Source organism: Schistocerca piceifrons, chromosome 7 (assembly GCF_021461385.2).
Source record: "Schistocerca piceifrons isolate TAMUIC-IGC-003096 chromosome 7, iqSchPice1.1, whole genome shotgun sequence".
NCBI classification, from domain to species: Eukaryota; Metazoa; Arthropoda; class Insecta; order Orthoptera; family Acrididae; genus Schistocerca; species Schistocerca piceifrons.
In genome coordinates, this window is record NC_060144.1 from 319,827,904 (window position 1) to 320,116,261 (window position 288,358).

Here is a 288,358-nt window from a genome sequence, read left to right on the forward strand (position 1 = left end):
AAATGATAAAAAAATACTTTAGAGGAGTTGGAACTGAAATTACAAAAGGAATAATTAATGCTATTTCTTTAAGAAATCTCATTCTTCGAAGATACACGAAATTTGTTGTATAACCATTTTTAAGGCTAATTCACACTGGCCATCAACATCACATCACCACAGTCTAACATTAGACTCTAACATCACGCCATGGTACCATCATATCAGGATGTATTCACACTGCTCACCATGGCACAAAACGTCAATTTGCTTATCCAATACCGAACAATGAAAGTGCGGTTATGAGTAACTATCCATGATACAAAAAGTTGGATTATAAAATCGAATTTGAGGAACTAAGAATGATAAAGTTCATTAGTGTCCAAAACAAACTTCATAACGTATGTTCTTATGTGGAAATGTGCTGGAAGAGAAACAAAATTTCAAAGCATCGACATTTATTTGTTAGCGAAAACATATACATACACCATGTGATCAAAAATATCCGGACACCGCAAAAACATAGGTTTCTCATATTAGGTGCACTGTGCTGATACCTACTGCGGGGGTACTTCATATCATTGACCACAGTAGTCATTAGACATCGTGAGAGAGCAGAATGGGGCGCTCCGCAGAATTCAGACTTTGAACATGGTCAGGTGATTGGATATCACTTGTGTAATACGTCAGTACGCAACAGTTCCACACTCCTAAACATCCCTAGGTCCACTGTTTCCGGTGTGATAGTGAAATGGAAACGTGAAGGGACATGGATTGGATTGGATTGATTCATCAACTTTGTTGTATTTGTATACAGTGTGGGTCCCAATTCTATTCCATTGTTGTAAATCTAAATAAATTTTTACCTTCAGATATCTGATCTCGCTTGTGGAAGAACGTTCAGAGGAAAAATATCCAAGTCCTCATGGAACATTTGCAATTTACCACGAAAACAGAGAACCATAATGAAAAAAAAAAAGAATACAAAAATACAAAAGCACAAAATCCACTACTGTTATATGAGTGAGTGCGGTGAAAATAGGATAACTTCCGATGTCAGCAGACGACGACACCGTTGTAGCTTTTTTCTCGAGAAACCCTCACATGATGTGACGGCACGTTTGTGGCCTATATGAATGCCGCCAGTTGAAATGCGCTGTGTATGACGTCCCATGGCCCAGATTAGGAGAGCTATAAGTTATTAAATATTTTTCCACGATATTAAGCAATTATATTTGTCATATGTAAAAGAAACTCTGCTGAAAGTCAAGGAATAATGTGATTATAAAGAAAAACTATTATCTGAAAGATACGTATTATTATTTTTGTTCTTGTTTGTATCAGTGTGAAACAAAAAGCACCAGACTCTCTTACTTGGTCTTGTTCGGATAAGTCGCCATTGTGCACAATCTACATGTTTTATTATTTGAAGAGTGAGCTCCAATATATGTCTAAAATATTGTTGTTGTTAGTTTTAACTGTAACCTACACCACATATTCCATTTGTTTCTCCCATAATTTTTAAAAGAATTTCAGACGCCCTGCCAGAAACAAGCTGAACATCGTTGGACGGAGACAATTGGCCGCCATTAAGCAGCAATTTTAAATTATCGTAATTGTTAGCCCCTTCTTTCCACAGGTAACACTGGAGATGGGCGATATTATTTCTTTCATTCATGATCTATAGGAAACTGACATTTTCAGAGTACTTGCCGATTTATTCAGACGATTTATATTATTCGCAATAGGACACAGACTTTGGCTGCGCTAAGACATATTAAATCACATGTAGGTCCTTATGTATTGAAAATGGTGAAATACTTTTATGTGTGCATATAGTCTATAATGATTAACTGGTTGTGAGCATGGATTCATCTAAGTAACTTCAATAATTACAATAATTATACACGATCCCACGCCAGTTGTGGTGTATATATATATATACCACAACTGGCACTATATATATATATATATATATATATATATATATACACTCCTGGAAATTGAAATAAGAACACCGTGAATTCATTGTCCCAGGAAGGGGAAACTTTATTGACACATTCCTGGGGTCAGATACATCACATGATCACACTGACAGAACCACAGGCACATAGACACAGGCAACAGAGCATGCACAATGTCGGCACTAGTACAGTGTATATCCACCTTTCGCAGCAATGCAGGCTGCTATTCTCCCATGGAGACGATCGTAGAGATGCTGGATGTAGTCCTGTGGAACGGCTTGCCATGCCATTTCCACCTGGCGCCTCAGTTGGACCAGCGTTCGTGCTGGACGTGCAGACCGCGTCGGACGACGCTTCATCCAGTCCCAAACATGGTCAATGGGGGACAGATCCGGAGATCTTGCTGGCCAGGGTAGTTGACTTACACCTTCTAGAGCACGTTGGGTGGCACGGGATACATGCGGACGTGCATTGTCCTGTTGGAACAGCAAGTTCCCTTGCCGGTCTAGGAATGGTAGAACGATGGGTTCGATGACGGTTTGGATGTACCGTGCACTATTCAGTGTCCCCTCGACGATCACCAGTGGTGTACGGCCAGTGTAGGAGATCGCTCCCCACACCATGATGCCGGGTGTTGGCCCTGTGTGCCTCGGTCGTATGCAGTCCTGATTGTGGCGCTCACCTGCACGGCGCCAAACATGCATACGACCATCATTGGCACCAAGGCAGAAGCGACTCTCATCGCTGAAGACGACACGTCTCCATTCGTCCCTCCATTCACGCCTGTCGCGACACCACTGGAGGCGGGCTGAACGATGTTGGGGCGTGAGCGGAAGACGGCCTAACGGTGTGCGGGACCGTAGCCCAGCTTCATGGAGACGGTTGCGAATGGTCCTCGCCGATACCCCAGGAGCAACAGTGTCCCTAATTTGCTGGGAAGTGGCGGTGCGGTGCCCTACGGCACTGCGTAGGATCGTACGGTCTTGGCGTGCATCCGTGCGTCGCTGCGGTCCGGTCCCAGGTCGACGGGCACGTGCACCTTCCGCCGACCACTGGCGACAACATCGATGTACTGTGGAGACCTCATGCCCCACGTGTTGAGCAATTCGGCGGTACGTCCACCCGGCCTCCCGCATGCCCACTATACGCCCTCGCTCAAAGTCCGTCAACTGCACATACGGTTCATGACCACGCTGTCGCGGCATGCTACCAGTGTTAAAGACTGCGATGGAGCTCCGTATGCCATGGCAAACTGGCTGACACTGACGGCGGCGGTGCACAAATGCTGCGCAGCTAGCGCCATTAGACGGCCAACACCGCAGTTCCTGGTGTGTCCGCTGTGCCGTGCGTGTGATCATTGCTTGTACAGCCCTCTCGCAGTGTTCGGAGCAAGTATGGTGGGTCTGACACACCGGTGTCAATGTGTTCTTTTTTCCATTTCCAGGATTGTACCACAACTGGCGCCCTTTGCCAATGGGGCCAGAATAATAGAAAATATACACAATTTCAAATAGAATTTCTCAGTAATATTTGTATTTTTTAGGTTTTTATGTGTGTATATTTCTAAGTATAATTCATATATTTACTAGAATGCAAACTTCTTTTACATGAAAATTACGAGCATCTAAGGAATGTTATATGGATGTGAAGAAAATCAACCTAAGATATATGAAGGCGAGAGCTGCCAATCTGAAAATGAAGACAAAACAATACTGAATATAGTAATGAAGGTAAGGATTACCATGCATACTATCCTGTTGCTCCAATAAAGTTTGCCATGCAATGCTGAAGTGATGACTCATGGTAAGGCAGAAATTCATTTCAAGTTGCAATTTTAGAACAATTGCTGATATAAAGACAATGTAATGTTGTTGAGTTTAACTTTCACTTAGTCACTACAACCAAAGTTAGCATTGTGCAACTGTAAGAGTACACGCTTTGAACATGCATGATTATAAGTGTATATGTTTATGCGCTGTGTCTAAACGTGTATAGACTTGTTACAATAGCAAAATCAAGTTACGGGCAAAGTGGGCAGAATTATGGATGTGAAATCAAACACAGATTTCGTTCAGCATGATAATATGCAGGGCAGGAATAGATTTGTTGATTATAGTACAGCCATGCCTCAGCAGGTGAGATGCTAGGGGCACCTGGCAGTAGTTGTCAGGTGGAACACACGACACCAACAAATATGTTGGATGTAGAGGATGTCAAAAGATTACGAAGATACAAAAAATCCACTACAGTTACATGAGTGAGCGTGGCGAAAATAGGATAACTCCCAATGTTAGCAGATGATGACACCACTGAAGCTTTCTTTTCGAGAAACCTAGACGTGACGTGATGGCACGTTTGTGGCCTATATGAATGCCACCATTTGAAATGCGCTCTGGTATGGTTTAACTTGAAGTGATGTGACGGCCGGTGTGAATTGGCTTCTAGAGTTTTTCAGTGTATAGACCGATTCATGCTGGTCGTCACATCACATTACAGCATGTAGAACATTAAACAATACGTTTCAAATGGCGGCATTCAACCTGGTGGTCACATTATGTCATATCACACAAGGAACTGTCAAGGTTTCTCGGGAAAAAGTTTTAACAGGTGACTTCATCGTCCATTCTCGATCACGTGATCCCCAAGGTCATTTCCTGTCGATACAGAGCCGTGCTCTCATCTTCATACTTCACCCCATCGTGCTTTCTTTAGGTCATGGTTTTTGCATCTCTGTTATTCTTGGTCCAAGACTGTACTTTGTTATTTCTTGTTAGTCGTTATAGATTTAAAACAGCTGAGGATAACCATGCGAGTTGAGTTCACATAACTTGAATAGGTAACACTCATTTCATAGACTTTCTGCAAAAGCGACGTCACTTTGACGTCACGCAATACCGGTGACCACAGGAACTTTCGTTAGTGTTCGATAGTCTCTCACGAGACTTAATGCACGAATATCGGAGCTTTATAAAAACATGTCGTTCTTGGAACAATTTGACGTAATAATTGTTATAATTAAATGTCAAATAATGATTTATCGACAGTTAATGTTTTTATATAAGGATGCTCTCTCAGGATTGAGTTGTTATCGTCAAGAATTTACTAATTATGTATGAAACACGCTTGTATTATAGCTTGCAGTAAGTCGTTTCAAGGTAATGTTGCACTGGAAATTTATCTCTAACATGTCACTATTATCTGTAAATGTCAGTTAATAACACATCAATGATATAAGCCTTCAAGAGATACTGTGATATCTAAGAGAGGAAATTAAAATAACGTGACTAAGCGCTAGTGTAATAGTTAATGTTGTGGTTACTGGAGTCAAAAGATGTAGGTTCAAATATTGTCACATGCAGATACAATTTTCTCATGTTAGCATTGTTAAAAGATCCTGGGACTTTCTTAGGAACGTAATACAAGTATTTTAGCAATATTTAAATTTTCGTCTGATCAGAGAACAAAGGATGAAATGAGTATCTGGCGATTTCCAAGTGTGTGGTTAGGCAGCAACCTTAGTGGACAGTGTGTGGATGAGTGTGATAAGAAACGACATGGATCCATACATTAGAGATCACTAATTTATTTTCAAAGTATTTGTGTACAGTTGTGTACTGAATGTTCTATGTAACACAGGTTGAGTCCTGGCTAAACTGGAAGAGAGTATCTACTCAGGACCACTTGACAGCAGGAGATATTGTGTTGGGGAGTCTCACTGGTCGAGCCCCCACAAAGCCCCCATCCCCCACCTCTAGTGCAGAGCAAGGTCTGAGGATAGGAGAGAAGTGGAATGTTGCAGTCATCTTCATACAGGTTCATATTATCACCTGCGTCTTGGTTGGCTGCAAGACTGGCTGTGCGTAACAAGTTGCTCACTATAATATGTTAGTGGAATTACACAAGTCAAGGAGGGCTAAGAAACACGTCTGAGCAATGTTCAACTGGTTGAAAGGTACAATTGTGAAAATGTTTACTGTGTGAATGCAGTGCTTTTTAAATAGTTGCATAGCATGTCTGTCTGGCACTGTAATGACACTTCATACCTGAATTTAAGTCTTATGGAGAATGCTGAAAGTGCTGCTGCAGAGTATCAAACATGAGAGTCCAAACAAGCTGCTGCTTGTGCACTGATGGAGGGCACAACACTGTGGACACACTGGATGATCAGTACACTGCACAGTTCTGGCATTGTTACAGGTCTGATGACAATTTGATGCATTGCACACGAATATTCTATGTCGTAGCGTGGTTTCTAATACAAGGATGCAGGAAAATTGCTGTCAGTTTGCACAAAATGCTTAGCGATGGAGTACAATAATGGCTGCATTGTTGTTGAGTGGTAACTTGCTTGGTAGTTGAATGAGAAAATATGGTGCAGTAAGATAGGACACAGATCCATACAACGTATGTACACTGTTGTGGACTGAACATCCTAATGTAGCATCGGCCGGTCCAGACTAAACTGGCAGAGTGTATCTACTCAGCTCTGCTCAATAGCCAGAGATGTTGAGTTGAGGAGTCTCACTGATTGAGTTCCCACAACAGCTTAAATTGCTGCAACTGAAATGAGCAGCAATAAAATTCACATCCATCCTTCTCACAAATATTTCACTCATTATTTATAAATATGTAGCGATTTCCAAGTGTGCGGTAATGCAGGAACCTAACAGGACAGCTTTTCACAAGTATTTGATTCTTTATTTTCGAATATAGGCAGATTCACACTGGCTGCTATGGCACGTCATGTCCCATCAAAACATTCTGCAGTGCATTTCAAATAGTGACATGCACTGTGTCTGTCACATCACAGTGCCATCAATGTTTCTAGGGAAGAAAGTTCTGACAGCTGACAATATAATCGGTCATTGACCACATGACCCACAGGCAAATTTCCTCCTGATACACAGCCATGTACTCATTTCCAAATTTCATTTCGTTGTTGTTGATATATGTTGTTACTCTAAGTCTTTGTTGTTCATTAATTTTCTTATTTGCTATACATTATTTCGTTTTGTTACTTCTTTTGTTAAAGTTTATAATTTTATAATGAATGGCGAAAGATTAATTGAAGCAATGAGGCAGCATATGAATTGTACAACATGCCTATACTAAATTAGTTGTCCTCTATTACATTTATAAAGTGGATTTTACACATAACAGTGCCATATTTAATATGTTACAATAAAATGAATTGCAATATGGCTTCAAACTAAAGTGAAAAAAGTGGTGTACTTAGAATCAATTTGATTGATAAGTGTAATTTATATTTTGGCAAGCGTTTGTCATGTTTCATAAATAAATGGGCTGAAAGCTTCAGACACACAAAGAGTGGCAATGCTTTTCTTTATGAAGTACGTATCAAGTAATGTATGAGAGTTATTTGTTTAAATGTGTGTTTATAGCAGCCTTATTTATTGTTAAGTAGCTCTCTGATTTGTGTGTGGAACACTGTTAGAAGTAACAGTGGTCAACATTTATGTGGTTCGACTAGCTAATCCCAGTACAAATAAGGCATGTGAACTATTAAAAGCAAATACAAGATGTAAAGAAAACGTATAAATCTTGAGGGGGATGTTACTAAGGGAGATGTGACTATTGCACAAAAATGTGCAGTAGACTGCAACTAAATTTAAACGAACCAGTTTTTCACAGGATGTAATGGGAGATCGTAGCACTGTGTTCCTTTTAGTAATTATGGGTGCAATTTGACATCACAAATGAAAAAATTTGGTGTTTCGACTTTCTAAAATATTGATAAAAGTGCAGATTCCTCTTTCGTCAGCTCCTAGTACAGAGTGTGAAATACTCCTTCGGTACCACGTAATGACTTTTTTGGTCTCATACTGATTTTTTGTGTTGTTTCATACACCTGTCTTCCTTATTCTAATATACAAGATATCCCTGCAAGCTTCCAACAAATGAAATTTTCATATGAGAGTGGACTCCATCATCTACGTATATAAGCTACTGCATGATGTATGTGCACTTCATGTGTAAACTAATTGAAAATGATCTTGCAAAGATCGCAATTCCTGTGAAAAAAGTATTTGAGGACAGTCATGCAAGTTGAGGTCACGTGACTTAACATGCTATGATGTGATGGGCAGTGTGACTACACTCTGACATGACGGCATTGTGAAATGATGGTGCTGTGACGGCCAGTGTGAACTGGCCTTATGTGGCAATTTCCGAGTGTGTGGTTAGGTTGGAACCAAAGAGGACAGCTTAAATTTCTGTGAGTGGAACAAGGAGCAATAACATTCATATTCTTCCTTCTCACAAAGTTGATAGCAATTCCTGTATTCGTCGATACTGTGCATAACATCAAAATAACGGCATGTTTGCAAATCGTATTGCGAAATGAAGGTACCCAGCTTGAATCGATTCGACATTACTTGATGTGACGGAGAGTATAAGACACCCTGACGTCACAGCGCTGTGCCGTGACATGATGATGCCATGATGGGCATTGTGAACTGGCATTCGAGGACCAAGTTTATAATGGTTTCTTGATCTCGAAATACGAGAGTACCCTGGAAAGTAAACTCCATTTGACAATAAAAAAGGAATCGAACGCAGATAAAGAAAGCAATTTATTGCACAAAACTCTATAACACCTATACTACTTCTCAATAAAGCCCCTGTAATTTTCCAGGCATATCTCATAGCATGGTATAAGTTTATGTATTCCTTCGTCATAGAATGTTACCCCCTGTGTTGTCAACCATGTGGTAACATGTTATTTACCTCTTCGTCCTTATTGAAGCTTACCACCAAGGAACGACTTCAGATACTGAAAGAGATGAAAATCGCTAGGAGCTAGGTCGGTATGCTCTGAAGGAGTTCTTTGCGTTGTTCACCAAGAAGTTTAGGCACCCAATGAGCGCAAAGTTTACGAAAACGCAGTTGTTTCAGTAACAATCTCGGAAATTACTGTATGTGAAATTTGTGATAGTTGATGACCAATAAAATTGTAAACCCACAGATTTTCATCATCATTTCTTCGACTGCACTAACCAGTTCGTCAGAAACCACAGATGGATGTCCATTTCGTTCTTCGGCATGCACTTGATCACATCCTTCCTTAAATTGTCGAACCATCTTCTCACTGCTGAAGCACTCATTGCATTTTCTCCGTAAACCTCGCAGATTTGTCGGTAGGTTTCACTTGATTTAATGTTCTTAGCATTCATAAAGCTAATCACAGATCTCAGTTCACACTCAGTGGGATTTTCGATCAACGATGCCATAATAAAGAATCACTACGAACGATACACAACATAGAGCAAACTCGAAATGGCGTCAGTTTGTACTGCAGGAACCACAGATATACTACGCAAGAGCGGAATCGTGATCGTAGCAGTGCTGCGGAGAAAAATCGAAATGGAACTGACTTTCTGAAACACTCTTGTAAAATACATCAATAAATATCTACAAAAAAATTAGCAAAAAGCAATCAATACATCTTAAGACTTTCCACTTTCTCGTTTGACATTTCCTGATCGGCGGAATAGTTTTTTACTTATTTAAGAAAAGCCGTTTTTTTGTAACTTTGCGGAATTTTTGCCATGTTCACCATCTTGCACAGAGTTTCATAAAAAAAGTTATATAAAATTTAATTTCCCATATGCTCATATTTTTTGTTTTCAGGTAATAAATTTTTGCAGTGACTTCTCCATAATGCATGGACCATTAAGGAAGTCGGCATGGCTCACAAGAGCAGCTCTTATTCCGCCTTCTTTTGATCCACAGTACAATGGTGTGTTCATTATTAGCGAAAGGAGAACGACTCACAAATGTATGAAATCTATACTTCATAATCGACTGTCTGGTGTTACATTTTCTAAAGAGAAGTTGGTAACTGCTATAATATTGTCTCACTGCAATCATCCACATAACGCTACAAATTGCTAAATCATAGAGTTTGTGGAATCACTTCTAGCAAGTTATGAAAGTTCTGTAATGAATAAAAACTATATACTAGTGATGGGCTAAACTGCGATTTTCCGATATCAGTGATTTCAGTGAATGCTACTTTTCAGTATCTGTTATTCTTAACTGCGATTTGTCGCATTTAAGGAACATAGGTCCTGTATCCCTCCGCCAATGCTATTTCTGCGATTTCTGCTACTTCCGCGATTTCTGCGACTTCTGCGAATTCTGCTACTTCTGTGACTTCTGCGATTTTTGCTACTTCTGCGATTTCTGTGACTTCTGCGATTTCTGTGACTCCTGCGATTTCTGCGACTTACCACCATATGAAAAAGTTACATCTGTCAACACAGAAAATTGCATCGCAACAAACCTGTCATTGGCAAGTATGTTTTACGTTTTTTCTTCCGTTGGCTTTAATTTTGTATTAAAGAAACAACTGTGAAAATATTAATAGTGTAATTAATATGTAAGTAGCCGTACAGTACCATAATAGTTCGTGTTTAGAAAATGAATTCTAACATATTGTTATGTTCACAGGCACTTGAACTACATTTCAGTCACTCAGTAAAGTAACTCAAAATATCATTGTCAGCAGATCTGAAGAAATTTGCCACTGCGTCTTTAGACCGTTTTCGTCAGACGAGAGGTTAGTTTCTAAGCGTTTCGATGGACTTAATTACTTCAGTGAGATCGTTCTTGCAAATGTGACATTCATTATAGCAAATATTAGCAATCTACTCTGTCAATTATATTGTTAGTAATTAGTGACAGCAAAAATTGTTTAATAATCCTTGAGTTTTTGCAGACGCAGTTCTGACTCTGATTACTGGTTGCTGTACGTATCTATCCACATCAAGGCTGTTGAGAGAGATTCGTGAAGATTCAAGACAACTCTTGGAGGATTTGCTGTTTAAAAGTGAAATAATTGTGAAATAAGTGTGTGAATGATTAAACTGTGTTTCATTGAAGTTGTTGTGCGATTTTAAAGGCATAATAAATGTTAAATACAGTGAGTGAATAATAAAAATCTCATTTTCCACATGTTAAGCCGTCCAATACCCGTAATTTTCCGCCACTTACTTATTGGTAAACACTAGTTGGAGAGTGACATGCCCGCCCTCCTTTCTCCACAATCTTGGTGTGACACTGACCTGTAACATATCCCGAAGTCTACAATATGCATTTTGAGGCTTTTGATGTGAAAGTGGGAAGTACAGATCTTCCAGTTAAATCGGGAATAGTTTAAGTGCATTACTTGAAAGTAACACAGGAAAAGCTTACTTATGTAGGTGGTAGTAGTGTCGGCAAAAAGTTCTTGTGTGTGAAGTTGCCATGTAGAACACCAGGTGTAAAACTTTTCTCCTGAGTCTTGAAGTGTGTCGGAACAAAAGTGCGGTATTCATATGACTGTTTTCATTTCACTACACTTATACAGATGTCTGAGTTCTGCTGTGTTAACATTGCAAAGTCCTGTAGGCATGTGGAGTATTAACCAAAACTGTCATATTGGAAGCAGAATCAAACACATTTGTTACGTTACTTGATATTTTCAGGAGAAAAAGGCAATGTTGCTTCTTATTAATATAATACATTCAGAGTCACAGCAGTATTTGACCAACCATAACTGATGCTGAATGTGCATGTCGTCATATAATATGAAAGGCTTATCTCAATAGTGGTACAAGTCCATTACCTCCACTTTTCTGTCGATAATGCTTCTGAAATTAATGATCCAAGCAAACACAAATAAAGGTTCATCTCTAGCAAGAAGCCATATGCTTGAATATTTCTGGTATCTCAACTGCAGATTTTTCAGCGCTCATTTAACTTTACGACTCTGTATCTCAAAATGAACAAAAATGGACTTGTACCACTATTGAAATAAGCCCTTCATATGCACGCATAGCACATCGATCTCGTGAGGCACAAGGCTCTCTTTACGAAGTACGTCCGGCGGTCAACAGATGGCACTAGGAAAAGTATGTTAACTGCGCTTTTTAATTGCTACTTGCGACTCTTAGTTGCGATTTGTCACAGAAATCGCAGTTTGACTCGGTAGCGAATAGCGTAGTATGAACTTTGCTCAACAGATGGCAGTGCTAACTGCGCTTTTTAGTTGCTACTTGTGACTCTTAGTTGCGACTTGTCACGGAAATCGCAGTTGGACTCAATAGTGTATCGCAGAGATGGGCGTAGTACGAACTTTGACCCACAGATGGCACTGTTAACCGCGCTTTCTAGTTGCTACTTGCGACTCTTAGTTGCGACTTGTCACGGAAATCGCAGTTAGACTCGATACCGTATCGCAGAGATGGACGTAGTACGAACTTCGGCCAAGAGATGGCACTGTTAACTGCGCTTTTTAGTTGCTACTTGCGACACTTAGTTGCGACTTGTCACGGAAATCGCAGTTGGACTCCATAGCGTACCGCAGAGATGGACGTAGTACGAACTTTGGCCAACATATGCCACTGTTAACCGCGCTTTTTAGATGCTACTTGCGACTCTTAGTTGCGACTTGTCACTGAAATCGCAGAAAGCAGTGCTAAATTCGACCAATAGATGGCTCACGTCTTTGAATGTGAAATACTGCTTGCGACTGCTAACTGTGACTGAAATCGCAGTTAGATTCCGTAAAGTTGCTACTGTGATATCTGTGACTTCTCAGTCACAGTGATTTCTAACAGATACGCGATTTCCTGCCCACCACTACTATATACTCCACATTCCGGGGGTTGGGGGCCGACGACAAGTGCTCCCTCTTTTTGAGGGAAAGGATGTTTACATATTGACTCAAAAGGCTGCCAACTGTTAGCCACGTGTGTGCTGTACGTGCAGCTGTTGCATAAGTTACAACACAGGAGATACAAGATTTCGTGAAAGCACATTACACAGACGCTCATGTTGAAACACTCCTTACAGTATTTATTTCTCATTAACAGAAGTAGCACGACATCGCCATGCTACTTGATCGCTGAGGTTGCGAGCAGTTCAAAACAATAGGCGATATATATCAATCACAACTTCAGAAGGATGCTCGGTTTATCTTGGTTTGTGGTTATACTGTACTAACTGTAGATCCCTGAGACTGCTGGCAGCTGTAAACAAAAAAAACAGACCACATGAAGGTTACTGGTACAGGGTGTCCAGAAAAAGGACTCCCTGATTTCAAAATTAAATATCTCGAAAACAAAGATCGTTAGAGGAATGCAGTAAACGGTATGTTTATTGTGAAAGCTGTAAGAAGTTTATACAGCAGTTTGAAATAATAGTTACAAAAGCTGCTAACAGATGGCGCTGTACAGCTCATATCAGCATACGTAAGTGAAATAATCGTATGAAAACGATCTTTGCAAACAATCACATAACAATGTTTTCAAAATGTTCACCATTGGCACTACAGAGGTGGTGCAAACGAAGAATGAAATTCGCCATCACATTTCGTAGTGTCTCAACCGAAATGGATTCACATGCCACACAGATCGCTGATTCAAGCTCGTCCAGCGTGGCGGGATGCTTCGGGTAGACCATGTCTTTCACTGTGCCCCACAAAAGGAGTCAAATCCGGCGAATATGGAGGCCAATCCATGCCTGCACCAGTAAATTTGGGATATTCCAAAGCAATCAATGACTCGATTCCCGAAGTATTCCTGAAGAAAGCGAAACACTTGTTCGGTCCGATGTGGTCGGGCTCCATCTTGGATAAACCATTCAGTACCTGGTCGATCCTCTTAACGCTTGCTGTGTGGCGACAAATTGTTCCAAAATTGCAACGTAACGTGCACCAGTGACCGTTTCTCGAATGAAAAAAGGACCAATAATGCCTCTGCTGCATACTGCAGCCCACACAGTAACTTTAGGAGAATACAGGGGTTTCCTTCACACCAATATGGCTTTTTGGAACCCCAAAATCGCCAGTTCTGCTTATTCACGTATCCATTCAGGTGGAAGTGTGCTTCATGTGTAAACCAGATGCAGCCAACATCAAATCCTTCACTATCAATCATTGTGAGCATCTGATTAGCAAAGGCAACCCTTTGTTGCACAGCTCGTACGGGTATTGCCTGGTGCGTTTGAATTTTGAATGGAAACATGTGTAGGCTCTTTCTCAGTATTTTCAGCGTGCTGGAACGATTCAAACCGGTCTCAGATGCAATTCTACGGACGGATGACATTGGATTTCGCAAAGTGTGGCGATATTTTCATGCGTAACTGCGGTTTGCTTGCGGCCAACATGCCCCACTAGATCATCAGTTACACTGCCTGTTCGTTGAAATTTTGCGAAGAGCGTACGAATGGTTTTCGCATCGGGTCCTTTTGGAACATTAAATCGTGCTTGAAAACTTCACCTTGTTGCCGTAGGTCTCTCTTCTAACCTGTGGTACTCTAGAACCAGAAAAACGCGTTGTTCAATGGAGTACATGGTTTTAATCTCTTCCTTCGGTACTCTAACCTCCTTTCACGTTTCAATAGTGGAACTGATCGCTCTGGCCTTCGGATCACTATTTATACTGGGCATTAAGTATGGCGATTACAGCGCCATCTGTTAGCAGCTTTTGTAACTATTATTTCAAACTGCTGTATAAACTTCTTACAGCTTTCACAATAAACATACCGTTTACTGCATTCCTCTATCGATCTTTGTTTTCGAGATATTTAATTTTGAAATCAGGGAGTCCTTTTCTGGACACCCTGTATGTAGCCTAATGATCACAGCTTCGGATGGCAAATTATACGTAGGTTGCGATTTAATAAACCTGTACTGTTTTAAATCGCCAGGGCTGACTTGTTCCAGAGAGTGCAAATAAAATTGAGTGGGAGCTGCCAGAAGACCATTTGGTGCCTTCAGGCAGAAATTAAGCAGCGGTTGTGTGAGAGACTGATGACCTCAGATGTTAAGTCCCATAGTGCTCTGAGCCATTTTGATTGTGTGAGGGTATTAATGGGAAGTGTTGGGGAACGGTAGCTGACAACTGGGAGGAAGACACAGCAGGCGTACGGAATAAGAAAGTGGTGACAGTGACTTTGTTCTGACCATAGACAGCAGTTGTGCATAGCAATGCAGTGACATGGAGGATGGAGGAGTGGATTGAGAGGAAGAGACAGAACAAGGTGTGTGTGTGCATGCAGAGTGAGTGAAGTTAGGGCAATGCGGTAGGGATATTGATGTGTGTGGGTCAGGTGTTGAGGCCCGGAGGTTTATGGAATTGATGGATATGTTGTAAGAGCTATTCCCATTAACTTGCATGTAATTCTGAGAATCTGCTGCTGAGCGCAGGTATCCGAATGGCACGGATTCTGAAGCTGACACTGAAACTGAGCATATTGTTCTCAGCAGTGTGCTCTCCCACTGTGTGGTCAACTATGCCTGTGGTTCGATATTGGTGGTCAGGCTAAATTAAAGAGGTCTGAAAATGTTACAGCAAACCTGATATGTGGTATGACTGCTTTCATGGTTGAGCCTGCCTCATATTATATGACATTATTGGAAAAGGAATTGGATGTGTTGAGTAAGTGCGCAAGACACCTAACAACAGGTCTTCCACATGGATATGATCCAGGTGGCAAGGGGTTGGCGGCTAGTGTGTGAGAAGTGTGGGCTGTGATGTTATGTAAATTAGGTGGATGAAGAAAAGGCACTTTGGGAGCAGATTCAGTCTCATTTTCAGCTCTACACCCAAGTTCAGTTATGCTTGACTTGCCAAAGACTTACTTTCCTGCTCCACTGTTTTTTTTTTCCCATGCAAACCACCAACTAAAGCCAATTAAAACCAAACATTGACCCTTGTACCTCCCAGTTCATAACTGTCCAATTATGGTCTTCTACCCCATTATCAATAACCACATCTAGTTACCTTCTAAGAATTCCTTACCTCCAACTTGGCCTCACATTCCCTTCCTAGCATCCTTTCCAAGAACACGAGCATCTGGACAGAGGAAAGAACAGCCATCCACAGCTTTAAGACGTTACCCAATATAATCAACTCTTTGCAGAGAAAGACTCCATGGCATCCATTTATTGTCTGACTCTTCTGCCTACAAGCATCAAAGAAGTGTGTTATAACCTCCATGTTTACTCAAATTCTTATGCCCATACTATAATCTCTCCTCTGAATCCATCTCTTTCCTTACCCAACCACATGCTTCACAAAATCAATAAATCTAACAAATCTGGAAGTCTCATAGTTACTGTGGGCCCACAGAAAGAATTGTTCTTGTTGGCATACGCCTCCAACCCACTGTCAACAGCCTAGCTTTTCGTACCAAAGATGTGAACTACTTTCTTCAACGTCTCCCAACCATCCCCATCCTAATAATACCTGGATATCTATTCATCCCTACAGGGGAAGGGCTTGTAATTTGGGCAGGTGCAATAATGTTTTCAATGTGCTTATTTTGCATTACTTGTCTTACTTCCCATCAAATGAATCACAACACACAATCAATTTCAAATGGTTCAAATGGCTCTGAGCACTATGCGACTTAACTTCTGAGGTCATCAGTCGCCTAGAACTTAGAACTAATTAAACCTAACTAACCTAAGGACATCACACACATCCATGCCCGAGGCAGGATTCAAACCTGCAACCGTAGCGGTCACTCGGTTCCAGACTGTAGTGCCTAGAACTGCACGGCCACTCTGGCCGGCCATAATAAATTTGTTAAGCAGCTGTGTTGTAGAGACATCTTTACAAAATGTATTTGGCTCAGGGTACAATGTGATCATGTATCATGAGCCACAGTTGAAAATAAATCCACAAGTCATTTATTATGAATAGAATTGTTTAACATAAACTCAGGGCTATTATATGGAACATCCAGATAAACACAGAAAATAGTACTGCATCTGTTGTAAACAATTAGGCCTTAAAGTGCATGTTATTTAACAGTTAAAAAACAAAAGTTACTTTTACTGTTTGAAGCCTCTGCAGCACTTCTATATTGTTACTCTTTACTGGCATATTGTTAACGTCTATTGGAAGGTTTAATCCACTTCTGATTAATTTATGTTGGAGCCATGAAAATGAAGAGGGAAACTCAGTTCCCAAAGCGTTCCTAATGCTGGTTCTGGAAATGCTCTGACAACATATTCTTGTGAAACTTTACCATCATCTACTAAAGGCCACACAAATGTTCTACTTTCTCTTCCCTTTTGTAGAAATTTCACAGTTGGGTCTTCACATTTTACACAAACAATCCTTTCCATAAAATGTTTATTTTTCACCAAAACCCATTGTCTAGAATGTAGTGTTTCCTGTACATCTGTGTACATCAAATGAAATACCATCTGCTTCATTTTGTCTGACTATCTTTGCAATGAGAAGTCATTCAGACTCATGTCACTGTCACTATCCTCACACAAACTACTTGGACTGGGGTCATCTATAATTTTCTTCTTAGTTTTGCTTCCTTCTGCATTTGACTTAAATAGTATCCTTCTCCTAGCTGATGATCCCTTCTTTTTTTCTTCTCGTGCGGTACACAGTGTATCTATTGCCTGCTTTTCAGGTGGATCAGTCAACACTCTTGGTGCACCACACCTTCCTTTCCCTTATGTACACCCACTGTTTTCTGGAAGGGTTTTCAGTAATGGTAATAGTGACTGTTTAGGGGGTGACTGTAGTTTCGTTGGTGGCTGAGTATAGATACCACTTTGTCTTGCTGCCAATTCATCATTCCTAGATGCAGCCTCTTTATTCAATGTAGATTGCAGTCTACTCATCACATACAACGTGAGAAATTCATCATCTTTGAAAATGTTCCCATTTATGGGCCATATCCCAGCTGCTCGAAATGCAGATTGAATATTCACAGGTGTGAATGCTGATGGATAAACTCGACCTGCAACTTCAGCAACTTCGTAAATGGTTATAGGGTTACCAGGATGTGACCTCAGCCTTTCTGCAGATGCAGTGTTATAGAAAGTTTTGTATGGACCAAAGACAGTTTTCTCTAGAAGCTGCATCTTGTGGCTACTATGTGGTGGCAACATAAGAAAGATTTATCCTTTGCTAGTATGAAACTGTCCATGGTGATATGACTTTCCTGGTTGCCAAGTATTAACAGCACGTTCTCATTTACATTTGGCTGCACACGGAAAATATTTTCCCAGTATTTCCAAAAAATATTTCCATTGGACCAGTCCTTTTCAACCCCTCTGCCTTCTCTCTCCTCTCCTTTTCCCCCTCTCCGTCTTCACCTCCCCCTCCCCATTTCCCCCTTAGTTACCCTCCCCCCTCTGCTTACATCTCTTTTGTTGTACCCTCTGTATTCTTTTCATCTTGTTGTGTGGCCATGAAGTCATCTCTCCAAAGACATGCCTGTTTTCCACTACCCTCTCCTTGTATCCTTACCTATCCCCTCCCCACCTCCCATCAGCTCAGGCAACTGCTTTCAAAATCGAGAACCAATAAATAGTCTTTCCATGCCTGTGGGAGTGTGTGTTTGGGTGTCTATGTGGATGTGGATATGAATGTGTGTACTATTGCTTGGCAAATAATTAATGCTTAAAAGCTAGTGTGAATGCTGCTTTCTGTTATGTGTTATTGTAGTCCACTCATTGATTCACTATAGGTGAATGGTTGCCTCTCACTTATTTTACGTAATGCTCTATCCAGAAATTTGCATTATTGTTGCCTCAAGCACAGAATGATTAACCGCTTGTGATTTCTCAGCTTTGTTAGTTCAATGGCTGCCAATTCAAAATGTTTATCTACACTCATTATAATTAGATCTTCCTTAACTTTAAAACATATGCCATTTCTGATGCAAATACATGATCCCCCACAATGTAAGATAGTTTTCCAATAGCAACTCGCATGTTCATACATGGTGGCACATATTACATTTACCAACTGGACACGATAACAGAAAAATGGTGAATGGAAGTAGTAGTTTAACATATTTGGAAATAAAAAGTACACGACAGTTTGTAAATACATTGGCAGACATCAATACACCTTGAAAATAATTTTCTACACATGCCCCATTTGCTTGGATGCATTGCTGAAAGCATTCATACCACCACCTAAAGGAATGGCGCATGTGGGGATTGGGTTGGTCATCTCACACTGCCGAAGTGGGATATCACCTGGTTTGGAATCATTTGTTGGAGAACAGCCTTTCTTTGGAGTGCTGTGTGAGCTATTCCACCATCCTATTGAAACTAAGTGTTATTCAGCAACTCTCTTGCCTGCAGTTCTTGAATAAAGAATTTCTGCAACAATTTGTAGTAGTGGTCAGAATTCACTTTTGCTCCACACCTGGTGCCGCCCTCAAAGACACAGAAGCCAAGAACCTCAATGTGCCAACTGCACCATACAACAACTTTCGGACTCGCCTGGGGCTTTTTATGTAAGCATTGTGGATTTTCTTCAGACCAATACTGGAAATTATTAAAATAACCAGTCATGAAAGGATTTGATTCTTAAACCACCTGCTGTTAATATGAAAAAAATTCAAATAGTCCAGTAAGCAGCCAAGTGTGACAGATGTCATGTTTGCGCACGTTGCTGTGTTGAATGTCTGCGACTGTGTTGTTCCAGGTTCTCCCATGTTCAAACACTTCTTCTCCAGCCTAGTGACTGCTGATTCAAAACACTACCAGTACCCCTCCATTGCCTCACCCACCTGAGAGTACCGTTTTTCTCTGGACAGCCAAATGGTTATGTTTTCTGGTCCGTTGCAATGACCACTGAGCTTCCATAAAAGGACCAGTTCAGGTAGACACTTTCACAGCTGCAATATCTGTCTGTATATCTGTGCAGCATTCAAAGCGTATTTCATCAGGGCAGCCAACTGCAATTTATGAATACAATATGTACCACCCTGTTGACGATAGCCTTACAGGTCTACTTCAGTGTTTCTTCTTCAGTGCTCTGTAATGCATACCAGTGGGCTGTTCAAATGCTGTACTTTATTTTTAACAGCGTGTGTATTGTGATAAAGAATAGATAATTCTGGAAAAGTTTCTGTAATGTTTTTCCTTACGATTTTGTTCTCTCCCTGATGGAAATGTCGTGTGGCTAGGGCCTCCCGTCGGGTAGACCGTTCGCCTGGTGCAGGTCTTTCGATTTGACGCCACTTCGGCGACCTGCGCGTCGATGGGGATGAAATGATGATGATTAGGACAACACAACACCCAGTCCCTGAGCGGAGAAAATCTCCGACCCAGCCGGGAATCGAACCCGGGCCCTTAGGATTGACAGTCTGTCACGCTGACCACTCAGCTATCAGGGCGGACCTCTCCCTGATAACTCGTGTGTCGTGTGTATACATTATATACTGTGTGTGTGTGTGTGTGTGTGTGTGTGTGTGTGTGTGTGTGTGTGTGTGTGTGCACTCTGGTTTGGTACATTCTATCTTCCATATACACATTGAAGAAATCTATACAGAGGTTGAGATACTTTTAAGGGATGGGAGCATGCTGTCATATTTATCCTAAAAAAAAAAGGCCTAGTACTTCAACCTAAGACAACATTACTTCCACAAAATTCATATGTATGAAGATTTTGTCAGCAACTTTTACTAACAATTGGACAAGTGATTCAACGACATTTACCCAAACTGCGGTCAATGAAAATTCCTGGAACAACATGCATAGTCCAGTTTATTACCCTCCTTATAGCTACTGTCTTATTTGATTGAAGTGAAGTCCTGAATCTAAAGGGTCATGTCATTAATATGAATGAATAGGAATTGAAACACTTGGGAAAAATGATGTTCTGCAAACAAACTTTTCTTTTTCATCTGAGTCAATACAAGCATACAATAAAATTGTGCTGATACCAATGACAAGGCCAAGTAAAGTATATTAAAAGACAATGTAACAGTCACAATGAAGTCTGGAAGGAAGCAAGTACTGTGTCATAGGAGATGAAATTCTTGTAAACTGAGCTTCTGATACACAAACTACAGAGCAAACATCCTTATTTATGTTCTTTCCCTGCAATAATAAGTATGGAAATAACTGAGAAATCTTAATGAAAGTCAAAACGTGTGCTTACTGTTCTTTTGAAGATTAATGGACATGTTTTCAATAAACACAGCTCTGAAGAGATTTACTTTTTACTTTAATTACTGATATGAACCAAATTAAAATATACAATTTCATACTTAGATCACTGTACTTTCACTTGTTAAAAATTGTTTCCAGTCTTTGTAGGATATTACAATAAGAAATTGCTATTTGAGAGAGCATACCCACGTCACTTTATTTTAAAGCTAATGTACAGATGAACTGCAGTATCTTGTACAATGAAAATTAAGATAAGAAATGAAATATTTTATAGTAAATTGTCTGTTAGAGTTTGTGGCTATAATGTCCTTATTTTTTCAGACACTCTGAAAGGTCATCCTGGAAACTCTAAACTGTTGACCAACTCTCGCACACGGACTGCAAGTCCGTCATGGTCTGGAGCTGACTGGTCCATAAGAACTGCATTAAGTCTTGTTATATAGCCGTCAACAGTAGCAACTGTGGGCAGCTCATTAGTTCCTGCAGACAAATTACTAGTTGAATTACAAACACAGCTGGAATTGCATGAAATGGATTCCTGGCCAATGTTTACTCTAATGCAATAAATGGGATGTGATCAAAAAGTAATGGGAATTTTTGTTTTTCCTAAAGTACCTTTATTTATTTAACATCATCAACTTTGTCCCTTTCAAAGAAATTCCTCTCAGATACAAAAATGTCTTGCAAGTGCTTTTTCCAATCTTGGAAGCACTCTGGAACTCATTTTTTGTTATGGTGTTCAGATCCTTCAGCGATTCTGTTTTTAATCTCATCAATGGAAGCAAAACAACATCCTTTCATGGTTCTCTTCAGCCCTGGGAATAGAGCGAGTCACATGTTCCACGTCTGGTGAATACGATGGCTGAGGCAACGTCTTTGTTTTGTTTTTTGGCAAAAAAATCATGAACAAGCATTGAGGTGCATGTGGGAACATTATCGTGATGCAATTTTGGGAGCATTTTTGTGATGCAGTTTCCATGAGTGATTTTGCCACTATTCGGGTCGTTTCCTTGGGACTGCTTCAGGCAAATGGCACGTAACTTCCAGGTGGTATTCTTAATGACTGTACAACCAGGCAAGACCTCACGATGCACTATTCCTCTATAAACAAACAAAACAATGAGAGGAACCTTCAAGTGTGATTGAACTTGTTGAATTTTTTTGTCTTGGCTCTGCAAGCAGTTTCCATTGGGATGATTGGGCGTTAGTTTTGATGTCATACCTGCATCATCTGTTATAATCTTATTTAGCAGTTCTGGATTGTTGTCGACTTCATTCAGCAATTCCTGACCAATGTCTACATGACAACAATTTTGGAACAGACTTTGCTGCTCCATGTTTCATGCCCAAAACATTTGAAAAAACTGCTTGGCATGAGCCAAAGGATAGGCTGACATCATCAGCAACCTCTCTGATGGTGATATGGCAATTTTCCAGATCCATTTTCTTGACTCCTTCCACACTGTTGCCAGTAATTGCTGTGCTAGAGCATCATTGTGTTCAATGTCTTCCTGACCTTCCTTGAAACATTTATATCACCGGTAAACTCTTGTCTTACTCATAGTGGATTTGCCAAAAGTCAAAGGTAACATTTCAAATGTGGTGCTGCACTTTTTTCCCTTTTTCAAGGAAAATTTAGTGAAAATTCTTTGATCAATCTTCTTCATTATTAAATATTTGCTAAGCATTCGGGGAAAAAAATTAAAAATTGGATTTATACAGCCCTTAAAATTAAAAAATTCTGGTTACTTTTTGATCACACCTCATATCTCAAAATCACTAGTTAATGAAAATTCATAAAAAAAAACTAGAAATAAAAACTTTCGCTTCACACGCAAAGTGAAACATGGAGATTTTAACGTAATGGACTGAGAAGTAATAATTGAAGTATGTGATACACAAGTTTAGGGTATCAACTGATCCAATTTTAATTATGTACATAAATAATCAATCTTGCACCTCTATTTTTTCACTAATGTTTATTACCGTTTATTACAATAACTATAAGCATAAGTGATGCCATTATTACTCAATTATTAAAAGGTACATTCATTTGGTATGTAAACTTTGTCACATTTAATTATTTTTGTAATTACAAATAAAAGTAGGAACCCTATGTGAATCTGTACAATATACAGTTATATCACCAATGTTAGTAATGGAACTGAAAAACTACTAAAGGTTTAATTAAAACCCGATTAATTCTGATTGCCAGGAAATGCAAATGTTATAAAAGTGAAACTAAAATTATGCATATTTCTTATTTTTTAGCAGAAAATCTGTATTTACGTTTTACAAAGGATGCCATGGTGTGTGTCAATATCAATATAATTATTTTTTGTATTTGTAATTAAAATTGTATTATCATCAATAATTACAATGCCTTTAATTGTTAGAATGTTCCCTATACACCGGCAGCTGTATCCACCAATGCAGTTTTGGGCAGTTCACATTGGGTAGTCAGGAATGTTGTAAGTTCACTTTTGGAGTAGCACAAAATCATGTTTGTTGGCTGTCTTGATTTTTGTGGAGCAACATCAAAGATGATTTCAAAAGTGAATAAGATCATAAATTTTGCATACATGTTGTTATGACCACTCAAATACAGATCCCACAACTCATATTGTTGCAAGCACACTGATAATCACTATCGCCAACAGCTGGATTTATTAGATAAGTTAAATTTTTAAAAATTTCTTCATTCTTCTACCAAAATTATCTCATTTTTGTCACATTTCATACTTTCGTAGGAGCAAAATGCAATGCAAAAGTCAATTTTTATTTGAATTTATGAAGGGGAGTGTTACAAGCTGGAGCATCAATTACCAAGTAAGCAATTTCTGATCAGGCTTCAGACCATTCAAAGCTCTACAGCTTGCCAATAAACTCTTTGTGTTGTATGTTTGACTTCCCGGGGTTTCCTTTTGCCAAAATTAATAATGAGATATGTAAATGATGGTCCACAGGTGTGGAACTACCATTCTAAAACAAAAATAGGTATCTACACTGAAATTCAAAGTTAAATAGCATGAGATGTGATGCGACGTTATCAGCTTCTTGACACAAATCGTAATTTTCAAATGGAAAGATGGTCATATGACACTTCACATAAATACGAATTACATGAGAAAAACAACTGAGCCTTTATGCACTCTTGACTTATGACATGATTTTTCCTTCATAAAGCTGATGGCATCAACACAAGCCAAACAGATTGAGATCATGCAGATATGAGCAGAGTGAAGCACATGTGTAATCGCAAACCATTTCAGTCAGCACCTCCAGGAAAACTACTCATACCCACAGTGCTCTGTCACAGAAAAAGCTGGATGATCTGAAATGGTTACCAATTAAGCAACATCAACTGTTGATCAGGCATCTTTCAGTACACATCATGAAGCACAGTAGTCGCTGCATCTTGCAGGATACTGATGATAGCCGTATGCAGTGCATTTACTCGTTACATTATTTGCATCCCATCCAGGACTTTTCATATGCAAACCACTGCAATGTGTAATGGCAGCGTCTGCTGTAGTGTTGGATTCCGCCATGAGGCTGCTACTGGTCCATTGTCTCCTGGACAGGACTGATTGCCAGGAGATCCAACCAAAGCATTGATGGTCCAAAGATTGAACTGAGGCTCCCCTATAGCCTGATTCATAAATGTTGGAGGGTCATGCAGTTGGGGCATGGACAGAGATTGCAGTGTTGCCTGTTCGAAGTTACAGTTTGTGACATTACAGCCTTTATCACTGCGATTTTTAACATGTAAAAGTTTTTTTTTTTTGTATTCGCGTCAGTATGTGCGAACTTTTAACATATACCAATGAATGTTGTAACCAGATATCTTTGCCGCGCTCCTGAAAAGCGCAGAATATCACGATAGCTATAAACTGTTATACGCTGCTATCGATCAGTAAAAAAACGATGCACCTATGTTTCAAAATAACAATTGCCAATTTCTTACTTCTGCAGGGAGCCGCGCCGCTCTCTAGCTGTTCTGTGAATGTGTTGCGAGTCGGACGCAAAAGTGTTGTGCTCCATACTGATATAATCATTTTATTGTAAATTTAAGAGTTTAAGTGATTAAAAATATATGTAGCCACAAACAAGCGAGAATGTATATCGTGAAAATTCGCTCCACCGCCACAATGGGTGGCCATGTTAATGTAAGTTTCCGTATCATAATATAATACTTGAAGCCTTGAAGTTTATTTAATTTCAAAGAAAATCTCTCAACCTTATTTTCATTAATTATATTTGTGATAATCTTTCCTGTTTAAAAGATTTATGCAGCTTATGATCCAGCGTGTGTTCTGTCGGAACAGGAGGCTGTCGTGACGACATCATTATAGTATTTATTCCAAGTTCTTTTAGTTCCGTTTATATGTTCATACAAATCCAATTAGTTGGTCCCTTAGGTTTCTTTCATGTAACTTCTGTCTGTTTTCTCCGCGCGATCTTCCTCCAAAAAAAAAAAAATTTATGTTCATTTTTTAGTAATTTTCGATATCGCGAATGAGAAAAGACAGCCGCCTCCTGCTCCGAACGGAACACCACGACTTTTCTAACGTCGGAGAGTACCGCACGAATTTTCCACTAAAAGGTAATAGAATTTCTTAAAGCTGGATCAATTACACATGTTGCTGCTGTTCTCCGACAAATCCGGTGTGATTAATAGTAATTTATTCTGTCACGACAAAAAGAACCAATTTCATTTTTACCAAAGCAACAAAGCTTTCAATTAAATTACTAAAAATCATACCAGAAGTTGCAGTACACACATAGAAGGGCTTTGTGCTTGAAGATAGCTTGTATCCTACAAATAATGACACGTAGAATTTGTCACTTACCACCATCATCAGACATGACAACTTGGAACAAATGGAATAAAAATTCACTAAATAACTCATTACAACATCGTTTAATGCTCACACTGGTTACAACATTCATAGCAGAATGCTCAGAACAATACCAAATTGGCAGTCAGAGAATGCGTGACATAGGAGCATACACTTGATTGCCGTTGTGCAAGTCTCCAACTGAAGCCATAGAGCCACTGAATGTCAGCCAACATTAGTTGCTGCCAGCCAGATGCAGATCTAGGGTATGTAACCATACACCTCTACCGCCTCACACCAGGGTGACCATCAGCCAGCCACCCCTACTGGTAAACCCAGCTGTATAACCTGAACCACAGCTGAGCCAACACTGCTGGCTGCCGAAGGATGCCAAAGTTGCAAGGTCCACTCGCCACCATGCTGAGCTAAATGTAACAACAGCTGGCTGCATCACCAATATGCTTCAAGAGCACACCGCCTCCTAACATGGGCACAAACGACCAGTACACTTGGTTGGAAAGCAAATAACAGCTTCACCAAATGGTGAGCTGTTTCTGACTCACCCTGAACCACTGACCTCCACCAAAGGATGCTCACACCTGTTATAAGTGGTGTCAGAGACAAGATAGGTTAGGTGATACAGTCACCATCGATGCAGTTGAGAGTAAGTAGCACTACGTATATTCTTTAACTGCTTGTGGGTATCTTGCATCTTGCTTCCTTGGTTTGTGTCCATGTCCCTTCTATTGATGTGTCTTGATTATGTCAAGAATAGATGTGTTCGTGGTTTCTGGGAAGGTCCCAAGGAACAAATCGATGACTCAATTATGTGCTCACAGTGTAGCCCACCAGGTGATGCGGTTCTTATGTTCTGGTTCACATTATGTAGTACATTAGAAATGCTGACAAACAAGTCATTATACCAGGCAATGTGAGGACAGTTTGTGGCTCAGAAGTGGTAGGCCATGGGAATCAGGGAGACTTAGAAATATGTAAATAGTAGATGAATGAGGGTATAATTTATTGTAAACAATGCTGTCACATGAGTTATGAAATTTAAGAGTCCTCCAGTGATCTACACTAGCAGGTATGTACTTTAATGTCCACAGAGTACCTGTGTTGTGTGTGGAGCTTTTCTCTTCCTTTCTGTTTCTGTGTTGTACTCCTTCTGCTTGTATCTCTGACCCTATTCTCTAGTGACGTAGTTTTAAGCTGTGGTACAAAGCTGACAGAATACCAAATAGGCTACTGTTGCAACAGTGTATTTTGGTTCAGGTTTTCTTTTTTTTCCTCCCCTCATGCTTTACTGACTTAAAATAGTGTGGCAAGGCACTGAGATATCATGGATGTGAGATTCGTCTCTGGCCATGATGTCACTGTTATACCACTCCTGGTATCTCGAAGTCGTGACAGCGAGATAGCAGATAATTTACCTAAGATAACTGTCGGAATCAGTATAAGACATAACTGGAGTCACAATGAGAGAACATATCAGATTTCTGAGAAATTGACAAGGGTAAAATATTATAGAGTAATGGGACTTGAATTAAGAGGGTACAAGTTGCAGCTGGTAGAGTACATGTGGTTAAATAAATATGTCTGTAGTATCACAGAGCATAAAAAGTATGATTCACTGATAAGTCAGAAGCATCACAGAGCTTACTGAGTATGATACACTGAATGGCTCTTGGGGACGAGAGGATAACTTTTAAAATCTAAGATTCAAGTGATAGTTCTCCACATGTAATGATCAGAAATGCAACTGCAGTGACTTTACCAAAGATTCTTTCTTTGTAAATAATTTTTGTTAAGTTCATTTAGTCAAACTTCTGTGCTTGTTTCATGATGTAGTGAAAAGATGTAATAAGCTATTAGGATAATGTGTAACATGGGAAATTGTGTAACTATGTTGATGAAGATGACTGATATGTTGTTGAAGCTAGGTATAGATTTATGTATAATTCATGGAAAAGAGCATAATTCTATAATGTTGGACATATCAAGCAGGAGTATGTGGCAGGATGCCTCCTGGGATCTCCAATCCCACCTCTATGAGGTGGTTTGACCTTACTACCAAACGGACAGATCAACATCATATAGACTGTACATCTGTTATGGACCCCTCAGCGAAACAGCCTGAAGAGTTGTCACATAAAGCAGTGAATGATTACGTAAGTAATATGGTGTGGACAAAAGCCAAAGTGTAATAACATGTATCAACTATCCCGGTATTCGCAGGACTAGTGCTGGTTTTCTGAGCAAGCCACTGACTGGAACTATAAAAACTGTGGGAAGTTTCTAAATGTGTCTGAGTATCTGTTTCAGTTAGCCTCACATTGAATCAGGAATTCAGTGGACCAAATTTTTGCAAGAGGAGGAACTATCTTGGCTTTTAAAGACAAATTGGGGGGATGGAATGCTGAACAATTACTAAGTATGGCTTGGTTAAAATTAACAACAAATGCTATGGCATACATAATGTGCCAAGAGAAATTGCGAAATGCTCAGTGTTTTCAGAACCTGCGGGAAGGATTAGTAGAATGGTATAAGAGGAAAAATATTGCTATGTACTACAGTGAGCAGCTTAATAGTATCTACAGTGAGCAGCTTAATAGTATAGCAGAAAGGCAGGGAGAGTCTGTAGAAAGCTTTGTTGATCAGATAAGAAAATTAAAAATTAACACTTATGAGTTGAAGGGTGCCAACAATGTCATTCTGCAGGAAGCATAACAGAGAGTGCTGCATATGTTCTTGCTGGGTTTGCCAACCAAAATTTTCCGCTACGCACAAGTAGAATTCCCAGGATCTTTAAATGAAGTTGTAGCAACTGCAATAGAATTAGTGAAAATAAATGCAGTGACCAAAACAAGGAACAACAAGATGGTCTTTAAGCCATAAATCATGCTATGAATGTGGTCGACCTGTTCACATTCGGTAAAACTGTCTAAAATCTTAGTTGGGAGATGCAAGAGAGCTGAACAGTCACAATGGGAATATTTGTGCAGGTTTTCACAAGCACAGGGAAGTTTGTTGCAGGCTAGAGCTTGCACCCCATGCTTAAACATGAAAAGGAATGATGGGGCCACTGTGCAGTGTTCCCAGTTTGTGAGCACAGGATACCTGTGTGCTGAATCAGTGGCAGACTTTTGTTTGACCAGCTATGTAGGAGGTAGCATGTGTAGATTTTTACTGGATATGGGGCCACAGGTATTTGTAGAATGTCAGGGTGTACGTGGTATGAAGAATTTGAACCCACCTCCTTGTAGACTAGGCAGCATATGTGAGAGTAGTATTCATTTACTCGCTTCAGCATAAATCAAGTTTCGAGTGGGAGGGAAAGACTTTCAGCTTAGATGGAAGTAGTACCTCGGATTGGCAATAGCTAAGATGTCATATTTGCACTGTATTTTCTGATAATTCCAAAGTCAACCTGGAACAGTGCGCATAGAGCTGGATGGGACATGGTTCTGTTTACGCTTCACTGCTGGAAAAACCGAAATGCTGCATGGCATGCCACAGATGTAGCAGGAACTATATAGACTGTATGTATGGTCCATTGGACTCTACTTTTAGGACAAAATACTGAAAGGTATAGGAAAGCTGGCGTGGGTAAAAATAGGAGTAGATTTGCCAGCTGAAACCTTGGCAGAAATTGTGGAACTGAAAAAGGCATGGTGCTTTGTACACTATAGTTTGTCATAAGTGCAAGAAGTTGGCAGATGCCTGGTAATGCCCATCAACATAGATAACTTTGGGTCAGTGAAAGTGGAGTTAACAGGAGGTGCACTGACAGCCAACCTGGAAATGTTGGAGGAAGAAGAATTAGAGATTTTAATATAAGGTATTCTAAGCTGCAACAGTCTGCCGATTCAGCAACACTGGGGAGAAATGTTTCACATTTGCAAGAAACTGATACAAAGGTAATGGTAAAGTTGGGAGTGGAATACGAGAAATTTTTCAACCCTCCCAGACCATTCCAGCTATGCCAAAAACAGAGCACTGGGAATGTACTGCCAGTGTACAGAAAACCGTACTGTGTTTCACGTAACTTCCAACTGGTGATGGAGAAATTTATAAGCCAACAATTCCATGACGGATTAATTGAAGAGGGTACCACCTGTTGGAGTGCTGGTATTTACTGTAGCAAAGAAGAACTCTAACAGCAGTAGGGCCTACACTTTCTGTTGGGACTATCAACATTTGAATCAGCTTACAGACGAGATGCATACCCAAAGCCAAAAATCACATACATTTGGATAACCTGGGGCAATGCTTTTATTTTACAACAATGGACTTGCGAAGTGGATACCTTCATTGGCAGTAGCATCGGAGGACAAGCCTAAGACTGCATCTAGTCATTACCAGTACCACAAAATGACGTTTGGATTGAAGAATGCACCGTTGACATTACAATGCCTATTGGACAGGGTATTACAAGGCCTAAACCCAAAACAGTGTAAGGTGTATCTAGATGATATTACAGTATTTTCTAAAGACATTCAAGAACACATGGTATATTTATGGGACATCTTTAGTCAATTCTGAGTGGCACAGCTGACACTTTGGAAAACTGTCATTTCATATTGAAGAAAGTTCACTATTTGGACCATATTATTGGTCAGGATGGCATGCAAGCAGACCCTTGGCTCATACAAACCATGCGTGAATATTCTGCTCCTACAATGCAAAAACATCTTCAGTCCTTTTTAGGTTTGGCTAATTATTACAGAAAGTTTGCACCAAAGTTTGCAGAAGTAGTGAGGCATCTCAGACATCTGTTAAAGAAAGGAATCAAGTTTTAGTGGTCTCTGGCTTACGAGCAAGACTCTGTGGGTGTAAAGGAACTGTTGAACTCTGGTCCTTGGTCCTTGCCTCATTTTCCCAGATTATCAAAAACAATTCATACTATCTTGTGGTACCAGCACCAAGCCTTAGGATGTGTGTTAAGCCAGACAATAGAAGGGCAGAGCGCACATTAGTCCATGCTTCTAGACAACTGAATAAGGCAAAAAAGAATCATTCAACTACAAAGAAAGAGACACTCAGCCTGATTTGTTGCATCACACATTTCCATTGCAACCTACATGATAGACATTTCAAAGTCATAACAGATCCTGCAGCATTGAAATGACTCATGGTTCTTCAAGACCCAGTGAGTTGCTTCACCTGATGGGCTTTGTGGCGCAGTGAGTTTGATTTTGCCGTAGTACACCACCCCAGGTAAACACACAGCAATGCATGGTAAAGTCACAAGGTACATACAATGGAACATGTTGGTTTTTCTGCAGTGGACTGGCGGAGGGCTCAGGCTGTTGACCAAGTTTGTCAGCAGTTTGTGATGCAACCCCAGTTCTCTGCTGATGATGGAGTACCATACAAACAAAGTAGGTTTGTACCAGAAAGTTTATGCGACAAAGTGTTCAGACAGGTCCACAACTCTTAGCTTAGCAGGGCATGGAGGTCGTCAAACTGCTGAGCAAAGTATTGTGGAAAATTATTGATGGAAAACAAGCAAGCGGGACATGGAGCAATATGCAAAAAACAGCACACACAGTGTGAAGAGGGCTATGCTCAGTCATCAGCAAATTACATTATAGGGATTGCCAGACGCCAAAAGGCCTTTCCAGATGATTGGTTTGGATATTCTGACTTTTATGGATTCAGAAGTTGCTGACAAGTGCACTACACTTACAAGAGAGGAAAGAAAAGGTGCACAGAACCACAAGGAAAATGTTAAATTATTATGTGAATATAACACTCTACTACCATATGTGGTAGCAGCCTATTGCTCAAAAGTGCATCAAAGTACAGGAACATCACCATATGAGGTTTTTTATAGTCAGAAGATGCCCTCCCCTATCAAACAGTCCAAATTGCCATCTAGGGAAGATGTATCAGCTATACGTAACCTTTCTAGAGATTGAGGGGCATATGGTGCCAGGTTAAAAAAGTAAATACAAAAGCCCTAGAGCAGTAGGGCGGTCTGCTAAAAACAGGGGTTTTATCAGGTAACTGAAATGACCTCTTGCGTCAACATATAGATACATCTCCCAATTTTTACCATTGTGGTGCACATGGGACATACCTGCTCTTCTAAGGGTGTCCTGGAAGCCCTGACTTAGTTACTGTTTGCTTCCTCCACAGGGGGAGAGAATTGGGGGGAGAAGACAGTTAAGACACGGTGGACTAAACGAACTACTCATACAGTTACTCCAACGGCATGCCCAAGGTTGTGGGCTGGCCCGTTACAGTATGTGCAGTGATGATACTAGAAAATTTGCGTGTTTAATTTGATCTGGTAGGAAACATTGGTGATACCGTATTTACTCGAATCTAAGCCGCACTTTTTTTCCAGTTTTTGTAATCCAAAAAACCACCTGCGGCTTAGAATCGAGTGCAACGCAAGCGGAAGTTCTGAAAAATGGTGGGTGCTGCCACAACTTACTTCTGCCGTTGAATATATGTAGCGCTACACAGGAATGCTTTGTAGGCACAAAGATAAATACTAGCACCACATCCTCTGCGTCAGTAAAAAAAAAAAGGGGCGGAAGACGAGCTTTTTTTCTCTGCCCCGAGTTTCGACCCCTGCATTTTCATACATTATCCAACGAAGTAAATACAAATTCCGTATTGTTCATCTTCGAATGTAGCAGCATTTCAATGTACTACGAAAATCTGACTGGCAAGACTTGTTTGGGATGTTTGTCAATATGGCCAACTCTACGTTCTGCATTTCTTCCTATCTGTGAGAAGAGATGGTTGTTAATAGGAACTTTTATAAATTGTGAATCACATGCAGTATTCTCGTCACCATAAGAATAATACGAATATAAACCTTTTGCCATGTATTGTTTCATGTTTGCTGCTATCTCATTTAAATCCTATCTGCCTAATAAACTACGAAACTAGAGTGAGACAACAGCAAACGCGGAAGAATATACATACCATGTCATGTTTATATTCGTATTATTCTTATGCTTAAGAGTGATACAGTTAGAAATGAAGCACGGCAATTGACTAGATTTTTAAATCTAAGATGACTCTAATTTCTGTGTAGAATGTAATGTACTAAAGAGGCGCCTGCAAATATTTTCAAACGGAGAAAAAATTTCGCTAAACTCTCGTTCAGAGCATCTATCATACGCAGTCTATTATTTGGTTCTTGTTGATCATTATCAAAGAAAGCAGCAGTGTAAGTAACAACAAATAGCAGTTTCTTGCCATTGTTTCGCTAATGAGACGATTCCTCTCTCTCTTTTTTTAAAAAAGCGGCGGTAGCGCGCACAAAAGCAAACCATGCCACGTGCGGCGACAGGCCGTAAACACGCACTATCAGAATGCGACAAACAATGCATGACACAGTACAGTAATGCATTTTCAGCTTAGAGTGACGTAAACACCCATAACAAAGAAAACTGCGCTTATCAGATCAAAGAAAAATAAGCAATCAATTCAAACCAAACTAAGCACGTGGAAAAGGAAGGGTACCCGTATAAATACGGACGGAGTGCCTGACGCATATCAATGGCTACCTGGTAAAGCTTAACTGCTAAGCTTATGACTCGAACCAAACTACTGTAGCTGTATCGTCATTCATTCGACCGAAATTGTCTCTCATATTACAATGGACCAACTTTGTTTCGATTTGGAGATGCGGACTATAACTTTTCTCTCCCCTTGAATTTCGAGTCTCAAATTTCAGGTGCGGCTTAGATTCGGGAAATTTTTTTTCCTCGATTTCGAGTCTCACTTTTCATGTGCGGCTTAGATTGAGTAAATACGGTATGTAGTGCAATATGTCAATTATTTTCCTAAGTGTGTACAATGACACACTAATAAAGGTTGTGATAGTGAGTCCAGGCATTACTCTCAGCTCCCGAACTGCTGCTGTGTCACGTCAAACAAGTCACAGTATACCCTATAAGGCTAGTACATATAGTGTCAGAGCCATGAGAGCTCAACCTGCTCTGTGTGGAGAAACGTGTGTAAGAGTGTCCTTGGAATGTGATCACAGGTACAAACGAATATTTCCAAAGGGAAAATCTGAAATACCTGAATGCTACCCTGGGTTCATTCCTTCTCACCTCTCTGCAATAAATGCTAGCCTCCCAGAATGGTCAGTTGTCAATGGATCCACTATTTGGACTTATAAGGCAGTATCATAATGAAAATCAGCACAGACTGTATGTTGAGCCTTCATGTCAGTCCTACTCGTAGTTTTGCTAATGATAAGCACTGTGTATTGCTGACTCAAGTGTAGAGTTGCACAGATCCCACCCCTACCAATCTTTCATGTGCAGATTTATACCAGCAGTGTCAGCACCCATGAGGAAAAACCATAATGAAGCCAGTTGCCATAATATGAGATGCAGCAGTGTGCCACAGCATCTGCCTATGGGCTGTAGCCCTTCTGTCAGTCAGCAACCAACAATCAGGGACACTTAAGTGCATGTCACGCATAACATTTGAGGCAGCCACATCACAATAAAGCCTATTTGGAGAGTATAAATACATGGCTGTCTGGTCACGCTGGTCATGGAACCAGTGAGTCAACGAGTGAGTGTTTGCTGAAGTGTTGGCTACTGCCGTGAGGTTTCCACCATTCCATCGTCACCCTAATAAAACTTCCTGCCAGGTGGCCCATTTGCAGCATTCATGAGCTGCGAGTTGAACTGAGGCTCTCCTCACCACTGGGACACTGAGCATCAGGCAGCCTTGCCTATGGCTAAGCCTGGTTGTGTAAATTCACACACAGCTGAGTCAGCATCAACGAGCTGCCTGAGAATGCCTACTTCACAAAGTCATTGCCAGGCTGCGCAAGATGTAGCAACAATCAGCTGCATCATGACTACACTTCAAGAGTATGCTGCTGCCATCCAGTGCCAACAACGTGGTTAGAAGCCACCAGTACACAGTGTTGGGAAGTAAACAAAGGCTTCTCATAATGATGAGATGTTTTTGCTTCATGTTGATTCACCAACCTCCAATAGAGAGAGAACACTCAAACCCATTACAAAATGATGATGCACTCACGCAAATACCTGACTTAGAGATCATGATTTGTCATCTCATTATAATTGCAGCACAAGGTTTCACTTATCTAGTATCCTAGCTGTGCCTAATCATAAAAGAGAAACCCTTACAAACACTTTCTCCAGCTAAAAAGACGCAGGGTGTTGCAGTAAGAGGATCAGTACACAATGAAACAGAATCTTCAGAATAAGGGATTACTACTGCAGATGTACCACAGGGATCGACATTGAGTGTGCACTTGTTTTTATATGTAACTAATATTCCATTAGATATCCAAGAAGCAGAAATATTTGTCTTTTCTGATGATGCCAGTATTAGAATTAAACTTAACAGAGTAAGCTTAACACTTGAAGATGTAAATAATATTTTCTTGAAAATTAATAATTGGATGTCTGCAAATTGACTATCACTGAATTTACATAAAACAAAATACACACAAGTCAATACTGCACAAGTTCTGACTGCATTATTAGAAATAAAGCATGAGGATAAATCAATACATGTTACAGACCTTCTTAAACATCTTAGCTCTGTAACTTTTATATTAAGCATAAAATCATTTTTGGAGATGAAAATGTAAAGAAGTTGATTTACTTTTCCTATTTTCATTCACAAATGTCTTGCAACATTATATTCTATGGTAACTTGTCATTCAGGAAAAAAGTGTTTGTTGCATAGAAGTGTGTAACAAGGACAATGTGTGATGTCTGCTCTAGAACCTCTAGCAGTTAGATCTTTATTTGGGCATACTGACAACAGCCTTGCAGACATTTACTCATTTATGACATTGTTGCTGACAATTTATCACAGTTAAAGAACAAAAGCAACACTAGTAAACACTAGAAGGAAAAATGATTTACACTATTCATCACTCAGCCTTAATGTGGCACGGAAAGAAGTGAGGTATTCAGCCATAAAAATCTCTGACCACCCACCCAGTGATATAAAGAATTTAATGGGTAATAAAATTAACTTTGAACACAAAAGCAAATCATATCTTCTTGACAAAGCCCCCTCCACCATAGAAGAATTTCTGAACATGTAGTTGTGTGTATGTTCGGGGGATGGGGTGCTAAACATGTTGCCATATCTTCTGTTGAGGAGATTTACTATAACTGTAACACCATATCATTCCATATCATAGCGAGAAGCTGCAATAACGATGTACGGAATGTACAAGTAAGTAACTAATAATAATGAGTAATGAGAATTTTGGCCACACATAACGCAAGTTAACTTGAGGATGAATACAGGGCAGCCTCCATTCCGTCACATACTGACTGACTTTAAGCTTCTGTTTAAGCTCCGACGGACCACCCTGTATTTTAATAATCCATACCAGTTATTTTACATATTTTCATCTGTTTCTAGTATACTATAGTACCTTTTAAAAGTGACAGCTTTAAAACATTTCCACCGTGAATAGTAATTATGTTATGATAAAACAAATCTTAACAGTACCTGGGAGAGGGAGTGATGAAAATGTTGCCGAGAGGTTTGTCCTCAGATGTTCCAGATGTTGCTGGAGTGCATTATTACTACTCTGCTGTTGCACTGTCTCAGCCTCCAGCTTCTCGACAGCTGCTTTCATGTTTTCAATATGCTTTTGCAAAATAGCATTTTGTTGTTCATAATCTGTGTTAGACTTTCGTAACTGTCGCAGTTCAGCCTCACGAGCTGAAAGAGAGGTTTTGTACATATAATGTGAAACCAAATAAATACTCAAAGGACTGAAAATGTGAAACAGTAAGATTTGAAGACGGCAAATTAAAGAATCTACAGTAAAACCGCGCTAATTTGGACAAGTTCCACAATCCAAATTATTGAAAGTCTGAAGTTTATAAATATTTTCTACAACAGTTCATGCACATTTGCGTCTACATCTGTATCTATATACATACTCAACTAGCCACCATATGGTACAAGGCAGTGTCACTTTTACTAATACTAGTCATTCCCTTTCCTAGTCCACCCACAACTAGAGCAAAGGAAAAGTGACTATCTATATGCTTCCAGACTAGCCCTAATTTCTCTCATCATGTCTTCATGATCCTGATGTGAAATGTACACTGGTGGCAGTACAGTCATTCTGCAGTCAGCCAAAAATGCTTGTTCTCTAAATTTTTCTCAATGCTTCGCAAAAGAATGTCATCTTTCTTTTGGAATTTCCATTGATTTCACGAAGCATCTCCATAATACTTAAGTGTTGATCAAATATACCAGTAAAAAACCTATCAGCATGACTGTACGTTAGTTTGGTGTCTTCCTTTCATCTGCACTGGTGGGAATTCCAGAAGACTTGAAAAGTACGTATGGATACGTAGCATTAGTGTTCTATGTGTGGCCTCCTTTATAAATGAGCTACACTTTCCTAAAATTCTCCTAATAAACTGATACTGACCATTCACCTTCCCCACTAGTGTCCTCTTGTGCTCGGTCCATTTCACATCATCACTTTGCACTGTTACACCTAGATACTTCGTTGAAAAGACTGTGTGAAGCAGCACACCACTAGTACTGTAGTCGAACATCACAGGACTGTTTTTCCTGTTCACCTACATTAACTTACATTTTTATACACTCAGAGTAAGCTCATATTCATCACACGAAATAGAAATTCTGTCCAAGTCATTGTGTATCCTCCAACAATCACTCAAAAACAACATTTCCCAAACACTAAAGTGCCCTCAGCAAACAGGCACAAACTGCCGATCACTCTATCTGTCAGGTCATTTATGTATGTAAAGAACAAGTAAAGTTCTTCCTGGGGCACTCCTGATGACAGACACCCTTGTCTCTGATGAACATTCACCACACAGGACAACATACTGGGTTCTATTACTCAAGGAGTCTTCAGGCCTTTCACATATCTGAGAACCTGTTCCACATGCTCGGACCCTTCTGAGACGATACAGTGCCTTGTAAACCATGTGTACCATCAACAATTCTCCACTACACGACATGTGGAAAATGTGTAGCTGTAAGTTTTGTATTGTTAATAAAAATGAAAGATTTTGTATATTTTGTGTGAATATATGATGTAAAAATGTGTGTTGTTTCTTATGTTTCATGTTTCTGTCAAGACACAGCCATCATCACTGGGCAACACTTCTGTCGAACTGACAGCTGTTTTAAAGAGAAGCCATCCTGAAGCAACTCGTCCAACTGTGGATTAGTAATGATGACAAAATGTACCTTGAATTGTAAAATTAAACCATGTGTTCAGCTTTGGCCACAATTAGTTGGAAGCAGTTGGTGCATTTCATTAATGTATGAGAGGTGGTGATATTATCAGTGTACGTAAAAGCTATGTAACAAAGACTAAAAAAGTAAGCAAAAGTATTTGGAAGATTTAAATCCTCCATCAAGAACATTTCATGAATAACTGGCTTAGGTGAAAGTTTTTTCAGAGCAAGTAAATAATTGGCAACCAATGCTGTACAATCACAATAAAGTCATGAGATGTTCAATTGACTCTTTTATTAGAACATGTTACACGTTTCGGGATTACACCCACCTTCAGACATCTGTTACAAAAAAAGTACAAAACATAAATGAACAGCACACTCAACATGTCTCGATGTGTTTTTTCTTTTTTCTTTTTTATCCCTGCAATGATGAGATGCGTTGAGTGTGTTGTTTACTTATGTTTTGTACGAGGAGTGTTTTTTAAGTAAGTACTGTTTTGAAATTTAAAAAAAGACGTGCTAAGATATCTCATTAATTTTTTTTTGAAAGCCTGTACCTTAATCTACGCACTGACTCCATTACAGTCTGATTCTTCCTTGTTTACATTGTGTATTGAGTGTTTAAGATGCCTCCGATAATCATGAGTCCCACTGACTGTGAAGTACAGGCTGTTATAAGATTTCTTAGTGCTAAAGGCCTAAAAGCGATCGATATTCATTGTGAGATCTGTGCAGTTTACGGAGAAAACATTATGAGTGATGGAATGGTAAGAAAGTGGGCGAGAGCATTTAAAGATGGCCGCACAAATGTGCATGATGAACAATGGAGTGAGCGTCCTTTGGTCGTTAATGAAAGTTTGATGCAGGAAGTGGACAATAAGGTGAGAGAAAACAGACGCTTTACGATTTCCTCCTTGCAGGATGTGTTTCCTTATGTTTCTTGTAGTGTTTTGTATGGCAATCTGACCGAGCACTTGAATTACTGAAAATTGTGCACATGTTGGGTACCAAAAATGATGGATGTGCACAAAACCAAACGTTTAGACAGTGCATTGACTTTCCTTGAGCGGTACCAAAATGACGGTGATGATTTCTTAAGCCAAATTGTTACGGGCGATGAAACATGGGTGGCCTACATAACACCAGAATCAAAGCAACAGTCCATGGAAGTTGAGCAAGGGCATCGTTTTGCAGCAAGACAATGCCCATCCACATGTGGTGAATCAGACCAAAGATCTCATCACATCTTTTCGATGGGAATCTCTAGATCATCCTCCGTACAGCCTCGATCTTGGGCCCAGGGACTACCATCTGTTCCTGCACTTGAAGAAACACTGGGCGGTCAGCGTCTTCAAGACGATGACGAAGTCAAAACAGTGGTGATGCAGTGGTTAACAAGTCAGGTGGCAGACTTCTATGAGGAGGGTATTCAAAAACTGGTACAATGTTATGACAAGTGCGTCAATATTGACGGAAATTATGTAGAAAAGTAGATCAAGGTACAGGCTTTCATGTAAAAATAAAATTATTGAGATATCTTAGCACGTCTTTTTTTAATTTCAAAATGGTACTTACTTAATAAACACGCCTCGTACTTTTTTGTAACAGATGTCTGAAGATGGGTGTAATCCCAAAACGCTTAACATATTCTAATTAAGAGTCAACTGAACATCTCATGACTTTATTGTGATTGTACAGCATTGGTTGTCAATTATTAACATAAAAATGATCGCAGGCCTCAGAGGAGATTTTATGTCCTGTATATCACAGCAAGTAAAGTTGTGTTAAGCTGAAAAGCCATTTAAAATGTATTTCGTAAAAACTAAAAAACTGATACTGAATAGCAACATAATTAATGAAGTTATGATACTGAGTTTTGGGTGATTTTATTTCACAATATTTGAGTGAAATGTTATGAAGGCTACTTTCCAATGCTGGACTGACTTTATTTCAATTATGGACTGATGAAAGATGAATTAAACTGTGAAAAAGTATTTGAGTGTCAGTTCCAAAATAACAGTAAAGATATTATCTTTGCAAGTAAAGCAAAGCTTAAACAAGCGATATTGCTAATATTGGTGATTGCTATAGATTACAACAGATGTGATATTAAAGCTGAGTGCTGTCACACCTGGGAAGGAACTGGTCATAAAATAATAATTCAAGCTAAAAGCATTTCTTATGATCGACTACACAAGTTTAATTGGGCCTATAATTCAAGACCCCCCCATGAACCATGGACCTTGCCGTTGGTGGGGAGGCTTGCGTGCCTCAGCGATACAGATGGCCGTACCGTAGGTGCAACCACAACAGAGGGGTATCTGTTAAGAGGCCAGACAAACATGTGGTTCCTGAAGAGGGACAGCAGCCTTTTCAGTAGTTGCAGGGGCAACAGTCTGGATGATTGACTGATTTGGCCTTGTAACATTAACCAAAACGGCCTTGCTGTGCTGGTACTGCGAACGGCTGAAAGCAAGGGGAAACTACAGCCGTAATTTTTCCCGAGGACATGCAGCTTTACTGTAGGATCAAATGATGATGGCGTCCTCTTGGGTAAAATATTCCGGAGGTAAAATAGTCCCCCATTCGGATCACCGGGCGGGGACTACTCAAGAGGACGTCGTTATCAGGAGAAAGAAAACTGGCATTCTACGGATCGGAGCGTGGAATGTCAGATCCCTCAATCGGGCAGGTAGGTTAGAAAATTTAAAAAGGGAAATGGATAGGTTAAAGTTAGATATAGTGGGAATTAGTGAAGTTCGGTGGCAGGAGGAACAAGACTTTTGGTCAGGTGATTACAGGGTTATAAATACAAAATCAAATAAGGGTAATGCAGGAGTAGGTTTAATAATGAATAAAAAAAATAGGAGTGCGGGTTAGCTACTACAAACAGCATAGTGAACGCATTATTGTGGCCAAGATAGACACAAAGCCCATGCCTACTACAGTAGTACAAGTTTATATGCCAACTAGCTCTGCAGATGATGAAGAAATTGATGAAATGTATGACGAGATAAAAGAAATTATTCAGGTAGTGAAGGGAGACGAAAATTTAATAGTCATGGGTGACTGGAATTCGTCAGTAGGAAAAGGGAGAGAAGGAAACATAGTAGGTGAATATGGATTGGGGGGAAGAAATGAAAGAGGAAGCCGCCTTGTAGAATTTTGCACAGAGCATAACTTAATCATAGCTAACACTTGGTTCAAGAATCATGAAAGAAGGTTGTATACCTGGAAGAATCCTGGAGATACTAAAGGGTATCAGATAGATTACATAATGGTAAGACAGAGATTAAGGAACCAGGTTTTAAATTGTAAGACATTTCCAGGGGCAGATGTAGATTCTGACCACAATCTATTGGTTATGAACTGCAGATTGAAACTGCAGAAACTGCAAAAAGGTGGGAAGTTAAGCAGATGGGACCTGGATAAACTGAAAGAACCAGAGGTTGTAGAGAGTTTGAGGTAGAGCATAAGGGAACAATTGACAGGAATGGGGGAAAGAAATTCAGTAGAAGAAGAATGGGCAGCTCTGAGGGATGAAGTAGTGATGGCAGCAGACGATCAAGTAGGTAAAAAGACGAGGGCTAATAGAAATCCTTGGGTAACAGAAGAAATATTGAATTTAATTGATGAAAGGAGAAAATATAAAAATGCAGTAAATGAAGCAGGCAAAAAGGAATACAAACGTCTCAAAAATGAGTTGACAGGAAGTGCAAAATGGCTAAGCAGGGATGGCTAGAGTACAAATGTAAGGATGTAGAGGCTTGTCTCACTAGGGGTTAGATAGATACTGCCTACAGGAAAATTAAAGAGACCTTTGGAGAGAAGAGAACCACTTGTATGAATATCAAGAGCTCGGATGGCAACCCAGTTCTAAGCAAAGAAAGGAAGGCAGAAAGGTGGAAGGAGTATATAGAGGGTTTATACAAGGGCGATGTACTTGAGGACAATATTATGGAAATGGAAGAGGATGTAGATGAAGATGAAATGGGAGATAAGATACTGCGTGAAGAATTTGACAGAGCACTGAAAGACCTGAGTCGAAACAAGGCCCCGGGAGTAGACAACATTCCATTAGAACTACTGATGGCCTTGGGAGAGCCAGTCATGACAAAACTCTACCATATGGTGAGCAAGATGTATGAGACAGGCGAAATACCCACAGACTTCAAAAAAAATATCATAATTCCAATCCCAAAGAAAGCAGGTGTTGACAGATGTGAAAATTGCAGAACTATCAGTTTAATAAGTCACAGCTGCAAAATACTAACGTGAATTCTTTACAGACGAATGGAAAAACTGGTAGAAGCTGACCTCGGGGAGGATCAGTTTGGATTCCGTAGAAATGTTGGAACACATGAGGCAATACTAACCTTACGACTTATCTTAGAAGAAAGATTAAGAAAAGGCAAACCTATGTTTCTAGCATTTGTAGACTTAGAGAAAGCTTTTGACAACGTTAACTGGAATACTCTCTTTCAAATTCTGAAGGTGGCAGGGGTAAAATACAGGGAGCGAAAGGCTATTTTCAATTTGTACAGAAACCAGATGGCAGAATAAGAGTTGAGGGGCATGAAAGGGAAGCAGTGATTGGGAAAGGAGTGAGACAGGGTTGTAGCCTCTCCCCGATGTTATTCAATCTGTAAAGGAAACAAAAGAAAAATTCGGAGTAGGTATTAAAATTCATGGAGAAGAAGTAAAAACATTGAGGTTTGCCGATGACATTGTAATTCTGTCAGAGACAGCAAAGGACTTGGAAGAGCAGTTGAACGGAATGGACAGTGTCTTGAAAGGAGGATATAAGATGAACATCAACAAAAGCAAAACGAGGATAATGGAATGTAGTCAAATTAAATCGGGTGATGCTGAGGGGATTAGATTAGGAAATGAGACACTTAAAGTAGTAAAGGAGTTTTGCTATTTAGGGAGTAAAATAACTGATGATGGTCGAAGTAGAGAGGATATAAAATGTAGACTGGCAATGGCAAGGAAATCGTTTCTGAAGAAGAGAAATTTGTTAACATCGAGTATAGATTTAAGTGTCAGGAAGTCGTTTCTGAAAGTATTTGTATGGAGTGTAGTCATGTATGGAAGTGAAACATGGACGATAACCAGTCTGGACAAGAAGAGAATAGAAGCTTTCGAAATGTGGTGCTACAGAAGAATGCTGAAGATAAGGTGGGTAGATCACGTAACTAATGAGGAGGTATTGAATAGGATTCGGGAGAAGAGAAGTTTGTGGCACAACTTGACTAGAAGAAGGGATCGGTTGGTAGGACATGTTTTGAGGCATCAAGGGATCACAAATTTAGCATTGGAGAGCAGCGTGGAGGGTAAAAATCATAGAGGGAGACCAAGAGATCAATACACTAAGCAGATTCAGAAGGATGTAGGTTGCAGTAGGTACTGGGAGATGAAGAAGCTTGCACAGGATAGAGTAGCATGGAGAGCTGCATCAAACCAGTCTCAGGACTGAAGACCACAACAACAACAACAACAATTCAAGAGTTGGTTCTAGACAATGTCAAATTGCGTATTGACAGACCAGAATTAGTAAAACCCTATGTTAAGCTTGCACAAAATGTACATCTGTGATTTTTTATAGCAACGAACGAACAAGACACTGATAAGGGAATCCAAATTTTGAACATTACAACTACTCTTAATGGTGACCATCAAAACAGAACCTGTGCCATAATTACTTTAATTTCCAGAACTATACAATGGTGTGCGCCTGTTGTACAAATTAAGCATTATAGCAGTAACAGCTTGTAAGTGACATGGTAACACATCCCAATATGGTGTATGATGATCTACAGGCCACTGTACTTTGAGAACAAGTTACAGTGTTCCACACACTTTCTGGAAATCTAGAAACATGGAATATGTAGGTTGTCCTTTGTCCACCATTCACAAGATATTGTGTGAGAAAAGGAAAAGCTGAATATCCCACAAGTGATGCTTTCTACTTGCCTAGGTAAGCCTTATACAAGTGAGAAGCATCAGGTTCCCCAGAGGTTGCCCCCAACGACTGTTCCGTATCAACAGACATTCACCTCATTGGTGTGCAGTACACACTGAGACTGAAAGGTTTTTTTTTATAGAGGTTTTAGCATCCCCACAATCTGGTTGGTCAAGCCAAGATCCCTGTTCCCTGCAACACACAACATTCCCCTGCCGTGCCACACAGTGGTTGTTGAAGAATGCCCAGTTCACAGTGACAGAGGACTGGTGGTGCTTACCAGTCCCCAGCTCAGGAAAGCCGGAATCACCATGCCCGTACTCAGCAAAAGCATGCTGAGGCCCTGAGGATTTTTAATTTAAAAGAGAGAAAGTAATTAATTTCACTGTTACTGAGCCCAACAGATATGCTGCACTGTTTTTAGATGGCAACTATCTAAGTCATAGTGTGCTGAATAAGTGTTGGAAGGAAATGAATTGTGAAGAAATTCAAAGATTTTTTGGCATGATTAAGTGCAAATAACTGATAATGCATCCCAAAATAGAAAATTACTTGACTATAATGCTCTGTTCAAGTATAACATTTTGCCTAAAATAATAAGCAGAAACTGCCTACAGTTACTCATCCATTAAAACATTTCACAGATAATAAGTCAGCTAAAGGTGATAAAACTCTTAAGTTCACGGAAACAATAAATATCACCATGGATCACTTAGAAAACGAGTTTAGCTTTTACCTTATATTTCAGTTAAAGGCCATAATATGGGATTAAGATTTTCAAATTATACGACTGAATTATATATACTCTATACATGGTGGCATGTAAAGGATGCACAAATGTTGTGTCTAAAAACTTGGCAGAAGGTATCAAACGGCAGCTTATCAATTTTTTTTTTTTTTTTTTTTTTTTTTTTTTTTTTTTTTTTTTTTTTTTTGGGGTAGGGTGACAGTTGTTACAGATAACTGTTATACATCCATTCTTCTTGTAAAATAGCTGCTTGGAAAGAAGATAAATTTGGTAAGGACACTGAAAAGAACAGATGGCAACTTTCATAAATATGAAAAACGGCATAAAAAGGGTGAAATGGTAGGTAAAGTCACATGATGGAATTACAATTGGGAAATGGAAAGACAGGAGGTAATAAGTGTACTTTCTGTAAATACAAAACATTTTAGATACAGTTCCATCACCAGAGATCAATCTGGACACGGAAAACATAAACTAGCAGTCGTTACTGAATACAACAAAGGAAAACAAGAAGTAGACAATTTAGATCAAATTGCTATTTATTTCTCACCCTTAAAAAAAGGAAAAGTCATCTTTAAAAGTCCAACCCCACAATAGATGGCTCCCATCCTACAGTGGAACATTAGTGGGTTTGGCCACATGTGGAGGAACTGAAACTCTGAGCACAGGAACACTCCCTCTGCTTGTGTTTGCAGGAAACACATTTTAAAGCACGTGATGCCCCTGTACTGTGGGGCTATATGTTCTATCACATACTGTGGGCCTATATGCTCCATTACAAAGATGATCTGAGTGGCAAAAGGGTCAAGGGAGGGGTCGCCGTGTTTGTCAATGATGCGCTCCACTCCTCTGCTCTACCCCAGGCTACTGACTTGCAAGCAGTTGCAGTTCAAATTCATGTGTGTCAGAGGATCACTGTTTGCTTGCTTTGTTTACCTCAGCAATGTGCAATAGACTCTGAAGCTCTCACAGATCTTAGGGAACAACTCCCCCGACCATTTCTGCTACTGGGAGACTCCTCACAGATCTTAGGGAACAACTCCCCTGACCATTTCTGCTACTGGGAGACTTCAATGCCCGGGATGTCTTGTGGACCTCAACCTCATCCTCAGGGTCGGGTTTTGCAGAGCCTCATGACATCTCATGAGCTTTGCATCCTCGACACAAGTACTCCCACTCATTTCTGTGCTGCTACTGGGTCATTCTCAGCCATTGGCAGTAAAGGAAACACCTCAGTGGTAAATGTGTAAGTATTGTCTCAGAAGCTAACAGGAAACACAATGCAAATGCAGAACTTCAAGGCAGAAATTAGAAAACATTTACTTGAATTTCAACTGAACAAGAAAAGCCAATTATCCTTGGTCTCATAAAATGACAAATAACAAGATTGTTGTCTCAAGTGTTTGTGTGCTTATAACTTAAATGGAAGAAATACGCCAGATGTATAAAAGTGTACTTGTGGCACACATTTACAGCTATTACTACAGAGCCATGAATCAAAGTGATAGACACTGTACTAGGTGGCACCGCCAGATGGGAAAAGAGAGAACTTGTTTACAGAGTAATGATGAAATTAGATCCATTATATAAGATAAAAACAAGAAAGCAAAACTAAACATCAATCTATAAACCAAAGCCACATGTGCATATTTATTTAAAAAGTAAAAACATAGCCTCGAAGTAACCCTTTTTGTGAAAGATCAGTTGTTCGCTGGACAGGCCTGGGCTCTTAAAATAGACGCTTTTTTGAAATTTCAAATTCTTAGAGGATGTTCATCTTCTTGCCTTTTTGTACAACGTGCAAAATGTTGAGATCATTTATGGAGGAGGGGCAACGCTGAGAAGTTTTCATGTATTGCACGAAGGGACAATATTTTTTAAGTTGTCCTTTTTTTTTTGTTAAAAGATGCTCACTGAAAAGTGCTATAAAGGACCTCGCCGTTTGGCCGATGTAATGTGTGTCACAAGCAGGGCTCTGAATTTTATACACTCCTGATCTCGAGAAGGGGAAAGACTTAGATTCCCCTTTGTGAGGAACCAGGAACTGTGTTCACACATTTCTAGAGAACACAATTTGTACATTAGTGTTTCTAAACAGTTTAAACAAGTCATAACAAAAGGGGACCAGAAAAGGGATTATTACCCACCATACATAAACAATCTTCATATTTTGCATGTTGTACAAAAAGGCAAGATGATGAACATCCTCAAAAGAATTTGAGATTTTGAGAAGAATCTATTTTAAGAGCCCAGGACCGCCAAGGACCAATGAGCCAAGGTCTCTTAGCTCTCAATATTTGTTCCTTTATCTCCGCCCTTATTTGTGTGGTTTCTATGTTTCTTTCATTTACCTCTCTTTGCCTTGAAACATGTGCTCATTTATTTCTGAAGGGGGATGTGTCCTGTGTATTTTATTGGATGACAAGCCATTTTTGGTGATGGTAGGATGTTCTGTACTCTTGCCAGCGATCATTGAATGTTACCTGGTGGATGTGTCCTGTAAATTTTATTGATGATGTGCCAATTCTGGTGGCTGCTGAAGTTTCTGTATACTTACCAGTGGTTCTCGAATTTTTTTACTTGGTGAGTTTGTCTTTGGTTATGCTCATTTCACAACTCGGGTCGTGGTTTCCCAGTTGCTTTATTTAACTGACAATGGAGCTTTAGAGCTGATTCCTGGCTCATAAATTTGTACAGAGGGAACTTGGTTTTCCCCGGATGTCTGATAATGTTGCTGCGAGAGTGAAATGCCTTACAAATTAAATAAATAAAAAACCATTCTGCAACTGAGGCTGATATCCTTTCTTCAACATCTCAAGAAGTTGCTGTACCATTAACTGAAAGATGGAGTGGTGGGATTTGTATGGTAACAAATGGCATTGTATTTGGGTTAACAGAATACAGTCGACTATATCGTACCAGCAGTTGTGTCTTGCACACATGACTTGAAGGAGTGGACTTGGAAAGGGAGATATGCTGTGTCAAGGCCTTGCACCGACTTAGACAGCAACCAACAACACAGATTGGGTTACACAAGCAATAGACCTATCTGTAGATGACAGACACAAGAAGGCCACCTCCGCTTTGCCACCACAAGGCAACCTGAGCACTGCCAGAGTTCACTGGTCCTACAGACCTGTTCTCTTGTGTAGGCCACATTACCAGAAATAGCAGCACGGGCAGTATTTACGCAAGCATCCAGCTACTGTGGTCCGTTTCACTATGAGTGAGCTTCCAGGGACAGATGCTATTTGCCAAAGCATTCCCACAACCAGGATCTCACTCTGGAGCCACTGCTACTATGAAGTCACTGCCTGCATCAACCTTGTCATTCAGAAGTTGCCAGCTTGGCCTCTACACTGAAGAGATTTGGCCTCCAATGCTAGACTTGTAATTTTGTTACCACTGTCACTATGCCGAACTTAAACTTTTACTCAGCCTCTCACAACTTTGTGGTATCCCTTCCAGACTCTGATTGGGGCAGGGATTATCCAGGGATATCGGACTTGGACATTTTCATGCCTTTTGCCTCGGATATGATTTTGTTGTTTTCTATTCAAGAAGTGTTCTTTTTTTTATTATTATTATTGTGTTCCAACTAATCCCATCAGAGAAGATTGATTTTTGTGATGCAATCATCTTCCTTCATTCTATGTTGTTGTTGTTGTTGTTGTTATGGTCTTCTGTCCAGAGACTGGTTTGATGCAGCTCTCCACGCTACCCTATCCTGTGCAAGGTTCTTCATCTCCAAGTACCTCCTGCAACCTACATCCTTCTGAATCTTCTTAGTGTATTCATCCCTTGGTCTCCCTCTATGATTTTTACCCTCCACACTTTCCTCCAATAATAAATTGGCAATCCACTAATGCCTCAGAATGTGTCCTACCAACCAATCCTTTCTTCTAGTCAAGTTGTGCCACAAATTCCTCTTCTCCACAATTCTATTCAGTACCTCCTCAATAGTTAGGTGATGTATCCATCTAATCTTCAGCATTCTTCTGTAGCACCACATTTCAAAAGCTTCTATTCTCTTCTTGTCTAAACTATTTATCGTCCATTTTTCACTTCCATACATGGCTACAATCCATACAAATACTTTCAGAAAGGATTTCCTGACACTTAAATCTATACCCTACGTTAACAAATTTCTCTTCTTCAGAAACTCTCCCCTTGTCTTTGCCAGTCTAAATTTTACATCCTCTCTACTTCGACCATAATCAGTTATTTTGCTCCCCAAATAGCAAAACTCATCTACTACTTTAAGAGTCTCATTTCCTGATCTGATTCCCTCAGCATCACCTTATTTAATGTGACTACATTCCATTATCCTCGTTCTGTTTTTGTTGATGTTCATCTTATATCTTCCTTTCAAGACACTGTCCATTCTGTTCAACTGCTCTTCCAGGTCCTTTTCTGTCTCTGACAGAATTACAATGTCATTGGCAAACCTCAAAGTTTTCATTTCTTCTCCATGGACTTTAATTCCCACTGTTGTAACTTTGACCGGAATTGTCATGGGGTTGACGGGATGGAAAGCGCGGCGGGACCCACGGAGCGGCCCACGAACGACGACACAAACGGGAGAGAACGGACATGGACCTAACTAACAACAACAAGATCAAAACAACAGAATCACAAGAAAACCACGTCCACTCGTACACCAAACAAGATAGTAAAGACGCTGTCTAAGGCAAGACGATAAGTCCAGAGACACACGCAAGATTAGACTGGCTGGCTGAGCAAGAGGCAGGTGCTTAAATACATGATCGGGGGTGCCGCTACTGGCCGCTAAGACCACGTGTTCCACTGTGGCGCCCTCACACTAAATTGGGCCAGGAGGCACGCGCAGCCATGGCTTATGGCGCGATGTTGCAGAGACCTCTAGGGGTCTTCGACTTACATGCTGTCTGGCGCGGATTCAAATTCCACAGCATGCAGCACCAGATCCCTCCCCCCTGAAACTTGTGCGTAGGGGAGAAAATGCTCCGGATGGTGCTGAGGTGGGCAGCACTGGGAAGAAGAGCCGGGTTCATCAACCGCAGTGGTGGTAGTGGTGGTGGTGGTGGTGGTGTGTGTGTGGGGGGGGGGGGGGGGGAGGGGGAAGGGACGCCCGAGGGATCCACGATGGCCAACCCAGAGTCCAGGGTGGGGGAGGGAGCTGCCAATCCACCTGGGGACGGGGAGGGCCGGTGGCAGGCCCGCGGGAAGACGGCAACCAGGGGCAGGGGGGGGGGGCGACTCGAGGACCACGTCCGTACCCGAAGGAGGTAGGGATGAGGCGGCAGCGCGAGTCCTAAGGGGGTACGTGGATGGAGCTGATTATGATGGCAGTGCTCCAACCCTTTCGACATCTGCACCGAAGTCACACGCCGCCCATAGGCGGGCGTCCAATCCACCTTGTGCCCATACTCGCGGGCCCACATGGCCGCACCCAGGAGCATAACGCTGCGAGGGCCGGGAGTGGGGGCAGAAGGGGAATGGCATCAGCAAATGGAGCAGGGTCCGTGGCTGTTGCCCATGAAGGAGCTCCACCGGACCATGGCTGTCAATTGGCGTAGTGCGATAGCTGCTCAAAAACAGGGTCAGGACTGATGTGGTTGGAGATGTGTTGACCGCCTTTGTCAACTGTTGTTTGAAAGTGCGGACAAGCCTCTCCGCTGTGCCATTGGATGAAGGGTGGAAAGGAGGGCTATGGATATGTTTGATACCGTTGGCCTGATGGAAGTTTTGGAAGGACGTTGCCGTGAATTGGGGCCATTATCACAGACCAATGTGTGTGGCAGGCCCTCAATGGTGAGAACCTGGGCCAGGGCCATGAGTGTAGCCTCTGTGGTGGTGGATGCCATGCGGACGACATATTGGTATTTGGAGTAGGCATCAACAATAAGTAACCATATGGACCCCAAAAACAGGCCCGCAAATCGATATGGATGCGATCCCAGGGCCGTTGAGGCACAGGCCAGGTGCAAAAGACTGAGGGAGGCTTGCCTGGTGGCATGTACACACAGTGCACACAAGGGCCAGGTGGTCAATATCGTCATCGATGCCGGTCCAATATGCATGCCGGCGAACCAAAACTTTCATACGGGACGTACCCCAGTGCCCAAGGTGTAACAAACTGAGCACCCGAAGCCGTAAATTTAGAGGGATGACCACCCGATGGGCATCTGACTCCGTGGCCAACAGAAGGACATCATCGACCACGAAGAGCATGTGGGACAGGTAGTGCCAGGGGCTGAAATTGGACTGCATCCAACGAGTAACTTAAAAGGGCCACCTGTGGTCCACGCAGTGGAGAACCTGCCGCAAGATAGCAGGTGGAATCAATGTGAAAGCAGAGGACCTCCTGTTGGTCAAAGGCAGGATCGGGACCTGCTGGGAGATGTGACAAGACATCCGCATTAGCATGGTGGGTGGTGGGCTTATACCGGATGGTGTAAGCATAATTTCGTAAAAACAACGCCCAGCACTGGAGACATTGAGCCGTCTGCTCTGGAAGGTGAGATTGGGGTCCAAAAAGCGTAACCAAGGGTTCATGGTCTGTCAGGAGGGTGAACTTTGCCTCAAGATAGGTGTGAAATTTTAGGACGGCGAACACGATCACCAGGGCCTCCTTTTCAATTGGGGAGTAGTTCCATTGTGCTGGGGTCAACGTCTTAGTGGCATAAGCGATGGGCTGTTCGGAGCCATCGGCATCCCGATGCGCAAGGACGGCCCCAATGCCGTAGGCCAACACATCAGCCGCCACAACCATGGGGTGGTCCGGAGAGAGGGGAGTAAGGCAAGGGGCAGACTGCAGCATCGCCTTTAAATGGAGGAAAGCCTGGTCAAAGGCAGGAGTCCAATCAAAAGGTACCCCTTTGCAACGATAGAGATAGAGGGGTTGAGCAACGGAGGCAGCCTGGGGCAAGAACTTTAAGTAATAAGTAATCTTGCCCAAAAACACCTGGAGTTCAAATAAGTCCTTGGGACAAGGAAGGGCCTCAATGGCCACGGCATTACGACCTGAAGGGCAAATGCCATCTTTGCTAAGCCAGTGGCATAAGTATTCCACTTCCGGTTAAAAAAAACACTTGTCCAGCTGACAGCGTAAACCCGCTGACTGCAGAGCATGAAATAAGGCACTGAGATTTTGCAAATATTCCTGGCGAGAACACACGGTGAATAAGATGTCATCCAGATAATTTATGCAAGCGGAGATAGGCTGTGTAAGCTGCTCCAGGAACCGCTGGAAAATGGCCGGCACCGAAGAGACACCAACGGGGAAGGTGCTTGTACTTGTACAATCTGAAAGGTGTGTGATAACCATGATGTTCTGAGATTTGGCATTCAAGGGTAACTGGTGGTATGCCTCAGCTAGGTTGATCTTTGAAAAATACTCTTCCCCGGCAAGTTTGTTGAGAAGGTCTTCCTGTTGGGGAATGGGGTAAGTGTCGATGAGGGACTGAGCATTGACAGTAACGCCGAAGTCCCCACAAAGCTGAAGGGACCCATTGGGTTTCCGTATTACTGCCAATGGTGTCACCCAGGCACTGTAAGTCACAGGTTCCAGAACCCCAGCAGCCTGGAGCTGATCAAGTTCCTGCTTGACTGCTGGCCGTAAGGCCACCGGAAGGGGCTGGGGCCGGAAAAAGCGAGGCTGCACGTCCAGTCGAAGGGTGATGTGGACTTGAAAACCGGAAGCACATCCAAGATCCGTTGCAAATGACGACGCAAAAGCGGAGCACAGATCATCCAGGTCCTGAAAAGGAACAGCCGTGGAAACGACCATAATTTTGTCAGAAATTGAAAAGCCCAACAGCTGAAATGCATCCATGCCGAAAATATTCGAAGCCGATGGACGGTTAATGACAAAGAGAGTAAGGAGCCAGTGAACACGCTTGTACGTTGCCTGGACGACGCACTGTCCACGAAGGGGAATAGAACTGTCTCTGTAGGCGACCATACAGCGAGAGGGAGGTGACAACTCAGGAGAGCCCAGCCGGGTATTAATCAGGAAGACGGCGGCCCCAGTGTCGACCTGAAAACTGACATCCTCAGTGAAAAGGCAATGTTAGGAAAAGCTTTCGTGTTGATGGGTCATCCTGTGGGACGACCGATTGCAGAGCATGTACGGTATCTTGAGACCCAGGAGGGGCAGGACTGGAGTGAGTCGAGCGACTACGACAAACCGATTGGGTGTGGCCCTCTTTGTCACACAGCGTGCAAGTTTTCCATCGGTCAGCCCGAGAATGTGCAGTAAAGCACTGGAGGAAAGATGAAAGTGGGCCGCGCGACCGGCGATGAGGAGCGTCCGGATGCGCCGATGCCATAGAGACGTTGGACAATGAGGAGTCCCGAAGGCGCTGGCCTCTATCGGCCGGGCCATGTCGACGGCACAACGGTGGAGCCCGCACGTGACGCCTCAATCGCCGCCACCTGTGGCCGCGCCATGAGATGCTCGTTAGCTGCTTGAGCAATTTCAAAGCAGTGGGCAATGTGGAGGATCTCTTCCACATTCTGGATAAGGGAGTCCGCATACGAAGCCTTACACTGGTGATGGGTGCACGTAAAATGGCATCGACGGCTGAGACCTCGTAACTCCATGACCCAGGAATGATACGATCGACCAGGCTGTTTATGGTACTAGTGGAACTCCAGCCAAGAGGTGACCATATGGTAGCTTTGGAAATAATAGTTTGTCAGCAAAAGGCAGATCTCTTGGAGAGAGAGGGCCACAGGGTCAGAGAACGGTGCCAACTTGCGCAGAAGAAAGAATGTGTCTGGGGAGGCCCAAGACAAAAACAACGACCGCTGCAAGGAGTCGTCCGTGACTTGAAAAGCTGTGAAATGCTGTTTCAGTCGATGTAAGTACATCTCCCAGTCTTCTTTAGCATCATTAAATGGTGGGAACGACGACGGGAGTGGGAACGCATCGGACAACCGAGGACTCAGAAGTTGTTGTGGTAATGCGTCCTGGACATCGACTTCGTCTGTTAGCAATCACAGCGACTGCTGTAAGATGACTAACTGGAACTGCTGTTGCATGAACTGCTGCTGTTGCTAAAGCAGACAGACCAACTTCGCCTCCATGCCAACAACGACCACCATTTACCTCATCATCAAAATGTCGTAACTGCGACCAGAACAGTTGCAGGGTTGAAAGGACGGAAAGTGCGACGGGACCCATGGAGCAGCCCGCGAATGACGACACAAATGGGAGAGAACGGAAATGACCAATGAAGGACCTAACTAACAACAAGATCGAAACAACAAAATCACAAGAAAACCACGTCCACTCGTACACAAAACTAGAAAGTAAAGACGCTGTCTAAAGCAAGTTGATAAGTCCAGAGACGCACGCAAGGTTAAACTGGCTGGCTGAGTGAGAGGCAGGAGCTTAAATACAAGATCGGGGGTGCCGCTATTGGCTGCTAGGACCACGTGTTCCACTGTGGCACCCCCACACTAAATGTAGGCCAGGAGGCATGCACAGCCACGGCTTACGGCGCGATGGTGCAGAGACCTGTAGGGGTCTTCAACCTCCATGCTGTCTGGCGCAGACTCAAATGCCGCGGCGCACAGTACCAGACCACTCCAAATTTTTCTTTTGTTTCCATAATATCAGGGATACGCTACAACCCTGTCTCACTCCCTTCCCAACCACTGCTTCCCTTCCGTGCCTCTCGACTCTTCTAACTGACATCTGGTTTCTGCACAAATTATGAATTGCCTTTTGCTCCCTGTATCTGACCCCTGCTACCTTCAGAATTTGAAAGAGAGTATTCCAGTCAACATTGCCAAAAGCTTTCTCTAAGTCTACAAATGCTAGAAATGTAGGTTTGCCTTTCCTTAATATAGCTTCTAAGATAAGTCTTAGGGTCAGTATTGCCTCACGTGTTCCAGTATTTCTACGGAATCCAAACTGATCTTCCCTGAGGTTGGATTCTACCAGTTTTTCCATTCGTCTGTAAAGAATTCGTGTTAGTATTTTGCAGCTGTGACTTATTAAACTGATAGTTCGGTAATTTTCACATCTGTCAGCACTTGCTTTCTTTGGGATTGGAATTATTATATTCTTCTTGAAGGGTAAGGGTATTTTGCCTGTCTCATACATCTTGTTCACCAGATGGTAGAGTTTTGTCATGGTTGGCTCTCCCAAGGCTATGAGTACTTCTAATGGAATGTTGTCTACTCCCGGGGCTTGTTTCGACTCAGGTCTTTCAGTGCTCTGTGAAATGCTTCATGCAGTATCATATCTCCCATTTCATCTTCATCTACACCCTGTTCCATTTCCATGATATTAGCCCCAAGTACATTGCCTTTGTATAGACCCTTTATATACTCCTTCCGCCTTTCTGCTTTCCCTTCTTTGCTTAGAACCAGTTTTTCACATGAGCTCTTGATATTCATACAGGTAGTTTTCTTTTCTCCAAAGGTCTCCTTAATTTTCCTGTAGGTTGTATCTATCTCATCGGTAATGATATATGCCTCTACATCTCTACATTTGTCCTCTAGCCATCCCTCCTTAGCCATTTTGCACTTCCTGTCGATCTCATTTTTGAGATGTTTGTATTCCTTTGTGCCTACTTCATTTACTGCATTTTTATATTTTCTGCTTTCATCAATCAAATTCAATCTCTCTTCTGTTACCCAGGGATTTCTACTAGCCATCGTCTTTTTACCTACTTGAGCCTCTGCTGCCTTCACTATTTCATCTCTCAAAGCTACCCATTCTTCTTCTGCTGTATTTCTTTCCTCCGTCCTTGCCAATTGTTCCCTACCGCTCTCTCTGAAATTCTCTACAACCGCTTGTTCTTTCAGTTTATCCATGTCCCATCTCCTTAAAATGCCACCTTTTTGCAGTTTCTCAAGTTTTAATCTACATTTCAGAACCAATAAATTGTGGTCAGAGTCCAGATCTGCCCCTGGATATGTCTTACAATTTAAACCTGGTTCCTAAATCTCTGTCTAACCATGATACAATCTATCTGAAATCTTCCAGTGTCTCCAGGCCTCTTCCACGTATACAACTTTCTGTCATGATTCTTAAAACCAAGTGTTAGCTACAATTAAGTTATGCTCTGTGCAAAATTCTACCAGGCGGCTTCCTCTTTCATTCCTTACCCCCATTCCATATTTGCCTATTACTTTTCCTTCTCTTCCTTTTCCTACTATCGAATTCCAGTCCCCCATGACAATTAAATGTACGTCTCCCTTCGCTATCTGAATAATTTCTTTTATCACATCATAGATTTATTCAATCTCTTCATCATCTGCGGAGTTAGTTGGCATATAAATTTGTACTACTGTGGTAGGCGTGGTAGGTGTGTTCACTATGCTGTTGGTGTAGTAGCTTACCTGTGCTCCTATTTTTTTTATTCATTATTAGACATACTTCTGCATTACCCCTATTCAGTTTTGTATTTATAACCCTGTATTCACCCGACCAGGAGTCTTGTTCTTCCTGCCACTGAACTTCACTAATTCCCACTATATCTAACTTCAACCTATCCATTTCCCTTTTTAAATTTTCTAACCTACCTGCCTGATTAAGAGATCTGACATTCCACACTCCAATCCATAGAACACCAGTTTTCTTTCTCCCGATAACAAAAGGCTGCTGCCCCTCTTCAGGAACCGTGTTTGTCTGGTCTCTCTCAACAGATATCCCTCCGTTGTGGCTGCACCTACGGTACAGCTATCTGTATTGCTGAGGCACGCAACCTCCTCACCGACGGCAAGGTCCATGGTTCATGGGGGGCTTCATTGTATATCTGGGTATTTTTCCACTGTTGCCTTTGGTGGAACTATCAGTTGGCAGTGAGGTACTTCTCGCCAAGATCTATGAGGGCCCTTGTCTTCACCAAAGGCCACCAGCATTGGTTCCCTGTGGTTGTTTCAATTTTCTGACTCAGGCCATAACCAATGTGACCCTTCAAAGGCAGCACAGTACGCCTTAAGCACATTAACCAATTGCAACCTTGCTGTGGTCCTTTTCTGGGGCCTGTTATTCTACCATCATCTTTTGTTCCAGAGGCAGAATCATTAACAATGCCTATCCTGGACACCACCTGCCTGTCTCAGCTTTTGACTGCAAATGGCTCTCTGGAGGGGTCCTAAGCTGCCCCACAGGCCACACCAGCACTAAAACCAATGGAGGTGAACCTTAACCTCCCAGCCACCAGTGGGAATCCAGCCTCATTCAGGCTCATAATACGTTCTGCTGCCTCCTCTCCCCTTTTGGGGGACAACACAGATAGGTTATACAGGCAACAGACCTCTCTGCAGACAACAGACAGGAGCGTAGCACTAAGCTTTGCCAACTGTACGCCGCCAGAGGTCGCTGGCCTCATGGACCATTACTCCTCCACAGGCTGTATGATCAAAAATAATTACTGCAATATCCTGGAGCATGGGTAATATTTACACTGGCACCAGGAGTGCAATGGGCCACTTCACTTTGAGTCAGCTTCCTGGACCATGCACCAATTGCAAAAGCATTCCCATAATCAGAATGACAGTTGGAGCCACCACTACTATGATATCCCACCCTTGTCAACCTTCCCATCCAGGAATTGCCAGCTTGATCTCTACAACAAAGACACATGGCCTCTGACACCATGAGCAGCAGCCGGACTTCTAAAATTTGTTATTGTTATTGTCATTGGCACTATGCCAGACTTAAAAAATTACTTGTCCTCTCAGGACTTTGACATGTCCCTTCCAGACTTTGATTGTGACAGGGACACTGGATTACGGAACTTTCAATTTACTGTGGCATTTCCAGGCCTTTTGCCTTAGATAACATTTTCTTGTTTCTTGTTCAAGAACGTTCCATTTTTCCATTGGAGAAAATTACTTTTTTGTGATATAATAAACTTCCTATTCAGAGTGAGTGTAGAAGTGCAGTGGGGACCATGGGAACTGGGGTGGAAGTGGGTGCAGGAGGGGCTAGCAGATATCAAGGTTAAAAGGATTACAAGATCGAAGCTTATGTTATAAAGACAATTCTTATATACGTATGACAGTTCAAAGACGCTAGTATTTGGAGGAGGAGATGAGCCAGATTGTACAGGTTGTGACTTCGACAGCTGTTTCACAGCTTGTGTCATCTGGATCCTACTCGAATACCTGCTTCCTTTTGCGCCCACAACCCTCAAAGCCTGTCTCCTTTAGCCTCTTTCACACACTCACCTCCACCCCTTCATCAATATCCCCCTCCCTCATTTCATGTATAACCTCCTTCCTGCAGTCTCATTCTTCCTCTGTTCTACCTCCACTCCCAGTCCTCTTGTCCATGACACTGTGTGCCAACTTTACTCCCTCTGCCTGTGCAGCTGCTAGTTTACTGGTGCCACATTCCCATCCCATGCACTTCTGGCCTCTCCCGTCCAGCTGGTGACTAATCTTCCCTCCAAGCCTACCTCCTACTCACTGTCTCCTTTCTCCTCTGGCCCATTCCATCCACTACAACCCCATGTGAGCTGCAGTGCTTATACAATGTAGCCAGAAGAAAAATGTAGTCATGGATCCGTGAACAATGAAAGCCTCTGAAAGCTTAGCAATATTTTCAGTCTTGTTTGTGTCTAAGGACAACTTAACACCTCAGCTACACGAGGTATTACCTATACTCCTTCAATTATTTACATCTGTTGTCATAGACTAATTTGTAGATGGGATACAGAGAAATGTACATTCTGATGTTAGCATACAGCTCACTCGTGCCACTAAATCGAATTCAAAATACAATACATAATCCTCAAAGGGAGTATTCTTTTCTCTATATGAAAATACTTCAAATGTGTTTAAGAATGAACATAGAGCAGTGTCATATATATGTTCTTTCAAACAGTACATGCAGTCTATTTAAAAACACAAAAATGAAAATTTATTGTCACTATCAGAATTTGATCCAACTCACCTTTGTCAAGTTGCAGTCAAGCTTGAGGACCATAGCCTAAAGTAATAACAGAATTGAGGATATGCAACTGTTTCTACAATACTGATGTGAGTTTGACAGTGCTGTATATATGTTATGGAGGCAAAGTTTTTTTTTTCCTAACCAAAGTCAGATCTCATTTGTGTGAACTGGTTTTAGATCAATGCTTTCCATGCCACAGCTAGTTTACAAACCTTTATTATGATCAAGGAACTCCTCTGTGAATATGGGGATGTCAAGTCCATTGAAATCTGCATCCTTCTCTGTATCCTGCAGAAAATATTTAATGTTTATAAATATCCGATATTTGAAAGCACATTTAAGTGCAACACTATGCAAATGCTACTAACAATTTTTGCAGTACAACAGTGATAATAGACACTAGAACAAGTACTACTTTGCTTGACAATTTTCAATAATATTTAAAAAATTATATTTTCGACTCACCTAAAACATGAGATATACTTCCCCCACTTTCAGGAAATGTGCTATTCTTTGCTTCTACACATTTATACTTTCTATTACTAGTTCCATACCAAATGTAAACTGCTAAATACATCAGCTGGCAAGAAGGTGGATAATTATACACCCTGTTTATAAAGTGTAGCCCATAACGATTACACAGAAAGACTGACTAACACACATATTAACCATGCTCTAAATTATACAATAAGATGGTAAAACATAGACATTTTCATTCATACACTACAAAGATTGAAGACCTGTAAAATTAAGCACACAGACCACCAACTTCTAAATTAACATGATGAGACTTCACACATTCACATATTGCTAGGCACTAAAGTGAAAGTGATACAGGAAAACACAATATTCTAATATAAGCTTTCTTATATTTTTTTAACTTTCTTTTTCATAACCAGGAGAAACTAAGCAAACACAGAAATTACATAGGTAATCAAATGATACTTACTATTGAAGAAACAGTTAAGTATGAAACATGCCAATGAAATTACCATAGTGTGAAAAATGTATCAAATGATATATGTCCAACTAGATAATCTGTTCAGAGGCACTGAAGTAATGGGGTCATGATTGTTGTAGATGTATATATACAGGGTATAGGCAAAATAATGTGAACACTTGTATTTACTTGGGAAAGGTTTATTAATATGGGGTTGGACCCCTAATTGCCTGTGAATCTTCTTGGAATATTGGCATATAATGATTGCATACTCTCCAGTGGAATGTTATGCCACTCTTCGATCAGAACCTCTTCTGTAGTGATGAGTGAAGCAGAAGTCTGCTCCAGTATCTGCGTTATAATACTGTCCACAAGGGTTTGATAATGTTCAAGTCCAGGATTCTGCTGGCCAGAGAAGACGCTGCAGTTCAGCTGCATGCTACTCCTACCATCATTGTACTGCCCTACCTGTGTGAATGGGTACTATGTTGTCCTGACATATGGTATCATTGTTGGGGAACAACATTTGAATCATGGAGTGCACCTAATCACCTAAAATGTTCACATAACCATTGGCTGTGACACGGCCTTTGAGAGTAATGAGGGGACGGGCAGAATACCATGATATGGCTGCCCACACCATCACAGTACCACCTTCATGCTTCACTGCTGGAATCAAGCAATCAGGATTGTAGGCTTCTTCTGGGGTTCTCCAGACATAAACCCAGCCCGATGTTGGAAATAACAAAATCATTGACTCGGCAGACCATATGACGTGTTTCCACTGATCAGCCGCCCAGGATTCATGTTCCTGACAACATGTTTTATGCTTCTTTGCATTGGTTGTCGTCACTAATGATTTCAATATGGCAGCTCGCCCTTGAATATTCACTTAATGGAGTTCTCAGCAGACAGTGTCAATAGATAGGTGGTCTTGAAGATGGATACCGAGCTCTGCGGTTACTTTAGTCGCTGTAGTTTTGTATTGTTTTGACACAATTCATATCAGTATAAGAAGATCTCTGTCATTTAGTTTTGATTTGCACCCAATATTATGGTTACAAGATGGTGTCTTTCCATGTTTTGTTTAGGCTGTCATGACTGTTGAAACAGTTGCTCTTGAAACATTCAATAACTTGGCTGCCTTGGTTACTGATGCTCCAGCTAATCAGGCCCCCACAATCTGCCCTCTTTGTAACTCTGTTAGGTCTTTCATTGCGTGTTGACCTTGGCCTCTGAATGGAAAAGTGTGCAGTACTTGTAAACATCCTGCACCAATGCCTAGTCTGTACTGAACATGCACAGTCCAGCATGGCATGTGCCTTACCTGCATTGTTGACCGTCAAACACAACAATTCCATTGTTACCACTGTTCACATTATTTTGCCTATCCCTGTATATATCAGTTAGTAATATTATGGAAAATGCAGCTCAAAAAATGAAACTGTAAGAAAATTTGAAAGAATATTGTAAAAAAGTGTAGTAAAGAGAGGAAGTAAAAAACAAACACTGATAATGGTAGAGCAGTGATGAAAGACACCTTGGTAATCATACATAAACCTTACTTTAGCTTAAGTCAGTTGTAACAGTCACCATGTATTAACAAATTGTTCTATTAAGCTAGTTATGAGTTGTCAAAGGATATCACAATGCTTACAAATAATTAAGCACACAAATGTATTCTCAAATTTTCTAATAAAATGTGGTTGCTACTTTACTTTGCATTCTGTAACTGAAACACATCCAAAGGCATGGAACTGCAATAAAGCCACAAGCAAAATTAATATTTCCTTCCTTTTGGGAGTGAATCAACTTTATTTACAGGCATATCGCTCACTCATGGACTATCTTCCTTCTATTAATTTCAGTTATGCAGGTCCACAGACACTACAAATTCTTTAAAAACATGACAAAAATGATTTGATTTGTAGTATCCTCCTCCTCTCCGTATTATTTGCTCTTCTTAAGCTAAGATGTTATCTGCTTTCTCCTGTGTTGAACTTGATGAACAGGAGCCAAAATAATGTATCAGCAATTTGCAGAAGTGTCTGTTGATTAATTCAGGTACATGTTAAAATTTTCAGCAAAGACTGCAGTGGTTAGATGTCGAAAGTACTGAGGACCTGATGGAAAGGTCCGATATGAATGTTACAGCAATAATGTATCACAGCTTCCATAAAAATAGGCAAATAAACTGTATAACTATACAAATAAAAATGAATGTTTCTTTGTATGTTTGTCCTTTGCGTGGTCCTAAGCCATTTATCTAGTGCGGAGAAACTTTGGCGAGCTGTTCTCCATTTGGCCACGAAGGTTCCTAGGACCCCAACCCCCCCTCCCCCTCCCCCAACACACACACACACACACACACACACACACACACACACAAAAGAGTTCAACACATAGTTCAGGAGATATGACATCATAAGCAATGACACACCATAGTACGAAAATATCCAGATTTATGCATCCACCATTTGAGGATGAGGGCACTTACTGACTGGCAACAAACTTAACATAATTTATAGTTTCAAACCTCTACGAAAATTTATCTCGCTGACATTCCCCACAAAATGATGAAACGATAAAAGGTTATTGTTTACTACATTTTCACTGTACATGCTATAAAACTGGTGCATCAGGCATGATGTTTTAACATATTACTTTGTTACTACTAACTCTATTCACAACATACTTTGCATACAGTGTCCACATATATCACTAAATTTATATCACTTTTCAACACTTAGTGCAGGAGATATGACATCATAAACATTGAGATGCAAGAGAAACTGCCACATATGGCATGACATTTTGTTTTATTACTTATTTACTACTAAAGTTATCCACAATAGATTTCACAAATGTTCTAAAAAAAGTATACAAAACCAATGTGTATTCCAATGCAACATTGTGTCAAAATCATATCTTTTGGTCTAGAATTTTTTGAGGTTTGTTATTAGCAACAAATGAATAGAAAAAGTAAATATTCCTAATCACATCACAATGATTCCAACAGATACACCTTTCGAGATCAAACAACTGCAGTTTCTGATGCGACTCACATTTGCAATGACCATAACCAGGTGCAGGGACAATCAATCAGTACAAGTGTGTGGACTAAATGTGAAAAATCCATTCTTCTCAGATGGACAACACTATGTGGCTTGCTCACACATCAGGAAACCATGTTGACTTATTTGTGAACACATCATCAGATGAAAAAATAAAATAATATTGTGTATTCAAAAGCACTTCAATAAACAGATCATAAAATCAAACAATTTCTTGCCTTCCATGGCACTGTAACACATGCCAGGTACAGCAAGTTATGCATAAAATTATGACACTCAGGCTGAAGAATCAAAAGGGCTGTTGTTAATTAGTATTGAAAAACAGATTGTCAGTCTACTGGGAAAAATTCTTCGGAAAAAATGCGATGCTATCATGATGGTATGAATATCAAGAGCTCAGATGGAAACCCAGTTCTAAGCAAAGAAGGGAAAGCAGGAAGGTGGAAGGAGTATATAGAGGGTTTATACAAGGGCAATGTACTTGAGGACAATATTATGGAAATGGAAGAGGATGTAGATGAAGATGAAATCGGAGATACGATACTGCGTGAAGAGTTTGACAGAACACTAACAAGGCCCTGGGAGTAGACAACATTCCATTAGAACTACTGACGGCCTTGGGAGAGCCAGTCCTGACAAAACTCTACCATCTGGTGAGCAAGATATATGAGACAGGCGAAATACCCTCAGACTTCAAGAAGAATATAATAATTCCAATCCCAAAGAAAGCAGGTGCTGACAGATGCGAAAATTACCGAACTATCAGTTTAATAAGTCACAGCTGCAAAATACTAACACGAATTCTTTACAGACGAATGGAAAAACTGGTAGAATCCAACCTCAGGGAAGATCAGTTTGGATTCCGTAGAAATACTGGAACACGTGAGGCAATACTGACCCTAAGACTTATCTTAGAAGCTATATTAAGGAAAGGCAAACCTACATTTCTAGCATTTGTAGACTTAGAGAAAGCTTTTGGCAATGTTGACTGGAATACTCTCTTTCAAATTCTGAAGGTAGCAGGGGTCAGATACAGGGAGTGAAAGGTTATTTACAATTTGTACAGAAACCAGATGGCAGTTACAAGAGTCGAGGGGCATGAAAGGGAAGCAGTGGTTGGGAGGGGAGTGAGACAGGGTTGTAGCCTCTCCCCGATGTTATTCAATCTGTATATTGAGCAAGCAGTGAAGGAAACAAAAGAAAAATTCGGAGTAGGTATTAAAATCCACGGAGAAGAAATAAAAACTTTGAGGTTTGCCGATGACATCGTAATTCTGTCAGAGACAGCAAAGGACTTGGAAGAGCAGTTGAACGGAATGGACAGTGTCTTGAAAGGAGGATATAAGATGAACATCAACAAAAGCAAAACGAGGATAATGGAATGTAGTTGAATTAAGCCGGGTGATGCTAAGGGAATTAGATTAGGAAATGAGATACTTAAAGTGGTAAAGGAGTTTGCTATTTGGGGAACAAAGTAACTGATGATGGTCGAAGTAGAGAGGATATAAAATTTAGACTGGCAATGGCAAGGAAAGCGTTTCTGAAGAAGAGGAATTTGTTAACATCAAGTACAGATTTAGGTGTCAGGAAGTCGTTTCTGAAAGTATTTGTATGGAGTGTAGCCATGTATGGAAGTTAAACATGGACGATAAATAGTTTGGACAAGAAGAGAATAGAAGCTTTTGAAATGTGGTGCTACAGAAGAATGCTGAGGATTCGATGGGTAGATCACATAACTAATGAGGAGGTACTGAATAGGATTGGGGAGATGAGAAGTTTGTGGCACAACTTGACTAGAAGAGGGGATCGGTTGGTGGGATATGTTCTGAGGCATCAAGGGATCACCAATTTAATGTTGGAGGGCAGTGTGGAGGGTAAAAATCGTAGAGGGAGACCAGGAGATAAATACACTAAGCAGATTCAGAAGGATGTAGTTTGCAGTAGTTACTGGGAGATGAAGAAACTTGCACAGGATAGAGTAGCATAGAGAGCTGCATCAAACCAGTCTCAGGACTGAAGACCACAACAACAACAACAACAACAACAACAACAACATCATGATGGTAGCATGGCCACTTTACAAAATATTTTGACTGTTGGACGCACACATCCATCCAAAGGTCTCAGAATCATTGTCTTCATGAAGATCAGGAGACTGAAGAATCACAGCACTGATGATGACACAAAAGCAGCACATGCTTTGGTCTTCCTGACCTAGAGTAACACTAATGATGTTGAAATGGTGGTTTGTATCATCACCAGTAAAACCCCAATCGTTTCAAATACTGAACTTCAACGTACAAAAGAGCTTCGCACTTCAGATGAGTTTACGAATGAATTAATATGTTAAATATGCAACCAACAAAAAGTTTAGAAAAGGTCTGAGATTATGTTTAAAGTTAGTTGGAAGTCAATGAACAAATACTGGACGAATATGCTGTCTCCATGGGCAGTTAAGGCCCAAGCAACACTGCCTCTGCTCGGGGCATCAATCTGAGGGGGACACCCATATGCATGATCTGTATACAAATGTCTATCACAATTAGCAGCATAAACTGACGTGAGTAAAATGTGTGAGAGCAAGGCAAAAAGCGGGAGTATAGAGTGGACTGGCAGGGGAGGGGGGGCAAAGATAACTCGCTTTTGTCGAAAAATGTTCTCGAACTGGCTCTGGCTCTATCTCAGGACATGTACATAGTTTCCAACTTTAATACTTGTCTTTCTGTGTTAAATCTGTCACATCTGATTATAATTCTTAATGATTATATTATGAGAAATTTTAAATTTTTAAATTTGGTCACTAACTGTATGAAACACTGAAAATTAAATTTTTCTTGACCCCTGGAAGCTATCAGATATGCAACACGCAACTGGGACTTGGTTACTGTGCCCTGCTGGAAATATAGATTATGGTCTTACTCCTTATATGTAAATGATAGCACACTGAAAAGGGGAAGAAAGATTAAACCTAAGCATACTTCTGCAACACAGAAGACTAGATTAGTTAGGAGATCGGATAAACTGTTCATTCCACAGACCAATAGTGGGAAGATCCTTGAGGATGTTGAAAAGATCAGAAAAACATAATACTTAATTACAAAAGAACTGATGTACTTTTGTCCCTTCCACAGATACTAACTGAAAAGATCCTCAAGAATGTGGAATAATTAAAAAAAAAAGTTAAACACCTTACATATCACATGACACTGTTAATAATATTTTGTAAACTGATTCTACTAAGAAATTCAGCAGTGGAGTAGGAGTTGGTTAATAATAAACCCTTTGGGCTCTCTGTAAATTGTACTTCATTACTAGCCAAAGTTTTGCAGCTGCTGGCAAGCTACTGAAAATGTCTACACCTGAATATACAACGACTTTTTGGATTGAGTGACTATGAATAGAACTCTTATTCTCGGAACGGATTCTGTAAAAGGAACTTAAGGGTTGAAAGAAAGAGACTGCTCATGCCAAGTTTCACAAATGAATAAATATAGTGAGAAGCCATAGTGCAGTTAGTTTACCCAGTTCTCTGAACAAGTGGCTGAAAGACATTCTTGAATTCAAACTACAAATATTTGTATTATATGCTTTTGAACCCAGAAAACTTCAGCTGGGTTTGATAATTACCAGTGAGACTGTGTGCCTATGTGGAATGAAGGCAAGCCACTTTTTATTTTTTATTTTTATGTCATCTGCAGCTGATAACATCTGCATTGGGGAAAAAAAGGAGGAGGAAAAAAGTTTCAGCACTTCCCATATGAATTTACTATGAAGTTTTAATCCCAAGAATTTAACAAGTCAACTTCTTTTAACAGTATATCCTGATAGCAAGGCAAAAACAGAATAGTTGAACTTCATTTTGAAACTTTTCCTTTATAAAGGTAAATACAAGTGTACCGCCCCAGTTTAATTCTAGCACCACCTGAAAGATGAGAGATATAAATATTAGTATCAATGGCATGGAGAAACAGCTGAAATTACTAAAACTGAACAAAATGCCAGGTCCCAATGGAATCCTTATTAGATTCTAAACATAATTTGCAGCTGAGTTAGGCATAATACATCAAATAAACCTTGAACAAAAAAACCTTGCCCAATAGCTGGAAGAAGCAGCACATCATACCCATCTACAAGAATGGTAGCAGAAGTGATCCACAAAACAACTACCCAATATCCGACATCTGTCTATTGTAGAATCTCAGAATATATTTTGAGCTCAAACATAACATTGTAACTCAAACAGAAAGACATCCTCAGTGCCAACCAGCAAGATTCAGCACATATCAGTCATGTGAAACCCCAATTGACACTTTTCTCCTATGACATCCTGAAAACCATAGATCAAAGCAGTCAGGTAGAGCTCGAAAGCTAGTGTGAATGCTGTTTGCTGTAATGTGTTACTGTGTTCCACACTTCGATCTGCTGGTTGGTACCCCTGCACAAGGCCGCACGTACGGAGACAGAGCTCTCGTGAAAGATAAGTAATTTAGGTTGTAATTAATTGCAGTTGAACACTTTTAACTAATTAAATACATTCTTTAGTGTACTCTTCAAGCTCACCATTAAAAGTTTTTCTCTTATTTGCGTAGTGTTCTAGTAATTGTGAAAAGTTCGTTTGTTTACTTATTGCTGCTTAGGCCTAATTTTTCGAGTGTGCATATTTAGCGTTATACCGCAATTGGAAATGCATTTGCTGTAGTTTAACTGACTAAATACGTTCATTAGGGTGCTTTTCAAGCTCACCATTAAAGGTTTTTCTATTATTTGCGCATTGATCCAGTAATCGCGAAAAGTTTGTTTTGTTTATATTTCACGGCTTTGCCTTACTTTTCGAGTGTGCATACTTAGCGTTTACCACAATCTTAAGTGCATTTGGTATAGATTAACTAATTAAATACATTCATTAGTGTGCTCTTCAAGCTTGCCATTAAAGGTTTTTCTTTTATTTACGTATTCTTCCACTTACTGCAAAAAGTTTGTTTTGGTTACATTCGGCTGTTTAGGTCTAATTTTTGATTGTGCATATTTAGCGTTATACCACAAATTTAAATGCATTTAGTAATAGTTTACTTACATATTAGTTTACAAAACATATTTAGTGTCCTTTTGCATCTGTATTTAATATATTATTGTTATCACTTAGTAAATCTCTTAACTAATTTCCAAACTACCATGGATACTAAGTGTGTGAGCTGCAGTAGGAAAGTTAGTTCAGGGGTTTTGTGCAGCTGTTGTGACAGGTGGTTTCATTGGGGAAATTGTAGCGGCGTGGGAATTGCAGAAGCAAACAAGACTCTTCCATTCTTTTGCAGGGTTTGCTCAAGAGATAGGATTATAGCTGAACAGGAGGAGAAAATTAGAGCCCTTCAGGCTGATTTGGACAGAGCGAGGGAGGAACTGAAGAGGTTAAGGGGGGAGGAGGGCCAACAGCAATGGGAAGTGGTAGCTGGGAACAGGGGCCACAGAAAGAGGACAATGTCTGACAGTTTCCCAATTGGCACAACCAATAGATTTGCCTTGCTACCACAGTTAAGTAAGGAAGAGGCTCCAGTAGAAGTAGATGTAGTTAAGATGCAACAGAATCTCACTAGGAAACCAACTGTTTCAAAAAAAGTAAAAAGTAAGAGGAAAGTTCTGTTGCTAGGTAGCAGCCATGGAAGAGGTGTGGGCCAGATTTTGCAGGAAAAATTAGGTGACGGTACCAGGTCACAAACTTTTTCAAGCCAAGTGCAAGTCTTACCCAGTTGGTAGAGGATATAGGTTGCTTGTGCAAGAGATTCACAAAGCAGGATCATGTGATGATAGTGGGTGGAGTGGGAAACAGTATTGATAGGGATCGGGACTACAGTATTGAGTGTGACCTGGTGAAAATAGCCTCTGTAACGACTCATACGAATGTTGGGCTGTTGCATGCTTTCGTGCGGCATGATCAGCCCCAGTTGAACCGCTCTGTCAGGAGGGTAAATATGGAGGTGGATCAGTTGCGTAGGGCGGCCACTCTGTCAGACATTGGATTGGTTCCTGTCGAGGCTATTGACAGGGGAGATTTCACAAGGCATGGCCAACATCTCAGTAGGAAAGGGAAGGGTAAACTGGCAGGGTTGTTAGCGAAATCCATAAGGGGGGACACTAGTACTCATGGATGTACCTCTTTTTTAGACTAATATCAGTGTCCAATGAGAAGTTCAGGCAGGCAGGTGCAAAGAGGTCCAAAGCTCACAAAATTCTCACAACAGGAAACTAAATAATAATGTTACCATATTTAACCAAAATATTGGTGGATTAAAGAAGAAAGTAGATTCTCACAAAAGTAAAGTAAAAAATAATGTTACCATTTTTCACCAAAATATTCTGGGATTGAAGAATAAAGCAGATGAACTCCTGGTTTGTTTAGATGACATTGAATCTGATATTGTAATAGATATACTATGCCTGTCTGAGCATCACATTGTGTCTGATACAGAAAAGGTAGATATCAGTGGTAATAAACTAGCTGCACATATGAGTAGAGAGAATAAGGTGGGAGGAGGAGTTGCCATATATGTCAAAAGTTATCACTATGTAGAAAGCTCAGATACAAAAAATGTTTTGTCTAGAGCAACATATAGAAGCATGTGCCTGTCAACTTAAACTGAAGGAGGGCTCTTTTATAATTGTAACAGTATATAGGTCCCCTTCAGGAAACTTTCATTTATTCCTGGAAAACTTGGATGCCTTGTTGTGCTGTCTGTCAGATAGGGGAAAGCAAATTTTTATTTGTGGGGACTTACATGTTGATTCACTGAAAGAGTGTAATAGGAAGAATGACCTGGAAGTCTTGCTCGGTTCTTTCAATTTGACATCTGTCATTAATTTTCCTACTTGGGTAGTAAAGGACAGCAGCACATTGATAGATAACACTTTTATAGACCAACATAGGTTTAAAAACATAAATTCTTGTCCTGTTGAGAATGGGCTTTCTGATCATGATGCTCGGCTAGTTACAGTATATGACATAGCTCCATTCAGTAATTCAAAACTACCCTCCAAAGTTGTGCGTTCAATTAATGACTCAACAATTAGAAATTTCAGAGAAAATCTTCGGCAATTAGACTGGGATGAGAAGTACAAGGAACCCGATGCTAATTTAAAATATAACTTATTTCATGATACACTTGTAAGAGAATTTGAAAACTGTTTCCCCAAGAAAGTAGTTAAATCTAATTACAAGAAACCATGCAAAAAACCTTGGCTTACTAAAGGAATAAAAATATCTTGTAACCACAAAAGGGAACTTACCTAACAACAAGAAAGAGTGATGACCCAGAAACAGCCAAATATTATAAAAACTACTTGCTACATTAAGAAAGGTTATTAAAAAGTCCAGAAGCATGTGCACCATGTCTGATAACAAAATCAAAACAATTTGGAATATTATTACAAGGGAGACAGGGCAACCAAGAGTACAGGATGACGGCATCACCATCAAAGCGAATGGAAACTTGATAAACAAGAAGCTGGAAGTCGAAAACATTTTGAATAATCATTTTTTAAATGCTGTAGAGAAAATAGGATCTAAATGTTCATTAGAAGAAGCAAGGCAGTTAATGGAAGAGGCCTTACCCACACCATTTGATACAATTGAAATTCCACCCACCTCTCCTTCTGAAATTAAGAAGATGATAAACTCTCTCAAGAATAAAAGCTCACATGGAATTGATGGCATTTCCAGCAGGATAATAAAAGCTTGTTCCCAAGAAATAAGTGGGACTCTTAGCCACATATGTAATAGCTCTCTGAAGCAGGGTATTTTCCGAGATAGACTGAAGTATGCCATTGTTAAACCACTGCATAAAAAAGGGGATACATCTGATGTCAACAACTACCGCCCAATCTCTCTTCTGACTGCCTTATCCAAAATTCTTGAAAAAGTAATGTATTGTAGAGTAGCTTCACACCTCTGTAAAAATAAAGTTTTATCAAAATGTCAGTTTGGTTTCCAGAAGGGTTTTTCAACAGAAAATGCTATATATACTCTCACTAATGAAATATTAAATTCTCTGATAACCGGAAGTCACCTGTTGGGATTTTTTGTGATCTATCAAAGGCTTTTGATTGTGTAAATCATGGAATACTTCTCAATAAGCTCAAGTATTGTGGTATGAATGGGACAGTGCTCAAATGGTTTAAATCATACCTAACTGGAAGAGTGCAGAAAGTTGAAATAAACAGCTCACTTAATATGCAAAAAACTGGTGATTTCTCAAACTGGGGAACAATCAAGAATGGGGTGCCACAAGGTTCGGTCTTGGGTCCTCTGCTGTTCTTAATATATATTAACGACTTGCCATTCTATATTCACGAAGATGCAAAGCTGGTACTTTTTGCCGGTGATACAAGTATAGCTATCACACCCAACAGACAAGAATTAACTGGTGAAATTGTAAACGATGTTTTTCAGAAAATGATTAAGTGGTTTTCTGCAAATGGGCTCTCATTAAACTTTGACAAAACACAGTATATACAGTTCCACACAGTAAATGGAATGACACCATTAATAAATATAGACTTCGATCAGAAATTGGTAGCTAAGGTGGAATATTCAAAATTTCTAGGTGTATGCATTGATGAGGGGTTGAACTGGAGAAAACACACTGAGTATCTGCTGAAATGTTTGAGTTCAGCTACTTATGCTATTAGGGTCGTTGCAAATTTTGGCGATATACATCTGAGTAAAGTAGCTTACCACACCTATTTTCATTCTCTGCTTTCATATGGCACATTATTCTGGGGTAGCTCATCATTGAGTAAAAGAGTGTTCATTGCACAAAAGCGTGTAATCAGAATAATTGCTGGAGCTCATCCAAGATCATCCTGCAGACACTTATTTAAAGAGCTAGAAATCTTCACTGTAGCCTCACAAAATATACATATAAAAAAACAAAGATGATGTGACTTACCAAACTAAAGCACTGGCAGGTTGATAGACACACAAACAAACACAAACATACACACAAAATTCAAGCTTTCGCAACCAGCGGTTGCTTCATCAGGAAAGAGGGAAGGAGAGGGAAAGACGAAAGGATGTGGGTTTTAAGGGAGAGGGTAAGGAGTCATTCCAATCCCGGGAGCGGAAAGACTTACCTTAGGGGGAAAAAAGGATGGGTATATACTTGCACACACACACACACACACACACACACACACACACACACACACACACACACACACACATATCCATCCGCACATACACAGACACAAGCAGACATTTGTAAAGGCAAAGAGTTTGGGCAGAAATGTCAGTCGAGGCGGAAGTACAGAGGCAAAGATATTGTTGAAAGACAGGTGAGGTATGAGCGGCGGCAACTTGAAATTAGTGGAGGTTGAGGCCTGGCGGATAACGAGAAGAGAGGATATACTGAAGGGCAAGTTACCATCTCCGGAGCTCTGACAGGTTGGTGTTAGTGGGAAATATCCAGATAACCCGGATAGTATAACACTGTGCCAAGATGTGCTGGCCGTGCACCAAGGCACGTTTAGCCACAGGGTGATCATCATTACCAACAAACACTGTCTGCCTGTGTCCATTCATGAGAATGGACAGTTTGTTGCTGGTCATTCCCACATAGGAAGCTTCACAGTGTAGGCAGGTCAGTTGGTAAATCACGTGGGCGCTTTCACACGTGGCTCTGCCTTTGATCGTGTACACCTTCCGGGTTACAGGACTGGAGTAGGTGGTGGTGGGAGGGTGCATGGGACAGGTTTTACACCGGGGGCAGTTACAAGGGTAGGAGCCAGAGGGTAGGGAAGGTGGTTTGGGGATTTCATAGGGATGAACTAAGAGGTTACGAAGGTTAGGTGGACGGCGGAAGACACTCTTGGTGGAGTGGGGAGGATTTCATGAAGGATGGATCTCATTTCAGGACAGGATTTGAGGAAGTCGTATCCCTGCTGGAGAGCCACATTCAGAGTCTGATCCAGTCCTGGAAAGTATCCTGTCACAAGTGGGGCACTTTTGGGGTTCTTCTGTGGGAGGCTCTGGGCTTGAGGGGATGAGGAAGTGGCTCTGGTTATTTGCTTCTGTACCAGGTCGGGAGGGTAGTTGCGGGTGCGAAAGCTGTTTTCAGGTTGTTGGTGTAAAATATATATATATATATATATATATATATATATATATATATATATATATATATATATATATATATATATATATATATATATATATATATATATATATATATATATATATATATATATATATATATATATATATATATATATATATATATATATATATATATATATATATATACCGAACAAAAGCGCTGGCAGGTCGATAGACACACAAACAAACACAAACATTTTTTTTTCCCACGTGGAATGTTTCCTTCCATTATATATATATATATATGCTTGTGTCTGTATATGTGTGGATGGATGTGTGTGTATGTGTGTGAGTGTATACCCGTCCTTTTTTCCCCCTAAGGTAAGTCTTTCCGCTCCCGGGATTGGAATGACTCCTTACCCTCTCCCTTAAAACCCACATCCTTTCGTCTTTCCCTCTCCTTCCCTCTTCCCTGATGAGGCAACAGTTTGTTGCGAAAGCTTGAATTTTGTGTGTATGTTTGTGTTTGTTTGTGTGTCTGTCGACCTGCCAGCAGAACAAATTCAAAAGCAATAGCAGTGTACATGGCTACAACACTAGGAGAAAGGATGATCTTCATTACTCAAGGTTAAATCTAACTTTGGCTCAGAAGCAGGTAAATTATGCTGCCACAAAAGTCTTTGGTCACTTACCTAATAGCATCAAAAGTCTGACAGATAGCCATATAGCATTTAAAATGAAATTATAAGAATTTCTTAATGGCAACTCCTTCTACTCATTAGATGAGTTTTTGGATACAGTAAGTGGGTAATTTGCCAACGCTCACAAAAAAAAGTATAGACACCTTTTATTATCCTGACACGTTACACAACATTACGAAGTGTCGTATTCATGACCTATGGAACAAGTACTAATCTAATCTAATCTGGTTGTCTTTCTCTTATTTTACTTATTGCTCCACACAGTTTTACTTACTTTTTTCCATCTATCTCATTTTCATTTGACTGCCCCTTATATTTATGAAATATATGTGGTTTATAATAATTCACTTAATTTCTACACCAAAAATGTACAAAATAAAGTGAAAAATAAAAATAATCAAATTTATAACTATAACATAGTTGTAGCTTTGCAATATTTGCTATGATCTTCTTAGGTACACTTTCTCCAACTGCTACTCCAGCAGTGCAACAAGAAAGGTCTCCTCATGAATGTCCAGTTATCTCTGTTTGGTACAGCTTATCATGGAATGAATTTGAATTAAGGCCTCCTGCTTAATTTAAAGCGATGTAATGTTTAGTCAAATACCATAGTGAGAATGTTAGAAGGTCCACACTTGTGATTCAGGAGCAGTCTGGACAGAGGTATGTTCTAAAGTCACAGAGCTGATGTAATCAACAATGATTTTTTTAAAGTTACCTCTTGGACAACTTGCTCTACTTGTTTATCTTGACGCTGTTTCTTCTCCACTTGCTTCTGTGTGAATAGACGATAAGCTTCTGTTTGTTTATAGGCATTTAGTTCTCTGACATAGCGTTCACGATCTTGTTCAGCAGCATCTAGATAGCTCTGGAATTGAAATAAAATTGATAATAAATTATGAAGTGCATACATGTATGGATTCAAACTAATAAAGCTGTTTTCACAAATAAACAACCACGCAGATTTGGTACCTGCAGACTATATGCAGTACAATGTCGAAAAATTATTTTAATCATGTCACAGAATGAACTGAATTCCTGTAATCTGTTGCTAAATAGTGCAAATTACACAACTGTTGGAATTTCCCTGATCTTACACAGAATTATTTGTAACCTTCTCAATAAGTTTTTCCTCTTTTCATGAAATGAAAATATAAATGCTTACATTTTACTATTAAATATATCGTTACTTACTTTCAGGTTAATTTTTGTAATAGGATAATACATAGTCAATGTCTATTTTAATACAGAAAGGTAACTTCAGCACATACTCAGCAAAGGATTGTGTAAATTACGGTTCAGTCAGTCTACATGCCACTCCATCGTGACTATGCATGTTGAAGTTTTGCTCTTAAGATTGTGTGCAAGTACTTGCTAAACTGACTCATTCCACATAACTGACATAAAATTGTGCAAATGATGTACAGAATAAGAAATTAGCTAACTACAGTAATTCAAAGTACAAGAGGCATATATACATTTTTGAATGTAATCATAAAGCTAAGCTACTAAATTGCTTAATGGAAATACATAAAAAAATTATCTTGCTGTCTACGTGAAGTATGAACCATACTCCTTTGGATCTTGAGTCCAGTGCCTTACGCAACTGCCACAACATTGTAATAATACATACAGATTATGAAGTCTTTTTCATGGTTTTCCCAAAGTTAAACTTAAATAACATATTTATATGTATTACACATTTTGATAAATTACGTTACAGAGACTCAATAACTCTTGGTATAATTGTGTTATCTATAAAACATAAAATGACTTTCAATGGATCAAATAAAAGTTTGCACACTGCATTCTTGATTTCTATAATTTATACGTGTACAACTTGGGAATAATTTATGCAAGTGCAGTGACAAGAAACTAGGTATCCGCACTGAATCTGATATCTTTGATTGCTCTCACAATGTACTTTAATGTGAAAATGTCTACATAAACAAATTATGTAAATTAATATATCTCAGCATACAAATCAAGATTTACATCACTGTGTATCAGCAATAAATTTTAGAGAGATGGTTTCTACATACCATACTGGCCTGACTATAAGAAGAAAGAGAAAAAAAATCAGTGGAGAAAAAATATCACACATTACACAATTACAAAAACTGTTCACAATATGTTGTTGTTGTTGTGGTCTTCAGTCCTGAGACTGGTTTGATGCAGCTCTCCATGCTACTCTATCCTGTGCAAGCTCTTTCATCTCCCAGTACCTACTGCAACCTACATCCTTCTGAATCTGCTTATTGTATTCATCTCTTGGTCTCCCTCTACGATTTTTACCCTCCACGCTGCCCTCCAATACTAAATTGGTGATCCCTTGATGCCTCAGAACATGTCCTACCAACCGATCCCTTCTTCTGATCAAGTTGTGCCACAAACTTCTCTTCTCCCCAATCCTATTCAATACTTCCTCATTAGTTATGAGATCTACCCATCTAATCTTCAGCATTCTTCTGTAGCACCACATTTCGAAAGCTTCTATTCTCTTCTTGTCCAAACTATTTATCGTCCATGTTTCACTTCCATACATGGCTACACTCCATACGAATACTTTCAGAAATGACTTCCTGACACTTAAATCTATACTGGATGTTAACAAATTTCTCTTCTTCAGAAACGCTTTCCTTGCCATTGCCAGCCTACATTTTATATCCTCTCTACTTCGACCATCATCAGTTATTTTGCTCCCCAAATAGCAAAACTCCTTTACTACTTTAAGTGCCTCATTTCCTAATCTAATTCCCTCAGCATCACCCGACTTAATTAGACTACATTCCATTATCCTAGTTTTGCTTTTGTTGATGTTCATCTTATATCCTCCTTTCAAGACACTGTCCATTCCATTCAACTGCTCTTCCAAGTCCTTTGCTGTCTCTGACAGAATTACAATGTCATCGGCGAACCTCAAAGTTTTTATTTCTTCTCCATGAATTTTAATACCTACTCCGAATTTTTCTTTTGTTTCGTTTACTGCTTGCTCAATATACAGATTGAACAACATCGGGGAGAGGCTACAACCCTGTCTTACTCCCTTCCCAACCACTGCTTCCCTTTCATGTCCCTCGACTCTTATAACTGCCATCTGGTTTCTGTACAAATTGTAAGTAGCCTTTCGGTCCCTGTATTTTACCCCTGACACCTTTAGAATTTGAAAGAGAGTATTCCAGTCAACATTGTCAAAAGCTTTCTCTAAGTCTACAAATGCTAGAAACATAGGTTTGCCTTTCGTTAATCTTTCTTCTAAGATAAGTCGTAAGGTCAGTATTGCCTCATGTGTTCCAGTGTTTCTACGGAATCCAAACTGATCTTCCCCGAGGTTGGCTTCTACTAGTTTTTCCATTCGTCTGTAAAGAATTCGTGTTAGTATTTTGCAGCTGTGACTTATTAAGCTGATAGTTCGGTAATTTTCACATCTGTCAACACCTGCTTTCTTTGGGATTGGAATTATTATATTCTTCTTGAAGTCTGAGGGTATTTCGCCTGTTTCATACATCTTGCTCACCAGATGGTAGAGTTTTGTCAGGACTGGCTCTCCCACGGCCGTCAGTAGTTCCAATGGAATATTGTCTACTCCGGGGGCCTTGTTTCGACTCAGGTCTTTCAGTGCTCTGTCAAACTCTTCACGCAGTATCATATCTCCCATTTCATCTTCATCTACATCCTCTTCCATTTCCATAATATTGTCCTCAAGTACATCGCCCTTGTATAGACCCTCTATATACTCCTTCCACCTTTCTGCTTTCCCTTCTTTGCTTAGAACTGGGTTTCCATCTGAGGTCTTGATATTCATACAAGTCGTTCTCTTATCTCCAAAGGTCTCTTTAATTTTCCTGTAGGCGGTATCTATCTTACCCCTAGTGAGATAGGCCTCTACATCCTTACATTTGTCCTCTAGCCATCCCTGCTTAGCCATTTTGCACTTCCTGTCGATCTCATTTTTGAGACGTTTGTATTCCTTTTTGCCTGTTTCACTTACTGCATTTTTATATTTTCTCCTTTCATCAATTAAATTCAATATTTCTTCTGTTACCCAAGGATTTCTACTAGCTCTCGTCTTTTTACCTACTTGATCCTCTGCTGCCTTCACTACTTCATCCCTCAAAGCTACCCATTCTTCTTCTACTGTATTTATTTCCCCCATTCCTGTCAATTGCTCCCTTATGCTCTCCCTGAATCTCTGTACAACCTCTGGTTCTTTTAGTTTATCCAGGTCCCATCTCCTTAAATTCCCACCTTTTTGCAGTTTCTTCAGTTTTAATGTACAGGTCATAACCAATAGATTGTGGTCAGAGTCCACATCTGCCCCTGGAAATGTCTTACAATTTAAAACCTGGTTCCTAAATCTCTGTCTTACCATTATATAATCTATCTGATACCTTTTAGTATCGCCAGGGTTCTTCCATGTATACAACCTTCTTTCATGATTCTTAAACCAAGTGTTAGTTATGATTATGTTGTGCTCTGTGCAAAATTCGACCAGGCGGGTTCCTCTTTCATTTCTGTCCCCCAATCCATATTCACCTACTATGTTTCCTTCTCTCCCTTTTCCTACACTCGAATTCCAGTCACCCATGACTATTAAATTTTCGTCTCCCTTCACAATCTGAATAATTTCTTTTATTTCATCATACATTTCTTCAATTTCTTCGTCATCTGCAGAGCTAGTTGGCATATAAACTTGTACTACTGTAGTAGGCGTGGGCTTCGTATCTATCTTGGCCACAATAATGCGTTCACTATGCTGTTTGTAGTAGCTTACCCGCATTCCTATTTTCCTATTCATTATTAAACCTACTCCTGCATTACCCCTATTTGATTTTGTGTTTATAACCCTGTAGTCACCTGACCAGAAGTCTTGTTCCTCCTGCCACCGAACTTCACTAATTCCCACTATATCTAACTTCAACCTATCCATTTCCCTTTTTAAATTTTCTAACCTACCTGCCCGATTAAGGGATCTGACATTCCACGCTCCGATCCGTAGAACGCCAGTTTTCTTTCTCCTGATAACGACATCCTCTTGAGTAGTCCCCGCCGGGAGATCCGAATGGGGGACTATTTTACCTCCGGAATATTTTACCCAAGAGGACGCCATCATCATGTAATCATACAGTAAAGCTGCATGCCCTCGGGAAAAATTACGGCTGTAGTTTCCCCTTGCTTTCAGCCGTTCGCAGTACCAGCACAGCAAGGCCGTTTTGGTTATTGTTACAAGGTCAGATCAGTCAATCATCCAGACTGTTGCCCTTGCAACTACTGAAAAGGCTGCTGCCCCTCTTCAGGAACCACACGTTTGTCTGGCCTCTCAACAGATACCCCTCCGTTGTGGTTGCACCTACGGTACGGCTATCTTTATCGCTGAGGCACGCAAGCCTCCCCACCAACGGCAAGGTCCATGGTTCATGGGGGGGGTTCACAATATGGTCCACCTTAATCACATTTTTTATGTTGCAATGAAGACAAATTAAACAGCAATATCACCCTTCTAATCACAGTCATCACTGATTTCACTGTTAACTTCATGAGAAGTATTTGTTTCATAATTGCCAGTATTTTCATCACTTTCCTCCCAAAGTACTTTGTAGGCCATTAAAACTGTAACATACTGAAGATGACGTGCATCAAATCTCAAAATTGGTTGATGGCAGTCTTTTTGCTGTGCCTATCTGCGACTCAGCATCTCCGCTATATGGTGAGCAGCAACTTTCCTTTTCATAATATTGGTATGATGTTTACTATATGTTTGGTTAAGGAAATGATAAGCATTGTAGCCCAGTTCCCACAAGTAGGTAGGAGTAATGTCACCTAAATTCTGCATATAAGAAAAGATTACACAGCAGGTTCTCAGTCACAAATTGATTTTGAATGTTGGTCGTTTGTCAAAAGATCACTTTGTGCCTCTTGTACGAAGAAAAAATGTCTACTAGAGTGTGTTACAATTCATCTTACAGCCTAGCACCTGGTGTGATGGCACTGGGTTCCACTGAGCACAAATCATGTGCACCTCTGGTCACATAACTGGTAAGTAAGACATATTTTGTTGCATAATCGGTAATTTGGACACCTCTGGTCGCATAACTGGTTATTTGGACAGCAGCTCTAAAATTTCAGATGAGTTAAGACTCTTGGCACTGCTGTAACTTCCATGTCCTCCTCATGTTATCTTTCAGCAACAAAATGCAAGAATGCGAAAAAACTGTAGTCCAGGTCAGTACTTTCTCCAGATGTCTTATCCATTAAAAACATCTGGTTATGTGTTGCTAAGAGACTGGCCTGCCACTGTGACTGATGAATGATGATGCAACGTGGAATGATGTACCCATATCTGTCATCCACTCTCAGTTCAATGTGATGTCCAGCCAGGTAAGAGCTGCTGTTGCTGCCACAGGTGGAAGCGCTGTGAACTAAATTTTACACCTTGTATGCATTCACATCACTTACAAATCTAACCACTTATTATTCCACCATACTGTATACACACAATAAGTAAAATTTTATTATTTGATATTCTTCCTGTTTTTGAAATTTTAATGGTCAGAAGTATACACTGTCTTCACTACAGTCCGTGTATCAAATCTTGAACCTTTTGGTGACTTGAATACTTCTGAAATACTAGGACCCGTACACTGTACTTGACAGCAAATGTTCATCAGAGATAGGGGTACCGTTAGGAGGGCCCCAGGGAAGTGTGATAGCATTGCTGTTATTCTCTATATACACAAATGTAGGAGTACACAAGGTGATGTAGACTAAATTTCTAGGTGGTATGATGAATGGCAGCTAGCTGTAAATGTAGAAAATGTAAGTTAATGCAGATAGGTAGTAAAAAAAATCATGTAATGTTACAAAGCAGCATTGGTAGTGTGGTGTTTGACACAACAAGGTCAATTAAATATCAAGACATAATGTTGCAAAGCGATATGAAATGGAACTAGTATTTAAGGATTGTAACGTTGAGGGGGAATGGCTCACATTGTTTTACTGGGAGAGTTTTAGGAAAATGCGGTTCACCTGTAAAGGAGACTGCATATACAGGGTGTTACAAAAAGGTACGGCCAAACTTTCAGGAAACATTCCTCACACACAAATAAAGAAAAGATGTTATGTGGACATGTGTCCGGAAATGCTTAATTTCCATGTTAGAGCTCATTTTAGTTTCGTCAGTATGTACTGCACTTCCTCGATTCACCGCCAGTTGGCCCAATTGAAGGAAGGTAATGTTGACTTCGGTGCTTGTGTTGACATGCGACTCATTGCTCTACAGTACTAGCATCAAGCACATCAGTACGTAGCATCAACAGGTTAGTGTTCATCACGAACGTGGTTTTGCAGTCAGTGCAATGTTTACAAATGCGGAGTTGGCAGATGCCCATTTGATGTATGGATTAGCACGAGGCAATAGCCGTGGCGCGGTACGTTTGTATCGAGACAGATTTCCAGAACGAAGGTGTCCCGACAGGAGGACGTTCAAAGCAATTGATCGGCGTCTTAGGGAGCACGGAACATTCCAGCCTATGACTCGCGATTGGGGAAGACCTAGAACGATGAGGACACCTGCAATGGACGAAGCAATTCTTCGTGCAGTTGGCGATAACCCTAATGTCAGCATCAGAGAAGTTGCTGCTGTACCAGGTAATGTTGACCATGTCACTGTATGGAGAGTGCTACGGGAGAACCAGTTGTTTCCGTACCATGTACAGCGTGTGCAGGCACTATCAGCAGCTGATTGGCCTCCACGGGTATACTTCTGCGAATGGTTAATCCAACAATGTGTCAATCCTCATTTCAGTGCAAATGTTCTCTTTACGGATGAGGCTTCATTCCAACGTGATCAAATTGTAAATTTTCACAATCAACACGTGTGGGCTGACGAGAGTCCGCATGCAATTGTGCAAACACGTCATCAACACAGATTTTCTGTGAACGCTTTGGGCAGGCATTGTTGGTGATGTCTTGATTGGGCGCCATGTTCTTCCACCTACGCTCAATGGAGCACGTTATCATGATTTCATATGGGATACTCTACCTGTGCTGCTAGAACATGTGCTTTTACAAGTACGACACAACATGTGGTTCATGCACGATGGAGCTCCTGCACATTTCAGTTGAAGTGTTCGTACGCTTCTCAACAACAGATTCGGTGACCGATGGATTGGTAGAGGCGGACCAATTCCATGGCCTCCATGCTCTCCTGACCTCAACCTTGTTGACTTTCATTTATGGGGGCATTTGAAAGCTCTTGTCTGTGCAGCCCCGGTACCAAATGTAGAGACTCTCCGTGCTCGTATTGTGGACGGCTGTGATACAATACACCATTCTCCAGGGCTGCATCAGCGCATCAGGGATTCCATGCGACGGAGGGTGGATGCATGTATCCTCGCTAACGGAGGACATTTTGAACATTTCCTGTAACAAAGTGTTTGAAGTCACGCTGGTACGTTCTGTTGCTGTGTTTCCATTCCATGATTAATGTGATTCGAAGAAAAGTAATAAAACGAGCTCTAACATGGAAAGTAGGCATTTCCAGACACATGACCACATAACATATTTTCTTTCTTTGTGTGTGAGGAATGTTTCCTGAAAGTTTGGGCGTACCTTTTTGCAACACCCTGTAGAACACTAGTATGAATATAATAGAGGGAAACATTCCACGTGGGAAAAATATATCTAAAAACAAAGATGATGTGACTTACCAAACGAAAGTGCTGGCGGGTTGATAGACACACAAACAAACACAAACATACACACAAAATTCAAGCTTTCGCAACCAACGGTTGCTTCATCAGCAAAGAGGGAAGGAGAGGGAAAGACGAAAGGATGTGGGTTTTACGGGAGAGGGTAAGGAGTCATTCCAATCTCGGGAGCGGAAAGACTTACCTTAGGGGGAAAAAAAGGACGCGCGCGCGCACACACACACACACACACACACACACACACACACACACACATATCCATCCGCACATACACAGACACAAGCAGACATTTGTAAAGGCAAAGAGTTTGGGCAGAGATGTCTGTGTATGTGCGGATGGATATGTGTGTGTGTGCGCGAGTGTATACCTGTCCTTTTTCCCCCCTAAGATAAGTCTTTCCGCTCCCGGGATTGTAATGACTCCTTACCCTCTCCCTTAAAACCCACATCCTTTCGTCTTTCCCTCTCCTTCCCTCTTTCCTGATGAAGCAACCATTGGCTGCGAAAGCTTGAATTTTGTGTGTGTGTTTGTTTGTGTGTCTATCAACCTGCCAGCGCTTTCGTTTGGTAAGTCACATCATCTTTGTTTTTTGTACACTAGTATGACCCATTTTTGAGTATGAATTCAGTGTTTGGGATCTCCACCAGGTCAGATTAAAGGAAGACATTGAAAAAATTCATAAGGGGGAAGGGGGGTGCTACATTTATTACCATTAGGTTCGATTAACATAAATGTACAGGGTGTTTATAAATGAATATCAGGGTTTTAATGTGTTTTGACTTGCCGATCTTTCAAAGTGCCGCCGTGCAGTCACACGCGTCCTCTACATGCGGCGCTGTCTGCCAGCCATGCAGCAGCAGCGTCACCTAAGTGGCCAGCCAGCCAGCGGCCGCTAGACTTGGACTCAGTTATGATTTGACTGTTACAGTGTACACACGTCTTACTCTGTTTACTTGATCTGTGACTTTCATGTATTGCCTTGTCCTTGAAATATATTTGTTCAACTTGAAGTTATAACAATTGGTGACGAGGATGGGATCCAATTGTTATAACTTCAAGTTGCCAGAGCAAGAGCCAAATGTGGACTCCAGGAGGTAACAGAGAAGAGGGACGTGCCCCATACTGGCGATCAATGGAGTCACTGAAAAAGGAGGCATAGGATGGGTGGTCATGCATTGCTGACAAATGGCATGCATGCCTGCTGAAGAGAAAGTCACAGCAGTCAGACGGCGGTAGTTCAGCAGCTTCGGCATACTGGCTCTCAACTGGGCTAGTGTAAAAGGTGCCAGTGGCCAAACGGATGCCATGATGGTGAGTATTGAGTGATGGTGGTGTTGAGATGGCCTAGGGGGAACAGGCATGCAGATGCATAAACAAAGCACCCATAGTCTAGTTTCAAATGGAAAAGGGACTGGTACAAACAGAGGAGGGTGGTTCGGTCTGTACCCCAGGAGGTACCATTGAGGACACATAGGACATTGAGGGACTGTACAGTGAACTGCCAGGTAAGACACATGGGAGGGTCAAGAGTGTTTCCTATCGAGCATGAGCCCTAGGAATTTCGTAGTTTCAATGAATGAAATAGCAACAGGGCCAAGATGTAAAGACTGTGGGAGAAACCAATTGCGCCACAAGAAATTCATACAAATGGTTTCGTCAGTCAAAAAACAGAAGCCACTGTTGATGCTCCATGAGTAAAGATGACTGAGACAGTGTTGAAAATGTCGCTCAATGAGACAGGTCCATGGAGAACTGCAATAGATGGCAAAACCATCAACAAAAGGGAAGCTGCAGATGCCTGGTGGGAGACTGGCCATTATAGGGTTAATGGCGATAGCAAAGAGGAAGACGCTCAGGACGGAACCCTGAGGCCCACTGTTTTCCTAGACAAAGGTGTCCGAAAAAGGCAGAACCCACACGCACATTGAAAACTTGGTCTTTAAAATTCCTCAAGGAAATGGGGCAGGCGGCTACGGAAGCCCCACAAGCAGAGAGTACAGAGGATACCAGTTTATCAGCAGGTGTCATGGGCCTTCTCCAAATCGAAAGACACGGCCACAGTCTGGGATTTCCACAGAAAACCATTCATGACACAGGTGGACAAAGTGACAAGATGGTCGACTGCAGAATGGTGTGCTCGAAATCTACACTGTGCACTGGTTAGTAAATTGCGAGATTCGAACCACTATACCAGCCAGGCATGAATAAGTTCCAGCACCTTGCAAACACAGCTGGTGAGAGAGTTGGGGTGTTAGCTAGAAGGAAGGTGTTTGTCCTTACCAGGCTTAGGTATGGGTATGACAGTGGCTTCACAGCAGCATCTGGGAAACGTACCCTCTGCCCAGATGTGGTTGTACATATTAAGCAGAAAGTGCTTGCCCACATGAAAAAGGTGCTGCAACATCTGAAGGTGAACAGCACCTGCCCCCGGGGCGAAGGATCGGGATGAACTGATAGCATGATCTAGTTACCTCATAGTAAAGGTGGCATGGTAGCACTCTCAATTCTGAGAAGAGAAGGGTATTAACCAAGTCTCCTCCACTCGTTTCCTATTGAAGAAGGCAGGGTGATAGTAGGAAGATAGAGCTAAACATTTCTGTAAAATGGCGGCCCAAGGTGTTGGAGATAGCAATAGGGCCCAGGATGACATAGTCTGTACTGTCAGGCCGGAAATTGGGGAATGGATCTTGGTCCCAGAGAGCTGTCAAAGTTGGCCCACACGACAGAGGAGGGGGTGGAAATGTTAAAAGAATGGTTGAATGAAATCCAGCTAACTTTTTTGCTATCCCAAAGAACGCAATGACACTGTGCACGTATCTGTTTATAATGAATGCAGTTTGTCATTGTAGGATGATGGTTAAAAACACAGAAAGCATGTCTCTGTTCATGAATTGCATTGCAGCACGCCTCAGTCCACCAAGGGACTGGGACACAGTGTGATAAAGAGGAAGTGCAAGGAATGGAACATTCTGCAGCGATAAGCAAGAAATGCAAAAGATACATCACTACGGGAAATGGTCATTCGGGTAGGTGTCAGAAAGAATGGACCACTCGAGATAATGGGCAGGCTGGGCAGTGCAGAAGGATAAGTCCAAAAGGAAACAAGTGTGCGAGGAGTCAGAAAGGAATGTGGGTGCTCCTGTGTTGAGGCAGAAGAGGTTAAGTTGATTAAGAAGGTCAGCCAAGAGGGTACCTCTCTTACATGTTCTGGGAGAACCCAACGGGGATGTTCCACTTTAATGTCACCGAGCAGCAGAAAGGTGTGAGGTAGCTGCCCAGTAAGCTGGAGGAAGTCTGCCCTGGTGACATCAGATGACAGAGGGATGTAAACAGCACAAAGGGAAAAGGTCAAATGAGGGAGGAAAAGGTGAACTGCAACAGCTTGAAAGTGGTTAGTCAGGGAGATGGGATGACTTTGAATGTCATTCCATATGAGCAGCATGATTCCCCCATGAGATGGAATGTCATCCTTGGAGGGTAGGTCAAAACAGACCGAGAAGAAATGCGGGAGCTCAAAACAGTCATGAGGATGCAATTTTGTTTCCTGGATACAGAGAACAACATGACACCACAATTCTAAGAGCAGCCATAAATCCTCTTTGTCTGATCAAAGGCCACGAAGGTTCTATTGAAGGAGAGTCGTAACGAGGAAAGAGGAGGAGGGAAAAATGAAGGGATGTCACCTCAGCAGCTGCCGGGTGCAGGGGCCGGAAGATCCTGCTGCATGAGATCTACAGAGGTGTCAGCATTCTCCCTCTGTCGATCTGCAGAGTCCAGGGCAGAAAAATGTTTGTTGGTGCACACAGGTGATATGGAGGTCAGCCAGGAGAGGGTATCACGTGGCGACACCGCTGAAGAGGATATCTGAGTTGGCGAAGGAGAAGACTGTTTGCCTTTGTTCAACTTCTTGGAGTCTTTCTGTAAGGCACTTTATTCTTTACCGGATCTCCTGGACAGCCTATTCATTGAGATACACAGGACAATTTCGAGAGGTGGTGGCATGGTCACCACGGTCACCATTGCAGTTGATACAGCGGGGAGAAGGGGGTGGACAATCAACCTCGTGCGCATCCCTACCACAGGTTACATGTCTGGCCAGGTGTCGACAAGACATTAGAGAGTAGTTGAAACAACGACATTGGTAGCAGCGCATCTAGTTCGGAATGTACGGTTGGACTGTGATTATTTCATAGCTGCTTTGATCTTGGACAGAGGCATCACTCTATCAAAGGTGAGAAGAAGAATGTGTGTGGGCACTAAGGAGGAATCTACCTTTTTCATCACCCGAGGGGCAGCAATGACACCTTGCTCAGAGAGGTATCATTGGATTTCAGCCTCAGTCAGACTGTCGAGCAGCCTAGTGTAAATAACACCATGGAAAGAATTCAGAGCTCTATGGGCCTCGACACAAACAGGATAGTTGTGGCGAAGCGAAGCAGGAAGCAGTTGTATTAATTAACACCATGGGAAGAATACAGAGGTCTATGGGCCTTGACACAAACAGGATAGCTGTGGAGAAGTGAAGCAGCAAGCAGTTGTAATATTTGAGAATCAGAAGTAGTCTCCAAGGCAAAGTGCCTTTCCCTAAACGAGAGCAGGATTTCACACGACCGGCAATTGCACCAACACCTTCTGAATAGTAACTTGATTTACCATTGCGAAGGACTGACCATCTTCAGTATGTGAAACTATGACGAATTGTGGTTCAGCTGGAAAGGTCTTCGAATCGTTAGCTTCATTCCGTTTAGGTTTCATAATGTTGACTGTGAAGATGACTGGCTCATTGCAAGAAAATCCACCATGATTGCCAGTGTTTCCAATGGCGTGCTCCTCCCAAGTGGGGACCCCCTTCACAAGGGGGTGCAACCACCTTAAGTGATTGTTCACACCACAGATCACACCTCCTGAACACCTGACAGAGGGATCAATCGGCAATTTGGGGAGCTCAGGCCTCCCTCCCTGGGCCTGGCCCGTAACCAGGGGTAAATGCGAACCCTACCTGTCGACCTGGGGCTGGGAATTACGTTACCCGGCCACCTGTTATGTGTCAGACACGTGGCATGAACTTCAGAGGAACACAGGAAGGAAAAAGAAAAAGAGCAACTTCAAATGCCAAAGCAGAGGAAGGGCAGGAGAAGGTAAACAAAGTAAGGAAAAGGGAACGAAAAACAGTGGTGAGGGTATTCCTATGTCAGCGATGGGCAATGCAGAACATTCCCAATAACACCCCAGACATAATCTCCAATGGAGGGGAAAAAGAATAGCAAGAAGATAGACATTCAACAGGGAAGGGAAAAGATGCTGCAAAGGCTGGTGTCCTGTGGTAGCCAAGCAGAAACCTACTAAAGAGTGGTGAGCCCCCTGAGTGGTATGGAGGCAATGCTCGAGTCTCTCCTTGAGCGGCAACGGACTCTAATGGTTACTATTATGAATTTGTAGGTCATTGTGACTATTTAGGCTTCTAGGCCATCAGCCTACCTGCCACCCTTCCTCCCCTACGATGATGCGACTGAAGACCAGGAAGCTTAAGAGAAGTTGCTTCAGCAACACCTGCTTGCCTTTGGTGTCACTGATGCTAATATGTGCAAGGCTTTGCTTCTCTCTTGGATTTCCCCTTGTATTTGTCAGTTGTTGTGCCAGTTAGCCCCACTCCAGGAACCATCATCACTTTCATTTGACAAAATGTGTATGTTGTTGTCTAATTATCACCATAAATGCATGCAAGTCATTGCAATGTGTGTCGAGTTCTGGCACTGTCATAAACAGCCGCATCAGCCTTAGGAGCTTGGGCAGCCAAACTCCATGGCCTCAGCCGCAAATGTCAGTTTGTTACCGATGCCCATCACGATTCCTACATTGATTCTATGGTCCTATAGTTTGGTTGGCTCCTGGCAAGGAGGTGCATCAGTGTGCACTACAGTGCAAAAATCTGTCTTTGGCTGAAGGGTTAAATATTGCCCAATCTTTTGAGATGTCTCATGGTGCTGGCGATCAGACTGAGGCTTGGTTTGATGTTAACACGGTGGATCCTGCTCCTGGTTGTTTGGCATCATTCTCAGGGGGAAGGTGACGTGGCAGTGGTACAAACGTGCCCTTTGCGTTGCGGTGGAGAGCAACATGCCAAACACCAAACAACAACAGCCACAACCACAGCAATGGCAGTGGTAGGCATTCCCATCTTTCCCATACTGCTTTATGAAACATGAGAGGGCTATGTGCACTAAGTGCGGGGTGACCTGCAACAACTGTAGAATAAAAGGACACACATTGATCAGCCAGAATATTCCTGGTGAGGAACGACTGCTAGTCGGACACATGCGTGGTGCATGTAGTATCAGTGTGCGTGCTGTTCATGTGTAGAATGGGGTAGGTAGACGATTTATCCAAGTTTGACAGACGGCAGATTGTAGTGGCCCGGACACTTGGCACAGCATTTCAGAAACTGCACAACTCATCAGGTGTTCGAAAAGTGCTATGGTGGAATTTTCAACACGTGGCTAAACCACGGTGAAACCCTATGCAAATGTTGTGGGATTGGGCAGCCACTCCTCAGTACAGATGTCGGACATCGTAGGCTGGGCAGAATGGTAAAACAGGACAGGTGGAACTAACATCAGACTTTAATGCTGGGCAGAGTAAAAATTTGTCTGCACATGAAGTGCATTAGACATCCTAACAATGGGCAGCCACAGCTGATGACTCATGCATGTGCCAATGTTAACACCACGACATTGGCAACTACACCTGAAATGGGCACATGAACATTGGCACTGGAGACTGGTGCAGTGGCTGACCACTGCATGGTCTGATGAATTCGATACCTCCTTCATTAAGCCAATGGGAGGGTGCGAATCCACCATCTTCCAGAGGAACAGCTCCTTGACAACTGTACTGCGGGATGGAGACAAACTGGCAGAAGCTCCGTCATGCTCTGGGGAGCATTCACATGGGCACCCATGGGTCCACTGGAACTTGTGCAAGGCACCATGATAGCCGATGAGTACCATACACATCTTCATGATGATCTTGACTCTTGATGGCAATGGAATTTTTCAACAAGGTAATGTGCCGTGTCAGAAGGCCAGGAGTGGAAAGGAGGGGTTCGAGAGACACAGTAGCAAGTTCCAATTCATGTCCTGGTCCTCCAAATTGCCATATCTGAACCTGATCGAACCCACCTGGGACATGATTGAACATAGTGTCAGAGCTCATCGACTCCCTCCTAGAATTTATGGGAATTACACGACTTGTGTGTGCAGATATGGTGCCAAGTCCCTCCGGCGACCTACCAAGGCTTCACTGCTTTCATACTATGACGCGTTGCCACTTTTATCCGTGCCAAAGGTGGACATACTGGCTATTAGGGAGGTGGTAATAATGTTCTGGCTGATCAGTGTGTAGCATCTATGTGTCGTCCTCATCCTTCTCCTGCAGATGTGGACATGGTTCTTATTGTGTATCTGCAGCCCTTTTGCAACTAAAAAATTGTTTATTGAAATGTGAGTGATGAGCAAAGTGCTCCGGCAACAAGTGGACATGGGTGCAGCGGTGACATTGCTGAACACACAGACTTACATCAACTTCGGATCTCTGGTGTTATCTCCTGTTACTCAACAGTTGGTGAGTTACATCAAGCAGCATATTCCAATTTTGAGGGAATTTATAACACCAACTGTGTATAAATCGGTGGTTCATTCCTTGATTTTTTTAGTAATGGATGATACTACTGTCGACAATCTGGTTGGTCTGGATGCTTTCACTGCTTTTGGTTTTTTTATTTTATTTTATTATTATTTTTTTAATTGCAGATGCAGTGCACCTCAAGTCTGACCAGGTGCCTTACCAGCAATTAGATTCTGTATGTCCTGAATTATTCTCTCTTTTTTCGGAGGGGTTGGGTTGTGCCACTAATTTTACAGCCCACATTGCTCTGAAACCTACGGCATGGCCGCATTTCTTTTGTACGTGACTTATTCCAATGGACTTGTATGATACACTGAAATCCAAGTTGGACAGACTGAAGTTATTGGGGTCATCCAGCCTTTATGCCAAGTGAGTGCTCTACCCCCTACGTGATTGTTAAAAACCAAATGTTCAGCTTCACTTCTGTGACAACTTTAATGTGTCTGTTAACGGTCAATCTGTCTTTGACACCAACCCTTTGCCCCGTCAGGAAGAGTTATTGGCCAAATTCGCAGGGGGTCGGTTTTTTCTAAAATCTGAAGCCTATGTACAAATTCTGTTGGATGAGGATTGGAAATAGCTTCTTCTGATGAACAATCCCTTTGGGTTGTACCAATGTCAGCAAATCCCATTTGGCACGGCTAGTGCCCCTGGGATTTTTCAGCTTTTTTTGGAACAATTGATGATATTCATTCCAGGATGCATCAACTATCTTGATGACATCGTCATGACAGGTGAATTCACGGATGGACACTTACGCTCATTGTTCACTTGGTCTCACATACTGGTTTGAAGTGCAACTTGGTTAACTCTGACTTCTTGCAGCCATCAATTGTGAATCTGGGGTTTGAGGTTTCTTGGGATGGTGCAAAAGCCTTTGCGTTACCATGTCACAGCTGTCACGGTTCAGCCTCGTCCAACAAATGTCAAAGATCTCCAAGAGTTTATAGCAAAAATTACCTACTATCTTAAATTCATTCCGGCTGTGGCCAAGTTGGCCCACCTTCTCCACGAATTACTTCACAAGGTTGTTTCTCTTCAGTGGACACTGGCCTGTGAGCAGGTGTTTACACTTTTGAAATCTACGAGTAAATTACATTTTGCTCCTTGTTTGGCTACTTTGCATCCTGGCCACCACCTAATCTTGGCTATGGACGAGTCCCAATAAGGCCTTGGGACCGCTCTTGCTCATTGTTATGATAATAGTTCCAACTGTCTGACAGCTTATGCATCCAAAAATGCTTTTCTCTGCTCAGCAGGGCTACTCCCAAGTTGAAAAGGTAATGCTTGATATTGTCTATGCTCTCAAAAAGTTTAATGTATTCTTATAAGGGTCCAAGTTCCACCTCATTACAGACCACAAGCCTTTGGTTTCATTGTTTAATCCTTCTGCTTCATTGCTCAAAAAGGCAGCACATCATATCCAATGCTGGGCATTGTTTCTATCTCACTAGAACTATGAAATACATTTTGGTCTACCATGTGGCATGCCAATGCCAATGCACTGTCCTGGCTTCCAATGGGGCCAGATTGTACTTTTGATCACAATGAGCTCCAATATTTAAACTTAGAGGTTTTCTATTACGGGCTCCCAGATCACAGCTGCTGTTGCTGCCGATCAGGTTTTGCACCAGGCTGTTCACTTTGTTCAACATGGTTCACCAGCCACATCTCTGGGCAAGGCTTCTGATTCTTTACATAACTATACTGCCCTCTGCGACTGCCTTTCAGTGGCTACACCAGGGGCACTGGGGAGTCTCATGCACCAAGTCACTGACCTCTAGCATCAACTGTGAAATTATTTGTCTTGTCGTGGCTTGCTATCAGTGTGCGATACACAACAGATGGTGCTAAGGGTGTTGCTCTCTTTGTAGGCTGCACTACACTGCCAGTGGTAAGACATCCACATTGATTTTGTGGGATCCTTCCTCACTTCTTATTGGTTGTTGGTTGTTGATGGCTTCTCTCAATTTTTGTAAGTTGTCTGCTGTCCTTCTATGTCAACCATCGCTATGGGTCAGACCCTTCCCAAAATTTTTTCTACTGAAGGATTGCCATGTACACTTGGAATGTATAATGGTCCTCAGTTTGTGTCTCAGACAATGCCTGATTTCTGCACTTGTTAAGGCATTTGCCATATGACAGCCCCTCCTTTTCCACAGCAATTGGTGCAGCCACCTCTGTATGATGAACGCCAGTGACAGGCTGGTGGCGTGTCATCATGACCAGCTACTTCTTTGTGCCACGGCAAGGTCTGCACGTCTGACACCCCCGCCTTGTCCTCCTTTAGCAAGTGTCCAGATCTCGCAGAGTGCCCCTTCTGTGAGAGCAGACCCACCTTCCTGTTAGATGTCACTACCTCATGCCTCTCCTCTGGAGTGCCCCGATGCCTGCTGCTGGCCCTCCCTGTGAAGCCCCGTTGCAGGCTGTGACCCCCCCCCCCCTCGTCCCCGATTCGCCAGCAGGGCACAGTCCCACTACATCAAGGTTCAGGATGTCGAGATGCTTTCTGTACCCTTGTCACCCATCACCTCTTCAGGTACCTCGAGGGCTAGTGGCTGCTGCACGCATCCACGGTTGTGCCACTTCTATTCTTATTCACCAGTTCCGGCCTGGACTCTCCTTCCGCTATTGCTGTCATCACCTGCAGCGCCTGCCACAGACACCATGGATGCGTCAAGTTGTCCTGATGCCCATATCGGAGGAGCACCTTTTCTCCAAGGGTTTTCTATTACTGGCTCCCAGATCACAACTGATGTTGCTGCCGATCTGGTTTTATGCTAGGCTGTTCACCTAGTTCAGCAGGGTTTGCTGGACAGGCCTCCACTATCCCCGACTATAGAGGCTGGCTACAGAGGTTGCTATAACTCATCCATACAGCACAGCACCTGCCCCCACCATCTACTATAGCTTTTCCCTATGTAAGGACTGTATGTGTTTACTTGCATGTGGGTTAGTAATCTCCTGTTTTTTGTGGGCATACTATTACTTTTGACTTACATTAAATGATTAGCAGAAAATGATTTGTGATGATTTTTGAAATTAAAGCTGTTGAATAATTATCATTGTTGTTATCATCATCATCATCATCAACAACAACAATAACAACAACAAATGTACAAGATAGTGTCGGAAAAATAAATCAGAACACTGAATCCAAACAAGGTGTTAACATTAATTTGATTTACAGCTTAAAAAAGCCATGTGATGCTAAAAAAAGAAACGAATGCCTGTAAATAACAGTTCTTTTTGCAACGTTGACTGGCGCTTAACAAAGGCAGAGAACACAATACAATGTAAAATGACACCTCTTGGTTATGGCAAACTGATTATATTATCTTGGGATAAAAATATGACAGAATATGATAACTAACAGTCACAAAAGTTTAAATGTGTGTGTGTCATTTGACAGCTTTTAAATCATGGGTAGAATACTGATCGATTATAGTCAACAGTAGAAGAAATCAGACAGCAAGAAAATGTAAAACATGTAAGACGCCTGGAGAAGAATGGTAGAAACATTTTGCTCATGGACCTCTCTGAATCATGAACAATACAAGGGGTGAGAGAAAAGTAATGAGACTGATTTTTTATCTAACAAGGTTATATTTTTTCAAACAATAATATTGTCCTCTTCAAAATAGTTCCCTTCAGTAGCTATATATGGGCGGAGTTGTCATTCCCAGTCTTGGTAGCAGTGCTGAAAGGCTTCAACTGGTAGGGCCTTTAATATGTTGGTTGTATTCTTTTGAATGTTCTCCAGAATCCCAAAATGATGTTCCTTTACAACATTTTTCAATTTCAGGAAAAGAAAACACTCGCAAGAACTCAGATCGGGTGAGTAGAGTGGATGTGGAACAATAGGAATGCTTTTTGAGGTCAAAAAACCCGATAGAACTGGCCGTCTGACATGTGGCACTGTCATGATGCATGATGATTTAACACAAAACTTGATGGCATAATGTTGCTCTAAATTCCACTCTTCCATTTTCGTAACACAAAACAAAGATGCAAGTTCACTGATTGCGTTCTCAAAACTCATGTGATGGCTGCACAGAGTTGAAACTCAGACTGGGCATCTGGATGGGGTGAACACACCAGTCTACACAAGTAGAACAACACAGCATTTACAGATCACTCAAGTGTTATAAGTTTCACTACATTTCTCACGCACCTTGTATAACAATAGACATGTTACAAAAAGTATTATTTCCCAATCATTCAGGATGAACGCGGATCACTGAGCATGTAAAAGTGTCAGCTTCTGGGATATAAGGAAGCATGTAGGCCCTGGATAGAATCTGTCCAGTGGATTAATGACAAGGCCTCATGTGCTGGCCAGCCAGGACGTTGTTTTTGTGCACTTTCCCACACCCACCTAGGTAAATACCCAGCTGGCTCCCACGTCCCCTTCTCAGATACACGATATGCAAACATTTAGAAAACAGTCTCACTTCATGGAAATGAGATTTACTTTAGACGCAGATCGATATGGCATACATAGTCTGCCACGGGAGGAGTGGTGGCGTCAGGAAGGACATTCAGCTACCAATTACCACTAACATTGCCATGGCCCAACAATGCTGATTCCACAGACAAACAGGAAAATGCAAAGAAGAAGGAGGCTGAAATCTAATTTACAGAAAAAACGTCAAGAGATAACTATTACATCTAACTGCCTTGGGTTCTCTGTAACACATTATTCCACACATTCATTTTTATCTACTACTGTTTACAGCTGCACCCAAAAATTTTCAAAATACAAGTCATTCAATACAGCTGTGAAAATCTTGCTCGACTGCTAAAATTCATTGCTGCGTCACTCAGGACTCTTATGGCTTGACCTATTAAAGTTATTTCATCAAAGTCTTGTGGCAGAAAAATTGTTCTATACCATCCAGTATTAACTGTCCTTTGAGCTTCTAAAGCAACGGGCATGACCAGTGCAGCTTAGCAAAGAAAACAAATGTTCATTTTCTTGCAAGTGCTTCACAAATGAACTGGTTTAGTTAGTTTTAGTCCATCCTGGAACATCCAAACACTCGATTATTGCTTAGTTTCCAGTTCATATGAATACATCCAATTTTTATTTCCTTTTATAATGTTTTATGGAGATTTTTTATTTCCTCTGTTGAAATTTTTGAGCATTCTCTTACACCAATAGAGACACAGTTCTTGAGGTTCAGTGATAGTTGTGTAGAATCCATCAGAAACAGACCTAGCTGAACATTCATGAAAAATCAAACACATTGCATGTCTATGGATGCCCCTATATTGAAGTTGAGCTAAAAAAAAAATTATCACTAGAGAGAACATGAACACAATGAAATTCTACAAATCAACTGTAAACAGCTTTTTTCTGAAGGCGACTGATAACTAAATGTGAACAAAGGGATTTAAGGTGTTATTGTTGAGTTAGTTCCTTATAAAATTGTAAAAAACGGATATCTTCATGTGAAATTTGCATTTTATCACAAATCCAGTTTCTGAGCTGACATTGCTTTAAGAATAACAAATGACAATTCTTAAAATAAATAATAATGTTACAGTTCATGGTTGTTCATAAAAATGTGCAGGGAACCCTCATAAATACAAATAATTGGCTGGCAATCTCCACTATGTTTTTATAAACAATATCTGTCACTATCTACAGCTTTGCTATCTTGGAATACCTGTTTTTGGGCAGGTGGGAGCTGGCTCCATTCCACTGCTAGCAGTTTTGTTATTTCTGGAAAAGGGAGGTTTGGATTTTCTGCTCGCACCTTCTCACGGCGATCATTTAAAAACCGCACATAACCTGGTAACAGAATTTGAGATGCAAGAATTGGTGCTTCATATGATGTAATGCGTAAAAAAATGTAGTAACACAAAGTTCTCAAACAACTTGAATTTACAGTCTTAAGAATGCAATGTTGCAAAGTACTGTTTCAAAACAAGATATAAAATTTACTAAAAAATTGAAGGCACATAAAGTTCTTTTTTAACGAATGAACAGTATGTATCCTTTCTTCCACAGAAACACACAAAAATGCGGACATGTAAAACCAATTAAAACTGGTACATGAATTGTTGCCAACATCTGCCTGTCATGAAGGTGTAGTCTTTTCTGTTCAGGACACATGTTTATGAATAGAAACTACTTTTCCCCTTTCAAGCGAACTGTTTGTTGAGAAGTTCTATCATGGCACAATTACAAGCCTGCAGTTAAAATTATTTACACATAAACAATTAACCTATATGTCAGAATATGTTTCTGAAACATGAACATTAGACAATAAATCAGAATCTCAGAAAATATAGTCTCCCTAGCCTTTACTTTAGAGATCCAAAGAGCCATATATCTTACAAGTAATACACTACCAGAGTATGTAAAGAAACGGTCAATTACAGTCCACCCAATGAAAACTTCAACTGCCAATAAGCACAAATTACAAAACTCACTCACTAGCTCCTGTAGTGGGAAGTTAAGTCTCTTTATTATGCTACAAAAGAATAATAAGACAGCTGGAGAGGACATCATTGTGGGTGACCTATTACATTCTACTTAGGTTAATATAACTGCTGACAAAATGGAAAAGTTACTCTCTGACTGGGGTTAAGCTTCCATTTGCCCTGTCCACGAGAAGGAAGGTATTACTGACATAAAGTATCTAAGATGTTAGAGCAGAAACTGGACAGTCCAGCATGTGAATAACAAGGTTTACTCTAATGTCAGTACTGTCCTAAGAAAATTTTCAATTTCAGTCTGCATTAAACATCGTAATGACAAGTCCTTTGTGGAAAATAAATAATGGAAGGAGTAAAGGTAAACAATAGTTGAGGTACAGAGTGGTTGATCAGTGCAGACAATATACCACTAACAGCTCAACTTCTGGAAATTACAATCCAGATTAACTGTCTAAGCAGATAAGGAGCTAAATTGGAAGTCTAGGAGTGAACTGAGAAAGTAGAATACTTCACTACCATCAAATGAGCTATGATAGAAATGCGGTTAGAACAAGATAAACTGAGAAAACAAACAATATGAACTGAACTTGTCAGGAGAAGTAGGCTTCAACAAAAATAGTTAAAAACGTGGAACCAGGTCATCAACTGATTGTTAATCCTGCCAACGACTAACAAAAACCACCCTTCCTAAAGGCTGTATGTCATGGGCTGAGTATCTCTCATTAAACAGAAGACAGCTCACTGGAAAACGAAGTCATACATGTAATATTTCTAATAGAGATCTCATGCATGGTAATGGAGAGTGGAGATTACTTCAGAAGCTATAATTCAGGAGTCCTGCCCCCCCCCCCCCCCCACCCCTGACAGCACTGGAGTCACATGATGAGATTATACCACAACTGAGTGATAAAATCTCAATTCACCTTCTGTTGACAGTAGAATGTCCAAACTATTTGATTTAGAGAGAATGAGGAAGTAAAAGAATTGTAGTTGATAGTTAGGTAGAAAGGAAATATACCAGGGAAAAAAGTGTCAATACTCACCAAATATCGATGCCCAAAAGTTGACCAGCCACGGTCCTCAGCTGTGGGGTACAAAGGAGGCTACGACTATGACTATGATCTGTTTATCCACGAATATCTATAGGTACATCTTTCAGCAGCTTTAGACTATCTAAGGATGTTTTTTGCTAATATTCTGTATCAGTCTTATTACACTACTAAGGGACCGATGGCCTTAGTAGCTTGGTCCCTCCAGTCCCACAAACCAACCAACCATTACACTACTGGCCATTAAGATTGTACACCAAGAAGAAATGCAGAAGATAAACGGGTATTCATTGGACAAATATATTATACTAGAACTGACATGTGATTACATTTTCATGCAATTTGGGTGCATAGATCCAGAGAAATCAGTAAACAGAACAACCACCTCTGGCCGAAATAACGGCCTTGATACGCCTGGGCATTGAGTCAAACAGAGCTTCGATGCTGTGTACAGGTACAGCTGTCCATGCAGCTTCAACACTGATACCACAGTGTATCAAGATTAGTGACTGGCGTATTGTGACGAGCCAGGTTCTCGGCCACCATTGACCAGACGTTTTCAATTGGTGAGAAGTCTGGAGAATATGCTGGCCAGGGCAGCAGTCGAACATTTTCTGTATCCAGAAAGGCCCGTAAAGGACCTGCAACATGCGGTCGTGCATTATCCTGCTGAAATGTAGGGTTTCGCAGGGATGGAATGAAGGGTACAGCCATGGGCATAACACATCTGAAATGTAACGTCCACTGTTCAAAGTGCTGACAATGTGAACAAGAGGTGACCGAGACATGTAACCAATGGCACATCATACCATCACGCCGGGTGATACGTCAGTATGGCGATGACGAATACATGCTTCCAATGTGCGTTCAACGCGATGTCGCTAAAGATGGATGTAACCACCATGATGCCGCAAACAGAACCCGGATTCATCCGGGGGGAAAAAAAAGACGTTTTGCCATTCGTGCACCCAGGTTCATCGTTGAGTACACCATCGCAGGCACTCCTGTCTGTGATGCAGTGTCAAGGGTAACCGCAGCCATGGTCTCCAAGCTGATAGTCCATGCTGCTGCAAACAACGTCGAACTGTTCGTGCAGATGGTTGTTGTCTTGCAAATGTCCCCATCTGTTGACTCAGGGATCGAGACGTGGCTGCACGATCCGTCACAGCCATGCGGACAAGACGCCTGTCATCTCGACTGCTAGTGATACAAGGCCTTTGGGATCCAGCATGGCATTCCGTATTACCGTCCTGAACCCACCGATTCCATATTCTGCTAACAGTCATTGGATCTCGACCAACGCGAGCAGCAATGTCGTGATACGATAAGCCGCAATTGCAGTAGGCTACAATTCGACCTTTATCAAAGTCGGAAATGTGATGGTACGCATTTCTCCTTACACGAGGCATCACAACAATGTTTCACCAGGCAACGCCGGTCAACTGCTGTTTGTGTATGAGAAATCGGTTGGAAACTTTCCTCATGTCAGCATGTTGTAGGTGTCGCCACCGGCACCAACCTTGTGAGAATGCTCTGAAAAGCTAATCATTTGCATATCACAGCACTTCTTCCTGTCGGTTAAATTTCACGTCTTTAGCTCGTCATCTTCGTGGTGTAGCAATTTTAATGGCCAGTAGTGTAACATTAATGTTGATGACAAAAATATCAGAGGCAGATAAATAACATTATCTCCAATCAACCATATACGTTTGTAGCAAAGCAATGCTATGTGCCACTGTATAAATCTTTGCAACCAAACAAAATTACTGAACTTACAAATAATGAGACTATTCCAAGAGTAGATTAAAATGGTTATCTCAGTTTATAGATAACCAGATTATACATTATTTCACCATAGAAACAAACATAACTGATTATAAAACAATGGGGAAAAATAGACTGTCATTTGTCAAGGTGACACTTCAGGTTGCAGATAGGCACAATGCAAAGACAGTTACACACTTGGCTCTGGGTCAAAGCCTTCTTCAAAAAAGAATACACACACATGTATTTATACAAGAAACACACATCACCCACAATTGACCGCCATCTCCAGATGCTTGGACCAGATGTCTGTCTGCAGGCTGTGTGTGTGTACTTTTACCTGACAAACAACAAGCTTGAAAGCTAGTCTAAATACTGTTTCCTGTTGAGTGTTTCTGTGTGCCACATATCAGTCACCCATGGGTGAGTGGTTGCCTTTCCTTTATTTTACATATTATTTCATCCTGGAATTGTTGTTATAGGGTATCACTGTTTGAAATAGTGGCCCCACTCTTCTCTTTATCAAGTAACTTAACTGAAAAATTTCATGCATTAACCCTACCTGTCAGTGGTTGTCGAGGCGCAGTTTGATCACGCTGGCTCTTTTTCCGCTTCTTTCCCTTAGGCCAACCAGCACGAGGTTTATTACCATTGTCTGATGAATCTGGAGCTTTTTCATCTGAGCTTCCAGTTCCTTTTGTCACTGCTGTCACTGGCTGTGTGGCTGCAAATTTCATGCAATAAATCAATTGTTAAGCAGTAATACTATTTTGTAGATAAAAATCTAAATATTACTATAAACAGTTCAATTTGTTTGACAAACTCTTCCTTATACTTTACTGTATTAAAAACTTAAATATCACTATAACACTTTTTGTCATTACGTAGAAGGGATGATAAACAGCATTTGATTTAAAAGCTTTTGAACAAAAACCTTATGAGTACTTTATGTTTTATGTAAAATGAAGGTGGACGGAGGGAGAAAGGAAAGAAAGGAACAGAAAGGGATTACTGATTTCAGCTGCACTGGCGCATTAAGTGGAATCAGCAGTGGACCATGATTTAGACTCAGGATCTCCAGCTTGCTAGGCAGGTGCGTAGATCACTGTGCCATCTAGGACACAGTGTTAATGCAACTAAGCGGACTGTTTCAGCACGCCTCATGGTCAACCCACTCTCCCATTGAGCGCCACCTATCTGCAGTCCCTGTCCATTTCCTCCTTGCTTGCCTTATAGGCAATCATGTAGACTCAGTGTACACAGTTATAATGACTCAATTACAATATAACTTTGGCATATACAAGCATCAGTTGAACTCTTTCTCAATTGACGCCTGTACATACCAAAGTTATAACCACAATGAGTCTACATGACTAGGCTACCTACACTGCACTGATGATAGCTGAAATCTACATCTGCTTGAAAATGTAGATGACTTTACAAGTGATGCTGACCTTTTTTCTGTCTTGGATTATATCACAGTCACGGGGGAAAATTACTCTCATGGAATCAAACCTGATTACTCCTAGATATATTGTGAAAGGACAGTACAGAATCTGAGAAATGCAATAGTAGCATTAATAATCATAAACAGCCTCCCTTGTTCACAAATGAAACTGATTCTGGCACAGCAAGTATCTGTCATAACATCATTTGACTCCCCCATAGAGAAATAAAGGATAATTGATGGTATTTTAAGAATAAAGTGAAATCAATTTTAATGGCGAGAACATTTGGATATTTTGTGTGTGTTGAAAGGGGGGAGGGGGTACTGATAAAGTACGTATTGTATAAAAACAAAAGCACACTCCTCTCATTTAACTGTCTTTAATATAGACGTATATCCACTGGAAAAAGTGTTCCTTTTGTAAGCGAGTGCAAATAAATTTCATATCACAGCAACGTACTGCAAATGGGTTCCATCTCTATCATTGCTAGGTATTTTCTTTCTTCTAGTTTAAAATCAAATTCAGATCAACAGCATTAACAGAAAATATAGATGCAGAAGCTCCCATTATCTCAAATCAATTGCAAATCCAAATGAACGGAGGGTAAAAAAAGAAACATTATGGTAAAAGAGTTTATATTTTTACATTTATAAATTTTCAAATTTTTCAGGTAACTTTTGAAGATCAAAACAGTTTGAAAATTAAGAGCTTTAAAAGTGGCAAGGAATTGCAGAAAATTAAAGGCTTTGTTTAACATTGGATACTATTCAGTTTCTTGCCCAGGTGGATGGGCTTGCATCCTAACTGGGCTTGCATCCTAACTGCCTATGGAGGGCATTCCAGCCTGGTAAAGGCACCCATCCACAGGCTAACTGTACCTGCTGCCAACAACAAAGAGACATAGTTCAGGAGTCCACAAGTATTAATCACCAAAGCAATGGAAGTTGGGTACAAGCCAAAACAGAAAGGGGGAGATACACTTGCTCCTACTAAGAACAACATAACAGGAAGACTAAATTCTCAAATTTAGGTGGAGATGACTGGAAAAAAAGAGAGGGGGGAAAAAAATTCTTCTCACTTACAAACTCGCACAGTCGTAGACCACGTCGACATCCACAGTCCTATATTCACAATCATAATGCCAAGTGAAATACTGATGATGATGATGTGTGTGTACATTTTGATTTTATAATGAGAAGTAGTTGAAGCTGTGAGTATGTTACTATCATAGTCTTCAATCATTTGCATGACCCATGTATTTCTCAAATTTTTGGATGAATATTTTTCATTTCTGTATTTCTATGAATTGCAATTTTCCGGTATTTGTACTGAAGTTGTGTACTAAGCACCGACGTAAACAAATTATTATTTTTAATATTATATTACAATATTTTACATATTTTATTATTATAGTAATTATAGGTATCACTGACACAAAAGTGATGGAGAGTTGATATATGGGGAACACAAGGGACTGAAACAAAATGTGTCCTGTTGTCTTTTCCAGAAATGACCCCAATATCTGCAACCATCTCATATAAGCATAGAGATAAAAATGAAATCAATTAGTTTCATCAATAAATTAGGTAGTAAATAAAAAACAACACTGATGTCCACAAACTAACACATTCCCCATGACATGAGAGATCACAATTAAGATTTGAGGAACATGCAAACAACTAACAAAGTAGAAACACACAAAAAATTGATCAAACAACTAAAAATGAGTTTACTGAACCTAATGAATGCTGTTCAACAAACTTTAAAAAAAGAGATTTATAAATTAAGAACTTCTACCATAAATAAATGACTGTGTACACAAACTTTTTGTCACTAATGTGGAAACCATTCTCTGTCTGTAACAAGTTTTAACAGCATGAGTGGTATGACAACATTATTGCATACCATCAATCAAGTCAGCAGTTCTAGTGTTGACAGTTAATACCCCCTTCTTCGGGTGTGTAAGAAACAGCATAAGAATGTTGGCAGTGGATGCTGGTATACAGCAAACTGACGGCAAACACTATCGCAAACAAACTCTACAGCATTTGCATATGGGAAGTGTTAAGTCATTTAGATGGAAAAACACTGTCAACATTGGAGGAATTAATCCACCAGGCATGCACTACGTGAATGAGCATTGTTCAACATTAGGGAATCACAGTCAAGAGAACCTTACCACAATTGGACACTACATTTCAAAATCTTGTCTTGATACCTGGTGCTATTACTGCTCATGGGTTTACAAACATGGTTTTCCTGCTGTATGATCCCTCTTGACGTTAACAAAATGCGTCCATATTGGTCTTGTTCCTGTGTATTTTACACTATAACTATTTCTAGTTCTTTGCAAATGTGAATTCTTCACATTTAAGTTTGTAGACTGAATCCAGAATCATATTTGAAGAGAATAATGGCCCACTGTTCATCAGCCAGTTGACTTGCTGACAGTAGGAGGTCAGATGTGCTCTACACTGAAGCACCAAAGAAACTGATATACGTGTGCATATTCAAACACAGAGATATGGAAAAGAAGAATATGGCACTGCAGTCGCCAATGCCTATATAAGACAACAAGTGTCTGGTGCAGTTATCAGATCAGTTACTGCTGCTACAATGGCAGATTATCAAGATTTGAATGAGTTTGAAGGTGGTGTTATAGTTGGCAGATGAATGATGGGGCACAGCATCTCTGAGGTAGTGATGAAGTGGGGATTTTCCGGTATGACTATTTCATGAGTGTATCGTCAATTTCAGGAATTTTGTAAAACATTAAATCTCTGACATCGATGTGGCTGGAAAAAGATCCCGCAAGAACAAGACCAACAACGACTGAAGAGAATCGTTCGACGTGACAGAAGTGCAACCCTTTCGCAAATTGCTGCAGATTTCAATGATGGGCCATCAATGAGTGTCAGCATGTGAAACATTCAATGAAATATCATCGATATGGGCATTTGGAGCCAAAGGCCCACTCATCTACCCTTGATGACTGCACAACACAAAGCTTTACACCTCGCCTGGGCCTGTCAACACTGACATTGAACTGTTGATGACTGGAAACGTGTTGTCTTGTCAGACGAGTCTCGTTTCAAATTGTATCGAGCCGATGGACGTGTATGAGTATGGAGACAACCTCATGAATCAATGGACCCTGCATGTCATTAGGGGACTGTTCAAGCTGGTGGAGGCTCTGTAATAGTGTGGGGTGTGTGTAGCTGGAGTGATGTGGGACCCCTGATACATCTAGATACGGCTCTGACAGGTGACACGTACGTAAGCATCCTGTCTGGTCACCTGCTTCCATTTATGTCCATTTGCATTCCAACGGACTTGGCCAATTCTAGCAGGAGAATGCAACACCCCACACATCCAGAATTGAAACAGAGTAGCTCCAGAAACACTCTTCTGAGTTTAAACACTTCCACTGGCCACCAAACTCCCCAGACATGAACATTATTGAACATATCTGGGATCCGTTGCAACATGCTGTTCAGAAAAGATCACCACCCCCTCGTACTCTTACGGATTTATGGACAGCCCTGCAGGATTAATGGTGTCATTTCCCCCTAACACTACTTCAGGCATTAGTTGAGTCCATGCCATATTGTGTTGTGGCACTTCCTTGTGCTCGTGGAAGACCTACACGATATTAGGCAGGTGTACCAGTTTCTTTGGCTCTTCAATGTATTTCATAACTTAATCAAAGGAATAAAGATACCAAGCCACTAGTAAACTGGTCTCTGTCTCCTAAGACTTTTGGATATGAACAGCTCAATGCCAGGTGTAGTGAATTCGCATCATACCAATGCTGTGCTAACTGGAAGGTTAACTGTTTTTGAATACCAATGCCAGTAGATGCTTGTTCTTCATGAAGCTAACAAACTTCTGACAAGTGGCGCATTCTCCTGAGTGTTTTGGGTACCTCTAAAGCACCACAGTTTTTGATTTTTATCTTTCAATTAGAAATTTATTCAGGCACAAAGTCGTTAATTGTCTTTGTACATAGATGGCAGCAGATGGTGCGAGTGCAAAATGCCAATTATTGTGAGGTGCAACAGTGGCACAGTCAGACACTGACAAGCAAATAATGGTCACATGTACCCCTATAGCTCTATGTGGTCCTGTCCTGGACTACTGGAACCTCTAGAAACCACTACCATATTCTTTAAAAATTTGGCTACATCTTCCACTCATTTGTTCACATTTTGTGCAACATAAACAAACAATGTGTCTGCACTATAGTGTTGTCTCCACAGATTGCAAGTTGCCATAAGACCGATTCAACAGCAATAACAACGAGGCATAGCATCTGAGTAGGATGCTGCAATGATCACACACAGTGCAGTGAGGCATGGAAATTATTGTTTGATCTTTACACAACTCAATTTCACAGGCTCACTGAATTAGGCCTACGTATGGTATTGTCTGTGTGCTGTTATAATGTTGACCTTCAACATAAATGCAGTGTTATTTTCCTTTGAAGATAGATAGAGTTGGAAGAAAATCACCATTATGGGGCTGTTTAAATTTCAGATAAACATATGGGCCACAAGGAAGAAATGTTCTTCATTATCCTGGAGATATGCTTCCAGGCTTAGTAGATATTTATTGATTCCATTTTTGCGGTCTGGACTCATGGTGACAAGAAACACCTCCACTTTCTGCAAAAGTTAATTTTTTTTCCAAACTCAGAGTCATCTGACCCTTCTCCAAATCCAAAGTCACCTTCTTTGATGTTGACATGCCAACTCTTCCATGTCAAATGCTTCTATACCTACAGCCTAGGCATCTTGGGTAAATATATCAGTGCCAACACCAAATCTCTCATCATCTAAACTTGGTATAACCGGTTGGTTTTCCTCTTTGCAGTTACCAAATAGGTCTTGTCCACAACCAACTCTCCAAGGCAGTCTTCTGCTCTGATACTAAGACAAACATAGCTTGCATTTGCAAAAAGTATCAGTATTCCCTTCCTCCCCAACTGACAGCCAGCCCATCCATATCTCAAGACATTACTCTTCCAAGGCTGACTCTCTGAGGTCAAGTCCTAAAATGAGGTCATCTCTCCATGATCTCTTCATACCACCTATAGTTACTTTTGGCACATACGTTTGTCCTTTTAAAACCATATGACATATCCAGAACATTATCCATACCCCAATCGTTACCAATGTAAAACCTGCCTCATGCCTCGACCTACTACTATTTGCTCCAGTCCCACCACAGGGAAACATAGAAAACTTCTCAAACAATTTACCAACTAATGTATGTTCACTGCACGAAATGCCACGTAGACCTGATTCCTTGTTACACCAGCCCATAGAAGTTTCAGTGTTATCCAGAGGCTTCATCTGCGGCCTCCACACCCAAAATCAATCAAGCTGGACTTGTCAAATACCTACTCTCCTTCTCCAGATTCCTACTATGGAAACAATTTCCTGCCACCGATCTCTCTGACCAAAAGCTAACACTGAATCTTATCTGTTCTGGTTAATACTATCCAACTGTGACCCTCCCTCACTCGCATGTAACCACCTCCTCGATACATTCCTGGATTTTCTTACCTCCAATTTGAGCTTACCATATTTCATAAGTTCCTTCCAAATAACACAAACCTCCTGGCAAAGGAAAGAACAGCCATCCTCAACCTCAATTATCCTACCTGTGCACACTGTTACAATGAATCAGAGTAATTACCTGACTGAAGGTACCCATCAACTGTCTGTTTCTTTCACCTTCAAGCCCTGCTATAGAGTTACAATAGCATAATCTCCTATCCCCCCCCCCCCTCCCCCATGAACCATGGACCTTGCCGTTGGTGGGGAGGCTTGCGTGCCTCAGCAATACAGATGGCTGTACCATAGGTGCAAACACAACGGAGGGGTATGTGTTGAGAGGCCAGACAAACGAGTGGTTCCTGAAGAGGGGCAGCAGCCTTTTCAGTAATTGCAGGGGCAACAGTCTGGATGATTGACTGATCTGGCCTTGTAACACTAACCAAACCGGCATTGCTGTGCTGGTACTGCGAACAGCTGAAAGCAAGGGGAAACTACAGCTGTAATTTTTCCCAAGTGCATGCAGCTCTACTGTATGATTAAATGATGATGGCGTCCTCTTGGGTAAAATATTCTAGAGATAAAATAGTCCCCCATTCGGATCTCCGGGCGAGGACTACTCAGGAGGATGTCGTTATCAGGAGAAAGAAAACTGGCGTTCTACGGATCGGAGTGTGGAATGTTAGATCCCTTAATCGGGCAGGTAGGTTAGAAAATTTAAAAAGGGAAATGGATAGGTTGAAGTTAGATATAGTGGGAATTAGTGAAGTTCAGTGGCAGGAGGAACAAGACTTTTGGTCAGTTGAATACAGGGTTATAAATACAAAATCAAATAGGGGTAATGCAGGAGTAGGTTTAATAATGAATGAAAAAATAGGAGTGTGGGTAAGTTACTACAAACAGCATAGTGAATCCATTATTGTGGCCAAGACAGACACGAAGCCCATGCCTGCTACAGTAGTACTAGTTTACATGCCAACTAGCTCTGCAGTTGAAGAAGAAATTGATGAAATGTATGATGAGACGAAAGAAATTATTCAGGTAGTGATGGGAGATGAAAATTTAATAGTTATGGGTGACTGGAATTCGAGAGTAGGAGAAGGGAGAGAAGGAAACATAGTAGGTGAATATGGATTGGGGGTAAGAAATGAAAGATGAAGTCGTCTGGTAGAATTTTGAACAGAGTACAACTTAATCATAGCTAACGCTTGGTTCAAGAATCATACAAGAAGGTTGTATACATGGAAGAATCCTGGAGATACCAGAAGGTATCAGATAGATTAAATAATGGTAAGACAGAGATTTAGGAACCAGATTTTAAATTGTAAGACATATCCAGGGGCAGATGTGGACTCTGACCACAATGAGCTGTAGATTAAAACTGAAGAAACTGGGGGACCTGGATAAACTGACTAAACCAGAGGTTGTATAGAGTTTCAGGGAGAGCATAAGGGAACAATTGCCATGAATGGGAGAAAAAAATACAGTAGAAGAAGAACGGGTAGCCTTGAGGGATGAAATAGTGAAGGCAGCAGGGGATCAAGTAGGTAAAAGGACGAGGGATAATAGAAATCCTTGGGTAACAGAAGAAATATTGAATTTAACTGACGAAAGGAGAAAATATAAAAATGCAGTAAATGAAGCAGGCAAAAAGGAAAACAAACGCCTCAAAAATGAGATCGACAGGAAGTGCAAAATGGCTAAGCAGGGATGGCTAGAGGACAAATGTAAGGCTGTAGAGGCTTATCTCACTAGGGGGTAAGATAGATACTGCCTACAGGTCAGGAAAATTAAAGAGACCTTTGGAGAAAAGAGAACCACTTTATGAATATCAAGAGCTCAGATTGAAACCCAGTTCTAAGCAAAGAACGGAAAGCAGAAAGGTGGAAGGAGTATATAGAGGGTCTATACAAGGGCGATGTACTTGAGTACAATATTATAGAAATGGAAGAGGATGTAGATGAAGATGGGAGATACGATACTGCGTGAAGAGTTTGACAAAGCACTGAAAGACCTGAGTCGAAAGAAGGCCCCGGGAGTAGACAACATTCCACTAGAACTACTGATGGCCTTGGGAGAGCCATTCCTGACAAAACTCTACTATCTGGTGAGCAAGATGTATGAGACAGGTGAAATACCCTCAGACTTCTAGAAGAATATAATAATTCCAATCCCAAAGAAAGCAAGTGTTGACAGATGTGAAAATTACTGGACTATCAGTTTAATAAGTCACAGCTGCAAAATACTTACGCGAATTCTTTACAGACGAATGGAAAAACTGGTAGATGCCGACCTCGGGGAAGATCAGTTTGGATTCCGTAGAAATGTTGGAACACGTGAGGCAATACTGACCTTACAACTTATCTTAGAAGAAAGATTAAGGAGAGGCAAACCTATGTTTCTAGCATTTGTAGACGTAGAGAAAGCTTTTGACAATGTTGACTGGAATACTCTCTTTCAAAGGTAGCAGGGGTAAAATACAGGGAGCGAAAGGCTATTTACAATTTGTACAGAAACCAGATGGCAGTTATAAGAGTCGAGGGGCATGAAAGGGAAGCAGTGGTTGGGAAGGGAGTGAGACAGGGTTGTAGCCTCTCCCCGATGTTATTCAATCTGTATATTGAGCAAGCAGTAAAGGAATCAAAAGAAAAATTCGGAGTAGGTATTAAAATCCACGGAGAAGAAATAAAAAAGTTGAGGTTCGCCGATGACATTGTAATTTTGTCAGAGACAGCAAAGGACTTGGAAGAGCAGTTGCACGGAATGGGCAGTGTCTTGAAAGGAGGATATAAGATGAACATCAACAAAAGCAAACGAGGATAATGGAATGCAGTCAAATTAAGTCAGGTGATGCTGAGGCAATCAGATTAGGAAATGAGACACTTAAAGTAGTAAAGGAGTTTTGCTATTTGGGGAGCAAAATAACTGATTATGGTCGAAGTAGAGAGGATATAAAATGTAGACTGGCAATGGCAAGGAAAGCGTTTCTGAAGAAGAGAAATTTGTTAACATCGAGTATAGATTTAAGTGTCAGGAAGTTGTTTCAGAAATTATTTGAATGGAGTGTAGCCATGTATGGAAGTGAAGCATGGATGATAAATGGTTTGGACAAGAAGAGAATAGAAGCTTTCGAAATGTGGTGCTACAGAAGAATGCTGAAGATTAGATGGTTAGATCACACAACTAATGAGGAGGTATTGAATAGAATTGGGGAGAAGAGGAGTTTATGGCACAACTTGACAAGAAGAAGGGACAGGTTTGTAGGACATGTTCTGAGGCATCAAGGGATCACAAATTTAGCACTGGAGGGCAGCGTGGAGGGTAAGAATCGTAGAGGGAGACCAAGAGATAAATACACTAAGCAGATTCAGAAGGATGTAGGTTGCAGTAAGTACTGGGAGATGAAGAAGCTTGCACAGGATAGAGTAGCATGGAGAGCTGCATCAAACCAGTCTCAGGACTGGAGACCACAACAACAATCTCCTATCCCTACTCAAATCCTTATGCCCATTCCAAACCTCTCCCCTGAATCAATTTCCCTCCTCATATACCACTTCTACATTCCCCCCAAAATCCAATCCATAAGTCAAGCAACCCAGGATGCCACATTTTAACTGGTTACCAACACCTCCAATCCATCACCTGCAGTGCAGACACAATCGATTTCTTTCATCATCTGTCAACCATCTCCACCACATAATTACCTAGATTCCTACACCTAAGTCTACATTACTACTCAAAACAAGGGAAAGCCAACCACTCACCTGTAACTGCGTGAAACACAGACACATGTAACAGGATACAGTATCCACACTGGCTTTCTACCTCTTGCTCTTTTTTTAGCAAAAGTACACACATTCATTCACACAACCACACCGACACTCAAACATGCACTCCCACTAAATTGATCTTCCTGTGGACACAGGAGTGCATGTTTGGATTTCTGTGTGTCTGCATGAGTGAATGTGTGTACGTTTGCTAGGAAAAGAGCAAGAGCTTTAAATGTAGCATGACTACTGTCTCTGTGCTCACTCTGCTATAGGTGAGCGGCTGCCTTTCCCGTGGTCTACATATTGATCCATCCGGGATTTTCTATTGTTTTACATGACTACTCAGCTATTCACACTTAAAGTATGTAGCAAAGGATTCATAGTACCTCTTTCAGACTACTTCTCGATCATTCCACTCTCGAATAATATGTGGAAAAAATGGAGACCTAAACCTTGCAAGCTCTGATTTCTCTTATTTTAATATGAGTGTCATTTCTCCCTAGGTAGGTAAGCCCCGGCAAAATATTTTCACATCCAAAGATGAAAGTTCATGATTACAATTCTGTGAAAAGATCTCACCACTGCGAAAAAGTCTTTCTTTTAATGACTGCCACCCAAACATGCATATAATATTCTTGACTCTCTCTCACCTATTTCATGATAACACAAAATGAGCTACCTTTCTCTGAGCATTTTTGATGTTCTCCATCAAATCCTAACTGTACTGATCCCATATCATGAAACAATACCCCACATGAGGATCGAGAAGAGTATTGTAGGCTGTCTCTTTAGTAGATTGTTTGCATATCTATGTTTTCTGTCAATAAAACACAGTTATTGGTTCTATATGGTGGTTCCAATTTAAGTTGTTTGTATCTGAAATCACAAGGTAATCAGCTGACTTGGCAACCTTTACATTTGTGTGACATACTGTGTAATCAATTTGTGTGATGTATTGTGTAATCAATTTGTGTGATGTATTGTGTAATCAAAATTTATTAATTTTTGTTTTCAGTACTGATGTGGAAGACCTCATATTTTTTGCACTATACAGATATGTTGTCTAAATCACTCTAGAGTTCATTTTCATATTCTGATAACTTCATTGGGTGGTAAACAACAGCATCATCTGTAATCTGAGAGGGCTATTCAGATTATCTTCCAAATCATTTATATAGTTTAAGAACAATTGAGGGCCTGTAAAACTACCTTACAGTACCACAGATATCACTTCTGTTCTACTAGATGACTATGCATTAATTATTACCAACACACAGGAAATCACAAATCCAGCCACATGACTGAGACGATACTCCACAGGCACATAAAATGATTGGAGGCAGCTTGTGAGGAATGATGTAAACAGCCTACCAGAAATCTAGAATCATGGAATCAACTTGCAATATCTTGTTGATAGCACTCATTACTTTGCATGAAGAACGTCTCACTTATGGTTCACAAGAATGATATTTTATGAATCTGTGATAGTTGTCTGTTAACACATCATGGTCTTCAGGTATTTTAAAATGTTCAAACACAGCATACCTTCCAAAATTCTACTGCAAATCTATGTTAATGATATGGCTCTATAATTCAGCAAATTACTTCTATTCCCTTTATTGCAGCCTGGTGTGACCTGAGCAATTTTCCAATCTTTAGGTAAGGATCTTTCATTGAGGGAGAAGTTGAATATGACTGTTAATCATGGAGACATTATATCAGCATATTCTGAAAGGAACCTAACTGACACACAAACTGGGCTGGAAGTCTGGCCTTTATTAAATGAGTTACACTGCTTTGCTATACTCAGGGTGCCTACTTCTAAATTACTCATCTTGGCTGATGTTATTGATTTGAATTCTGGAATATTTACTGAGTATTCTTTAGAGAATAATTTTCGGAAAACTATGTTTAGTAACACTGCTTTACAGGTGTTGTCATCGGCATTGTTACTACTGCTACTGTGCAGTGCAGGTGCTGACTGTGTACTTGAGCTGGTATACTTTAAATATGAACAGAATTTCTTTGGGTTCTCAGTCAGATTTTGTAACAGAGTATTGTTATGGAAACTATTAAACACTGAGGAAAGTACTAAAAACAAGAGCTAAATTTCGAACTACCATACATCATTGCCAGTCTTGGAGATCTTGTGTTCTTTTAAATCTGTTATGCTTTTTTCATTGCCTTTGCATGTGTTCGAACCTGGTTTGTGTCCCACAGGGATTTGTGCCGTCTCTTACCAATTTAGCTGGTATAAAACTTATCAACATTATTTCTTAAATTTGAGCCACATCTGGTTGACATTTATGTAGTTAGTTAGGAAGGAATGGACACTTTTATCTGCTTATTTATAAGGACATGGACCCTACTTGTCACTAATGACACCACCTGCCTACACAAGCCTCCCCCTACTACCCTCACTAATATCTGTGACCTTGATAATGTTGAACATCTCTCTCCAAAAGTCTTACAGACTTCAGTGTCACCACCTCATCGCTTATAGACCCGACTACTAGGTCTTTGCCCTCAACTGCTTCTCCTTGAGGGAATAAGCAAATCTAAGACATCTTTATGGCATACAACTGTGCCAATCTGTTTGTGGGCCTTGGGAAACCTCCCTAGCAACACAAGATCCCATGCCCCTATCAGATCCCAATTCACTGCCCGTATCATCATGATCTTAGCCCAAGGCCAAAACACTATCAACATTCCTCACAGCCTAAACATCTTCTCCCTCAGTTGCTTCTCCACAGCTCTGCATACTGCCTTCCTGGAAAACATCTCTCCCAGCTGCTTCTCCACAGCTTTGCATGCTGCCTTCCTGGATGTTGACCTCCACTTCTCCAATGGCTCTGTAAAAACTGGACAATTCTGCATATACATGAACAAACAATCAATAAAATGTGGATGTCAATTCAATAGGTTATTGAAGACCTATCAAGAATGGATGTACAGCTAAAAGTTTGGGAAGACGGAAATGGCACTTGGAATGTCAAAGAGATAAAGGATAAGACTGATCACTGTTACTGAACAGGAACAACTTGTTGGATTAAATGAAACCATACACACCCACACTCACTCTCCCTATTTGAGATTTAACTTTCTACAGCAGGAACTGTAAATAGTAAACAGAAGGGCGGACTCACAACTTTTGGTTGACCAGAGAGATTGCAGCTCTACTAAAGTGGCCAACAAGGCAACCACAGGTGACACGGTTGCCTAATAAGATTTGCAGAAATTTCAACAGATCAACATCAGGATGATTCTCTCAAATTTCATCACTGTAGCATCTAACCCACGATAATGGAAAGACGCATAAAAAAGAATGGAAAGAGACTGCATGAAGAAACAGTTAGGCTACAAAGTTTTATCAATCATAGCAGAATTTGTATTAAATATACCTAAAAAGTTGCGATGGGTAATCACAGCCATTGCAATGTATGTTAGTAGTTAAAAATGTTTAGCTTTTACTTGGATACACTTGATAAACAATTCTAGTAGTTGTATGTATGTTATTGAAGACTGTCAACACTTTGAAGCTTTGGCGAAGCATAATAGTGTGCTGATGTATTTAGGCAATGTAATGGTTGTTTAGAATGTCTTCTGAAAAGTCAGTGACAGAATAATTTGGTTTGATGTAAAAGACTTTATTATCATGTTTGAGGAGCTGTCCAAAGATCACTAATGACAAGAATGAATGGGTAACTGTATTTAACTGGTATATATATATATAACTGTCCCTGGTCTAAGGACCAGTGGAAGGAGGTCCTGAGTTCAAGTTTCGGTCCGGCACACAGTTTTAATCTGCCAGGAAGCTTTGTATCAGCTCACACTCCGCTGTAGAGTGAAAATTTAATTCTGTGGCTAAGCCATGTCTCCACAATATCCTTTCTTCCAGGAATACTAGTTCTGCAAGGTTTGAAGGAGAGCTTCTGTGAAGCCTGGAAGGTAAGAGACGAGTTACTGGCGGAATTAAAGCTGTGAGGGCAGGCCGCGAGTCGTGCTTGGGTAGCTCAAGATGGTAGAGCACTTGCCCACTTAGGACAGACTTCCCGAGTTCGAGTCTCGATCCAGCACACATTTTTAATCCGCCAGGAAGTTTCAGGTCTGATGAAGTTATGAGACACCTTACATAAAGACACAGTTGGTAAAAGGTATTTATCGAAATAATTACTGTGACAGTAAACTTCAGTGGATGTGATGTAATGGTTTTAGGCTATTTTTCTTGATTTAGAATCAAATCTTTACTTTTGATAGATCATAAAATTACCCTACAAGTTTACAAAGCGCCTGTGTAATAGCTTATTTTCCAAAATATGTTAACAGTTTAAGATTAGACCTGTCCTGGGTTAAAGTTATGTACTGGAATCCCCCCCCCCCCTCCCCCCTTGAAATCTTAGTTGTGCTGACAGATTGATCTGCAGCGTAGCCCATAGTCTAGTTAGGTTGGAAGGTGACAATTTGGTCATGAGTTGGCGAAACCAATTAATGTGAAAGCAGAAAATATGGTTGTGGTTATAAATTAACTGGTAATGACATACTGAAAAATGAAAGGGAGGTCCAATATGTAACTTTTACCCCTTTCTGTATCATCAAATTAATTATCCTTCTTGCAAAACATGGGTCATGGTTACCCCACAATTTTCAGTAGTACAGAACACTGCGGAAATTTTTTCCTTAAAATTTATAAGCCCTGATAAGAGTAAATGATGATCCTACATGCTGTTACTTAAATGGTTGGCAAGTTTGGAAGGAGCAGGAAGGGTTCATCTTAAAAGATAGATGAAGATAGTAACTGTTCTCGAAAAAACAGATACCATTGATAACCGTGCAGTTTCTCTAGAAATAAATGATAATTAATCGAAACCCTCAGCTGCTGGCAAGTATTGTTGATATACCTCGATGGGGACAGATGAAAATGTGTGCCTCGACCAGGACTCAAATCCGGGATCTCCTGCTTACATGGCAAACACTCTATCCATCTGAGCCACCAAGGACACAGATGAATAGCACGACTGCAGGGACTTATCCCTTGCATGCTTCGAGAACAGTTACTATCTTCATATATAATTAAAGGCTACCCGAAGGGTGACCTTCGTCTGTGCGAATGCGGACAAGTTGCCCAAACTCTTATGGGTATCGTCATCTTAGTGTGCACGAGTAATGAGTGAATGGGCAAATATCTATTAGGAACATTATGTATGTAGATTGTTGACAGTTGGCAACTTGGGTCTCATGGGAAGCGTGCAAGGGATAAGTCCCTGGAGTCGCGCTATTCATCAGTGTCTTTGGTAGCTCAGATGGATAGAGCGTCTGCCATGTAAGTAGGAGATACTGGGTTCGAGTCCCGGTCGAGGCTCACATTTTCGGCTGACATCATCGAGGTATATCAACAACAACTGTCGGCAGCTGAGGGTTTCAATTAATTATCATTAAAAGATAGATTTGGAATAAAGTAGGGAGGGCAAAACGAAACAAAGAATGTAACTACAGAGTGAACGGCCACCTCACAGAAAACCCAATACAGATAAAAATAAAATTAAAGTCATTTAGTTCGCCAGTGAAAGCGTTTTTTCCAACCGACAATGTGTAAACAATTCATTGCCGCGCTCTGGAGGGAGGTCTTATTATTCTTATTCGTAGCATTATCATGAACGTTCACTAAATATTACTGTCGAAAACTGTTTAAGTGAAAGCTTATTTACGGCTCCAATATTTGCGAAATTCTAAGAGTCTAAGAACAAAATTATCTCTCAACGCACCGTTCTGTGATGAACTCTGGTTGTCCACACTTGAATGATTTGGTGAGACGGCTGCTGCAGGTTGTTGAGGTGGTGTTGGTTGGGCAGCGGATGATGGAACGACTGGTGGATGGCCAGAACTATCTGACTGTGTTGTGTTTGTTGAGTCCTGGGCCGTATTCTCCTTCGATTCCGGCTCCACCTTAATACCCTCGTGGATGGCATAAAGATCTGACACAAGCGGATCCATAATCAAATTTCGTCCTTTGAATGTTAACAGAAATTGCAAATACGAGTCAATTACACTGGGAAACGTAAACTAATACGGGATTAACAAATTCACAAGCACTTTCAAATCACCGTTCATAACAAACAACACCAGACATAAACATACTGCTCTTAGCAAAGCTAATCAAACGTCAAGACGCTCCACTCGAAATGCACACCGACATTAATTGTGATTTCCAAAGAATGATTTTAATTTTTTATTTTTTTTTTCACTTGCGTTAGACACCATTCAGTCATTGCTGCATAATAATAATACCTTTGTTCACATAATATCCCCTTCTTTTAGTGTAACTTCGCTTTTTTGTTTGTTATAATTTACTATTAAACATTCAACCTTTCTCTGTCCATTGCACACGAATTCGATTATCTTCTTGTAGGTTTTTATCTTAGGTTCAGATAGCAAGGACTTGGCTGGTGTTGGTTGTGGGATATTACCCTTGATAACAAATGCTAACAATTTGTTCCTCGCCTCACTATATTTTCTGCATTGAAATAATATATCGTTCATATCCAGGCTTCAAGACTTTGTAACCAAAAGTCTAAGAAACCTCCATGCCTACGATATTGACCAGGTCATATGTGGTGAATAATGAATGTTCCACCAGATATGGTGGACAGCTGCGAATATGGAATAAGCGCTCCGGGACCAAGGCAAAATGAAACCAAATCCACTTTGCATCTGTCTTGTAGCAAGCGGCAAAGTGATCAGCGTCTGCTCACCAGTGGTGAGGTTGAAATTTATATTCTGGAACTAGCCCTTCCAGTCGTAACACTCTGAGGTTACTCAGTGAGTCTACTCAACCCCACCTGATTCCAGGTACAATCATCATGAAGCATTTTGATAATCACAATATTACCACAGGTGATCAATCCACTGCCAGTATTACTGGTGCATCTGGTCTTTCGGATTCTGATGTGGCCAGTTTAAAATGCAGTGTGATTCAACATAGAAAGCTGGAGTCCTCTGGCTGACTTAAAACCAAAACAAATATATTTTTTGCAACACTTAACATACAAATACTTTTGCAACCAAGTAAACTCCATAAATTGGGAGGTACATTAAAAAACAGAAGAGTCAAATTTTGACACTTCAAGAAACACGAATGACAGACGATAACACCAGGGATTTCTGTAAGTATTGTCTTTATAAAAGTAAAACTGATAAACAAATACTTAATAATACACCACATCTGGAAGTTGCTTTTGCAGTCTCTAAAAGTATTTTAAATTCAATAACGGAGGAAAAAGTCATTTCTCTTAGATGTGCAAATAAAGCATACACTTTAATTGATGCCCATATGCCGGTCAATGAGAATAACTGTAAAAAAGTTGAAGAAGGTAATGAAGCTTGGGAAGCATTAGAAAGCATCATCTACAAAATTCTCTCAAACCACGTTAAAATTTTAATGCTCAATTAGGTAAAGAAAAAAAATGTAAGTAAACGCTGGGTGGATAATCTGTGCATAAAGGGACAAACCAAAATGGCCAAAGACTTGTTGAAACATGCAAAAATTTTAACCTTGAGATCATGTCAATACATTTTAAAAAGAACACACCTAAACAAAAAAATTGGTGGGCACCCGGTACGTTTATTGGGAAATTTTAAATCGATCACATAGCAATTTCATACCCTAACTACAAAGAAATTTTAGTTGTCCAAGTTAGAAATGGGGCTAATATAGATTCCAGCCATTATTTAATGCAAATAAAAGTAAAACTTCAACTTCAAAAACTTTTCAAAACAAAAAATGTTATCCCAAAATTTGATAGTGCTATAACAACCCCATCTCTAACAAGTGAACCTGACGAAAAACAATCCAACAACTGGCAAAGCCTAAAGCAAAAGTTCATCACAACACCACAAAATTTAATGCTGCTTCGAAAGAAACAAAAACAGCCTTGGTGGAAAGCGGATAGTGAAACAGCAGTTAAGTTTAGGCATGGGGCAATCAAAAACAGGAATAGTAACAAAACTGAAAATGCGTACAGCACCTTTCTAACTGTAAGAAAAGAAACATCTAAAGTAATCCGACAGACCAAAAGAAACTACAAAAATCGCCAACATTTAGAAATCGAAAAAGACTTCCGAAAGACCATTTGAAGACACTTTTACAAAACATTCACAACAAAACTAACTGGTTACCAACCTCAAATTCTTTGCTTAAAAAATGAAAATGGCTGTTTGGCTCTTAACAACCAGGAAAATTGTAAGTTATTCTGAAAAACTATTAACATGTCCAGAATCAGCTAATAAATTCCAATCACAGCAAACTAATGACACCAACCCTAACTCTAAGGAACTTGACGAAATCCAAATAATTAAAAAATTAAGAGAGTTAAAAACCATAAAGCATCAGGAGAAGTCAGTATAATTGCAGGACTACTAAAATCAGCTGGCCCTATCACTATAAAAGGGATCACTCAACTAATGGGACATATATGGCAAACTGAGAAAATACCTGAGGACTGGAAAACTGCCCTAATTCATCCACTGTATAAAAAAGGGGATAGAACCAGTGATCATAATTATGAAGAATCTCTCTTCTCCCAATCATATACAAAATTCTCTCGCTTTGTTTACTTGATTGAGCCCAAGAACAGCTAGAACCTAATGTTGGTGAACACCAAGCAGGCTTTAGGCCAGATATTGTCTGGAACAAATTCTTAATTTAAAACTAATCCTTAAGCTCCAAAGCATTTCTGGTAATAATATTGTATGTACATTTGTGGATTTTAAGAAGGCCTACAACTCAGTTGATCGTGAATCTCTTTTCCAAATTTTAAAGGAGCTAGGGCTAGATAATAAAACTCTAACACTGGTTAAGGAAATGTTAACTGACACTAACTCTAAAGTTAAATTCATGGGAGAAATTTCTGTACCATTCGATATAAAGACAAGTGTTAGACTGGGAGATAGATTCTCTCCATTACTGTTTAACCGTGTTTTGGAAAAGGTGATTACAGAATGGCGACAGCAAAAGTCAAGTAAAAAAACAGATCAATCAATCAAGTTAGGCAGAAGCAATATTAGAGCAGATTGCCTAGTCTTTGAGATAATCTGGCATTTTTAACTAGGATATTACCACAGCTCAAAAACAAATTGAAATTCTTAAAGAAGTTGCAAAAAAGTGGGACTACTAATATCATTTGGAAAAACGGAATATATGACATGCAATGAACAAGCACCAAAGCTCTTGAACACAAAATATAGAAAAATAAAAAGAGTTTCTCAGTTTAAATACTTGGGTGAAATACAAGAAAATGGTCTGAAAAAGCCGCAAACGAATATCGCTGTCACAAAATGGCAACTGCATTCAGATTAACACAAAATATTTACAATAAAATGAACTTTCTAAATTCAGTAAACTTAAGCATTACAGCACTGTAATCAAACCTGAATGTCTTTATGGAGCAGAAAATTTAATTTTAAATAGAAAGAGGGATACTCAAAAAATTCAAAAGATTGTTAGGAAAATGTTAGGCCCCAAAATACATGATGGAGAAACTTATAGGCTTAGAAGTAAAACGGAAATAGAATAATACACTGACTACATGGTGACATGAGAAAACGAAGACTTAAGTCTTAGGGGCACATTAGAAGAATGGCACCCACTACTTTGATAAAGCAAACAGTAGAATTCTACGAAAACAGAAGTAAGGCCAAGACTGAGCCAATTAAATGGATCACTGTGATTACGGAGTATCTTGAAGTAGCTGATATGACTTAGATAAACGTTACTGATAGACAAACATTCAGGTAAAAGATATTTGTTTGGAAAGTTGGTTGAAGGAAAATTAGAAAAATGATTGGAACACTGTGGTCTCATGAAAGAAAGAGACTTGATTCTGAAAGGATGAAACAAGTTTGGACACAAAGGAAGGCTAACCTTAAAAGTGACATTGATGAATTGTACCTCGTGTGTACCATACATGAACAATTATAATATTTTTCATATTTCCCTGAGCAGTTTCATCACAGTTGCAGGTTGGTGACTGGTTCACACGCAGTTGGCATAAAAGCTCTTAAAATGTCCCATGATTGAATCTTTTCTGCTTAATGTGCATGTTGGTTTTCAGGATCCATAAACGTTCTCAACCAAGGTCGTTTCGGTATTCATGGTTGTATCTGCACATAGTAGCCTCTTTTGTGTCGTAAGCTCTGTGTCCATTCTTCCTGCCACAATTCGAATACCTGTTTCTGAATAGGTTATCTATATTCCATATAGGGAAGCATTATATCTAGTGGTGTGCCATTGCTCCTAGCCTGCTTTGCCAGCTGACCTGCGTTTTCATTGCCTGGAATTCCACAATGGGCTTTCACTCACATAAAGGAAATTTGTTTCTGCCTTCTGAGACATTCATAATACCAATAACGAACTTGGAGTAGGTACTCACTGGTGGTTTTTGAGACTTTTGTATTTCATATTGCTTGAAGTGTAGTTTTCGAGTCTGATAATATTGCATAGTATGTGTATTTCTCATTCGTACACCATTGTATTGCCTTTAATACTGCAATTGTTTTGGCCAGATAGGAAGGAGTAATTGCTGGTTATTTATATTTTTGGACTATCTGCAATTGCGGACTAAATATAACACATCCTGTGTTGTCCTCTCCGGCTGCCTTTGATCCCTCTGTGTGTATGAGTATTACCCATTGCCTTGTTTCCTCCACATGTCTTTGCAGTGCTGTAACTGACTCCAAGAAATCAGATTTTCCCTCTATCATTGGAATGAGATGTGATACCTGATGATGAAATAGTCATATTGCTAAACAGGCCACTGCATACTTGTGGCAATATCTTTCCACTCATCTACCAAATCTTTACATGCTGAAATGAAATCAATAGGCTTTCTCCCCCGATCTCCAGGAAAAGAAATGTACAATTGTAGGATTTGATGAATTGGATGCATTGAGTATGATAATTTCTCTACTACGTATCATTCCATAACCATCTTCCTCCTTATGTGGAGGGGCACCTCTTTTGCTTCCATCAAGAGTGCATTTGTTGGTGTGGGTTTCATTACTCCTGAGTATATTTGTATACAGCAGTACTGCAATCTGTCCAGCTTCTCTAACATTTTCAAGTTGTGTATTTGTAGTATATACATCCATATTACAATCTGGATCTAATGAGGGAGCTATATAGAAGCAGCAGCACTGAAGGATGTCATACTAACTGATTGAAGAATACAAAGCATTTGCTCACAGATTTAGATTAAGAAAGTGTTATGTGCTGTACATGTAAGCTTGTTGTTCATTGTCATGCCTAAGAACCGAATAAGTGCTTTAATTTGTAATATTTTATCATCTACATGTATTAAAAATTTATTGATGCATTTCCTAGTGAATATCACTACTGAAGATTTCTTCTGTACCATCATCAGGTCATTTCGACCAACTAAACTTCTTTACCAATGACATAATGTTGTTCATCACCTTCCGTAATACTAAATGGGAAGTAAATACACAGATACCATCTGCAAACTGTATAATTCTAACTGGTTGACTTACTGCCCTTTCCATAGCATAGGTATATAGTAGTGGGCTGAGTGCCGATCCTTGTGGTATGCCATTATCATGCGTGGGCCCTTGAATCCAGGATCCTTTCTAATATATACAGTTCGTTCACTAATTAATGATGACTTACCTTCTACTAACGGAGGTGGGGCTCCTGACAGTAGTAACTTATCTAATAGTTTATTTGCCTGAATATTATCATATGATTTTGCAATATCTAAAAATAGTGCTCCTGTATATTTTCTCTCACCAAAGCGAGCTAACACATGAGAAACTAATGTTGAAATGTTGTCCATGCAGCTTCTGCTTCTAAGGAACCCAAACTGTGAACCAGCTAGTAGGGATGAAGACTGTCTGTAAGAAATGCCTCATGATGGATCTTTTCCTTTTTTGTGTACAGGGACTATGATCTGTGTCTTCCATTCTGGGACTAATTCTCGATGCATCCAAATTCCATTATATATTTGAAGAAGTAATTCAACAGCATTGTCAGGTGTGTTTTTATATCATAGAATATTTGATCTCATCCAACCCTGGGCCAGTATTAGGGCTGTCTTTGAAGACCAATGTCAACTCATCAATACTGAACTGTTTAATTAGTACATGTTGAGTTGCAGAAGTTTCCCTTTGTCTGCAGTATAACTTACTGGGAACACTCGGTGGGGCAATAAGATCACAGAATTCTTCCATTCACACATATGATTGTATATTATTGACTGTAGGAGCGATATTCCTAAATCTGTTGACCTTCTGCCATATCTCTGATGATTTACTTTTCTTGGTCGAACTATTAGAATATTTTATCCAAATACTCTTACTGATGAATTTCAGAATCTTCTTGGTTCTAGGTGCCATTTGTTTATAGAGCAAAAAAGTGTTCATGTTAGGTTGTTTAACATATTCACATAACGCTGCTCTTCTGTCTTATAGTGCTTTAGTGGAGTTTTAATTCCGCCATGCATTACCCAGTCATCTTGCTTTTGTTGATAGAGATCATTTTGGGATGGATTCATTTGGCGCATGGTATATGTTGTTATGTAGTTGCATGTATTACCTGTGTGAGGGTTGTTTTTTTTCTGTTGATGTTACCCCTACATCAAGAATTTGGCGATATTTATACCAATCCGCATTGTTCATGTTCCAAGTCAATTTGTTGGGAATAGGTGTCCAGTTATTTTTCTTGCACTGTATATTCATAGTTGTAGGGAAATGATCTGTTCCTGATTTACCATGCAGAACTGATCATGCTGTGATTTGGTTCATACAGGGAGAACTAATATTATATCGACTACAATTGGTCTCGTCTATGGTCGTCGGTTTAATGTTACAGATCCATCATCATACATTGAAGTGCCAAAGAAACTGGTATAGGAATGGGTGTTCAAATACAGAGATAAGTAAACAGGCAGAATGTAGCACTGCAGTCTGCAATGTCTATATAAGACAACAAGTGTCTGGCACAGTTGTTAGATCGGTTACTGCTGCTACAATGGCAGGTTATCAAGATTTTAGTGAGTTTGAACATGATGTTATAGTTGGCACATGGGTGATGGGACACAGCATCTACGAGGTAGCGATGAAGAGGGGATTTTCCGGTACAACGATTTCATGAGTGTAACTTGAATATCAGGAATCCGGGAAAACATCAAATCTCCGACACTGCTGTGACCGTTAAAAGATCCTGCAACAACAGGACCAATGATGACTGCAGAGAATCGTTCAACATGACAGAAGTGCAGTCCTGCCTCAAATTGCTGTAGATTTCACTGTTGGGTCATCAACAAGTGTTAGCATGCAACCTATTCAACGAAATATCATCAATATGGGCTTTCGGAGCTGAAGGCCCACTCATGTATCCTCCATGGCTGCACTACGCAAAACTTCACGCCTTGCACGGGTCCACCGACACTGACAATGGACTGTTGATGTCTGGAAACATGTTGTCTGGTCAGATGAGTCTCGTTTCAAATTGTATCGAGCAGATGGACATGGACGTGTACGAGTATGGAGACAACCTCTTGAATCCGCACTACATGTCAGCAAGGGACTGTTCAAGCTGCAGGAGGCTCTGCAATGGCGTGGGGCGTATGTGGTTGGAGTGATGTGGGATCCCTGATACGTATAGATACGACCCTGACAGGTGACATGTATGTAAGCATCCTGTCTGATTACCTGCATCCATTCATGTCCATTGTGCATTCCGTCGGACTTGGGCTATTATAGCACGACAATGCGACACCCCACTCGTCCAGAATTGCTACAGAGTGGCTCCAGGAACATTCTGAGTTTAAACACATCTGCTGGCCACCAGACTCCCCGGACTTGAACATTATAGAGCCTATCTGGGATGCCTTTCAACGTGCAGTTCAGAAGAGATGTCTACCCCTTCGTACTCTTACGGATTTATGGACAGCTCTGCAGGATTCATGGTGTCAATTCCCTTCAGCACTACTTGGGACATTAGTCGAGTCCGTGCCATGTCGTGTTGCGGCACTTCTGTGTGCTTGCAAGGGCCCTATACGATATTAGGTAGATGTACTAGTTGCTTGGGCTCTTCAGTGTAAATGATCATGTTATAACCATCAAGGTATTATGTATTTCTCTGCCTTATTATTCTTATGACTCTCCCATGCTGTGTGGTGGGCACTGAAGGCCCCACAGATTAGGAAGGGCTTTAATGTGTGTTGCAACTTTGTGTGAATGTTTTGTTCGAAATTCCTACAGGTTGGGGGACGATATACAGATGCAACAGAGAATCAGCATTTGTTAGTACTTACTTCAGCAAAGCCGAGGTTAGGTATTGGCATGGTATTTGGTTTATAGCCGATTTTTGTACTAATCAGTGTGGCTACTCCACCTTTCACATCCTCTCAATCCGATCTTATTCTTTGATATCCTCAACATCTAATAGACTTGTTTGGCTTTTATGCATGTTTCACTTATAACAGCAATACAATAGACATTAGTATAAAGTTTGCACATGAATGCCTACTCTCTGTTAGTATAAAAGAATCTGGCATTCAGTTGGAGAACTTTAATATCTGTTATTCTGTTTATATGAGCAGAGTGTAAACATGGCCTCTTTCTGTCCTGATCCATGTTTATTTTTTGGTACTATCGAAGCAATAATATTGTATATATTAGCTTAATACAAGCTATCTTTGTTTAATGAGGTAAGCTGTGTTATTAAAATTGTTATTCCAGATCCTAGCTGTTTAATTATTCCTGTATTCTTGTCCTCCCCTCCTGATACTATTGCCTTTGTGATTCAGGGGTATGTGGTCATGGTGCATATGGATTCTCATTAATAGGAGATACTGGTAAATTTATGTTTGCAAAAAGAGGACTTGAGGTTGGTGTAGTCTTTATTTGTTTTGGTCTACTGTGGTGAAGAGTTTTCATGAATCTGTGCTGAATGCGTTTTATGGGTGGGGGTGTGGGGAATCTTTCTCCTATTCCAATTTACTCCTATCAAGATTCCCTGCCACAGTACCATAAAACCTTTGGTTTATATTCTTCAGCTTCCTTAAAGGGTATATTTTATGTAGCTGAAGCTTTCGAAATCTCTTTTTGTTTGAGATATGCAGGGCAAGACTTATCTCTTGATGCATGGTTCCCTTTACAATGAACACAGCACATATTTTCACTTGTGCACTGAGCCGTCTCATGGCTCCCTCGACATTGATTACATCGACTCTGTGACTGCAGTGGTTACTAAGATGGCCACATTGAAGGCGTCTAAAACACTGCTTCTTGAGGGGTATGTACAGTATAACATCACACTTCATGCCATATATTGTCACATATTTCGATAGGAACTGGGGTATGTCGTTCGTCATTTCTAAATTACTGATTCTGGTCATCATTCTGCGTACATGGTTGACTGTAATTGTAGATTGAATAGTGTCCTTCAGCTCTAACTCTGTTAATTCAAGATCTCCATTCCTAATAACTCCCTGCCAATGTGTTCTGTGGTTTGGCATGTATGCTGCCATCTGTTTATGATGTAGCGGGTTGTCCTCCACAAATCTGTTTGCAGCCTCCTTCGTTGAGAAATTAGTACAAATTCTGTTTTCCCCCACAACCGTTAGATTTGGGATTTTTGGCTTGTACTCAGAGTCAGAGGCAAATAGTATCTTTATCAAGGCCACAGGGCGGTATTTACCTACATCCCAATTAAGTCCCTCAATAAATACATAAAATGGACCCATTTCATCACTGTAATATCTATTACCTTTGTTTTGACCATATATTAGTTGTAAATTTGTTTGTAAAGGAGTTTCCTTTGGTACACTACCATTTTCTTGTGAAAGTTGTATGCTAACTGAAAGACTATTCAGTGCCAACCTCAAAGTCCCCCTGCAAGGAAGGGAACTTGATCCTTCATTTAAATTGAAAGATTCAGAGATACCTGCATTGAGTGTTGTCACACTCGTTACCTCCTTTGTTATTTGTTGCTGGTGTTGAATGGTGACAGCTTGTCTCTTCTTTTTAATTCTTCCTTCCAATCCAATGTGCGTTTTGCTGCAGAGTTCGTTATTTGCTCGACATCCATACTCATGTGCAGGTGAGCTGCCTGCAATTCTCGATGAAGGGGGGGGGGGGCTACTCTCTTCCCAAATGAGCCAGCGTCCACATTTACTGTACCACTAGTTCTGCTTGTGCAGCGTCTTGGTCTTTCTTTATTTATCTAACACGCTCAACTTGTGTGTGTGCTATTACATTTTTCCTGCTTTTGTTCCCCAAAAAATCAAGCAATGAAGTATTGCAATCCTATTTACTGTGTTGCTAACCAAAGATCCTCAAAGAATCACTTTATCCTAAGACATATTTACACTGAGTTCAAAACATGTTCTTCAACATTGTTCACAGCTAGTACTAGACTACAGTTAGTAGCAACATGTTGGCAACACAAAATCAGTGTTCCATGACTGTGTTGGTACAGGTCAAGGGAACACCATTCGTGGCCCAATACCACTAAATGCCGAACTCTTCATCACCCACGTGGGTACCTGGAACACCATCTCTCACGTGGGGTCTGCCTGGACCTCACATATGTTTTTGGCGTAATCGCATTGGACGGGTCTCAAAACATCATAGAATGAATTCAGGGGTACTTACGAATACAATCTCAAAATGTTAAGCTCCAGGAAGCAAAAGTGCTGCTTGTAGGTCTGAAAATACATGGAAAAAAGTGTTTCGTCATTGAAGAAAATCAATAATGCAAATAAATGGTGCTGAAGTGGGTACATCGTTGAATACCAAATGAAAAAAAATGGTAAATATTTTATTGATACCAGAAAGAGATATAAACTTGAGTGAACACTGAATATGAGAACATGCTTATTTCTTGTACAAACGAGATACCTGTCAAACTTCACATATTTTCATCGTTAATTCAGACTTGTGGCATGAAATACAGAAATTTCTTGAAAATTGCCCTCAAAAAGGAATTATAACCAACCAATTACATCCATTACGAAATCAGATCTAGAACAATATTCAGACTCAAATTATTGTAGGCTTATTGAAGTTAAAAATATATGCAAACTCGAAGAAACTTTGAATGAACCTGAAAGTATTTTGCAAATTGTCTTTTAAGAAATGAAGCAAAAACAACTTATATTACTGACTATATCAAAATCAGATTTAGAAAGATGTATAAACTTGAATGGTCCATAAACTTAGAAAATAGGAGTAATGAATAAATTTTCACCTGCCAAGATCGCTAAAATCATTTATTCACGTAGATTACCAGTTTCGGCGCCTCTCTGTTTCCATCTTCAGATCTGTAAAATGTAGGACTGAAAATTCTAGGATACAGCAGCTAACATACTAACACACATCATTATGTCCAAGATTTGCAGCACACAGAGCAACAAAATATCTAGGTTTACATCATTACACAGCCTTCTCTTTTAGTACAGTGAATGGTACTATACTATACATGTCCATGTTGGTATCATTACCTATACTAGAAGTCGGCATGTCAAATTTTAAAATAACAACAATGTACACAGGTATACAAAACCACAATCAATGTGACAACCTATAGCTAAAGATATAACGCATAGGTTAATTTTAATACATCCAGGAATAGCTCAATATCTACAGATACAGATATGACATTTCATCAAGAATACATTCAAAGTATATCTACCAACAAGGGAGCTATTTGTTGTTTGTGCTTTTGTTGTCAATTACAATGTTTACATGACCTTATACATGACATCACATAGCTTGAAATCTAAGTGAGATCTTGTCACCTGACACCTGTGTGCAATCTGATCACCTGTTATCTAGGTGAACAGTCTTACAATGTTTAATACAACCAATGTACAGTTTTTAGACCATGTGGGATTGCAATCGCTCCTAACCTGAGCCCATGGTCTAGCATTAGCAGCTCACTCTTACATATACCTGTGCAAGAACAAATATGTTGATTAGATATTCACCTTAGGCGACTAATGTCAAAAATGCCATCATCTAACAGCATATCGTCAGTGTCCAAAATATCATAATTTAAAAAATGTTTACAACATTAGCTGTACTTAGAGAGCTTTTAAGTGCCTTTAGGTTATCACAATGATTGTGATTTCATATAAAAGAAAATTTAGTAAGGAATTATTAAGAATTTTTTATAATTTTTTTGAATAATTTCTGAGATGACACAAAAAGGTTTATGTATAAATTATGTTTTATAAATGTAGCACACGAATTTATGGAGTTAATGGAAAATGTAGAATACTGACTTAACTTGTGCATTATGATAATAATTTAGGCACATGTAATTATATGGAATTGATGGTGTAGGAGATCCATGCCTTAATCTAATGTGAGATGATAATATTGATTCGCCCTACCTCTGCACCACCTGATCTACTTATGTGTCACTAAGAATGTTTACACTGGGATCTGTCAGTTGTAAAGTGGTGATGAATGCTACCACTTGTAATGGACGCAATAAAATCTGTGTGCACAGCTGTTATTTTAAAACTAACGTGCCAACTTCCAGTACGGCTCACAATACCAACAGGGACATACATTGTGTAGCACCACTTGCTGTGCTGGAGGAGAAGTCTATGTGAAGATGTAAACTTGCATATATTGTTATTCCATGTGTTGCAAATCCTGGATATAAATGTGTGTGCTATTATGTTAGCTGCTGTATCGTAGTGTTTTCAGTCTCACCTTTTGCAGATCTGAAAATGGTAACAAATCATTGCCAAAACTAGTAATTTATGTGAATAAATTATTTTAGCGGTCTTAGCAGTTGCAAACTTATTCAATATTCATAATACTACAGATTATACCGTGCTGGCAATGTAGAAGTGTATACTTGAAAAAAAAATAGGAACAAATAAATACTGCACACTCCCATCACAGAATTTCTCTTCTCTGCATTCACTTGTGAATCATTTGCCTCAGTCAGCAGCTCATGGTCTCGCGATCGTGCACTCGCTTCCCGAGCACGGGGTCCCTGGTTTGATTGCCAGCGGGGTCAGGGATTTTCACCTACCTCGAGATGACTGGGTGTTTTTGTTGTACTCATCGTTTCATCATCATTGATGAAAGTGGCGAGAGCCGGCCGAAGTGGCCGTGCGGTTAACGGCGCTGCAGTCTGGAACCGCGAGACCGCTACGGTCGCAGGTTCGAATCCTGCCTCGGGCATGGATGTTTGTGGTGTCCTTAGGTTAGTTAGGTTTAACTAGTTCTAAGTTCTAGGGGACTAATGACCTCGGCAGTTGAGTCCCATAGTGCTCAGAGCCATTTTTTGAAAGTGGCGAGATTGGCTTGAGTAAAGGTTAGGAATTTGTACAGGCGCTGATAACCACGCAGTTGAGCGCCCCATAATCTGAAACATCATCATCATGATAATCATCATTTCCATCACACATCAGACATGACCAACTCAATTTTTCATTTTCTATGGAAATTGGATGGTTAAATTTGGCATATGTTTTGTATTATTTCTTCTATTTCATGTGCCATCTAATTTTCTTGAAGGGACAGACCAGATACTGGGCCATTGTATCTTCTTTAGTTCCAACAACCACTCCTGTTTTGAGATATGGGGTTTCACTAATCCTTACATCAGCTTGCCTATGCTTTATATGAGTACCTCCCAAGCAGTAGGCAATATTTTTCAAAAAATCTTGTCCAGACAATTTACTTCCAATTAAGGTGAATAAAACACAGCTGGTTGCTTCCATTGTATCAAATAAGCCATAATAATATTACGAGGGCCAATGACAAGCATACCTCTTGGTTGTGTAAGAGTGACATATTCTGTTGAAACAATCAACTCAAACTTTTGCCAGAATATAGAATTCAATGACATCAGGTTCCGAAGTACCCGGATTTATGGTTCCTGAATCGTGTATGACGTTCTTGTTCTTTTCGGCTGTTACAGTGCGATGGTATTTTTTATGATTTCACACAAGTGATGAACGTAGCATGTTTGCAAAAGAAGGGAGCCATCCATCTGAATGGTATTTTTACCTGTGTAGGGTATCCCACCACAAAAATAAAATGTGTGAGAGTTGCAAAGTGACAACCTTAAATTCATATTATCGTTTTTTAAGGATATGCATTTTGAAGGGACACTTCTGACTGAATCTAAGAAGAGTTTCATCAGTATCCACGTATTTGGAAGTGGTATAATAAGTCCCACAGTTTGCACTGAAAATGTCCTATACTTTGCGAATGACAGCTAATTTTTCATTTCTTCTTCTCTCATTATGTCTTTGTTTAGAACCAAATCTCAAATGTGGAAGAAGGCATTTGAATCAGTTTTTGGACACTACACATATGAAAATGGAAGACCAAATTTTTGAGAAGAAAGACCATTAAGACTCACATCAGAGATATTAGCAGTACCACAAAGAAAGGTAAATCAAGTAAGTTCTTTCAGCTTTACGTCATCAGTGGGCCCAGTGTATCTTTCTAACTTTGGGAGCAAAGTTTCTGTTTATCGTTTACTTCCTTAACGTGAAGTATAATTTTCTTAATAATATCTTCACTCACGAATAATTAAAAGAAGAAGAGAGCAGTTTTAGCTAATCTGGTGACCCCTTTTGCGTTAGGAAGGTGAGTAAGGGAGTTTTCGTTGCTGAATTTCTCAAAGTTGTCCAAATTGTCTCTCCATCCTTCCGCAAAACTAAGTCTAAATGTTCACAGTCGTCTAAATCTGGCTCTTGCAAGGAATCTAAGTTTCTTCAGCAGCAATGAAGAACTCATCAGACACTGTATCATACTTTAGCAAAATTTCGCCCTCCACTTCACAGTCTATTTCTTCAATATTATCTACTTGAAGTGACTTTTCTCTCTCCTTTCAGTCCCAGTCTGCTATGATTTGCTCCTCACCGACGAACCAAGGACCTATCCAACGATTTGACATCTTCTCAACAAAGAAAAATCTGAATGAGCAAAACGTTCCATTCAGATTGGAAAAATAATACGTTTCCAAAATACCAGTATGGGCAAAAAACACTTGTTTGTCATTCTCAATTTGATCAATGATGCAGAGAGTGAAAATAACACTTAAGTAGCTCAAATAATTGAAAATCGAAGAGGAAAAATTGTTTTTGCATGTGCCAAATTTTTCTACACACAGCCCCACATGGGCTCCGCTCAGACACCAACCATGTTTTTTAGCAAAACAATCGAAAAAATGAGAGTTACTGACCTATAGGACCGATGTTTTCTTGTCAGCCTCTCAAGCACTACTGAGGAGAGAGCAGTGAAAGGTAAGATGGGGATTGGGCAGGGAAAAAAGTGTGTTTGGGTCCGCCAGGAAGCCACATGGGCTTTGGAGGGTTAAGTCGTTGATTTCTCAATATCACAGTAAGAACAATGACAGCAGGATTCTTTTTCAGACTTTGGAAAAATTTGTCATCAGCAAGAATGTGAGATGCCGCCCCACGAAAGGATGGCGGCAAAAAAAAAGACGTTTTATATGTGACAGAAATGAATGTATCTAGGAGGCAGCAGTGTTAAATGTTGATATGGCAGTGGAATCATAGACTGCAGATTCCCCTGTCACATTCACTAGATGTGTGAGTGAACTGAAGCTGAAGAAATTTTCTTTATTGAAAGTAATAATTTGTCTTAATTACAATATGAAAATAAAAATAAATGTATGGTCAAATAAATGGATGTTACAATGCTAGTAACATAAAAGAATTATATTTACATAGTCCTTGAATCCTTCAACCAAAGCTTCACAAAATATAGGAACTATCGATTTGTGACATGGCTGGCTTTGAAATGTGGAATAAATGTGCACGGCTTTGATAGGAACCTCCTGCTGTCAAAAAAAAAAAAAAAAAAAAAAAGAGAAAAAGAAACAGGATGTAACAGCAGTTGTTGCTTCACAGGAATTGCTTTTCTGAAATATATGGCTTTCTTTGGAACTACTGGTCCTGTAAAATTCATTATAATTTCAAAATCGGATGACAACATCCTAGTGAAGTTACGGAAACCAGAACTGTCTTCAAAATTCCACTCACACAGCATGTAATTCTTGCCACGTCTTCTGTAGTACCATATGTTTTTATCCACCAATGACAAATAAGTTGTGTTGTTTGTCTGCTTATTTAAAAATGATTCAAATGGCTCTAAGCACTATGGGACTTAACATCTGAGGTCATCAGTCCCCTAGATTTAGAACTACTTAAATATAACTAACCTAAGGACATCACACACATCCATGCCCGAGGCAGGATTTGAACCTGTGACTGTAGCAGCAGCGCAGTTTTTGACTGAAGCGTCTAGAACTTATATCATCCCCAGTGAAATACCAAGAAAAGACTTAAAAACATTATTTATAAAGAAGAGACACTTAAAAATTGAATAATAAGTGGACGCTAGCTGCTCAGGTGAACATAAATTTTTCTCATGTATCCGTATTATAATAATTTCTCTGTGTAAGTTTCGAAGGCAGAGAAATATAACAAAACGATCTAAAGAGACTGCAAGATACGCTCTTTTGTTAATTTTTTTAGTCGTCTTCACTTCTCTTGTCTTGGTTGTGTGTAGACAGACATTTTGCGACTGCTGGCAAATGTAAGAATATTTGTACTAATTAAGTAGGTAATATATTGATTTAATATTATTGTTCACTTTCAATTTGTAAGAGGTGATCCCAATTTCATGTCCACCTTCCTTGAATTAACATGCATTTGTCTAATTTACAGTGCAACAATCGCAGTGGCCGATGCAGCCAACGACGCCATTATGTAGCGGAAGTGAAAAACTCGCCAATTATTAACATAATATACTTTTTTCTCTACAGCCACCTGACGTTGCAGAAAATACGTAGCTTTAAGATTCTTATTTGCAGTGCAACAGCCGAGAGCCAGAGCCAGGACTCCAGCTACAATGCAATGGTTAATGGAGGTAAGGAAAAAATACTCTCATGCGTATGTGGGCCGCAATTGTAATTAATAAATAAAGATTTTTTGCTTTAAAGTGGACTAGCTGAGGAAATTAATATACTGTAAATCAAAATTGAATGAAATATCATTTTGATTAAGGCCCACCATGTAAGTCAGCAACAGTCACCACTACCAATCAATTTCTGTAGTAAATAATAAAGTAAATTACGATGGCCGACGGACGCGAGAAACTGCTCGGCCACGACGGCCGGCTCTGCTTATTTCGTTGAGTATTATTAACACAGGATCACATATCATTAGTTGTCCCTCTTCAATTGTCACAGCATAGCTCTTGACGTGAATACACAGTGTGAAAGTTTGCTGTTGGTTAAGTGTTGTAGATGTTGTGAATTCATATGTAGAAATGTTTGTCACTAGTGTGGATGGGGATGGGAAAAACGATAACGTAGCAAAATGTTGCAGGAAAGGCTGCAAACAGTGTTGTAAACTGAAGCATGTTTCTAAATTCATTGTAAATGTGGCTTTACATGCATGGATGTCTGAAAGAGTGAACACTGTTGACAATCCACAAGTTTACAAAAAATTCTAAATTAATTTCCTCAACTCGGATATCTAGGTATGGATCTACTTTATACACGCCAGGGATGCTTGACTTCACTCTATGCTTGAGCTCACATTTGAGTACATGTGTTGGTTAAGGTTCATGAGGAATGGGTGCAGTGGATAACAACAACTTGACAATGTCCTGTGTAAGACATGGGGCACGCCTTCTTGTGTTATAACCAGTTGTTGCTTAGTTCTGTACAAATGTTAAGTAATTCTAGAATGAGTGACATTACGCTCAAACGAAAAATTCAGTTGTTTTTCTCTTGCAATTCTCTGTCTATTCGATGTATTACAAGTCCCTCATTCCATTCAAAAATTGCGAATTGTTGGAAGATGGCGGTCTTCCAAATGGCCACCAAGTTGGTAACGTAGCCTCATAAGTTTCCTCTTCTCCCATCTTACACTGCATTAAATTTCTGTTCATCCACTTCATTTTGTTTCAGAAAGGTGGCTCTACAGCTGCGGACTGTCATTGCATACGAAAATTCGAGTTTCCCTGTCCATTTGAGTTCTTCGTATCTTCTCTAATCATATATCAAACAGTGATTCTCTAACTAGGAGGTACAACATGTTGTAAAGCGTTGGAGCAGAGCCAGTTTGCAGTTAAATGTGTAACTTTACATTTTTATAAGGGAAATATTGATTTCTATAAACATTTATTATAGTAAAATTGCTTAAATAGCTATGTGATTTTTGTATGGTCGACTGCAGACGCAACAAAGGTAACTACATAAAAAATCAGAGATGTTTGTGCTCTTCATTGAGTGTAGTAGTGTGCAATATTTTAAAAGATAAACTGTAAGTAAGAACCTTAAATGGAATTAAGGCTGATATTGTAAGGATATACTGTTCTATAAATTAAGCAGATGAAAGTTTATTTAGCACTGTGTATTGTATGACAAAGAGTCTTACAACATACAAATAATCAGGAAGATAGTATATCCCTCCAGAAATCCATCCGTTCCTTAAGCAAGTCTTGACGTGTCACAAATTCCAATTCCATATCCAGATAGTTGGAAGCATTCTCCGTCAACTTCTCCCACACCACTGGACTTCCAGACGGCGCTGGATCCCTGGAAAACGAAAGACCGGTCTGTGATCTAGCCTGTGTACCTACAGGAAGTATAACCAACAGTTAATGGAACGTTGCTTTATAATAACTTCAATACATGCAATTAACTTTTATGTGTGTGGGAATTGAAAATACACTTTTTACATACTGGAAAATATATTGAAGAGAGAAAGAAACCAGTACACCTGCCCAATATCGTGTAGGCCACCGCGAGTACGCAGAAGTGCTGCAACATGACGTGGCATGGACTCGACTAATGTATGAAGTAGTACTGGAGGGAACTGACACCATGAACCCTGGAGTGCTGTCCATAAATCCGTAGGAGTACGAGGGGTGGAGATCTCTTATGAGCAGCACATTGCAAGGCATCACAGTTTGGTGGCCAGCGGAAGTGTTTAAATTGAGAAGGGTGTTGCTGGAGCCACTCTCTAGCAATTCTGGACGTGGTTGGTGTCTCATTATCCTGCTGAAACTGGCGAAGTCCGTCGAAACGCATCGAAAGAGCATGATCACTGTTCAAACAAATTTCGGACTTGCAGCTGGCCGTCGTTTAAATCATTGCACGATATTTCTACTGGGCACCTGCCACTCATCTTCAGGTGAGCCATCGAAGACTGACGAAGACTTGCTCTGTTCCGCCTTTTTGTAGACCGTTGCGAGTATTATGCGCAAAAGTCAAAATTGGCAAGACAGACCACACTGCCCGACTGCAGTGCCCTCGCTGGTGGAACTGCGTGACTCAGCTGTCCTCTGTGTTACCGCTCGCCGCGGCCATTGGCGCACTCTGTCGTTTTCGATTGGAACAAATCGTGGATGTGATGGGGTACCAAGCACGGTCCAACTGGTAACCGCTATCACGGTTCATCAGATTTTCCACCAGACGTATTTCCAAGGATTCTTTAATAATGGAGTCCCAAAAGTTGTTGCTGTGGTCAGAATCATAGTTCTATCGTACGTCATTGAATGTCCAGTGGAAATAGTGTTCGGCAATAGCGGACTTGCAAGAGGTGAATGCAACGTTCATGTTTTGTTTATCAGTCTTTCACAGAGCGTGTGGTCTGTCCTATGTAAGCTATACCACACTGACAAGATATTTTGTAAATTCCTGCCTTCCACAACAACAAGTTGTTCTTCACCGATCTTTAAAGATCTGAGATCTTAGATGGTGGACGGAAAATCACTTTCACTTGAAATTTCCAGAGGGTTCTTGATATTTTAAACGAAATATAGGCCACAAAAGGAAGAAAAGCCAAAGATTTTGCTGGCGTGTTCTCCTCTTTATCCACCTCCTGATTATTGATTTTAACTGAGAGTCTCCTGTTAATCTGTTGGGTGGAGCACCCACTTTTTTTCTAAACACTGTCATTAGTTGGGCGACCTTTTTAGTCAAACTATCTAAATCTGAGACAGAATGAGCTCTGTGTATGGGTGTTTTAAACATGCTTACAGTCTGTGACTGGTGATAACCTACCACTTGAAAATTCCAATCAGTATGAGTCGACTTACAGTAGTCTGAATGCCGCAGAGAGCCATCATTCTTTTGTCTAACCAAGACATCCAAGAAAGACAAGACAACCATCCTTCCCCACTTTCAGGGTGAACCGAATGTTGTTATAAATGGAGCTGACGTGGCGAAGAAACTCCATCAATTTATCTTCTCTATTAGGCCACACTATGAAAGTATCGTCCACAAACCTCCAAAGTACATTTGGTTTAAGGGCAGCTGATTAAAGCGCTCCCTCCTCGAAATCCTCCACCGATCAGTTGCAGTTAATAACAGATGCACATGTTCTTCAACATACTAATATAGGTTGATTAAATTTCTTATTTCTCAAGGCAGTGTAGGGTATGGACAGATGTCTCATAGGTCTAAAAAAAAATACAGCCCTAATGTAATTTGCAAGAAATTTATTCTTCTCCAGATAGCCCGTAAGTAATTTAGTCCGTTCCTCTTATATTGCTCCACTTTCCTCATTTTAACTGGAAGCCAATACATCATCTCAACGTTGTATCAGTTGTTCTCTACGTTTTAGATTCGTCTCTTAAACTACACATGTTTAAAGAAGTATTGGAAAACTAATACTAATACTCTGTTGGTAGCTACAGCTCCATCTGCTACCTTAACTCAAGAAGTGTGATGTGTAGCCAACAGTAGTTTCTGATTTTCTAAATTTTTCCTTGAAATTCTCGTCTCTTTCATTGCTGCCGTGTTACACTTAAATTTTTTGTATTTGGGCTTACTACGTATCTGTAACATCTTTTTGTGTCTGCATAAGTAGCTTTGTTAAAATAATGTGCACATTCATCTGCACCTGTAAAATGTGCATTTTCTTTAATCTGCAATACCTTTTGATCTTTAAAAAAATCTTCTTAATATTCATTTCTGAGTTGGTAGCTGATAAGGCTGATTCGTACTACATTTCGTATTTATTTTTGTTCTGGAGCTTTTGAGTTTCAGATCACTTACAACTGTAAAATGGTTTAGGATTGTCACATTCTGCACAATTACTTTATTGTTTGATAAAATATAATTTCATTTCAATTCCATTTTGTCCCTATCTTGGTCACTTTCTACAGATTTCATTTTCGAAGACATGATAACGACAAATATGCTCTTCTTTGCAAATTTTACGAACGTATGACCTCTGTCGACTGTAATATATATAAAGTTTTCAACAAAATAGTCGCTATTTAATATATGTCGTACTTTCTTATTAAGTTTCAATTTTCAACTCATAATGGAATTTCCCATCTTGGCTTCCATTTCCTGGTGAAAATGTAAACATCTTCTTGGAAACACTTGAATAATTTACAAGGTATCTCTTTTGTTTACTTTTCAAACAAGTATTGCTATCTTGGCTGAAAGTCCTTCATTATGAATAATTTTAATTTTCAGTTTTGGAATCATACCTAGACCTTAATTTCCTCTTTTCTCTGTGTGACAGTAATAAACTGTATGTCCTAATTTAGGTTTTATTTTATCTTCATTTTATCTTCATGTTGTATACATGGAAGAATCCTGGAGATACTAAAAGGTATCAGATAGATTATATGATGGTAAGACAGAGATTTAGGAACGAGGTTTTAAATTGTAAGACATTTCCAGGGGCAGAGTTGGACTCTGACCACAGTCTGTTGGTTATGAACTGCAGATTAAAACTGAAGAAACTGCAAAAAGGTGGGAATTTAAGGAGATGGGACCTGGATAAACCGAGTAAACCAGAGCTTGTACAGAGTTTCAGGTACAGCATAAGGGAACAATTGACAGGAATGGGGGAAAGAAATACAGTAGAAGACGAATGGGTAGCTCTGCGGGATGAAGTAGTGAAGGCAGCAGAGGATCAAGTAGGTAGAAAGACGAGGGCTAGTAGAAATCCTTGGGTAACAGAAGAAATATTGAACTTAATTGATGAAAGTAGAAAATATAAAAATGCAGTAAATGAAGTAGGGAAAAAGGAATAAAAACGTCTCAAAAATGAGATCGACAGTAAGTGAAAAATGGCTAAGCAGGCATGGATAGAAGACAAATGTAAGGATGTAGAGGCTTATCTCACTAGGGGTATAGATACAGTCTACAGGAAAATTAAAGAGACCTTTGGAGAAAAGAGAGCCACTTGTATGAATATCAAGAGCTCAGATATAAACCGAGTTCTAAGCAAAGAGGGGAAAGCAGAAAGGTGGAAGGAGTATATAGAGGGTCTGTAGAAAGGGCAGTGTACTTGAGGACAATATTATAGAAATGGAAGAGGATATAGATGAAGATGAAATGGGAGATACGATACTGCGTGAAGAGTTTGACAGAGCACTGAATGACCTGAGTCGAAACAAGGCCTCGGGAGTAGACAACATTCCATTAGATCTACTGACGGCCTTGGGAGAGCCAGTCCTGACAAAACTCTACCATCTAGTGAGCGAGCAAGATGTACGAGACAGGCGAAATACCCTCAGACTTCAAGAAGATATAATAATTCCAATCACAAAGAAGCAGGTGTTGACAGATGTGAAAATTACCGAACTATCAGTTTAATAAGTCACAGCTGCAAAATACTAACGCGAATTCCTTACAGAAGAATGGAAAAACTGGTAGAAGCCAACCTCGGGGATGATCAGTTTGGATACCGTAGAAATATTGGAACACGTGAGGCAATACTGACCTTACGACTTATCTTAGAAGAAAGATTAAGGAAAGGCAAACCTACGTTTCTAGCATTTTTAGACTTTGAGAAAGCTTTTGACAATGTTGACTGGAATACTATCTTTCAAATTCTGAAGGTGGCAGGGGTAAAATACAGGGAGCGAAAGGCTATTTACAATTTGTACAGAAACCAGATGGCAGTTATAAGAGTCGAGGGACATGAAAGGGAAGCAGTGGTTGGGAAGGGAGTGAGACAGGGTTGTAGCCTCTCCCCGATGTTATTCAATCTGTATATTGAGCAAGCAGTAAAGGAATCAAAAGAAAAATTCGGAGTAGGTATTAAAATCCACGGAGAAGAAATAAAAAATTTGAGGTTCGCCGATGACATTGTAATTCTGTCAGAGACAGCAAAGAACTTGGAAGAGCAGTTGAACGGAATGGACAGTGTCATGAAAGGCGGGTGTAAGATGAACATCAACAAAAGCAAAACGAGGATAATGGAATGTAGTCGAATTAAGTCGGGTGATGCTGAGGGAATTAGATTAGGAAATGAGACACTTAAAGTAGTAAAGGAGGTTTGCTATTTGGGGAGCAAAATAAATGATGATGGTCGAAGTAGAGAGGATATAAAATGTGGACTGGCAATGGCAAGGAAAGCGTTTCTGAAGAAGAGAAATTTGTTAACATCAAGTATAGATTTAAGTGTCAGGAAGTCGTTTCTGAAAGTATTTGAATGGAGTGTAGCCATTTATGGAAGTGGAACATGGACAACAAATAGTTTGGACAAGAAGAGAATAGAAGCTCTCGAAATGTGGTGCTACAGAAGAATGCTGAAGATTAGATGGGTAGATCACGTAACTAATGAGGAGGTATTGAATAGGATTGGGGAGAAGAGAAGTTTGTGGCACAACTTGACTAGAAGAAGGGATCGGTTGGTAGGACATGTTCTGAGGTATCAAGGGATCACCAATTTGGTATTGGAGGGCAGCGTGGAGGGTAAAAATCGTAAAGGGAGACCAAGAGATGAATACACTAAGCAGTTTAAGAAGGATGTAGGTTGCAGTAGTTACTGGGAGATGAAGGAGCTTGCACAGGATAGATTAGCATGGTGAGCTGCATCAAATCAGTCTCAGGACTGAAGACCACAACAACAACAACATTTATCTTCATTTTCGTCCGCATTTCAGGCGTCCGTATCCCATCTGACGTCAATTGATTTCTCTTCCGACTGCACTAATTTATCTTTATATCTTATGGTTAAACAATTTATGGTTCCTAAAAGAAGACTGACTGAACATGCGTTTTTCTTAGGGAATGTGATACTCATGTCAGGCGCAGCTTTAGCCGGTTTTGCGCCGTTGCGCTAATCTCTCAATATACTATCAACAATCTCTCACTCGGGCGACGACTGTACCTACGGGTACACTACCCTGCCTGCCAGGGCGCGAGGAGTTTGGAGAGAGACTCACACTAATGTTGGCAGAGTTCCGCACGCTGCAGTTACAGATCAGCCGTTAAGTGCCCCTAGATTTCAGAGCCCCTCCTTGTGATGTAGTGTTCGTCACTGATGATAGATTTAGGTCAGAAACGATCAGATATTGACGATTTGATAAATGGGAGACGCTGGATGGATTGTGGATGAACATTGAAGGTTTACTTATATTCGTGGTTAAGGTAATAAGAAAATTTTGCTGCTTTGTTGCCAGGCTCATGCAGTGTGTGTGTGTGTGTGTGCGTGTGTGTGTGTGTGTGTGTGTGTGTGTGTGTGTGTCTAGTGGGGTGGATCTGCGAAATATCCCTACCTTTGTAGGCGAGATCGCTTACGCGCGTTATGGTTTCGGCATACGACTCGGTGGTGGTTATTTCGAATCCAGGGGGGACGGATTATTTGACCTGCTAAGAAGAAAAATTCCTGATCACCACATTTCCGTTCGAGGTCCTGAGTCAAACTCGCCACTCAGTGAGGGTGTCACGGTGTTTGGTGCCGTTTGTGCCATTTGGGATGAGAAAGTTACGTGCCAACGCTATCTTGCAACCTTTTCCTTGTCTTTCAACCCGATCAACAACACAAACACTACATCATACACGTAGTCTGCCAGCCACCTACACGAAACAGCTGCACTTAATGCACCTTACACATAAGGGGACAACGTTGTGTCAACTAAGAGAAAATAATGTTGGACCTAGGTCCAGAGACACGCGAGTCTCTAGGATGTATCACACATTCATTTCAGTAAAGACAGTTGAATACTTCAATTCAATGCAAGTTGTTAATAAAACCACCAGTTCGCAGATGCCTGTCGGGCTGTTCTCTACAAGATCTGACGGCATCAACGGCTATTGCAATAGCCAACGTTTTGTTTTCAGTGACCAAGCATTATTATTTGTGGTTATTCTGTAGTATTTGATATAGCCTTTACGACTTGTTCGGGGTAACGTTATAAATGCGACTGACTGACGCTCTTTTCAACTGATTAATGATTCAGGGCACTGTTAACAGATAAAATGAAGAAATCAGAATCATTATTGATGGGACTTACCCGTATTTGGGGAAATTGGTCCACAGTGTTGCCAACTGATTTGCCACCTTCCCGTCGTTGGAGTTAGGATTCGTGATTGGTCCCGATGTGTTGGTCGGAAACAGATACAGAATTTCCCCTGCATGAACCATACCTGAAAAGTATTTGTACATCAGACATAGTTGGGAATGTCTCAAGCCATACAAGGCGTAAAAATACTTTTCGTCAACAATACTACAAGAGTTACACTTCTTTGTAGTACTTTTGACGAAAGTATATTTTCGCCTCAGGTAGTTTGAGACGCATTTTCAGTGTCGCTGCTGCAAATGTGGTGGAATGTACAACAATTACTCTAGCTGAGACTAACTGTTAAACCATCTAGTTCAGTTAACAACTTATATCGTGTTAAAGCTGCGGTTGGTAACGGATGGAACCGCAACGTAGTTGTTTCTTATTGGCCGGATAAGTACCAAGGACTGACACAGAGTATGTTACCCACAGCTAAAGAAAGGGAAAATGGACATCTCTGACTCTTGTGGTAGGAATAATGTTACATTACGCTTACAAAAGGTGATACGACGTGCAGGGGCAACAGCGACCGCTAGAAGTGCAAGAAAAAACGTTACGGCGTCACGTGCAACTGCTGCTTACAGATACGCCTGGTGAGGCACTTAGTCAATAGTGAGTTTTCTAGATTTTTCACAGAAGCGTTCGGGATAAAGTCACACAATTACTTTCACTTGTGAATAGTGCTAAAGCGGATGCAATAATTCGTACAGAAAGTGACTAAAACTAGACATAAGTAGGAGCGAAATCTTAAATTTCAAATGCAATATACGTCGGTAAGGTGGAGAGATACCAACAGTTGTGAAATATTCATTTACATGAAAACTCAACAGTGATTGATGAAATATAAGTAGAGTCAAAATGCCAGGTAATCTGGGTGAAGACAGGCGTTAAATATAGAACATAACACAGTAAAAGGATATATCTTTCGTCACCTAATTAAAGCATCGAAGCGACGTACACTTTACAGAAACAATGAAAAATATAACATACAATGTTATTCATCCGGAGGAGTGTTTAACGTCCCGTCGACAATGAGGTCATTATAGAAGGAGCACAAGCTCAGATTAGGGGAGGATGGTGAAAGAATCATTCCGGTCTTGATCCGAGGGGGGGGGGGGGGTTGTTCTGTTCCCCTACCGGGCGCATCCCCAGGTGGCGAACAGGAAAAGGCTCTGCAGATACACAGGATAGGTGGGAAATAAAATACCATTCGCGGACCAACAGAAATCGAAATCCAGAGGCGACTGTCCTCAGACTGGGTGGCCTGTTGTAACACTCTGTTCCCCAGGTTAAGGGTGGCTGAAAAATACCTCTAGGGTTAACAACAGTGGTCGTAAACTAGAGCCTATAACAATCAGAACAACCCTATACATGGAAGAGTTTGAAGTGAAAAAAAAATTACCCCAGGTGGACAATCCACTGCATCAAAGTGCGTAAAAGCAAACAAGTGGATTCTGTGGAGTCTGCAGCATTACACAGAGACGAGTCTCAGAGTCTTGGAACCTCAAGCAAGATGAAGTTACATAGGTACTTTGAGCGAAAATTCTCTTCTAGAAACTGGAAAATTAGAACATCTTACATACACATTCAAGAATCACAAGATTCTCATAACGGCCCTACAATAAACCAGATTTATGATGAAAACAATTTTGATTCTGGAGGCTTCAGAATATACTAGGGGAAAGTTGTTGTTGTTGTGGTCTTCAGTCCTGAGACTGGTTTGATGCAGCTCTCCATGCCACTCTATCCTGTGCAAGCTTCTTCATCTCCCAGTACCCACTGCAGCCTACATCCTTCTGAATCTGCTTAGTGTATTCATCTCTTGATCTCCCTCTACGATTTTTACCCTCCACGTTGCCCTCCAATACTAAATTGGTGATCATTCGATGTCTCAGAACATGTCCTACCAACCGATCCCTTCTTCTAGTCAAGTTGTGCCATAAACTCCTCTGCTCCCCAATACTATTCAATACCTCCTCATTAGTTATGTGATCTACCCATCTAATCTTCAGCATTCTTCTGTAGTACCACATTTCGAAAGCTTCTATTCTCTTCTTGTCTAAACTGTTTATCGTCCACGTTTCACTTCCATACAGTCCATACAAATACTTTCAGAAACGACTTCCTGACATTTAAATCTATACTCGATGTTAACAAATTTTTCTTCTTCAGAAACGCTTTCCTTACCATTGCCAGTCTACATTTTATATCCTCTCTACTTCGACCATCATCAGTTATTTTGTTCCCCAAATAGCAAAACTCCTTTACTACTGTAAGTGTCTCATTTTCTAATATAATTCCCTCAGCATCACCCGACTTAATTCAACTACATTCCATTGTCCTCTTTTTGCTTTTGTCGATGTTCATCTTATATCCTCCTTTCAAGACGCTATCCATACCGTTCAACTGTTCTTCCAAGTCCTTTGTTGTCTCTGACAGAATTACAATGTCATCGGCAAACCTCAAAGTTTTTATTTCTTCTCCATGGATTTTAATCCCTACTCCGAACTTTTCTATTGTTTCCTTCATTGCTTGCTCAATATAATAACTGCCATCTGGTTTCTGTACAAATTGTAAATAGCCTTTCGCTCCCTGCGTTTTACACCTGCCACCTTCAGAATTTGAAAGAGAGTATTCCAATCAACATTGTCAAAAGCTTTCTCTAAGTCTACAAATGCTGGAAACGTAGGTTTGCCTTTCCTTAATCTTTCTTCTAAGATAAGTAGTAGGGTCAGTATTGCCTCACGTGTTCCAACATTTCTACGGAATCCAAACTGATCTTCTCCGAGGTCGGCTTCTAACAGTTTTTCCATTCGTCTGTAAAGAATTCGCGTTAGGAATTTTGTAGCTGTGACTTATTAAACTGATACTTCTGTAATTTTCACATCTGTCAACACCTACTTTCTTTGGGATTGGTATTATTATATTCTTCTTGAAGTCTGAGGGTATTTCGCCTGTCTCATACATCTTGCTCACCAGATGGTAGAGTTTTGTCAGGACAGGCTCTCCCAAGGCTGTCTGTAGTTCTAATGGAATGTTGTCTACTCCGGGGGCCTTGTTTCGACTCAGGTCTTTCAGTGCTCTGTCAAACTCTTCAGGCAGTATCGGAACTCCCATTTCATCTTCATCTACATCTTCTTCCATTTCCATTATATTGTCCTCAAGTACATAGCCCTCACAGCAATCACAAAAAAATTATCAAAACAGACAAACCTTCTTAAACATAAGAAGATTAATGAACAAAAATATCAAAAGAATCTTCTCATTCAGATCAACGAAGACTTAATCAAAAACAAGACAAAGAAGATTCGTAAGACTGTTAAACAAGTACTAATCAAATACAGCCCACCGGCCCTACAGCTCTGAAACAAAAACTGAAATATTGCCCGCAACAACAGCGGTAATTGCAAAATAGGAACCATCTCAACTGTGAAGAACTCACAGAAAAAATGGACCTTAAGTTCTCAACAACAATCAACTCTACCTAACTCTGAATCGTCCACCGAGGAATTACATGCAGTAATTTCAAATCTCAAAAACCTTATAGGCGAGAACCAAATCACAGCTGAAACTTGGAAAAATGTCAACAAAAATGCCACAGACTTTCTCCAAAACATCTTCGAAGACATCTGGATAACTGAAAGAATCCCAGATGAATGGAAGGCGGCTCTCATCCACCAATTCCATAAGATTTTCCCTAAGTCACACTACACAGGGCAGAACCTCGATCAACTTGAAAAATACCAAGCGGGTTTCTGTAAAGGAAGATTCTGTCCAGAACAAAGTCTGAATCTCAAAAACCTCGTGGCCTATCAAAAATCAAGAGCATAATCATATGTTATCACTTTCATGGCTTTCAGAAAGCACAAGATCCATTATGCCGGAGAATCCCTCATCTCTAGATTAAAAGGAGCAAACCACACATACACCTAATTAGAGATACCATTACGATCACGTACTCCAAAGTAAAATTCATGTGAGAACCCTCCTACCCTTTTGAGATAAAAACTGTGGTATGCCAGTGAGATGGACTTTCGTCATTGCTATTTAACTGCCCCCTAGAAAAAGTAATCGGAGAGTGGAATATGAAGATTCATAGTAGAATTCGACTAGGAACAAAAAAACAAAGGTATCAAAGTTAACTGTCTAGCCTTTGCAGATAATTTGGTCCTACTAGTCCGAGACCTACAAAAACAAGCTCAAAAACTAGCTCTCAAAATATCCTTTAAAAGACCAAGATAATGAAAAACATAAAAACTCACCAAAATGTTTTAAAGTGGGACAACAAATAAATAGAGATCGTAAAATAATTCAAAGATCTTGGGGAATGGATCAGCTGGAATGCCCTCGAGAAAGAGACAATGGAATCTAGAAGAAGTAACGTTGAACTAGCCTTCGAACTCACCAAAAACACATATAACAAACAGTCCCTCCCATGGGATGTAAAAGTAAGGTATCATAGTACAGTAATCAAACCAGAGTCCTTACGTAACCAAAACTTTGTCCATCACCAACCATGGCCCAGCTGAAAGGCTGGAGATCAAAGAAAGGAAGATATTAAGAAAAATCCTTGGCCCCAGATTCCACAATAACAAACTAATTCAGGTAAAAAATGAGACCCTTTCCCAAACTACCGAGAAACTTCCAGTCACAATGAGGAAAAGAGGAACTGATTTTTATGGACACATTCTCAGAATGAACTCAAATAGATTAATAATAACATTTAACTGCTTCCGCAAAAAACAACCAAATTGGTTTAATGAAACGGAGATAGACGTAAAAGAACTCTAAATCACAAAACATGCTCGTAGATAAAACTGAAAAAAAAAATCACAGACAAGAAAGAGAGGTTCCAAGTCAAAGTGAAAACCAAACGAACAATGTAAATCTCTGAAGAAGAAAGGAAAGCAATATAAGGAAGAATTAAACAATACCGGGCTAATCGAAAGACAGAGAACGTTAAAAATTAATTGATTTAACGTACTCCAAAGTAGGGCTCAACGAAAGAAGAAGAATTCTTGATCAAGTGGAAGGGGCAGGGAGGATATTTTAGTCTGTAAACTACAGATTGTTAGAAACACTCATTTAGAGTAACTTTTAGAGTGTCTTGGTTAGGTATCTACTCAAGAGCTAAACAAATTAGATAGTATGGAAACTTTTCTGTTCACTGGAGGTAGTGATAAGAAACCACAGAGCTATTATAACGTCGTTGTTCAACAGTGATGAACCACAATTTGAGAATGTAGTAAGACAGTAAGGAAGACAACGAAGTTATTAGGCGCTATCAGACGCGTAACAGGAAACAAACTGCTCAAACTGAGATTAATTAGAGGCCACATATCACACACATTTATATCGTGGAAGACTGAGTAATTACTAGAGAATACAGCGTATCATGAAGCAGAGAAAGCGACATTGTAGAAAAGAGGCCGAATCTTTTGCTGAAGTACATATGGTAAGCAGTACTGCTATAAGGGCAAGTATGCGAGAAGTGTGCAGTACATTCTGAGAAAGAAACAATCTACGAGTCCTAGTGTAATGGTATTTCGTTTAGGTGTTATCGTAATGATCATCAACTAGACCTCAGTTTCTGCTTTATTTTTTGTGGATCAAAATTGCCTTCTAGGTGCTCGCTCGTTACGATGACACCGAAACGAAATACCATTACATCAAGGCTGAAATATTAAATACTGTCTTTCGAAATTGTTTCTCTGGAGAAAGGTAGATATTTTCTACTTTCGACCGCTTCGAGAATAGGCTACTGAAAGGTAAAAAATAAATAAGCGTGGAACAGAAATGAAGAGGGGTCGTCACTAGAAAGGATTTTCTATTAAATTTCAGGAAGAAGTTGGGGTACCACAGCATGCTGCATCGTAAATACAGCGAAGAAGATAGTTCGGAGCTGCTAAGACGAAATGTATGTGCTACTGTTTTTACTTTTGCAACACAGATACGGGGTAAGTCACCTAAGGTCTAAGGATGCCGGCGCGATAGCTCAGCGTGTTCGACGAGGGTATTGGGTACCCTCCGTAATAATAATATAATAATAATGAAACTGAGTAGAGATTCTCTTTGATTGAATTTGAAAAATGTCGTATGACATCTGCACGGAATCACTGACGAAAATACGGCAAAGAAACATATAGAAAGAAAGAAGACAAAAATGAAAGATTGAAAGTGTTGCGTCTTTGACAAATAATCTAAAAATCCTGCATTGCGTGTTCGGAGCCAGACGCTGATTTAATTTCAAATAATACTAATCAGCATTGGTGGCTGCAGAATTTCGGTATAAGGACTCATCCTCGAGGTCGGAGGAGTCGACAGAGTTTCAGGACAACCCGTTGCCCTTGGGATGGGGAACTGCCACTAAAAGGTGGAAGTATCAGTAAAGATCTACGACATGAGGATGCAGAAGGCAATGGGGACACCATATTAAAGACACGTACTCTATTTCCACGCAACATAAGACTAATCACAGAAAATGCCGATGCCAGACTGTGATTCATTGGGAGAATCCTCAGGAAATGTAGTGCATCAGCGAAGGAGGTAGCTTACAAAACCCTCGTTCAACAAATACTTGAATGTTGCGCGTCAGTATGGGACCTGCACCAAGTAGGATTGATAAAGGAAATAGAGGCGATCCAAAGAGGAGCAGCGTGTTTCATCACAGGTACATTTAGTAATCACGAAAGCATCACGAAGATAATCAACGAACTCCAGTGGCAGGCGCCGCAAGAGAGGCGTTTTGCATCACTTTAAAAGTTCCGAAAACGTACTTCCTAGAAGAGTCAACCAATATACAGAGCGTTCCAGAAATTTATGAACAGACTTCTAGGGGTTGTAGAGGGTATCCTGAGCAACGAATCGAGGGTAGGAATCCGTGTCCAGAAACGTCATCCAAAGACGCTACAGAACGTTGAAGTTACATGCGCCTGCGCCTGCCATCAGACCACCCTTTCGGCAAGAAACGTGACTTCGTACACTGACGGACGGTAGGCAGAATGTCTCGCAATGTTGTTTGTTGTTCAGTGATCGCGGCTGGTTGACACGAGCGCCAGTGGAGAAGATGAAGCTAGTTGCTGTGTAGAACGGACTTGTCTCCTTTGAATGCGATGCTCTGTTGCCTCGTTGGATGACGGTTTTGGACGCGGGTTTCCAACTGCAGTTTTTTTTCTTCTGTATGCCAAGAAACATTCGAGATTTTAGAGGTTCCTGGAGAGAAATAAACTACAGATGGACACCCTTGTCCAAAACCGTCATCTATCGAGGCAACAGGGCATTGCGCTCATAGGAGACAAGGACTCTAAGCAGCAGGTAACTCCATGTCTACATTGGCGATTGTGGCAATCAGCTGCAACAACACCTCGAAGTTTGCCGCAACATTTCTGGGACACCCTGTATTGCTTCCTCCTACGTATACCTCGCGAAAAGACCATGAAGATAAAAGAGATTTAAGTCCACTGCTTACTGGCAGTCGTTCTTGCGAATCACTTGTGACTGGAACAGGAAAGAGGGGAAGTGACAGTGATGCATAAAGTACCCTATGCCACACACAGCGGGGCTTGCGGAGTATAGATGTGTACGTAGAAATGCAGCCTTTAATTCACAAAGTGTCATGATGATCTCTCCACTGGTAAATAATTCAAGATTAGTTCCCCATTCAGATTTACAGAAGGAGACTGTAAAGGAAGATGTAACCAACGAGTCGAAGCGTGTAATGTCAGATGTTTTTATGTGGACGAGAAGCTAGAAAATCTTACCAGACAAATGCAAACGTCCATTAAAGATATAGGTGGTTTCAGTGTAGCGAAATGGAATGAAGCAAGGATTTATCGTCAGACGAATATAGGGTTATTGAAATAGCAGCAGCCAGCGGTATAACTAGAGTAAGATTCATCACAAATATGAAGATAGGGCAGAGAGTGAGTTACTGTGCACAGCTCACTGATGGTATTATCCTCGTCAGAATCGACAGCAAACGAACGCCAACAATAGTTCAGCCACTCCGAGATGATGATGGCACTGAAACAGAGGATGATACGCGTAAAGCTGAAATACTAAACACCTTTTTCCAAAGCTGTTTCACAGAGGAAGACCGCACTGCAGTTCCTTCTCTAAATCCTCGAACAAACGAAAAAATGGCTGACATCGAAATAAGTGTCCAAGGAATAGAAAAGCAACTGAAATCAATCAACAGAGGGAAGTCCACTGGACCTGACGGGATACCAATTCGATTCTTCACAGAGTACGCGAAAGAACTTGCCCCCCTTCAAACAGCCGTGTACCGCAAGTCTCTAGAGCAACGGAAGGTTCCAAATGATTGGAAAAGAGCACAGGTAGTCCCAGTCTTCAAGAAGGGTAGTCGAGCAGATGCGCAAAACTATAGACCTATATCTCTGTCGTCGATCTGTTGTAGAATTTTAGAACATGTTTTTTGCTCGCGTATCATGTCGTTTCTGGAAACCCAGAATCTACTCTGTAGGAGTCAACATGGATTCCGGAAACAGCGAGCGTGTGAGACCCAACTCGCTTTATTTGTTCATGAGGCCCAGAAAATATTAGATCAGGCACCCAGGTAGATGTCATTTTCCTTGACTTCCGGAAGGCGTTCGATACAGTTCCGCACTGTCGCCTGATAAACAAAGTAAGAGCCTACGGAATATCAGATCAGCTGTGTGGCTGGATTGAAGAGTTTTTAGCAAATAGAACACAGCATGTTGTTCTCAATGGAGAGACGTCTACAGACGTTAAAGTAACCTCTGGCGTGCCACAGAGGAGTGTTATGGGACCATTGCTTTTCACAATATATATAAATGAGCTAGTAGATAGTGTCGGAAGTTCCATACGGCTTTTTGCGGATGATGCTGTAGTATACAGAGAAGTTACAGCATTAGAAAATTGCAGCGAAATGCAGGAAGATCTGCAGCGGATAGGCACTTGGTGCAGGGAGTGGCAACTGACCCTTAACATAGACAAATGTAATATATTGCGAATACATAGAAAGAAGGATCCTTTATTGTATGATTATATGATAGCGGAACAAACACTGGTAGCAGTTACTTCTGTAAAATATCTCGGAGTATGCGTGCGGAACGATTTGAAGTGGAATGATCATATAAAATTAATAGTTGGTAGGGCGGGTACCAGGTTGAGATTCATTGGGAGAGTCCTTAGAAAATGTAGTACATCAACAAAGGAGGTGGCTTACAAAACACTCGTTCGACCTAAACTTGAGTATTGCTCATTAGTGTGGGATCCGTACCTGGTCGGGTTGACGGAGGAGATAGAGAAGATCCAAAGAAGAGCGGCGCGCCTCATCACAGGGTTATCTGGTAAGCGTGACAGCGTTACGGAGATGTTTAGCAAACTCAAGTGGCAGACTCTGCAAGAGAGGCGCTCTGCATCGCGGTGTAGCTTGCTGTCCAGATTTCGAGAGGGTGGATGAGGTATCGAATATATTGCTTCCCCCTACTTATATCTCACGAATGTAAAATTAGAGAGATTCGAGCGCGCACGGAGGCTTTCCGGCAGTCGTTCTTCCCGCGAACCATACGCTACTGGAACAGGAAAGGGAGGTAATGACAGTGGCACGTGAAGTGCCCTCCACCACACACCGTTGGGTGGCTTGCGGAGTATAAATGTAGATGTAGATGTAGAGGTATATATGCCGAAGACACAAGCAGAGGACGAAGGGTCAGAAGAAGTATATCAGGATGCACAACGTCTAATTCAGTATGTAAACTCTGTAGTAGGGGAAGAAACTGAAAATGGTGTTAAGGGAGAATATGGATTTGATAATAGGAATGAGAGAGGAGAAAGACAGCAAAGTTCTACATTAAATTTCATCTTGTAATAGCTAATACATTGCTGAAAGTGAGGAGGTGTACTGGGAAGAGCCCTGTAAACACGGAAAGTTCCCATCTGGACTAGATCACGGCCAAACAGTGATTCTGAAATGAAATAGTGAATTGTAAAGCGTACCCGGGAGCGCATATAAGCTCAGACTACAATTTAGTAATAACGAATACTAAGCTAAAATTTAAGAGAACCACCAGGAACACTTGAAGGAAGTGGAATACTGAAATACTGAGGAACGATGAGGTGCATTTGAAGTTCTCCAAGGGTGCAGGTACCTCTATAATGAATAACAAAGTAGGCAGTTCAGTTGAAGAAGAATGGACATCTCTAAATAAATTATTTGATGAAATTGATTAGAGAAACATTACTTGCACCTTTAAGTGATGCTCGAAGTATGTATAGCAGCTGAGATGCTAATACGTTAGTGAGGTGAAGAAGACCGCTGAGTGAAATTCCACCAGACACATACCATCTAGTGTTGTTTAAAATTCTAAGATCATAAGTTAAACACTGAACTTCAAATCGTCATTTGGCACCTCATTTGCTGTACATAACTTCGAGCAGACTGAAAGACACGTCAAATGTTTCCCTAATCTATTTTATTTCGTTGTTTCAGACAAATCGTTTCACAAAATAATTGATTCCTTTCTCAATTTTTGTATTTGCTAATTGTATTCAGAAAGCATGAAATATAAGATATTTAAATATAAATCGGTAATGTATTATTATTAAGAGTCCACAGATCACAAGAAAGTAGAGAAGTTTCAATTCATGCTCTGATTTGTTACCTTTGGCACTTTACAGCACACAGCAGCTGTTTGTGAAATATTTCAGTTTTCCCTCAAATCGCTATTTAAGTTTTTATTAATTACCATGATTGGTTCACGAAGTTAACCTTCTTATTCGGAACTAGGCTTCACGCTGGTCAATTTGATAGCCCAATTGCCCATTCCTCAGAGTTAGTTTGGCTATGAAAATTCGGACAAAAGTTTTAACTCAAATTATTAATGTTTTTCTTAATCACCCTGATTACTTGCAAGCAATTAAATTTTTTTTCGGAACTAGATGCATCAATAATCAGTTAGATGCGCTCTACGAAAATTGCCCAAAAATTCTCCTTCAAATCATTAATTAAATTTTTTAATTATCGTGATTACTTTCAAACTATTGAAGCTTTTCTTGCAATACTAAACCTTACGCTGGTCAATTTGGTACCTTATTTGTCCACATGCCAAATTTCATTTGGCTATGTGTAATCGGACAATAACCCGTTGTGTAATCTCTGGGAAATCCTTTATTTTCGCTCCGCTCGAATGTTTTATCAAAAAAGACAGTCACAAAATTTGGTCAGAAAATTTAAGTACAAGGTAGGCAACTGTGAATAAATCATTGGGTAGCACAAGAAAGGATTCAATCGATCGACTAAAAAGCAAGTACAAAAATGTTCATGAAAAGATTTGAATACTGAAACCCTAAATCGAAATGTCTGATGGAAAAAAGGGAAGAAATTGAGAAAGACATTATCGTCTAATGGACTCATTTAGCGTATAGAAAATGCAAAACAACTTTCGGAGAAATTAAAGCCAGAGGTGTCAATATTAAGAGTGCAAGAGGACTTACACTATTAAACGCACAACAGATAGGTGGAAATAATACCCTAAAAGCATCTACGAGTAGGAGGAACTATCTAGGACGTAATGGAAGATGAAATGTTAGGTAATCCAGTATGAGAGTTAGACAGAACAATGAACAACTTGAAATCAAGTAAGTCAGTGGCACAGACATTTCTTCGGAATTTCTGAAATTACCAGGGGAAGTGGCAACCAAACGACCACTGAAGTTGGTGACTAGAGTCTATTGAGACTGGGGCATGCCATCAGACTTCCTGAAAATTATTAGCCATACAATCCTGAACACAGAAAAGGTAGATAAGTGTGAAAACTATCGTACAATCAGCTTAAGAGCTCATGCATCGACGTATCTAGAATGAATAATATACACAAGAATGGAAAAGAAAATTGAGGATCCGTTAGATGATCAGTGGGGCTTTAGGAAGGTAAAGTCACCAAAGAAGCAGTTGTGACGTTACGCCTGGTAATGGAAGCAAGAAAAATCAAGACACCTTCTCTAGGATTTGACGAACTGGAATAATCTTTCGACATGTAAAATGATGAAAGATGTTCGAAATGTTCAGATAAATGCGTGCAAGATATAGGGAAAGACAGGTAATGTAAAATATGTACAAAAACTAAGAGGGAACAGTAAGAACTGAAAAACTACAGTACAATGGTCACATTAAAAAGGATGTAAGACAGGAATGCAGTCTTTCTCCTCTAACGTTCAAAATATACGTCGAAGAAGCTATGATGGATATAAAAGAAAATTTCAGAAAGAGAAGATTCGCTGACGACACTACCATCCTCAATGAGAGTCAATAATTATTGTAGGTACTGTTGATGGGATGAGCCGTCTAATGAGTACAGAGTATCGGTTGAGAGCAAACCGAAGAAAGACGAAGATAATAAAGAGTAGCACAAATGAAATTAAGCTTATCCATTACGGATATTTTAGAACCCGTGACTACCAATTGAATGTAAATACATAAAACTGGAACCAGGCACTTTTTTGAATAGTTATTTATTATTCCATAAACCGGTTTTCGAAACTTTTCAGGTTCATCTTCAGATGGTTTTTGGATGTCACATCAGTGTTTCTAGCATAATGCTTGGTGCTAGCTTGCGACAGTATGGGCGGCTTTTTGTTTGTGTGTGAAGTGATTTATCAACTGGCCATCAAAATGGAAGCAGACACACGGGCATTAACGGAAAAAAGCCGCCCATACTATCGCAAGCCAGCACCCAGCATTATGCTAGAAATAGTGATGTAACATCCAGAAAACCATCTGTAGAGGAACCTGAAAAGGTTCGAAAACCGGTTCACAAAATAACTATTCAAAAAAGTAACTGGTTGCAGTTTCATGCATTTACATTTACAAATGAAATTAGTGATGAATATAACATCAAAATTGGGAACGAAGATGAAGATATTCGCTCCTTTCGAAACAAAATAATACAAGGACAAGAAAAGGACATAGACAGCGGACTAGTACAGGCAAAGAGGGCAATCCTGGCCAGAAGATGTCTATTAGTATCAAAACATCGGCCTTAAGCCATACATATTACAAAACTAGATGTATGTGTGTACCTACGTAGTTATGTATGCATGTTCCATATCTCCTCCTAAATCACTGCAGCGAATTCAACCAAACTTGGTACGCATATTACTCACTGTTTGGAAATCATCGCTGTGGGTTAAGAACTACCTACCTATCAAAGGGATGGGGATGGTGGTGAAAAAACACTGTAGCCCAGGACGAGCGAATATCCGTACTTTAGTCATCCAATATTTGAGAATGAGAACATTTAGTGACTCGCAACCAACTTAACACATAATTTCAAAACCTAAAGACACTTTTTCTCGCTGAGAACCCCACAAAGCAACAAAAGAAAAAAAGGTTTATCGGTTACATTTTCGCTGTTCATTCAGTAATACTTCTGCATCATGCATGACGTTTTTATTTATTACTCCTTTGCCACTAACTTTATTCGCAACACGTTTCACAGATAGTATCCACATACGACGCTGAATGTACCTAGAAAAATATTTCAGTGTACGGCATATTCACAATACACTTGAAACTTCCTGGCAGATTAAAACTGTGTGGCGGACCGAGACTCGAACTCGGGACCTTTGCCTTTCGCGGGCAAGTGCTCCTCCAACTGAGCTACCCAAGCACGACTCACGCCCTGTCCTCAAAGTTTTACTTCTGCCAGTACCTCGTCTCCTACCTTCCAAACTTTACAGAAGCTCTCCTGCGAACCTTGCAGAACTAGCACTGCTGAAAGAAAGGATATTGCGGAGACATGGCTTAGCCACAGCCTGGAGGATGTTTCCAGAATGAGATTTTCACTCTGCAGCGGAGTGTGCGCTGATATGAAACTTCCTGGCAGATTAAAACTGTGTGTACACAGGCTGTGGCTAAAGGCCATGTCTCTGCAATATCCTTTCTTTCAGGAGTGCTAGTTCTGCAAGGTTCGCAGGAGAGCTTCTCTAAAGTTTGGAAGGTAGGAGACGAGGTACTGGCAGAAGTAAAACTATGAGGACGGGGCGTGAGTAGTGCTTGGGTAGCTCAGTTGGTAGAGCACTTGCCCGCGAAAGGCAAAGGTCCCGAGTTCGAGTCTTGGTCCGGCATACAGTTTTAATCTGCCAGGATGCTTCATATCAGCGCACACTCCACTCCAGAGTGAAAATCTCATTCCACAATACACTGCACAGACATATACCACACTGTTCAGCTGCGTGAAAATGTAACTGCTCGGGGAAATTAACTAGAGGTACAGGTGAAATATATGTACAAGTAAGTATGAAATATTTTAAATATATGTGAAGTATATGTTACGTGCATATGCACGCATAGCCACAGGTAGAAAGCTCATCCTAAACTCCTGGGAAGATTTCAGCAAATTTGTAAAACATGAGTTACGAGCTGGAAAGAAATATTGTGGGCTTTAGAATCACCAGTGTCCTGTTGAGGTGAGCACGATAACTTGGAGAGAGAAGGGGAAAAGAAGAGGTGGACAGACAGCGAGGGGGGAGGAGGAGTATGGACATGAATAGTGTGAAGGAGGATACAGACACAGAGAGGGGGGGGGGAGGGAGAAGATGGACAGAGACCAGGGGAGGAGGAGATGAAAAAAGGGAGGGCGAGGAGGAAATGGACAGAGAAAGGGAAGAGGAGAAGACGAACAGGGAGAGAGGGAGGAAGAGATGGACGGAGAGAGGGGCGAGAAGTAGATGGACAGAGAGAAGGACAAAGATAGGGGAGGATGAGCTGGACGAAAATACGGGCAGGAGGAGTCGGACAGAGACTGGAAGGGGGGAGGGGGAGAGGGGGAGGAATACATACCCAGTCAATGCCACGTATTCAGCTGGTCCGTACATAAGAATGGATATACTTATTGTATGTATATCTATATGGGCATTCCACATCTCTCCTAAACCACTTGACCAATTTCAACCAAACTTGGTACTCTTATCGCTTACTATCTGGAAAGAATCGCTGTCAGGTTAAGAACCATTTACCTATCAAGGCGCTGGGATGACGGGGTGAGAAAGTAGTGTAGCCCATGACACGCGAATAGTCAGACTATATTCATCCAGTATTTGAAAATAAGAGCATTTAGTGCCACGTAGTAAATTTTACACATAATTCCAAGAGTTTACGAAACTTTTTCTCGCTGAGAATCTTTAAATATGGAGGAAACATAAAAGTTTAACGCTTACATTTTCAGTGTTCATGCAGTAAAACTGCCACATCATTCTTTGCGGCTATCTCTATACGCAACACGTTTTGCAGACAGATCCAAATATGCCGTCCAGTGTACCCACGAAATTATACCATTTTACGACACATCGTTCAGGAGATACTGTGTCATAAACACTGAGCTGCGTCAAAACGGAACTGCAGGAAGAAATTCGCAAGATATATAGGCTAACTCTGAGTACAAATATGTGTGAACTACGCGTCAAATGTCTGTAAGCGATAAAAGTCACGTGTAGAAAGCTTCTCCTAAACCACTGGGTCGATTTCAGCTGAACTCGGTATGCAAACTACTTACTACCTGGAAAGAAATACTATAGGCGTAAGAACCAGGGTAGAAGTGATAACGTAGAGAGATATAGGGGTAGGAGGAGATGGACATAAACTCTTGACCTTATCAGTTAAGTCCTATAAGATTTCACACACATCTGAACATTTTTTTTGAACACAGACAGGGGTGGAGCATATGGACAGAGAGAGGGGAAGGGAAGAACTGAGAGAAAGGGAAGGGTGGAGATGGACAGAGAGGGAAAAGAGGAGGAGAAAAGAAAGAGGAGATGGACAGAGACAGGAAGGAGGAAGAGATGTAGAGAGAGAGGGGAAGGGTGAGATGGACAGAGAGAGGGGAGGAGGAGATCGCTTACAAAAGTCTGTAATAAATACATACCTAGGCAATGCCGGGTACTTAGCTAGTTAGTGCAATAAATTCCTGGGAATGTACATCCGAGGGAAGCATTGTACGTATGGAAATTAACCAAGGATTTGGAGAAAACCGGAATAGAAGAGGAGTAAAGAATTTGAGATGTGGTGCTGCAGAAGGATGTAGAACATTTGTTGGAATGACACGAAATGAGAAGGTCGTTGACAAAAAAAGCTGTAGTCATTATCAAAGGAACAGTTTCAGATAAAAAAGTTAGTGGAAGGACTAAAGCGTTTTAATAGTTTTATGGCTGTTTCTAATGTACTAAATGTGATGATTGCGCTGCCCAGGAACACATACATGTATACAAAAGCAACGCTCATGGCGAACACTTACCGTAATCTGTAGATCCGGTTCCATTGTACCCGAAGTAATAGAAGTGAATAGGTAGACTGCTGGAGTTAGCTACAGCCCTAGCGAAGGAGTCCGCTGGTTGTATGAAGTACAAGTCGGAAAACAGCTGCAAATAAACAAGTACATTAGAGAAATACATTGGAGACATTAGTAACGCGCATCAACAGATAAACAGTAGAACTTCAGAAGGATGTCTTAATCGTTTCTCGCAACAAGCACATAAAATGTTTCCCGATTGAACTCTCTCGCAACAACACTATTGGAAGAACAGTTCTTAGTCGCAGTGCTTAGACCACGAGATATGCGTTCGAGGGGAGAGGGGCTCAAATTTCTATTCTGTCATTCACATTTAGGTTTTCTGTGGTTTCCCAAAATGGTTAAAGATGAATACCGGAATGGCTCTTTTGCAAAGGACGCAACCGATTTCTTCCCCAGACTGCAGAATTCTAGGTTGTGGCCGCCTGTAATGATATTCTCGTCGACGGATCGCTAAACCCATATCTTCCTCTCTTCCGATGAAGTGTTTACGCCGACAGCAGATAAATATTTTGCAGACCTTCTAGAATGACACACCATGCAAACTGCATGGACAACTTGCGTTCAGCTAAAAGACAGCTAAGTCAAAAAAATTAGTGCGCTTTCGACTTTTATTTTTTGGGGGAGATTTTAGGGCGCAAAACGTCTAAGGTCATAAGCGCCCAGTATAGAACCATAGAATGCTGGGACCGTGAGGGTAAAAAACAGTTGCGAGGTCCAATACAGAAGGAAGAAAAAACAAATCTAAAACGTCAAGACGTTACGGCAGAGTATCTAAAAGACATCGACAAGACACCGGAGTCTCCAGATAGAAATCAAATCTCTTTTGTCATATTACTGCTTTTTAAAAAACTTAAAACGCGAGCCACAGCTCGCACATCATCCGCGAAAATGTCCGGCAAAGCGGGCGGCAGCCCGATCCTGAGACGTAAGTGGCTAAAATAGGGACAGAGGATCAGGAAATGTCTGACTGTTAATGGCTGGATACAGAAAGGACAGCTGGGTGCAGGGTCGCTGCTCAACAAGTGGCGGTGACTAAAGCGGCAGTGCCCTATTCGCAACCGAGCTAACATTACTTCCTCATGGCGAGACGGCTGGGAGGAAGTCGACCAGACGTCTGGGAGAGGTTTGACTTCTCTGAGTTTGTTCCCATGAAGGGAGCACCAATAGTCATGCGAAAGTGACGTCATACACCGAGAGAGAATAGTACAAATATCTTGCGAGGGAACAGAGTAAGAGGCGGGCCGACCGAGATTGACTGTGGCCTTGTTTGCAGCATCAGCAGCGTCATTCCCAGGCACACCAACATGGCCACGCACCCAGGTGAATATCACTTGGGCTCCCCCATTTGGGAACAAATGGAGCCAGTCCTGGGTCCGTCGAACGATAGGGTGGACTGGATCTGGATCATCCAGGCTCTGAAGAGCACTGAGGGAGATAGAGCAGATCATACAGCGAGTGAACTGGTGCCTCTGGACGTAGTGAATAGCCTGATAGAGGGCAAAAAGCTCTGTGGTAAAAACTGTGCACTGGTCAAGAAGTCGGTATTGAAACTTATCAGTCCCGACGACAAAAGCATAGCCAACACCATGGGAGGACTTGGAGCCATCAGTGTACAAAAATATCCCATCGGCAAGTTGTGAGCGAAGTTCGAGAAATTTGCAGCGATAGGTCAGCTCGGAAGTCGAATCCTTCGGGAACGAGCTGAGGTCAAAATGAACACAAACCTGTGCCTGAAGCCAAGGTGGTGAAGGGCTCTCCCCCATTCGGAAAGTGGCACGAAGTGTGAACTGCAGCTGCTGAAGCAGGTGACGCAAGCGGATGTCGGGAGGCTATAGAGAAGAAACGTGCATCTCGTATTGGCGGTCAAGAATGTCATCAAAAAAAGGGTCAAAGGTTGGGTGGCCTGGCATGGAAGAAAGCGGACACGCATACCTACTGAGTAGGATGTCGCGCTGATATGACAGTGGTAGTTCACCGGCTTCTGCATAGAGACTCTCAACTGGGCTAGAATGGAAGGCACCAGTGGCGAGACGGATCCCCAAACGTGTATTGTATTTAGACGGCGTAAGACAGACGGCCGTGCAGAGGAGTAGACAATGCATCCATAATCCAACTTGGAGCAGACAAGAGATCGATAGAGCTGGAGGAAGACAGTCTGGTCAGCTCCCCAAGAGGTACCACTCAATTCAAGAAGGACATTGAGGGACTGGGTGCAGCGTGCAGCCAGGTAGGACACGTGAGGAGACCAACTGAGTTTCCTATCGAACTTAAGCCCTAAGAACTTCATTGGATCCACGAACGGGAGAGCATTCTGGCACATTCGCCAGAAGTTGACACAAACGGATTTGGTAGCAGAAAAGCGGAAGCCAGTTGTAACATCCACGAATAGAGACGGTCCAGACAATGCTGAAGACAGTGTTGCAGGAGACACGTCCGCTGGAAGCTGCAATAAATAGCAAAGTCGTCAACGAAAAAGAGAGCCGGAAATGGCAGATGGAAGGCAGTCCATAATTGAGTTGATGGTTATGGTGAAGAGGACGACACTCAGTGCGTAGCACTGAGGCACCCCGTTCTCGTGTGAAAATGTGTGGGATAAGGAGGAACCCACACGTACCCAGAAAACTCGGTCTGTTAAAAATTCCCGTATTAAAGTGGGAAGACGACCACGAAGGCCCCATGTGTGCATAGTACGTAGAATGCCTGTCCGCCAACATTTACCATAGGCTTTCTCCAAATCAAATAAAACGGCCACTGTTTGTCGCTTCTGCAGAAAATTATTCATGATGAACGTCGACAGGGTGACGAGATGATCAACTGCTGAGCGGCTCTTTCGGAATCCTCACTGAGCATTAGTGAGAAGATGTTGTGACTCTGGCCACCACACTAATCGAGAATTGATTATGCCTTCTATCACCTTACAAACGCTGCTCGTAAGGGAAATTGGACGATAACTGGAAGGAAGAGATTTATCTTTACCGGGATTAGGTAGGGGAACAATAATAGCTTCACGCCAAAGGGTGGGAAATACACCGTCAGTGCAAAGACGGTTGTAGGTATCGAGAAGAAAGCATTTTCCTGCAGGAGAAAGATTCTGCAGCATGAGGACATCGGGCCCAGGAGTAGAAGATCTGGATAAGGAGAGAGTACGCTCGAGCTCCCTCATAGTAAAAGGAGTATTGTAGCATTCTCGATTCAAAGAGAGAAAAGAGATTGCACGTGCCTCCTCCGCCTGTTTCCGAAGAAGAAAGACAGGATGGTAGTGGGTGGAACTTGAAACCTCCGCATAGTACTTGCCCAAAGCGTTGGAAACATCGACAGGGTCGACTATGACGTTACCCGCCACAGTCAGACCATGGATCGGGGAGTGGGCGGTAGTCCTGGAAAGCCGGCGCAGGCCACCCCAAACGAGAGAGGAAGGAGTAAATCTGTTGAACGAGCTGGTGAAGGAAACCCAGCATGCATTCTTGCTTTACTTAATAGTGCTACGGCACTGTGCAAGTAGTTGCTTGTAGCGGATGCAGTTCGGTAACGTGGGATGACGGTGAAAGACATGAAGCGCACGTCGTCGGGCACGAATCACATTGCCGCACTTCATAGTCCACCTTGGGACCGGGACCCAACTGGGAGAAGTAGTAGTACGAGGGATAGAGGATTCGGCAGCCAGAGAATAACGTCCACGAGGTGCTCGACCTTATCATCACAGCTGGGAAACGGCCGGTCGTCAAAGACTGCCAAGGAGAAATATAGCCTCCAGTCAGCAAGAGAGAATTTACAATGAGCGGGTCACTGTGGCGGAGTATGATTGTACAGGCGAGTCACACAAGGGAAGTGGTCACTCGAGTAAGTATCGGAAAGAGCACACCACTGGAGATGTCGAGCGGGCTGGGCAGAGCAGATCGAGAGGTCTCAGTGGGAATAAGTGTGCGTGGTATCAGAGAGAAACGTGGTTTCGCTGGTGTTAAGGCACACAAGATTAAGATGATTAAGAAGATCCGCCAAAAGAAAACCTCTCGGGCAGGCGACAGGTGAGCCCAAAAGAGTATGATGGGCATTGGTGTCGCCGAGGAGCAGAAAGGGTGGAGGAAGCTGAACAACAAGCTGCATCAGGTCCGCCCTAGTGACAGCAGAAGACGAAGGGATATAAATGTTGCAAAAAGAAAAGGTAAATTTGGGAAGGAAAACATGGGCAGCAACTGCTTGCAGGTGTGTGTGCAAGGGGAAAGGACGATGGCAAACACCATCTCTTAGAAACCGCATGACCCCACCATGAGCAGGAATCCCCAGCGTAGGGAAAAGGTCCATCTGTAGCGAAGTAAAATGGGAAAGAGCAAAATGGTCTTGAGGATGTAGCTTGGTTTCTTGGAGACAGACTACAAGCGGACATTGTGATTGCAGGAGCAGCTGGAGGTCCGCCCTGTTAGACCGAAGGCCACGGATGTTCCATTGTAAAAGGTCCATAAAATTTAGGAACACCGGAGAATAAATAAGAAAAACGGCCACTGGAATCCACAGGTGGAGGATCTTCGTCCATCAACTCAGTGGATCAACGGAACTTCCCTGGTGTCGGTCAGTTGAAAAGGACCGACGAGTCGAAGAGGGCCGACGAGTCAGAGAGGGGGAAGACTGTTTGCCTTTGGATGATTGTTTTGACTTTTGGCGATTGACAGAAGAGCCAGACGGCTGCGAACTCGAGGTACGCAAGAAATCTTCCCGGAAATAATCCCTTTTGAAATGATGGTTCGCTGGCTGCATTGCAACCGTCTTCGCCAGTGAAGGCGAAGAACGGGTAGCAGAATCTACAGCCCAGGAAGCAGGAGACGGAGTGTCAGCTTGAAGACGAGGTGACTTTGCCACCACTAAACTGAACTCTAAGTCACAAGTTTGCATAGCCATGTTTATCGTGGGACAGGGAGAGGCTAACATGGTGCTGTAGCTTCCAAACGAAGGGACATTCGACTTATGGTCCGGGCAACAGGAAAAGGTACCTTCTCCTTCACCCTTATCTCCTGAACAGCCCGCTCGTCTTGATAGACGGGACAAGAACGAGAAAAAGCAGCATGTTCTCCATGGCAATTAATGCAGCGGGGGGAAGGAGGTGGACAGGTGCCCTCGTGGCTATCCCTGCTACAAGTGACGCATTTGACTGCGTTTTTACATGACGTGCTGGTATGACTGAACTGGTGGCATTTATAAACCTCAATGGATTGGGAATGTAAGGGCGCACAGAGATGACTTCATAGCCTGCCTTTATCTTAGTAGGAAGCGTTGACTGATTGAAAGTCAGGAACAATGTGCGAGTGGGCACCAAATCGGCAGCGTTCTTCTTCATAACTCGATGAACATCAGTAACGCCCTGATCCGATAGATAAATAGTTATTTCGTCCTCCGTCAAACCATCCAACAGGACGGGACGTGTTAAGCGTCCTGTGAGCCTCCACTTTTATAGGATATTCGTGGGGGATTTGGGCCTTGAGTAATTTCTGGGCGTGGAGAGCACTATCAATTTACAAAAGCAGAGTACCATTGCGGAGAAGAGAGCATGACTTCACAGGGCCGGCGATGCCATCCACGCCTTTCTGTATAGCAAAGGGGTTAACAGCAGCAAAAGTCTGGTTTTCGTGGCACGCTCCTTCCAGCCGGAGGCCCTCCAAAGGGGAGCCTCCTGCCTTAGGTGATTGTCCTCACCTTAGGTCACACCTCCCGAACGACAGACGGAGGGACCAATCAGCAGAGGAGGAAGGTAACAGCTTAGGCAGTCACCCCTCCCTGGGCCTGGCCTGTACCAGGGGGTACGTGAGGGCCCTACATGCCAACCCGGGGCTGGGAATTACCTGTTACCCAGTCTCCTGCTACGCGTCAAACGCGTGGGTGGCAGTCAGGCACACACAGGGAGGAGAAGAAGAGATAAGAAGGAAAGGAAAAAAGAAAGAAAGAATGGCCTCAAACGCCACGGCGGAGGAAAAAGAGAGCAGAACAAGGAAAGAGCAAAGCAAGGAAAGAAAGGAACAAAGAAAGCGGAACAGGGAAAAAACTGAACAGGGAAAGAGTTAAACAGGGAAAGAGCAAAACGAGAAAAAAGTAGTACAGGGAAAGGGCAGTACAGGAAAAGAGCAGTGCAGGGAAAGAGTGGTACAGAGAAAGAGCAATACTGGGAAAGAGCAGTACAAGAGATAATATTGCTACAAGCAAACCAACGCAAATGAGCTTCAAGAGCCCATGGAGGCACGAGACATCTCCCCAAGAGAGGGGAAAAGGACAGGAGAAGAAGAGACAAGCTGCACAGAAAGAGAAGGGGAGCTGCGAGGGCTGGGGCTCCGTGGTCGCCAAGCATGACTCACCAAAGAGCGGTGAGCCCCCTGGGGGGACTTCCGACTTACAGTACATTGCATATCAGAACTAAAAATTTGATCCTAGTCTTTGTAATACATTTTCGTTAGTAAGTGTAGGGAATAAACTACTATGTTTCAATTCCCTGCACCTCTCACTATTTTCGAAACTCAAATATTAGTCGAGGCTGATTCTAAGTCAGTCAGTCGTTCTTTAGCTGATTTCACTTCCTGTATGGTAGGCACCTAGATCTAAGACTGTGTCAGCGTGGTTAATAATATCATTTATAGTTCTTAATTGCGATGAATGAAAGCGTTGTACAGTTTGGTATTGAAGTTCTTACAGTAACTGAAAACTGTATTCGTGAACAGAAGGTGAAGATTATTACGTGAGATGAATGGTGCTTTGACCACGATATAGTATCTTACTACACGGTTTTGACGAAAAGTGTTTTTGTATCACCAGTATCAGATATATTCATTTTAAAATGTGTATCCTTTTTTGATTTGTTATTTATTTGACAACCCTACAGCCATTTCTAATACTGTACAGTTACTATTATTATTTACAGTATACAGGACGAGGCAGTTAAGATAGACTACCTCAGATATTGTATGTCCAGAATGAATAAATATATCGAGGTGTGGTTTTCGCCAGGTTATAGCGGACAATATGGCGAATTTCCTGACGTTCTCAAGAAATTTTTGTCGTTTGTAGTCGCCGAATTACGACACCGATTTTTTTCCCTAGTGGGTTTAGTCAACGACTTAACATGAGTGGGACATGATCAAATAGTATTAAGGTAACAGCGTCGCCAGCCACTGTCTCACCTTCAGGAGAAGAGGTTCCACAAATGCCAAAGATAAGCAAACAGGTAACTCAGGTACAGTTCATGTCTATATTATAACGGCTATCATATCAAGTGCTCAAAATGTGCACCTCGAGCTTGCTACACGGTATAAAGTTATACTGGAGAAGCAATATTGCGCGTTAAATTACATCGATAGTTAACGGCAGTACGGGTCCGTGATATAAGGCATTTCATGCCTTCGTTAGTCGTTGGTGTTTCCTGGTATAACTCTGTTTCAGTTTTCGCCACAGTTGAAATTCCAATGCTCTCAAAATATTTTCTTAAGGCGTATGTCACTACATGCGTGGAATGGAACGGCCATCCGCCATTTTGGTACCACACTAATAGTCTTCTGTCCAGTGGGATTTTTTCCAATAACTGCGGCAGCAGCATATCTTAAGAACTCGAGATACTCGTGTGTATTTGGATTACCATCACTAATATCGAGACCAACGATGTGGGTCTTGAAAAACACGCTGCAAACGTTGACAGACCAAGAGAGTTGTTTTTAAACACTTCTTTGAATTTTCAACTCGTCAGTTATTGCATATTGCGAAGATTTACTTGCCCATGGTTTGTAAACTATGCTTCGTCCTAAAAAAAATATTTGCGTAGATATGTCGCATCACTTTGCACTTTTTACAGATAACTTACGGACAACTGTAACCAACTTCGGAAATCATTTCCATGAAGCTGTAGATGCAGCGAAATGCGAAGAGAATGAAATGCAATGGACTGCAGTGTTCGGAGAACTCTCGTTTGGTTGATCTCTCTCGTACTTCCGCGATGCCTCTAGTGACATTTGCATTGTATGTTACTGCTGCTAAAATGCTAATTTCGTTTCTTTCATCACTTGCTCTTCTTTTTCCTCGGTATTTCATTCTCCACCTCCAGTTTCTGGAACTTTTTCTCAATAATGTTTGTGAAGACAGATTGTGTGTGCTTGGCACGATTTGGATACTTTTCAGTATACAACCACACAGCTGTTCTAGTAGTTTAGCAACATTCGCCATAAACGATATTCACGTGCTCGACTGTCTTGTATATTGTGAATGTTTCAATAGCTTTACGAGAAAGTTATGTGATTGCTACAACAGCGAAACACAGACTGCTGCGCCACAAGCGTACATATAAACACTGATTTACGTGTTTGCTTACCTTTGGTATAACAGGCAGGCGTTTGTGGAACATCATCAAAAAAATGGTTCAAATGACTCTGAGCACTATGGGACTCAACTTCTGATGTCATTAGTCCCCTAGAACTTAGAACTAGTTAAATCTAACAAACCTAAGGACATCACACACATCCATGCCCGAGGCAGGATTCTAACCTGCGACCGTAGCGGTCTCGTGGTGCCAGACTGCAGCGCCTAGAACCGCGCGGCCACATCGGCCGGCGGAACATCATCTGCCGACGGCGTTACAGAGGTTTGCGACGCTGTTGTCTTGATACTATTTGATCTAGTGCCATAAATCTCATGCCGTTGAAATTCTCTTAGAAGCTTCTGTCAAATGCCACAGAAAAAAAGCATATAGTTCCAATAGAAAAAAGACACAAAGTCGATGTCGTAATTCGGCGACTATAAACAATAAAAATGACTTTCGAACATCAAGAGATTCCCCATATTGTCCGCTATAACTTGGTGGAAATCGATCCTCAATATGTTTATTCATTTTGGATATGTTTGGGGTGGCCAGTCTTTGCTGTATATTGACAGTTGGGTAGCAGCTACTGAAAAGTCCATTAATAAAATAAATAATAAATTTGACGACCAAATAACAGATGTTCGTCTTCTACTACCTTTCACAGTGAAAAGCTGCTTTTTCTCTTAATTTCTCTGAAAAGCAAACCACAACTGAGACACATGAGGAAATAGTGGAAATAACGAATGTGAACACAAATACAGAAATAAGAAAATACGTAACTTAAGAAGTGCAGAGAGATTTGCAAAATTAAGGTTAGGTTTGTATAGGATGAAACACAAAGATTAAAATTTGTTTTTTACGATATTGTCGAGAAGACGCCAACTGAGACTTGTCTCTATTATTATCACTATCTGAAAACATGACATTCACCACAGTTATAGGACCACACAAACAGATAACATAACAGAAATGATAAGCAAAAGTTATCAATGGACAACAAAAGGTAAGAGAATAACAATACAAGTGATGCTCGTGTTAAAAAAACACCGAGAAGGTACAATGCATTATAAATCAGGAAGATAAGTAATGGAATACGATAGGAAACCAGGTTGAGCAGACAGCTCAGATTATTGGAGGATGTAATGGAGATGACGTAAATTGAACATTGAATAACTTTAAGTGACAGGTAATGCGCTACACTCCATTAAAGAATTTATTGGGTAGGCAACGTTTAATAAGTGAGTACTGAGTAGGCAACATATGGTTTGCTTCGAATTATGAGAAAAAGTAAAGTTTTGAACTATAAGCAGGCTGATAAATACTGAGGGAGGCGCGTAATAAAGGACTTAACACAAGACATAAACAGAGGAAAGTATAATGAGGAAAAAGCTTGTCACTGATTAACGGAATGATAGTGGGGTAAAGGAGTGAAAATGCGGTAATGGAGATTATAGTGTAGGTACCTGACTTACAGAGACTGTCTATCATAATATGAGAGAAAACTGTTCACTTTGAGTTGAGAAACAATAATTTGAAACACACGCACTCGTCGTGTACTAGATTGAGTGACGTCCTCCCTCCCCTTTTGTTGTCGCTGTTGATGTTGAGCCGCTACTGCTACAGCTCGGTCGGTGGAATGGAGACGCGACGCGCAGTGATGGTTGTCCCCGTCGGATAACGTGGAACAGCACCTGAAATCTCTACAGAAAATTGTTCCTCGCGTAATGTATGAAAGTCCGTTTGCGAGTCCTCACAGTCTTCTCAGAGATGCGAACTGCTGATTTTAATTGTCTGCTATGGTTTTATGATGATTTGCTATGTCCGGTTAGTTAGTTATTGCAGTATTGAGTGAACCATTCATCACCGACGTCGTTTCGCACCACTGAAGCGGGGCAAAATTCATTTGCGGTTCAGTATCAGAAGTAGTTGTTACGTTGCTAGGCAAAATTGTTCATTATGGCACGACGCAAATCCAGAGATAATCTATAATGCTATCTTGCTTTCGTGTGTCGTAATATTATTTCGGCAAAACACTCCTTTCAGTGCTCAATGTTCATCAAGTCACTCTTTCAATTAAAATGTTCACAGTTAATTAATTTTGATCATCAACTATCACACAGTTCAATTCATGCTGGAGCCAACACGTGAGATTTCCATTACTGATGAACAATTTTTATTGTTTATAATCATCACACCACACGCACACCGATGGATCAGATCAATTACGATTCCTTCAAGTTCGGTGATCGAGACAATTACAACTATTACAATCGGCGTATTTGAATTATCTTCGTGTGGTCGTATTAATGTTTCCTAATCAAGGCTAATCAGGTCATCGATACTATGTCCATTCCTCGTTGTAACTGTTCATTTTTATGAAGGCTGAGTCCAACAATAATATCTCCAATAATTAAAGTTCATTAACTCGTCGTGCACTATCAGAATATCACTTCAGCTCAAGTTCTCAAGTCAGAATAACTGAGAACGAAGTCCGCGCTTGTCTATCACACAATCGTAATTTTTTTGAATAGAAACAGTCTCGTAGCGTTCCGTTTGTAGTAATATAACAAATGGTGCTCTCTCATGACTTGATACCAAGCAAGCTAGCAAGCGACTAACATTTCCATGATCGAGCATTGTAGACGCATTGAATTTCCTTTTCGCCGCGTTTACAGCTCTCTTTCATAATAAATGTTATCTCTGAGCGACATATTACTTTGGACTTAACTTTCGTCGTACTGATTTGCAGTTATTACTGAGATGTTTGATAGCTAATTAAAAATAACCTTTCTTTCTTTCTACCTTTATATCATGGCATACTCAGTAACTATTGAAATTGGTGTTCATCAAAACATTAAGGTGTTATATTATTGTCAAAGTTGTCGTATCTGTCAGGATAACACTGTTCCCTACTTTAAGTTATCATGACATTCTTATTTGGGTTTTCAGGTTTCTGAGGGTGTTACAATTGGGCACTGAAAACTGATGGAAAAGAGTTAAAGTGATCGTTATAAAACAGGGCAGACACTGAGTGACAAATGAAAGATGTTGGCAATGGAGACGAATCTTTGAGGTGGAAGACAGAACGTTTGCATTCAACAAGGATGCATATCCTAATGAAGTAAAGCTTAAAGGAACGACTGTTTTGGAGCTTTGATTTCATTAAGAAATATTATAGTCTCCATGAATTTAATACGTAGATGTAAACTGGTAGTGTGTACGAGTATGATATGGGTCAGAGGCACGTGTGAGTTCCTAGACAAGGTAACGGTACAACACAGAGTCTTAACGACCCGTAAATTAAATGATGTCCAAGAATTCTGTCAATGTGTGTAATGTAGTATATGAGTGAGTAATGAATCTGATTTTCTGTTACAGGATTACAATACAATTACTTGTCTCTAATTAATACATTTTGTTACAAATAATAACCCTGAATTATGTACCTGGTGAGTGAGAGAGAGAGAGAGAGAGACGACAGAGAGCTGAATCACTGAAATGAGAACGCATTATCGATGGAAGAATTTTATGGTACCAATAGCAAGATACCTTCACCTGCAAGTAGACAACAACTGGCTCCCATCGGAAATTAGTGAAATGTGAAATGTTAAAAAAGCAGGAAAATACCGAAAGATGGAAGCAGGTTTCGGTGCATTATTATTTGCGTAATTAGCGCATATTTATTTTGTATCGATGGAAATGCACCAAGTAAAGCGAGAGAAGCGATAAGAGGTAAAGTTTACATGGACGGCAACGTACTGAGTAAAAAGAGAGAAATGACAGTCAATAAATAAATCTTAGAATTATGAATAAGATTAACTCATAGCATATTGTGACTGCAACAATGCCAACAAGAAGACGAATTATTAGCATCAAGAAAGAAAGTCTAAATCAGTTAGATAACCTTGATGGAAAATACTCCGAAATGTGACTGTATAATATTCGAACAGGAGCAAGGTAGTAATTAAGAATATTCGAACTGAATCAGACCTAAGGGTGAGGTACTGTTTAAGATGAGTGGTTTGAAGTGAAGGTGAATTGGCATTGGTGCTTCTGGCCTTATCCGTGGTTTGAAAATTGTTAGTGTCTTTGAGAATGCCCCATTAAGAAAAAAAAAATAGAATTAAGAGGGGCAAGTGAAACACATACATTAAATTGATACTGAGTAAATCGTAATCTACATCTAGATCTACATGGATACTCTGCAAATCACATTTAAGAGCCTGGCAGAGGGTTCATCGATCACCTTCACAATTCTCTGTTATTCCTATCTCGTATCGCGTGCGGAAAAAATAAACACCTATATCTTTCCGTACGAGCTCTGATTTCCCTTATTTTATCGTGGTGATCGTTCCTCCCTATATAGGTCGGTCTCAACAAAATATTTTCGCATTCGGAGGAGAAAGTTGGTGATTGGAATTTCGTGAGAAGATTCCGTCGCAACGAAAAACGCCTTTCTTTTAACGATGTCTAGCCCAAATCTGTACCATTTCTGTGACACTATTTCCCATATTTCGCGATAATACAAAACGTGCCGCCTTTCTTTGAACTTTTTCAATGTACTCCGTCAGTCTTATCTGGTAAGGATCCCACACCGCGCAGCAGTATTCTAAAAGAGGACGGACAAGCGTAGTGTAGGTAGTCTCCTTAGTAGGTCTCTTACATTTTCTAAGTGTCCTGCCAGTAAAACGCAGTCTTTGGCTAGCCTTCCCCACAGCATGTTCTATGTGTTCCTTCCAATTTAAGTTGTTCGTAATTGTAATATCTAGGTATTTAGTTGAATTTACGGCTTTTAGATTAGACTGATTTATCGTGTAACCGAAGTGTAACGAGTTCCTTGTAGCACTCATGTGGATGACCTCACACTTTTCGTTATTTAGGGTCAACTGTCACTTTTCGCACCATTCAGATATCTTTTCTAAATCGTTTTGCAGTTTGTTTTGATCTTCTGATTACTTTATTAGTCGATAAACGACAGCGTCGTCTACAAACAACCGAAGACGACTGCTCAGATTGTCTCCCAAATCGTCTATATAGATAAAGAACAGCAAAGGGCCTATAACATTACATTGGGGATCGCCAGAAATCACTTCTGTTTTACTCGGTGACTTTCCGTCAATTACTACGAACTGTGACGTCTCTGACAGGAAATCAGAAATCCAGTCACATAACTGAGACGATATTCCGTAAGCACGCAATTTCACTACGAGCCGCTTGTGTGGTACCGTGTCAAAAGCCTTTCGGAAATCCAGAAATACGAAATCGATCTGAAATCCCTTGTCAGTAACACTCAACACAATACGAATAAAGAGCTAGTTGTGTTTCACAAGAACGATGTTTTCTAAACCCACATTGGCTGTGTGTCAATAGACCGTTTCCTTCGAGGTAATTCATAATGTTCGAACACAATATACACTCCTGGAAATGGAAAAAAGAACACATTGACACCGGTCTGTCAGACCCACCATACTTGCTCCGGACACTGCGAGAGGGCTGTACAAGCAATGATCACACGCACGGCACAGCGGACACACCAGGAACCGCGGTGTTGGCCGTCGAATGGCACTAGCTGCGCAGCATTTGTGCACGGCCGCCGTCAGTGTCAGCCAGTTTGCCGTGGCATACGGAGCTCCATCGCAGTCTTTAACACTGGTAGCATGCCACGACAGCGTGGACGTGAACCGTATGTGCAGTTGACGGACTTTGAGCGAGGGCGTATAGTGGGCATGCGGGAGGCCGGGTGGACGTACCGCCGAATTGCTCAACACGTGGGGCGTGAGGTCTCCACAGTACATCGATGTTGTCGCCAGTGGTCGGCGGAAGGTGCACGTGCCCGTCGACCTGGGACCGGACCGCAGCGACGCACGGATGCACGCCAAGACCGTAGGATCCTACGCAGTGCCGTAGGGGACCGCACCGCCACTTCCCAGCAAATTAGGGACACTGTTGCGCCTGGAGTATCGGCGAGGACCATTCGCAACCGTCTCCATGAAGCTGGGCTACGGTCCCGCACACCGTTAGGCCGTCTTCCGCTCACGCCCCAACATCGTGCAGCCCGCCTCCAGTGGTGTCGCGACAGGCGTGAATGGAGGGACGAATGGAGACGTGTCGTCTTCAGCGATGAGAGTCGCTTCTGCCTTGGTGCCAATGATGGTCGTATGCGTGTTTGGCGCCGTGCAGGTGAGCGCCACAATCAGGACTGCATACGACCGAGGCACACAGGGCCAACACCCGGCATCATGGTGTGGGGAGCGATCTCCTACACTGGCCATACACCACTGGTGATCGTCGAGGGGACACTGAATAGTGCACGGTACATCCAAACCGTCATCGAACCCATCGTTCTACCATTCCTAGACCGGCAAGGGAACTTGCTGTTCCAACAGGACAATGCACGTCCGCATGTATCCCGTGCCACCCAACGTGCTCTAGAAGGTGTAAGTCAACTACCCTGGCCAGCAAGATCTCCGAATCTGTCCCCCATTGAGCATGTTTGGGACTGGATGAAGCGTCGTCTCACGCGGTCTGCACGTCCAGCACGAACGCTGGTCCAAATGAGGCGCCAGGTGGAAATGGCATGGCAAGCCGTTCCACAGGACTACATCGAGCATCTCTACGATCGTCTCCATGGGAGAATAGCAGCCTGCATTGCTGCGAAAGGTGGATATACACTGTACTAGTGCCGACATTGTGCATGCTCTGTTGCCTGTGTGTATGTGCCTGTGGTTCTGTCAGTGAGATCATGTGATGTATCTGACCACAGGAATGTGTCAATAAAGTTTCCCCTTCCTGGGACAATGAATTCACGGTGTTCTTATTTCAATTTCCAGGAGTGTATGTTCCAAAATCCTACTGCATATCGACGTTAACGATATGGGCCTATAATTTAGTGGATTACTCCGACTACCTTTCTTGAATATTGGTGTGACCTGTGCAACTTTCCAGCCTTTGGATACGGATCTTTCGTCGAGCTAACGCTTGTATATGATTGTTAAGTATGGAGCTAATGCATCAGCATACTCCGAAAGGAACCTAATTGGTATACAGCCAAGACCAGAAGACTTGCTTTTATTAAGTGATTTAAGTTGCTTCACTACTCCGAGGATATTTACTTCTACGGTACACGTGTTGGCAGCTGTTCTCGATTTGATTTCTGGAATATTTACTTCGTCTTCTTTTGTGAAGGCATTTCGGAAGGCTGTGTTTAGTAATTCTGCATTGGCAGCATTGTCTTCGATAGTATCTCCATTGCTATCGCGCAGGGAAGGCATTGATTGTTTCTTGCCGCTAACATACTTCACATACGACCAGAATCTCTTTGCATTTTCTGCGAGGTTTCGTAGGTCTCGCATTGAAGTCCGCCCTAAATATCGAGCTTGTGTAAAAGATCGCCAATCTCGGGGATTTTGCGTCTGTTTAAATTTGGCATGTTTGTTTCTTTGTTTCTGCAACAGTTTTCTAACCCGTTTTGTGTACCAAGAAGGATCAGCTCCATCGTTTGTTAATTTATTTGGTACAAATCTCTCAACTGCTGCCGATACTATTTCTTTGAATTTAAGCCACATCTGGTCTACACTTATATTATTAATTTTGAATGAGTGGAGATTGTCTCTCAGGAAGGCGTCAAATGAATTTTTATCTGCTTTTTTGAATAGGTATATTTTTCGCTTATTTTTCGAGGATTTCGGAATTACAATATTCTAATCCATGAATCGGTTGTGATGCTCGTTATTAACTCAGGATTATTTCTTGCTAAGAGGTTAAGTGTGTTTTCACAACCGTTTACTATTCGCTTGGGCTCATGAAATAATTTTCAGAGAATGCGTTTAGCACAATTTCGGATGATATTTTATGCTTACCTCCGGAACTGAACATGTATTTTCGTCAAAATATCGAGGGTAAATTAAAGTCAACACCAACTATTATCGTATGAGTCGGGTACGTGTTTGAAATCAAACTCAAGTTTTCTTTGAACCTTTCAGGAACTGTATCATCTGAATTGGAAGGTCGGTAAAATGATCCAATTATTATTTTATTCCGGTTGCCAACAATGGTGCAATATGTCACAAGACTTGCTATATGGCAGAGGACGCCGGTGGCGTATTGGTGATGAGTTACGGCTTCAAAACCCACCTGGAAACAACGGCGTCCCTTGCTATTGGCTGAACAAAACACCACCACATATTGTAGCGCAGACTTCGTGGACGGTGATTGGTTGAAATCGTCGAGACAGAAACTCTCTTGTGGTAGCAAGCAGAGTCGGATGGAATCCAAACCCAGGTGCGATCGCAAACGTTAAGTCACTGTATAACTGTGTTATGAAACTGAGTCAATCTTTCTGAGATTATATGTCAAAATCTACCATCAAGGTTAGTGCCGAATCTATGTTCAACATCATTATTATTCACGAATGTCCAGTAATGATTTATACGAATGGGATGTGTAATGCCTCATGTGTAACGTTTAAATTTGTTTAAAAAAGTAGAGCATTCAATAAAATCGTACCCGTTGTAACAAAATTTGGGACTCTTCTCTGAACAATATTCTTGTATTCTTTCATAATCATAATAGTTACAGTCCCATTTCATAAACGCAACCGCAACCGAGTGTTATATTCTGCAGCGAGAGGGACGTCTTTAGAAGACGCATTGCAGTGCTACAGAAAAACTCCAAGGTGTGCCTGACGTAGTACGTCTTCAACTACAGCCCTCAAGTGTACGGCTAGGCTGTTACAATCAGCCACCCGTGAAGGGCTCTCTCACTAAAACACATTTAATGATTACACGATCTCCTCTCTTTCACCACCTCTCATACGTCATCAGAAACAAATTTAACAGAGCCTCATGAGGAGGCCTACACACATCTCTTTGTTAGAATCAAAAACCTCAACTTGTTGTTCAGAAAACCGCTCTTCCAAGTGTGCAAACCAAGAATGCTTCTTAAATCGGCTCGGATCCTTCACGTTTGCCGAATGATACGGAACTCAGGCTGAAGCTATCTCAAAACAGTTTCGCAGTGTTTCCCTGCCACAGTGGAGCTGCGAATGCCGTATGCTTACATCAATAACAGCTTGCATCTGGTCCATAGAGAAGCCTTCGTCCCCAAAGTAGAACTGCTCCAGTTGTTCAGCCGCACGAGTCCGCTGTTCCTCCGTGGGCAGCGGCAGCTGGGAGCCAACCAGAGCCGTGAAGTTCTCCTTCATGTCGGCGATCCCCGCTTGTGTTAGCAGATTGGATACTGGAACATACGAACACTGTTCTACAAAGAGCCCGCTTTTGTGTGAATCATGGCGCTACATGACTACGCAACGTGTGTCTAACACCTTCTACAGCACTCTGCGATAAACAGTTTCTGATTTCTATAGTGTGTTTGGTTGAAAATCCACACCTACCAACGTTAAACTGACAGGTTGGCCTCGAGGTTTTCTGGAAAGTTTGTAGAAAATAAGTGTGTAATGGCATCTGGTATTTTGGGTTTATCCTTTTACATAACTGGCCATTAAGATTGCTACACCACGAAGATGACGTGCTAAAGACGCGAACTTTAACCGACAGGAAGAAGATGCTGTGATATGCAAATGATTAGCTTTTCAGAGCATTCACACAAAGTTGGCGCCGATGGCGACACCTACAACGTGCTGACATGAAGAAAGTTTCCAACCGATTTCTCATACACAAACAGCCTTTGAACGGCGTTGTCTGCTGAAACATTGTTTTGATGCCTCGTGTAAGGAGGAGAAACGCGTAACATCACGTTTCCGATTTTGATAAAGGTCGGATTATAGCCTATTGCGATTGCGGTTTATTGTACCGCGACATTGCTGCTCGCGTTGGTCGAGATCCAATGACTGTTAGCAGTATATGGAATCGGTGGGTTCAGGAGGGTAATACGGAACGCCGTGCTGGATCTCAACGGCCTCGTATCACTAGCAGTCGAGATGACAGGCATCTTATCCGCATGGCTGTAACGGATCGAGCAGCCACGTCTCGATCCCTGAGTCAACATATGGGGACGTTCGCAAGACAAGAATCATCTGCACGAACAGTTCGACGACATTTGCAGCAGCATGAACTATCAGCTCGGAGACCATGGTTGCTGTTACCCTTGACGCTGCATAACAGACAGGAGCGCCTGCGATGGTGTACGTGTACTCAACGACGAAACTGGGTGCACGAATAGCAAAAGTCATTTTTTCGGATGAATCCAGGTTCTGTTTACAGCATCATGATGGTAGCATCTGCGTTTGGCGACATCGCGGTGAACGCACATTGGATGCGTTTATTCGTCATCGCCATACTGGAGTATTACCCGGCGTAATGGTATGGGGTGGCATTGGTTACATGTCTCGGTCACCTCTTGTTTGCATTGACGGCACTTTGAACAGTGGACGTTACATTTCAGATGTATTACGACCCGTGGCTCTACCCTACATTCGATCCCTGCGAAACCCTACCTTTCAGCAGGATAATGCACGAGCGCATGTTGCAGGTCCTGTACGGGCCTTTCTGGATACAGAAAATGTTCGACTGCTGCCCTGGTCAGCACATTCTCCAGATCTCTCACCAATTGAAAACGTCTGGTCAGTGGTGGTCGAGCAACTGGCTCGTCACAATAGTCAGTCACTACTTTTGATGAACTGTGGTATCGTGTTGAAGCTGCACGGGCAGCTGTACCTGTACACGGTATCGGAGCTCTGTTTGACTCAATGCCCAGGCGTATCAAGGCCGTTATTACGGCCAGAGTCGGTTGTTCTGGGTACTGATTTCTCAGGATCTATGGACCCAAATTGCGTGAAAATGTAATCACATGTCAGTTCTAGTACAATATATTTGTCCAATGAATACCCATTTATCATCTTCATTTTTTCTTGGTGTAGCAATTTAAATGTCCAGTAGTGTACTTGTCTTGTTAATTCATGCAATACTACAGAAGGAGTCATCACAGCCAAAGGTAATCAGCCTCAACAAACAGAATAAAGGTAAAGTGTGAGGACCTGTCCTACGACTGTCAATCAATGACTTTGGGATTTTACATGCTCCATCGACAAATTTGTCAACTAATGCAGTCTGGAACTGAGACGAGCACTATTCTCGGACAAATAAATCACAGTGTAAGTTCTTCCGGAGTGTGCAATAATCGTACTTCTTTATAAATCAAGTAATTGAGCCAAAACGTAGCAAAATACTCTGAACTCGATGCAGAATGTCAAAGGAGGCAGGAGAATCCCCGCGCCACAGTACAGTGTATAGATGTAGAGTCTTACTGTAGTTTATAAAAAATGCAAGGAATCGTGTATGATAAAAGCAGAGGAAATGGAGCCAGAGAATTTACAGTCTTTTTACTTACACATGAGTACGACGGCCCCTTCTCCGGAAGTGACGCCCAGCATGATGGGCACCTGGTTGTAGCTGCCTGCCTTGAGAACGTCCGCTGGAGGCTCGAGGATCACCGCTGAGTCCGACGGCGGTTCCACGACGGGCAGGAATGCCAGCGCCATTGGACAGCGCTTCTCCTGAACAAGGGGCGCAATGTTCGTAGAATCAAAGATATTGACTACTCATGGGTCCAAATAAGTCCGGTTCGGCATAACTGTATACGAGGTATTGTGGTAGTTCTTTTACGTATTGTTATTTATATGTTACGAAACGTTGGAGTTAGTGTTATTCTGGCCGCTTCACAACTGGAAAATTATTTACGCCAGTGACTTAGTTGTGGTACTTCTCGCAGTTAGTTTGCCCGACACGATGTTTCTGTATTAAAAGACACCACCCACTGACAGAATGTATGCATTAATAATTACTGCAGTTGAATTTTATTAGTTATTTGATTTACTTTAGTGAAATGGTAACGTCAAGGGGATTCTCGTAGTTTCCGTTAAGCAGGAATCAAAACAATTTACTGAAGTCATTTTACTCAAATTTTATTGAATATTGGAAAAACTGATTATATTTACTGTATCAAAGGAAGAATCGCTAATCAAGAGAGTTCTCCTAAGTTTACATTTGTTTTTATTTGTCAAAATTAGCAAATATTAAGACATTTATTACGACTCTGGGCCGTTATCATTTAGAACAATGGCGCTGACCTCTGCACCAACGTTCCCCTATAAAATTTGCATAAAAACGTTGATATTGGAGCTTCATGAATATAGGAGTTGGTACATATAAAATTTTACAACACTTTTAAGTAATATTTGATTATATTTAGGCTACATATTAAATGAAACTTTACACGTTTTCGTGCCTCATCACAAAATGGCACCTCACACTACGAAGAAACAAAAGGGAAGAAAAAGCGATGGTTTTGCAAAAGGTACAGAGATTGCAGTTACATTCGCAGATCATATTAATTGATTACAGTCTTTGTTGTTTTTCTGCAATAGTATTTATTTCGTTACATCAGTTTTGTTATATTTGCGAAGTTATTCAGTATCATTTTTATCACGTTATGTGGTGTACTGCAACAGTATCACCTGAAACAGAAAACTTTCTAAAGTAATGAGAAAGCAAACACGTTATGTAGGATACCGTGTTATTATGATAAACTACAAGAAAGATATCATTTTTCAGAATGACCAATATTCATTGGTTAGCATTTACTCCTAATCTCGTACTGTATGGGATATTCCAGATTATACTATGAGATGTTTTGTAATCAAAATTCTAAGTAAGGAGATGTAGTGCTCCATTGTTTCTGATTTGGTTCCTCTGTTGTTTCTAATATGAAGCGTATATCTTCCACTAGTATTGTCAAAAGACGCAAACTGTATACTTTTTGCCAGTGATACAAGCATGGGATTGTGAAACATAAAGCATTGGACCTGTCAGAAAGGAAGACAGCTAAATTAAACAACATTAGGAAAAGGACTGGATAAAAACATAAAATTTTACAGTCTGTCGATAGTATATAAGCTAAAGTGAATGGATGATATTAATATAAAATAAATGATGGCGACTATAAGTGCCAGAAAGCAAATGGTAAGGACTGATTTAATTCAGTGTTAATTATGCATGGGGAATGCTGCTTTATTTTAGTCTGCTACATATTTTTATATGTGTTGGAAGCAAAAGAATATCCTTCAGAACTGGAAGAAGACAAATCTAACACCATCGCACGAATAAGAGGAGAAAACCAGTTTGATATAACTAAGAGCAATAGAACTACTTGACGAAACTTGCAAACTATAATTTGGAATTATTAACAGCAAAGTGAAAGCAACAACTGAATATTCACTTACTGACGAACAAGTGATAGTCTGTGAAGTACATTTAATTCGTCACAATATTTTAATTTAACGACAAGTTATTGAAAAACAAAGAGAGTTTAGCCAAAGATCACAGTATTTTTAAAATTTCAGAAGACTTCCGATAATTTTTTAAGAATTATCTATGGTATATAATGAATTATAAACGATATTTCTGAAATCTTATGTCAGCAGTTCAGAGCCAATCCGAAAATATATTGTGTGTGCAGGTTTTAGTTGGAAACTAAAAGACTTAATCCATACAAACAAAAGAAGTGAGATCGAATTTGGTGTATCTTTCATTCTATTTAATACTTAAACACTGTAGCATAGCTGACTGACATATCAGTATTAAAACCATTTGTTTACGCTGACTACCTTACACTTGTTTCAAGGGAAGAAAATGTACTGGAGCTAGCTGTTCATTAATTGAATAACATTTGTTACAAATATAATTTATAAATTCTCGTGCAGGAAACCAGAGCTATAGGTTTTATAGGAAAGTACCCATCATAGATTAAAATTTGTCATTAAACTAAAATAATAGAACAAGTCAAACATTTCAAATATTTAGGATGTGATGTAATGTAAGATTATGACGAAGCAACATACAAAATAAAGATAGTACACTTAGTAAAATTTGCAGAACAATCAGCAGCTTTTTAATAAAACTCTCAAACCTAGGGAAACCTACTATATTAAAGTGTTACAAGACTGTTTCCTTAGTGATACTATTTTATGGAAGTGAATCATTGAGGGTGAACAAGTACCAAGAAATGCATAATCAAATATGGAGAAGAGCTTTCTAAGAAGTGTCAAGAAACGTGAAATAATCAGAATGAAAAATATTGATAACAGAAATTAGTTAAACATTTGCAGTGTAAAAGAAAACTCAGAGTAAAATAGGAGAAATTTGACTGAACATATACAAAGAATGGATCATGGTGGATTGCTAGTAAAAATAAATACAAACAAATCGAAAGAAAAGAGATGGGAATAACGAGAAGCGGTAAATAAGCTAAAACAGAAAGTGAAGAAGCCGAGTTAAACGATAAGTATAGGGATAAAACGTTGGTCAGTCCTCTTACTGAAGAGACAGTTAATTAAATATTTGAAAGCATTGACAGATCGTTCAAAACAAATGGATTACAGCTAACTTTTATAAGACTCAGCATGTACCAATTCAATAATACTCATAGATCTTCTCAAGTCATTACAGTTGTGTATCCAAACAATGAAATACAAGAAATAGATAGGCGAAGTGTTAAGTTTTTGGGAAAACAGTCAGGGCAAATCCTTACATGAAAACCCACAGCATGTTTTAATGAAACATCTTACATCAGGCACTTTTGCTGGCCAAATGATCTTTATTAATGCAAATTTAAAACAGATGAATTCAGTGTATTATGTTATCTATGGATTCTTGCGATACTTTTTGGTAGAACAATGCCATATTTAAGGTTAAATACAAGTACATTCAACATGATTCTGTTTATTTCGAGCTAGTTTTCGTCTTATTAGGCCATCTTCAGGAAACAGCTGGCTTGCATCTGGAAGGGACATTGGTTCTTGTTGTTGTTGTGGTCTTCAGTCCTGAGACTGGTTTGATGCAGTTCTCCATGCTACTCTATCCTGTGCATGCTTCTTCATCTCCCGGTACTTACTGCAACCTACATCCTTCTGAATTTGCTTAGTGTAGTCATCTCTTCGTCTCCCTCCACGATTTTTACCCTCCACGCTGCCCTCCAATGCTAAATTGGTGATCCCTTGATACCTCAGAACATGTCCTACCAACCAGTCCCTTCTTCTTGTCAACTTGTGCGACAAACTCCTCTTCTCCCCAAGTCTATTCAATACTCTTAGGTAACCAAATATTATAGGCGAAGATGCAATCACCTGCATCTAACTTGTTTCTTATCTTTGAAACTACACTTTACACAATAAACAATGTTAAGGACAATAAATAATTAAACTACACAATATTACAGGTTAAATGGTTATAAAGCCTTTCTTTACACTACAAGTATGAATTAAAAAATGTCTTCACTCAAAAATTTTCGTGTTTTATTAACTACACGATGCATTTCGGACGCCGTGGGCCCATCCTCAGGCGTCAGTTGTCTTAGTACAAGGTTTATTTTTGCGCTTGAACGAGGTGAAATGCATGTTCCTCTGATGAAAAGGTTTGATATGTTATGAATTTCGGAAATCAAATACGGAAAAATGTGCAAAACAGTGTAAACTTACCACATAATTCAAGAAAAGCGTTTTTAACTTTTTAACACCATCATACATTGGTTTCTTCATCCTGTTAATGCAAATCACTTCACTCAAGAGGTACATTTCCATAAACTCTCTTGTTAACTCTTCAAAGATGTTATTGTATATGGCAAGATCGAAGATGAATGTATCTGTAGTCAGTGCTTTTGGAGAAAGAACTGAATAATGGTAGTAACTCTTCAATCTTCTCTTTTGTTCCATCAAAGAGCAGCAAGGTATCATCAACATATCTCTGGTAAAATATTATTTTCCTTTTGAGTTTTTTGTTTTCTTTACATTACTTAATTTCCAGGTGGCTGGGGATGATATCAGCCAGGAAACTTGATATACTACTGCCCATGGCAAGACTCTCTTTCTGCTGGTACACTTTTGCATTAAATGTAAAGTAATTGCTTGACAATATTAGCTGCAATATGTCCTTGATTTCTGATATTTCTGCAATTAACAGTTTTTTATGTTGTACTAAGTTTTCAGTTGGCACGTTTGGAAATGGTTAGTTACAACAAATGTGGCAAACCTGGCACCAGCAGGAATTTCAGTATCTTTAATTTTGTGTTCTTATCTGAGTGTGACTTATCAAAAGTATAGTACTGCTTCAGACTTTCATTAAGCAGATGAGAGACTTTGGAGGCAGGTGTACTGTTAGAATTAATAATAGGCGTCAATGAAACATGAGGTTTATGTGTCTTAGGTTGTGCTCTCAGACTTGTGGTTGTGGGATTCATTAAAATACATGTTTTTGCTTGCAGCGCAATAGTATTAAGTATCTGAAGCTTTAATCACATTTGTCACTCAAATACTGAAACACAGGTCCCCATGTAGCAGTTATGTAAGATGGCAAGAGCTATGCCCTTACATGACGTCATTAAAGATCACCTAACTCACGTTGAGTGAACAGTAGGGCTGAACAAAAATGACAAGGCACAATGCATCTTGTAGAGGGTATAGTATGGACGTATTGGAATAATTAATGTTGGGTGATGGTTTTAAAGTAATTCACACGAGATGAAAACCTTGTGGAAACGCATTGATTTACTGGAGGCTAGTTTATCCCAGGGAAATATTCGAGTTGACCGTGGCCGGCTGGGGAGCGGCAAAAGGAAGTAGCAATAGGCAGCTTAGGGTGGCTCAAGTTCTGAGAAAGCGGTAACGGGGCGTGGCCTCCAGCTGCCTTAAGATGAGTGACAGTGAGTGGGTGGTTGACCCCATGCTGGTGTACCAGGAAGCAGACAGAGAACTTGTACGCCTGTTGATAAATATCTGTCATCCTGTTTTCAGTGAAACATGCGAGTAAACCGCACAAAGCTAAGGTGGAGCAGTCAATAGAGGCCAAAATATGTGTGTTCGTGACTATAGCAACTTCATGCTGAATTCACGGTCCGCAGAGTCTGACGTAAATCAGGTGAAGCGCGACAGAACGAAATACGTCGGCCTCCGATGGGAACATAGGACCAAGGAATTTGAAGTACTCTCCTGGGAGTCAGAATTCCGGAAAAATTGCTGTTTTGTGCAGAGGCTAACCTTGATGGGTGGCCTGGGAGGAGCTAAATAGCAGAAGTTGAGAGGAAGAGAAATTTTGTGGGAATATGTTCACTTCCCAGAGCAGGCATTGGTCGGCACTGGGAAGTGACGCATAATTAATGCGACTTGCACTGCAATTGGCGTGAGTGATTTTGCTGGTGGGGAAACAGAGGCGAAGAGCAGACTGGGAGAAGTCCCTGTAGTGGTCTTCCATTCCCAGCTTGCCTAGAGTGCGGACGTGGCGTTCTTTACTCAGCTTGCCTGAGAAAGAGTGAGCATCTCTGCAGTTTAGGACTTAGCAAATGGAACGATTGAGCTTGGAGATAATAAGTTTTGGTTCAGCTATGTGATGAGCAAGATAGCTAGGAGTGAATAGATGAGCGCAGCCTTGCAGCACCACGAGGTCGGCCGACGTCTGCACAATGACGCACCTCTGCCACACTGTATTCGGTGATATTGCGCCTGCTCCAGCCACTGATTAATTAGTTGGATCATGTCAGCAAAGTTTCCTTGAGGGTTTCATGGGCCGTGTATTGTAGAATTCTTCTCGCACCTCGCATTACGCCTGGGTCAGTCGATAGGAATTACTTTTGAGTTATCGCACTTTACTCCACGCAAACGCAATTTATTACCACTGCCTGATAGGAGAGTCTTGTAATGTGATGATTGAAGGTCGAGAGTTAAAATAAATTTGTGCTAATCGACTGCATCTGTTTTCAATCAAGTAGTTGAAATCCCAAGTCACTTTCTTAATTAATTTTATGTTCAACATTTGCATCTGGTGTTCAATAGCTGAATATAACATCAATATGCACCCCTTTTTAATTAAAAGTCATCAATTCTGAATCAATTAATGTCAACACTGCCACCGCAGTTCAATCAGGAGTCACAGGGCCTTATTACTTTTTTTTTGCGTTATCCGATATTGCGACTGTTTTGCACTCTCTGTTGATCTGTTAGTCAATTAGCTGTGGAGAACACGCGCCAAAACCGGATAAGTGACGGGTGGGGTGTTACAGTTAGGTAGTTGGGAGTTCTTCTCTCCTACATAATTACTTAAATAAGAGATTGGAAGTTACTTTTAAGTGTTTTTTGTTGCTGTACATATAAGTGTAATTACATTAGTGTCAGTGTTAGTACCGTGTGAAATAAGGCAAAAGAGCATAAAAAGTGTATTTTCTTAGTGTGCGTAGTCGTAATTTTAGGTCAGCATTTAGGTGCATCACCCTTATGAAAAATGTAACATAAATTTCTATTACATTTGTTTCAATCTGTCTATCGGTAAAATCGGTCAGCCATATGTGATAAGTGCGGATTTTTTCGCAGATTATATAAACAGTGAGTGTTTTGCGAAAATTGTATGTTAAAGTTTCATTGGGGTGGTTGCAGTGGGGGAGAGAATGGAGTGATCAGTGGGTCTCTTCCATGGAACTGTATGTAATGCTAGGAAGGCTGGAAAATCGAGGAACAGGGGGCGAGTATTTGCGTCAGCCAGGCAGAGTTAGAAAAACGGAAATTTGAGTTACAACAGCTGAACGGAAAAAGAGAAGGGGTGCTGGAAAAGGTGGTAAGGTTTGAGTTACAACAGCTGAACGGAAAAAGAGAAGGGGTGCTGGAAAAGGTGGTAAGGAGAGGGTGAGCAGGAGAAATTTCGAAATGCTGCTAAGCAATAGATTTCTCTTGCTACCGAATTAGAGAAGGGAGAACCTCATACCGATGTTGTGAAATGTAGGGTAGAGCAGAATAACGTTAAGAAAATTACGGATAAGTCATGTGAAACACAAGTAGCAATCATGCGAGGGATGTAAAACAGCAGCTAGAGGAAAAATTATGTTCTGAGTACCAGATCACAAGCTTTGTGAAAGCAAGTGCTAGTATTGTCCAGGCAACAGAAAATTTGGGACAAATGTGTAAGGATGTCAACAAAGAAGACCAGATGTTGTTAGCTGGCGGAGCTCGAAAGAGTCCGGCTAAAAACAAAAAACAAAAAAATAAAAAAAAAGACTGTATTAAGGGTGACCTGGACGAAACAGGAGCAGCTAACAGCGACAAACGCGGGTTCTGTGGAGGTTCTCTGGCGCCATGACCAGCCCTGGGTTTGCCATAAGGTGAGCGGTCGTAAAGCTGAGAGGAGTCCTTCGGATGGGTGAAAAATATCGTACTGATGCTGTTCCAGTAGTTGCTATATGAAGATGGGTTGATTCTTATCATGGTTTACATCTGAATGGGAAGAGTAAGAATAAATTAGTAGATCTATTAGCAGAAAACACAAGGGTGCCCTCCAGTACGCACAGGCATATTCCTGTGGTCAAGTGAGACACTGAATTTACGTCAGAACAAAATTCAGACACAAAGCATTAAAGGGAATTAAATTGACAGAAACTACCAGTTCGTCCTGTAATAACTGAGGGAAAAGTGAACTCAATCTGCTTCATCATGATATTAGGGGGTAAAAAATAAAGTAAATGATTTGTTAATTTGTTTACAAGATTTTAGTAGTTGGAAAGGAATTCATGTCATTTGCTATCTGAACACCATATAACTAGAGGGATGGAAATTACAGTAGTAAGTGATTATGAGGTAACTGTATACTCATTAGATACCATATGGATAAAGGAGTAGTTGTCGGATTCGTAAGAAAAGGATGTAAACACAAAAATATAGAGATAAGTAAGTTCTGTACCTATCTGGATATAAAATCATGTGCTTGTGAGTTACTACTGGGAAATGTAATATTTACTTTTGTGACAGTATGCAGGTCTCCACTAGTTACTTGTGAAGTTATCATGAAAAAATGTTGATGAATTACAGTCCCTTCTGTCAGACAGAAAGAAGAGATCAATTCCTGAAGGATTCTAGCAGGAAAAGTAATCTGGACGTGCTTTTAACCATTTATAATTAGGATACATAAAATTTACCTACCGGTGTTGCTCAAGATAGCAGCATCCTTGCAGGTAATGCATCATTCAGCTAGCAGAAGTTAAAGAGACGCATGCCTATCTGGAGGTAAACGACTGTCAGCGGTGTGGAGTATTGTTAAAAGAGAGAGCACTATAAAAGGAAGGATATGTATTGCGGATATTTTTAATTATTACTTTTTAAAAAACGATGAGAAAATGGTGCAAATAGTTCAGAAGAGAAAGCAAAATAGTAGACTGAAGAAGCAATACAAAGGACATTTTGTGAAATAAGAATTAATCTCACACATTCATATGAAATAAGGAAGATAAAGGTGAATGTAAATAGGAAAAGTTCGCATTGACGGAAGGGCACTATTTCCAATAAGACACTAAACTGTTGTGTCTCTTTAATATATAATGTTATTTAATGCATTATTAACTCAGGGTGTTTGCCCAGAAAGAGTGAAATACGCCATTGTTAGGCCTCTCTATAAAAAGAGTGACTCGTCAGATGTCAATGACTACCACCTGGTGTCACTCCTTACATAATTTTGTGTACCAATGTGATACCTGGCCAAACACAGTTTGGTTTTCAAAAGGACTATTCTGCTGAGTCAGCAATTTGTACACTAACTGAGTACATAATAAGATCTTTTAATGATAAAACATCACCAATTGCGATCTTCTGTGACTTATCGTAGCCATTTAATTGTGTCAGTCATAATATTCTATTGAGGAAGTCAATTTTTTTATGGAATATGTAGTTCAGCACATGCCTGGTTCTGTTCTTATGTAGGAAATAGATTGCAAAAAGTTATCTTAGGCTGTTTGAGTAATACAAACACGGTCACTACGTCACCTGTACTGGGAGAGATTGCAATGGGAGTACCATAGTGTTCGATCACTAACCCACTACTGTTATTGTTTATGTTAACGATCTGCCACTTTATTTGAATCAGAAAGAAGCATTACAGTAGACCTTTTGCAGAAGATACAAGCATTGTTGTGAAGCTGAGCAAAGAAGTATTAACAGAGGAAATAGTGTTGCACAAATGGGCCAGCTTTAAGCTCTGATAAAACGCAGGGTACGCAGTTTTGTACTGTCAAAAATTGCTCACCTGTTAACCTAGTTTACCAACAAGAAGTAATAAAAAGGTTAGGTATGCCTATGTTGAAAACTTCGACTGTAAAAACCATTTAGTGGACTTGCTAAACGATTAGGTACGGTTACTTTTGCCAAAAGGGTAAACGCCAACTTTGGTGTATAGAAATTGTTAAGTTATTTGGCATATTTTCATTCACTGATGTCTTGTGAAATGATATTCTCAGACAATTCTTTATTCAGGCAAAAAAGTAGCTGGAAACATTAACCACAGCCTCACAGTACGTTTATTCACTTACGAAACTTTGTTTTCAGCGACACAAGTAAGTCTCACAGTAACAGAGATATTCACAAGTTTGAATATAGGAAAAAATAATCCCCCTTCCCTTATAATGGATTTAACCTTGCCGCAGAAAGGGATGAAATACGCAGCTATAAAATTCTTTCACAAGTTACCCATGGAAATAAAATTCCTGAGAGATAGCAGAAGTGCTTTTAAATGTAGATTAAAGAGGTTTCTCCTCAACGCCTCCTTCTACACCATAGAGAAATTTATGAACAAAGGTAATGAGTCATTAATAAAGACCTGTAAATGGCCAGCCTACGGCTACACATTTATTTAAAAATTAATTGTACATAAGTACACTACTGGCCATTAAAATTGCTACTCCACGAATATGACGTGCTACAGACGCGAAAATTAACCGACAGGAAGAAGATGCTGTGATATGCACATGATTAGCTTTTCAGAGCATTCACATAAGGTTGGCGCCGGTAGCGACACCTACAACGTGCTGACATGAGGAAAGTTTCCAACCGATTTCTCATGCACAAACAGCAGTTGACAGCGTTGCCTGGTGAAATGTTGTTGTGATACCTCGTGTAAGGAGCAGGAATGCGTACCATCACGTTTCCGACTTTGATAAGGGTCGGATTGTAGCCTATCGCGATTGCGGTTTATCGTATCGCGACATTGCTGCTCGCGTTGGTCGAGATCCAATGACTGTTAGCAGTATATGGAATCGATGGGTTCAGGAGGGTAATACGGAACGCCGTGCTGGGTCCCAACGGCCTCGTATCACTAGCAGTTGAGATGACAGGCATCTTATCCGCATGGCTGTAACGGATCGTGCAACCACGTCTCGATCCCTGAGTCAACAGATGGGGACATTAGCAAGACAACAACCATCTGCACGAACAGTTCGACGACATTTGCAGCAGCATGGACTATCAGCTCGGAGACCATGGTTGCTGTTACCCTTGACGCTGCATAACAGACAGGAGCGCCTGCGATGGTGTACGTGTACTCAACGACGAAACTGGGTGCACGAATAGCAAAAGTCATTTTTTCGGATGAATCCAGGTTCTGTTTACAGCATCATGATGGTAGCATCTGCGTTTGGCGACATCGCGGTGAACGCACATTGGATGCGTTTATTCGTCATCGCCATACTGGAGTATTACCCGGCGTAATGGTATGGGGTGGCATTGGTTACATGTCTCGGTCACCTCTTGTTTGCATTGACGGCACTTTGAACAGTGGACGTTACATTTCAGATGTGTTATGACCCATGGCTCTACCCTTCATTCGATCCCTGCGAAACCCTGCATTTCAGCAGGATAATGCACGACCGCATGTTCCAGGTTCTGTACGGGCCTTTCTGGATACAGAAAATGTTCGAGTGCTGCCCTGGCCAGCACATTTTCCAGATTTCTCGCCAATTGAAAACGTCTGGTCAATGGTGGCCGAACAACTGTCTCGTCACAATACGCCAGTCACTACTCTTGATGAACTGTGGTGTCGTGTTGAAGCTGCATGGGCAGCTGTACCTGTACACGCCATCCAAGCTGTGTTTGACTCAATGCCCAGACGTATCAAGGCCGTTATTACGGCCAGAGGTGGTTGTTCTGGGTACTGGTTTCTCAGGATCTATGCATCCAAATTGCGTGAAAATGTAATCACATGTCAGTTCTAGTATAATATATTTGGCCAATGAATACCCGTTTATCATCTGCACTTCTTCTTGGTGTAGTAATTTTAAAGGCCAGTAGTGTATTTTATATATGTTCTGTTTACATGCTCCACATTACAAGTCTGTCGTGATTTTGATCTATGGGAAGAGTAATTTATTATAACTGTAACTAACTGTGTATTTATTAATTTGTGTGTTTGTTTCGAACATATGGTTCTACAGCAATTTGCTGAGTGAAGTGGTATCCATGTTTTGCACTAGGAAACAATTCACTTACGAAATCCGTGAGTGCGATAGAGTCGTCATCGGTGAGATCACTGTAGTTGGCGGCGCGAAGGAAGGCAGCCAGCCGCGCGTCGTCGTCGTCAGTGTGGTTATCGCCCTGCGCCTGGAAGCCGAGCGCCTCCGCCATGCGGTACGCCCTCTCGCGGGGTTTATCTGTCAGCGCCCAGGGTGCCGCTACTCCACTCTCCATGCTCACTCCACTGAAGAGTCCTGCAGAGAAATTTCACCAAAGATAGAATGAAACAGTAACGAATTAAGGTAATACTATAGTGCTCTGTATTGACTGCTCGGAACATTTTTAAAGGACTTGACTGTGTTTGTCAGGCTATTATATCAGAACAGATACCTACCTTTTGAGAGCAACAGTCTCTTAAGATCGGCCTCCGTCGGAAAATAGGAACATACTCTACTTTGTTCGAAATTTAAAAATAGAGACGGAGCACAAATCTCTTGATGTAGGAGGAGGTGGGTGTTAGTGAAGGCACCCACCCCAGCATTAACCACAAATGATTTAGGGAAATCGTCAATAGCCTAAATCAGGCTGACCAGAAGGGGTATGATCTACTGCACGTCTAGGCCCTATTCGAGTCCAGCTGCGGTGTCCACACTCCAAACCCAGTTTACTCGATATGGCAGTTCATGTTGAGTGAGGAGGGGCTAATGCTGTTTTCAAAAAATTTTCTGGATGTCGTAACGAAAACGTCTTGTCATAACATGAGTCACTTATTTTATAGCATTTCTTGTAATTTCTCATTTAATGTAAAAGGTTGTGTTTTATATTTAATAGAAATAACAGTTTTGATGTCTTTGAGGATGTAGTGAAATATAGTTAAGAAGGAGAAGTTCAAGAGCCTACTAGCACAATCAGAAGCGACGCTCCTACTCGTTGTCGTTATAGATTGCGATAGCGTCGCGTTGAGGGGGACGTACATGAAATTCAGTTTTCAGTTTATTTTTTCTTTATTGTTAGAACTCATGGACAGTAAGTTCCCAAAGTTTCAATGCTGAAATCGCACCCGAATGCCCGAAAAATAATTAAATCTGTGACGCGACCTTCCTAACACGCCCACTTTTTGAAGCAACAACGATTCTGTGGATTACTTTCAAGCAATCTTGGACAGCTTACATCTAGAAGGCTGTGATATTTGCTCTTTGGTTTTATAGATCATCTGTGACAGTGTTCTGTATCTTAGAAACAGTAACAGACCAACTCCCTTGTTTATGGAGAAGCAATTTTTGTTTTGCCCCTTGATACTGACGGAGATTTATGTAGGTGTATCGTGGTAAGGCTGTCAGGTAGAACCTATCCATTGTAAGTGACATGAAAAGTGCAGTATGGGCTACATATTTCCGCATGGTGTCAACAGATGAACATCCCAGTCTTCATCGGTGCCACGTTAGTTGGTGTAAATACACTACTGGTCATTAAAATTGCTACACGACGAAGATGACGTGCTACAGACGCGAAATTTAACTGACAGGAAGAAGATGCTGTGATACGCAAATGATTAGCTTTTCAGAGCATTCACACAAGGTTGGCGCAGGTGGTGACACCTACAACATGCTGACATGAGGAAAGTTTCCAACCGATTTCTCATACACAAACAGCAGTTGACAGCGTTGCCTGGTGAAACGTTGTTGTGATGCCTCGTGTAAGGAGGAGAAATGTGTACCATCGCGTTTCTGATTTTGATAAAGGTCGGATTGTAGCCTATCGCGATTGCTGTTTATGGTATCACGACATTGCTGCTCGCGTTGGTCGAGATCCAATGACTGTTAGCAGAATATGGAATCGGTGGGTTCAGGAGGGTAATACGGAACGCCATGCTGGATCCCGACGGCCTCGTATCACTAGCAGTCGAGATGGCAGGCATCTTACCGGCATGACTGTAACGAATCGTGCAGCCACGTCTCGATCCCTGAGCCAACAGATGGGGACGTTTGCAAGACAACAATCATCTGCACGAACAGTTCCACGACGTTTGCAGCAGCATGGACTATCAGGTCGGAGACCATGGCTGCATTTACCCTTGACGCTGCATCACAGACAGTAGCGCCTGCGATGGTGTACTCAACGACGAAGCTGGGTGCACGAATGGCAAAACGTCATTTTTTCGGATGAATCCAGGTTCTGTTTACAGCATCATGATGGTCGCAACCGTGTTTGGCGAACGCACATTGGAAGCGTGTATTCGTCATCGCCATACTGGCGTATCACCCGGCGTGACGGTATGGGGTGCCACTCGTTACACGTCTCGGTCACCTCTTGTTCACAATGACGGCACTTTGAACAGAGGACGTTACATTTGAGATGTGTTGCGACCCGTGGCTCTACCCTTCATTCGATCCCTACGAAACCCTGCCTTTCAGCAGGATAATGCACGACCGCATGTTGTAGGTCCTGTACGGGCCTTTCTGGATACAGAAAATGTTCGAGTGCTGCCCTGGCCAGCACATTTTCCAGATCTCTCACCAATTGAAAACGTCTGGTCAATGGTGGCCAAGCAACTGTCTCGTCACAATACACCAGTCACTACTCTTGATGAACTGTGGTATCGTGTTGAAGCTGCATGGGCAGCTGTACCTGTACACGGCATCGAAGCTCTGTTTGACTCAATGCCCAGGCGTATCAAGGCCCTTATTACGGCCATTGGTGGTTGTTCTGGGGACTGATTTCTCAGGATCTATGCATCCAAATAGCGTGAAAATGCAATCACATGTCAGTTCTAGTATAATACATTTGTCTAATGAATACCCGTTTATCATCTGCATTTCTTCTTGGTGTAGCAATTTTAATGGCCAGTAACGTATCTGCAGGCTCAGAGGGATGGCAAGGAGATGGTTAAAAATTGTATTCTGGATGTCGTCAAACACACTTACTGGTTTGTGGTCGTTCTTGAACTTCTAAAAAACCTAGAATCCAAATGAGTAAATTCATTCATACGGAAACGATGCCCTAAAACCACATTTTCATGTGCTACGGTTGTCAGAATTGCAACTTATGATGCAGTTCTAGAGTTTAATGGTGGAAACGTAGGGAGGAAGAAGGTACTGTCTGTCCACGATAAACTGACGGTTGGCGCCATGGCTGGCGGGAACGGTCGTGCCCCCGCATTATGGTTGCTTGGGGGCGAGGAGCGGTGAGGGGAAGGCAGTGTCTATTGCTGGGTGCAGTGCCGGAACCACTAACCTCGTTTTGCACCTGACACGAAATAGGAGGCTGCACTCGCGGAAATATTGCCAGCTTAAGTGGCACTTCTGTCGAATCGGAAATCATGTAATTTGTTGCTCGAGAGTTTTACCTGTAACTAATGTATTATTTATGTATTGGTTTTACAGAGAGTACTCTACTACATTGGCTCCTTATTCTGCTTGCATTTATAGCGAATCTCTTGCCCAACGTAAAGTCCCAAGCGACTGGAAAAAAGCGCAGGTGACGCCTGTATATAAGAAGGGTAGAAGAACGGATCCTCAAAATTACGGACCAATATCCTTAACATCGGTTTGTTGCAGGATTCTCGAACATATTCTCAATTCGAATATAATGAATTTCATTGAGACAGAGAAGTTGCTGTCCATGCATCAGCACGGCTTTAGAAAGCATCGCTCCTGCGAAACGCAACTCGCCCTTTTTTCACATGATATCTTGCGAACCATGGATGAAGGGTATCAGACGGATGCCATATTCCTTGACTTCCGGAAAGAGTTTGACTCGTGTCCCACTGCAGACTCCTAACTAAGGTACGAGCATTTGGGATTGGTTCCCAAATATGTGAGTGGCTCGAAGACTTCTTAAATAATAGAACCAAGTACGTTGTCCTCGATGGTGAGTGTTCATCGGAGGTGAGGGTATCATCTGGAGTGCCCCAGAGAAGTGTGGTAAGTCCACTGTTGTTTTCTATCTACATAAATGATCTTTTGAATAGGGTGGATATCAATGTGCGGCTGTTTGCTGATGATGCTGTGGTGTACGGGAAGGTGTCGTCGTTGACTGTAGGAGGATACAAGATGACTTGGACAGGATTTGTGATTGGTGTAAAGAATGGCAGCTAAGTCTCAATATAGATAAATGTAAATTGATGCAGATGAATAGGAAAAAGAATCCCGTGATGTTTGAATACTCCATTAGTAGTGTAGCGCTTGACACAGTCACGTCGTTTAAATATTTGGGCGTAACATTGCAGAGCGATATGAAGTGGGACAAGCATGTAATGGCAGTTGTGGGGAAGGCGGATAGTCATCTTCGGTTCATTGGTAGAATTTTGGGAAGATGTGGTTCATCTGTAAAGGAGACCGCTTATAAAACAGTAATACGACCTATTCTTGAGTACTGCTCGAGCGTTTGGGATCCCTATCAGGTCGAATTGAGGGAGGACATAGAAGCACTTCAGAGGCGGGCTGCTAGATTTGATACTGGTAGGTTTTATCATCACGCGAGTGTTACGAGAATGCTTCAGAAACTCGGGTGGGAGTCTCTAGAGGAAAGGAGGCGTTCTTTTCGTGAATCGCTACTGAGGGAATTTAGAGAACCAGCATTTTGAGGCTGACAGCAGTACAATTTTACTGCCGCCAACTTGCATTGAGCGGAAAGACCACAAAGATAAGAGAGATTAGGGCTCGTACCGAGGCATATAGGCAGTCATTTTTCCCTCGTTCTGTTTGGGAGTGGAACAGGGAGAGAAGATGCTAGTTATGGTACGAGGTACCCTCCGCCACGCACCGTATGCTGGATTGCGGAGTATGTATGTAGATGTAGAAAACAATCAAAAATGAAATTAGATAAATGTACAACTTTCGACACTATGAATATAAAGTAAAAAAACTTATTTTGAATCTGTTTGCACATTTCATTTATTAAACGCAGCACAGCAGTAATGTTTACAAATTGTAATTAACTGTACCTGAAAGAATTGTCATAGTGATGTTCACTAAAGATCACTGTGATTTGCGTTAGAATCAACATGATGATGATGATGATCATTTGTCATTATCGCTTGAGGGCATGGTATTGATGATAACTTCATCGATGGCTATTTCCATTATTCCATCTCGTGTTCAGCGCTCTTGATCCAGCTACTCTACTTTCCTGCAATAGCCTTGTCAGTCCTGTGCATTAACTGAAGGGAAGCAGCATTAACAAGACTGTGCAATCTTTCCTTTGACATGTCACCAGCGACGTTGATCTTCCTGAAACTGTGTTTTATTTTGGCCTATACCAATTCTATCGTATTTACATCACAATTGTAGGACGGTAAACACACTACTTTGTGGCCACTGCTCTCAGCGATTTTATCCGCAATGTACGCTTTCACAGCTAGTTTGTTTTCGTTTATTGTAGGTAACAATTCAGCCTTCCTCTCTGAGCCGTTACAGTTTATTTGCCCGTCTTGCAACCGTTCTAACATCTTAATTCTGAGCTCGTATTTATTAGGCATTCTGTCGAAATTACTTCTGCGATATGGCGCATTATCCATACGGTCGCGGAATTATATGGAATATTACGAACGACCATATCTGCTAACCCGCCACCCTCCCGCCGATGTAGGATAGTTTCATTAAATTCAGGAGGTTCGCAAGTTAGTGGAAACAATTCCTTGCATAAAACTTCCCGACAAATTAAAACTCTGCTCCAGATCGCATCCCAGGTTCGAGTCTCGGTCTGGCACACAGTTTTAATTCGTAAGGAAGTCCCAAATCAGCGTGCACTCCGTTGGAGGTGAAAATTCGTTTTAGTTTCTTGTATCTTGCTTGAAAGTACATGCCGAATTTGCCTTTTGTCGAAGTTTTTCTCAAACTTACAAAAATTGTGACTGTTCTGTACCGGCGCGAAAATATTATTGTCGAAAAGGAGAATGGCACAAAGACAGATGGCCCAAAACAAACGTACCGTTGGAACGCCTAAAGACACATAATTGGTCCTACCAGTCAAGGAACTGCGAAATGAGTTTATCATTCAATTTGTTTCATCAGAATGGATAGTGGAATTTGTAAATACTGCTTACAAAAATCGGATAGTAATCAGCAGATAGTCTCTTGGTGAGATACTGAGCCGCATTTTTGTTTTCTGTTATCGAATACTTGATGATACAATAGACAAGACCTGTTCGAAATGTACGTACGACTTCTCCAAAGTTTTTAATCTATGTGAAGTCCTCTGATTTTAGTTAATTGGAATAGCGTTTATTGGCGACACCATATATCTACTCCTCTTATATGTTTTTAAATTTTTTATTTTTGGATTTCGTCATGATTTTTATTTATTAATAATAATGTGACAACAGTGGTGACTGCTCTGGTTTTTAAGAATAACTGCACTTCTGTAACAAGTACTTACGGCGAGTTCCTGAAATAAACTTGTCCCAGTGACCTGAAGAAGTGAACTTGTGTAAGTTTTTATTCCAATGTAAACGCCTCAGCAAGTGCTTAAGGAAGTTAGTTGCTAGTGGACGCAAGCCTTTTGTAATACTTCGCATCTACGGGCAGCCTGACGTTTGCAGCGCTAGGAGGAAATGAATATCTTTTAAGAAGCGCCTATTTTCACCGCTTCTGGTAGCGCTAGCGAGATCGTCAAATTATCGTGTCCATTAGAGAGAACAGACTCTAAGATAGGAAATTTCACTTAAGACATATTGAGAAGCACAGATTTACAACTTCTGTTTGCAGGTGAAAAGTCAATAGAAGATCTTCTAAAGGAAAGAAGACAGCAAACACGAAATCAGAAGAGAAGCCTTGAAGGGAAAGACGACCCTCAGTAAAAATCTTGGAACTTCTGAAGAGATGACATAAGAAAAAAGTTAGGTTGAACTTTAAATTGCATTTCCAGAAAATCATGTTTTTTTGAGCTTTATGTACCCCTTTCTCAGAATATATGAAGGTTAGAGTTATGAAATGTTGTACACTTATTCCTATAAACCCAGTAAACGATGTCTCAAGGGCAAATTTTGCGATCTGTATGTAAGCTAAGATAGGGGGCAAGGTGTTTGGAATTTTGCATGAATTTTATATCATAGTTATGAAATTATAATTAAAAAATATTAAAATTCTCCTATTCGATATGCTCAAAGAAACCTCGTAAGTGAAGCTTACTACATGCAGAGATGAAACAGAGAACCAGAGAACATTATGTAAAAATCTCTTCAAAATAGCCGGCCGCGGTGGCCGTGCGGTTCTCGGCACTTCAGTCCGGAACCGCGTGATTGGTACGGTCGCAGTTTCGAATCCTGCCCTGGGCATGAATATGTGTGATGTCCTTAGGTTAGTTGGGTTTCAGTAGTTCTAAGTTATAGGGGACTGATGACCTCAGATATTGAGTACCATAGTGCTCAGAGCCATTTGTACCATTTTTTCTCTTCAATTGTTTCTGAGAAAAAGTACATACCTTATTTTTTGAAAATTGTAGATCTGATTCATCTTTTAAATAGTGCGTGCGTCTTTCATGAATGTCCCCCCTTTAACTGGTCAGTAAGCTACACTGTTGAATACGATATCAGATGCATGTGAAGAGCTTCATTTATATTGCTTTGTAGCACGGTGTTTTTAAGGAAAGAGGGCGTATGTAGCACAATAACGTGAAGTTTTGTTCACTACACTTCGAGCCAAACCATTCTATAAATTCGAAAAATAGGAACCTGATATTAAATGCAGTGCGTGCATTATTTAATATACCAATAGGCCACCACAAACGTCGACGAAGAGGAGGAGGAGGAGGAGGAGATTAGGGTTTAACGTCCTGTCGACAACGAGGTCATTAGAGACGGGGCACAAGCCCGGGTTAGGGCCTTCAACGGAACCATCCCGGCATTCGCCTTAGGCGATTTAGGGAAATCACGGAAAACCGAAATCAAGACGGCCGGACGCGGGTCTGAACTGTCGTCCTCCCGAATGGGAGTCCAGCGTGCTAACCGTTGCGCCAACTCGCTCGGTACGAAGAAGAAACTACTACATAAACAATGAAACTTTTTCCCGACACAGAGGTAACAAAAGAGTATGGGGCTGGGGGTGCAGTAATTCATTCAATTTTCACGGTGAACGAAGATATAGTTTTGAGATTTCACGACAATTGCCTCTAGTTGCTTTCGCTATTAGTCAGCACCCATTCGACATTATAATTTTCCTGAAACTGATAACTGAATTGGTAGTTCCATAGTGAGTTAGGACACGAGTTCGGTTTGTAAAGAATTTTCTCTGCTATGGGCGGGGGCAGCCGCCATACACTGTCACTCGTGGGCTGACGGTTCAAGAGAAATCGGACAGAAACCAGGCAATCTGCAAAACAAGATAATATGAGTTAATGATGGCGTATTTTTGTATGGGAGTAAATGTACAGTGTAGTGCTGAATAAGTCAAACACCGTCCTCTTATTACGGTTCGCCATTACGTTAAATTTCGAGTTTAGATAAGAAATCACTCAAAAAAGTCCACTTGGCTGGTTTCTTAGTAAAATGCGGGGACTTTTTGTGTTCTAATGTTGCATACTGTCAGTTGGTATTGCCGCTATGAACCAAAAACAGACAACTATGTTCATAATTTTGTGGCAACTAATCGAAAAGAGTTTTGTGGTTAGCACAGTGTTAGGAATAAAAACAATAAACCTACATCACAGTGGGACGTCTGCAAGTTCAGAAGACGAACCTCAGCCAAAAAATAAATCAATAAACCTGCGAACGTTTTAGTGTTCGCAATGCAGGGAAATGCGTCAGGAGTACGAAAGTAACATTAACACTTTTAAATAAAACAGAAAATGTTATTTAAATATTATGGAAGACGTCATAAATGAAACGCAAAGATATTCTCAGTTTTTGGTTGAGGATGCTGAAGTTAAGCGAAGATAAAGGAAACAAGATCGAGACCAAGAACGAGGCAAAGAAAGAGATACACGTAATGGAGGTAATTCTACATGTGTGTGGCCGTACTGTCCGTAGCTGCTTTACAGTTCTTCAGCATATTTTCGTTTAGTTGCAACGACAGAACGAAAAATACCCTCAAGAACTAATGGCGGTAATTTTAAAAGAAATAATTCTTACAGGTAAGACTGAAGGTGTACCGAAGAATATTCACAAGAATATGTTAATGGAACTCCTTGGTATTTTACATAACAGATTACGGAAAGTCTGTCAGTTGTTATTTCAGAATACCATCCCTGAAGCCACCTGGAGAACAACAGCAGTTTCAGTGGTGTTCCTGGAAATAATAGTTTGCGAATCCTTTATCATATTCTAAAACTTGAAATTGGAGACACCCATTACAGCAGAAAACACAAAAAATATTTGGATGTTGGTTTAAATGTCACAAAACTTCATGAGATATTCATTAATAGCAACTCTGACTTCAAAAAAATATAGCTAAGTACCCTTTTCACTATTAATTCAAATAATCAACAACCAGTTCCAGAAGAGAAATTTTATTTCCCTTATCGGTTTCAGGCACCTAGTGCCGTTATTCAGAAGTCGGTAACTACCGCATTATTTGCGAGTGGCAAAAATAAAGATGCATTTAACATATTGCTGTGGTCATGTGGTTCATAGTTCCAGTACAAAAATGGTTTAAGGAGGCTAACCAACAAGTGCAAACATCATGCCAGAACTGGAGGTAATCAGCTTTGCTGTTAGATCCAATTCTGTCATAATGTTTGCGCTTGGTGTTTGACTTCCTTATACAATTTTTGTACAGGCACTAAGAACCTCATCACCAGAGCACTATACTGAAAACATAGTATTTTTTACACTCACACATAACTCGATAATTATAACCTTCTGAAGAAGAGTACTAAGTGCCTGAAACCGGAAAGGAAATAAAATTTCTCTTCTGCAGCTGGTTGCTGATTATTTCAGTTAAAAGAAAGATAGTTGCAGAAGATAGATGAAATACACTGACGGAAAAAACCACAAGCCAAGGAGGAGCTATGCCACATAAACGAAAATTGGTAATCGGATTTCTACGTCTGATAGATGATGTCTCCAGAATGAGATTTTCACTCTGCAGCGGAGAGTGTGCTGATGTGAAACTTCCTGGCAGATTAAAACTTTGTGCCGAACCGAGACTCGAACTCGGGACCTTTGCCTTTCGCAGGCAAGTGCTCTACCAACTGAGCTACCCAAGCACGACTCACGTCCCGTCCTCACAGCTCTACTTCTGTCATATACACTCCTGGAAATGGAAAAAAGAACACATTGACACCGGTGTGTCAGACCAACCATACTTGCTCCGGACACTGCGAGAGGGCTGTGCAAGCAATGATCACACGCACGGCACAGCGGACACATCAGGAACCGCGATGTTGGCCGTCGAATGGCGCTAGCTGCGCAGCATTTGTGCACCGCCGCCGTCAGTGTCAGCCAGTTTGCCGTGGCATACGGAGCTCCATCGCAGTCTTTAACACTGGTAGCATGCCGCGACAGCGTGGACGTGAACCGTATGTGCAGTTGACGGACTTTGAGCGAGGGCGTATAGTGGGCATGCGGGAGGCCGGGTGAACGTACCGCCGAATTGCTCAACACGTGGGGCGTGAGGTCTCCACAGTACATCGATGTTGTCGCCAGTGGTCGGCGGAAGGTGCACGTGCCCGTCGACCTGGGACCGGACCGCAGCGACGCACGGATGCACGCCAAGACCGTAGGATCCTACGCAGTGCCGTAGGGGACCGCACCGCCACTTCCCAGCAAATTAGGGACACTGTTGCTCCTGGGGTATCGGCGAGGACCATTCGCAACCGTCTCCATGAAGCTGGGCTACGGTCCCGCACACCGTTAGGCCGTCTTCCGCTCACGCCCCAACATCGTGCTGCCCGCCTCCAGTGGTGTCGCGACAGGCGTGAATGGAGGGACGAATGGAGACGTGTCGTCTTCAGCGACGAGAGTCGCTTCTGCCTTGGTGCCAATGATGGTCGTATGCGTGTTTGGCGCCGTGCGGGTGAGCGCCACAATCAGGACTGCATACGACCGAGGCACACAGGGCCAACACCCGGCATCATGGTGTGGGGAGCGATCTCCTACACTGGCCGTACACCACTGGTGATCGTCGAGGGGACACTGAATAGTGCACGGTACATCCAAACCGTCATCGAACCCATCGTTCTACCATTCCTAGACCGGCAAGGGAACTTGCTGTTCCAACAGGACAATGCACGTCCGCATGTATCCCGTGCCACCCAACGTGCTCTAGAAGGTGTAAGTCAACTACCCTGGCCAGCAAGATCTCCGGATCTGTCCCCCATTGAGCATGTTTGGGACTGGATGAAGCGTCGTCTCACGCGGTCTGCACGTCCAGCACGAACGCTGGTCCAACTGAGGCGCCAGGTGGAAATGGCATGGCAAGCCGTTCCACAGGACTACATCCAGCATCTCTACGATCGTCTCCATGGGAGAATAGCAGCCTGCATTGCTGCGAAAGGTGGATATACACTGTACTAGTGCCGACATTGTGGATGCTCTGTTGCCTGTGTCTATGTGCCTGTGGTTCTGTCAGTGTGATCATGTGATGTATCTGACCCCAGGAATGTGTCAATAAAGTTTCCCCTTCCTGGGACAATGAATTCACGGTGTTCTTATTTCAATTTCCAGGAGTGTATATGCAGGGTGTCCCAGCTATATTGTCCACCCAAAATATCTCTGGAACAATAACAGCTATTGGAAAACGACTTTCACCGGTATCAATGTAGGGCTGGGGCCCATGAATGTACATATTTGGAAACATTCTAAAACGAAAGCATATGTGTTTTTTAACACAAACTTATGTGATTGACAAGTAAGTTTCCCTTTTGATAAGTATGGAGGTGTGATAACACATGTCAATCACATCGCGATTACGGGCAGCATGGGGTTCACGTCTGAGCCTCAGAACGTGCGCTAGCAGCGGATGTTGGGTGGTTCAAGCGTCAACTTCGCGTCTCAATATCTCGGGATGCAATGGGAATATTGCGATGCAATCAACGCCATTGTGTATGTACTTTGTCATGCTATGGATTGCTGAAGAAAAAATATAGGAGGTCCATGTAAAAAAACATCAGTTTGTGTTAAAAAACACATATGCTTTCGTTTTAGAATGTTTCCAAATATGTACATTCATGGGCCCCAGCCCTACATTGATACCGGTGAAAGTCGCTTTCCAATAGCTGTTATTGTTCCAGAGATATTTTGGGTGGACAAGATAGCCGGGTGTGTGTGTGTGTGTGTGTGTGTGTGTGTGTGTGTGTGTGTGTGTGTGTGTATGTAGAATATATATATATATATATATATATATATATATATATATATATATATATATATATATATATGTGTGTGTGTGTGTGTGTGTGTATGTATGTAGAAATACAGTCAAATATATATAAATATACAGTCAAATATATGTGACGTATTGCTTCACTTGGTTTCTAGATTATGTTAAAGATGTACAAATACAACTTGGGAGTAATGATAACATGCTTATTTTAAATCAGCAGCCGTAGTAGTTCTTGGGAAATGATAAACTTGTCAGTTGGTCTAGGGATGAGAATTCCCTGATGGCGAACTTAATTATACCTCTTCTATCTGTGATATAAGGTAAGAGAATGTGGGCAATGCACATGAAGATATGATCGCTAACAATTTGTTGGTCATAACGATTAACGACATCATTTCAAGTTCTGAACAGCTGTTAATCCATTTTTCTAAAGCATCAGCATGAGTCATAGCTTTTGCATTTCCAAAGATATGAAGATTGGTTGTGAAAACCTGCATTTCTAGAGGAGATTTAAATTTTGTGTACATGAGGCAGTGACTAGTGGTTACTCAGTACTTAGAATTTACTCCATAGTTAGAACATGAAGGTAAAAATCCATTTTTATGACTACTATGATGTATCAGAGAGAGTTGGTGTATAGCTGTTCAATTCTTACTTTAATGTTTTGACTGATAGTGCTTTGTTGAAGGACACTTATCAACTCTCTTCGAGAGACTGTGAAAGAAAATACAAATTAGCCATCAAGTTCACCAAAAAAGGTTTATAAGAAATGAAAGTGAACGCTGAAGTTTGCATGTTGAGTGAGACAGTGGCTGCTAAAATTGAGACACTCGTTGCTTGTGGCACAGTACTGCCGCCTGCTAGTGATACTGCAGACGTTTAACAAGAAGTTGACGATATTTATGGAACTTTGTTGCAAGTTATTCAGAACATTTGAAGATATTAATGGCATTGGAACGAAGCATATAATCCAGGAAATTTACACATTCTTATGGGAAAGGTTTTTACCTAGTATTAAATAATAAACAAAGCTAAAATAATCCCAAAACATAAGAAAGGTAGTACTAAAGATGTGCAGAACTCGCATTATCAACCTTCTGTCCGTAGTTTTTACTAGAATTTTTACTTCCAGGTCGAGCACTACACTTGATGTGGTTCAACCCACTGAGCTACCTGTGTTCCGTCCAGCTTGTAGTAAAATTGATCATATCCTCACTCTACGCAAACAATTAGCAGAACAAATGAGTGCCATCTTCTTCTTTGTTTGCCTTTATTGATTTTGAACAGACATTCGGTTCGAGCAGTCACTCAGCTGTTTCTGAGGCTCTAACAGAAGAAGAAATAGAACATGGTTATATTAAGGACTTATACAACATATGCAAAGCCTTCACAGCGTTTGTGAATGTTGTTGAGGAAACAAATGAATTTCCCATTTAAAATGTTGTAAAACAAAGTGACTCTATACCTCCAAAACTGTTTTCAGCAGTTCTAGAAAAAGCAATGTCTGAATTGCAAAATAATATCCCTGATGTTGTTCAGTTTGTAAATATAAAGACTTCAGACGTTAGTTAGCGAATTTGTATTATTCTGATCTGAAGTGGTCTAAAAAGAAATATGATGAAACCAAGACCATGATGAATAAATGGACACCACAGGGACGTATACCCGGAAATGATCACAGAATATGTCTCTCTGGGCTACCTAAAAACAGGAACAGTCAACGTACTAAATTAGGGTGACAAGCTTATGGAAGATATTCTTCAGGTTTGAATTCTAAGATATCGGTTGAGCTGAAGGAAACAGTTTTTGACCAGTCTGTACTGCCAGTAATAACTTATGGCTGTGAGAGAAGGACATTAAATGAGTTCATTGTTAGAAAACTAATAGTAACCCAAAGTGGAATGGAAAGATCAATGCCGGGCTACACGAAGAAACAGGGAAAGAGAGCAGTTGATAACAGACGTACAGAAGATCAGTAGCTTAGTGGAAGGAGTGAATGCCTTGCAACAACAGTGGGCTGGTCATTTCGCTCGAGTAAAAGACGGTAGACGGTCAAATGAAGTACTAGCTTTGAGTTCAGCTTACCAAAAGAACAGAAGGGACAGACCTAAGAAAGAAGCCAGACTAAATGGCAACGGAAAGTTCAAGATTGGCAGATAAGGAAGGATCTGCTGGCTTCCTATGTTGCAAGTCAACTCAAACAGACCACATCACCAAGTGATCGAACTGGCTGACACCGACGATGATGACGACGATATTGATGATGATAGAGCCTTCTAAGCAAACCGTTAGCCATTAAAATTTCAACATGTAACAACCGTCAAGCGCTACATGTTTAGATATGCAAGTGATTAGTACACTGAATGACAAAAGTCTTGGGATAGCGATATGCACATATACAGACAGTGCTAGTATCGCATGCACAACGTATAAAAAGGCAGCGCAATAGCGAAGATGTCATTCGTACTACTGTGATTCAAATGAAAAGGTGTCGGACGTGTTTATGGCCTCACGATGGGAATTAACAGACTTTGAACGCGGAATGGTAGGTGGACCTAGACGCATGGGACATTTCGAAAATCATTAAGGAATCCAATATTCGGAGGTGTACAGTGTCAAGAGTGAGCACAGAGTACTAAATTCCAGGCACTACCACTCACCACGAACAATGCAGTCCTGACGGCCTTCATTTAACGATCGAGAGCAGCGGCGTTAGCCGGCCGAAGTGGCCGTGCGGTTAAAGGCGCTGCAGTCTGGAACCGCAAGACCGCTACGGTCGCAGGTTCGAATCCTGCCTCGGGCATGGATGTTTGTGATGTCCTTAGGTTAGTTAGGTTTAACTAGTTCTGAGTTCTAGGGGACTAATAACCTCAGCAGTTGAGTCCCATAGTGCTCAGAGCCATTTTGAGCAGCGGCGTTAGCTTAGTGTTGTCAGCCCTAACAGGCAAGCAAAACCGTGTGAAATAACCGGCAGAAATCAATATGGGACGTACAATGAACGTATGCGTTAGGACAGTGTGGCGAAACTGACATTAATGGTCTATGGCAGCAGATGACCGACGCGAGTGCCTTTGGTAAAAGCACGACATCACCTGCAGCGCCTCTCCTGGGTTGTGCCTTGGACGACTGGAAAACCGTGGCCTGGGAAGATGAGTCCTGATTTCAATTGGTAAGAGCTGATGGTTGTGTTCGAGTGTGGCGCAGATCCCACGAAGCCGAGTTATCAACAAGGCAAAGTGCAAACTGGTGGTGGTTCCATAATGGTGTGGGCTGCGTTTACATGGAATGGACTGGGCCTCTGGTCCAACTAAACTGATCATTGACTGGAAATTGTTATGTTCGGCTACTTGGAGATCATTTGCAGCCATTCCTGCACAATAGTAATTTGAAAGTTGAACTTTTGGCAATGGGATTCCTAATCATTTGAGGAGAGAAAGATTTCTGGTATTGCCTTTTGTTATTTTTCTGCTCCCTACAATACAGTCACAATATTCCGGACTACTGGAAGCCCTTTGGCTTAGCTAACACCCGAACACTATTTGATATACAATATACACTACTGGCCATTAAAACTGCTGCACCACGAAGATGCCGTGCTACAGATGCGAAATTTAACCGACAGGAAGAAGATGCTGTGATATGCAAATGATTAGCTTTTCAGAGCATTCACACAAGGTTGGAGCCGGTACCGACACCTACAGCGTGCTGACATGAGGAAAGTTTCCAAACGATTTGTCATACACAAACAGCATTTGACCGGCGTTGCCTGGTGAAACGTTGTTGTGATGCATCGTGCAGGGAGGAGAAATGCGTACCATCACGTTTCCGACTTTGATAAAGGTCGGATTGTAGCGATTGCGGTTTATCGTATCGCGACATTGCTGCTCGCGTTGGTCGAGATCCAATGACTGTTAGCAGCATATGGAGTCGGTGGGTTCAGAAGGGTAATACGGAATGCCGTGCTGGATCCCAACGGCCTCGTATCACTAGCAGTCGAGAGGACAGGCATCTTATCCGCATTGCTGTAACGGATCGTGCAACCACGTCTCGATCCCTGAGTCAACAGATGGGGACGTTTGCAAGACAACAACCATCTGCACGAACAGTTCGACGACGTTTGCAGCAGCATGGACTATCAGCTCGGAGACCAGGGCTGCGGTTACACTTGAAGCTGCATCATAGACAGGAGCGCCTGCAATGATGTACTCGACGACGAACCTGGGTGCACGAATGGGAAAACATCATTTTTTCGGATGAATATAGGGTCTGTTTACAGCATCATGATGGTCGCATCCGTGTTTGGCGACATCGCGGTGAACGCATATTGGAAGCGTGTATTCGTCATCGCCATACTGGCGTATCATCCGGCATGATGGTATGGGGTGCCATTGGTTGCACGTCTCGGCCACCTCTTGTTCGCATTGACGGCACTTTGAACAGTGGACGTTACATTTCAGATGTGTTACGAGCCGTGACTCTACCCTTCATTCGATCCCTGCGAAAGCCTACATTTCAGCAGGATAATGCAAGACCGCATGTTGCTGGTCCTGTACGGGCCATTCTGGATACAGAAAATGTTCTACTGCTGCCCTGGCCAGCACATTCTCCAGATCTCTCACCAATTGAAAACGTCTGGTCAATGGTGGCCGAGCAACTGTCTCGTCACAATACGCCAGTCACTACTCTTGATGAACTGTGGTATCGTGTTGAAGCTGCATGGGCAGCTGTACCTGTGCACGCCATCCAAGCTCTGTTTGACTCAATACCCAGGAGTATTAAGGCAGTTATTACGGCCAGAGGAGGTTCTTCTGGTTACTGATTTCTCAGGATCTATGGACCCAAATTGCGTGAAAATGTAATCACATGTCAGTTCTAGTATAATATATTTGTCCAAAGAATACCCGTTTTTCATCTGCATTTCTTCTTGGTGTAGCAATTTGAACTCTGAAATTCAGGACGAAGTGCATAACAAATTCGGGAAACAAATCTGGAATGAGGCTAATCTAGCTAAGTCAAGTACTCCACATGAACACCGATAGCATGATCAAAATTATTACGTCACTCGTTTGAGAGCTCAAACACAAACCTAAATAGAGTAAAGAAGTGGTTGGAGATTCAAAGATGAGGTTAAAGAGAAGAAGATGCACTGCATAGAAGCATCCTTATAAAAACAAAGACAGGAACTAAGAAAAACAAAGGGATAATGATATAAATTCCGTCAAATGAAGTGATATATTTTCTTTTCGTATCTTGTTTCGGAGTACTACAGTTCTTGATTGATTACATCTGGCTTATAGGCCTGATAGCTCAGGAAGTACTCACCCTTGGCGGCCGGCGAGAGGAAGAGATGTGACGTGGAGCCGCCACCTGCACTTTCCCCAAATATGACAACGCTGCTAGGATCTCCGCCGAAGGCTGCGATGTTCCTCTGCACCCACTGTAGCGCCAGCACCTGGTCCTTGAAACCCGCATTGCCCGGGATGTCGTCGTTCAACAGGCTCAGGAAACCTGCCACATGCCGACAAGATGTAAATTCTCCACACACACAAACTGTCAGATGTCAACTGCCGTGTTTACTCGGCATACAAGTCACTTAACTTCCATTGTCTGATTTTTCTGCTCGGAAACAAGAAGAAACACTATCCATCATAACAGACAGAACTCAACAGGATACTAATTATAGCGGTTCTGTAATCCGTATTTTGACGATGGCTCTTTAAGTTTTATTATTCACTGAACTCAGAGTCATCAATATAAAAAAATGGTTCAAAAGGTTCTGAGCACTATGGGACTCAACATCTGAGGTCATCAGTCCCCTAGAACGTAGAACTAATTAAACCTAACTAACCTAAGGACATCACACACATCCATGCCCGAGGCAGGACTCGAACCTGCGACCGTATCGGTCGCGCGGTTCCAGACTGAAACGCCTAGAACCACTAGGCCACACCGGCCGGCGTCATCAATATCAATTTCCTAAAGCCTTTCCCTAGAGTACAAAGTGAAATGTGAACTTTTAGAAACAAGTGGTTAGACTTATTGCTTTGTACAAGCCTTTGAACTTTTAAATGTAGTTTCAGTTTTCGGTCAAGAAAGGGAACAGTGTACTCCTTCGCGTATGGGACGCTTCGCCAGGCGTCACTGTTCTACGGACGAAGAAGTCAAAGAAATCATGATTTGTTAATTTGTCTGTAAAGATTGATCAGTGTATGTTAAACCAAAATGCACGTCAAACCATGCCTGAAAATACTACATAGTCATACTGAATGAATCCATACCCATTCTAGACCGTGTGTGGAGCAGTTCATTCAAGTGCTAGCAGAAACCTGAACTTACATGCAAGCCTTTCATGTCAAAATGGAAGAAAATGTATCTACTTGGGTATTCTAGTAAATTATACTACTGCCCTTAGGAAGATGAAAGATGTTATTACTGTTTATATTATTATCTGACATAGAAGGTAAGGTGTTAAAAAAGTTAGAAAATTTAGCTACACTACAGAACTCTAAGGTACTACTCAGATATACACATTACAGTGTGAAACATAACAGATGATAAATGTTTTCTTTCGACACCAAGGCTGCTGGTACAATGTATGGCCGTTAAATTGTTTGGCTCTTGGTTGTCTAAAGGAGGGAAGATCCACTTGCACTCTAGTTCAACTCAAGTTCAAAGTTTCTGCTTTCAACACCAATGATTAATAACATATAGGAGGTGGGCGATCAATAACTATAGGCGACACACGAGATTGTGAGTAACGTTCCGTCTGGTTAATAACATTGCACAGAGCGCGTACATGAGTATATAGCCCAGCCGAAGATAGCATTAGTGTGAGTTTACCTTCCAGATTCACGCTATAGTGTTTTGCCAAATACTTCCTCTGATATCCACACTCTAAAGCTGAAGACTATTACCAACTGAACAGAAAAAATCAGAGTTTCTTCGATTCATAGTAAATCGCTAAAGTTCATTGCTACTGCACGAAAATTTTGCTATGCCCGAAACTTGTGATTTCGGACCGAACTGAACAAAGTTCAATGCTGCATCGTTCCAGTGTCTGTCTCTGTAACTTGCACTAAGATTTCTGAGTGAAATAATACGTGATTTCCACTCAGATAATCCGTGGTTGACACACTGTCCCTTGCTCAACATTCCTACTTCTCCTATGTATACTCGCATCCCCCACTCTGCCTCCGAATCTCGTAATTTTACTGCCCAGATTCCGAAAAATGAAGATCATAACTACTTCTTATAATACACATTAAAACTATTTGCACCACAGTGTACTACATCCACTAGAACCAATCACGGTTGTGTATGATGGTATTGTTTGGCATCAGTATTCATTTACTAAATTATGTTGTTATGAGATAACTTGATTTTGATTAATTTAAAAGAAATCATCAAAATTAAATATGAGCTCATTCATTTCCAAAGAATTTATCCTGTTATTTTCACTGGGGTTGACCATTTGTTCCTAACTTTAAAAATTCTTAACACTATTCCGTCCGGCGACACCACAGTGGTGTAGTGTGCACAGTATTGCTAAGTGGCCGGCGACAACACTTTAGTATCTTTTACATTCTGTTGGTGTTTTGTTTAGGTAACAGTAAGTTACACACGTCAACAAGTACGTGCCCTTTCATCGTGGCAGACGAAAGAGACGATACGATTATTTACGACGAATGCGCGGACGTCTTGTCTGACGTTTCGGACGACTTAGCCGAGTGGGAAGAAGACATTGAATATCAAAAATATGAAGGTAAAGCAGAATCGTCGGAAGATAGTGAAATACGTCCAAGAAGAATTCGGCGAACGCTACGGTTGCCAACTGATTCGGATGAATCAGAAGAAGACGACAGTGCACAGAGGTCAGACTTTGATTTACTGGGGACCAATAATAAATTTGAGGGATCTCCAGGTTCAAACATATTTCCCAAAGATACACAGTGCGTCGAGGATATCGTAGAATTGTATATTGGGAACGATCTATTTGAATATATTAGCAACGGAACCAACAAGTACTACAGTCAAAATTGCAATAGAAAAAACTGGATAAAAAAATGCCAAATTTGTCGACGTTACGGGACCCGAACTTAGAAAATGGTTTGGGCTTGCTATCCTTATGGGAATTGTAAAAAAAAGCAAGGATCGATGATTATTGGTCAGCGAATCCGTTGATAGACACACCGATATTTCGGAAAACGACATCCCGTAACCGATTCAGACAAATATTATGATTTTTACATTTTTCCGAGAGCAACAATAAACCGGAGAATGCCGACAGGCTTTTCAAAGGGCAATTCGTAATTGATTATTTTTCCAAAAAGTTTAAAGAAACCTTTAATCCAAGGCAAAACATCTCAGTTGATGAAGGAATGATACTGTGGAGTGGGCGGTTAAATTTTAAAGTTTACAGTCCGTCGAAAATTACGAAACATGGCATACACATTCGGATTCTGTGTCATGTCTCATTCAAGATATTTAGCGGCGCTGGACAGCCTTTAGAAAAAAATAGTGAAGGAACTATTGACACCTTCTTATGGAAAGTGGCATCACCTCTACATGGATAATTATTATAACAGTGTAGAACTTGCAGAGAAGTTACCTGAAAAGAAAATTCGAGTTTGTGGAACGACATGGCAAAATATAGGATTTCCGGAAAAATTAAAGCGCGCAAAAGTCAATGAGTTTGAAGCTTGTAATCAACGGAAAGGTGAAGTACTCGCACGGGTATGTAGAGCTTCGGAAACTAAAATGATACGAATGATCTCTGCAATACATAATGCCACTTTGAGTGACACTCAAAGAAAATGTAGAAAAACCAATTGCACAATAAAAAAAATCCGAAGGTGTATTAGATTAGAACAAACACATGAATGGATTGGATCAGGCAGACCAAAGTTTGAGTTATTACCCTATATACAGAAAACCTAAAAAATGGTTAAGAAAGGTTTGCATGTCCCTCTTTAATTGCGCATTGTTTAATGCGTCCCGTACATGGCACTATTTCAATACAGATCACAAGAGTCTCCGATTTCACGATTTTTTATTGAAAGTGTCTGATTCGTGGAAGAAAGACCATGCACCTGCTTCTGAGCAAAACTTGGGCGTTGCCACTACATCGCGTACCAACTAATACTTATGTCCGAAACGAATAAACGAAAACGAAGGAACTGCCTTGTATGTTCCAGAAACAAAAAAAGGATAACAACAAACTTAATATGCAAGTCTTGTGTAAAATTTGCGTTGCATCTTGGAGACTGTTTTGCTGCATATCATACGAAAGAGAAGCACTAAGTACCAAAGACAATGCAAATAAACAAATATATGAAATAAACACATGTTGTATTTATTTACGTATGTATACCATCGAAGTTTTATGAAAGTAGGGGAACAGGGTTGTGATCGTGTGAGAACCAACGACGAGATTAATAAAACTTAATAATTTATGATCTCCCGATAATGTCAAGAACGGCCGGCGACAAGCCAAGTAATCCGAACTAGCACTGCCGGCGCCAAGGGAATATATATATACGAGTCGTGCGGACGGCAGAATGTTAATATTCAAATCAGTTATATCTAAGACTTACAGTCGATTAATTCTGTGGTGTCACCGCCAGACACCACACTTGCTAGGTGGTAGCCTTTAAATCGGCCGCGGTCCGGTAGTATACGTCGGACCCGCGTGTCGCCACTATCAGTGATTGCAGACCGAGCGCCGCCACACGGCAGGTCTAGAGAGACTTCCTAGCACTCGCTCCAGTTGTACAGCCGACTTTGCTAGCGATAGTTCACTGCCTACTTACGTTCTCATTTGCCGAGACGATAGTTTAGCATAGCCTTCAGCTACGTCATTTGCTACGACCTAGCAAGGCGCCATTATCAGTTACTATTGATATTGTGAATCATGTACTGTCAAAACCGACGTTCATCATTAATGGATTAAAGTTAAGTATTCCACCAGCTACGTCCGTTTTTCTAAATTCTAATTTCCTTGTCCTGTTCCAGTCCTCACGCCAGCCTGCGTGAGCTAAAACGCGTGCATTTCGGCCTCCTCTAGTAACACGGTGTTGGCTCTCCTGCCAACCACAACAAATTCTATGAAACACGCATCACCTAGTTTTCAATAGATACATAGTGTTTACTATTACCTACGACCTCCTATAATTTCCTGTCGTAATGTGTTATTAATTTACTCTAATGTCAGTTACTTAATTACACTTACAATTATGTAAAATAAATACTTGAATATTGTTGTGTCGTTGTTGTTGTGGTCTTCAGTCGGAAGATTGGTTTGATGCAGCTCTCCATGCTACCCTGTCCTGTCCAAGCCTCCTCATCTCTAAATAACTACTGCAACCTACATCTTCCCTAATCTGCCTGCTGTATAGATCTCTTGGTCTCCCTCTACGATTTTTACCCCCCACACTTCCCTCAAATACTAAATTGATGGTCCCTTGATGTCTCGGAATTTGTCCTATCAACCGATTCCTTCTTTTAGTCAAGTTGTGGCACAAAATTTCTAGTCTCCCCAATTCTATTCAGTATTTCCTCATTAGGTGATCGACCCATCTAATCCTCAGCACTCTACTGTAGCACCACATTTCGAAAGCTTCTATTCTCTTTTTATCTAAACTGGTTAACGTCCACGTTACACTTCTGTACATGGCTACACTCCAGGCAAATACCTTCAGGAAAGACTTCCGAACACTTAAATTTATATTTGATGTTAGCAAATTTCTCTTCTTTCGATATGCTTGTCTTGCCATTGCCAGTCTATATTTTATATCCTTTCTACTTCGGTCATGATCAGTTTTTTTGATGCCTAAATAGCAAAACCTATTTCCTACTTTAAGTGACACGTTTACTAATCTGATTCCCTCAGCCTTCGACTACATTCCATTATTCTTTTTTCACTTTTCTTGATGTTGATCTTATATCCTCTTTTTAAAACACTGTCCATTCTGTACAACTGCTCTTCCAAGTCCCTAGTTGTCTCAGACAGAATTACAATGTCGTCGGCAAACCTCGAAGTTTTTATTTCTTCTCCATGGACTTTAATTCCTACTCCAAATTTTTCTTGGTTTCCTGTACAGCTTGCTCAATGCACAGATTGAATAACATTGGGGATAGGCTACGACTTTGTTTCATTCTTTTCACAACCACTGCTTCCATTTCATACCCCTCGACTTTTATTACTGCCGTCTGGTTTCTGTAAAAGTTGTAAATAGCCTTTCGCTCCCTGTATTTTACCCCTGCTACCTTCAGAATTTGTAATAGAGTATTCCAGTCAACATTGTCAAAAGCTCTTCCTAAGTCTACAAATTCTACAAATGTCTTTGCTTAATCTAACTTCTAAGGTAAGTCGTAGTCTCATTACTGGTTCGCATGTTCCTACATTTCTTCGAAATCCAAAGATCATCCCCGACGTCTGCTTCTACCAGTTTTTTTCATTTTGCTGTTAAGAATTCGGGTTAGTATTTTGCAACCATGACTTACTTAAATGTTAGTGCGATAATTTTCACACCTGACAGCAGCTTCTTTCTTTTGGAATTGGAATTATCACATTCTTCTTGAAGTCTGAGGGTATTTCGCCTTTCTCATACATCTTGCACACCTGATTGAAGAGTTTTGTCATGGCTCTCTGACCCAAAGCTATCAGTAGTTCTGACGGAATTCCGTCTACTGTCGGGGCATTGTTTCGACTTAGATCTTTCAGAGCTTTGTGAAATTCTTCTCGTAGTGTCATATCTCCCATCTCATCTTCATCTACGTCCGCTTCCCTTTCTATAATATTGCTTTCAAGTTCATCTCCTTTTTATAGACTCTCTATACACCCCTTCCACCTTTCATCTTTCCCTTCTTTGCTTAGGGCTGGTTTAACATCTGAGGTCTTGATAATCATATAGGTGCTTCTCTTTTTCCCAAAGGCCTCTTAAATTTTCCTGTAGGCGGTATCTATCTTTCCCCTAGTGAAATATGTTTGTAAATCCTCACATTCGTCCTATATCCACTCCTGCTTAGCAGTTTTGCACTTCTTGTCAATCTCATTTCCTAAACGTTTCTGTTCGCGTTCACCTGCTTCATATGCTGCATTTTTGTATTTTCTCCTTTCATCAGTTAAATTCAATATCTTTTGTGCTATACAAGGATTCCTACTGGTCCTTGCCTTTCTACATATTTGATCCTCTTCTTACTTCACTATTTTATCTCCTAAAGCTATCCATTCGTCTTCTACTGTATTCCATTACCCAGTTCTAATCTACTGTTCCCTGATGCTCCCTCTCAAGCTCTCAACAACCTCTGATTCTTTCAACTTATCCAGGTCCCATCTCCTTAATTTTCTGCCCTTTTACAGTTTCTTCAGTTTTAATCTACAGTACATAAGCAACAAATTTTGGTCAGGGTCTACATCTGCCCCTGGAAATGTCTTATAATTTAAAATCTGGTTCCTAAATCTCTGTCTAAGCATTAAAAATCAATCTGAAACCTTCTCTTGTCTCCAAATCTTTTCCATTTATACAAACTTCTTTTGTTGTTGTGGTCTTCAGTCCAGAGACTGGTTTGATGCAGCTCTCCATGCTACTCTATCCTGTGCAACCTCCTTCATCTCTCAGTACCTACTGCAACCTACATCCTTCTGAAACTGTTTAGTGAATTCATCTCTTGGTCTCCCTCTACGAGTTTTACCCTCCACGCTGCCCTCCAATACTAAATTGGTGATCCCTTGATGACTCAGAATATGCCCTACCTTCCGATCCCTTCTTCTAGTCATGCTCTGCCACAAATTTCTCTTCTCTCCAATTCTATTCAATACCTCCTCATTAGTTATGTGATCTACCCATCTAATCTTCAGCATTCTTCTGTAGCACCAGATTTCGAAAGCTTCTATTCTCTTCTTCTCTAAACTATTTATCGTCCACATTTCACTTCCATACACGGCTATACTCCATACGAATACTTTCGGAAACGACTTTCTGACATTCAAATCTATACTCGATGTTAACAAATTTCTCTTCTTCAGAAACGCTTTCCTTGCCATCGGCAGTCTACATTTCATATCCTCTCTACTTCGACCATCATCATTTATTTTGCTACCCAAATAGCAAAACTCATTGACTACTTAAGCGTCTCATTTCCTAATGTAATACCCTGAGCATCATCCGATCTAATTCGACTACATTCCGTTATCCTCGTTTTGCTTTTGTTGATGTTCGTCTTATATCCTCCTTTCAAGGCCCTGTCCATTCCGTTCGTCTGCTCTTCCAGATCCTTTGCTGTCTCTGACAGAATTACAATGTCATCGGCGGACCTCAAAGTTTTTATTTCAACTCCGTGGATTTTAATTCCTACTCCGAATTTTTCTTTTGTTTTCTTTACTGCTTGCTCAATATATAGATTGAATAACATCGGGGATAGGCTACAACCTTGTTTCACTCTCTTCCCAACGACGGCTTCCCTTTCATGTCCCTCGACTCTTATAACTGCCATCTGGTTTCTGTACAAATTGTAAATTGCCTTTGGCTCCCTGTATTTTACCCCCGCCACCTTCAGTTTTTGAGAGAGAGTATTCCAGTAAACATTGTCAAAAGCTTTCTCTAAGTCTACAAATGCAAGAAACGTAGGTTTGCCTTTCCTTAATCTATCTTCTAAGATAAGTCGTAGGGTCAGTATTTCTTCACGTGTTCCAACATTTCTATGGAATCGAAACTGATCTTCCCCGAGGTCGGCTTCTACCAGTATTTCCATTCATCTGTAAGGAATTCGTGTTAGTATTTTGCAGCCGTGGCTTATTAAACTGATAGTTCGGTAATTTTCACATCTGTCAACTCCTGCTTTCTTTGGGATTGGAATTATTATATTCTTCTTTAATTCTGAGGGTATTTCGCCTGTCTCATACGTCTTGCTCACTAGCTGGTAGAGTTTTGCTAGGCCTAGCTCTCCCAAGGCTGTCAGTAGTTCTAATGGAATGTTGTCTATTCCCGGGGCCTTGTTTCGACTTAGGTCTGTCAGTGCTCTGTGAAATTCTTCATTCTTCATGCAGTATCATATCTCCGATTTCATCTTCATCTACGTCCTCTTCCCTTTCCATAATGTTGTCCTCAAGTACCTAACCCTTGTATAGACCCCCTATATACTCCTTCCACCTTTCTGCTTTCCCTTCTTTGCTTAGAACTGGATTTCCATCTGAGCTCTTGATTTTCATACAAGTGGTTCTTTTTTCTCCAAAGGTCTCTTTAATTTTCCTGTAGGCAGTATCTATCTTATCCCTAGTGATATATGCCTCTACATCCTTACATTTGTCCTCTAGCCATCCCTGTTTAGCCATTTTACACTTCCTGTCAATCCCATTTTTGAGATGTTTGTATTTCTTTTTGCCTGCTTCATTTACTGCATTTTTATATTTTCACCTTTCATCAGTTAAATTCAACATCTCCTTTGTTAGCCAAGGATTTCTATTAGCCCTCGTCTTTTTACCTACTTGATCCTCTGCTACCTTCACTATTTTATCTGTCAAAGCTACTCATTCTTCTTCTACTGAATTTCTTTCCCCCATTCTTGTCAGTCGTTCCCTAATGCTCTCCCTGAAGCTCTCTACATCCTCTGGTTCTTTCAGTTTATCCAAGTTCCATCTCCTCAAATTCCCATCTTTTTGCAGTTTATTCAGTTTTAATTTACATTTCATAACCAATAGATTGTGGTCAGAGTCCACATCTGCCCCTGAAAATGTCTTATAATTTAAAACCTGGTTCCTGAACCTCTGTCTTACCATTATATAATCTATCTGAGACCTTCTTTTATGATTCTTAATCCAAGTGTTAGCTATTATTAAATTATGCTTCAGCTGAAACCACTGCAGTAATAGCGCTTGGTTAGCCTGAGCGAGGCAGGTCATCGACAGTTCCTGTCTCTCTGTATCTCCTCCATGTCCGAACTACATCGCTTTGGTTCACTCCGAGACGCCTGGTCACTTCGCTTGTTGAGAGCCCTTCCTGTCACAAAGTCACAATGCGGACGCGATCGAACCGCGGTATTGACCGTCTAGGCTTGGTTGAACTACAGACAACACGAGCCGTGTACCTCCTTCCTGGTGGAATGACTGGAACTGATCGGCTGTCGGACCCCCTCCATCTAATAGGGCTGCTAATGAATGGTTGTTTACATCTTTGGGCGGGTTTAGTGACATCTCTGAACATTCAGAGGGACTGTGTCCGTGATACAATATCTACAGTCAACGTCTATCTTCAGGAGTTCTGGGAACTGGGTAGATGCAAAACTTTTTTTGATGTGTGTTGTGCGGTTGGATCTATATCGGCAAGGGACTATTCCACGTTGCCTTAATTCCGCTAGGTGTTAGCCCTTGGTTCCAAAATCTTGATTTCTTTAAAATTTTCTCATCTAACACCTCACGCTATATGGAATCACAAAAAAAGCGAAAATGAAGTGATTTACTTACCAAGGGCTCCGAGACGGTAGGCGATTGTGACTAGCACAACGCCCTTCTCCACGAAGCTGTGCGGAGTTGCACCCGAAGAACTACCACCCTTGAAGGCTCCACCGTGGATGTAGACCATGACGGGGTAAGGACCACTCTCTGCAGCCGGCGCGTAGACGTTGAGGTAGAGACAGTCTTCGGAGCCGGTAGTGATAGGTATCAGGCCGTAAAAGAGGGGCTGAGCGCAAACATCCGCGAAGGACAGTGCGTCTCGAACCCCGGACCATGAGGCTGACGGCTGTGGGGCCTGCGAACGTCAGCAAACGCTCAAGTGGCTTGTCGTATTACCAGTCGCCACGACCACACATGCTCACGGATCATTGTACGATTTATTTTTGGAAACGAAACATTTAAAATGACATGGCAAATCTTATCGAATATCTTAGATATCGTGTCGGACCTCCTTTTGTCTGGCGTAGCGCAGCCTCTCAACGTGGCATGGACTAAAAATGTCGTTGGAAGTCCCCTGCAGAAATAGGGAGACATATTGCCCCTACAGCCGTCCATAATTGTGAAGGTGTTGCTGGTGCTGGATTTTGTGCACGAACTGATCCCTCGATTATGTCTCATAAATGTTCAATGAGATTCGTGTTGGCCGAATCATTCGTTCGAATTGTCCAGAAAGATCTCCAAATCAATCGCGAACAACTGTGGCCCAGTGACATGGCAGACTGTCATCCTCAAAAATTCCATCGTGTTTTGGGAACATGATGTCCTTGATTGGCTACATAATCATGATAATCAATGATCGTTTCACTTGGGCCAGATGACCCAGTCCATTCCATTTAAACATAGCCCACACCGCTATGCCTGATTGTTACTTGGGTCCATGACTTCGTGGCGTCTGCGCCATACTCTAAACCTACCGTCAGCCCTTACCAACTGAAATCGGGACTCATCTGGCCAGCCCACGGTCTTCCAGTCGTCTGGTGGCCAGCCGATGTGGTCACGAGCCCAGGAGAGGCGCTGCAGGCGATGCCGTAATGTTAGCAAAGACACTTGCGGCGGTCGTCATAGCCCATTGGCGCCAAATTTCGCCGCACTATCCTAACAGATACGTTTGTCGTGTGTGTCACATTGATTTCTGTGGTTATTTCACGCAGTGTTGTTTTTCTATTATCACTGACAACTGTACGCAAACGCTGTTGCTTTCGATCGTTAAGTGAAGGTCACCGGGCACTGCGTTGTCCGCGGTGAGAAGTAATGCCTGAAATGCAATATTATCGGCACACTCTTGACACTGTGGACTGAATTTTCTAACGACTTCCGAAATGGACTGTCCCATGTGTTTAGCCCCAGCTACCATTCCGCATTCAGAGTCTGTTATTTCCCGTCGTGCGGCCATAATAACATTGCAGACCTTTTCACGTGAATCACCTGAGTACAAATGAGAGCTCCGCCAACGCACTGCCCTTTTACACCTTGTGTACGCGACACTACAGCCACCTGGGTATGTGCATATCGCTACCCCATGACTTTTGTCACCTCTGTGTACTTTGGATCAGCTGGATATGGCATATCTGAAGAAACTTGTTTCTCCTGCATCCAGTTAAGGCCATTATCAAGCGATGAGGCGATGTTATAAAGCGTCAGACTGATGTCTCCTGTGGTTGACTAATACTGGTCTGGTGTGCTTATACAAGGTGAGTTTTCCTGCTACTTTTGGGAACATGATGTCCTTGAGTGGCTACATGATCATTTCCACTCAATGATCGGTTCACTTGGGCCAGAGGACCCAGTCCATTCCATTTAAGCATAGCCCACACCGCTATGGGGCCACCGAACTCTAGTGATTGACCGATGGGAGGATAGGGATAAAAAAGGTCCAATGAACTTCTGTCCGGAAACGCATGGTTTCCATGCTAGAGACCATTTATTCAATCAGATATTGTTACACAGACCGCGATCAAACGCGCGTTGTACTATGCAGCCACAGTTACAGTATGTGTTGAAAATGATTTCCATGCGCCTCAACGCATGTGCACGCGCTGTAGCATGTTGTGTCTCACTTCGGCCAGGCTGCATCCAAAGAGTGTCAAAGGCAGCATGAATACGGTGCTCCAGTGTCTCCACATCTATAATGGGCTCTGCATACATGATAATTTTGATATGGCCCCATAACCAGAAATCGCAGGTGTTGAGAACCGGTGAACGAGCAGGCCATGCAATTGAATCCCCTCATATGATCCGTTGACCAGGGAATATACGATTGAGATGCGTCCGGACGTTAGCAGCGAAGTGGGTTGGACCATCATCACGTAGCAGTCACATCACTCTTCAAATCATCAATGGTACTTCTTCCAGAGGGGAGGCAAAGTCACCCACAAGAAATACCGATAGTTACGGGCTGTTAGGCGCCGTGGAAGGAAAAACTGGTCCCAAAATACGGTCACCAATTATCCCGGCCCATGCATTCCGGCTGCACTAATGCTGATGATCCGCTGAGACCATACCATGGGGAAATTTGGAAATTTGTGGTAAGGTCTTATGCGGTCAAACTTCTGAGGTTATCGGTCCCTAAGCCTACACACTTCTTAATCTAACATAAACTAACTGACGCTATGGACAATACACACATCCTTGCCCGAGTAAGCTTTGAAAGGCAAACATACGTCAGAAAAAACAATAAAACTACGTTAAAAAGAAATACATCTCTAACTATGCTTCAAATTCCAATGAATATCTTTCACAAATTAAAGCAACTCCTGGTTCACATATAACATTTTAAGTGAACGGAAATTTCGGTATCAACCACTGCCTTGTCATACCAGAAATACTATTTGTGTATTGCTTGAAGCTAGTAAACTGAACATAATTCTTGCATTACATAAGGAAGAAAAAAACACATTACAATGGAGAATCGTATTTCCAATGCCCTCACTGTTCCGTCATCCGGGTATGTCTTCTTGTAAGTACTATGTATCCACCGATTCTTATCTTCCGTTCATGCTTTTTTCGCATCGATAATTTTACTTCTCCTACCCTGGACGTTCCAGCTGTGCCCTGGCTCTTGAAATGCATTTCCATAGGAAGTTAGAGAAATACTGTCGGTATTTCGGATTGTTCACGATTTTTAGATGTCGTTCCCGAAGAAAAGTCCAGAAGTCCTTTACATTCTTTGGGCCAGTTCTGAACAAACAGAGCACCGTCTGGCCTCGAAGCCTCGTTACGGCATTCGTTTTGGTACTTGGATAGTAAGTCTCGTCCGGGAAGAATATAATCCCTCGTTCAATGTTGTTTTGTCCTATTCGGAGAAAGAAAGCGATCATTCGTGTTGCCAAACGCCACGCTTCTGCCGAGGCGCCGCACATGAGGCGGAGTTCATCGTTGACCAGAGTCTGGCACAGAGGGCACAATGGTGAATCTGTCATATGAATCGCGTGGAGTTTGGATCGGGTGACATTTTTACCATTTACTGTTAGGTACCAAATTGTACGTGTCTCTGCGTCTAAGGAAACGTGGTGTATCGATCGCCATATTACTTGCCAATTGGTATGTGGATGCTTCTTCTCAATAGGATTGCTGTGTCGTCCGGTCGTTAGTATCCGATATATGTCACGCACCGTTGCAGGTCTGGTTCCCTGCAGAGCTGTCTGAACCTAGCTGTACTCTATAAAAGAAGTGCATATGTGCTAGAGTGATGGGAGATGTGCTGGACCGCCACTGGCGCCATTCAAGACACTGGTGCTAGTTCTTCTGATACGATTCCTGTCAGACAAGTCTGACGTCGTCTCCACAGTTCTAACATTGTGCTGATATATAGTGCCACCGCTCGATCACGAACATGCACAAGACCAAGTCCACCCCTACTAAGAGCGAGGGTAAGGGCGTTCGTATCTTACTTTAAACAGTAGACCTGCACTCACAAAGGAACCGAACGCCGCCATTAATCGTCGTGCTATCGTCACCGGCATTGGCAGTACTTGAGTGAAATGCGGAATTTGTGACGCCAGGTAGGTGTAAACATACGTGACCCGCTGGATCATGTCTAATGCCCGTGCGATGTTCCCTCTAACGCCCGTCCGGACTGACTGTAGTAGTCTCTTGTAGATGTACGCTGCTGTGCGACATATGTCGTTGGTAAAAACAATACCTAGGATTTCAAGGTATCCACGAGCCGTAAGGGTGCTTCACATTCTTCCGTTAGTCCAACACCAATATTCATCGCTACATACTTGTCCATACTTATACGGCTGCCAGTGGCATTTTCATATTTGCGTACCCAATCTAAAGCCACACTCATACCGTTTTCATTCCGTACTATCAGCACCAGATCATTCGCATATGACTTGCACGTAAATGTATATCCTCGAAAAGTCAGTCCTGTCAAGCGGTGTCGTAGGCCGCAAAGAAACGGGTTGACAGCCAGCGCATATAATGTCGTTGATGAGAGACATCCTTGTCTGACCGATCTCGCTACGACTAGAGATTTGGTCGTACGGAGTAGCCGCAGGACTTCTTCAAGATATTTATGGCTAACTCTATCAAAGGCTTGATCAAAACCTATTGACATTATTGCTGCATGGAGGCGGCACGTCTTTGCTAGGGCGATCAAATCGCGATATTCAACAAGCGACGTCTGGATGTTATATCCGCCGAGCGAAGTTTGATCAAGAGAGAGTACTTGCCGCAATACTCTTCGGACGCTTGCTGCTAATAATATGGTGAATATTTTAAAGTCGCAGCTGAGGAGTGTCAGTGGTCGGTAGTCCCGTATCCGTGTACCACCAGAGGGTTTGTGCATCAGGATTATCAGCCCCTCCACAAAAGCCGGCGGTAAGGGCACATCAGGAGACATTAATTTGCGGCAGTTAGTAATCCATAGTGGTGCGATCACATAGCTAAAGGTCCTGTAGAATTCCAGAGGGAGGCCATCTGGTTCAAGTTGTTCAAATGGCTCTGAGCACTATGGGATTTAACTTCTGAGGTCATTAGTCCCCTAGGACTTAGAACTACTTAAACCTAAGTAACCTAAGGACATCACACACATCCATGCCCGAGGCAGGATTCGAACCTGCGACCGTAGCTGCCGCGCGGCTCCAGACTGTAGCGCCTTGAACCGCTCGGCCACCCCGGCCGGCACGGCGGCCGTCTGGTCACTGAGATTTGTTCACCGCTCCTCTACTAATGGCCTCCATCATTTCCTCCTCCGTTATCACCTCCATCAGTTGTGATTCCGCCTCTGGATCAATGGTGCCGAAAATCATATGCGTAACTTCGTTAATGGTCGCCGTATGGGTATCCACTACGGTGTAAAGTTGAGCGTAATGTTCTACAAAGGCATTGCCTATGTCTTGTTGCGATGTTAGGTGTCTACCATCATCCGTGTCCACAGCTTGTACTAGGGCTCTTCGTCGACTTTTGTTTTCGTTAGTGATGTGATACATCGATGGGCGTTCTCCTGCAACCCGATCCAGAGTCCGCGCACTGACCACCGTACCTTCGAGGTAACGTAGAATGATTGATATAATTTTGGCCTTTGCTCGTTGTACCGTCTCTTGCCGCTCCGGAGAAGGCATTTGTTCGGCGCATTCCCGCAGGACCGTGAAATAGAAGTCCATCGTCTGACGTCGCCACACTGCCTACTCGCGACCATATGTCATCACTGCACGGCGCTCCGCAGGTTTGGCGCAACCCATCCACCAACTTAGGGTCGTGGGATACGACCGAAGGCGTCGTTAGCAAGATCTCCAAACATCTTCAACGACGTTTCGACAAGCTGGGTTACGCAGAAAGGACTGCGGCTACGCCACACTTGCTGTCGGCGGAGGGAGATTGTACATATTAATGCTGTGTGGTCGGTATAGGCTGTAGGCTACAGCTCTGCTTCCAGGACGTCAGAGTTAAGAATGCATGTGACATAAATTCGGTCGAGACGACTAGCGCAATGACTTGTCGTATACGTGTACCCAGGACGGAGGCCATGGACATGTTACCAGATGTCAACCAGATGCATACTATGCACCAACAATCGTAATTCTGGGCATGGGGTATATCGAGGAAATTGGTCTTTCGGTGCAAGTACACAATTAAAATCGCCACCTAGGATTAATCGGTCGTGTCGTCCTTGGAAGAGCGGGGCAATTTCGTCTGCGAAGGAGCGGGAACGCTCTCACCTCCTGTGTGTACCGGACGGTGCATAGATGTTCAAAATCAAATGGCTCTGAGAACTATGGGACTTAACATCTGAGGTCATCAGTCCCCTAGAACTTAGAACTCCTTAAACCTAACTAACCTAAGGACATCACACACATCCATGCCCGAGGCAGGATTCGAACCTGCGACCGTGGCAGTCGCGCGGTTCCGGACTGAAGCGCCTAGAACCGCTCGGCCACCGCGGCCGGCTGCAAAGATGTTGATGAGTCGCACATCAAGTACTGTCAGTGCCAATCCCCGTGCCGAAGGTAGGTACAGTACATCCTCCGGCGTGATGCCTTTCTTAAGAAGTATTGCTATGTCGCTGCCAGTTTCGGAGGCGGGTGGTAGGTAGGATACGTACCCGTACATGACAGGAAATTCATCTGCGTATACTTCTTGTAGGAGGACGACGTCGATGTCCGCTGCTTGGAGCATGTCTTTGAATAAGGACATCTTATCGGTGACCGTATATTATTGATACTGATAGAAGCAAGCCGATATGTTTGTCTTCGTTCCGTCGCATGTATATCGCCCATGAGAGCTTACGCCGCCTGCTGTTGTACTGGCACGTTACGTGACCCTGTCCTGCCCGCTGTCTTGGTTATAAGTGGAACCAGCTGCGACTGTCGGTGGGTCCCCTTCACAATCATCCGCCCACTCTCCTCGGGACAAGTTTTCCGTGGGCCGGAGCTCGCCAGCCCCTTCTCTGTTGCTCCTCTTCTAACAGTTGGGAGTGGCAGTGGATTGCAGGTTGTGAAGTTTTTCAGGTCGCTCTTGACGTATGCTTCTGTCGAGACGGTGGTGTTCTGGATGAGTAGTCTCGGGTCCGTCTGTAAGGTGGCAGTCTTCCTCGGTCGTTTCTTGATCGTCGTCCTGCATACGTATTAAGGAGTCGTCCGATACGGTTAGAAGTCGTTTCTTGCGCCATTTCGGAGACCGTTGCTTCCGCGTGTGCGTTTCCGTATCCGAATGTGGGTGAGGGTCTCTGTCACCACTGCAGTCGGTACCGAAGGCAGCCGTTGGCACTATTCGACTGTCGATGACCATTTGCTCATCCGATCTCTGTACTGGTGGCATCGGTCGGTGCTGCTCGGTGGGGGGCGTCGCCTCCGTCACCATGCTCGTATCGTCATCCGCCGTCGTCGGCTTTTCGACTGGCGCTGTCTCTGTTCGGTGGGGCGTCGTGCGGAACACATTTGCATTTGTGAGAGGGAGGGACGTCGCCGCAGGTGTTGCTATAGGTTCACCTGTCGGTATCTGTGCAGTTCTTCGTTGGAAACACGCTGAGCGAAATTGGCCTTCCTGACCACAACCTGAACAAGTTTTTGGCTGACCGTCGTAAATGAGTATCGCTCTGCAGCCTCCAATTGTGAGATAAGACGGCACATGTTTTGATAGCTCGATCCGTATATGTGGCACACCATTAAGTACCGGGTACGTGGTAAAGGTTGTCCATTTTTCTGCTATGTGACTAAGTACCGCCGCGCGGGATTAGCCAAGCGGTCTATGGCGCTGCAGTCATGGACTGTGCGGCTGGTCCCGACGGAGGTTCGAGTCCTCCTTCGGGCATGGGTGTGTGTGTGTGTTTGTCCTTAGGATAATTTAGTTTAAGTAGCGTGTAAGCTTAGGGACTGATGACCTTAGCAGCCCCATAAGCTTTCACACACATTTGACATTTTTTGACTAAGTACCCGTCCGTAGGGTTGTAGCGCGTTAACCAGCATCTCAGCCGGAACCTCAAATGGTAGCTCAAATACTCTCACAGTTATCAATTCAAGTCCCTCACGATCAATTGCTACCGTTCCGACATGGCCGTCTGAATGTTTAAATTTAAGTCCATCTTTATGGTCGCGTACGGTCTTATCACACACCATGTGGTTGATCAGTTTGACGTAGACCACACTGCTTGTGATAGAAGTGGATGCCAATCATATCTTGTGGTTCAATTATAATTTCTTTACATGTAAATCGTTCTATTTCAAATGCTTTCGGTCGTGCAAAGTCATTATTAAAGCTGATTATGATAGCAGATTGTCGGTACGAATGAGCCATTCTAGTTCGAAAGCGCAAACACTAGCGAAGGCTAACATGAAATAAACAACCGAGTACGCTCTAAGCACCGCAGTGGGGACGTAAGCAGACGTCCGCGCCGCACGACTGCGGAAGGCAGACTGCAGCCCATAGGCGCAGCGGTTCTCGCTTTTACACGAGGCACAACACGATCTTCTCGAAACCATCAACATTCAAATTTGATTCCTGAAGTAGAATGTCGCAGGTTCTTCTTTACTCGTACAGAAAATGCAGTTTCTAATTACTCTTGCTTTTATGCTAATCATATGCATAGTCAAGCAGTAGTACACTTCATTCCAATTTGATGTGTTTTGGAAACCGCCTTCATAGTGTTGCTGTTGTAACAGTCAAACATATTGCGGGCACTACACACAGTACATCCACTGAGGTGGTGCCGAATTCTGCTGATAGCCTTAGTAGGACGCTTCTTTGCCTCGTCTGACTGATGCTTTGTTGGTGACCAGGTTCAGTCTGTGTGCCCACGTGCTAGCTGCGAAGCTGAGTGCTGATTCGTAGAGAACAGAGTGGTATGCTGTATGAGTGGTAGAGGTAGCCTGTACTGTTTTGAATTTAGCGTCACCAGTTTATGTAGTATTCGTTCTGCTTTGTCTTTCGTTAGGCTTAAGTGTTCGTTGAAATTCAATTCCTCATTTATGTGTACCAAAAGATAGCGTTAACATGTGCTTGTTAGATGTTTGTGTCTTTTATTTCAACTGAAGGATTTCTTTGGAGTGATTTTCTCAGTAATCAATTATTCAATAGCATTATTTATTTTGCCGCCAACCGGTTTAAACCCGCGATGGGGTCATCTTCAGGGCAATTTACACCATTTGGTCGCTCGCTGGAGTCGTCACCCTGCCTGTAACTACCGTTACAAGTTACCAACCGTGCACAGGCAGGGTGACGACTCCAGCGAGCGACCAAATGGTGTAAATTGCCCTTGAAGATGACCCCATCGCGGGTTTAAACCGGTTGGCGGCAAAATAAATAATGCGATTGTGACTGTCATTATGAATAATTGATTACAAGTAAATTAATCGCTGTTTATCTCCATACAACTATGTTGTCTAAAAATCTCTTAGTAATGTGTATTTTTTTTACTATCTCGAGTTTGTTTTGCGACACCGTTGTGCAATTATTTGTAGTATTGTACTGTCTTTATCTTCTAAAAGCTCATTTGCGTAGTCGATAATTCCGTCTGATCCGTCATCCCCTTCTAGAAGTTGTAGGACGGGCCCGATTGTTAAGTCCCAGAAGATGGGACCGCACATCGACCCTTGAACAGCCTTTGGCAATTCTTTTAATTATTTTCCGGCTGTCCATCTGCCATTCGACTACTCGGTCTTTACAGTAATCTGGGAAACTGCTGTACAGTGACTGCGGTACCTCCAGATGTCTTAACCTTTGAAACATTGTGGGCCACCGGAGGCTATAGAATCCTCTTGCAATGTCAATCATTATTGGCGTGGCGTATTTCTGTCTTGCAGTAATAACTATATGTAGGGCGTGGTTGACGCCATAGTCTATGGATTTGACTGTTCTGGAGTCGAAATTGTGTTGGCTCGTGCCCCTAAGAGTACTGTGGGTTTGCAAATGCTTACACAGTAGCTTTTCCTGAATATTTGCTAGGGCGTTTATTAACAATATACGATTGTATGTCTTAGGATCTGAAGTATCTCTGTCTACTGATTTCTTAATAACGACTGCTTTGGAGGTTTTCCATACTGTAGGTACCCTGACCAGCCTTAAGGCATAGGTCAGTAACTTTGTAAGGAAGGGGGTGGTCAGTCTTTTTCAGTGTATCCGAATGGGTACCATCTGGTCCAGGTTCCGTTTTTTTTTTTTTTTTTTTTTGCTCTGAGACTGCAAGCGCTACCTCTTCTTGCGCAAAAGGGCAGATAACAGCGGCAGTGTTGTGTGGTGTGTATAGCTCTTCTCTTAGAGTTGCATGATATTGTGTATCTGTATCGATGACGTCGTCAGGGAACACCGCTGTATTCCTACATCCCCACGTCATCCTGCCTTAGCGTTTCCAGAGCTAGTAGGGTTTTTATCTTTTGTGTCAGTATATTGTATGGCTCCTCCCAAAGTATTTTGCTCTGTTTGTGGTGTTATAAATCGTTCCAAGTGTTGTTTTCGAGTGTTGTACAGGATCTGTCTGCAAAAGTCTTGTGCATGCCTATATGCCTCAAGTCTTACGCGTTTGTCTCTACCTAGTATTGCTCTTTGATATAATTTTGTTTGCCTCCTGCATCTTATCTGAGTCTCGCAAGTTCATTGATCCATAGTATTGGTGATAGTTTTGTGTGGCTTGCCGTCGATATTGATATGGTTTATGCCTGTTGTATTACGTGCTTTAGTTTGTGTGCTCTGTAATCGATCTCTCCATTGATGTTTTCTAGATCGTGTTGTTCGATAATTTCTGTTAATTTGTTCCAGTCTGCTTTGTGGAACAATAAGTGTAGTGGTGTGTGTTTTGGTACTTCTGTTCTGAGTGTCTGTTAGTATGAATGTTATAATATTGTGTTCACTACTGGTTATATTGTCGCGTACGGTCTAATTTTTTATGTAAGCCATTGCTGCACTATTTGGTAGCGCAAAGCCGATATTACTGCTCGTACCATCGTAATCTGTGTTCATTACATGTAATTGTGTTCCTTGTATTAGGTGAGCGGTTATTCGACCCCTGTCATCCGTTTAGTCTGAGTTCCCGAAGGGAGACCTTGAATTAATATTAGCACTTATCACTAACTGTTTGATCTTGACATACACTGCTTGGTCTCTGATGTGATTTGCGAAAGGTTGTCTTTGATGGCTGTGTGTACATGGATGCAATCGCCCATGGAACGTTCCCATAGGTTATATCTGTGGTAACTAAATGTTGGCTGCATAACTGTCTTATCTTTTTACGTTATAAATTCTATTTAAAATTACTATAGCAGTCTTACAATCATTGCTGTCTGTTATTATGGTACAATGTGTTGGTAGAAATATTAGTTGCCGTTTTCTATTACGAGGTTATTGTAAGCACGTGATGTCTGACTGCAGATCTTGTGGTATTTTTGGCATTTTCGCGCTAACTGTATTGCTGTTTGTATGTAAAGCGTTGTAATACAGTGACCAAAAAAACGCAACACCAAAAAATAATTAATGTAGAGTATTGAAAATTCAGGAACACATTTGTCTGTGTAGTGTATTTAAACGATTAACGTTGCAAGATCACAAGTTAATGTAAGTGCCAGAGAAGCCATTGTAAATGACAAGCGGTGTAACCGCTGTCATAATGCTGAATGCAAACGTGCAAGCATTGTGTTGTACAGATGTCGGATGTCAGTTTATGGGATGGAGCTCCGTATCTGTTGTACTTGGTCGGCCAATACAGGGGCGGTTAATGCTAGTTGTCGATGACAGTAATCGTCCGATGATGTCCTATCTGCGCTCGATTGGAGACAGATCTGGTGATCGAGCAGGCCAAGGCAACATGTCGACACTCTGTAGAGCTTGTTGGGTTACAACAGCGGTATGTGAGCGAGAGTTATCCAGTTGGGAAACACTCCCTGGAATGCTGTTCATGAATGGCAGCACAACAGGTCGAATCGCCAGACTGACGCACAAATTTGCAGTCAGGGTGCGTGGGACAACCACGAGAGTATTCCTGCTGTCATTCTAAATCACACCCCAAACCATAACTCCAGGTGTAGGTCCAGTGTGCCTAGCACAAAGACAGGTTGGTTGCAGGACTTCAGCTGGTATCCTTCTTACCAATACACGGCCGCCACTGGCACCGAGGAAGAACCAGCTTTCATCAGGCTTCACCCTCCCCTCCAATGAGCTTTCGCTTGACACCACTGAGTTGTATATCACAGTGGTTCGGTGTCAGTGGAATTTACGCTACAGGGCACCTGGCTCGGAGCTGTCCTTGGCGTAGTAGGTTTGTAACAATTCATTATGTCATCGTGGTGCTAACTGCTGCTCACATTGCTGCTGCAGATGCAGTACTTTGACTCAGAGCCATAAGCCGGACGCGATAGTCTTACCTCTCGGTGGTGCCACGTCAGTCTCAAAGGTAACAAACGCTCACGACCGTTATGGTGTCAAAGGAAAACTGATTTGCATCCTCATAGTGGTTCTAATAGAGCCACTCTTTTGCGACTAGTGCGAAATTTGAATAGACATCATCTTTCAGATTTAGAAACACGCCTACCAACTTTCGTTTATGTCGCACAACTCCTTCCTAATATTGCGATTTTTTCCCGTCATTGTATATTCATTTTGTGCCTGTGTGTTCTGGGTGTTTTACGTGTGCAGAGCATTTACTGCTGGTCTGTGAGTAATCGAAATGTGGTCGTCCATGTGCTCTTACGTGATCTCTACGTATTTTATCCAAACTGAATGATTCTGACCTGCGAAGGCAGACCTGGAGTATGAGGTCGAGCAGCGGCACTGCTGATGAAGAAATATTCCCTGTCCTTCGGATGATTCTGTCTGTCAGCTCTGTTATTGGAAAACAGATAGAATCACGTTTTGGACGGTAAAATCTAGCATCCGCTGCGCTGCCTGCAATATACACTCCTGGAAATTGAAATAAGAACACCGTGAATTCATTGTCCCAGGAAGGGGAAACTTTATTGACACATTCCTGGGGTCAGATACATCACATGATCACACTGACAGAACCACAGGCACATAGACACAGGCAACAGAGCATGCACAATGTCGGCACTAGTACAGTGTATATCCACCTTTCGCATCAATGCAGGCTGCTATTCTCCCATGGAGGCGATCGTAGAGATGCTGGATGTAGTCCTGTGGAACGGCTTGCCATGCCATTTCCACCTGGCGCCTCAGTTGGACCAGCGTTCGTGCTGGACGTGCAGACCGCGTGAGACGACGCTTCATCCAGTCCCAAACATGCTCAATGGGGGGCAGATCCGGAGATCTTGCTGGCCAGGGTAGTTGACTTACACCTTCTAGAGCACGTTGGGTGGCACGGGATACATGCGGACGTGCATTGTCCTGTTGGAACAGCAAGTTCCCTTGCCGGTCTAGGAATGGTAGAACGATGGGTTCGATGACGGTTTGGATGTACCGTGCACTATTCAGTGTCCCCTTGACGATCACCTGTGGTGTACGGCCAGTGTAGGAGATCGCTCCCCACACCATGATGCCGGGTGTTGGCCCTGTGTGCCTCGGTCGCATGCAGTCCTGATTGTGGCGCTCGCCTGCACGGCGCCAAACACGCATACGACCATCATTGGCACCAAGGCAGAAGCGACTCTCATCGCTGAAGACGACACGTCTCCATTCGTCCCTCCATTCACGCCTGTCGCGACACCACTGGAGGCGGGCTGCACGATGTTGGGGCGTGAGCGGAAGACGGCCTAACGGTGTGCGGGACCGTAGCCCAGCTTCATGGAGACGGTTGCGAATGGTCCTCGCCGATACCCCAGGAGCAACAGTGTCCCTAATTTGCTGGGAAGTGGCGGTGCGGTCCCCTACGGCACTGCGTAGGATCCTACGGTCTTGGCGTGCATCCGTGCTTCGCTGCGGTCCGGTCCCAGGTCGACGGGCACGTGCACCTTCCGCCGACCACTGGCGACAACATCGATGTACTGTGGAGACCTCACGCCCCACGTGTTGAGCAATTCGGCGGTACGTCCACCCGGCCTCCCGCATGCTCACTATACGCCATCGCTCAAAGTCCGTCAACTGCACATACGGTTCACGTCCACGCTGTCGCGGCATGCTACCAGTGTTAAAGACTGCGATGGAGCTCCGTATGCCACGGCAAACTGGCTGACACTGACGGCGGCGGTGCACAAATGCTGCGCAGCTAGCGCCATTCGACGGCCAACACCGCGGTTCCTGGTGTGTCCGCTGTGCCGTGCGTGTGATCATTGCTTGTACAGCCCTCTCGCAGTGTCCGGAGCAAGTATGGTGGGTCTGACACACCGGTGTCAATGTGTTCTTTTTTCCATTTCCAGGAGTGTATCTTTTTTCTCTAGTCTACTTAAAAGTAAGTTAAATTCTGAATTATCGGCTTTTTGTTGGTGCTAGTTTCTGTTGCGGTTTCTGTGGTGGTGCTAGATGGATTGTCGGTTGGTGCTGCCGCTGATTGAGAGACATTTTAACATCTTTTTGGGATAACACATGGTTACGCTGCATTTTGTCAAACCCTTTTTCTATGTTTTCTACCGTCACACGTCTTTCACTGGTGTTGGCGGTGCCTGTTGGTGTGGCGTTAACGTTGGTGGTGATTTCTATTGGACTGACTGCATGTGTTGTAGTGTCTTTATTGATGTTTGAGGTCAAGGTTGTTTCTAGATACACAATTAAATCGTTAAAAATATCACATGTGTCTCCCTCAAATTCGACTTCATCTAATTTGTCTACTTTTTTAAGCCTGGATTGGCTGCGCGGGATTAGCCGAGCGGTCTCGGGCGCTGCAGTCATGGAATGTGCGGCTGATCCCGGCGGAGGTTCGAGTGCTCCCTCGGGCATGGGTGTGTGTGTTTGTCCTTAGGATAATTTAGGTTAAGTAGTGCGTAAGCTTAGGGACTGATGACCTTAGCAGTTAAGTCCCATAAGATTTCTCACACATTTGAACATTTTTTAAGCCTGGATTCTCTAGTTCTGGTTCTTGTATTGGTTTGCGATCTGATTGTTTCGATGTCTATTGATTCAGGCGCTATGTCTCCGTCTATTCCATTTTATTTTGACTGAGGTGGAGAGTGCGTCACGAGACAAATTTGATTGGTTTGGTGTGTTGTTCACATTTCGGTGTGTCGTAGGGCTTTCCGGTTTGTGTGCGTCTTGTGTATGTGTGATGTGACGTACTCTGGTTGAGTGAAATTGTGTGTGTGTGTCAGCGAAGTTTGTACATTTTCTTGTGTGTGATATGTATAAACTCATCTTCCGACTAATCTATCGTCTGCATTATTGTTATTTGGAGTTTTATCTTTGTGTGGCAGAATGGGTACTGTCACAATATTTTTTAGTGATTTACATAACCATCCACGATTTTTCATTTTTAGGGCGACTCAGATCTAAAACATATGTCGATGTGTAATGATTATCACACGCTGAACACTATTTTAGACCGATCTGAAGATGGCTCGAACCGGTAATCAATAAATAAAATCTGAGAACTTGACGTAGGATTTTATTCATAAATGTTTTAAATCAATGCGAAGCCGAACAACTGCTTGCATAAGAGCCAGAGGTGGACCAACGCTTTATTGACTTGCTTAATTTGTAAAGCTATTTCTCTTGAATAAATAATCCGATTTTTTCTGAAACTGTAATTGTTTGTTTGTACATCACATCTACCGATTTACGTCCCATTCGGATGATTCCTTCGTGGTGCATCGTCTTTTTTGTCTTATAGTGCATATGACGATGAATATGGTAAGAAGTACAAAACCAACTGATGTGCTTCAAAGCAGAATAGTAATAACTATATCTCTATAGGAAAAACTGCTTCAACTTTTTCTAAAATATATTGCTCGTAATAAAAGAAGACCACGGGAATACTGAGACCTAAAAAAGATTGCATCATTTCATGAAGCCAGCGAAAGTAAGATGTTCCACAAGGGGAAGTAAATGGTTTATGCTGTTTTGTCCAGTATCCTCGAAGGGTCGATTATTGTGCTACAGTCAGAAGATAACTGTCCCTCATTCAGCAAAAACGAACAAGTAACAAGTCTTTTACACTTGAAAAAACTGAAGACTATCAGAAATAACTGGAACTCACCAGGAAAAAGGCTTTTGAAAATAAGATGTTAATTTGTTGAGCAAAACATTATTTTCTAATAGTGTAGTCGGGTACTATATGCAGGCAGAAAAAAAGCAGTTTAATAAATACGATGGAAGCGTAAAATTTGTAACTATTTAATAGGCCGCACTATGTATTTGTATAACAGTTGGTTAAATCAAATGTAACAACGTACCTCACAATAAGGTTAGTTATTACTGTCTGTAAAAGGTAACATCCTCAAATTACTGAAACACCAGGTAACTCAACGTAAAGAAAATATTTTGTGTTTTTTATGAGAATTCTACGTAATAATTCTACGTAATAACGTGTGCTGCATTGATACAGCTTCAAAAAATTTCTTGTACAACTATTTGAAACCGAACGTTCGTCTTCAAAATTAATAACTCAAACTTAACAAGTATTATTTGCAAGTTATTTACAGCCGTTTTCTTCCAGCAAGCCCATGTAAACAGGGATCTGACTCTTATTTATGAGTACGGGGTGTTGCAAACTGAACCTGCTTTCGGGAGGAAGTAGATCCGACCATCCAAATTTAGGTTTTCCGTGATTTCCCTAAATCACTCAAGGAAAGTGCTGCCGCGATGGTACTTTCGAAAGGGCATAGCCGATTTATTTCTCCATCCTTCGAACAATTCGAGCATGTGTTCCGTCTCTAATGACCTCGATATTGTCGGGAAGCTAAACCCTCATCTTCCTTCCTTTCTTCTTTATCTGGTGAAAGCAGTTAATCTTCGCAAGCGCAACGGAAAACCAAGTCTTGAGTATCAGAAGGAAATGAATGATCATGAGAATGGTTGTTTAGTCCCATGAACGGTAAGTGAAATATGGAGTGCATAATTTATGAAGGAGGCCTCTACGAAATCGCCCATGGCATGCAAATGTTTGTTCAGTTTGTATAATGTGAAACAACTCTGAGTATTAGTTAAGTACACAAACAATAATCTCTGAGTACAAAAAAACTTTTCCCTGAGCATTTGTTGAAAGTCGATCTCTGAACATTGCTGGTTGTACAGCTGCATTTATCTTGTCATCAATGTGACTAATTACCTGAAAACGCTGAAAGTCTCATAATACGTACTATTACTCGGAACATCGAAAATGTGCAAACTATTTGTGGCTAGTCGTACAGTTAAAATGGGCCCGCTATCAAGGTATGTCCTACTGACTGTAATCTTACATAAGCACGTGGTTGAGGGGAGAACAAAGGAAGTTTTGACTATAAAATTATTGTTTGTTTTTAACCATCTATATTAGAAGAAAAATTTCTGTTACAGAGTAACCAGATATGAGGTGAAGGTTGTTGATCAAACTAAGTATCAAAATTTAGTTCACATTACAGAAAAAATTAATAATGGTGTGGGAAAAGTCTGACTTACTTGTTACAGAATGTGAGGGAGGTTTAGTGTTTACTATGAATATGGATGCCAATAGAAGGCTTGGGTATGCGTATCCAAGTGGGCACATGACTCAAAGTTCAACTGTGGCAGAAAGGAACACTCGCGAAAAAGCGTTTGCTTGTACACTGCAACCAAAGAGCTTCCCGTGAGACATTTCACTCGTCCATTACCTGCTAGTCCAAGGAGATCCGCAAAACAGTGCAGGAAACGTGGTGGAAAGCGGACAAATTACATATTGCTTAAGCCCAGACTCTGTACATTTCATAGTTGTTCTTTTTCTAGAATAGGATCGTCGTAAGACAGTACACGCCTCCGTGTAGTTCACATGAGATTAAAACAGGTGACAAAAAGGACAGTTTAAATAATTAGCTAAATAAAGTGATGAAGAGTGCCTGTATGGTGTATTTATATGCCTAAGAACTGCTGCGGTCCAAAAATCGAGAGTAAGTGTAAAGCTATGCAAATGCTTACTACAGCTATTTACTATCAAAAACAGTCTTGATCACAATTTAGTTATTACAGTGACCGGTTTCGACCACTACTGTGGTCGAAACTGGTCACCGTAATAAATAAATCGTGATCAAGACTGTTTTTGATATAAGTATTTGTAACACATTGATCACTGGTCACTCCCACAATGTATTTAAAAGCAATTAGCTTACTACAGCGGTTAGAACAATCATGTGTGGTACTCACACGGAATCGGAGATCTCCCAGAGGTGGTGTGGCGTACGGTATTCCCAGGAACTTGTTGTAGAGAACGCCGTTCAATGAAGTGGCCACTACGCCCCTCAGAGCTCCGTCCTCTATATTCACAATTACGTCGTCTCCCTGCAACAGAATCTCCATTAACCATTGCAACAAACGGAAAATACTACACATACAATTTACTCTGTCTGTCTTCCTCTCTCTCTTACTCGCATATGCGCTCACAAGCTCACTAACTTAAGAAGTAACTGCAATAAGATGCGATTCTGGACCAGATCTCTTAGGGCAGACCAGTCTTCATTAAGTGTATGACTAAAGGCGACACGTGAAGAGGTTTGAGGTTAACCCGACCTACTGGCGAATAGTCTGGTAAACGCTAACTATTCTCCAACAAAGTTAAATATTTAAGACATTAACTCATTTGTAGCCACGCGCTTGGGTTTACTTGGGGGTGATCAGTAAACGACTTTACGAAACTGTATCAAACGCCTTCCGGAATCAATGACTGTGGAAAAACCTGGTGGACGGTTGAACCATAATGACAAGTCCGACTGTGTACACGTCGTGAATTCGGAAAATTTTTACGTCCAATATATAGACGAAGCCGTTAATTAGCAATGCCTGATCTTAACAAAGGACGATTCCATAAAAGCTGCAGAATGTCGAGAAACAGATTTATTATTGTTCTGTGGACTCAGAAATCAAGAGTAAAGTAATTATCTTAGCTACTGCTCTGTCCTGTATAGATTCAATATTTACCGAGAAGTTAAACTGTATCATCGAGGTCTTTCGCGGCGACATTTCTGAGTGAAATCCTATCGGTTCTTAACCCGCGTCAATTCGAATAAAATTTTCGAGCTTTCATTGACCGACTCCGCCATAGAAACCTTGAAAATTTAATTCGAATTGCTTCTGGCGTCATTGAATAGCATACCTCTTGAATGATGGGGTGACGAGGGACAGCCGCAATCCGCGTGCCGAAGGCGGCAGCGATCAGCAAAAGCGCGATGGAATGCATGTTTATCTCCTCCCGGACACGGTTTTACTGGCAATATATATATCCACAAATTACAGAGGAATTATCTGTTATCTGCTTTACGATAAAGCAAAGTCGATCATTGACGTTCAAGTACCTTATATCTGGTTCCAAGAATCACATTATCTCTGTTCTTGTAACATTACAGTAAAGTCTGTGCCATATTTTTCAGTATTGGAGAACTCTCTATCTTAAGATATCGATAAAGTCATCGCCAATACACCTGTATAATAAATCAAATTGTTGCAGAGTACAAAGGTATTTTGCTGAAACCTCCAACACCTGTGGCCGGTACAAATGAGTAGGTACTAATCCTTGTAGATATCCTTCTAATCACATACAGTATTGTCACAAATCACTGAATCTATGCATATTATAAAAATGGATGTGCGTACACTATGTGATCAAAAGAATCCGGACACCCCCAAAAGCATATGTTTTTCATATTAGCTTCACTGTGCTGCCACCTACTACGAGGTACTCCATATCAGTGAACTCAGTAGTCATTAGACATCGTGAGAGAGCAGAATGGAGCGCTCCGCGGAACTCACAGACGTGGAACGTGGTAAGGTGATTGGGTGTCACTTGTGTCATACGTCTGTACGCGAGATTTCCACACTCCCAAACATCCCTAGGTCCACTGTTTCCGATGTGATAGTGAAGTGTTAACGTGAAGGGACACGTACAGCACAAACGTGTACAGGCCGACCTCGTCTGTTGACTGACAGAGACCGCCGACAGTTGAAGAGGGTCGGAATATGTACTAGGCAGACATCTATCCAGACCATCACAAAGGGATTCCAAACTACATCAGAATCTACTGCAAGTACTATGACAGTTAGGCGGGAAGTGAGAAAACTTGGATATCATGGTCGAGCGGCTGTTCATAAGCCACACATCACGCCGGTAAATGTCAAACGACGCCTCGCTTCGTATAAGGAGCGTAAACGTTGGACGACTGAACAGTGGAAAAACTTTGTGTGGAGTGACGAATCACGGTACACAATGTGGCGATCCGATGGCAGGGTGTGGGTATTGCGAATGCCCGGTGAACGTCATCTGCCAGCGTGTGTAGTGGCAAGAGCAAAATTCGGAGGCGGTGGTGTTATGGGGTGGCCGTGTTTTGCATGGAGGGGGCTTGCACCCCTTGTTGTTCTGCGTGGCACTACCACAGCACAGGCCTGTATTGATGTTTTAAGCACCTTCTTGCTTCCCACTGTTGAAGAGCAATTCGGGGATGGCGATTGCATCATTCAAAACGATCGAGCACCTGTTCATAATGCACGGCCTGTGGCAGAGTGGTTTCACGACAATAATATCTCTGCGATGGACTGGCCTGCCCAAAGTGCTGACCTACATCCTATATAACCCCCTCTGGATGTTTCGGATCTCCGACTTCGTGCCAGGCCTCAGGGACCGACATCGATACCTCTCCTCAGTGCAGCATTCCGTGAATAATGGGCTGAAAACCTTCCAAGAAACCTTCCGGCAGCACACTGAACGTATGTTGCGAGAGTGGAAGCTGTCATCAAGGCTAAGGGTGGGCCAACACCATGTTGAATTCCAGCATTATCGACGGAGGGCGCCATGAACTTGTAAGTCATTTTCAGCCAGGTGTTCGGGTACTTTTGATCACATAGAGTATATATGTATGTTCCACATCTCATCCTAAACTACTGGGCCGATTTCAACGAAACTTGGTACACGTAAAACTGACTGACTGGAAAAGCGGTGTAGCCCATGACTTGCGCGTATCCAGATTCCATTCATCCAGTCTCAGAAAATGATAGCACTTACTGCAGCAAATTTTGTATTGTGGGCATCCAAAGCTGTAGAATTGTCCCATGAAGAAACAGACTGCTTCATAAATAAAGATTTATCGTACAATTGAAGCAATTATGGACTTGCAACAAGCTTTACATATAATATCAAGTTTTTACGAATTTTTTTCTCGCTGATAACCCCCACAAAATAGTGAGAGGCAAAAAGTTTAGGGCTTACTACATTTTCACTGCTCACGGCGCAAAACTACCGCTTGAAACATGACGCTTTAATTCATTACTTCTTTGCTACTAACTGTACTGGCGACACAATTTGCAGACGGTATTCAGATGTACCACTGAATGTACTAGCAATATTATATCATTGTACAAAACATAGATCAGGAGATACTACGTCAAAAAAACTAAGATGCGTGAAAACCTACTCCGCCATGGATGACGTTTAAATTTATTAAACAATGGAGACTCCAGATAGGAATATCAACAATGTAGGAAAAAACAGATTGCTACTTACTGTGAAGAACTTGACATGTCTTCTTTACGGTAAGTAGTAATCTGTCTCTTCCTACATTGTTTAAATTTATAATGCTTTTTTATTCCAGTCTCTGATCACAAATGAATTCTTTAGACGATGACCGGTTTCAGTCTGTAATGACCATCTTCAGATCTAAAGTATATAAATATATACATTTAGTGAGCAGTGTGTCTTTTAACATAAAACAGCAATATGTATCACAATATACTATCATACACCACGGAAATGTACAGATAAAAATATGGTATACTGTACCTTTTTTACACCATGTCCTAAAGTGATATGGCCGTAATGGCATCGTCGAAACATATAAATATAATCAACATGGAATCGTCACATAGATTTAAAATATGGTTTAGAATAGACCACATCGTTCACATAGTGATTATTGCCAACTAGCTACTGAGGTACAGTAGCATCCGGAAATCTGTTTGCCTACACCCTCCCTAGATGTCGCTACTGTGGGTTTGCTTATATGTAGTCATCATTTGCGCAAAAACGTAATCTGATAAAAGCGCATTAGATAAAATGTACGTAGCAGACTTATTAAAATTGATGACTATCATAGAAACCAATTGTGATACATTAAAAGATGAATGCAGTTACCCATGCAAAATTACTAAAAGAAAATATATGAAGAGTATAGGTCCGACCCTTTTTTATGGTGAATTTACGGTCAACAATTAATATAGCGTAATACATTGCCTGTGGCAACCTATAAATTACTTATGAAAGATAAAATGTCGATATGACAGCTGAAAAAGAGACAGATCAATACATTTATTACTTATTTGCTACTATCTCTATTCGCAATAAATTTCGCAGAAAGTATCCACATTTGACGCGAATGTACCTACAAAATTATATCATTGTTTGGAACTTAGTTCAGGAGATATGACGTCAAATACAGAGATGCATGAAACGTTCCGCATCATGGATGACGTTTTATTTTATTACTTTATTACGACTCACTCTATTAACAACACATTTCGCAGACATTAGCCACATATACCACTGGATGTACCTGCAAAATTATATCATTGTCGGCATATAGTTCAGGTGATCCGACGTCACACACACTGAGCAGCATAAAACTGTAGGACGAAATTCCCTAGAGATACAGGTGAAATGTGTGTACAAATATGTCTTAAATATGTTAAATACCTGTGTAATATATTTGACATGTGCGTACACAGGCAACGCCAAGCTCATCCTAAACCCCTGGAATGATCTGAAGCAAATTTGGTACACAAATTATTTACGACCTGAAAAGAAATACTGTGGGAGTAAGAACCACCAGCCTCCAAATGGGGTAGTGGTGATAATCTGGAGAGAGAAAGGGGGTGAGGAGGAAATGGTCAGAGAGGAAAATGAGGAGATGGGTGGAGAGAAGGAGAGGGGGAGTTGGACAGAGGTGGAGGAGGAAATGGACAGAGAGTACAGAGAGATAGGGGAAGTAGAGATGTTCAGAGAAAAGAAAGAGGAGGAAGTACACAGAGGGAGAAGGCAATGAACAGTGAGAGGGGGGAGGTTGGCAGTGAGAGAGTGGAAGGAAGAAATGGACAGAGTGAGGGAAAAGAGGAATTGGTCAGAGAGAGGGGGAACAGGAGATGGACTTAGCGAGTGAGGAGGAGATGGACAGAGGGGGAACGAGCAGATGGACAGATGGGGAGGAGTACATGGACAGAGAGCGGCAGGAGCAAGTGGACAGAAAGGAGTGTATGAGGAGACAGATAGGAGAAGGAAGAGATGGATGAACAGAGGGGAAGGAGGATTCAGACAGAGAGTGGAGGCAAGGAGGGGACAGATGGAGAGAGGGGTAAGAGAAGACGGACTAAAATAAGATTCAGATAAATGGTAACCTTTGCAACGCCGGGTATTCAGCAAGTATTTCATGAATTTAGCATTTTTCCAATATCGAACTTAAATACGCTTACTTCCACACATTTAATGATTTTAGAGATACATTGTGTCATAGTGACACAATGCAGACTAACCTGTAGGAAACAACGTAAAAACATGAAACATAAATCACTTAGCTTTCTTGCAAAAAGCTATCTAGATAGAGGTCATGTGTAGTGATTTAGACTTCACGTTTTGTGTGTCTGGCAGACAGCACCAGAATAGAACTGAAGTACAACTGCACAAAAACTCATCTGGTTTACAATTTCGTGTGGCCAGTTGCTTGGTAAATTATAATTTATTTCGTACAATTTTCTCAAGGATGTATGTGCTTTCAGCTTTCAGTGGTTTTCTTGTGTTGTATTACAACCGAGCAGTGCCCGTATATCTTCACAAATGAAACGTTTACTGTCGTAAGCAATTAGATATATTTAAATATATATGCACATATTCAATTTTATATATCTTTGATCCATTTTGGCTTTTTTATGCACTCCTAAAATGTATGATCCCACAATGTGAACTCAGTCAATGTTGTTGATGTCTTCAATTCGAAGTCTTCACACATACCTGTCCTGATCAAACCTTCTTCATTTCAACAAAATCTCCGCAACCCATATAAACCCAAAACTGCCTTTTCTATTGAAAACCATACTTTCCTATAATACCAAATTGACGATTCTTTGATGACTCAGTACGAGAGCTATTAACTGATCCCTCTTCTTAGCCAGATTGTGCTATTAATTTCTGTTTCCTCAGTTAGACTTAGAAACTCCTCATTAATTACTGGAGCCATTTATCTAATTTTCAACATTCATTTGTGGTACGTTTCGAACGCCTCAATTCGCTTCTTGTTTGATCTGTTCATGGTACAACACTAAACTCCAGACAAACGCCGTCAGAAAAAACTTCATAACACTGAAATTTATGTTCGATATTAGAAAATTTTAGTTCTAAAGAAAAGCTTCTCTGGTAACTGCCAGACTGCATGTGATATCCTCTCTGCTTCCGCCACTGTCAGTTATTTTACTGGCCAAGCAGCAAAATTCATCTGATTTTAACGTGTAGTTACCTAATCTAATTTTCTAACCATCGCAGTATTTAATTCAACTACGTTCCATTAACTTTGTTTTGCTTTTGTTAATATTCACTTTCTAACATCCTTTCAGGACGCAACTGACTCCGTTCATACACTCTTCCAAATCGTTTGTCGTCTCTGGCAGAGCACAAAGTCGATGGCGATACTCAAATTTTTAATTTCTTTCATCTGAGCTTTAATTCCCTTCCCAAATTTCTCATTGGTTTCTTTTAATTGCTGCTTTATAGTTACAACGAATTACGTCGGAAATAATCTTCGACTGTGTCTCGTCCCCTTCTCAACCAGTCTTTCAGGTATACATAATGAATTCGTTTCAAAATTAATATCCGGGACCGCTGAAGGCAGAAGCGTGAAATAAAAAAACAGACAGAATAAAGAGATTGGACATTCAGGAACGTTTGAAGAAAGAGGCCTGGTTTCAACAGAAGAAACTAAAGAGTGGTACAAAAGCTGAAAGAGAATGCAAAATAATGAAAATTTTGTGTTTGAAACTGTAGAATCAAAACATGTGAACTTTACTTTTAAGTTTGATGTTGATTTCGAGCTAAAGGGAACAATAATGATCAACACAATATGGTTCACGTCACTATGCTTTGGCATTTACCGGTTGATTTGGGGGAGGGGGCCCAAGGCAAGGTCATCGGTCCCATCTGATTAGGGAAGGATGAGGAGGGAATAACGGCCGCGCCCTTTCAAAGGAACCATCGCACCATTTGCCTGAGGCGATTTAGGGAAATCACGGAAAAGCTAAATCAGGATGACCGAACACGAGTTTGGACCGTCTCCTCCCTAATGTGGCATTTATTACTGCAGAAGATGCAAAGTAATTTAGTTAGCACAGTCCTCCGCCTAAAATGAATCTAGTAAATGTTTACGTAAATGGAAATGCGAGGACGTGCAAAATTAAATGCAATGATGGTTATCCATATATCCGTTGCAAGTGTTAAATGGCTCAGTACCAAATTTAATATCATGTTAATCTTTGAGGTGCCGTTGAAGCCAGAAGTGTTATACAGAGTGGTCCATTGATCGTGACTGGGCCAAATATTTCACGAAATAAGCGTCAAACGAAAAAAACTACAAAGAACGAAACTTGTCTAGCTTGAAGGGGGAAACCAGATGGCGCAGCGGTTGGCCCTCTAGATGGCGCTGCCGTAGGTCAAACGGATGGATATCAACTGCGTTTTTTTTAAAAATAGGAACCCCCATTTATTATTACATATTCGTGTAGCACTTGTTGTTGTTGTTGTTGTTGTTGTTGTTGTCTTCAGTCCTGAGACTGGTTTGATGCAGCTCTCTATGCTACTCTATCCTGTGCAAGCTTCTTCATCTCCCAGTACCTACTGCAACCTACATCCTTCTGTATCTGTTTGGTGTATTCATCTCTTGGTCTCCCTCTACGATTTTTACCCTCCACGCTGCCCTCCAATATCAAATTGGTGATCCCTTGATGCCTCAGAACATGTCCTACCAACCGATCCCTTCTTCTAGTCAAGTTGTGCCACAAACTTTTCTTCTCCCCAATCCTATTCAGTACTTCCTCATTAGTTACGTAATCTACCCATTAATCTTAAGCATTCTTTTGTAGCACCACATTTCAAAAGCTTCTATTCTCTTCTTGTCCAAACTATTTATCGTCCATGTTTCACTTCCATACATGGCTACACTCCATACAAATACTTTCAGAAACGACTTCCTGACACTTAAATGTATACTCAATGTTAACAAATTTCTCTTCTTCAGAAATGCTTTCCTTGCCATTGCCAGTCTACATTTTATATCCTCTCTACTTCGACCATCATCAGTTATTTTGCTCCCCAAATAGCAAAACTCCTAGTACTTAAAGAAATATAAATGTTTTAGTTGGACCACTTTTTTCGCTTTGTGATAGTCACAAACATATGGCCCACAATTTTAGACTAACTGTTGGTAACAGGTAGGTTTTTTAAATTAAAATACAGAACGTAGGTACGTTTGAACTTATTATTTCGGTTGTTCCAATACATGTACCAATACATGTATCTTTGTGAACTTATGATTTCTGAGAACGCATGCTGTTACAGCGTGATTACCTGTAAAAACCACATTAATGGGCCGGCCGGAGTGGCCGAGCGGTTCTAGGCGCTACAGTCTGGAACAGCGCGACCGCTACGGTTGCAGTTTCGAATCCTGCCTCGGGCATGGATGTGTGTGATGTCCTTATGTTAGTTAGGTATAAGTAGTTCTAAGTTCTAGGGGACTGATGACCTCAGAAGTTAAGTCCCATAGTGCTCAGAGTCATTTGAGCCACATTAATGCAATAAATGCTCAAAATGACGCATGTTGTCAGGCGTTGAGGCGTTGTAGGTGGATGACGACAGCAAATATCCTTCAACTTTCACCGCAGAAAGAAATCCGGGAACGTCAGACCCGGTGAACGTGCGGGGCATGGTATGTTGCTTCGACGACCAATCCACCTGTAATGAAATATGCTATTCAATACCGCTTCAACCGCACGCGAGCTATGTGCCGGACATCCATCATGTTGGAAGTACATCGCCATTCTGTCATGCAGTGAAACATTTTGTAGTAACATTGGTAGAACATTACGTAGGAAAATAGCATACATTGCACCATTTAGATTGCCATCGATAAAATGGGTGCCAATTGTTCTTCCTCCCATAATGCCGCACTATACATTAACCCGCCGAGGTCGCTGATGTTCCACTTGTCGCAGCCATCGTGGATTTTCCGTTGCCCAATAGTGCATATTATGCCGGTTTACGTTACCGCTGTTGGTGAATGACGCTTCGTCGCTAAATAGAACGAGTGCAAGAAATCTGTCATCGTCCTGTAATTTCTCTTGTGCCCAGTGGCAGAACTGTACACGACGTTCAAAGTCGTCGCCATGCAATTTTTGGTGCATAGAAATATGGTAAGGGTGCAATAGATGTTGATGTAGCATTCTCAACACCGGCGTTTTTGAGATTCCCGATTCTCGCGCAATTTGTCTGCTACTGATGTGCGGATTAGCCGCGACAGCAGCTAAAACACCTACTTGGGCATCATCATTTGTTGTAGGTAGTGGCTGACGTTTCACATGTGGCTGAACGCTTCCTGTTTCCTTAAATAACGTAACTATCTGGCGAACGGTCCGGACACTTGGATGATGTCGTCCAGTATACCGAGCAGCATACATAGCACACGCCCGATGGGCATTCTGATCACAATAGCCATACATCAACACGATATCGACCTTTTCCGCAATTGGTAAACGGTCCATTTTAACACGGGTAATGTATCACGAAGCAAATTCCGTCCGCACTGGCGGAATGTTACGTGCTACCACTTACGTATACGTTTGTAACTATTACAGCGCCATCTATCACAAAGCGAGAAAAGTGACTAGTCTATAACTTTACGGCGTGCAGACCCATACTAGTAAGTCATAGATATTTTCTACATCTCTCCCGTCGGTGAAGGAACATCAACGGTGCCATCGAGGTGGCCTATCACTCGTGCACATACATCGTCGTTAATTGCTTTCAAGTAAGCGGCTTTGGCGACAAGGTCATAAAGCAAGCCATAGACGTTGTGTTCGAAAAGACTGATGGTTTCAACTAACCAGCTGTGAACGGTATCGATACAGAGACGCTCTTACCCGTATGGAAATCCGAATCGAACATTTGCATGACCCATGTAATTCTCAAATTTTTGGATGTATGTTTTTCATTTCTGTATTTCTATGAACTGCAATTTTCCGGCATTTGTACTAAAGTAGTGTACTAAGCACCGATGTAAACAAATTATTACTATTAATATTATATTAAAATATTTTACATATTTTATTATTGTAGTAATTACAGGTATCACTGACACAAAAGTGATGGAGAGTTGATCTATGGGGAACACGAGGGACTGAAACAAACTGTGCCCTCTCGTCTTTTTCACAAATGATCCCAACATCTGCAACCATCTCATATAAGCATAAAGATAAAAATGAAATCAATTAGTTTCATCAATAAATTAGATAGTATAAAAAAAAACACCCACTGATGTCCACAAATTAACACATTCCCCATGACATGAGAGATCGCAATTAAGATTTGGGGAACACGCAAATAACTAACAAACTAGAAACACACAAAAAATTGATCAAACCACTAAAAATGAGTTTACTGAACCTAATGAATGCTGTTCAACAAATTGTAAAAAAAAAAAGAGATTTATAAATTAAGAACTTCTAGCATAAATAAATGTCTGTGTACACAAACCTTTTGTCAGTAATTTGGAAACCATTCTCTTTCCGTAACTATTTTGTGTGACAAGTTTTAACAGCAAGAGTGGTATGACAACATTATTGCATACCATCAATCTAGTCAGCAGTTCTAGTGTTGACACCCTTCTTCGGGCGAGTAAGAAACATCATAAGAATATTGGCAGTGGATGCTGGTATGCAGCAAATTGATGCCAAACACTACCGCAAACAAACTCTACAGCATTTGCATATGGGAAGTGTTAAGCCATTTAGATGGAAAAACACTGTCAACTTTGGAGGAATTAATCCACCAGGCATGGACTACGTGAATGAGCATTGCTCAACATTAGGGAATCACAGTCAACAGAACCTTACCACAACTGGACACTACATTTCAAAATCTCGTCTTGATACCTGATGATATTACTGCTCATGGGTTTACAAACATGGTTTTCCTGCTGTACGATCCCTCTTGACGCTGTCAACAAAATGCATCCATATTGGTCTTGTTCCTGTGTATTTTACACTATAACTATTTCTAGTTCATTGCAAATGTAAATTCTTCGCATTTAAGTTTGTAGACTGAATCCAGATTCATATTTGAAGAGAATACTGGTCCACTATTCATCAGCCAGTTGACTTGCTGACAGTAGGAGGTCAGATGTGCTCTACACTGAAGCACCAAAGAAACTGATATACGTGTGCGTATTCAAACACAGAGATATGGAAAAGAAGAATATGGCACTGCAGTCGCCAATGCCTATATAAGACAACAAGTGTCTGGCGGAGTTATTAGATGAGTTACTGCTGCTACAGTGGCAGATTATCAAGATTTAAATGAGTTTGAAGGTGGTGTTATAGTTGGCAGATGAATGATGGGGCACAGCATCTCCGAGGTAGTGATGAAGTGGGGATTTTCCGGTACGACTATTTCATGAGTGTATCGTCAATTTCAGGAATTTTGTAAAACATCGAATCTCTGACATCGATGTGGCTGGAAAGAGATCCCGCAAGAACAAGACCAACAACGACTGAAGAGAATCGTTCAACGTGACAGAAGTGCAACCCTTTCGCAAATTGCTGCAGATTTCAATGATGGGCCATCAGTGAGTGTCAGCATGTGAAACATTCAATGAAATATCATCCATATGGGCATTTGGAGCCAAAGGCCCACTCATGTACCCTTGATGACTGCACAACACGAAGCTTTACACCTGGGCCAGTCAACACTGACATTGAACTGTTGATGACTGGAAACGTGCTGTCTTGTCGAACGAGTCTCGTTTCAAATTGTATCGAGTGGATGGACGTGTATGAGTATGGAGACAACCTCATGAATCAATGGACCCTGCATGTCATTAGGGGACTGTTCAAGCTGGTGGAGGCTCTGTAATAGTGTGGGGTGTGTGTAGCTGGAGTGATGTGGGACCCCTGATACATCTAGATACGGCTCTGACAGGTGACACGTACGTAAGCATCCTGTCTGATCACCTGCTTTCATTTATGTCCATTTGCTTTCCGACGGACTTGGCCAATTCTAGCAGGAGAATGCAACACCCCATACATCCAGAATTGAAACAGAGTAGCTCCAGAAACACTCTTCTGAGTTTAAACACTCCCACTGGCCACCAAACTCCCCAAACATGAACATTATTGAACATATCTGGGATCCGTTGCAACATGCTGTTCAGAAAAGATCACCACCCCCTCGTACTCTTACGGATTTATGGACAGCCCTGCAGGATTAATGGTGTCATTTCCCCCTAACACTACTTCAGGCATTAGTTGAGTGCATGCCATATTGTGTTGTGGCACTTCCTTGTGCTCGTGGAAGACCTACACGATATTAGGCAGGTGTACCAGTTTCTTTGGCTCTTCATTGTATTTCATAACTTAATCAAAGGAATAAAGATACCAAGCCACTTGTATAACTGTTCTCTGTCTCCTAAGATTTTTGGATATGAACACCTCAATGCCAGGTGTAGCGAATTCGCATCATACCAATGCTGTGCTAACTGGAAGGTTAACTGTTTTTGAGTACCAATGCCAGTAGATGCTTGTTCTTCATGAAGCTAACAACACTTCTGACAAGTGGCGCATTCTCCTGAGTGTTTTGGGTACCTCTAAAGCACCACAGTTTTTGATTTTTATCTTTCAATTAGAAATTTATTCAGGCACAAAGTCGTTAATTGTCTTTGTACATAGATGGCAGCAGATGGTGTGAGTGCAAAATGCCAATTATTGTGAGGTGCATCAGTGGCACAGTCAGACACTGACAAACAAATAATGGTCACCTGTACCCCTATAGCTCTATGTGGTCCTGTCCTGGACTACTGGAACCTCTAGAAACCACTACCATATTCTTTAAAAATTTGGCTACATCTTCCACTAATTTGTTAACACTTTGTGCAACATAAACAAACAATGTGTCTGCACTATAGTGTTGTCTCCACAGATTGCAAGTTGCCATAAGACCGATTCAACAGCAATAACAACGAGGCATAGCGTCTGAGTAGGATGCTGCAATGATCACACACAGTGCAGTGAGGCATGGAAATTATTGTTTGACCTTTACACAACTCAGTTTCACAGGCTCACTGAATTAGGCCTACATATGGTATTGTCTGTGTGCTGTTATAATGTTGACCTTCAACATAAATGCAGTGTTATTTTCCTTTGAAGATAGATAGAGTTGGAAGAAAATCACCATTATGGGACTGTTTAAATTTCAGATAAACATATGGGCCACAAGGAAGAAATGTTCTTCATTATCCTGGAGATATGCTCCCAGACTTAGTAGATATTTAATGATTCCATCTTTGTGGTCTGGACTCATGGTGACAAGAAACATCTCCACTTTCTGCAAAAGTTTATTTTATTTTCCAAACTCAAAGTCATCTGGCCCTTGTCCAAATCCAAACTCACTTTCTTTGATGTTGACATGCAGCTCATTGATGTTTACATGCACACACTGGCCATGAACCTTTAAAAAACAATACCTCAACTTCAATAACTGCCAACTCTTCCATATCAAATGCTTCTATACCTACAGCCTAGGCATCTTGGGTAAATATATCGGCTCGAACACCAAATCTCTCATCATCTAAACTTGGTATAACCGGTTGGTTTTCCTCTTTGCGCTTACCACATAGGTCTTGTCCACAACCAACTCTCCAAGGCAGTCTTCTGCTCTGATACTAAGACAAACATAGCTTGCATTTGCAAAAAGTATCAGTATTCCCTTCCTCCCCAACTGACAGCCAGCCCATCAATATCTCAAGACATTACTCTTCCAAGGCTGACTCTCTGAGGTCAAATCCTAAAATGAGGTCATCTCTCCATGATCTCTTCATACCACCTATAGTTACTTTTGGCACACACGTTTGTCCTTTTAAAAGCCATATGACATATCCAGAACATTATCCATACCCCAATCGTTACCAATGTAAAACCTGCCTCATGCCTCGACCTACTACTATTTGCTCCAGTCCCACCACTGGTAAATCTTAACAGTTCAGAGACAGGGAAACATATAAAACCTCTCAAACAGGTTACCAACTAATGTGTGTTCACTGCACGAAATGCCATGTAGACCTGATTCCTTGCTACACCAGCACATAGAAGTTTCAGTGCTATCCAGAGGCTTCATCTGCGGCCTCAACCCAAAATCAATCAAGCTGGACTTGCCAAATACCTACTCTCCTTCTCCAGATTCCTACTATGGAAACAATTTCCTGCCACCGACCTCTCTGACCAAAAGCTAACACTGAATCTTATCTGTTCTGGTTAATACTATCCAACTGTGACCCTCCCTCACTCGCATGTAACCACCTCCTCGATACCTTCCTGGATTTTCATACCTCCAAGAAAGATTAAGGAAAGGCAAACCTATGTTTCTAGCATTTGTAGATGTAGAGAAAGCTTTTGACAAAGTTGACTGGAACCCTCTCTTTCAAAGGTAGCAAGGGTAAAATACAGGGAGCGAAAGGCTATTTACAATTTGTACAGAAACCAGATGGCAGTTATAAGAGTCGAGGGGCATGAAAGGGAAGCAGTGGTTGGGAAGGGAGTGAGACAGGGTTGTAGCCTCTCCCCGATGTTATTCAATCTGTATATTGAGCAAGCAGTAAAGGAAACAAAAGAAAAATTCGGAGTAGGTATTAAAATCCACGGAGAAGAAATAAAAAATTTGAGGTTCGCCGATGACATTGTAATTCTGTCAGAGACAGCAAAGGACTTGGAAGAGCAGTTGAACGGAATGGACAGTGTCATGAAAGGAGGGTATAAGATGAACATCAACAAAAGCAAAACGAGGATAATGGAATGTAGTCAAATTAAGTCGGGTGATGCTGAGGGAATTAGATTAGGAAATGAGACACTGAAAGTAGTAAAGGAGTTTTGCTATTTGGGGAGCAAAATAACTGATGATGGTCGAAGTAGAGAGGATATCAAATGTAGACTGGCAATGGCAAGGAAAGCATTTCTGAAGAAGAGAAATTTGTTAACATCGAGTATACATTTAAGTGTCAGGAAGTCGTTTCTGAAAGTATTTGTATGGAGTGTAGCCATGTATGGAAGTGAAACATGAACAATAAATAGTTGGGAGAAGAAGAGAATAGAAGCTTTCGAAATGTGGTGCTACAGAAGAATGTTGAAGATTAGATGGATAGATTACGTAACTAATGAGGATGTATTGAATAGGATTGGGGAGAAGAGAGGTTTGTGGCACAACTTGACTAGAAGAAGGGATCGGTTGGTAGGACATGTTCTGAGGCATCAAGGGATCACAAATTTAGCATTGGAGGGCAGCGTGGAGGGTAAAAATCGTAGAGGGAGACCAAGAGATGAATACACTAAGCAGATTCAGGATGATGTAGGTTGCAGTAGGTACTGGGAGATGAAGGAGGTTGCACAGGATAGAGTAGCATGGAGAGCTGCATCAAACCAGTCTCAGGACTGAAGACCACAACAACAATCTCCTATCCTTACTCAAATCCTTATGCCTATTCTAAACCTCTCCCCTGAATCCATTTCCCTCCTCATATACCACCTTCTACATTCTTCCCAAAATCAATAAGTCTAGCAACCCAGGATGCCACATTTTGACTGGTTACCAACACCTCCAACCCATTACCTGCAGTGTAGACACAATCGAATTCTTTCATCATCTGTCAACCATCTCCACCACATAATTACCTAGATTCCTACACCTAAATCTACATTACTACTCAAAACAAGGGAAAGCCAACCACTCACCTATAATGAACCACTGTGTGAAACACAGACACATGTAACAGGATACAGTATCCACACTGGCTTTCTACCTCATGCTTTTTTTTTTAGCAAAAGTACACACATTCATTCACACAACCACACCGACACTCAAACATGCACTCCTACTAAATTGATCTTCCCGTGGACACAGGAGTGCATGTTTGGATTTCTGTGTGTCTGCATGAGTGAATGTGTGTACGTTTGCTAGGAAAAGAGCAAGAGCTTTAAATGTTTGCTGTTACTGTGTCTCTGTGCTCACTCTGCTATAGGTGAGCGGCTGCCTTTCCCATGGTCTACATATTGATCTATCCGGGATTTTCTATTGTTTTACATTACTAATCAGCTATTCACACTTAAAGTATGTAGCAAAGGATTCATAGTACCTCGATCATTCCACTCTCGAATAATATGTGGGAAAAATGGAGACCTAAACCTTGCAAGCTCTGATTTCTCGTATTTTAATATGAGTGTCATTTCTCCCTAGGTAGGTAAGCCTCAGCAAAATATTTTCACATCCAGAGATGAAAGTTCATGATTACAATTCTGTGAAAAGATCTCACCACTGCAAAAAGTCTTTCTTTTTATGACTGCCACCCAAACATGCATATAATATTCTTGACTCTCTCTCACCTATTTCATGATAACACAAAATGAGCTACCTGTCTTGGAGCATTTTTGATGTTCTCCATCAATCCTAACTGTACTTATCCCATATCATGAAACAATACCCCACATGAGGATCGAGAAGAGTATTGTAGGCTGTCTCTTTAGTAGATTGTTTGCATCTCTATGTTTTCTGTCAATAAAACACAGTTATTGGTTTTCCTTCCCCACAAACCTCTTCTATATGGTGGTTCCAATTTAAGTTGTTTGTATCTGAAATCACAAGGTAATCAGCTGACTTGACAACCTTTACATTTGTGTGGCATACTGTGTAATCAATTTGTGTGATGTATTGTGTAATCAATTTGTGTGATGTATTGTGTAATCAAAATTTATTAATTTTTGTTTTCAGTACTGATGTGGAAGACCTCATATTTTTTGCACTATACAGATATGTTGTCTAAATCACTCTGGAGTTCATTTTCATATTCTGATAACTTCATTGGGTGGTAAACAACAGCATCATCTGTAATCTGAGAGGGCTGTTCAGATTATCTTCCAAATCATTTATATAGTTTAAGAACAATTGAGGGCCTGTAAAACTACCTTACACTACCACAGATATCACTTCTGTTCTACTAGATGACTATGCATTAATTATTACGAACACACAGGAAATCACAAATCCAGCCACACGACTGAGACGATACTCCACAGGCACACAAAATGATTGAAGGCTGCTTGTGAGGAATGATGTAAACAGCCTACCAGAAATCTAGAATCATGGAATCAACTTGCGATATCTCGTTGATAGCACTCATTACTTTGCATGAAGAACGTCTCAGTTATGGTTCACAAGAATGATATTTTATGAATCCGTGATAGCTGTCTGTTAACACATCATTGTCTCTCAGGTATTTTAAAATGTTCAAACACAGCATACCTTCGAAAATTCTACTGCAAATCTGTGTTAATGATATGGCTCTATAATTCAGCAAATTACTTCTATTCCCTTTATTGCAGCCTGGTGTGACCTGAGCAATTTTCCAATCTTTAGGTAAGGATCTTTCATTGAGGGAGCAGTTGAATGTGACTGTTAATCATGGAGCCATTATATCAGCATATTCTGAAAGGAACCTAACTGACATACAAACTGGGCTGGAAGTCTGGCCTTTATTAAATGAGTTACACTGCTTTGCTATACTGAGGGTGTCTACTTCTAAATTACTCATCTTGGCTGATGTTCTTGATTTGAATTCTGGAATATTTACTGAGTATTCTTTAGAGAATAATTTTCGTAAAACTACGTTTAGTAACACTGCTTTACAGGTGTTGTGATTGGCATTGTTACTATTGCTACTGTGCAGTGCAGGTGCTGACTGCTGGTATACTTTAAATATGAACAGAATTTCTTTGGATTCTCTGCCAGATTTTGTAACAGAGTATTGTTATGGAAACTGTGAAACACTGAGGAAAGTACTAAAAACAAGAGCTAAATTTCGAACTTACATACATCATTGCCAGTCTTGGAGATCGTGTGTTCTTTTAAATCTTTATGCTTTTTTCATTGCCTTTGCATGTGTTCGAACCTGGTTTGTGTTCCACAGGGATTTGTGCCGTCTCTTACCAATTTAGCTGGTGTAAACCTTATCAACATTATTTCTTAAATTTGAGCCACATCTGGTTGACATTTATGTAGTTAGTTAGGAAGGGATGGATACATTTATCTGCTTATTTATAAGCACATGGACCCTACTTGTCACTAATGACACCACCTGCCTACACAAGCCATCCCCCTACTACCCTCACTAATATCTGTGACCTTGATAATGTTGAACATCTCTCTCCAAAAGTCTTACAGACTTCAGTGTCACCACCTCATTGCTTATAGACCCGACTACTAGGTCTTTGCCCACAACTGCTTCTCCTTGAGGGAATAAGCAAATCTAAGACATCTTTATGGCATACAACTGTGCCAATCTGTTTGTGGGCCTTGGGAAACCTCCCTAGCAACCCAAGATCCCATGCCCCTATCAGATCCCAGTTCACTGCCCGTATCATCATGATCTTAGCCCAAGGTAAAAACACTATCAACATTCCTCACAGCCTAAACATCTACTCCCTCAGTTGCTTCTCCACAGCTCTGCATGCTGCCTTCCTGGAAAACACGTCACCCAGCTGCTTCTCCATAGCTTTGCACGCTGCCTTCCTGGATGTTGACCTCCACTTCTCCAATGGCTCTGTAAATACTGGGCAATTCTGCATATACATGAACAAACAATCAATAAAATGTGGATGTCAATTCAATAGGTTATTGAAGACCTATCAAGATTGGCTGTACAGCAGAAAGTTTGGGAAGATGGAAATGGCACTTGGAATGTCAAAGAGATAAAGGATAAGACTGATCGCTGTTACTGAACACTCACTCTCTCTATTTGAGATTTAACTTTCTATAGCAGGAACTGTAAATAGTGAACAGAAGGGCGGACTCACAACTTTTGGTTGACCAGAGAAATTGCAGCTCTACTAAAGTGGCCAACAAGGCAACCACAGGTGACATGGTTGCCTAATAAGATTTGCAGAAATTTCAACAGATCAACATCAGGATGATTCTCTCAAATTTCATCACTGTAGCATCTCACCCACGGTAATGGAAAGATGCATAAAAAAGAATGGAAAGAGACTGCATGAAGAAACAGTTAGGCTACAAAGTTTAACCAATCATAGCAGAATTTGTATTAAATATACCTAAAAAGTTGCGATGGGTAATCACAGCCATTGTAATGTATGTTAGTAGTTAAAAATGTTTAGCTTTTACTTGGATACACTTGATAAATAATTCTAGTAGTTGTATGTATGTTATTGAAGACTTCAACACATTGAAGCTTTGGTGAAGCATAATAGTGTGCCGATGTATTTAGGCAATGTAAGGGTTGTTAGAATGTCTTCTGAAAAGTCAGTGACAGAATAATTTCATTTGATGTAAAAGACTTTATTATCATGTCCAAAACTCACTAATGACAAGAATGAATGAATAACTGTATTTAACTGGTATATATAAAGTGTCCCTGGTCTAAGGACCAGTGGAAGGAGGTCCTGAGTTCAAGTTTCGGTCCGGCACACAGTTTTAATCTGCCAGGAAGCTTTGTATCAGCTCACACTCCGCTGCAGAGTGAAAATTTAATTCTGTGGCTAAGCCATGTCTCCACAATATCCTTTCTTCCAGGAATACTAGTTCTGCAAGGTTTGAAGAAGAGCTTCTGTGAAGCCTGGAAGGTAAGAGACGAGTTACTGGCGGAATTAAAGCTGTGAGGGCAGGCCGCGAGTCGTGCTTGGGTAGCTCAAGATGGTAGAGCACTTGCCCACTTAGGACAGAGTTCCCGAGTTCCAGTCTCGATCCATCACACAGTGGATGTGATGTAATGGTTTTAGGCTATTTTTCTTGATTTAGAATCAAATCTTTACTTTTGATAGATCATAAAATTACCCTACATGTTTACAAAATGTCTGTGTAATAGCTTAATTTCCAAAATATGTGAACAGTTTGAGATTAGACCTGTCCTGGGTTGAAGTTATGTACTGGAATCCCCCCCCCTTGAAATCTTAGTTGTGCTGACAGATTGATCTGCAGCGTAGCCCATAGTCTAGTTAGGTTGGAAGGTGACAATTTGGTCATGAGTTGGCGAAATCAATTAATGTGAAAGCAGAAAATATGGTTGTGGTTATAAATTATGTGGTAATGACATATTGAAAAATGAAAGGGAGGTCCAATATGTAACTTTTACCCCTTTCTGTATCATCAAATTAATTATCGTTCTTGCAAAACATGGGTCATGGTTACCCCACAATTTTCAGCAGCACAGAACACTGTGGAAATTTTTTCCTTAAAATTTATAAGCCCTCATAAGAGTAAATGATGATCCTACAAGCTGTTACTTAAATGGTTGGCAAGTTTAGAAGGAGCAGGAAGAGTTCATCTTAAAAGATAGATGAAGATAGTAACTGTTCTCGAAAAAACAGATACCATTGATGACCGTGCAGCTTCTCTAGAAATAAATGATAATTAATCGAAACCCTCAGCTGCCGGCAAGTGTTGTTGATATACCTCGATGGGGACAGATGAAAATGTGTTCCTCGACCGGGACTCAAACTCGGGATCTCCTGCTTACATGGCAAACACTCTATCCATCTGAGCCACCAAGGACACAGATGAATAGCACGACTGTAGGGACTTATCCCTTGCATGCTTCGAGAACAGTTACTATCTTCATGTATAATTAAAGGCTACCTGACCAGTGACCTTGGTCTGTGCGAATGCGTCAAGTTGCCCAAACTCTTGTGGGTATCGTCATCTTAGTGTGCACGAGTAATGAGTGAATGGGCAAATATCTATTAGGAACATTATGTATGTAGATTGTTGACAGTTGGGAACTTGAGTCTCACGGGAAGTGTGCAAGGGGTAAGTCCCTGGAGTCGCGCTATTCATCAGTGTCCTTGGTAGCTCAGATGGACAGAGCGTCTGCCATGTAAGTAGGAGATCCTGGATTCAAGTCCCGGTCGAGGCTCACATTTTCGGCTGTCACCATCGAGGTATATCAACAACAACTGTCGGCAGCTGAGGGTTTCAATTAATTATCATTAAAAGATAGATTTGGAATAAAATAGGGAGGGCTTTGTTTGCAAAACGAAACAAAGAATGTAATTAAAGAGTGATCGGCCACCTCACACAAAACCCAATACAGATAAAAATAAAATTAAAGTCATCTAGTTCACCAGTGAAAGTGTTTTTTCCAACCGACAATGTGTAAACAATTCATTGCCGCGCTCTGGAGGGAGGTCTTGTTATTCTTATTCGTAGCATTATCATGAACGTTCAATAAATATTACTGTCGAAAACTGATTAAGCGAAAGCTTATTTACGGCTCCAATATTTGCGAAATTCTAAGAGTCTAAGAACAAAATAATCTTTTAATGCACCGTTCTGTGATGAACTCTGATTGTCCACACTTGAATGATTTGGTGAGACGGCTGCTGCAGGTTGTTGAGGTGGTGTTGGTTGGGCAACGGATGATGGAACGACTGGTGGATGGCCAGAACTATCTGACTGTGTTATGTTTGTTGAGTCCTGGGCCGTATTCTCCTTCGATTCCGGCTCCACCTTAATATCCTCGTGGATGGCATAAAGATCTGACACAAGCGGATCCATAATCAAAAATCGTCCTTTGAATGTTAACAGAAATTGCAAATACGAGTCAATTGCACTGCGAAACGTAAACTAATACGGGATTAACAAATTCACAAGCACTTTCAAATCACCATTCATAACAAACAACACCAGACATAAACATACTGCTCTTAGCAAAGCTAATCAAACGTCAAGACGCTCCACTCGAAATGCACACCGACATTAATTGTGATTTCCAAAGAATGATTTTAAGTTTTTATTTTTTTTCACTTGCGTTAGACACCATTCAGTCATTGCTGCATAGTAATTATACCTTTGTTCACATAATATCCCCTTCTTTTAGTGTAACTTCGCTTTTTTGTTTGTTATAGTTCACTATTAAACATTCAACCTTTCTCTGTCCATTGCACACAAATTCGATTATCTTCTTGTAGGTTTTAATCTTAGGTTCAGATAGCAAGGACTTGACTGGTGTTGGTTGTGGGATATTACTCTTGATAACAAATGCTAACAATTTGTTCCTCGCCTCACTATATTTTCTGCATTGAAATAATATATCGTTCGTATCCAGGCTTTAAGACTTTGTAACTAAAAGTTTAAGAAACCTCCTTGCCTACGATATTGACCAGGTCATACGTGGTGAATAATGAATGTTCCACCAGATATGGTGGACAGCTGCGAATATGGAATAAGCGCTCCGGGACCAAGGCAAAATGAAACCAAATCCGCTTTGCATCTGTCTTGTAGCAAGCGGCAAAGTGATCAGCGTCTGCTCACCAGTGGTGAGGTTGAAATTTATATTCTGGAACTAGCCCTTCCAGTCGTAACACTCTGAGGTTACTCAGTGAGTCTACTCAACCCCACCTGATTCCAGGTACAATCATCATGAAGCATTTTGATAATTACAATATTACCACAGGTGATCAATCCACTGCCAGTATTACTGGTGCAACTGGCCTTTCGGATTCTGATGTGGCCAGTTTAAAATGCAGTGTGATTCAACATAAGAAGCTGGAATCCTCTGGCTGACTTAAAACCAAAACAAATACATTTTTTGCAACACTTAACATACAAACACTTTTGCAACCAAGTAAACTTCATAAACTGGGAGATACATTAAAAGAACAGAAGAGTCAAATTTTGACACTTCGAGAAACATGAATGACAGACGATAACACCAGGGATTTCTGTAAGTATTGTCTTTATAAAAGTAAAACTGATAAACGAATACTTAATAATACACCACATCTGGAAGTTGCTTTTACAGTCTAAAAATATTTTAAATTCAATAATGGAGGAAAAAGTCATTAATAATAGACTAATGACAATTTGTCTTAAATGTGCAAATAAAGCATACACTTTAATTGATACCCATATGCCAGTCAATGAGAATAACTGTAAAAAAGTTGAAGAAGATAATGAAGCTTGGGAAGCATTAGAAAGCATCATCTTCAAAATTCCCTCAAACCACATTAAAATTTTAATGTGTCATTTTAATGCTCAATTAGGTAAAGAAAAAAAATGTAAGTAAACGCTGGGTGGATAATCTGTGCATAAAGGGACAAACCAAAATGGCCAAAGACTTGTTGAAACATGCAAAAATTTTAACCTTAAGATCATGTCAATACATTTTAAAAGGAACACATCTAAACAAAAACTTGGTGGGCACCCAGTACATTTATTGGGAAATTTTAAATCGATCACATAGCAATGTAATACCCTAACTACAAAGAAATTTTAATTGTCCAAGTTAGAAATGGGGCTAATATAGATTCCAGCCATTATTTAATGCAAATAAAAGTAAAACTTCAACTTCAAAAACTCTTCAAAACAAAAAATATTATCCCAAAATTTGATAGTGCTAAAACGACCCCATCTCTAACAAGTAAACCTGACAAAAAACAATCCAACAACTGGCAAAGCCTAAAGGAAAAGTTCATCACAACACCATAAAATTTAATGCTGCTTCGAAAGAAACAAAAACAGCCTTGGTGGAAATCGGATTGTGAAACAGCAGTTAAGTTTAGGCATGGGGCATTCAAAAACAGGAATAGTAACAAAACTGAAAATACGTACAGCACCTTTCTAACTGTAAGAAAAGAAACATCTAAAGTAATCCGACAGACTAAAAGAAACTACAAAAATCCCCAACATTTAGAAATCGAAAAAGACTTCCGAAAGACCATTTGAAGACACTTTTACAAAACATTCACAACAAAACTAACTGGTTACCAACCTCAAATTCTTTGCTTAAAAAATGAAAATGGCTGTTTGGCTCTTAACAACCAGGAAAATTGTAAGTTATTCTGAAAAACTATTAACATGTCCAGAATCAGCTAATAAATTCCAATCACAGCAAACTAATGACACCAACCCTAACGCTAAGGAACTTGACGAAATCCAAATAATTAAAAAATTAAGAGAGTTAAAAACCATAAAGCATCAGGAGAAGTCAGTATAATTGCAGGACTACTAAAATCAGCTGGCCCTATCACTATAAAAGGGATCACTCAACTAATGGGACATATATGGCAAACTGAGAAAATACCTGAGGACTGGAAAACTGCCCTAATTCATCCACTGTATAAAAAAGGGGATAGAACCAGTGATCATAATTATGAAGAATCTCTCTTCTCCCAATCATATACAAAATTCTCTCGCTTTGTTTACTTGATTGAGCCCAAGAACAGCTAGAACCTAATGTTGGTGAACACCAAGCAGGCTTTAGGCCAGATATTGTCTGGAACAAATTCTTAATTTAAAACTAATCCTTAAGCTCCAAAGCATTTCTGGTAATAATATTGTATGTACATTTGTGGATTTTAAGAAGGCCTACAACTCAGTTGATCGTGAATCTCTTTTCCAAATTTTAAAGGAGCTAGGGCTAGATAATAAAACTCTAACACTGGCTAAGGAAATGTTAACTGACACTAACTCTAAAGTTAAATTCATGGGAGAAATTTCTGTACCATTCGATATAAAGACAAGTGTTAGACTGGGAGATAGATTCTCTCCATTACTGTTTAACCGTGTTTTGGAAAAGGTGATTACAGAATGGCGACAGCAAAAGTCAAGTAAAAAAACAGATCAATCAATCAAGTTAGGCAGAAGCAATATTAGAGCAGATTGCCTAGTCTTTGAGATAATCTGGCATTTTTAACTAGGATATTACCACAGCTCAAAAACAAATTGAAATTCTTAAAGAAGTTGCAAAAAAGTGGGACTACTAATATCATTTGGAAAAACGGAATATATGACATGCAATGAAGAAGCACCAAAGCTCTTGAACACAAAATATAGAAAAATAAAAAGAGTTTCTCAGTTTAAATACTTGGGTGAAATACAAGAAAATGGTCTGAAAAAGCCGCAAACGAATATCGCTGTCACAAAATGGCAACTGCATTCAGATTAACACAAAATATTTACAATAAAATGAACTTTCTAAATTCAGTAAACTTAAGCATTACAGCACTGTAATCAAACCTGAATGTCTTTATGGAGCAGAAAATTTAATTTTAAATAGAAAGAGGGATACTCAAAAAATTCAAAAGATTGTTAGGAAAATGTTAGGCCCCAAAATACATGATGGAGAAACTTATAGGCTTAGAAGTAAAACGGAAATAGAATAATACACTGACTACATGGTGACATGAGAAAACGAAGACTTAAGTCTTAGGGGCACATTAGAAGAATGGCACCCACTACTTTGATAAAGCAAACAGTAGAATTCTACGAAAACAGAAGTAAGGCCAAGACTGAGCCAATTAAATGGATCACTGTGATTACGGAGTATCTTGAAGTAGCTGATATGACTTAGATAAACGTTACTGATAGACAAACATTCAGGTAAAAGATATTTGTTTGGAAAGTTGGTTGAAGGAAAATTAGAAAAATGATTGGAACACTGTGGTCTCATGAAAGAAAGAGACTTGATTCTGAAAGGATGAAACAAGTTTGGACACAAAGGAAGGCTAACCTTAAAAGTGACATTGATGAATTGTACCTCGTGTGTACCATACATGAACAATTATAATATTTTTCATATTTCCCTGAGCAGTTTCATCACAGTTGCAGGTTGGTGACTGGTTCACACGCAGTTGGCATAAAAGCTCTTAAAATGTCCCATGATTGAATCTTTTCTGCTTAATGTGCATGTTGGTTTTCAGGATCCATAAACGTTCTCAACCAAGGTCGTTTCGGTATTCATGGTTGTATCTGCACATAGTAGCCTCTTTTGTGTCGTAAGCTCTGTGTCCATTCTTCCTGCCACAATTCGAATACCTGTTTCTGAATAGGTTATCTATATTCCATATAGGGAAGCATTATATCTAGTGGTGTGCCATTGCTCCTAGCCTGCTTTGCCAGCTGACCTGCGTTTTCATTGCCTGGAATTCCACAATGGGCTTTCACTCACATAAAGGAAATTTGTTTCTGCCTTCTGAGACATTCATAATACCAATAACGAACTTGGAGTAGGTACTCACTGGTGGTTTTTGAGACTTTTGTATTTCATATTGCTTGAAGTGTAGTTTTCGAGTCTGATAATATTGCATAGTATGTGTATTTCTCATTCGTACACCATTGTATTGCCTTTAATACTGCAATTGTTTTGGCCAGATAGGAAGGAGTAATTGCTGGTTATTTATATTTTTGGACTATCTGCAATTGCGGACTAAATATAACACATCCTGTGTTGTCCTCTCCGGCTGCCTTTGATCCCTCTGTGTGTATGAGTATTACCCATTGCCTTGTTTCCTCCACATGTCTTTGCAGTGCTGTAACTGACTCCAAGAAATCAGATTTTCCCTCTATCATTGGAATGAGATGTGATACCTGATGATGAAATAGTCATATTGCTAAACAGGCCACTGCATACTTGTGGCAATATCTTTCCACTCATCTACCAAATCTTTACATGCTGAAATGAAATCAATAGGCTTTCTCCCCCGATCTCCAGGAAAAGAAATGTACAATTGTAGGATTTGATGAATTGGATGCATTGAGTATGATAATTTCTCTACTATGTATCATTCCATAACCATCTTCCTCCTTATGTGGAGGGGCACCTCTTTTGCTTCCATCAAGAGTGCATTTGTTGGTGTGGGTTTCATTACTCCTGAGTATATTTGTATACAGCAGTACTGCAATCTGTCCAGCTTCTCTAACATTTTCAAGTTGTGTATTTGTAGTATATACATCCATATTACAATCTGGATCTAATGAGGGAGCTATATAGAAGCAGCAGCACTGAAGGATGTCATACTAACTGATTGAAGAATACAAAGCATTTGCTCACAGATTTAGATTAAGAAAGTGTTATGTGCTGTACATGTAAGCTTGTTGTTCATTGTCATGCCTAAGAACCGAATAAGTGCTTTAATTTGTAATATTTTATCATCTACATGTATTAAAAATTTATTGATGCATTTCCTAGTGAATATCACTACTGAAGATTTCTTCTGTACCATCATCAGGTCATTTCGACCAACTAAACTTCTTTACCAATGACATAATGTTGTTCATCACCTTCCGTAATACTAAATGGGAAGTAAATACACAGATACCATCTGCAAACTGTATAATTCTAACTGGTTGACTTACTGCCCTTTCCATAGCATAGGTATATAGTAGTGGGCTGAGTGCCGATCCTTGTGGTATGCCATTATCATGCGTGGGCCCTTGAATCCAGGATCCTTTCTAATATATACAGTTCGTTCACTAATTAATGATGACTTACCTTCTACTAACGGAGGTGGGGCTCCTGACAGTAGTAACTTATCTAATAGTTTATTTGCCTGAATATTATCATATGATTTTGCAATATCTAAAAATAGTGCTCCTGTATATTTTCTCTCACCAAAGCGAGCTAACACATGAGAAACTAATGTTGAAATGTTGTCCATGCAGCTTCTGCTTCTAAGGAACCCAAACTGTGAACCAGCTAGTAGGGATGAAGACTGTCTGTAAGAAATGCCTCATGATGGATCTTTCCCTTTTTTGTGTACAGGGACTATGATCTGTGTCTTCCATTCTGGGACTAATTCTCGATGCATCCAAATTCCATTATATATTTGAAGAAGTAATTCAACAGCATTGTCAGGTGTGTTTTTATATCATAGAATATTTGATCTCATCCAACCCTGGGCCAGTATTAGGGCTGTCTTTGAAGACCAATGTCAACTCATCAATACTGAACTGTTTAATTAGTACATGTTGAGTTGCAGAAGTTTCCCTTTGTCTGCAGTATAACTTACTGGGAACACTCGGTGGGGCAATAAGATCACAGAATTCTTCCATTCACACATATGATTGTATATTATTGACTGTAGGAGCGATATTCCTAAATCTGTTGACCTTCTGCCATATCTCTGATGATTTACTTTTCTTGGTCGAACTATTAGAATATTTTATCCAAATACTCTTACTGATGAATTTCAGAATCTTCTTGGTTCTAGGTGCCATTTGTTTATAGAGCAAAAAAGTGTTCATGTTAGGTTGTTTAACATATTCACATAACGCTGCTCTTCTGTCTTATAGTGCTTTAGTGGAGTTTTAATTCCGCCATGCATTACCCAGTCATCTTGCTTTTGTTGATAGAGATCATTTTGGGATGGATTCATTTGGCGCATGGTATATGTTGTTATGTAGTTGCATGTATTACCTGTGTGAGGGTTGTTTTTTTTCTGTTGATGTTACCCCTACATCAAGAATTTGGCGATATTTATACCAATCCGCATTGTTCATGTTCCAAGTCAATTTGTTGAGAATATGTGTCCAGTTATTTTTCTTGCACTGTATATTCATAGTTGTAGGGAAATGATCTGTTCCTGATTTACCATGCAGAACTGATCATGCTGTGATTTGGTTCATACAGGGAGAACTAATATTATATCGACTACAATTGGTCTCGTCTATGGTCGTCGGTTTAATGTTACAGATCCATCATCATACATTGAAGTGCCAAAGAAACTGGTATAGGAATGGGTGTTCAAATACAGAGATAAGTAAACAGGCAGAATGTAGCACTGCAGTCTGCAATGTCTATATAAGACAACAAGTGTCTGGCACAGTTGTTAGATCGGTTACTGCTGCTACAATGGCAGGTTATCAAGATTTTAGTGAGTTTGAACATGATGTTATAGTTGGCACATGGGTGATGGGACATAGCATCTACGAGGTAGCGATGAAGAGGGGATTTTCCGGTACAACGATTTCATGAGTGTAACTTGAATATCAGGAATCCGGGAAAACATCAAATCTCCGACACTGCTGTGACCGTTAAAAGATCCTGCAACAACAGGGCCAATGATGACTGCAGAGAATCGTTCAACATGACAGAAGTGCAGTCCTGCCTCAAATTGCTGTAGATTTCACTGTTGGGTCATCAACAAGTGTTAGCATGCAACCTATTCAACGAAATATCATCAATATGGGCTTTCGGAGCTGAAGGCCCACTCATGTATCCTCCATGGCTGCACTACGCAAAACTTCACGCCTTGCACGGGTCCACCGACACTGACAATGGACTGTTGATGTCTGGAAACATGTTGTCTGGTCAGATGAGTCTCGTTTCAAATTGTATCGAGCAGATGGACATGGACGTGTACGAGTATGGAGACAACCTCTTGAATCCGCACTACATGTCAGCAAGGGACTGTTCAAGCTGCAGGAGGCTCTGCAATGGCGTGGGGCGTATGTGGTTGGAGTGATGTGGGATCCCTGATACGTATAGATACGACCCTGACAGGTGACATGTATGTAAGCATCCTGTCTGATTACCTGCATCCATTCATGTCCATTGTGCATTCCGTCGGACTTGGGCTATTATAGCACGACAATGCGACACCCCACTCGTCCAGAATTGCTACAGAGTGGCTCCAGGAACATTCTGAGTTTAAACACATCTGCTGGCCACCAGACTCCCCGGACTTGAACATTATAGAGCCTATCTGGGATGCCTTTCAACGTGCAGTTCAGAAGAGATGTCTACCCCTTCGTACTCTTACGGATTTATGGACAGCTCTGCAGGATTCATGGTGTCAATTCCCTTCAGCACTACTTGGGACATTAGTCGAGTCCGTGCCATGTCGTGTTGCGGCACTTCTGTGTGCTTGCAAGGGCCCTATACGATATTAGGTAGATGTACTAGTTGCTTGGGCTCTTCAGTGTAAATGATCATGTTATAACCATCAAGGTATTATGTATTTCTCTGCCTTATTATTCTTATGACTCTCCCATGCTGTGTGGTGGGCACTGAAGGCCCCACAGATTAGGAAGGGCTTTAATGTGTGTTGCAACTTTGTGTGAATGTTTTGTTCGAAATTCCTACAGGTTGGGGGACGATATACAGATGCAACAGAGAATCAGCATTTGTTAGTACTTACTTCAGCAAAGCCGAGGTTAGGTATTGGCATGGTATTTGGTTTATAGCCGATTTTTGTACTAATCAGTGTGGCTACTCCACCTTTCACATCCTCTCAATCCGATCTTATTCTTTGATATCCTCAACATCTAATAGACTTGTTTGGCTTTTATGCATGTTTCACTTATAACAGCAATACAATAGACATTAGTATAAAGTTTGCACATGAATGCCTACTCTCTGTTAGTATAAAAGAATCTGGCATTCAGTTGGAGAACTTTAATATCTGTTATTCTGTTTATATGAGCAGAGTGTAAACATGGCCTCTTTCTGCCCTGATCCATGTTTATTTTTTGGTACTATCGAAGCAATAATATTGTATATATTAGCTTAATACAAGCTATCTTTGTTTAATGAGGTAAGCTGTGTTATTAAAATTGTTATTCCAGATCCTAGCTGTTTAATTATTCCTGTATTCTTGTCCTCCCCTCCTGATACTATTGCCTTTGTGATTCAGGGGTATGTGGTCATGGTGCATATGGATTCTCATTAATAGGAGATACTGGTAAATTTATGTTTGCAAAAAGAGGACTTGAGGTTGTTGTAGTCTTTATTTGTTTTGGTCTACTGTGGTGAAGAGTTTTCATGAATCTGTGCTGAATGCGTTTTATGGGTGGGGGTGTGGGGAATCTTTCTCCTATTCCAATTTACTCCTATCAAGATTCCCTGCCACAGTACCATAAAACCTTTGGTTTATATTCTTCAGCTTCCTTAAAGGGTATATTTTATGTAGCTGAAGCTTTCGAAATCTCTTTTTGTTTGAGATATGCAGGGCAAGACTTATCTCTTGATGCATGGTTCCCTTTACAATGAACACAGCACATATTTTCACTTGTGCACTGAGCCGTCTCATGGCTCCCTCGACATTGATTACATCGACTCTGTGACTGCAGTGGTTACTAAGATGGCCACATTGAAGGCGTCTAAAACACTGCTTCTTGAGGGGTATGTACAGTATAACATCACACTTCATGCCATATATTGTCACATATTTCGATAGGAACTGGGGTATGTCTTTCGTCATTTCTTAATTACTGATTCTGGTCATCATTCTGCGTACATGGTTGACTGTAATTGTAGATTGAATAGTGTCCTTCAGCTCTAACTCTGTTAATTCAAGATCTCCATTCCTAATAACTCCCTGCCAATGTGTTCTGTGGTTTGGCATGTATGCTGCCATTTGTTTATGATGTAGCAGGTTGTCCTCCACAAATCTGTTTGCAGCCTCCTTCGTTGAGAAATTAGTACAAATTCTGTTTTCCCCCACAACCGTTAGATTTGGGATTTTTGGCTTGTACTCAGAGTCAGAGGCAAATAGTATCTTTATCAAGGCCACAGGGCGGTATTTACCTACATCCCAATTAAGTCCCTCAAAAAATACATAAAATGGACCTATTTCATGACTGTAATATCTATTACCTTTGTTTTGACCATATATTAGTTGTAAATTTGTTTGTAAAGGAGTTTCCTTTGGTACACTACCATTTTCTTGTGAAAGTTGTATGCTAACTGAAAGACTATTCAGTGCCAACCTCAAAGTCCCCCTGCAAGGAAGGGAACTTGATCCTTCATTTAAATTGAAAGATTCAGAGATACCTGCATTGAGTGTTGTCACACTCGTTACCTCCTTTGTTATTTGTTGCTGGTGTTGAATGGTGACAGCTTGTCTCTTTATTTTTAATTCTTCCTTCCAATCCAATGTGCGTTTTGCTGCAGAGTTCGTTATTTGCTCGACATCCATACTCATGTGCAGGTGAGCTGCCTACAATTCTCGATGAAGGGGGGGGGGCTACTCTCTTCCCAAATGAGCCAGCGTCCACATTTACTGTACCACTAGTTCTGCTTGTGCAGCGTCTTGGTCTTTCTTTATTTATCTAACACGCTCAAGTTGTGTGTGTGCTATTACATTTTTCCTGCTTTTGTTCCCCAAAAAATCAAGCAATGAAGTATTGCAATCCTATTTACTGTGTTGCTAACCAAAGATCCTCAAAGAATCACTTTATCCTAAGACATATTTACACTGAGTTCAAAACATGTTCTTCAACATTGTTCACAGCTAGTACTAGACTACAGTTAGTAGCAACATGTTGGCAACACAAAATCAGTGTTCCATGACTGTGTTGGTACAGGTCAAGGGAACACCATTCGTGGCCCAATACCACTAAATGCCGAACTCTTCATCACCCACGTGGGTACCTGGAACACCATCTCTCACGTGGGGTCTGCCTGGACCTCACATATGTTTTTGGCGTAATCGCATTGGACGGGTCTCAAAACATCATAGAATGAAGTCAGGGGTACTTACGAATATAATCTCAAAATGTTAAGCTCCAGGAAGCAAAAGTGCTGCTTGTAGGTCTGAAAATACATGGAAAAAAGTGTTTCGTCATTGAAGAAAATCAATAATGCAAATAAATGGTGCTGAAGTGGGTACATCGTTGAATACCAAATGAAAAAAAATGGTAAATATTTTATTGATACCAGAAAGAGATATAAACTTGAGTGAACACTGAATGTGAGAACATGCTTATTTCTTGTACAAACGAGATACCTGTCAAACTTCACATATTTTCATCGTTAATTCAGACTTGTGGCATGAAATACAGAAATTTCTTGAAAATTGCCCTCAAAAAGGAATTATAACCAACCAATTACATCCATTACGAAATCAGATCTAGAACAATATTCAGACTCAAATTATTGTAGGCTTATTGAAGTTAAAAATATATGCAAACTCAAAGAAACTTTGAATGAACCTGAAAGTATTTTGCAAATTGTCTTTTCAGAAATAAAGCAAAAACAACTTATATTACTGACTATATCAAAATCAGATTTAGAAAAATGTATAAACTTGAATGGTCCATAAACTTAGAAAATAGGAGTAATGAATAAATTTTCACCTGCCAAGATCGCTAAAATCATTTATTCACGTAGATTACCAGTTTCGGCGCCTCTCTGTTTCCATCTTCAGATCTGTAAAATGTAGGACTGAAAATTCTAGGATACAGCAGCTAACATACTAACACACATCATTATGTCCAAGATTTGCAGCACACAGAGCAACAAAATATCTAGGTTTACATCATTACACAGCCTTCTCTTTTAGTACAGTGAATGGTACTATACTATACATGTCCATGTTGGTATCATTACCTATACTAGAAGTCGGCATGTCAAATTTTAAAATAACAACAATGTACACAGGTATACAAAACCACAATCAATGTGACAACCTATAGCTAAAGATATAACGCATAGGTTAATTTTAATACATCCAGGAATAGCTCAATATCTGCAGATACAGATATGACATTTCATCAAGAATACATTCAAAGTATATCTACCAACAAGGGAGCTATTTGTTGTTTGTGCTTTTGTTGTCAATTACAATGTTTACATGACCTTATACATGACATCACATCGCTTGAAATCTAAGTGAGATCTTGTCACCTGACACCTGTGTGCAATCTGATCAGCTGTTATCTAGGTGAACAGTCTTACAATGTTTAATACAACCAATGTACAGTTTTTAGACCATGTGGGATTGCAATCGCTCCTAATCTGAGCCCATGGTCTAGCGTTAGCAGCTCACTCTTACATATACCTGTGCAAGAACAAATATGTTGATTAGATATTCACCTTAGGCGACTAATGTCAAAAATGCCATCATCTAACAGCATATCGTCAGTGTCCAAAATATCATAATTTAAAAAATGTTTACAACATTAGCTGTACTTAGAGAGCTTTTAAGTGGCTTTAGGTTATCACAATGATTGTGATTTCATATAAAAGAAAATTTAGTAAGGAATTATTAAGAATTTTTTATAATTTTTTTGAATAATTTCTGAGATGACACAAAAAGGTTTATGTATAAATTATGTTTTATAAATGTAGCACACGAATTTATGGAGTTAGTGGAAAATGTAGAATACTGACTTAACTTGTGCATTATGATAATAATTTAGGCACATGTAATTATATGGAATTGATGGTGTAGGAGATCCATGCCTTAATCTAATGTGAGATGATAATATTGATTCGCCCTACCTCTGCACCACCTGATCTACTTATGTGTCACTAAGAATGTTTACACTGGGATCTGTCAGTTGTAAAGTGGTGATGAATGCTACCACTTGTAATGGACGCAATAAAATCTGTGTGCACAGCTGTTATTTTAAAACTAATGTGCCAACTTCCAGTACGGCTCACAATACCAACAGGGACATACATTGTGTAGCACCACTTGCTGTGCTGGAGGAGAAGTCTATGTGAAGATGTAAACTTGCATATATTGTTATTCCATGTGTTGCAAATCCTGGATATAAATGTGTGTGCTATTATGTTAGCTGCTGTATCGTAGCGTTTTCAGTCTCACCTTTTGCAGATCTGAAAATGGTAACAAATCATTGCCAAAACTAGTAATTTATGTGAATAAATTATTTTAGCGGTCTTAGCAGTTGCAAACTTATTCAATATTCATAATACTACAGATTATACCGTGCTGGCAATGTAGAAGTGTATACTTGAAAAAAAAAATAGGAACGAATAAATACTGCACACTCCCATCACAGAATTTCTCTTCTCTGCATTCACTTGTGAATCATTTGCATCAGTCAGCAGCTCATGGTCTCGCGATCGTGCACTCGCTTCCCGAGCACGGGGTCCCTGGTTTGATTGCCAGCGGGGTCAGGGATTTTCACCTACCTCGAGATGACTGGGTGTCTTTGTTGTACTCATCGTTTCATCATCATTGATGAAAGTGGCGAGAGCCGGCCGAAGTGGCCGTGCGGTTAACGGCGTTGCAGTCTGGAACCGCGAGACCGCTACGGTCGCAGGTTCGAATCCTGCCTCGGGCATGGATGTTTGTGGTGTCCTTAGGTTAGTTAGGTTTAACTAGTTCTAAGTTCTAGGGGACTAATGACCTCGGCAGTTGAGTCCCATAGTGCTCAGAGCCATTTTTTGAAAGTGGCGAGATTGGCTTGAGTAAAGGTTAGGAATTTGTACAGGCGCTGATAACCACGCAGTTGAGTGCCCCATAATCTGAAACATCATCATCATGATAATGATCATTTCCATCACACATCAGACATGACCAACTCAATTTTTCATGTTCTATGGAAATTGGATGGTTAAATTTGGCATATGTTTTGTATTATTTCTTCTATTTCATGTGCCATCTAATTTTCTTGAAGGGACAGACCAGATACTGGGCCATTGTATCTTCTTTAGTTCCAACAACCACTCCTGTTTTGAGATATGGGGTTTCACTAATCCTTACATCAGCTTGCCTATGTTTTATATGAGTACCTCCCAAGCAGTAGGCAATATTTTTCAAAAAATCTTGTCCAGACAATTTACTTCCAATTAAGGTGAATAAAACACAGCTGGTTGCTTCCATTGTATCAAATAAGCCATAATAATATTACGAGGGCCAATGACAAGCATACCTCTTGGTTGTGTAAGAGTGACATATTCTGTTGAAACAATCAACTCAAACTTTTGCCAGAATATAGAATTCAATGACATCAGGTTCCGAAGTACCCGGATTTATGGTTCCTGAATCGTGTATGACGTTCTTGTTCTTTTTTTTCAGAGAAGAGGATGAGCATTATGACAGGCTGGTTATCAAATATGGATGTAGTAGGATCTAATTCTTTCACAACGAGCATTCTGGGAGATATTTCTCTTGTTTTTTTGCACGGTGCCAACAAAAGTGAGTTTATGTTTAGTAAGCTCCTCAGCCAATTTGTACAATGCAAAACAGTTTTCGGCTGTTACAGTGCGACGGTATTTTTTATGATTTCACACAAGTGATGAACGTAGCATGTTTGCAAAAGAAGGGAGCCATCCATCTGAATGGTATTTTTACCTGTGTAGGGTATCCCACCACAAAAATAAAATGTGTGAGAGTTGCAAAGTGACAACCTTAAATTCATATTATCGTTTTTTAAGGATATGCATTTTGAAGGGACACTTCTGACTGAATCTAAGAAGAGTTTCATCAGTATCCACGTATTTGGAAGTGGTATAATAAGTCCCACAGTTTGCACTGAAAATGTCCTATACTTTGCGAATGACAGCTAATTTTTCATTTCTTCTTCTCTCATTATGTCTTTGTTTAGAACCAAATCTCAAATGTGGAAGAAGGCATTTGAATCAGTTTTTGGACACTACACATATGAAAATGGAAGACCAAATTTTTGAGAAGAAAGACCATTAAGACTCACATCAGAGATATTAGCAGTACCACAAAGAAAGGTAAATCAAGTAAGTTCTTTCAGCTTTACGTCATCAGTGGGCCCAGTGTATCTTTCTAACTTTGGGAGCAAAGTTTCTGTTTATCGTTTACTTCCTTAACGTGAAGTATAATTTTCTTAATAATATCTTCACTCACGAATAATTAAAAGAAGAAGAGAGCAGTTTTGGCTAATCTGGTGACCCCTTTTGCGTTAGGAAGGTGAGTAAGGGAGTTTTCGTTGCTGAATTTCTCAAAGTTGTCCAAATTGTCTCTCCATCCTTCCGCAAAACTAAGTCTAAATGTTCACAGTCGTCTAAATCTGGCTCTTGCAAGGAATCTAAGTTTCTTCAGCAGCAATGAAGAACTCATCAGACACTGTATCATACTTTAGCAAAATTTCGCCCTCCACTTCACAGTCTATTTCTTCAATATTATCTACTTGAAGTGACTTTTCTCTCTCCTTTCACTCCCAGTCTGCTATGATTTGCTCCTCACCGACGAACCAAGGACCTATCCAACGATTTGACATCTTCTCAACAAAGAAAAATCTGAATGAGCAAAACGTTCCATTCAGATTGGAAAAATAATACGTTTCCAAAATACCAGTATGGGCAAAAAACACTTGTTTGTCATTCTCAATTTGATCAATGATGCAGAGAGTGAAAATAACCCTTAAGTAGCTCAAATAATTGAAAATCGAAGAGGAAAAATTATTTTTGCATGTGCCAAATTTTTCTACACACAGCCCCACATGGGCTCCGCTCAGACACCAACCACGTTTTTTAGCAAAACAATCGAAAAAATGAGAGTTACTGACCTATAGGACCGATGTTGTCTTGTCAGCCTCTCAAGCACTACTGAGGAGAGAGCAGTGAAAGGTAAGATGGGGATTGGGCAGGGAAAAAAGTGTGTTTGGGTCCGCCAGGAAGCCACATGGGCTTTGGAGGGTTAAGTCGTTGATTTCTCAATATCACAGTAAGAACAATGACAGCAGGATTCTTTTTCAGACTTTGGAAAAATTTGTCATCAGCAAGAATGTGAGATGCCGCCCCACGAAAGGATGGCGGCAAAAAAAAAGACGTTTTATATGTGACAGAAATGAATGTATCTAGGAGGCAGCAGTGTTAAATGTTGATATGGCAGTGGAATCATAGACTGCAGATTCCCCTGTCACATTCACTAGATGTGTGAGTGAACTGAAGCTGAAGAAATTTTCTTTATTGAAAGTAATAATTTGTCTTAATTACAATATGAAAATAAAAATAAATGTATGGTCAAATAAATGGATGTTAAAATGCTAGTAACATAAAAGAATTATATTTACATAGTCCTTGAATCCTTCAACCAAAGCTTCACAAAATATAGGAACTATTGATTTGTGACATGGCTGGCTTTGAAATGTGGAATAAATGTGCACGGCTTTGATAGGAACCTCCTGCTGTCAAAAAAAAAAAAAAAAAGAGAAAAAGAAACAGGATGTAACAGCAGTTGTTGCTTCACAGGAATTGCTTTTCTGAAATATATGGCTTTCTTTGGAACTACTGGTCCTGTAAAATTCATTATAATTTCAAAATCGGATGACAACATCCTAGTGAAGTTACGGAAACCAGAACTGTCTTCAAAATTCCACTCACACAGCATGTAATTCTTGCCACGTCTTCTGTAGTACCATATGTTTTTATCCACCAATGACAAATAAGTTGTGTTGTTTGTCTGCTTATTTAAAAATGATTCAAATGGCTCTAAGCACTATGGGACTTAACATCTGAGGTCATCAGTCCCCTAGATTTAGAACTACTTAAATATAACTAACCTAAGGACATCACACACATCCATGCCCGAGGCAGGATTTGAACCTGTGACTGTAGCAGCAGCGCAGTTTTTGACTGAAGCGTCTAGAACTTATATCATCCCCAGTGAAATACCAAGAAAAGACTTAAAAACATTATTTATAAAGAAGAGACACTTAAAAATTGAATAATAAGTGGACGCTAGCTGCTCAGGTGAACATAAATTTTTCTCATGTATCCGTATTATAATAATTTCTCTGTGTAAGTTTCGAAGGCAGAGAAATATAACAAAATGATCTAAAGAGACTGCAAGATACGCTCTTTTGTTAATTTTTTTAGTCGTCTTCACTTCTCTTGTCTTGGTTGTGTGTAGACAGACATTTTGTGACTGCTGGCAAATGTAAGAATATTTGTACTAATTAAGTAGGTAATATATTGATTTAATATTATTGTTCACTTTCAATTTGTAAGAGGTGATCCCAATTTCATGTCCACCTTCCTTGAATTAACATGCATTTGACTAATTTACAGTGCAACAATCGCAGTGGCCGATGCAGCCAACGACGCCATTATGTAGCGGAAGTGAAAAACTCGCCAATTATTAACATAATATACTTTTTTCTCTACAGCCACCTGACGTTGCAGAAAATACATAGCTTTAAGATTCTTATTTGCAGTGCAACAGCCGAGAGCCAGAGCCAGGACTCCAGCTACAATGCAATGGTTAATGGAGGTAAGGAAAAAATACTCTAATGCGTATGTGGGCCGCAATTGTAATTAATAAATAAAGATTTTTTGCTTTAAAGTGGACTAGCTGAGGAAATTAATATACTGTAAATCAAAATTGAATGAAATATCATTTTGATTAAGGCCCACCATGTAAGTCAGCAACAGTCACCACTACCAATCAATTTCTGTAGTAAATAATAAAGTAAATTACGATGGCCGACGGACGCGAGAAACTGCTTGGCCACGACGGCAGGCTCTGCTTATTTCGTTGAGTATTATTAACACAGGATCACATATCATTAGTTGTCCCTCTTCAATTGTCACAGCATAGCTCTTGACGTGAATACACAGTGTGAAAGTTTGCTGTTGGTTAAGTGTTGTAGATGTTGTGAATTCATATGTAGAAATGTTTGTCGCTAGTGTGGATGGGGATGGGAAAAACGATAACGTAGCAAAATGTTGCAGGAAAGGCTGCAAACAGTGTTGTAAACTGAAGCATGTTTCTAAATTCATTGTAAATGTGGCTTTACATGCATGGATGTCTGAAAGAGTGAACACTGTTGACAATCCACAAGTTTACAAAATAATTCTAAATTAATTTCCTCAACTCGGATATCTAGGTATGGATCTACTTTATACACGCCAGGGATGCTTGACTTCACTCTATGCTTGAGCTCACATTTCAGTACATGTGTTGGTTAAGGTTCATGAGGAATGGGTGCAGTGGATAACAACAACTTGACAATGTCCTGTGTAAGACATGGGGCACGCCTTCTTGTGTTATAACCAGTTGTTGCTTAGTTCTGTACAAATGTTAAGTAATTCTAGAATGAGTGACATTACGCTCAAACGAAAAATTCAGTTGTTTTTCTCTTGCAATTCTCTGTCTATTCGATGTATCACAAGTCCCTCATTCCATTAAAAAATTGCGAGTTGTTGGAAGATGGCGGTCTTCCAAATGGCCACCAAGTTGGTAACGTAGCCTCATAAGTTTCCTCTTCTCCCATCTTACACTGCATTAAATTTCTATTCATCCACTTCTTTTTGTTTCAGAAAGGTGGCTCTACAGCTGCGGACCGTCATTGCATACGAAAATTCCAGTTTCCCTGTCCATTTGAGTTCTTCGTATCTTCTCTAATCATATATCAAACAGTGATTCTCTAACTAGGAGGTATAACATGTTGTAAAGCGTTGGAGCAGACCCAGTTTGCAGTTAAATGTGTAACTTTACATTTTTATAAGGGAAATATTGATATCTATAAACATTTATTGTCGTAAAATTGCTTAAATAGCTATGTGATTTTTGTGTGGTCGACTGCAGACGTAACAAAGGTAACTACATAAAAAATCAGAGATGTTTGTGCTCTTCATTGAGTGTAGTAGTGTGCAATATTTTAAAAGATAAACTGTAAGTAAGAACCTTAAATGGAATTAAGGCTGATATTGTAAGGATATACTGTTCTATAAATTAAGCAGATGAAAGTTTATTTAGCACTGTGTATTGTATGACAAAGAGTCTTACAACATACAAATCATCAGGAAGATAGTATATCCCTCCAGAAATCCATCCGTTCCTTAAGCAAGTCTTGACGTGTCACAAATTCCAATTCCATATCCAGATAGTTGGAAGCATTCTCCGTCAACTTCTCCCACACCACTGGACTTCCAGACGGCGCTGGATCCCTGGAAAACGAAAGACCGGTCTGTGATCTAGCCTGTGTACCTACAGGAAGTATAACCAACAGTTAATGGAACGTTGCTTTATAATAACTTCAATACATGCAATTAACTTTTATGTGTGTGGGAATTGAAAATACACTTTTTACATACAGGAAAATATATTGAAGAGAGAAAGAAACCGGTACACCTGCCCAATATCGTGTAGGCCACCGCGAGTACGCAGAAGTGCTGCAACATGACGTGGCATGGACTCGACTAATGTATGAAGTAGTACTGGAGGGAACTGACACCATGAACCCTGGAGTGCTGTCCATAAATCCGTAGGAGTACGAGGGGTGGAGATCTCTTATGAGCAGCACATTGCAAGGCATCACAGTTTGGTGACCAGCGGAAGTGTTTAAATTGAGAAGGGTGTTGCTGGAGCCACTCTCTAGCAATTCTGGACGTGGTTGGTGTCTCATTATCCTGCTGAAACTGGCGAAGTCCGTCGAAACGCATCGAAAGAGCATGATCACTGTTCAAACAAATTTCAGACTTGCAGCTGGCCGTCGTTTAATTCATTGCACGATATTTCTACTGGGCACCTGCCACTCATCTTCAGGTGAGCCATCGAAGACTGACGAAGACTTGCTCTGTTCCGCCTTTTTGTAGACCGTTGCGAGTATTATGCGCAAAAGTCAAAATTGGCAAGACAGACCACACTGCCCGACTGCAGTGCCCTCGCTGGTGGAACTGCGTGACTCAGCTGTCCTCTGTGTTACCGCTCGCCGCGGCCATTGGCGCACTCTGTCGTTTTCGATTGGAACAAATCGTGGATGTGATGGGGTACCAAGCACTGTCCAACTGGTAACCGCTATCACGGTTCATCAGATTTTCCACCAGACGTATTTCCAAGGATTCTTTAATAATGGAGTCCCAAAAGTTGTTGCTGTGGTCAGAATCATAGTTCTATCGTACGTCATTGAATGTCCAGTGGAAATAGTGTTCGGCAATAGCGGACTTGCAAGAGGTGAATGCAACGTTCATGTTTTGTTTATCAGTCTTTCACAGAGCGTATGGTCTGTCCTATGTAAGCTATACCACACTGACAAGATATTTTGTAAATTCCTGCCTTCCACAACAACAAGTTGTTCTTCACCGATCTTTAAAGATCTGAGATCTTAGATGGTGGACGGAAAATCACTTTCACTTGAAATTTCCAGAGGGTTCTTGATATTTTAAACGAAATATAGGCCACAAAAGGAAGAAAAGCCAAAGATTTTGCTGGCGTGTTCTCCTCTTTATCCACCTCCTGATTATTGATTTTAACTGAGAGTCTCCTGTTAATCTGTTGGGTGGAGCACCCACTTTTTTTCTAAACACTGTCATTAGTTGGGCGACCTTTTTAGTCAAACTATCTAAATCTGAGACAGAATGAGCTCTGTGTATGGGTGTTTTAAACATGCTTACAGTCTGCGACTGGTGATAACCTACCACTTGAAAATTCCAATCAGTATGAGTCGACTTACAGTAGTCTGAATGCCGCAGATAGCCATCATTCTTTCGTCTAACCAAGACATCCAAGAAAGACAAGACAACCATCCTTCCCTACTTTCAGGGTGAACCGAATGTTGTTATAAATGGAGCTGACGTGGCGAAGAAACTCCATCAATTTATCTTCTCTATTAGGCCACACTATGAAAGTATCGTCCACAAACCTCCAAAGTACATTTGGTTTAAGGGCAGCTGATTAAAGCGCTCCCTCCTCGAAATCCTCCACCGATCAGTTGCAGTTAATAACAGAGGCACATGTTCTTCAACATACTAATGTAGGTTGGTTAAATTTCTTATTTCTCAAGGCAGTGTAGGGTATGGACAGATGTCTGATAGGTCTAAAAAAATGCAGCACTAATGTAATTTGCAAGAAATTTATTCTTCTCCAGATAGCCTGTAAGTAATTTAGTCCATTCCTCTTATATTGCTCATTTTAACTGGAAGCCAATACATCATCTCAACGTTGTATCAGTTGTTGTCTATGTTTTAGATTCGTCTCTTAAACTACACATGTTTAAAGAAGTATTGGAAAACTAATACTAATACTCTGTTGGTAGCTACGGCTCCATCTGCTACCTTATCTCAAGAAGTGTGATGTGTAGCCAACAGTAGTTTCTGATTTTCTAAATTTTGCCTTGAAATTCTCGTCTCTTTCATTGCTGCCGTGTTACACTTGAATTTTTTGTATTTGGGCTTTCTACGTATCTGTAACATCTTTTTATGTCTGCATAAGTAGCTTTGTTAAAATAATGTGCACATTCATCTGCACCTGCAAAATCTGCATTTTCTTTAATCTACAATACCTTTTGATCTTTAAACAAATCTTCTTAATATTCATTTCTGAGTTGGTAGCTGATAAGGCTGATTCGTACTAGATTTCGTATTTATTTTTGTTCTGGAGCTTTTGAGTTTCAGATCACTTACAACTGTAAAATGGTTTAGGATTGTCACATTCTGCACAATTACTTTATTGTTTGATAAAATATAATTTCATTTCAATTCCATTTTGTCCCGATCTTGGTCAGTTTCTACAGGTTTCATTGTCGAAGAAATGATAACGACAAATATGCTCTTCTTTGCAAATTTTACGAACGTATGACCTCTGTCGACTGTAATATATATAAAGTTTTCAACAAAATAGTCGCTATTTAATATATGTCGTACTTTCTTATTAAGTTTCAATTTTCAACTCATAATGGAATTTCCCATCTTGGCTTCCATTTCCTGGTGAGAATGTAAACATCTTCGAGGAAACACTTGAATAATTTACATGGCATTTCTTTTGTTTACTTTTCAAACAAGTATTGCTATCTTGGCTGAAAGTCCTTCATTATGAATAATTTTAATTTTCAGTTTTGGAATCATACCTAGACCTTAATTTCCTCTTTTCTCTGTGTGACAGTAATAAACAGTATGTCCTAATTTAGGTTTTATTTTATCTTCATTTTATCTTCATGTTGTATACATGGAAGAATCCTGGAGATACTAGAAGGTATCAGATAGATTATATAATGGTAAGACAGAGATTTAGGAACCAGGTCTCAAATTGTAGGACATTTCCAGGGGCAGATGTGGACTCTGACCACAATCTGTTCGTTATGAACTACAGATTAAATCTGAAGAAATTGCAAAAAGGTGGGAATTTAGGGAGATGGGACCTGGATAAACTGAGTAAACCAGAGGTTGAACAGAGTTTAAGGGACAGCATAAGGGAACAATTGACAGGAATGGCGGAAAGAAATACAGTAGAAGACGAATGGGTAGCTCTGGGGGATGAAGTAGTGAAGGCAGCAGAGGATCAAGTAGGTAAAAAGACGAGGGCTAGTAGAAATCCTTGGGTAACAGATGAAATATTGAATTTAATTGATGAAAGGAGAAAATATAAAAATGCAGTAAATGAAGCAGGGAAAAAGGAATACAAACGCCTCAAAAATGAGATCGACAGGAAGTGCAAAGTGGCTAAGCAGGTATGGCTAGAGGACAAATGTAAGGATGTAGAGGCTTATCTCACTAGGGGTAAAATAGATACAGCCTACAGGAAAATTAAAGAGACCTTTGGAGAAAAGAGAGCCACTTGTATGAATATCAAGAGCCCAGATGGAAACCCAGTTCTAAGCAAAGAAGGGAAAGCAGAGAGGTGGAAGGAGTATATAGAGAGTCTATACAAGGGCAATGTACTTGAGGACAATATTATGGAAATGGAAGAGGATGTAGATGAAGATGAAATGGGAGATACGATACTGCGTGAAGAGTTTGACAGAGCACTGAAAGACCCAAGTTGAAACAAGTCCTCGGGAGTAGACAACATTCCATTAGAACTACTGACAGCCTTGGGAGAGCCATTCCTGACAAAACTCTAGTATCTGGTGAGCAAGATGTATGAGACAGGTGAAATACCCTCAGACTTCTAGAAGAATATAATAATTCCAATCCCAAAGAAAGCAGGTGTTGACAGATGTGAAAATTACTGGACTACCAGTTTAATAAGCCACGGCTGCAAAATACTAAAACGAATTCCTTAGAGATGAATGGAAATACTGGTAGAAGCCAACATCGGGGAAGATCAGTTTGGATTCCGTAGAAATGTTGGAACACGTGAGGCAATACTGACTTTACGACTTATCTTAGAAGAAAGATTAAGGAAAGGCAAACCTACGTTTCTAGCATTTGTTGACTTAGTGAAAGCTTTTGTCAATGTTGACTGGAATACTCTCTTTCACATTCTGAAGGTAGCAGGGGTAAAATACAGGGAGCGAAAGGCTATTTACAATTTGTACAGAAACCAGATGGCAGTTATAAGAGTCGAGGGGCATGAAAGGGAAGCAGTGGTTGGGAAGGGAGTGAGACAGGGTTGTAGCCTCTCCCCGATGTTATTCAATCTGTATATTGAGCAAGCAGTAAAGGAAACAAAAGAAAAATTCGGAGTAGGTATTAAAATCCACGGAGAAGAAATAAAAAATTTGAGGTTCGCCGATGACATTGTAATTCTGTCAGAGACAGCAAAGGACTTGGAAGAGCAGTTGAACGGAATGGACAGTGTCATGAAAGGAGGGTATAAGATGAACATCAACAAAAGCAAAACGAGGATAATGGCTTGTAGTCAAATTAAGTCGGGTGATGCTGAGTGAATTAGATTAGGAAATGAGACACTTAAAGTAGTAAAGGAGTTTTGCTATTTGGGGAGCAAAATAACTGATGATGGTCGAAGTAGAGAGGATATCAAATGTAGACTGGCAATGGCAAGGAAAGTATTTCTGAAGAAGAGAAATTTGTTAACATCGAGTATACATTTAAGTGTCAGGAAGTCGTTTCTGAAAGTATTTGTATGGAGTGTAGCCATGAATGGAAGTGAAACATGGACGATAAATAGTTGGGAGAAGAAGAGAATAGAAGCTTTCGAAATGTGGTGCTACAGAAGAATGTTGAAGATTAGATGGATAGATTACGTAACTAATGAGGAGGTATTGAATAGGATTGGGGAGAAGAGAGGTTTGTGGCACAACTTGACTAGAAGAAGGGATCGGTTGGTAGGACATGTTCTGAGGCATCAAGGGATCACAAATTTAGCATTGGAGGGCAGCGTGGAGGGTAAAAATCGTAGAGGGAGACCAAGAGATGAATACACTAAGCAGATTCAGGATGATGTAGGTTGCAGTAGGTACTGGGAGATGAAGGAGGTTGCACAGGATAGATTAGCATAGAGAGCTGCATCAAATCAGTCTCAGGACTGAAGACCACAACAACAACAACATTTATCTTCATTTTCGTCCTCATTTCAGGCGTCCGTATCCCATCTGATGTCAATTGATTTCTCTTCCCACTGCACTAAGTTATCTTTATATCTTATGGTTAAACAATTTATGGTCCCTAAAAGAAGAGTGACTGAACATGCGTTTTTCTTAGGGAATGTGATACTCATGTCAGGCGCAGCTTTAGCCGGTTTTGCGCCGTTGCGCGAATCTCTCAATCTACTATCAACCATCTCTCACTCGGGCGACGACTGTACCTACGGGTACGCTAGCCTGCCTGCCAGGGCGCGAGGAGTTTGGAGAGAGACTCACAGTACTGTTGGCAGAGTTCCGCACACTGCAGTTACAGATCAGCCGTTAAGTGCCGTTAAACTTCAGAGCCCCTTCTTGCGATGTAGTGTTCGTCACTGATGATAGATTATCAGAAACGATCAGATATTGACAATTTAATAAATAGGAGACGCTGGATGAATTATGGATGAACATTATTCAGATTTCTGGGTTTAATTATTTTCTTGGCTTATGTAATACAGATACTTTTGTTGCTTTGTTGCCAGGCTCATGCAGTGTGAGTGTGTGTGTGTGTGTGTGTGTGTGTAGTGGGGTGGATCTGCCAAATATCACTACCTTTGTAGCCGAGATCGCTTACGCGCGTCATTGTTTCGGCATTCGACTCGGAGGTGACTATTTTGAATCCAGGGCGATGGATTGTCTGACCTCCTAAGAAGAAAAATTCCTGATCACCACATTTTACTTCGATGTCTTGAGTCAAATTCGCCACTCATTGGTGGTGTTACGCTATTTGGTGCCGTTTGTGCCATTTGGGATGAGAAAGTTGCGTGTCAACGCTATCTTGCAACCTCTTCCTTCTCTTTCAACTCGATCAACAACACAAACACTACGTTATACACGCAGTCTGCCAGCCACCTACACGAAACAGCTGCACTTATGCGCCTTACACTTAAGGCTCCAACGTGGTGTCAAGTAAGGAAAAATAATGTTGGACCTAGGTCCTGAGACAGGCGAGTGAATAAAATTACTTGTATGAATGTTACCCCCTCTCTCTAGGATGTATCACACATTCAGTTCAGCAAAGACAGTTGAAGACGTCAATTGAATGCAAGTTGATAATACAAACACCAGTTCGCAATTGACTGTCGGGCTGTCCTCTACAAGATCTGACTGCATCAACGGCTATTGCAATAGCCAACGTTTTGTTTTCAGTGACCAAACATTATTATTTGTGATTATTCTGTAGTATCTGATATAGCCTTTACGACTTGTTCGGTGTAACGTTACAAATGCGACTGACTGACGCTCTTTTTAAGTGATTAATGATCCAGGGCACTATTAACAAACAAAATAAAAAAATCAGAATCATTATTGATGGGTCTTACCCGTATTTGGGGAAATTGGTCCACAGTGTTGCCAACTGACTTGCCACCTTTCCGTCGTTGGAGTTAGGATTCGTGATTGGTCCCGATGAGTTGCTCGGAAACAGATACAGAAGTTCCCCTGCATGAACCATACCTGAAAAGTATTTGTACATCAGACATAGTTGGGAATGTCTCAAGCTATACGAGGCGTAAATATACTTTCGTCAAAAGTACTACAAGAGTTAAGCAACTATGTAGTACTTTTGACGAAAAGTATATTTTCGCCTCAGGTAGTTTGAGACGCATTTTTAGTGTCGCTGCTGCAAATGTAGTGGAATGTACAACAATTACTCTACCTGAGACTAACTGTTAAACCATCTAGTTCAGTTAACAACTTATATCGTGTTAAAGCTGCGGTTGGTAACGGATGGAACCGCAACGTAGTTGTTTCTTACTGGCTGAATAAGTACCAAGGAGGATGATTCGATTACTGACGCAGATTATGTTACCCACAGCTAAAAAAAGGGAAAATTGACATCTCTAACTCTTGTGGTAGGAATAATTTTACATTACGCTTACAAAAGGTGATACGACGTGCAGGGGCAACAGCGACCGCTAGAAGTGCAAGAAAAAACGTTACGGCGTCACGTGCAACTGCTGCTTACAGATACGTGTGGTGGGGGATTTAGTCAATAGTGAGTCCTCTAAATTTTTCACAGAAGCGTTCGGATTAAAGTCACACAATTAATTTCACTTGTGAAAAGTGCTATAGCGGATGCAATAATTCGTACAGAAAGTGACTAAAACTAGACATAAATAAGAGCGAAATTTTAAATTTCAAATGCAATATACACCGGTAAGGTGGAGAGATACCAACAGTTGCGAAATATTCATTTACATGAAAAATTCAACACTGACTGATGAGATATAAGTAGAGTCAAAATGCCAGGTAATCTGGTTGAAGACAGGCGTTAAATATAGAACATAACACAGGAAAAGGATATCGAAACGGCGGCAGCGGACTCTTTACATAAACTTTGAAAAATATAACATATAATGTTCTTCATCCGGAGGAGTGTTTAACGTCCCGTCGACAACGAGGGCATTATAGACGGAGCACAAGCTCGGATTAGGGAAGGATAGGAAAGGAAAGAGGCTGTACCCTTTCGAAAGAATCATTCCGGTCTTGATCCGAGGGGGAGGGGGGTTGGGGGTTGTTCTGTTCCCCTACCGGGCGCAGGTGGCGAACAGGGAAAGGCTCTGCAGACACACAGGATAGGTGGGAAATAAAATACCAGTCGCGGACCAACACAGAAATCGAAATCCAAAGGCAGCTGTCCCTAGACTCGGTGGCTCGTTGTCAGCGCCTGTTCCCCTGGTTAAGGGTGGCTGAAAAATACCTCCAGGGTTAACAACAGTGGTCGTAAACTAGAGCCTCTAACAATAAGAGCCATCCTATACATAATATTATCAGTCATGGAAGACTTTGATGTGAAAAAAATTACCCCAGGTGGACAATTCACTGCATCAAAGTGCACAAAAGCAAACAATCGGATTCTGTCGAGTCTGCAGCATTACACAAAGACGAGTCGGAGAGTCCTGGAACCTCAAGCAAGATGAAGTTACATAGGTACTTTGAGCGAAAATTCTCTTCTAAAAACTGGAAAATTAGAACATCTTACATACACTTTCAAGAATCACAAGATTCTCATAACGGCCCTACAATAAACCAGATTTATGATGAAAACAATTTTGATTCTGGAGGCTTAAGAATATACAAGGGGAAAGGTAGGCAAAAAATTATGGTAAACAGACCACAGCATGGAATTGGCTTCGCAATATTTTGCACTCCTTCTTCAACCTTGAATCACAATCTGAAGGACTCCCACACTTCCTTAAAATCTGCTGACAAAGCATACACCATCGTTACTGCACAAGCTCCCATAAATGAAGACAACAAAAAGGACAAAGAAAGGATGAAACGGTTTTTGGGACTAACTCGATTTTTTGCAAAAAATCCTGAAAAGCACAATGTCGTTTTATCAGGGACTTCAATGCCCAGAGAGAAAATAAAACTCCGTCCGAACAGGCCTTGGAAGGCCCAACGGTATGGACCGGCCGCCGTGTCATCTTCACCCCACAGGCGTTACTGGATGCGGATATGGAGGGGCATGTGGTCAGCACGCCGCTCTCCCGGCCGTGTGTCAGTTTACGAGACCGGAGCCACTACTTCTCAATCAAGCAGCTCCTCAGTTTGCCTCACAAGGGCTGAGTGCACCCCGTTTGCCAACAGCGCTCGGCAGACCGGCTGGTCACCCATCCAAGTGCTAGCCCAGCCCGACAGCGCTTAACTTCAGTGATATGACTGGAACCGGTGTTACCACTGCGGCAAGGCCGTATGCCCAGAGAGAAAAGGAGAAGAAATACAAAAAGAAAGAAAAAGTGGAAGCTACCCAGCACGTAACAGAACTAACCAAAATGGCGTCAGATGAGAGAATTATGCCAAGCACATGATCCTGAAATTCACATCCTTTAAGAAGCTATCTCGAAAACAGAAAACATGTGTCCCAACAAACCCACACCTAGGTGAATTCCAACTCTATCACGAGACAATCGAACTGAAGTTCCTCAAAGAAATACAAAATGTCAAAGTTCTTCGAGGAGCCGACCTAGATTCTGATCACTACTTTTCTAAAATAAAATTCAAAATTATCCCCAAAAGGAACAACGGAACCAACAACCCCAAAAGAAGGAAAAATCCGATCTAGAAAAGATAAATTCCTGGGACCTTCCCCCCAGGATTAAAGACATGCAAAACAAAAACAGGGAAGAAAAGTATGACAACAGCGGTAATCACAAAAAAGTGATCACAACATACAAACCTTCTTAAACATGAGAAGATTAATGAACAAAAATATCAAAAGAATCTTCTCTTACAGATCAACGAAAACTTAATCAAAAACAAGACAAGGAACTCTCGTAAGACTTTTAAACAAGAACTAATCAAATATAGCCCACCGGCCCTACAGCTCCGAAACAAAAACGGAAATATTGCCCGCAACAACAGCGCTAATTGCAAAATATTTCAGAAACAATCTCAACTGTGAAGAACCCACAAAAAAAATGGACTTTAAGACCTCAACAACAATCAGACCTACCTAACTCTGAACTACCGTCCACCGAGGAACTATAGACAGTCATTTCAAATCTCAAAAAACTTTATAGCCTGAGGAGAAAACCAAATAGCAGCTGAAATTTGGAAAAATGTCAAAAAAATGCCATAGACTCTCTCCAAAACATCTTCGAAGACATCTGAATAACTGAAAGAATCCCAGATGAATGGAAGATGTCTCTCATGCAACCATTCCATAAGATATTCTCTAAAGTCGCACTACACTGGGCAGAACCCCAATCAACTTGGAGAATACCAAGCGGGTTTCAACAAAGGAAGATCCTGTCCAGGACAAAATCTAAACCTCGAAAACCTCGTACCCTATCAAAAATCAAGAGCAAAATCATATGTTATCACTTTCATAGGCTTTCAGAAAGCACACGATCCAATAGGCCGGGGAATCCCTCATCTCTAGATAAAAAGAAGCAAACCACACATACACCTAATTAGAGAAACCATTACGAACGCGTGCTCCAAAGTAAAATTCATGTGAGAACTCTCCTATGCTTTTGAGATAAAAACTGTGGTACGCCAATGAGATGGACTCTGCCCATTGCTATTTAACTGCCCCCTAGAAAAAGTAATCGGAGAGTGGAATATGAAGATACATAGTGGAACTCGACTAGGAACATAAGACAAAGGCATCAAAGTTAATTGTCTAGCCTTTGCAGATAACATGGCCCTACTAGCCCGAGACCTACAAAATCAAGCTCAAGGTCTCAAGCAAAAGGTCTCAAAATCTCCTTTAAAAGACCAAGATAATGAAAAACATAAAAACCCACCAAAATGTTTTAAAGTGGGAGAACAAAAAAATAGAGATCGTAAAAGAATTCAAAGATCTTGCAGAATGAATCAGCTGGAATGCCCTCGAGAAAGAGGCAATGGAACCTAGAAGAAGTTACGTTGAACTGGCCTTCGAACTCACCAAAAACACATATAACAAACAGTCCCTCCCATGGGATGTAAAAATAAGGTATTATAGTACAGTAATCAAACCAGAGTCATTATGTAACCGAAACATTGTCCATCACCAACCATGGCCTAGCTCAGAGGCTGGAGATCAAAGAAAGGAAGATATTAAGAAAAATCCGTGGCCCCAGATTCCAAAAACTGGTTCAAATGGCTCTGAGCACTATGAGACTTAACGTCTGAGGTCATCAGTCCCCTGGAACTTAGAACTACTTAGACCGAACTAACCTAAGGACATCACACATATCCATGCCCGAGGCAGGATTCAAACCTGCGACCGAAGCGGTCGCGCGGCTCCAGACTGTAGCGCCTAGAACTACTCGGCCACCCCGGCCGGCCCCAGATTCCACAATAACAAACTAATTCACATAAAAATGAGACCCTTTACCAAACTACCGAGAAACTTCCATACACAAAGAGGAAAAGAGGAATTGATTTTTATGGACACATTCTCAGAACGAACTTAAATAGATTAATAATAACATTTGACTGCTTCCGCAAAAAACAACCAAATTGGTTTAATGAAACAGAGATAGACGTAAGAGAACTCTAAATCACAAAATATGCTCATAGATAAAACTGGAAAAAAGAACCACAGACAAGAAAGAGAGGTTCCAAGTCAAAGTGAAAACCAAACGAACAATGTAAGTCTCTGAAGAAGAAAGGAAAGCAATATAAGGAAGAATGAAACAATACCAGGCTAATCGAAAGGCAGAGAACGTTAAAAGTTAATTGATTTAACATACCCCAAAGTAGGGCGCAACGAAAGAAGAAGGATGTTCTTGATCACGTGGAAGGGGCAGGGAGGATATTTTAGTCTGTCAGCTACAGATTGTTAGAAACACACATTTAGAGTACCTTTTAGAGTGTCTTGGTTAGGTATCTACTCAAGGGCTAAACAAATTAGATAGTATGGAAACTTTTCTGTTCACTGGAGGTAGTGATAAGAAACCACAGAGCTACTATAACGTTGCATTGCGTGTTCAGGGCCAGGCATTGATTTAATTTCGAATAATACTAATCAGCACTGGTGGCGGCAGAATTTCGGTATAAGGAGTCATCCGCGAGGTCGGAGGAGTCGACAGAGTCTCAGGACAACCCATTGCATTTGGGATGGGAGACTGTCCCTAAAAGGTGGAAGTATCAGGAACGATCTACGGCATGAGGATGCAGAAGGCAATGGGGACAACACATTAAAGACACACACTCTATTTCCACGCAATGTAAGACTAATCACAGAAAATGCCAATGCCAGACTGTGATTCATTGGCAGAATCCTCAGGAAATCTAGTGCATCAGCGAAGGAGGTAGCTTACAAAACCCTCGTTCGACAAATACTTGAATGTTGCTCTTCAGTATGGGACCTGTACCAAATAGGATTGATAAAGGAAATAGAGGCGATCCAAAGAAGAGCAGCGTGTTTCATCAGAGGTACATTTAGTAATCACGAAAGCATCACGAAGATAATCAACGAACTCCAGTGGCAGGCGCCACAAGAGAGGCGTTTTGCATCACTGTGTGATTTACTTTAAAAGTTCCGAAAATGTACGTTCCTAGAAGAATCAAGCAATATACAGGGCGTTCCAGAAATATATGAACAGACTTCGAGGGGTTGTAGAGGGTATCTTGAGGAACAAATCGAGGGTAGGAATCCGTGTCCGGAAACGTCATACAAAGACGCTACAGAACGTCGAAGCTACATTTGCCTGCGCCTGCCATCAGACCACCCTTTCGGCAAGAAACGTGACTTCGTACACTGACGGACGGTTGGCGGAATGTCTCGCAATGTTGTTTGTTGTTCAGTGATCGTGGCTGGTTGACACGATCGCCAGTGGAGAAGATGAAGCTAGTTGCTGCGTAGAACAGCCTTGTCTCCTTTGAATGTGATGCTCTGTTGCCTCGATGGATGACGGTTTTGGACACGAGTTTCCACCTGCAGTTTTTTCTCCTGTATACTGAGAAACATTCGAGGATTTAGAGGGTTCCTGGAGAAAAATAAACTGCAGATGGATACCCCTGTTCAGAACCGTCATCTATCGAGGTAGCAGGGCATTGTGCTCATAGGAGACAAGGACTCTCTAAACAACAACTAACTCCATGTCTCCATTTGCGATTGTGGCAATCAGTTGCAACAACACC

General features: G+C 41.1%; 2 protein-coding genes across 2 annotated transcripts; both read right to left on the reverse strand.

Annotated features, from left to right (window-relative positions):
• Positions 1-20,600: 20,600 nt before the first annotated feature.
• Positions 20,601-115,944, reverse strand: LOC124805334 (high mobility group protein 20A). The gene is made up of 7 exons (XM_047265854.1): positions 115,562-115,944; positions 99,586-99,747; positions 95,436-95,560; positions 74,091-74,240; positions 58,786-58,861; positions 36,231-36,446; positions 20,601-21,375 (listed from the first exon to the last, which is right to left on the reverse strand). The coding sequence occupies exons 1-7, from the start codon at positions 115,788-115,790 to the stop codon at positions 21,230-21,232; spliced, it is 1,104 nt and encodes a 367-aa protein (XP_047121810.1). The 5' UTR covers positions 115,791-115,944; the 3' UTR covers positions 20,601-21,229.
• An 18,332-nt stretch (positions 115,945-134,276) lies between these two features.
• On the reverse strand, positions 134,277-235,927 carry LOC124805652 (juvenile hormone esterase-like). The gene is made up of 10 exons (XM_047266219.1): positions 235,844-235,927; positions 234,898-235,032; positions 216,781-217,066; positions 206,643-206,828; positions 189,097-189,314; positions 177,147-177,312; positions 174,859-175,037; positions 157,421-157,544; positions 141,099-141,231; positions 134,277-134,424 (listed from the first exon to the last, which is right to left on the reverse strand). The coding sequence occupies exons 1-10, from the start codon at positions 235,925-235,927 to the stop codon at positions 134,277-134,279; spliced, it is 1,659 nt and encodes a 552-aa protein (XP_047122175.1).
• Between the last annotated feature and the right edge of the window lie 52,431 nt (positions 235,928-288,358).

What these genes read in the sequence shown, in the direction of transcription:
- LOC124805334 (XM_047265854.1), bottom strand. Translation starts at nt 115,790, where the DNA reads ATGGATCCGCTTGTGTCAGATCTTTATGCCATCCACGAGGGTATTAAG. An exon ending in CCAGAGTTCATCACAGAACG is followed by an intron (nt 99,748 to 115,561) that starts GTGCGTTGAGAG and finishes TGAAATTTGCAG; the next exon opens with CCACACAGCCAGTGACAGCA. An exon ending in TTCATCACTCCCTCTCCCAG is followed by an intron (nt 21,376 to 36,230) that starts GTACTGTTAAGA and finishes ATTTGTCTGCAG; the next exon opens with GAACTAATGAGCTGCCCACA.
- LOC124805652 (XM_047266219.1), bottom strand. Translation starts at nt 235,927, where the DNA reads ATGCATTCCATCGCGCTTTTGCTGATCGCTGCCGCCTTCGGCACGCGG. An exon ending in GTCACCCCATCATTCAAGAG is followed by an intron (nt 235,033 to 235,843) that starts GTATGCTATTCA and finishes ATTCTGTTGCAG; the next exon opens with GGAGACGACGTAATTGTGAA. An exon ending in AGGGGCCGTCGTACTCATGT is followed by an intron (nt 175,038 to 177,146) that starts GTAAGTAAAAAG and finishes CGTATGTTCCAG; the next exon opens with TATCCAATCTGCTAACACAA.